Genomic DNA, 288,358 nt, shown 5'->3' on the forward strand with positions numbered 1-288,358 from the left:
CCCCATTTCATATAGTTAAAAACTCCCCCCACCCAGTTTTTAAATAGTTAAAACTCATAATCTTTGTGTGTTATTGTTTACTTCATTCCGTACATTTTAATAAAATATTAAAATGTATTTTAGTAACTTCCAGGCATCAGGTTCTGTGTAGCAGGAGTTACTTGCAAGTTGCAGAATTTCCACCCCCACCTCAGTCTACCCGAACTCACTCATAAGAACATGTCCTGCAGGATTAGGCCTCTCTAGTTCAGCATCCTGTTTCCCACAGTGGCCCACCAGATGCCCATGGGAAGCCCACAGATAAGAGCTGAGGGCATGCCCACTCTCCCAGGTGCTTTGCAGATTAGCCGCTCAAAAGCGGCAAAATGCTCCGTTCGGGCAAATCACATTCAAAAAGTAAAACCTGAGGGGGGAGCAGTCTTGCGAAAACTAACAACCCGAAAAAAACAACACATTTTTAACGCCGGATAAACAACGTTGTAGTACTAAGTCACAGCGATTAAATTCGAAACAAGGCATCCGACATATGACTGGCACCCTACTGTCAGCATAGGGACTGTGGTGTCACAACACAGGAAGTGTGGAAACACACTTCAGAGATGCATCGTGACCCCGCTGCAGGGTCTAATCTGGAAAGCGCCCTGCTGTTGCTCCCCTGCAACTGGTATTTAGAGGCATCTTGCCTCCGAGACTGGCCTATAGCCACCAGATTAGTAGCCATTGATAACTAGCTATCTATTCTGTATAGATATAGCCATCTATTCTTCATGATAAGTAGCCATACTATTCTATTAGCCATCTATTCTGTATGATAGACATGGGGCCACCCAAGGACCTACTATGGATTGCATAGAAAGAATAGCTTTTGGAAGCGCCACTAGTGACCAGGGTTCTTCTACTTACTTACTTATTTACTTACTACTTCTTTATGCCAAAGAAGATACCACAATTTGCCTATTTTGTGCACTGCTTAGGACAAAACACTGCATAGGATTCAAAGTTGCCTAAAAGCAATACCAGCTGACTAGGAAGTTCTTCCACTGAGAACAATGACACTTAATTTAAGGCAATTAAAAATAGTTAAATGTCTGAGGTGCTGATTTTGTGTGTTGGGATGGAGTGTCTACCAGTTCGGAATTTTATAAACCTTTCAGTGTCTTGGTAGGTATGGGGAAGTAGGAATTTTGGAGTATGGGAGACCAAGCCACAAACTCACACTTACAGCTACCACTACAGTGAACATTTATATACCATTTTTCAATCAACATTCTCAAAGTGGTTTACACAGAAAAACAAATAGTGGATAAATAGATGATTCTCTCTCTCCAAAGGGCTCACACTCTTAAAAAAAAATAAACATGTGGTAGACACCAGCAACAGCCACTGGACATATGCTGTGCTGGGGCTGGATAGGGTCAGATGCCCCATGCTAAATATATAGACAATCACAACTTTAAAAAATGCTTCTTGCTCAGTTAGCAGGGTCTCTTTGAATGTATATATACAGGATTTTGTATGCTATTGGATGCCTCATAAAAATTTAGGAGAAGAAAAATGGAGGAAATCTGCAATTAAAAAACAAGCAAACATATTTACCTGAATCCAAGACTAGGTTTTTTCTAAGTCCTTTGCTGTTAGAAATTGGGAGTGGTGGTGGTGTCTTAACTTCAGAGGCCTGTTCCTTTTATAACTGTATTTTTCAAGCGGGGTGTCTTAACTTCAGAATTATCTTCTATTTGAATAAATACAACATGATTTTTGGGTGGAAGGTGTTTGCAAATTTCAACATACATGAAGTAGGAAGGGGAGGGGACACTCTCCTCTCACAGGGCTGTGGTGAGAAGAGATAAAATAGTCTCACCATTGGGAAAGAGAAACTATCTTTCAGACACAAGCAAACTGGTTGGCTTTCAGATCACACACACACACACAGGCTGGGCACATACACATTTTCAAACTGGGAGGGAAGAAACACATACACACAACTACACACACAAATAAAACATAAGAGTTAGGTGTGTTTGTTTGTTACTTTCCTTGAAGATGAGGGAAACCAATTCAGCTAGTCTGCCACAGACATTTCCCATTCAGCTCCTCTCCTGGCTTCCCACACAGACACATTAAAAAATGCAGAGTGACCAGGAAATCAAGAATGCGGTGGACCAATTAGGCTCCTTCACCTGCTGGGAGGGGCAGGTCTGGCAGCCACTCCCCCACTCCACAAAGGAGAGTTAACCCTTTCCTTACTCTGAGACAATACATCGGAGGAGGCAATGCCCCCTGGAGAGAGGGCAAGGACTGGCCATTCCGCTTGGAGCCCCCTTGGTGGCCCCTCAGAGGCTGTAGGCCAGGAGACATTTGTCTCCCTTTGTCTTATTAATGGCACGCCCCTGGAACTTGTGGCTGTGAAACCAAGCTTAACCAGGTAGTGGTCCGTCCATGACAATGGGGAAACTACAGGATCCCCCACCCACAGAACACTCCCCCCCAATCCGAAGAAAAGACCAAATCGAGTGTGTGGCTGGCAACATGAGTTTGTCCTGAAACTAGCTGGGATAGGCCTATAATTGTCATGGCCACTATGAACTCCTGAGCCTCACCAGACAAGTCAGCCTCACAATGGATATTGAAGGTCCCCCAGCACTAAAGGTCTGGGTGACTCCAGCACCAACTCTGAGACTAGCTCCATCAGCTCAGTTAGGGAGTCAGTTGGGCAGTGGGGTGGATGGTACACTAACAGAATCCCCAATCCATCCCTAGTTGCTGGCCTCAGAAATACACATTCAATATAAATCAACTGTTGCACAGGGGCTCTAGTAAGAGAAATTGTATTCTTATGGACCACAGCCACTCAACCCTTACCCCACCCACTTCCCCTAGCCTGCTCCACAACAGAGTAGCCTGGTGGAAGAAGCTTGCCCCAACTGGGCCACTATCCTCCCCCATCCAGGTCTCAGTTATACGAGCCAGGTCAGCTCCCTCATCTATGATCAAGTCATGGATGATTTCGATCTATTCTGAACCGACCTGGCATTGCAGAGGAGCAAGGTTGGTTCTGTGGTTAGTTGGAATGGCTCCCCGAGGCCAGAAAGCTGACAGGGTAGCTGGAAGTGGAAACAGTTACTAAATTACTGGTTTCCCTTCCCCTGTAACAGCCAGCTGCTCTGTCAACGCCCATTCTTCTATTCCCCACAACTGTAATAGTTGCCCAAGAGCTGCCAGATGCACCCCCTGCATCATGCTGCCTAAGAGAACTCAAGCACATTGCAACCCAATACAAGGAGGACTAACAAACTTTAACCCCTTTGGTGGCCGACTTCGGCAGCTACCTGCTGGTGGTCTGCCAGCTATGCCTCCAGCGTGCCTTCTTCAAATTTATGTTCCCAAGGGCTCCAGAAATCTCTCCTCTCACAAAAGAGCTCTGGTCCTCGGGGACAGGTGACTAAAAAATGGGGCTCCGGTAGCTGCTCCTGGCCTGTGGAATGCACTCCCGGAAGATACACGCAGTTTAGGCTCGCTGTTGGCCTTTCAGAGAGCCCTAAAAACATACTTGTTTGGTCTCACCTTCCAAGGTTTTAAAATTGTTTTTAAGTATTTTAATTGGTTTTAAATGGTTTTGAATTGTTTTAAAATTGTTTTTATATTGTTTTAAGTAGTGTGTTCTAAATGGTGCTTGTTTTTATGTATTTTTAAACTTGTTATGCACTTCCCAGAGCCTTTGAATGGGGTGGTCTATAAATGTAATAAACAAAACAAAACAAAACAGTCAGTAAGCAGATACTGAGCCAGAAGAAATCAAACAGCCAGAAATTAGAAATTTTAATTGCCAGAAGTAGAAGGCTTTAGCTGGCACATAAACATATACGAAGAAGTCAGCCTAGGGAAGTTATTCCATAAAAGGGGGGCCACTACTAAGAAGGCTTTCTCTACCTGTTGCAACATTGGGCAGCAGCATTGAGAGCAAAACCGCCGAAGATGACCTTAAAGAGCAGGCAGGCAAATAAGAAGAGGCAGGTAAAGGAGGAAGTGCTTCTTCAGGTAAACGGTTTCTAAGATGCTAAGGGCTTTAAAGGTCAAAACCAACACTTTGCATTGAGCCTGGAAACTGACTGTTAATTCTAATGGGGGTTAAAAGAGCAGGGCCCGGGGCGGTCACCCTGCTTGCCATGCCCTAAGGACAGCCCAGATCGATAGATAGATAGACAGGCAGATAACACTTCTCAGGTAGCTGTCAATTGCTTGTATTTGCAGTTCCAGTGAGTGGACCATCACACATGCTTGGTGGTTTGTATTTGGATTAGTAGATCACAAGTTGTGCAGTCATGATTTAGACCCTGTCCATACCAAACCACATAATGTCTGCTCAGATTTCATATGGCAGACTTGAAGCAGACCCTGCTTGTGATACCCAGCGTGATGCCATTATACATTGTGGAGAGTGGAGTTTGAAAAAAATAATGGTGGCCAACTATGGCACTGCTTGCTACATGTAAGCATTAAAGAACAAATAATAGTATGTCTTCAAATTCAATGCTTTGTTCAAGAAATGAGATTTAAATCATTTGAGAAAGACTAGCCATTTATTTGAAACATTTAAATATTTCATGTCATGAAGTGTTATGATTAATAATCTAACATGTACTATGATTTAAAATTTGAATATCAGTAGTGAAGTAATTAATGTCTCTAAGGAGGAAAAAGTGTTCTCTAATATATCTACAGGCATAGTTGGCACTTCATGTTTACAACTGATAGCCTGTGGTAACCTATCACTGATTTAACAGCTGAACTTTTATACATGTTGCATTAGTGAAGAGGGCAGGGTTTTTTTTGGTTTTTTTTTAAACAAATTGAAATCTGAGAACCATGGTAAAAATAACCCCATTCATTTTTACTTTGTAAGAATTTAAGGCTCTGAAGAACTGGCAAGATCTTCAACATATCATTTAATATAGCATGATGAACTTGTTTTCAGATGAAAGTAAGCCTGACCAAATATAAAATGAGACAAAATAAAGAAATGGTGCTCCTGACTGCATACACATTTGTTTCTGACCTTATTAAAAGAAAAGGAAGGGACCAGCTTCACATGGACACACAACATATTTAAGATCCTGCAGAAAGGAGTCACAGGAAAGCAAAAATGCTTGTGTGAAAGAGAAAAGGTTTCCATTCCAAGCACTTTAGCAAATATCACAGAGAGATGGTGTGTGGGGTGGGGAGAGCAGAGTTTCTTGTATTTGGCTGAATTGGGAAGAGGGGTATTGCTGCTTTTTTCCCTGGCTGACAAAAGCACACTTGGAGTTAATTCATGTCATGACAAACAACACGAGATTTGCTGTGACTCCTTCCTATGCTGCTCCAGTAACATGGTTCCTTTCCACTTAATTATTCAGGTGGGAAGAAACCATGTAATTGGTCCCACCCATGTGGCTCCTTCATCCATATATACCAGAAAGTATAGGAAAGAACTAATTAGAAGTACTCTGTTCCATTAAGATGACAATGCCACTACAGTGACTCAACCTTCAAATTTCACCTGAGAATAATTGATTTAAATGTTTACATTCTAAGGTATTTGGGCATGAATTTTTCAAGGCAAAAATGGACAATAAGTATCTGTCTTCCTATAAGCCCCAGTGAAAGACAAGAATCACTGTGTGTTCACAATATATAAGCATATTAATTTTATGAGGGCATGCAAATATTTCATTTTTTAGAGCTATGTGTCTCATAAGACCTCTAAAAAATATGCATCTGAAGCTGGAGAAACCGCTCCCCTGCAAAAAGGAGTAAATGTGATGTGATACAGCCATCCTTGTTTATACGTCATTTATTTTGACCCACTATCACGTGAAGCACTGAAGAAACCTGCAAAAACTGTTTGACCAGGAATTATGGTAGAACAAAAAAAAAAGGAATGTATGTATCATGGGCAATTATGATAATTCTGTCAAATAACTTTTAATTATCTGGGGGAAAAACTAACATCTGTTTCCCAAAGGGGTGTAGAAAAATTACTTTTTGTGGTTTCAGTTACTTCATTGCAACTAATCTGAAGTAAGTGGTTTTATTACTCTAAGCTAAAACTGCACTGGATGATCAAAAAAATAAGATGGTATATTCAGGGCTGCTACAAATGACTGCACTGAACAACCTAAGAGATGTATCGGAGGATCTTTTTGTAATATTACAGAGGTTGTAAGGCTGTAACTTTCAGATCATGAACAAATATGTAAAATCTAAACATGTCCCCCAGCAACTCCTGCAATATTACAAGGAATTATACTACTGTGATCAGATACTATCATTGGTACCCCTAAACTATCGCTGACAAAAACAGCTTCTAGGATTGCTTGTGTAGTCAGGCTAGCCTTGAGTATACCAGCAGTGTGTTTACTCTTTCATACTTGATTACAGACGTACAGTTAGTAAAGTAATAAGTATGAACAGTGTGTGTGTGCACAAACCAAGTCAATTCTATTGGTGTTCAGTTACATTTCTGTCATTTGGTTGTGTATGTGAAACAAAGGACAGTTATTTAGAGCAGACAAGTCCATGATGTTTGGTGTGAGAGTGATACCCCTGCTGTGATAGAGAATGATAGATCTGATGAGACCCTAAGCTACATCAAGTTTAAAAGGCCTCATACCAAAAAGGACAATGAAAATAGAAATGTTTCATTTTTACTTGGTAAAGATGCAATGAAAAACTAATAATCTAGCAAAAACAGTTATCTTGCAATAAGCTGATTTGCATTAGAAATACCTTTAAATGAAAATACAATATGTAAAATGTAGTCTATTAATTAATTATTATTATTATTATTCAGAGGCCCCTCATAATGTGAGGCCTTAAGCTGTAGCTTACTTAGCTTGTGTCTAAATCCGGCACTGCAAGCACATAAGAACAAATATAATGTGTCTAGTCTGGTAACTTGTTCAAATTAATCAAAAGCAACACCACATATTAAAAAAGCCACACAGAATTTCTCCTTGGGAACTGTGCAATGCAATGACAGGGTTAAGACATTTGCATGTCCTAATCAGAAAATCCAAATGGTGTTGACCTGAGTGGTAACACTGTAATAATAAAGAAGTGAATAATTGATAAATTGCTACCTTTTAATACCAAATCTGTGATCTTACCCTGCCTAAGAATCACTTAAGTACAGTTAGGTAATTTTGGAGCCAGGATCTAAAGGCCTTTTGAGGTCAGCCCCCACTCCCGCCACTGCAAGTTAAGCACGATCCCCCTACACACTAGGGATGTGCGAAACGTTTCGGATACAAAACGTTTTGTACCCAAAACAGCCCATTTTGGGTGTTTTGTAGACAAAACAAAACACCCATTTTCCAAATCCAAAAGTTTTGTATACAAAACAAAATGTCCCTGTTTCGGCTACAAAACGTTTTGTTGTTTCCGACCTCCATTTTGTGGTGATCTCTGAGTGAGTCTCCATTTTGTGTTTGACATCTCTTTGAATTTCCCTCCCTTCCAGCCTTCCGATCAGTGACCTAAAGCATGGGCTGACCTGCTGACAATTCCCTCCTTGTTCCCCATGACTCTTTTGCTTCTTGCCACTCTTTACTGACCCCACATTGGCCAGGGGAAGGGTTGCTAACACATGGGGTGCTGGGTTCTGTTGTTTCTGTTGTGTTCTGAGTGTAGATTCTCTGGTAGCATATGAGAGTGGATTCTTGTTTTTCACTGAAAATCCCATATGCTACCAGAGAATCTACAATGAACACCTCAGAAACAACAAAACCCAGTACCCCATGGGCTTGTGGGTATGGGCATGGTTGGTACCCTATGTGCATTACACAACCCCTCGGGCAACCCCAGTACCCCCAAGTGGAATTATGGGGCTGCTGAAACTTCCATTATTCCCTATGGGAGAAATCTTAAAGACACGTAAACTTCAACAAATCACAAAAAATCAGCCCTTTGCCCAATTCCTTTGAAATAATTCTAGTAGCTTCCTTGCCCCCATTGGGCACTACCACCCACCACACGCTGCTCTGGGCCACCCCTTTCCCCTCAATGTGAAGCAATACATTTGCTGGAATCCCCATTATTCCCTATGGGAAAATTCTTAAAGACGCGTAATCTTTAAACATTCACAAAAAATCAGCCCTTTGCCCAATTCCTTTGAAATTTGGGTGGTAGCTTCAACCCATTGGACACTACGACCACCACCCACTCTTTTTGCCCTGGAACCCTTATTAAAAATCCAAATCGATTCAGATTTGGACTCTGCAAATTCGGCTACAAAACAAAACAGGGGTGATTTGGATTCAGAAAATTTGGGTACAAAAGAAAATGGGGGTGTTTTGATTTGGATACAAATCAAAATGAGAAAATTCCAAAATGCACACCCCACTACACACACACACCCACACACACCCCGTGACAAACACAAACACATAGGTTCTTGAGGGCACAAACAGCAATGGAATGCACAAGAATGTAAGAATATAAAACAGGTAATATTCATGCAATATGCATTAGCAGAAACATTTCAACATGCAACTTAACATATTTCACATTTATTTCCCCACTCCCCACTCTGTCTCTAAAGCATCCGGTACAGGTCATAATTCCACTCGGCCACCTGGCACAGTGCAAGCCGCACCACCCAGGACAGACTAAGGAGGATTTGGGAGCCCCCAGGGAGTCTGGAGACCCTGGACTTCCGCCCCAAATTCCAGGGATAAAAGCACCACTGCTAAGAGTAGGGCCACACTGATGTAAAGCTACTTCAGTAACTGTGAAGCTATAGCCTATGATTACACATGGGGCAGGCTGACTAGGTTTGCATAGTTTGCTTGTATGAGAGCCCCTGTAGAGCATTTTCTCTCCCCCAGTTGCCCACTGGATATCCCTGGAAAGCCCACAAGCAGGGCACAATGCTGATAGCCACTCCTGTTTGTCCCCAGGATGTGGTGATCCAACATATACTGGCTCTGAATACAGGGATTTATTTTGGGTATTTATATTAATAGCCATTGACAGACATTTCCTTTAGAATTTCTCTAATAGTTTTTAAACCACTATAGGACCAAAACACACATTCTGTTCAGCATGATATTTTTCTGTTTCCTCACCCTAAAATGGGAGTGGGATAGATGCATAATGGTTGAGCCTATCATGCTTCCTGTCTTCTAGAGGAAGCAAACAAAAGCAGGTTCGAGTCACCTGCTTGTGGGAATGTGAGACCCAGCACATAGCAATGATAATTCCAGCCTCACAACTCTCAACCTTGGGTCCCTAGATGTTTTTAGTCTACAATTCTCATCTTTCCCTTTGGCTATTGTAGTTGAGGATGATAGGATTTTTAGTCCAACATCTGGAGACCCAAGGCTGAGAACCCCTGCTTTGGAGGACCAGTCCAGAACTAGTCGCATGTTGCAGAGTATGCAGTGGGAAGGGTGAATTAAAGAGACCCTACCTTCCCTTCAAAGTACCCTCTGCTTGGTAGAAATAAGTCCCTGAAGGTTGTGCAGCCCTCAGGGACATACTTCCATGTATTGCCGTGCTTTCAGGGGAAGAAGCCTTGGGTGACATTAGACACCCTTATCACTCTCTATTATGCCTGCTTTGGTAGTCCAGATTCCGAAGCACTGGCTGGAAGCTCACTTTCTGCATGCCATTTAAGACAGACATTTAATACATTTGTGCATTTAATATATACACATGCCATTTAATACAGAGCTGAACTGACTCTCTAAGCTGCAGTTGCCCCCTCTGAGGTTCTTCTGAGTTAACTCTCTAGGGTTGTTGTTTTAATTACTGCAGGTAGAGAGGATATCAACACTTCTCTGTTACTGACAAGCATCTTCAGCTTGGAGAACTCCTGTGCATCCAGGCAAGAGTGCGCCTATCAAATAAAAGCAAACTGGAAGGAGAAGGCGCGGCGGCGGTGGCGCAGCAGAATGAGTCTGCCTTGCGCAAGAGACAGAGGCTAGGGAGGGGCCGATGGCCAAAATCCACGTGCCGCTTCCCTCCTGCGCTTCTCTGTCAACCAATAGCCGCGACAGAAGAGAGCCAATGGCGAGGCAGCGGGGCTCCCGGGTGCCGCTGTAAACACGAGTACTGCTCTTTCTTCCTCACCTTCTCTCTTCCTCTCTCACGCGCCAACAACACTCTGCTGCCCCCGAAGCACCGGCGCAAAACTTGCAAGGACTCTTTTGCACCAGTGCAAACCAAGCAAGCGCCCAGAAATTGGGCAGCAGCTGTGGCGCGCTCGCTCTTGTGTGCCCCTCGGGGCTGCTGCTGATGGAGAAGCAGCTCAACTCAGGAGGCGACTGCGCCTCTTCATAAACCGAGTTGCGCCTCCGCGAAATAAGAAAGGGGTTTCGGCGCCTAAGTGCAAGCTTTCCTCCCTCCCCTTTTGTTTTCTTCTCGGTTTAGTGCATGAAGACGTGGGGGAGAGGAGGGGGCATAGCTTCGGAGGGGATGGCCTCTTTTTTTTAAACTGCAGGAGCAGTTCGAAAGGGAAGCTGCGACTGGGAGCAGGGGAGAGAATAAATAAATAAAGGAGCAGCGGCTGCCAGAATAAAAGTTGTGGCGGGAGAAGAAGGTGAGTGTGTCTGCCTTACCTAGCCCGGAGGTCCTCTCCTTTTCTCCCCCCCCCTCCCCTTCCCCCTTTCTCCCTTCTCTAGCAGAGGTTCTTCCTTGTGTCGGCTCTGCCTTTGTGGCACTTGATCGCCGCATTGTTGTGTTTTAAATGGATTTCTTTTAAATAAAAGTAATGCGAATAAGAAATCTCTCCTCTGAGCTAAACACGCCGAGGAGCCAAAAGAAAAGCGGCTGCCGACTGAAGCTTTGGTTGGAGAGTGGAGATTCATGTCGTGCCCAGAGAGCCACTGAGATCCATGTTGCCCTTCGCGTCATGGGAACAAGAAGAGCTCGGGAATAGAGAGGGGTTACCGTGTATGGGGTGGCGGTGGCTGTGTTGTGTCTAGAAACATGCGAAGTTTTCTGGAGAAGGGGCTTTTGCTCTCTTCGATGTTGGATCTGCTGGGACGTCACAGCCCCTTTGCCCTTCTTCAGGTGATCGGGGCTTTCCTTTTTCTTTTCCGTCGCTGGGACAGGGATCTGCTAGCGGTGGGAAACTTCTGCCTAGTTCTCTCGCATTGTTTCCCCTTTCCCCAGGGTCATTCTGCTCGGGTTTCCTTTCCTGGTTTGTTGTACCATTACAACAAATGTAACATACCGGGACGAGGGGTCAGGCGACCACTTTTGATCGCCGTGGGCTGCTCATCGTCAGTTTTCGTTTTCTGTTTCAAAGGATCTCGTTCGCAAAAGGTTCCTCGGCATTTCTAGTCCACCGGGCGTGCTTCAAAGCCAGCGCGGTGTGGTATTTCAGCTGGGGATAGTCACTCTCCCGGGGGGTTTACCACAGAGATCATGAAAGTTTCTCTGCGTTTGATGCGTTAACTTGTATTGCACAACTTGTCAGCAAATGGAGACTGCAGCATCCATGTCGTAGAATTAAGAAATAGCGGAGGAGACTTGTGCCAACTTTTTAAAAACAAGCATAGATTGTGTCCCCCGCATCCCCGCCTCGACTTGGGTTGTAAAACTTGTTCTGGAAGATATATTACTTTGCTCAATTGAACAACTTGGAAACTTCCAGTCTCCCCAGGGTGTTCTTTCTCTAAAAAAGAATTGCAATTTGCATTTATTACAAAGACCTGCTGATGAGGTAGTTTGATTTCCGACTGGCAGTAAAATAAAATACAGATAATTTTGTAGAGTAAAAAGATATGGGGCACAGGACTCCTTTGTTTCCTCTGTTTATCTGATGGCCAACTGATTGTATGCGCAGGTATAGAAAACAGCTACTGTTCTGATGTCTGCTTTCTCTGTTTCTGTTCTGGTAGAGACAGAGGAATAACTTCCCTGATCAGAGTGTGTAGTGGTCTTTTCCATCTAATGCAATGAACGCTGTGCAGGGACTTGTGTTTTGGTTTGAAAACACTTCCACGTGGAGGAGTCTCTTGAGTGTGTTTGTACTTGAGGTAATAGAGTTCTCTGTGTTCAACCCAGTAAGATTTTGATCACTAATTTACCTTATTGGCTTTCATTACAGGCAATTCCAATGTCTGATAAAAAGAGAAAGTGAAGGATTGATTTTTGCTTTATGATACAGTGTATTATTTAGACATGTTCTGTTTCTCTTACCTAAGCCTTACAGGTAGCTGCAACCTTTTAATAATGGAGAAAGACGTGGATTAGTGAAATGTGATTAAAAAAAAAAATTAAAGCTATCAAATGGTGTGCTCACATCTATAGTTGCAGCAGTTTCGTTGTCATGCAATGAGGAGAGAACTGGCATACAAACTGCTGCTTTTTCAGGGTAGATTCTCTCCTCATCTGTGATTTACTTTGAGGGCTTGTTTATCTGTGGGGAAAATTACTAGGGTTAAAAACTGATATAGTTGCCATCCATCCCCTATTGCCCTGTAGACAAAAAAAGAAAAGAAAAGAATATACTGTAAGTTCATATTAAACTCATAGTAAACAAATGGAAAATATTCTGTGTAATTAGTAGCTGTGCATTACAATATTAACAGTAGTATTATTTACTTACTTTTATTAAAACTTGAGTTCAATATATGCAGTTAATATGGGTTGATCTCTGTGTTATTAAACTAGATTTTAATTTCCCTAAAATAAAAGGTTTCCTTTGTGCTGCTTTTTCTTTGATCAGGTTTTTTAAAAGCAGTTGTAGGGATCCAAGCAGTAAATTTTCTTGGAACTGCTAGCACAACTTTGCTTTCCCAAAGTACATCTTTAATCAGAACACATTTTTTTAAATTCCAGCACAATTTTTTCTCTTAACTAAATTACATTAAACATTATCTCAATTTCTTGCTATCATTTTTATTTAGTGTTTTCTTACCATTGTATGAAAGAACAAGCTCACAAATTGCTTTCTTTCTAGATTGCTAGTATTCCTATTGCCCAATAATGACATTGCAAGAGAATTTTTTTCAATCTGATCCTGCTTAAAAAACAAAACATAACCTTTACAGATGTGTTATAAGATTGATTAGTAATACTTCCCCCTCCCCTATTGTTTTGAAGTATGCTAGCATATATTTAGTCAACGCTTATGACTTCTGCAACTGTTGTATGGCCCACTGTTTTGGAACCCTTTGTTTCTGAGCAGTATAGACATGCTCTGACAATAATTGATGGAGAACTCATGGACAGAATTCTAGATCATGCTGCCATAATCTTGAGTTTCTCATTAATGCAGTACAGCTCACAATGATTTATTTCATACATTCATTAGAAATGCAGCACTCTTAAGTTCCTCTGATAGTGGTGCTTATATCAAAGTAAGTAAATATTGTTAGGATTGAAATCACAACATCCTTTCTTGAGAAAAGTGATTGATACAACCTTTGAGAAGAAAACAGTTTTATCTGTACCAAATACTTTTCAAGCCAGTTAAACACTTATCAGTGATGTTGGCCTTAAACACTTATCAGTGATGTTGGGATGATACCAAATTATCTTGCAGGTTGCCAGATATTCTCATGTTATAGAGATAAGGCAACAGCGGAAAGGTATACAATATAGAGTTGTGGAGTTTTCCCTCCTGAAAGGGAAAGTTGGGAGGAGGGATGCTTAAGTAAACCACTCACAGCATGATCCTATCCATGTCTACTCAGAAGTAAGGCCTCTTGAATTCAGTATAATTTATTCCTCTATATGTGTTTTAAGATTGTAGCCTCAGTAACATCTATATAATTTGTAATATTTTCTTTTAAATTTTGAAAAGAAGCACTTTATGAACTCTGGCTAAAACAGCTTTTCTTTTTTATAAGAGGAGTTTATTCGGCATAGTTTTATATAGCAGCTGCTGATCATATTTCATAGAGCTGTTAAAGCACTTAAAACCTAAAATTAGGTACTGTCTAGTAATAAATATTTCAAATTGCTGCTTGAAGAAATAAATGGAGAAGTGGATCTTAAAATAAGAATACACTATCTGAAATCCATTGCTGAAATAAAGCAACCAGGTTTTTAAAAATATATTTATTTAATGTATTTAACATATTTCTGTATAAGCAACAAATATCTGAAACAATTTATTTTTTCCGTATAATGTGCTTTTACCTTACATGGGATTGGTCATTGTAAACTATTTTTTCATAAACCTGCAACAGTGAAAACCTATCATACTTCTACTAAACATTTATTTTGTACTATATTGCTGAACACAAGAGTGCATATTCACCTTTGCTGTGTGATCACAATCGAACATATTCAAAAAAAGGGTAACTTTCCTCACCTGTCCCCAAGCTGAAATTTTATAGACTAGCTTTTTGATGTATAAATACTGATTTTGTTTTTATATTTCAGTTAACAGAAATAAACTAAAGATTAATAATGTCATGAACCATGCTCAGGGCTATTAATTATGACATGCATATAGTCCTCAAGCATTTTAAAACTTTATACATTCTTTTAATACACCAGATTTATTGAACACATTAAGTACCTTATAATAATGCTATAATGTGTACTTGGATGTCTTTTGTGGCTTTGGGCTGTGCCCCATATTTGTTATGATTATGGAAACAAATAGGTTTTGTTAATGACACTTCTGCATTCTGCAGTGAAGTTATAGTGATACATTGTGCATATCACAGTGCGCAAAAAAATGATTTGATTTTGATAATGATTTGAATGCGAATTAAGCAGTTCAGCATGGACCTGTCTGATTTTTTTTATTTAAAAAAAAACATGTTTAAACGTTAACACAAACTAACCACTTCCCCTGTCACTGAAAAGCGCTAATTGATCTTGCAGGCTTTAACATAATCATTTAGTCTGATCCTTGAAACCTTTCAGCTTTCATGTCCCTTTTCATTATCCATCAGATTTCACACTATGGCTCTGCATAAGACATAGATTCTTAGTGGCTTAAAAAAAAGAAATTTATTAAAGGCGAAGTTGTTACATTTTCAAATTAAATTTGAAGAAGTAGCATGGACACATAAATGATCTGGAGTAAATGGCACTTAGAAAATGGAAGCAATTCAGTAAACACTGCTCAAATGGAAGTCTTGTTCAGTGGTTAAGTAGCATAGAACCTGGGTTTGGTAGGCAAACTAGTGCCCAAAGCCTTTTTGAAGGCAGTTTGTTTTCTTGCTTAACTAAATTTTCAATTAAAAAAAATGCAGACATCATCAATTTGATGACTTTTAAATGTCATGAAATTAAAAATGGATCTGTCTCACTAAGTGCAGCAGCCTGAAACGCCAGACTTGTTAGGCAGTGGCATTTGAAATGTGTGAGTTTATCTTATTAATTCAGCTTTATAGAAATAAATTGGGATCACTTTGGATGGCACTGTGTAACATCAAATACTGATGGTCAGTTTTAAATTTTAAACTTTAGACATGCTGAGCATTCAGTAATGTTTTGATAATTTTCTGACTCTTAATTCAGATTGATAGGTTGCTATTCCTTCGTACATATAGACCTCTCCTGTATATTGTTTGTGCATTTTCTCTTTCTAGTAGGGCCAATTTCAAAGTAAATCAGGATTAAGACAACATAATTTCAGCAGTTATTTTGGAAATTGTCAATTTGACTTCTCCTACTAGGCAATGGTCTCTTAAGTATAGCATTGTTGTTATTATTATTAACGAATATTTATATACCGTTTTTCAACCAAAGTTCCAAAGCAGTTTACATAGAAAAATAAGATGGACCCCTGTCCCCAAAGGGCTCACAATCTAAAAAGAAACAAAGGCAGATACTAGCAACAGCCACTGGAGGGATGCTGTGCTGTGGTTGGATAGGGCCAGTTGCTCTCCCCCCTGCTAAATATAAGAGAATCTCCACTTAAAAAGGTGTCTCTTTGTTCATTTAGCAGGGGTTTAACAAATAGGTTTCTGTCCTTTAGTTCTTTTCAGGATGGATAATACCTAGCATATTACATTAACTCTATATGACATTATAATGTGACATTTGAATGCACTGAAGGGACTATGGATGATACTTTAGGCCTTTTGTTACCTGCAATAGCAGGTAACAAAATCAAATTGCATTTGATAGTGTACTGTATATATTGACACACTTACTTTAACATTTAAATTTATATTGCCAGCAGTGTAAAGTGTAATAGCCCTTCATCTTAACTGAGAATAAGCAGAAAATAAATATGTTAATAGAGCAATAGGCCAGGATCCAAAGCACAATGCAGGTAGTTCCGTGTGCCCAGCGGGCTTTGACCTTATATTTCACCAACAGCAGCCAAATATGTCACCTGGCGAACCAGGGGATCTCTAAAAACAGTTTCTTCTATAGTATGAAGGTCAAACTAAAAGTTACCATTCAAAGTAAAAAAAATCCCACCAGATATACCAGGATGTACCTTTGGATCCTGGGCATAATTAAGCTAGAAACATCTACATTAATAAGCTATTAAAGGCTGGTCCAGATACTGGGGGAGAGAGTTAAGCCTGGTATACATATAGATTCACCCCGTTAACTGGGCAAATAGGCACCTTTTAACGTAGTGGCTCTTATCATTCACAATTGATGAACAGCTCTATTTAAGCTGTTGCTGGTGTCTCTCTTGTGGTTCTTTTAAAATTCTGAGCCCTGTTGGAGCAGGGAGGGAACCATTCTCACATTCCTTTTACTATGCAAGCTGTTTTGAGTTTTGTTGTTGAAAAGCAGTAAGTATATATCGATAAAAGAGCTAGGAAACTGTTGAAAATAAGGTCGGTTGGTGAAGTTGACAAATGTAACTTGGAAAAATAACCTTCAGAGCAAATAAGCACTAACCTTTGTGGGGTGGGGGCAGTATTTGTTTAGGCAGAGAGTCACCTGATGTAAACTACATTTGATACTGTCAGTGTATAGCAAACTATTTCCCATTTCCCCGTGCATAGCAAACTATTTCCATCTGCTGTGGGCAATTAGACTTAAGTGTGCATATAGACTGCCACCACCTAAAAGGCATTCTCCATTCATATACATGGAATAGGGAGCTCTGCATGTACAAAGGGTGTACAAATTTACCCCTGCTATTGAAATGAATGGTGAAGCCAGTAAGCACTGGAGGTGCATGAAGCATACTTTGGTTTCTGAACCATGAGTCACAAATGTCTGTAGCTGAATAAGCAATATTTGGAAGACTTAGCAGTATACTATTGGACCTTGAAAAGTAAAACAGTTTAAGGGTGGGATCCTAACTTTGTCTTGTTGCCTTCTAAGAAATGTCAGACTCTTAGATTTAGTTGTCTGTCTTATGCAAATAATCATTTTAGAAGTGTCAAAAGAGCAGCCTACTGGATACTACGTGGAAGTTTTATGATGTACTAAAGGTAAAGTGTGCCGTCAAGTCTATTTCGACTCCTGGCACCTGCAGAGCCTTGTGGTTTCCTTTGGTAGAATACAGGAGGGATTTACCATTGCCTCCTCCTGCGCAGTACGAGATGATGCCTTTCAGCATCTTCCTATATCGCTACTGTCCGATATAGTACCAGTGGGGATTCGAACCGGCAACCTTTTGCTTGTTAGTCAAGCATTTCCCCACTGTGCCGCTTAAGGTGGCTTATCATGCACTACACTACTTAAAATTTTCTTCTCTTGTTCTAGGTGCTCGAGAATGTGATCAGTTGAATTACAGACCAGCTTTCTAGGTGACTTTAAGTGGGTACAGACAGTATTTTTTCAGAAGCAGAATGATAGATGTTGCCTGTCAGTACAGAGTGAGGGCCACTTCACACATTATGCTGTTTAGGTATGCACCTAAAATAATATTTAGATCTACCTAAAAAGTGTTGCATGTCCATGTAGCGTGGATTGGCTGAGAATGCAGCATTCTGTTGAATATACACTTGGCAACAAACCTGGACTCGCTGCGGCATGATATGTGCAGTAGCTGCCATTTTTCTCTGTCCCATTATGATGTCTGACTGGACAGGTTCAACAGGCTTTTGAAGCACAGGAAACTCTCTCATACTTCTAAGTCTCTGAAAGACTTTAGTGTATATCCGGCCAAAGTTGCCCACCATCTGAAATGTAGCAGTCAGGACAAAGCAGTGACTTGACTGCATACGAAATGGAGTCGGATGCAGAAAACTGAAAAACATCGGTTGCTCTTACTGACGCGTTCGTTTACTTTCTTATCAGGCTACAGCTTCATTTTACTATGAAATAGAACAAAGTAATATTAACAAAGGAGAACAAAGCCCAGAACAAAGTAAAATGAAATGCTGGCATGGAGAGGACTAATTGCAGCAAACTGTTTCCTCTTTACAAACGGCAAATTGCTCATTGTTTGCTGAGTGGCTGTTCAACATATAGGTATTATATGACCAAACACGGGCTGGAACTTGTGTTAGGGTCTACTCTGTGGCAGTGATGGCATTACAAATATCTTATTTCTCTGACACCATTGCACCCATTACTGAATTGTCCAGTGGAACTGTTTCAGTGGTTTTTGGGAACTCGCGAATGACGGTCCCAGGGACCATCAGACTGAATCCAATCCAGCCCACTTTGATCAGTTTGCTTACCATTTTCCAGTTATAAAACTGCTCATATCTGCACTGACTTGAACACTATGATTTTTGCAAGACCAGGACTGAATGTTCCGAATGAACTCTCTGGTTTTGTTACATTGGATAGATCTCAGATTGTGTTGCTCAAAGAGATGGACAGGCTGCTTGGATGTCTGAAACCTACTGGATTTAAAAAGACCTTTGAAGCCTCCCCCCCGACTGCAAGTTAAGCATCCTCTTCCTACACACATCCACACCATGACACACACACATGGTATTTTAACATGTGGGTTCTTGAGGGCACAAATAGCAACTGAACTCACAAGAATGTAAGAATATAAAACAGGTATATTTATGCAAATGTGCATTAGCAGAAACATTTCAACATGCAACTTAACATATTTCCTCCCCACATATTTCTTTCCCCACTCCCCCTCTGTCTCTAAGGCAGAGGTCATGCATGGCCACCCAGTGCAATGCAGTCACTGAGCCACTGGCCCACACCACTTAAAGAGGATTTGGGGGCCCCCAGGAGGTATGGAGGCCCTGGACCAACCTGGAAGTCCAGGGGTAAGAGCACCTCTGAACCTCCACTTGCATGCTTGACCCTCTTTGTCATTGTTGCTCTTTGCAGTTGTCGAGGGTAGTCAGGAATGGGATGGAGTCCTGGGTTGCAGGGGTGATAAACACTTCCCTGAAACAGGTGTAGGTGCTGAAGGAGGTAGTCATTAGGACTCTCCTGGAAAAATGTGCCTGGACCCAGCTGTTCTGAATAACTTTCTGTTCTTCTCCAAATGAACTTTCTGTTCTTCTCCAAATGAACTTTCTGTTCTTCTCCCTGGCGAGCAAGGTGTTAAACCTACCAGAGACGTGAGTTTAGGGCAGTATAAATATGTTATAAATATATTTATAAATATAAATATAAATAAATGAATTGTGTGGTGGTGTCTCGGGTGCAGGTGGTTCTGTGTAAAACTGATAATTTAGACCCAATTCAGCTTCCAGCCCAGGTATGAGACAGAAACTGCCCTGGTCGCCCTGGTGGATGGCATATGTTGGGAGATAGACAGGGAAAGTGTGACTGTTTTCATGGACCTCTCTGCATGTTTTGATAGCATTGACCATGATATCCTTCTGCGTGGTCTCTCCTAGTTGGAACTCTAGGACACCACTTTATATTGGCTCCCATCCTGCTTGGAGGGCCAGACTTGAAGGTGGTACTGGGAATGCCTGTTCTAGCCCTTGGTGACTGGCCTGGAGGCCATTCTGGGTTGGATAGGAGCGAACAAACAGAGCCTTAATCCAGATAAGACAGAGGTGCTCTGTAAAGTAGTGAGGTAAATTGGATGGGGTCACACTCCCTGACAGACAAAATTTAATGGTTGGGAGTTCTCTTAGACCCAGCACTGTCCCTGGATGTCAAAGTGGTATTGGTGTTCAGGAATGCCTTTTACCAGTTTTGGTTGGTACACCAGCCATGATGACCCTACCTGGAAAAACCATATCTGACTTCTATTACCAATGCATTGGTTACGTTCAGATTGGATTACTGCAATTGAGTCTGAATGGGGCTGCCTTGAAGACCTTTTGGAATCTGCGGTTGGTTCAGAATGCTGCCTCAATTATTCTCATGGGTGCTAGTCACTACAGTATTATATTTATCCTGTGGCAGCTTCACAGGATAAATCTGCTTCCAGGCCAGATTCAAAGTGGTGTCTTTGACCTTCAAAGGTCAATGTGGCTTGGCCACATAGGTATGACCAGGGTCATACCTCATTTGCCCATATGAATCTGCCAGGGTTCTCGGATTCTTATCACAGACTCTGTTCTTGGCCATGCCGTTGAAGTAAAGCTGGTTGATGGGGGCTGGGGACAGGGCCTTCTCAGTAGCGGCCCCTTCTCTTTGGAATGTCGTCTCAGAATGCTTCATTAGCCTCTTTCCTTGATTAGTTTTAAAAAAGAACCCAAAAATCCTCCTTTTAAAAGGAGCATTTTAAAAAATGGTCCTAATTGAATTTTCAGTTTTAAACAGTTTCAGCCCTGTTTGCCATTTTATGCTGCAATTGGTTGGTTTTTTTGCTTGTTTTATTGGCTGACTAAGGTTGCCAGCATGCTAAGTGAGATGTATCTGGGAAGCGGAAAGCTTTTACTAACACAGCCATGGTGATCCACAAAGGGAGGATTTTTGCCACTCTTCCCTTTCCCCAGAAGTTCCCTGCACAACTCAAAATATGTAACTGGAAACTGCTGATTAGGATGAGATAATATTGGATCTCTGTATATATTACTATTATATCATTTGTGTATTATTATGTATGCTTTAAATTTTGGTCTATGACCATAAATAAACATGACAAACATGACAAACTCAAAATATGTTGTTGGGCAGCAGTGTGTTAGAGGGCAGGATATAAATATTTCAAGCAAGTCAGCAAATAAAAATGTATTAATAGACTGTCAGTGTTGTATGAACAATAGTTAGTTATCATATTTTACTTCAGTGATATACAAAACTAGTAAAATAACTTGTATGGTACTGACTTCCAATGCATAGTGGTATGTGACCTAAAAGCTTTCATAATATTGTTGAATCAACTTAGAGCTTTGCATTGGGAGGATATATGAGGGTTTTCATGGGATACGTACTTTTTTCAGTCCTAGACGAGATCTAGGGATTAACAGTTGTGCAGACTCGCAAATACTTCTTGGAAGTTATGTATTATATTTGGAGATCTTAAGGTAGAACTACCAGAAGGTATCCAAAGGAAAATGCAATCACCCATTGTATCACCTAGTTTATTATTTATTCTACAGTGGTGTAGTATATTGACTTGATATACATTGTTTAGTGTGGTTTAGATAGCTCACAACCAAAAGATTATGTTTTAAAGTCCTACTCCTGTTGAGCTCTGACAGTGCAGAAAGGAATAGTGTAAGGATGGATTTACAGAGCAGTACCTTGCAAATGAGAGCTAGGTGAAGAGTCCACGGCAGGCTTCTGAAACTTATTTAGATACTATAGATGTTGAATTAGTTATGTTATAAACATTTTATGCTGGGATGTGTGCATACAAAGTGTCCTGTTTGCTTCTTTTGGAGATAGTTGATGGAATGATCAAAATTGCATAGGTTCTGATTGATGTGACCAAACACAGTAGTGTCTTGGTTAGTTGGGAGATGTCTATATAGTCAAAACATTATGTACATATTTTATTCACATCATTGCCACGTTCCATTTGGTCATATACTGAAATGGACACAGAGGTGGGAGAGGAAGTTGTTCAGTGCTTGTCTGTGAAGGGGAAAAAACACTTGTATGTAAGTGTCCTTGAGCTAAAACAAATTTTAAAAGCAAATGTGGAAACTGCTATGTCCAAACTTCTACTACAGTTGCAGTCCTGCGCATATCTACAAAGGACTATAAATTCAGTTAGTCAAAAGAAAAGAAAAAAAATGTTGGACCATTTGAGTATTAAACATTTGATCTTTAAACATTTCTGTTTTTAGTTGTTTTTCTACTGGCATGATTATGTCAAAATGCAAAAGAAATGTTAAGCATGAAGCTGCTGTAAGTGTAGTAATTCTTACATATAAACTAAAAGCACAGTCCAGTCCGTGGCTCGTGTCACCAGGTACACAGTTGTCACATAGTTGTTGTGAGGACAATTGTCTATCCTTGGGAGTGGAGCTACAGAGAGAGATTATGGGAGGGAAATCCTGCATGAAGGATGTAGGGGAGGAGGAGAGAGAATGCAGCAAGAGACTGAATTGTGTCCTGTTATTTTGCTGGATATGTTCAGTGATCAGCTTGAATCGGATGAAACTTGAATAGGCAGCACCAATGTTCTTGATTGGCTGGCACTGTTGTACACATGGTAGCCAGCCTTGGTGATGTTGCGCAAAAGTGCACTTGCGCAACTACTTAAAATAGCGTGACAGCAGTCGTACAGTGGAACTTACATTGTAGTAAGTAATTAGTTGCGTGCAAGTGAAGGTGCACCGTTTTAAGTAGTTGTGCAACTGTGCTTTTGTGCAAAACAACTGGCATTGGCTTCTACACGCACAGCTTTGCCAGCTGATCAGGAGAGCTAGTGTTGCCTTTCTCATCATAGCCATGTGTTTAATGGGGCTTACTTCCTAGTAAAAGAATTGCAGTCTGAGAGGACTGGTTGAATTCCCTGAAAGCAGATGGATAGGATCATTTTGTGGTGACTTTATTGTTGAAAGGCTCACTGGATAAGTGGTAAGCCTAAATTCTCTCCCAGGATGTCTTTGGTGATGATTCCATATTATGAATTCTCATTTTGGAGGAGGGAATGATGGAGAGAGCCCACCATCCTGCCAGACAAATAATTCCCTTTTTCAGTTCTCTGAACTATTATGTTGTTGATATCATTGCCAACCCTAGATTTTTGTAGGATGCCATGAAACCCATGGCTGATTCCTTCTTCAGATACTGACTGGCATCTTTCAGGACTCTTACAGTCCTCTTGGCAGTTCTGACTGGTTTCCCCTTTTATGAAGAAAAAGAGGATGGAGGCACCACTAAAGAAATAAAAAAGAGTAGTACAGTAGCAGAGCTGTAAAGTTGGTTGGTTTTGCCTCTTTTAAAATGTTTCATTAACTTTTGAAAGTTCCCTTGACAAAAAATGTTATCTGAAGCATGTTGGGCCTATTAAAGATAACAGTGAGGCATTTGAGGCTCATCCCCCTCTTTCTTTTTGGTTCCCCTTTTGTGAACAAATTTGGAACATTTTGCTGCTTATGTGTACAGCCCAAGTAATCTGCTACCCTGAGATGATTTCCTCTCTTTCTGAAGGCCAGTTGCTGCTTCCATGCTGTCTTTTCCTTTTGGCCCCTGTCTATGACTGCTATGCTTAGGCTATATTATGTTTAGGGATGTGCAAATTGATTTGGGTACAAATCAATGTGTACCCAAATCTAGCTGATTTGGGTGATTTGGAGACAGAACAAATCACCCCTGTGGTCCATTGGCTAGATTCGGGTACAAATCGAATTGTGCCAGAATCGATTAGAATCGATTTGAGATTCGGATTCCTCCTACTAATTTCCCCAGATTCCCAGCTTTTATTTAAAAGTTATTAGACACCAACAAATAGAAACACATCAATATTCCTAAAAAATAAACTGAGTACCCCACTGTCTCGCAAGGGTGTGTGTGGCATGGTATGGTTGGCACATGGCAGCTGAAGGTTGGCACTGTCCAATGACAGTCAAAATGAACAGAAGAAATAAAGGTGTGCAATGAATCCTCATAGGGATTCATTATGAGGAAAGGTTATTATACAGCAAAGAATCCAAACTTTTGAAAAATAGTGAGCACACATTTTGCTCCATAACTCCACTTCTACATAGGCTAGAGCTTAGCTTAAAAAAAAAAAGCAAGCTGGGGATCCATGTTAGGTTTAGGATAAGGCAAATTCGAAGTCCCATTATTTCCAATGGTGTAAATATACACAATCAGTAAAAACTAAATAAAATTATTAAAAAATCAACCAAGTGCCCCATTGCCTTGAAATTTGGGTGGTAGGTGGTACCCATGGGGTACCCGCCACCCAAATTTGGTGACCCTAAAACCTTGATAAGTGATCTGAATCAATCCAAACAGAATCTGGGATGATTCGTGGGTACAGATTTGGACACAAAACAAGTCAGGTGTGACTTGATTTGGGGACAAATCAAATTGAAAAAATTGATTTGTGCACATCCCTAATTATGCTGCTTTCTATATCTCTCAGTTGCACTGTTGACACTCTCCGTACTTTCAGTGATCTTGGCTGACTTCTCCTTTAGTCGGCCTACTTTTCTTTTGAGAGGAAAACACAAATACTTGTAACAGCTGTGATGATATGCTGTGGTAACCCCAAATAGGTCTCAAGCCCTGTTGGATCCTTTGAGGAGGAGCAAACTGCAGAGGGCTACATTCTCGCTGCATTTTGGTGTTGTAACTTTTTTTGCTTGAACAGTGTGGGCTGTTCTGCCTATACTGTGCCATTCAGGAAAGGGCCAGGTATAAAAGTGTGTCTCAAGTGGGCTCAGCTCATCAGATAGTATCATTATCTCCTGGTCCATCATGGGCAGAAACAGGTCTCTGCTAAAATATGAATCCTGGAGAACAGAAGATGGTGTTATTTGTCTGCACAGGAGGAATAGCCATTAAACACACTGACTACTGTGACATATCAGAAAATCAATTGAAGGCATTCACAACTTGAAGTTTTGTCAAGTAGTATACACTGCCTTTCTATACTATTTCTTTTTTTAATTTTTCTATTGTTAGCTTGTAGAATTTGATACTGTAGTTTGATACTGTATATCAACATATGTTGATGTTTAGAGTTAAAAAAGATGATGTTATACAGCAAGATTTTAAGAAAAAGATTATTAAATGCATTTGTTGATCAGGAAGCTAGGAAACCTCCTCATCAAGATAGCCTTAATGTACAATTTTTATCTTGGAACATAAAACACTTCATCAGCTTTAAGTCCACATCTGCAGAAACAGATGTCTCGCTTCACACTAACTTGTCTGCCAGTTTAAAACTTTTAACAACCATTTTAAAAGTAGTTAAAAACACTTGCTTCATAATGGGGATCCAGCAGTACACCACCCTCTGTTTTTAATCCGGTTCTATCAATGGAATAAAATATGAAGGTTAATTTGGTAATCAGATTATTGCCTCATAAACTGCATGAGCTTACTATTATCCCTTTTATATATTTATTAAAGGAGTAATGCTACCCTTATTAGAATCATTGAATTCTGTAATGTTTTTACTTCTACAAATTAGGGAAACTGGACTTTAAAAAAGAAGGGCCTCTCTTCATCTGGTTTAATTGCTCTTATGCAATCACTGTGCATATAGTTATGCACTTGTAATAGCCTTCAGTGGTTATTTTTATATAGGCTTTGATGTACAACATTGCACGCAGGTTTTCCTTCACCCTTCCCTCATAATATGGTAGAAAGTTATTTTAAAATTTGTTAATCTTTCTAACTATTAAATCATAGTTTGAAAAAATGCAAGCATTGGCTGTGTTATTTCATTCATCTTGCATCACCTTACAAATGCCTAGGATGGTGAAGTTGCTATTTTTATTATTTAAATTTTTGTCCTGCTCTAGACCAGCAACTTTTACAGCAGATATCTGTATGTTTTGCTTGTGTGGAACTTTGCCTTTGTCTCAGCTTAACTTTGTTTGTTTTCAGCCAGTGGTCCTTCTAATTTTTTTCATCTCTGTGCAGAACGAGTTTAGTTCTGAGCGGCAGTATCAAGGCAGTGTGTGCACACCTGCATTCAGAATGGGGCCTTCCTGATTCGAACTGAGCAGACATCTAAAAACTTGTGAGCAATTGCATGCCTTAGAGGGAACAGTGTTTTCAGCCCAGTTTGGATAAAATGTGTCTGCCGCATTCCCACAATCTACTAAGCTAGCAACCTGATTGATAGAGAGAGAGAGAGAAGATTAATCTGGCAGGGTTTATTCTTGGCAAATCCATGTTTGCTTCTAGTATTCACTGCTAAATGAGTGCAGCTGCTTTATAATATTTCCCTTTGGTTTCAAAGTCAGATTGATCAGTCTGTAGTTTCTGGATCCTCAGTTTTTGCCTTTTGAAGACTGGAACATTATCCTGTCTCTTGTCTTGTGGCACTTCAACCATTCTCCAGCATTTCTCAGATAATTTAAAGAGCGATTCTGAGATTAAAATGTAATTTATCTGATTCTGAGGACTATATTTGTCCTTGGTGATCTGTCCTTATGTGGTCATATTGGCTTTTGTAGAAGTCTTCCTTATTCGAATTGTTTGTGATTGTGACTTTAATTATTCCTTCTTCAGGAACTCTCACTCATCTTGGGTTCCTTTCCGTTTCCTTTATCTAGTAATCCTTTATCTGGAATTCTAGCTTGCACTTCTCTGAGCTTATTAAAAACAGCTTTCCTGAAATCCAAGGTCCATGTTTGACTAGGTTCACCTATAGGTTTCCAGAAGTCAAGAATTTCAGCATTATATGATCACTTTTACCAAGAGTTCCCACTGCTTCAGCCTGATTGACCAACTCTTCCCCACTGATTTGGTGCAAGTCAAGGATTGCCAGTTTCCTTGCTGTTGTTAGCAGGGTGTGTCTGGAACTTACAGGAGATCTGATGCTTAGTGAAGCTTGTCTCTTAATGGATATCAGGGTAGTTGAAGTAGTAGTAGTCTGTTACTACTAATTGTTTCCTTGTGTGTTTTGTTTGGGGAAAACATCACCCACATTCTCTTTGGTATGGCAGTCTGTAGTAGATGCTGTAATATACATTGTACAATGATTTTATTTCCTTTATTTCCTTTATTTCCTTTATTTCCTTTATTTCCTTTATTTCCTTTATTTCCTTTATTTCCTTTATTTCCTTTATTTCCTTTATTTCCTTTATTTCCTTTATTTCCTTTATTTCCTTTATTTCCTTTATTTTTATCTAAGCCCTATTCACACATTATGTTCAACACTTGTACAACAAGTATGCAGTATACAGGTACATTTATTCACTTGTTCTGTTGAATGCAGGTACCTACCATTCATTTGAGGAGTGAAATGGCTCACTTTTACAATGAATGCTGGTACAATTATTCACGCAAAAACATGTTCAAGGGTATAGACATCTGAACATCTGAATGCAAGTACAACACAATAAGGTTGTTCACATGACCTATCTGCTTGGAGCCAGGAGGGCTATCAGCGGGGTCCTGGCTTGGAGCCAGGGGGGGCTGATCATCCCCACACATGACTGGCAGTTTTTCAAAATCCTGCTGCTCTCTGCAGCACCGCACTGAATGGCAGAACTGAGAGCCAGAGGAGGAAGTACTCCACATCCCACAGTGCACCATGCCAGGAATGCAGTGCACTGGGGGATTTTGCTGCTGCTGGGCACTCTTGCCTCCTGGATCTGGGCATGCTTGGGCTGCAGGCAGCCTGAGCATGCACATGACTGGGAAGTAGGGTAGAAGGGTGTGCTTATAGGGTGTGACTATAATAGGGCAAGGGGAGACAGTTGTCTGGGGGCCCATTGCCTTGGCCCCCCCTGAAGCAAGTCACATAACTGACTCCTCTAGCCACGCACCCGTCCTGGTTTCCTCCAGTTGTATTCATTCTCCAAAATTGATGTGAGTGTTAAGACCTGGAGCTCCAGAACAGCATGTCTTTCTCTAGTACCATTAAATGACTTCCATCGTCCACAATTTACAAAACCTTTAAAAAAATAATTTAGGATGATGTTCTATTGTGGCACATAGGATATGTGTGTATATGTGTGTGTGTGTGTGTGTATAAATAAATAAATTTTACTATGCTTTTTGTTACCACTATTCAGCCTTATTTAAGATTTCTTAACTTCATGAGCTTAGCTTTAGTGAGGGAGGGCGCTATTTTAAAATCTTGTCTCTGGGCCCACTCCAACCTTGCTACACCCCTGCCACTATTAGCCCGGGCAAAAATCCTGGGCTACATGGTCTCTTCTCATTTCTCATGACCGGCTCTACTTGGGTAGGACTGCCCTAGCCTGGGTAGAGCTGGTCACCTGGGTAGAGCTGGTCATGAGAATGAGCTTAATGACTGCATAAGGCTCTTGTCTCTTATGCAATGTGAAGTTACATTTCTTATATATACACCACACACGTGTTATATAGTCCCCTGTTGTTGCACAGTTAAGCTTTTAAAATGAATGATTTGTATAGCTGCATATGAGAACTGGTAATCTTTGTAATATTTTGAAGCTGAACCAATGCATATAGGAATCCAAGATCCATCTGGGAAATGTTACTGTCCCCGTGTAATGTTTTGTGTATATGTTCATGTAAGTAATTTTAAAAAGTCAACCCATGAGGACCAAGCCTTATATCAAATGTAGCTCTACTACAGGGCTGCACAACTTTGACGCTCCAGCTTTTTGGGGACTATTTTATTTATTTATTGTTAAATTTATACCCTGCCATTGGAAAATCCCAAGGCGGCTCACAATAAAATTTAAAAACAAGAGTATAAAAAAGACACATTAAAACATTGAGCTAAAAACAAACAAAAACAAATCTGATTTTAAAAAATTAAAATGAGCATAAAAACAGTACAAAATACAAGAAGCAATAGCATAGACAATCCTATAGAAGCCTGGGTAAAAAGCCATGATTTGACATGCTCCCATCATCCCCAGTCACAGTGGCCAGGCCAGTAGTCAGGGATGATGGGAGTTGTTGACCAGCATCTGCAGGAGGGTCAGAGTTGTGCAGCCCTGCTCTATTTTGTAGTCTTTCAGTGGCTTAGTATCTTTTTGGGGTTAATGTAATAAAACACTCATGGTTGTATTTTAAGCATTTGTGTCTGCCAGAGTTTCTCTTTCATTGATCCTAGAGTGATACTTTTCATATTGGTTCCTATTAAGGGGATCACTTTTATTCTTCCAAAAATGCTTGCAATTTGGATAGAACTGGATGCTACATTTGACATGGGATAGCCACCCACAATAGCTGTTCCATGTTGCATTTCACTTCCCCTCCCATGAACATCTAGGCACAAATACCTGACTCTGCCATTTACTTGCATTTCTCCAGCAGCAACAGACAATGATTTGGAGCTATATAATGATTTGGAGTTCTATATAATGTCACAGGATGGGTAAGCATGTCTAAATACTGTATTAAAGGAAGAGGGGGAGAACAAAACAGGACTTCTGTTATTAGAGGCAATTAGCATAATACAGTATCATTCTGTTTCAGTTGCTCTATTTAAAACGATTTCCCTCCCAGGAGTATACAAATAAATATAGCATGTATATTTTATTGCCTTTTCAAAACAGCTGATTTCAAATGGGTTGTGTTGAATGCTTGTGATTGTAAAAATAAAATAACATTTTCTTGACCTTCTCTTTTGAAAAATTAGGATACCCAGTTGTGATTTAAAGGGAAGGTGCTTCTTTTTGTGGAGGAAAAGAAAAGTGACAAACCTCCATGGAAGACCCTCAGGATTTAAATGAACAGTCAGTAAGTACAAATTTGGTTAAATAAGTAGACTTTTAAAAAAAATGTGTGCTGCAGACAGTGATCTTTTAGCTTTCAATATACTGTTAAAATTTAGCACATCAATGCATGTAATTAAGGTGGAACATGAAGATCAGTGTCAAGAAAGCTCTGTATCTCTGAATGTTTTACTTGAATAACTGTTGACATATCATATTTATGTTGATGGGTTAATCAGCCTCTTTCTCTGTTATAATTTTATGTGCCATTGGACTATCTGAATTAAATAATGATATATCCTGGCATGATTTTTTTGTTCATTTGGGGAGTAGGTTGGTTTTCTGAGCAGCACTCTTCTTAGTGTCATTCTGAAAATATTATAAATGATAACTTATATATACATTATTATAAATTAATTATAATTAGTTATTTCTTAATACCCAATTTCTTAACGGGATAAGTGGTCTGATTTAGGGAATGCAGTTTATAAATGGTATATAGACACTTCTTTTATAGCTCCACATGACTTTCATGACTCCTTCAGAAATGTGAACTAGAAAAAGTAATCTAGCAAGGGTATGCAGTAGGTTGAAAGGTTATTTCAAATGTTAAATAAAAGGAACAACAATAGGTTAGGAAGAGGCAGACGGTAGTATTTCGTTAGGTGTCACTGCTGAGTCCAGTGCTGTTCAGCATTTTCACTAATGAAAAGAAAACCTTTTAGATCCATATTTATTTAAGAAAATTTACATCCCCTTTTCCCAATCACATGAAATTTCAGGGCAGCTCACAACAGTTAAAATCAAACATATGTATTTACAAATTGACTGGAATTGCAACTACTGGGCTAAAATTATAAAATGTCCAGGCATAGATCCTTAAAAGTAGGTTGAATCTTAATCTTATTTTAAATCTTGAGGTGAATTAGGTAACCTGTAGAGTCCATTCAAATTCTGATTTGCTAACTTCGTATATATATCCACTATGGGCTTCTGCCCTCCAAGGGTTTTGGGGAGAAGGTCTTTTCCAGCTCAATTACTTGAAGTCGTACCATTGAACTAGTGTCTTTTTCAACTGTTGTTTCAGTTCTCCAGTCTGTTTGCAAGTTTAATTGAGTTGTGAGCTGGATGTATTCAGAATCTTGCCTGCATGTAACTGCCACTTTCTGGCAGAAAAGGTCTCTGTTGCTCAAATATCACTTGGATCTACTCAGTTTTCATTGACATTTAGATACACTTGGGTGACAGCTTGATACAAAAGCCATTTGTGAAACTGAAAGTCTTGGAAGTGTATGGTGGTATTCTAAATTTGAGAAGCTTTTGACTAGTTCAGTCTATAACTATTTTTAAAGTGGTCATTTAAAAATGTAACTATTTTAAATTTAGTTGTGTTCTGTTAACGTGGTCATCTTAAAATTATTTTCTCATTCTTCTTACTCCCTTTTGCCAGTTGACTTGTGGCCTCTTGGTTTGTTTTCTTCCTATTTCAAATACATGTAACTCTTCAGAAACTCTGTTCCCTTGTGTCATTAATTTATTCTGGTGTTTGCATTTTGGAGAGCCTGAATGATATGAATTGCCATAGTTGCTTTCAGATAGTTCTGAGCTGCAGTGTTTGAGGTAACTCACTCTTTCTTTTAATGGATTATTTTGGTCCTTTTAACAGTGGCCAATGATTATCTGTTAGAATAAATCAAAGATGAGCAGATGCCATACTGGCTATGATTGTGTCCTACACATAGTATCTTATCGGCAGGAGAAGAACAGTGCTTAAAATTCTGTTCCAGTTTGGTTAAATTGTAAGAGTGAGCAAGTTTTTTTTTGTTGGCAGGGCGGGGGGAGAAAGAATAATTATGAAATCTGTAATCTATGTAGTCTAAAGTGTATTGTTGGCTCTGGGTAGAATTGAGTAAAAGTGAGCAGAATGGTGTCATGTAGGGAGGGCTACTTGTTGCTGGTTCCCCCTTCCTCCACTGTTTCTAGTGCCTCGTGAAAATGTTTCTCACAACACTCTCAGGAACATATTTTCAGGGGCACAGGGGTCTTCGAGGGAAGGGGGAATAACCCAAAATTGCTCCTCCCTCTGTGGCACAAGTAGAACTGTTTGGCTTGTGTTTGATGCTACCCTATATCTTTAAAGTAACTTATTGTGAATAATAAAACAGGATATTACCACATTTGAACTGGGTTTTTATCTTAACTTGAAGTATGAAATATTTTTATTCCAAGATAGACTGTCCTATACCAGGGAAAGGAAAAGACCTGAGTTATGAGTTTAGCTTGGCAGTTGTATGCAACTCTAATGTCTCTGCACAGACCATCTTTCTGGCCTTGTACATTTGACTCTCCTTGCTATTCGACCATGCTAGTATGGATGTGCACGAACCAGTTCAGCTCTCCCTTCCTGGGGTGCCGAACTGGTTCAGTCCACTGGTGTTCGAACCAGTTCGATGGGCAGAGGGGTTGCTTTTAAGGGACAAGGAAGGTGCCGATTGCCTGTCAGCATGCGCGGCGGCTATGAGCGTGGTGATGCTGATCAGGGCTGCAATGCAAGCAGGAACTCTGCAACCCAGCGCACCCGCTTTTTTGGAGAGTGCTGGTGAGGGAAAAGCAGTTGGGGCTGACAGGTAGGCAGCACCGTCCCTGTCCCATAAAGCAATCCCTCCCACCCTCCCGGGAGTGCACAAACTAGTTTGTGCACATCCTTACATGCTATTCCCTGTGATGCCCATGTATGTTTGAGAGCAGCCTTAGAGCAGAGTAATGATGCTAAGCTTTAGTTCTTTGCCCTTATTGCATGTTCTATTAAAGAAAGCGTAAAGTTCTTGAAAAGATTTTATGATGCATTTTCCTGCAAGATGTTCAATGACATGAACACACAGCACTTTAGAATAGTAAATAAACTTGTGTCTGTGATAGAGATGCTGTTCTTTGTTTTACTTCTAAATGTTTACTGTTCAGTCAGATTTTATAAAAGAAACATAACTGAATGGCTAACTTCCTAGTATATTATTTCAAAACTAGGTTATTAGAAACTGATGTAATTTTATTGCTTAGTTTTTAAATAAGATTACATATTTAGGCTACTTCATTTTAAACTTAAACAATGGATTTAACTACTGTGAAATGAGCTTTGTCTTCACAGCTATGTGTAGTTTAATGTGACACGTGGATAATGGGATATATAGCAGTAGGTCAAAGAGTGATTTGCCATGTTCTGCCTTGCTTGACCTTGCCACTAATGGTTATGTCTCCCCACCCTCAGAGTTTCTTTTTAATATTAAGTTATCGGCTCTTCAGTGTTAGAAATCGGAGGTTCCCAGGGCGTGTGTACTCCCAGAGGAGATGTCATCTGAACCCATCCAAGTCCAGTCCACGAGCCCTCTGTCTGATATTTGTCCGACTTTCTCTCTCTAACTTCAAATGTTGAGATAAATGGGTAGAGGACGTTGGTTGAATGTTGGGCGGAGGGCTTGGGAACTGGAATTTGGCGGGTTTGGACAACATGCCCACCAGGAGTGCATAATTTCCGGTTCGCTCTACCTTACTTTCTGGCAGACTGTGCAAAGCTGCCCTCACCTGTTCTCCTCTCTCCCTGTTCACATTTCCTGTTAGAGTCTGTGAATACCACACAGGGGCCTCTGGGCACCATAGCTCGACAAAGAGTGGTGGCATCAGAGATCAGTTCAATATCATCTTATTGTATTTATGCCTGTCTTTGCTATAAGGCATCACTGCACAGCCGGGTATTTGCCATGACTTACAGCCTGTGTGAGCTGGTAGCAGTAGGAATTTGTTTGGAAATGGATTAGCATTTGCCATGCTAGAATTACCTCTTCGCAGATGATTTCCAGATGAGGACACCTGATTTCTCAAATGGCTGCACTATTTCTCCCCTGTTGCCCCTTAGCTTATAAGTGAAACTTTCTCCCAGATCGCCTCATGGTACCTCTCTTCACATCTTTCCTCATACCCCAACTTTTCTGTGAAACCTTTGGCATAGTCTCCTAGTCACCTTACTGAAGCCTAAACATGGTACTTCAAAACCCACATTGATACAATATGCCTCTATTAGGAAAGCTCCTATGGGCTCACTCAGGAATAACACTATTCCCTGGAGATTTGAAAAAGGAGGTGGGGGACAGGTTGGGAGTTTCTGCACTATTCCTTGTGAGCATCTGTCTAGGACTTGGATGAATAAGGACAATTCCAATTTTCATGTAACTTGCATACAGTATCTCTTAAGTAAGAAAGTCTCCTTTCTTGACATAATTGTAACTTATAAAAATCTAGTTAAGCTCTGTTTCAAATTTTAGTTGCCTTTATGGACTTGACAGCAGGGTTTGAAATTTAGTAAAAATCGCAGGTTGGTTAGATTAATTATGTTTGTAAGGGTTTGAATTTACGTTTTGAATTATTATTATAGCAAGGGTAAATTTTATAGTTGATGATTCACGAAGAAATATGAGCGGGAAGTCCACCTTTTTTGTGTGTATTTGTAATGAATGATAATATTACGGTTGTTAAAATTAATAAAAATTGAATTTGAAAAAAAAAATTTTAGTTGCCTTAAGTAGAAGAATATTACCTGTACCTTTTAAAAAAAAAATCCATCTCCTAGCTACAGAAAAGAAGAAAATACAGTAATGTATGTTGCTCTTTGTGGGTAATAAAAGTTATTGTTCAAGTAAGGAGAACCAGTTTTAAAGTCCCATCGCCCCGCCCCTTCTGAGCTTTTTAGATATGTGGCAGTAGTGATCTGGCACTCTGGACTGGAAATATTTAACTGGAGTACCACTTAGCTATTTAAATTCATAATCTCCCCCCCCCCACACCCATAGGCAATATTACTCTGTAACTGTTAAGAGATTTTGAAAGAGGAAACATTAACGTTGGTAGTTTTTGTAACTGTAGGTAATGGCTATTGAGATTTGGGTTTTCTGAGAGAGCTTTTTTCCTTTTTATTTTTGTAATGCCATTAGTGGTGGTGGGCAAATGTTACCTGTTCTTGAGGGCGGGACTAATTTCTATGGGTTAGAAAACTGATTCAGGTTAGACATCAGGGTGAATTTTCCTCATGCACTGGTGGTATCTCTTGCACTGGAGATTTTCAGATAAAGGCTGGATGGTGGCCTGTCAGGGATTCTGTAGCCATTTCCTGCACTGAGCAAAGAGTTGGGCTAGAAGACATCCAAAATACCTTCAGTTCTAGGTTCCTATGAGTGTAATACAGATCCATGGCCACATTTTGCAACAGCTTCATTGACATGTTTTGTACCCATTGAAGTCTGGAGACACTGTTCAAGGACAGGTTCATGTAGCACATATTAGCGTTGTCCAGTCTAGGAGTGGACTGTGCAACTGTGGCAAGACCAGGCTTTTCCAGAAAAGACTACAGTTCGTACATTGTGCAAAAACACTCCTGGTCACAGCTGCCACCTGGGGATTCAGGGGCAATGCTGGGTCCAGATAAATCCGAAACTATCAACCTTGGTCAGCCTGATGGATGCACTCCAATGGGGAATTGACAGAGGGAGTGTGACTCTGTTGGTTCTTTTGGATCTCCTGTAGGCTTTCGATACTATCGACCATAGTATTTTTTTTGGGGGGGGAGCATCTGAGGGGGTTGGAAGGCACTACTTTGCCGTGATTCTGCTCCTACTTCTCTGGTAGATTCCAGCCGGTGTCCCTTGGAGACAGTTCTTCAAACACAAACTTCTATGTGGCGTTCTCCAGGGCTCTTTAACATCTACATGAAATTGCTGGGAGAGATCATCATGAGACTTGGTGTGGGGTGTTATCAGTATGCTGATGATACCTACATCTATTTCTCCATGTCAGTCATCAGGAAGAGGCACAACTTGCCGGGAGGCAGTTATGGGCTCGATGAGGGATCACAGACTGAGACTGAATTCAAATAAGATGGTGGTGCTTATTGTGTGGGGTAGGAACGCAGGACACAGTTTTGATCTGCCAATTCTGGACCGGGTTACATTCCCCCAGAAGGAACAGGCATGCAGCCTGGGAGTGCTTCTGGATCTAAACTTCTCCCTGGTGTCTCAGTTTGAGGCCAGTGGTTCTTTGGCTGATATGCCAGCTGTGTCCGTTTCTTGATATCATTGGCCTCAAAACAGTAGTACATATTCTGGTAACCTTCAGACCAGCTTACTGCAGTGCGCTCTGTCAGCTGCCTTTGTATGTAGTCCGGAAACTGCAATTGATATAGAATGCATCAGTCAGGTTGGTCTCTGCGTCATCTCAGAGAGTCCACACTGGCTACCAATATGCTTCTGGGCAAAATATAAGGTGCTGTTTAGGGCTTTAAATATGACATTTAAAGCCCTAAACAGCTTAGGCCCAGAGTATTTAAGAGAATGTATTCTTCACTTCAAACTCCATCATCCATTGAGATCACCCAGAGAGTTCTTCTGGCGGCTACTCAGGAATTGGTCTCTGTTGCTGCCCTGAAACTTTGGAATGCACTCCCTGCTGAAATAAGATTCTCCCTGTCCGACAGCTTTTAAAACGTTTCTAAAGATGTGTTTAATCACCCCAGCTTTTTAACTAGAATTGTGGTTTTATATTGTTTTAATATTTTAATTTTATGTTGTAAACCAATCAAATAAGTTTGGGGCGGGGTGTACAAATATAATAAAATATAAAAGTAGCACTGCGCTACTTGTTTTGCGAAGCTCCCCTCAGGAGAAAGGCAAGCAAACTGCATTTACCTGTGTAAAATCTGTTGGGCCTTTACAAGACAGGTCCGAAGGAGCTGAGCCTCAAGGATCTGTGCTGTGTTGTGGGAGGGGGCTTTGCTCACTACTTCAGCCCTCAAAGCGATGCCCACTTTCCAGAAATTCCAGCAGCATCATATCAGCTCTGGCATGCTATGCTCGGAGGGCACAGAGCTGCTGATGCAGGAAGCATGGCAAACACAGTCAGTACCCAAGCTGGGTCTCATGCTCCCAGCGCTAAAGGAGCAAGTGCTCTCAGCACCGAAAGCTTGGGCCTCTGAGCTTAAGCCCACCAAAAAACTGAAGTCTGCTGATAGTATTGGGGCTAAGAATCCATCCAGTTGGGATTGTTGTAAGCCTGTGACGGCACGGGATGTGGCCATTGAAAGAGTGGTTCCTGTCATTTTGTCCACAGGAAGACCATCCTTACACCAAGTTCTTGCTTCCAGAAAACACATTCCAGTCTATCCATTGGTGGCCTCACAAATAGCTGCTGTACATGCACAGAGGCCATGTGTGTGCTAGCGCTGCACAGGGGCAGCTGGGAAACGCCCCACCGGTGTGCAGGAATAGCTGGGGGGAACATCAGGGTGGTGGCAATGGCAGTGAGCAGCAGAGAAGCAGATACAGAACTGCTCCCCTCAGCTTTAAAGGGGCTGTGTAAGCCCTCAAATTTAAAGGGAGGTGCTGGCGATTTCATGTTTCAGCACATCCCTACTTTTGAGCTTGAGTTTTTAATCAACAAAGGGGATTGCACTGAGAAAGTGTGTTGGTAAGCCTCAGATGGTGGAGAGGGAGGGGGGAGAAGTTCCAGTGTGACTTTTTGGATTGCGCTCTCCTCATATACAGCAGTATTCTGTATGTGTTGTGCTCTGTGTGCAGCAGCTGTGAAAAAAGCAAATTCCATGTTTGGAATCTTTAGAACAGGAACTGAAAATAAAAACTGCTAATATTTTTTGTTGTAAACCATCCAGAGACTTGCATTTTGGACAGCATACAAATATTTTAAATAAATAAATAAAATATCAGTTAGTTTATACAGATCTATGGTGTGGCCACATTTCGAGTACTGTGTACAATTCTGGTCGCCATGTTTGAAAAGGGACATATAGAACTGGAAAAGGTGCAGAAGAGGGCAACCAAGATGTGAGGCCTAGAGTACATTCCTTATGAGACAAGGCTACAATATCTAAGGCATTTTAATTTAGAAAAAAAGATGACTGAGCACAAGTGGAGAAAGACAAGACTCGAATCCAACAGTTTGTGACATAAACCACATCGAAAGATCTATGCTCAGGCAATACATGTGGCAAAGAGGTGGTTCTTTTCTGCCTGTATTGCCTCTGCAAGTTCATGTCCGGCAGAGTTGTTCAGGGTTGTGAGGGGACTAGTATCTGCCCCTCCTCCCTTGAATCAGAATTTGGAATCATCAGTTACTCACTGCGATGTATTTAAAGAATTTTTCACAGATAAAATCTCTCGGGTTCGGGCCGACTTAGATGGAGACTCCACAGTTAATTTGAATGTCTGAACTGGAGGTGTCCAACTATTCCTCTTATGCGATTCGACTGGATTGGTTTCAGTTTGTGACTCCTGAGGATGTGGACAAGCTGCTTGGGGCGATGAGGCCTACCACTTGTTCTCTTGACCCTTGTCCAACATGGCTTGTTCAATCTAGTAGGGAGGCTGTTGTAGGTGGCCCGGTGGAAATCATAAATGCTTCTCTGAGGGAGGGCAGGATGCCTCCTTGTCTTAAGGAGGAAATTATTAGACCTCTTCTTAAGAAGCCTGCATTATATCCCTCAGAGTTGAGCAATTATAGGCCTGTTTCCAACCTCCCATGGTTGGGCAAGGTAATTGAGAGGGTGGTGGCCTCTCAGCTCCAGGAGGTCTTGGATGAAACTGATTATCTAGACCCATTTCAAACTGGCTTCCGGGCTGTCTATGGGGTGGAGACTGCCTTGGTCAGTCTGATGGATGATCTCCAGTTGGGAATTGACAGAGGAAGTGTGACTCTGTTGGTCCTTTTGGATCTCTCAGCGGCTTTCAATACTATCAACCATAGTATCCTCCTGGAACGTCTGAGGGTGTTGGGGATGGGAGGCACTGTTTTACAGTGGTTCCGCTCCTACCTCTTGGACAGATTTCAGATGGGGTCAGTTGGAGATTGTTGCTCTTCAAAATCTGAGCTTAAGTATGGTGTCCCTCAAGGCTCCGTACTTTCTCCAATGCTTTTTAACATCTACATGAAACCACTGGGAGAGATCATCAGGGGATTTGGATGTTACCAGTATGCTGATGACACCCAGATCTACTTCTCCATGTCAGCCTCTTCAGGCGATAGCATATCCTCCCTAAATACCTGCCTAGAGGCAGTAATGGGCTGGATGAGGGAGAATAAACTGAAGCTGAATCCAGATAAGACGGAGGTACTTATTGTGCGGGGTCAGAACTCCAGAGACTATTTTGATCTCCCAGTTCTGGATGGGGTCACACTTGCCCCAAAAGGAGCAGGTTCTCAGTCTGGGAGTACTTCTGGATTCACACCTCTCCCTGGTTTCTCAGGTTGAGGTGGTGGCCAGGGGTGCTTTCTATCAACTCTGGCTGATACGCCAGCTGTGCCCGTTTCTTGAGATCAGTGACCTCAGAACAGTGGTACATTTGTTGGTAACCTCCAGACTTGACTTCTGTAATGTGGTCTATGTGGGGCTGCCTTTGTATGTAGTCTGGAAACTTCAGTTGTATCAGAATGCGGCAGCCAGGTTGGTCTCTGGGTCATCCCAGAGAGAGACCACATTACTCCTCTGTTGATGGAGCTACACTGGCTGCCAATATGTTTCCGGGCAAAATATAAAGTGCTAGTTATAACTTACAAAGCCCTAAATGGCTTAGGCCCTGGGTATTTAAGAGAACGTTTTCTTCGCTATGTGTCCCACCACTCATTGAAGTCACTTGAGGAAGTCCATCTCCAGTTGCTGCCAACTCGTTTGGTGGCTACACAGAGACGGGCCTTCTCAGCTGCTGCCCCAAGATTGTGGAATGCGCTCCCTCTAAGATATGAGCCTCCACATCTCTGGTATTTAAAAAAAAAAAACTTCCTGAAAACACATCTCTTCAACCAAGCTTTCTCAGCTTTTTAAAACTTGTTTTTAAATTGTTTTGGCTATTTAATTGGTGTTTTATGATGTTTTAATTGTTGTTTTATGCAGTTTTATAATTTCTGTTTTGTTAATTGATTTTAATGTTGTTTTAATGTAAACCGCCCTGAGCCTTTTGGAAGGGCAATATAAATTTTATAATAATAATAATTAATAGGAAGTACTTCACACAGCACATAAGTAATCTATGGAATTCTCTGCAACATGATATGGTGATGACCATGAGCCTGGATGGCTTTAAAAGGGGCTAAACAAATTCATGGAGGACAGACCTATCAATGGCGACTAGTCCAATGATTATAGGCCACCTCCAGCCTTAGAAGCAAGATGCCTCTGAATACCAGTTGCAGGGGAGCAACAGCAAGAGAGAGGGTATGCCCTCACCTCTTGCTTGTGGGCTTCGCAGAGGCATCTGGTGGGCCACTACGGGAAACAGGATGTTGGACTAGAGGGGTCTTGAGCTTGATCCAACAGGCCTGTTCATATGTTCTTATGGACTATGCTGTTGTATTCATCTCAAGCCCTTTGGGGTAACACTAAAATATATTTTTAAAAAATAATAGGAAAGTCAGTGACTAACTGCAAGAGGTGGGTTAGTGAGGATGGGAATCTGTATGTGCGGCTTATGTCCAGCTCTTTCTTAGCATTTTCTGGATGCTCAGCAGTGGCCCCTGACAGCTTACACGGAGAGGAGAAAAAGCAGGCTATCTGGGCTCATGCACAGGCCTTCTCTTACTTCTTTTGGAAGGGAAAACTGGGTATATTTGGCTATTATTTGATTAGTGTGTTTAAAAAAAAACTATGGTATTGCAAGTACTGAAACTAATTGTGCTATTGGGAACTGACATAATATATTGTATTTATAACAGTAATTAGTTATGTAACTGTTTAAAACTAATTAAAGCAAATATTTTGAGGAAAACTTTTCCAGATCCCAGACCTATGGAAGTATGTGATTGAATCACAGTTTCACAGCATGGCTGTATATCCTGGAGGCTAGAGCCTTCTTTATGTATTACTTTTTGAAAGGTTTCCAACATTCTTTCTACTGCCTAGAGACTAAATATGTATTTCATCCAATCTTAACATTAAATCTAAAGTATCCAAAATGATGACTAGTGAGTTCTAGTCTTCTGGAACACTTATTAAGAAAAGAGATTATACTCCTGTTGAGAGAGCTGCTTCTTTCCAGAATTCACAAGTTGCCAATGGGTTCAATATGTCTGACCAGCAAGCCCTTGTGAGTTTAATTTAACTAAATACTCATTGACAACAGTGGTCCTATCTAGTTAGCTTGCACAGTATAGCTTCACAGGATTGGCCTTGATCTCTTAATCAAAACACCATTTACACTGGCAAATGTAACCAATAGCAATATTTTTATATGCTATAACCCATCAGTTGTCAAACTTAAAACATTCCTTGTGCTAAGCTATTCTAAGTGTGGTAGGAACATAGGGAGCTGCCTTCGACTGTGTTTGAATTAATTTCTTAAAGTAATGTGGAAATTGTACACTCATCAGAGAATTGTGGAACAAAAGTGAGGCAACACCAGAGAATCTCAGGGAAGTGATGTAACATCTGAGAATCTACCACTCTGTTTTTTAATTTGCAGGTAAAATAATTGGCTAAATTAAGAAATAAATGTATAGGTAGGCAGATAGACGGCAGAAGATGGCTTCCTCCCCTCTGTGATTAGGAAAGAAAAAAGTGAACTTGGTTTTGCATTTCCACCAACTTTTGGAGCGTCAGAATGCTGATTCCTTTTCAAAAAGGCTCTGAAGATCCCCAAACAGTATCAGATAATTCTGGACTGAAATAGGCTTCTCTATTTTGGATCTGGATTCTCTTGGATACCCTCTGGAATGACCCATATCGGACTATTTATATCTCTTTGTGTTTTATTTTATTTTATTTCTAATTAATTAATTAATTTAATTAATTAATTAAACAAACTTCTATACTGCCCAAACTTTCATCTCTGTGTTGCCATTCTAATCCTTATAGATAGTGGTTAAAGTGTTGGACTAAGACTGGGGAGACCTGAGTCCAAATCCCCATTCAGCCATGAAACTCAGTTAATAGCAGTTGTTTGACTTGGTCTCTGTCTTCTACACAAATGGGCTATGTGCCTGCACAGAGACCTCGTCGGAACCTAACAAGCTAAGTTCTCTTGCTTTGGGCTGGAACCCCGCCCCCAGACACTAATGCGGCTGTGCCACTCCTCATCCCCTCAGTCTTTCTTCGTCCGCGCTTCAGTGAACATTGTGGAGTCTGCAGCTTGGCAATGAGTAGGATCAAGATATCCCCTTGTTTTTCCCCTCCCTGCTTCTTTAGTTAGTTAGGTTTTTTTCTTTCCTTGTTTCTTTAATTCTTTCACATAGTAGCATTTTTTTCTTTGGCATTTTGTTTCTTGCGGGTTTTCCCCTTCCTTGGAGCTCCGATCCCAGCTGGGATGGGCATGGTGGCCAGCCAGCCTTCGGCATTTATGCCGGGCACAATGAACTTTAAAAAATGTATCTGCTGCAGATCTAAGACCTTTCCCCCTGATGCTCCTACCAAGTGTCTCTTGTGCTTGGGGGAATCCCACATTGTCAAGACCTGTCTTCACTGCCAGAAGTTCACAAAGCAGGCTAATAGAAATAGAGCTTCTCACCTGCGTGCAGCCCTGTGGGATCTGTCTCTCCATTTCTCGGAAGCCCTGTTGTTGAAGCGGTCCGTAAAAATGGCTTCATCGGTACAATCAGAGCATGTGGTATCCACTCCTGTAGAGGCCGAAAACCTGACCCCAGTACCGATCTCGGCATCCTCTACTGCTCGGCCTTTGATGGCTTCGAGTGAGCCGGTGCGCTCGGAGGTCCTCCCTCAGCATCAGGCGTCTGTGGTACCAAAGTCCGAATACCTCGGGGTCAGTGCCGAAAATAAAAAGGAAGAAGCTTTATTGTCATTTGCCAGCAGCTCAACAGCTTACTCCTATACCCAAGAAGAAGAAATCGGAGGAAGTTCCTACGTCAGAGGCCCCTGTGGTCAAAAAGACTAAAGTGGCCTTGGATCATCCAGCACAGAAGTCGTTGGTGTCGACAAGACCTAGCTCACCTGTGGCTGTGGAGTCAGTCAACTTAGCCCACAATCAGGCTAGATCGGTTAGAGAACATTCAGTGGCGATGGATGAACCAGAGTGTGTTTTATCGGAAGAGAAAGCTTATTCTCCACCCAAGCCAGCAGAAGACTCATCGTAGCTGCCTAGACGCCTATCTCCCCCTGGAAGGCACCAAGAGGGTATCCCTATTAGGAACCGTGGTACCCGTTGGGACTCAAAAGAATGCTCCTCAACTTACAGAGGGGATTGGTCCTGGGACCGTCATGATCAATTGTATCAAGACCGATACTGGATGCAGGAATATCGCTCACCTTTAGTGGACGCTGAGCCTTATGGCAGGTGGCGCTGGGACTCTGGATCATGCGAATACAAAATACCAAGTACACTATCGGTCTTTGTTTCACGACCCATGGTCAGCTTACAAATCAATTACAGATGATAAAATACAGAAAATCTTGCAAAAGGTTAACAATTGCTAGAAAGTAATAAAATATCAATCACATACAGTACCAATCAGAAACTTAAATAGCAATTGCTATTAAAGTATGAATATAAGACTAAAAGTTCAGGGAGAACATACACATGAAATTAAATGCTGATGTAACCACATTACATTAGAGCAAAACTTCGCCACCTTATATGTAACAGGTGGAAACTGATCTGCCAGAAGATAAGAAACACAAACATTTTCTGAGCATCCTAGAAAAGGTGCCAGTCAGGGAGATATCAGGGATCATTTTAGCTCTCTGTAAAACGGGCAGTGGAGCAATACATGTTGAATCTCCCCATAGACACAAGGGCCTATTTTCCCTAGGTATTCTCTTTATTCTCCCCGCAAGCACAGCCGATGGGAACATATCGTAGCTTGCTCTAAAAAAAAAGCCGTCAGATAGCATGGGTTCTCTAAGGTATAAAATAAGTAGTGGGACCCCTATCAGCATACATAAACCCAACCTCCTCCTTGAGCATTCAGAGATCATAGAGAGCTCGTGATGATTTTCAGTATCCAGGATTCTCTGCTTCAAGGACAGTAGAGCTTGATTATGGCTCAGCAAAACCAGATAATCCATGAAAAATCCCAGTGAAAGAATTGTAGCATGAATTGCCATGAGGACTGAAAACCATCAGCCAAAATCCATCCTTGAGGAAAGAAGTTTATCCTAAACCAAAAGGCTAGGATCAGCATCCAAGCTCTGGCCTCAATTCTCAGAACACCCAGATCAACTCTCATCAGTCTGACTACTTGGACTATGCTCAATCCCGTTATGGGTCTCATTACTCGGAAGGTCCCATGTATGGGAAACCAGTAACAATGACGGGTTTGTATGAACCCTCCCCTCACACTCGGAAGGGAGGCTGCGTTCCCGCTCCCGTTCCCGCTGCGTTCCCGTTCCCTGAGGGAGCATAATTTATTTATTTTTATTTATTTTACATATTTTTATACCGCCCAAAATTTACGTCTCTGGGTGGTATACAACAAATGAGCATCGTGAACCGCCCCCTTTGGTTTTAGTGCTGCATCAGGCTATCGTGCCTGTCCAAATTTTGCAGGCAGAACATTCCGTGTCGTTACCGGAAAACCCAGGTAGCAAACCAGGCTCCCCTTTGAGTTCAACACCCGTGACACAACACCCTCTGGCTCCCCCTGAGCCTAAATATGGAAGCGATGCTAGCTCCCAAGACTCTGAAATCGTTTCCCTGGGCTCATCCCTGCTTGACATACAGTCTGACTCAAAGCCTGTCTCCCTATCAGAGGACCTCAAACTGTACTCCGCCTATGTGGCCCGAATGGCGTCAGCCTTGGGAGTGAGCCTCTGTAACCAGCAAAAGGGAGAACTGGACCCTTTGTTTATCCTTATCGACTGAGGCCAAGGTACCGGCTGCTCTGCTCCTGAATTCGGCATTGCTGAAGGTCATGTGAGCTCACTGGAAGAAGCCAACAATGCTTTCTCAGCCTAAGAGGCGTTTAGGGAACTTCTACAGGATGATACAGCCTTTTTGAAAAATTATCCCACCCCAAATTCGATGGTCATGGAGGCTTCCTTGCAAAGGACCAAGGGTCGCAGCCAGTCTGCACTGAGTGACAAGGAAGGCAGAAAATACGATTCCTTTGGGAGGAGGCTGTATTTGGCCTCAGCCCTCCACTAGACGGTGGCCTATTATCAGGCTTATAATGCCCGATATAACCACTTCTTGTGGGAGAAGGTGGGTCCTTTCCTGGATCTCCTCCCACAGGACAAGAGGGATCCGGCAAAAGCGTTTTTCTGCGAGGCCATTCAGCTGGCAAAACAGGAACTTTATTTGGCCTGACATTCGGTGGAATATGTGGCCAAGGTGATGGCCACATCAGTGGCGCTCAGATGACGACATGCTTGTCTGTGCTTGTCTGGACTTAACTATGAGGCCTGTGCTAGGGTCAAAGACCTGCCCTTTGAGGGCACTAGTCTCTTTTCAGAACAGACTGATTACACGCTACAGAAAGTTCAGAAGTTGAGGAGCACAGCACGTTCTATGTCGTATGCTTCACTGACTACCAAACCGCAGAAAACTGCCAGGTGGTCACCTTATCAGACACAGAGGGCCTCTTCCCAGCAACAGTAGCCTTTGGAGCAGTCCTTTGGCAACAAATTCCAACCAAGATACAAGTTGGGTTGCCAGCCCAGTAAGCCGGCCTTTCAGAAAAAGCACCCAAATGTCTCCCAGAAGAATCAATGACTCGGGGTGCTTCAGGACTCGCCTGGCTCCATTCTCAGCGACCTGGGACAAAGTGATTATAGACCAGTGGGTCCTCACAATTATACATTTGGGCTGTGTCCTGGAGTTTTGTGGGACACGGCTGTGTTCAGGATTGTGATGACTCCTTTCACCCCAGAGTTGGATCAAGAGGTTGCTGTTCTCCTGGAAAAGGATGTGATTGAGCCAGTCACCAACCCCAACAGCCCCGGGTTCTATTCCTGGTACTTTCTTGTGCCAAAGCCACATGGCAGTCAGTGCCCTATACTAGACCTCAGGGCCCTGAACAAACATTTGGTCTACAAAAGGTTCTGAATGCTGTCGGTACCATCCATTATGACCATCCTGGAAAAGAACATGTGGATAGTCTCCCTGGACCTAAAATATGCGTGGTTTCCTGTGGTTTCAGTTCGAGGGGGATCCCCTAGCAATTCAAGGCCTTGCAGTTCGGCCTCATGACTGCACCGAGGGTCTTTATGAAATGTCTGGCCCTGGTGGTGGTGTTTCTGTAGTAGCAAGGTTTGCAGGTGCTGCCATGTCTAGACGATTGGCTCATCTTGGCAAGCACTAGGTGTGTAGTCCTGGACACCCTCGAGATCATGATAGATAGCCTGCAGGAGCTGGATTTCCAAACCAACTTCAAAAAATCTCAGTTGGAACCCGCCTGTCGAATTCAGTTCTTTGGACTGATATTCAACACAACCTTGGAAAAAGTCTTCCTTTCGATGGGCTGCATAGTACTCTCGAGAGACTGATAGCCACTTTCCTAGCAGGTGGCCCATAGACTGTTTCATACAGCACCTGCAGGGTCACATGGCAGCGAGTATGTACGTGCTACCTCAAGCGCTTCTCTGAATGCATGTTATTCAGAGGTGGGTTTTAGACATGTTAGATCTCCTTCAGGATCCGGGCCATCTAGAATGCATGCCCCTTCGATGGGTACGGGCGATGGCGGAGTGGTGGACGGAGTTTCGGCACTTGATCGTTGGTACTCCCTTTCAGGCCCTTCGAGCCCGATGGGTGGTCACGGCAGATGCATCGGGGCTCAGTTGGGGGGCACACCTGGAAGGGCTTTGAGTGGACATAGGTCTCCCAAAGAGAGGACTCGACACATCAATTATCTGGAGCTGTGGGCCATTTTCAACACTCTTAAAGGCTTCCTGCTCCTGATTGGGGGTCATTCATTGATAATACAAACAGGCAATACAATGGCTAAAACCTATGTCAATCGACAAGGCAGCATGTCCTCAAGCAGCCGTCTGTTTCTGGCTCTGGACCTTTGGCATTGGCGTGTGGCACATACAGTATCGCCTCAGGCAGTTCATATTCAAGGTGCGCTGAATGGCCAAGCGGACCCTCTGAGCAGATTGACGGTGGTCTCCCATGAATGGGCTTTACAACAGCATGTTCTCAGGGACATATTTGTAAACTGGGGAGTCCCATCACTGAACCTACTTGCTTCCCAGGACAATGTGCAATGTGACCTCTATTACTCCAGGGGAGGGGAGGGTGAGGGCTCTTGGTGATGCCTTCATCCTATCCTTGACGAGCCCCCTTCTGTATGTGGTTCCCCCATTCCCCTCATTCCAAAGGTTCTGCAGAAACTGAGGGTGGATCGGGCCAGGGCAATTCTGATAGCCTTGTGGTGGCCCAGAAGGCCTTGGTTTCCGGTCCTGAGGTGCTTGGCGTGGAGTGGAAATGTCTGACAGCCCTGCCGGACCTGCTTCACCCAGATGTTCAGTCCCTCCTTCTGATGGCATGGAAGGTCTTGCCAACTTCCCATTGACACTTAAGGAAGTTCTGTTTGCTGCCACAAAGCAGTCCACATGGAATTTCTATGATCACAAGTGGACTCGTTTCTGTTCCTTCGCTGTACTGCATAACTTTGATACATTTAATCCATCTGTTCAAGATATATGTAATTATCTGTTGTCTCTTAAGGAATCTGGTTTAAAGCTATCATCCCTTAAGGTGTGTTTGGCTGACATTGTGGCACGTTCCCCTGCTGACCAGGCTTCATAGTTTAAAGATCTGGTGGTAAAAAGTTTTCTGAAAGGTTTGACTCATATGTTCCCAGATGATCCTGTCATGTCACTGACCTGGGACCTGTCAGGTGTATTGGCTGGCCTGCTACGGTCGCCATGAATTGATCCTCATCTTCTGACCTGGAAGGTCACCTTTTTGATGGCCAAGACCTCCACCAGAAGGGTCAGTGAGTTGAGGGCCCTGAGGGTTGACCAACCATACCTTCAGTTCTATAAGGACAAGGTCGTACTCAGGACAGATGTCCAGTTCCTGCCCAAAGTGGTGTTTGTTTCACTGGTTGCTGCCGCTCACTTTGCCCATATTTTTTTCAAATCCTTCATCATATATGGAAAGGTGGTTATACCGTTTGGACGTTCGAAGGGTGTTATCCTTCTACATTCAGAGGTCTGCTGACTGAGGGAAATCTCCTTCCTTGTTTGCTCTATATGATAGGCCGCGTAAAGGTCTACAGGTTTCGGCCCAGTCCATGTCTAGATGGATAGTTTCCACTATTGAACTTTCTTATCAATTGGTCCATAAGCAGTTGCCTGCTACAGTTAAGGTACACTCTGTTAGGTCTGTGGCCTTTGATTGTGCGGTCCCTTGGACACTATATGTCAGGCAGTTACTTGGACTTTGCCCCATTCATTTATTTGTCATTATGCAATTGATACCAGGGAATGGCATGATGCTGTGTTTGGCAAGAGTGTCCTGCAATCCATTTTCAGTTGATATACTTGTTTCTGAAATAAAAAATTTCTGGCAGATTATATTTGCTTCTGTTCTCACCCCCCCCCCGCCCCAATCCATGGTGCTAGCTTGTTATGCGCTCATTTGTGTAGAAGACAGAGACCATGTCGAAGAACAACATCTGTAACTTGGGTTCTTCTAGTGGTCTTCTACATGCCCTCCTATCCTCCCCACGGGGTTCATTGAAGCTGGACTCTGTGACTGAGGGGATGAGGAGTGGTGCAGCCGCATATAGCAGCTGGGGACGGGGTTCCCGCCAAAGCAGGAGAATTGAGTTTGTTAGATTCTGATGAGATCTCTGCACAGGCGCATAGCCCATATGTGTTGAAGTACAGATGACCACTACAAGAACGAAAGTTACAGGTGAGTAACTTATTGTTGTCTTCAGAAACAAACACTGTAACTGTGGACAGCTGAAGCAGGGCTTCTAGTGTGTCAGCAAGGGAGTGGGGCTTCAGAGTGTGCTCTCGGGATACTGTACATGAGCACAGCATCCCCACCAGTCTTCCCTCTAAGGTGTGCATGTACGCTCACACATTTTTTAATGTCCGCTCAGTTGGATCTAGAACGAACTGAGCGGACCTTAAAAAAAAATTTGATTTTTCCTACAAGAATCTGCCATTAGGATTTGTTACCTGCATCCATGTGCATAAAATGCATTTCACCTGTTGAATTAGCTTTTGAACCATTATGAAATCACAGATGTCTTTTCTTGTGAGTCTAAACCATGTAGTTGTCAGCCATTCAGACTGAAGCATCAGTGAAATCAAACTCATGACCTAATTCATTAGCATTGAAAACATTCTCATAATCTTACGACAGAAGAGTCTATTTCCAGATTGCTATATGTCCTTAGAATGGAAGCCCCAATGCATATTTTCAGCCTATGGTTACATATAGTATGATTTATATGGGGACAGCATATAGATGTCTGCAGGGAACAAACTTCAAATCCTAGAATTGGTTTTCTTTCAAGTATTAGAAGTACACACATTGTAACACATTTTTAGCCGTAAATGGCAGAGTGACTGACTGGAGATTACCAGGGAACAAGACTAATTTTCTAAGACTAAGTTTTCCAAGAACAGGAAAACTTCCTCAGTACAATGTCTCTGAAAACAGACTGGAAAGATGTTTCTAGTGTTTCTTTCAATTCTCTGTTCTATAATGTTGAGAAGCAAGCCAAAAGATGTTAAATTAGATTACCACAGGTGCTTCTCCTGCTGCCCCACCCCAGTCAGACTTCTGGTAGCACAGAATTTTAATAGCGTTGGTTGCAAGAGCGTTCTCATCTCTGTTCGAACCCCTTTAAATAATTTAATAAGTGTGAGTGATTAAGACATTAAGAATTAAAGCAGCTTCAGACCCAACCCTTGATAATGAATCATTGTCCAGGTTTCCAGCTGAATCTGGAAAAGTGTTGGCCCTGTGCAATTTTCTCTAAATTTTAGAACTCATTAGAACCTTCAAAATTGTTTTTAAAACATTGTTAAAAGTGTTATGGGGTTATAAACATTGGTAAGCTTTCAACTAATTGTATTTAGAGCAAAATTTGAGCTTCTGATTCTTGGAACAAATATGTATTGCCACCTGATTGTTGTGAATTAAAATTGTTTAGTGTGTAATACTTTAGACTGAATTTACTAGGTATCGAATACATTATACTTTTTATGCTCCAAATTTATTTATTTATTTAATACATTTCTATACCGCCTCAAACTCAAGTTCTCTGGGCAGTTTACAAAACAATAAAAACAGCCAATCAAAGAATGTTCACTCTATTGGTAGAACAAGGGAGTATTAAAAAAGTTCATTTTGCTGACCAGCAGAACTACTTTTTGAAGTGTCTCTCAATTCTGTATCTGAGGTATTTTGGTTTGCTTTATAGTTTGACAGAATTCTAAATAAAACCTATAATAAACAACTTCAGTTTAAGAGCTAAGGTGCTTACAAATTAACTTACCTCTTAGAAATAATGGAAATTGTAATTTAAGGTGATTGCCTTAACTTCCTCACTAGTATACTTGTTCTTACATATTGTGTTCACTTGCAATTTAGCGTCCATGTGCCTGTGCTTTTTCATTGTCTTTCCCCACCAATTCTGAATCACTGCTTACTGAGCAACAATACTGGGCAAAATATATTTATTTCTCATATTTAGTTTATCTAACTACCCTGCCCCTCCCAACACACACACACACACACACACACACACACACACACACACACACACACAATTTATTTTTTAGAAATTTTTGAACTGTTTAGATTCTTTGCTGTTTTCATTACAAACATTCATTTCTTCTGTTCACTTTCACCCCACTACCTTGCAGATGGGAGGGGGGTGTAGTTGGCACATGGGAGCTGACAGTTGGTACTGGCCAAAGACAATCAAAATGAATAGAAGAAATTGAATGCATATACAGATATTTATTTATTTTATTGTTAGATTTTTATACCACTTTTCATTAAAAAAAATAAAAATCCCAAGGCAGTTTATAAAACATTTAAAACAATATAAAACAGTTACACAATAAAATGTTAAATTGGAATATTAAAAAAATTCTAATTTAAAAACATATACAACCATGAAATACAGAGCAGCAGCAACAAAAACACGCATATAAAAAAGCCTGGGTAAAAAGCCAAGATTTCGCTTGCTTTCTAAAAATTGTGATGTAGACTGAGGAGTGGATGACCACCAGAAAGGCATTCCAGCATCTGGGGGCAATAACTGAGAAGCTTCCAAAATGGCCGGGTCCAGCAATAACTCCAAGTTGTACACCTGCTCTTTAAAGGAGAGTGCAACCCCATTCAGAACTGGTTGAATCCCCTCATCCCGATTGGCTCTCCTGCATCCAACCCATCACTGTCTCCAGCCCTTGACTGAATGGATGCTGACATCCACTGCCTCGCTAGGATCCAGTGAAAGGAGAGATGAAGTTGTCATCTGCATACTGACAACTCAGTGCCAGTCCCCGGATGACCTCTCCCAGCAGTCTCATGTATGGAGGACAAAAACCAAACACTGTGGGGACCCTACAGGCGAATGGCTAAGGAGCTGAACAGTGCCCCCCCCCCCAAGCACCACCTTCTGGAACCTCCCCCTGAGAAAGGAAAGAAGTCACTCCAAAGCAGTACCTCCAGTCATTATACTCAAGAGGTGGTCCAGAAGGATTCCATGATCGATGGTATCAAATGCCACTGAGAGGTCCAGCAGAACCAACAGGGATGCACCCCGCTGTCAAGCTCCCGGCGTAGGTCATCCATTAGAGCAGGCCTGATCAACTTCACGCCCCCACCCCACCAGCAACCAAGGCAGTTTCAGTCCCATATCCAGGATGGAAGCCAGATTGAAAGGGGTCTAGATAATCTCCATCATCCAAGACCCTCTGCAGCCAGGATGCCAACACACCCTCTATCAACTTGCCCCAAAAGGGAAGGTTAGAAACAGGTCTATAGTTGTGCAGGTTGGAGAAATAAAGGGAAGGCTTTTTAATCGCCTCCTTGAGGCATGGTTGTATCTTGTCTTCCCTTAATGAAGAATTGATAATCACCTCCAACCATCTTACAACCCTCCCCAGCAGATTTTATTAGCCATGAAGGGCAAGGTTCAAGAGCCCATGATGCTGCCTGTACACTGCTCAGGATCTTGTCCACATGTTTAGGCTGCACTAACTGAAAATAATCCAGTAGGACCAGATGGTACCTGGGGCATGTATGCCGGAAGTGCCAAAAACTCTGGAGTTCAAATCAGCATGGATACAAGCGACTTTATCTGCAAAAGGGATGTGCAAATCGATTCATCTACCTGTTTTGGGCAATTTGTGGACAAAACAAATTGGCCCTGTGTTAGCTGGCCAGATTTGGGTACAAAACAAATCGCTCAGATTTTGGACCTGAAAGATTTGTAGATTCAGATCTCAATTTTGTGACGATCTCTCTTGCTGTGCCCATTTTGTGTCAGGATTTTGTGTCACCCTCACAAGCTTCAGATTGGTGACTTACAGTGTGCAATGATGTGCTGGCAATTTCCCCCTGGTTCCAGATTGGCTCATTTCCATTCAAATCTTGTGTTGCCATGGGTCACTGACCCAGCATTGGCTAGGGGAAGGGTCAAGGGTGGGGTGAGTTCAAAGGAGGGACTTCCAAATGTACTTGAGGCAGTCAGCCACCATTCTGCCTTATGGGAGGAGAGAGAACCAGAGGAGCTTTGCCTTGCCTTGCCTGCCTGCTGCCTGGAGTGCATTCTCTTCTTTTTGTTCCTGCTTTCCTTATTGAGGAAAAGAGAGGTTAACTTTTTTCCACCTGTTCTGCTGCTGAGAGAATAACCACCTTGCCTGCTGTCTGCGTGAATTGATTTGGGTACAAAATGATTTGTACCTGAATCTACCTGTTTTGGAAGATTTGAGGACAAAACAAATCGGGGGGTGATTTGATTTGAGGACAAATCAAATTTAAAACAATTGATTTCTGCACATCCCCAATCTGCAAAGTGACATGCAAACTGATCACAATGGACTGTAGATGGTTCCTCCCCATTACTTGGGGGAATGTGTGGGAGCAATGCCTTTGCTATAAAAAACTGAGCAGATGCAATGGAAGCAGAGAAAAAACGTTTCTTTACCGCCATGGAGCAGTCTCTAAAGTGGGCTCTAGTCTTTGTTCGGTTGGATTAATCATGACTGTTCCTCCAGCCTCATTCCAGCCATCTGAATTCTTTCATTGTCTTAAGTTCATAGAAAAACCAAGGAGCAGAATGGTCTCCACCAAGCTGGATAGGGCATTTAGGAGTGACCATGTAAATAGCCTGGGTCCTCTCCATATTCCAGAGATTCACCAGGGCCTTGACAGTCACCAGCTCTGGGCACTGGAAACTCCCCGAGGGCTGACTGGAAACTGAGTGGATGCATATGCCTCCAGGGGCAGACCATTCTAATTGGTCCACCACTCCTGCAGAGGGTAGACAGAGCAGTCAAACTAAGCCCCAACAGATGATGATCTCAAACTCTCCCACCTCATTTTATTTCCTGGTTAGCAAAAACCAGATCCAGAGTATGGTCTTCCACGTGGGTAGGGCCCGATACCAGTTTAGATAGGCCCATGTTGGCTGTGAAATCCTGAGCTGGTCCTACAAGGAGGTGTCGAAAGCAGCTGATGCTCGTTTTCCGCCGCTACAGTTTGTTAGTATGGTCCGCTACTGCCAGCATGAATATGGATTTCAGTAACTAGCTATGTTTATACCTTGTCTAAAAAGGCCTCTGCCACTCTTCAGTCTCTATAGTTAGCCTGAGAGACGGGGAAGAAAGTAATTGTACTCCACCTGTAAAACTTATTCTCCTATATTGAGCACTGTAGACCTATTCTGTTAAGTATCTTTCCAGTATGATTCAATCAAGTTTGTGTTGATTTGGGAAAGTTGGGAATAACTATGGGATCATGTTAGTTATCTGGTTTTGCGGGGGGTGGGTATTAAATCATTTTATGCTGTCATGAATAGTCCTTTCTGAGCAAGAGGGATGGGGAAATTCATGACTTTATTTTTTTAATAAGCGAAATCCCCAAAGAGATGATAGTTGTAATCAGGAGGATGAATATTACTGGTGGCTGTCTTAAATTAGGAAATGTATACCTTATTTTTAAGGTTATGAAATGTAGAATGCTACCCTTGTAATTTTTAGAAAGTACATAAGTTGTTAACGTGAATCTTGCTACTGAAGTGAATTTCTGTTGTAGGATTGGAGAAAAGAGGAATTTAGGTATCAGTTACTCTTGAGATGTTGTGTTCCAAAGATAAATTGAAACTTTTCATATATCTTACTGCATTATTAGTCCAAAATAGTTTCTTTATGCATACCAGTTTATACTTTGTTTTTTGGTTATATATTGAATATGAACTTATATTTGAAGAGTTTGCAACCTTCAGGTGTTCACAAAGTATTATGATGAATATTATTAATTTATTTTATTTATATACCACTTAAATCACCAGTGTCCTTCAAGCAGTTCACAAATAGCCTTACACCTTTGCTAAAGCTGGAATATTTTAAGATGGTTAGCAGAATTTCTATTCCAGTTGGGTTAAAGCAAAACAAAAAACAAAAAAACAAAAAAAAACACACAAAAAAACCAAGACTGTTTACCAGGAAGTTGTATTGGCAGTTTGTTTTGGAATGAGGGTACATGCTTGTTTAGAAAATGAAAGTGATCCTTTAACACTGATTTCAGTGCGGTGCAGTTTGAGAGGGAGAACTCAGTTAGTTCTGCACACAGACTATAAATTATATTCGGGAATTCAACTTTCAGGTGACAAAAGAAACAGTATTTAGATCTTAAGGTAGGCTATGTTTTATTTTTTTATGACAGTAACTGTTCTACACTTTTAGAACACTTGTTTTAAAAAGAATAAGAATCTAATATTTCAAAGCTTCTCTTAGCCTGTTTTCCAAAGAGAAGAAGGCATATGAGATCACTATATTCGTGTTTCCTAATGACTTATGTTCACAGTCCATACAAACCAAACTTATTGTACATAGGAGGTAGGGATGTACACAAATCAAATTCTGTGATTCGATTTGAGGTCAAATACATTGAAAACAGCTGGCTTTGAGTCCTGCTCTGCTTGGAAAACAGGCCTCAAAATGGCACATTTTTCTGGGGAGAGTTGGTCTACCATTTGGGGTTGGCAAGTAGACCAGAGTTCTGTGTCTGCCCAGACTTAACAGTCTAGCCAGTAAATCAGTCCTCTGAGGTGGGCAGATGTGCTAAGTCCAGAGCGGAGGGTTGGTCTGCCCGCCGACTCCAATTGGTGGACCAACTCTCCTGAGGGAAAAGCACCATTTTGATGCCCATTTTTCCAGCAAAACAAGCCTCAAAATGCTGTTAGAATCACCCGAATTGATTTGGGTTGAACTGAGGATGATTCACTTCAACCCCGAATTGGGCCCTCTCTTTTGAGGGTGATTTGATTCAAGGTTGAATTTGCTAATTCAGCCTGTCCATAATCCCTGATTCAACCTGAATGGATTCAACCTTGAATCAGATTGTACACCCCTAATAGGAGGGAGTTCTTGGGAAGGGAGTTTTGTTGGTTTACTGACAGAAGTTTTAAAATTTCAATCTGCCATCTTGAAACAAGATAGTTGTCACTCATTATTAGCACTACCCCTTTAAAATTATGTGTCTCCAGTCCCATACAAACTAAAATCACAGAACATTGATGGGAGTCAAGGGTACAGTGTTCTCTCTAATTTTTTTTCATCTGTGTGCGGAATAAATTTTGTTCTGAGAGGCAGTATCAGGGCAGTGTGTGTGCACATGCATTCAGAGTGGGGCCTTCCTGATTCAACCTGAGCAGGATCTAAAATTAACTGAGTGGACCTCAAAAAAACCTGTGAGTGCGCACACGTGCACATGCCTTAGAGGGAATAGTGCAAGGGTATATCTTGACGGTGGTATTTCTGTTGTGATCCACCATCCTGAAACAAGATGTTGGCCATTCAAGTGATCAGCACCGCCCCTTTGGAACGGATGTGTTTGTATTCCAATACAAATCCAGCTTCAGTGTTGAAAGAAGTGAAAAGCAGATACAATTAATTATGCCTAGAATTACTTACTGTATATAGTTTAGGGAGGTTACATATGCATTATTTGTATAATTCGTAGATTAACTTTCTACTTATCCAAGTGCTCAGAGCATAAGGAGAGTGTTGGAGTGTATACTTTCATGACAGGGTAAGGTAATCAAATGGAATCTTTCAAAACTGAAGTTGAATAAGGCTCATAGAGTCAGAGAGCATGTTTGCGTGTCAATAACTGTTCCCGTCAACCTGTAAATTCAAGGGTGCTTATGGGAAAGGACTTTCCTGCCCTTTCATCCCAATTGCTTACGCTTGTGCCCCAAAATCTCCCAGGAGTAGATTTTTGGGGGTGCATGGGGCTGCAGTGAAAAGGGAGTGGGAAAGTCCTTATGTCAGCATTGGTTTGTTCATGATCTTGCTTTGCCAGTGCCAGTGGAACTTGAGACCTCTCATCTGTATTTATATATTTTGAAAAAGGGTTCCCCGTGGTATCTTCTTGGGAACAAAAAAACAAAAATGGACATGAAAACATTCATTTGTTGAATGTGCAAACTTTAGAATAACCCAGCGTCTAAGAATGAAGCAATGGATAGCATTTCGTAAAACTAGCTGCTATAATGTTATAGAATAACATTATTATAATATGATAATGTTATAAGAATGTTAATCAGGCTCAGAAAAACACCTTAACATAAGCCACATCTGAATTCTTAGCTATCACTTAATTCCACATTGTTGGCTAACCACTAGCATAAGAAAACTTCTACTGGTGGTAGAGAGTGACTTCTTACATGTTTCTAATACATTAAACTTCTGAAGTAAAGTTAGCATTGTGGCTTACTAACTGGTTCCTGTGTTGTAGAATTCTTTGTGTAAGGCCAGCTGAACACTGTCAAATGCTGTCAAACATTTCAGCAAGTCAACATCTTATGACTCTTCTTCATCCTTTCTAAGGCTCTTTCATTACGTTATTGTAGGAAAATTTGTCTTGTGTATGCAGTAATGTATGATAGAGTAATGTACAAGTATCTGTTTTGCCACCACATCTAGTAAAATGCACATTTGCAGCTATCATTTGGCTAGTGTCCATTTGATGAACATGAGGGTTCTCTCCCCCGCTCCCAGTTCCCCTGTGGTTTATTCTGTAACTGGCTGGATCTCGCCAGATGTGAGTATTTGCACTTGCGTATTACAATATGTATTGCAATGTGTATTATTCTTGTAGTGCCCTAACAAGATGTCATAAATAAGGGCATTACATAGCTCCTTCTACATGTCAAGAGAGATAGGGTTCATCTCTGTGTCCCTGTCCCTTTTGCTAGATGTGGTTTTGAGGTAATTGTTCAGTGTTCGTGCCCAGATACAACAATAAAATGAGAAGTAAAACGGAAACAGCTGATCACTGTGGACCAGTGTTCCCTCTAAGGTATGCGTATGTGCACACACTCACATGGCTTTTTATGTCCACTCAGTTAATTTTAGATCCCACTCGGGTTGAATCAGGAAGGCTCCACTCTGAATGCATATGCACACACACTGCCTTGATACTGCCGCCCAGAACAAAACTCATTCCGCACACAGATGAAAAAAATTAGAGAGAACACTGCTGTGGACCATGAAGTAGTATGGATAGGATCATAGGAAGCTGCCATATACTGAATCAAACCATTGGTCCATCTAGCTCAGCATTGTCTACACAGACTGGCAACGGCTTCTCCAAAGTTGCAGGCAGGAATCTCTCTCAGCCCTATCTTGGAGATGCCAGGGAGGGAAATTGGAACCTTCTGCTCTTCCCAGAGCAGCTCTTACAGTGCTCACAGTTCTAGTCGCCTATTCATATGCAAGCAGGGTGGACCCTGCTTAGCTAAGGGGACAAGTCATGCTTGCTGCCACAAGACCAGCTCTCCTCCCATAAAGGTACAGAAGGAGGTACAAGTCTCTGAAAAAGTGCAAGAAAACCTCAAAACATACTGGTGGGAATGTAGTGATGTGATTCCTTTTGTTATTTTGAGCAAAAAAGCAGTGACTGGGTGACACTACAGGGAGCATTTCTGGAAGTGCCTTTTATGTAGAAAGGGAGAGAGTTTCTTGGCTGAACTTCTTTTGGATGAAATTTGAGTCAAATAAACCTATATCCGGAAGATTTCTGTAGGATCTCCAGAGTATGTATTATTTAATGTGTCTGTTTTCATGATTTTATTTCGTTTGCTAATAAACATCAAGTATTGAAATGGGCCCTGAAGGTTTATTTGACACCGTTTTAAGACTGTTTCTAATATTTTTTGTATAATAACACAGCCAAACCTAAATGCAGCAGCAGGCAAATGTGTGACATTGTGTAAGTATTAGTATGGTGCTATATATCTGAAGGTTTTGCTTTGTAGCTTATAGATATTTAGTACTGAGCATGCTGGTACACTAAGGCAGCAATTATTTGTGTATGCAAAGTTAGGGAGTAAAGTTCTCTAATGCTTAGTTTACTCTTGCATCTGTGTATATTTAAGCTAAAGTCAGTGAAAATTATCGGTTGTTGAGATGGTCCATGTGATGGTATCACAGTTCTAAGTTTATGTGGGAATATACACGTTTTAAGCTACTCATGCTTGAATGCCCCACACTGCATCATAACTTAGCAGTTTAGGGGCAAACTAATGACATTTAAAGCAGTATTCGTTCTGATGAGCTTAGTTTTTGTTTAATCAATTTCAACTGGATCAGCCTTCCCCATGGGTTGGGACCATAGAAGGGTACTTTAGCCTTACTTTACTATGGGTCCCACTTAATCTGCCTGTTGTTCATCCTAGAAAAAAAGTTCCCATTAGTACCTAATCTGGTTGCTGTTGACTAAAGAAAAACTAAGCCTGTCAGGACTAATAACCCTTTGAATGTTACATGTAGTTTAACCCATGGAGAGAAGGAACTTACCCATGTTTAAAGAACTGAGTTTTTAAGATTATAAATGCAGCCTTTTTCTTGGGAAGTAATGGGTGATTTCACTTGAGATATTTCTGATCCTCATTCAGGCATCTATAAAATGGCTGTTAACATTCTGTGGTATGTATGAAACCATGTGGCAGATGGTACATATGAAACAATGTGACGGTACCAAACCATGTGGCAGATGTTTGCAAAATGACCTCTGACAAGGCTATATAGTGTTATATGTAACCATAGTTTGCCGAATCAGCAAATTAAAGCTGGTTCTTGTCCTTCAAACCAATTTTGCTTGGAGTGCAAGTGTCAATTGTAGTTTACCAGTTTGGATGGAACAGCAAATTTTTGTTTCCTGAAATAGGAAGTACTTAACTTGAAGTATACAAGGAGAGACTGGGTACGGAGGATGAAACAAATGAACACAACTCTAAATTTTGATCCTCTTGAGTTTGGAGGAGGACAGTGTAGAAAGGTAGGCTGGCTAGACATTTATTCTCTGTATTCTGCTTTCCTTTCTGCAACTCTCTTCCAATTTTAGGCATTGGGCAAGAATACTGTTGAAGTGCACCTTAAATAAAGGATACTTACAAATCCATCAATTCATAAAACATTATTTGACATATGGAACAAATTGGCAGCATGTTTAATGATAGTTGAACTAATTCATTTCATCTACCCAAATGAAACTACTTTTGGTTTTATAAATAAAGTTGAGTTATTATTCAGATGGCTAATAACTGAAATTTCACAAGTCTCCTGGTAAGTTACTAGCTGCTAGCAACTTTGGTAAGACTGGTAATTATCTTATAGAGTTACCTACAGCCTGAATTGGCAACCAGTTGTATCACCAGTAAGTGATTGCTACTCAGCCTGTAACAGTGTTTGCTGCCTACAAGGAAGAGCAACAATGGTGGAATCTAAAGTTACAGCTCCATCAAGGGCTTGTGTTGACAAGCAGTCATACAACAAAGCTTGAATAGTTTAACAAGGTAGTAGAACTCCACTGTGAATTTAAACCTCTCCACCTACATTTTTACAACCTTAACCCAGGAAAAAAGCAGTAGTGTGAGATTGTGAAAAATCATAGAGAAAATGCAAAATACACAATTTAAAAGAAGAGCTCAACTCCCTTTTTGTTATGGATGCTGTAAAGGCACAGTGATATGGGAAATCCTGCAATTATAGCATTGGCTGTGGTTGTCAAGTGCTATATAATATCACCACTCGACTATTTTAGATAGCATCAGATTTATTGGAAAATGGGACATTAATGTTTTTTGTTAGTATTCCTGAAGATGACACACATGTAAGGCTGGCTCCAGCTTCATATATACTGTATTATACCTATATCTCCTTTGGCTATGAGACTTTTGCCTTGCCCTGGTAGAACATACTGCTTCCATGCTTCCTTCCTTAATTCTTTATCAAACCTAGTAAATTCCAGACTTATTTTCCCCTCTTGATTCCTGTTAAAGTATTCAAAGTATCTTTCATTTGAAACTTCAATTTAATGTTAAATATGTCAGGCAGTAGAGGTAATTCAGAAAATAAAAGCATGAGTCAAAGCATTGCTCTATTGGTTATGTCTCTTGGTTATCTCTAACTCTATTCATTATCTCAGATTACAACGTGTAATCTGAGAGAAAGGTTTGCTTAATAAAGTTTTTTAAAATATTAAAACTACTATACTCTTTTTTTCTTTTGCAAGGGATCTTTTGAGTTCTGATCAGTCCTAAAGGCAAAGATGGTTCATACTTATATTTTCAGAGGAAGTTTCTCCTTTACTACTTTATCCCAGAATGCCTTTGTGTAACTTGATACCTTAACACATGGCAAAGTACGATCTAATTAAGTTTGGAACCATCCATTAACATCTCAAGTCTGAAACAATCAGCATACAAAGACTTAAAACTAACACTCAGAAGTGAAAGGTTTTGCACAACTCAGAAGTTTGTAGACAGCAGTGTGAACGTAATTTGGCCATAGTGAAAGGTGGTGTTCTACTGACCTTGTACATTTAAAAATATGACACTGCTACATTTGTACTGTTATTTGGATATTTCCATAGTAGGAGATCCATTTCCTATTGAGCTGGTAAAATGTTTGAATCTGTGTGGTTCTGCACCTTTTTATATTTGGGACAAAACCCCAGGCAAATCTGTGTCATCATCAGCTTTATTTAAAAGATGGCACAAATGGTGACATCTGGGAACCAATTCACTATTTAATTAAATTAGCCTGTAATAAAATCTGCCATAATGAGATTAAAATTAATTATTAACCAGGAGCTGACATAGGCACAGAGCATCATAAATAATAAATGAATGCTGTGTCTGCTGTTTCTAATTGAGGACCTACTTCATTGCAGTAATGCTTTTTATTGGGTTTTCTACAATTCCATAATCTATGTTCTTTATGCTGTGATCAAAAATGGCATTTTTGGGAAACAAATTACAATCCCCTTGTGGGTTATAGTTAGTATGTGTGAATATTTACTTGAATGAACTATTTGGCTTTATTTTGGAACAAATATTGAAGTTATATCTGCAAGCATAAGACTTGTAATTTCTGCAAACCTGCTTGGATGCGTAACTGTGCAGGATTGTATCCAGAGTCATATACTGGGGCATCTGAATGGATCCAGGGAATTGGCATGTAGACAAATCCAGGAGGGGATTCTTCTGTGCACAACTATATATTTTCAATTTGCCCACCACTGTAAAAAGAAAATACTTTGAATTTTGAAAAACTTTCTATTTCCAAAAGTGTGCTAGATAGTTTGTAACTTAGGTCAACATTTCCTAACCTAATTGATATGCATGTTGAAAGTTACAACTTCTTTTAAAATTATAGCCGCTGTATAATTTACCTTGGCCATATTCAGACATAACAAATAACTGGAGTTAAATGTGGCTGAGGTTTTAACTCCATTACGCCCGAAAGCACAAATCTGTGGTTTTGTGCTGAAAGCAATCTCCAGTTTGCCTTGCCAAACTCCAATTTGAACCTTTTGGTTATCTCTAAGGTTTGCTGCCGAGACCTGTGGCACTGCTGTAACCGCGGGTTTACAGTTTTCAAACCGCAGTCATAGAGATGGTGTCACAGACCTGCTTGAGGATGTGGCTGCTCCATGCTTTTGGTGCTTCTCGCTGGCAGCCTCTTTGAAAACTAGCCCCACCCCTCCTGTCAGCTATGGAGTTGCCAGGCTACGGGATGCTGCCACACCCCACACTGGACTGGTCAGCCTATCAATCTGCACAGTCATCCTGATTTCCACTCTGTCCCTTGTTTTCTCACCACCTCGCAAATGGTAGGGTGACAGGGCACAGGATGACAGGATGGGTATGAAGTGCTTTGCTCCCTGAGAAGAGAGCAACAGTCATGTGAAAAAGGCTGATTACATGCTAGGGATCTTTTAGGAAGGGGATTGAAAATAAAACGGCTAATATTATAATGCCCTTATACAAAACTATGGTGCGGCCACATTTGATGTACAGCATACTTTTTTGATCGCCATACCTAAGGAAGGACACTGTAGAACTGGAAAAGGTGCAGAAGAGGGCAACCAAGATGACAAGAGCACCTAGAGCACCTTCTTTATGAGGCAAGGCTACATCTGGGGCTTTTTAGTTTGAAAAAATATCACTGTGGGTAGACATAATAGTCTATACAATCATGCATGGTGTGGAGAAAGTGGATAGAGAGAAAATCTTCTCCTTCTCACAACTCTAGAACCAGGGGTCATCCCATGAAATTGATTGCCAAGAAATCTAGGACCAACAAACGGAAGTACTTTTTCACACAACGCATTATCAACTTGTGGAATTATCTGCCACAAGATGTGTTGATGGCCAAGAACCTGGATGGCTTTAAGAGGGGTTTGGATAACTTCATGGAGGAGAGGTCTATCAATGGCTACTAATCTGAGGGCTATAGGCCTCCTCCAGACCTGAATACCAGTTGCAGGGGAGTAACAGCAGGAGAGAGGGTATGCCCTCAGCTCATATCTGTGGGCTTCTCAGCAGTATCTAGTTGGTCACTGTGTGAAACAGGATCCTGGACTAGATGGGCATTGGGCCTGACCCAGCTGGGCTTTTTTGTGTTGTGCTGCTCAGATCTAAAAGGCTTAAATTAGGGCTTATCAAACTGGAGCTCCCAGATGTTGGACTGCAATTTCCAACATTCCCAGCCACAGTGGCTGAAGGGGATGATGGGAGTTTTTCTTGGGTAAAGTTCTTGCCATAGGAGAGTACCCTTCGGTTGAACATTTGCAGCAGTTTCTGAACCATAGAAGCAGTTTGACAACGGAAGCAGGGGGAGTTTTCCCTATAGGGCATCTTCAAGCTGAACAGCCATCTGATGAGAATGCTCTAGTTCTGGATTTCCTGCATGGATCAAAAGGTTTGACAACAGGGTCGCCTCCAATTTTGTTTTTGTTTCTGTTACTAGTTTTATGTGCCTTATGAGTTGAACCTGGAATACAGGAACGTGATGTGTTCCTGGATATGTGTAAGAAGCAAATTATTTAGTGGAGAAGTGTGACTGAACTGGTTCTGACCAGTTAGACTGTAGAATTCAAGGTTAAGATCTGTGGTAAAGACAGAATAAGAAGAAATGATGTTCTGCTGTATATATTATCTTCTGCTTGGTTATAGTGAAAATATTCACTAACTGCTATTGGCAGGCAATAACATGTTTTGAAGTAGAATTCATTTTTTGTCTGGATATTATTTATATGTATGTATGTCTGTTTACTTAACACATTTGTATACCACCCAAAACACAATTCTCTGTATGGTTTACAACAAAACAAATAAAAACAGATAAAAAGATTAAAAAACTAAAACAATTAAAACTTAAAAATGTTAAAACTTTTAAAAACACAATTAAAGCAATCTAATTAAAAGCCTGGGTGAACAAATGTGTCTTGACTTCCTTTTTAAAAGTTTTAAGAGATGGGGAGACTCTTATTTCAGCAGGCAGCATGTTCCAAAGCCTCAGGGCAGCAATGGAGAAGGCCCGTCCCTGAGTAGCAACCAGACGAGCCGGTGGCAACTGAAGATGAACCTCTCCAGCAGGGGCGTAACTACCATTAGGCAGGGGGAGGCAGTCGTCTCGGGGCCCCACTGCCTTGAGGGCCCCCCCAGAGACACCTCACATGACTCCCCATTGCCCCCTGCCCAGCCCCAAGACCCTTCAGCCACTTGCCCTGTTTGCCCTCTCTCCTGCTCGTCGTCCTGGTCGGCAATCAAAGCAGCAGGCAAGCTGCTTTTCTCCCCGCCTCTCAGCTGATCGGCGGGTGGGCAGGGCTTCCAGGGAGGCCTCCGTGTAGGCCTCAGTGAAGCCTGAATTCGATTAGGCTGGCAAGCCCCAGGAAGAAGGCTGGCACAGTCAGAGTGGCCACTACAGCTCTCTGCAGCAGACCCTCTTCTGCCCAGGCCAGACAGCTCAGCCTTTGCCAGGTAGAATATGAATTCCTTTTTGTGGTTACACTCCCCCTACCCCCTATATAGGGATCTGCTTGCCATAGGGCTTTGATGGGGGGGGGGAGACTGAGAAGTCTCTGAATATTTAATTTAAAACTGATTGGAAAATTTGCTGGCTTAAAAAAAAACCCTCTAAAAAGTCCTATAAGTGGCTTGTTTCATGGCAGAAAATTGCAAAAACTTCTGGAACAAATTTATGTATTAATTAATTAATTCATTCATTCATTCATTCATAAATACACTTATGTTCAAGTTGTTTTGCAACCCAGGTCTGAGTGAGAACTGAGACATGAGTGAGAACTGTGATGCATGTGTTGTGCTTTTATATTTTTTCCCCTTAGGGTAAATCTGGCCAACATGTGAATGCAGCACCTCCATTCCAGAGGAGATGTGTGTTAAAGGGCTTTAAAAACCTCTTGTGAAAAACTTCCTGGAATCAAACTTTACTGAATTGGTTCAGAATTCTGAGAAAACAAACATAGGCTCACCCTGCATGGTTGAAAGTCTCCTTTGCTAATCTGCAGCAAGGGGCCCATTTTAATAATTAGTGTTTCTAGTGTCTTCTCATTTGCTCAATTTTGTACATCTGTTTTTTGTATGTTTTGAATGAGGACAGAAGTGTGAGAATAAAAGTCCCCTGCTAACTGGGCAAAGAGGCACCTTTTTCTCTTTGTAAACCGCCCTGAGCCATTTTTGGAAGGGCGGCATAGAAATCGAATTACTATTACTATTACTATTACTATTACTATTATTATTATTATTATTATTATTATTATTATTATTATTAAAAAATTTCTCGGTGGGGGGGCCCATTTAAGAATCTTGTCTCAGGGCCCACTCCAACCTAGTTACGCCCCTGCTCTCCAGATGATCTCAATGGGCAGTGTGGTTCATAGTGAAGAAGATTTTCTCTTAAATACCCAGGGCTCAAGCTGTTTAGGACTTTATAGGTTATAACCAAAACCTTGTACGTTGCCCAGAAACTTATTGGCAACTAGTGTAGATCTTTTAAGATAGAAGTGATATGGTCTCCCCAAGATGACCTAGAGAGCAGCCCCACACAGAGCGCATTGCAGTAATCAAATCTGTAGGTGACCAGCTGATGTACTACTGTTCTGAGGTCATTTATCTCAAGAAATGGACGGAGCTGGCATATCAGCCAAAGCTGATAAAAGGCACTTCTGGCAACTGCCTCAACCTGGGATACTAGGGAGAGGCTTGTCCCCAGAAGCACCCCCAGGCTGCATACCTGTTCCTGCTGGGGAAGTGTGACCCCATCCAGAACGGGCAGAACTGCATTATTTCATGTGTCTTTTCTATAAACATAAAGCTAAAGATGTCAGCTCATGAATTATGCAAAGGGGAGATTTCTAATCTTAATATGATATTAAGAGTAGACCTTATTCTTGCTACAGTCTTCCCCCTCTAGTTGTCTGGTGAGATGGCTCTGTGATGGAACTCATGTTTATGCTTTGTTTTAGATGCCAAGGTGTTAGAGAACTGTTCTGCTGTACATTCTACTGTTACCCCAAATCCCAGGAGTTTGTAGGAGTATTGCTGGCCTTGTCCGTTTTGCTTGCAAAGCTGTGAATTGTCCAGCGTTAGGAGGAGTTACTGAACCATTTCCCCAATGCTTTGTTTCCCAGTCCTTACATGTAGGTTTCTTTTCTGTGTGAAGTCCTGCACATTCAAAGGAAGGAGTTAGGGATGTGCATGGAACCCGTTGCGCCGGCTTGGTCCGATTCTGGGTTTGGTTGAGCTGGGTCCAGCTCAGTTCGACCCTCAAGTCTACCCCGGCCAGCTTGCGGACCAGCTCGGGTATACTTGTAAAGGGGAATTCTCAAGGAGAAGCGAGCCGGATGACACCTCTCTAGAAGGAGTTAAATTTTCTGTATTGTGTGAACATATATAATGAAGGTGAAAGAAAATGCTGAAGAAGGTGTTCTAGCTGCAATGGCACATGCCCATTTAAATGAGCAAACTTGATGAAATACTAGATCCTGTTCTTCCTAATAGAAAGGATAGCATTTTTCTATTTTATTCTCTGTCCCCTCTCAGTCCTCTTGTTCGTTCTTGCATAGGAACCTCTAGTTTTTATGGAGGTTTTTATGCAGATTTCTTTTCAGGGCACAGATTTACTCATTTTGCACACTGGATCCTTGCAAGTTGCACAACACACCTGGTCAGCCTGTGCTGATTCCCCTGAAAGGGGAAGAGTGGGATTTGCACTTGCAGTGTACACAGCAGAAGGAGTGTTCTTGGTACATGAATTGTTCCTGCCCCATTGAACTTTATTCTGGGAAAAAATGCTTTCCACACTTTCATTTTTGAAGCCCACTTCTCATTTGGTAGGTGAAAGTAACTTTCTACATAGAAATGTGCATGAAGTATATCTGAAGAGTTTGGCCAATAATGTGAAGTATGCTTAATAATTAGTGGCCTTGAAATAAAGCATGGAGCTTAGGAGTACTAGTTTGGCAGTTTTCCTTCAGACCTGTCCTGTGTAAATACACAATATACATATTCATAGTAGTAATGCTTTCCTTGCCTTCTGCAAACTGCCATGGGGTAGAATGGAATTGGCTGCTTCTTTTAGATGATGTGAATGGGTAAGGTGTTCCATAATTTTGCCTGGGGTCTGACAACAGACTAGCAAAACTAGATGTTATACACCAACTGGATAATATGTCCTGTGTTGTTTTTTTTTAACCCTCAAAACAGCCTCAGTAGGTTATGAGGACTTATAACAAATGGTGGGGTGTACACCACCTTTTTGTGCGCAGTTCATTATCCTTGGTATGTTCCCACTCAAAATGCCTCTAGTTGCTTTTCTACCTGGTTTGTGTGTGTGTGTGTGTGGGGGGGGACATATTGAATACTGTATCTTTTCCCTCAGAGGAGAAAGAGCAGCTGGAGGCGAAAGGGTGAAGCAGTCACTCTCTTCCTTTGCTCAGACACTGACACTGCTTTGGAATAAAAATAAAGCACCTGCAATGTCTAGCTTGGCCCTAAGTGTCTAGTTCTGTATCAGTATTTGCTGGCATTGGGCAGAAACTAAAGCAGCCTCCCACACAAACCCAGTCCACCGCTTTCATCCTTTGTAATATCTACCTCCATTTTCCTAATAATGACCAGCAGTATTTTGGAGCACAGAAGATTTGCCATGTGAAGTGACTGCCTTGGATGGCAGTTCCGTGGGATGGAGAGTGAGGGCACCTTGCCTGCTCCCACTGTGGGCATCGCTGCTGCTGCCGCCGCCACCCCACTTCTGTGCTGCTGCCCCAACCTTGCTGGCTCCACCCTGCATCCTTTGCTGACGTGCCTCCCGGCATCACCAGCCCATATCCCACCTTCTTCCCCCTCATGGCTGGATGGGGTACACCATCACTGCTTGCAAACTGTGAGGCAACATACATTCATCACCAGCAGTTTGCTCAGTGGCCCCTCTGTTTGCTGCTGTGCTAGTGCCAGCTCAGTCTCTCCTGATGTCTTTCCCCAGCAAGCATCAAACTGGTTTGAAGCAAACACTTGGTATAAGTCTGGTGCTTGGAGGAGAAAAGATGGGGTGTGTGAAAGAGAGAGCTGGTGCCAGTGCAGCAGTGAAGAAGAGAGGCCAGCATGTGGAACTGTTTTTGCTGGATTCATGCTAACAGCTGCATGCAAGCAGCAGTAGCATGTCCCATCCAGCCACAAAGGGGAAGAGAGCAGTGTCTTGGTTGGATAGGGATGGGGGCAGGGCTCATGAGGGAATGGGGTGGTGTTAGCACCAGCTCCATCCTGGGGTTGAGGGGCAAGTAAGAAGCAGGGCAACTTGCTATTTGCCTCAAGCAGCGAATGGCACCCAGCTGGTACTGGTTGCATAACCCATTACTATTTTCAGAATCTTTTGCAATCTATTATGTGTCAGACGCCTAGTAGTGTGATCAGTAATAGGTTTGGACCCAGTGTTTAATTCAAACCTAGTATTAATATTCCTAACCACACGTATTGGACAGGAGAGCTGGTCTTGTGGTAACAAGCATGACTTGTGCCTTTAGCTAAGCCTGGTATATGGATGGGAAACTTGACATGTGAGTACTGTAAGATATTGCCCTCGGGATGGAGCCACTCTGAGAAGAGCAGAAGGTTCCATGTTCCCTCCCTGGTATCCCCAAGATAGAGCTGAGAGAGATTCCTGCTTGCAACCTTGGAGAAGCCGCTGCCAGTCTGTGTAGACAATACTAAGCTAGATGGACCAATGGTCTGACTCAGTATGTAGCAGCTTCCTCTGTTCCTATATTAACATCATCATCTGCTTAAACAACTGTGGAGGTCATTTTACTGGGTGAATAAGTACGCTGTAACAACTAAATCAATCTCAAAGAGATTTGGTTCTTTTTCTAATTAGTATCCGTGGGAGTCTTTACTTTTATTTTTAATCACAGTGTTTTTAAATTCAGACTGCAAATGTTTTTTAGAAGAGTAATTTAATTTACTAAAGTATTTTAAAAGCTGGATACTGTATAAATGTTTTCTACAACACTGAAGCAAGAAAAAATACGCATGCTTTTTCATATGACTCAAAATTAAAATTGTTTTGGCCTGTTTAGAAGAACTTATTCGAAAAAGGCAGCTCATTGATTCAGTTGGTTTCAGTATCACTTCTGGAACAGCTATTGAGAGAAGGATTGAGTGATTTGAAGGTGTTTGCTTTTACATTCAGCTCCCTAAATGACAGATGCAGGACCTCCATGACTCAGTCTGCAATCCAGTAGACTCTTCCATCCTTTCTACATATAATACTCTTGTGCCAAATCTTTAGTATTTTGCCAAATTAAACATAGGCTGACTGAAAAAATGTAGCTATGCAAATACACTTCTGAAAAATACATTCACTTTATACTGACAAGCTGTAACTTTCTGTGGATCTCTAATTATACTGGCACAAAATCAAGACAATTCCCAGACCATTAGCCTAACTGCTGTTGAACTTCTATAAAGTCTACTTGCCTCATCATTTGTAAGCGGATATAAACTCCACTGTTTTTTAAACTGTGTTTTCAAATCACCATTCTGTAATTTTTTTCCTTCCAGGTTCAAAAGTCCAGCCTGGTTTTCATTACTAGGACTTTGAAGTAATCATACAGTTTTTGTCTTTATGTGAGGTTTGTTACTCTAGAATATGAATTTCCTCCATTTATTATTTCATGGATTGCCATTTGCTGGTATTCAGATAGGACCTAAACCATAGTAAGTTAGCATGCCAAAGAGGTTGAAGACATGAGCCCATTATTTTAGATAATGTCAGAGATAATTTCAGTTTATCTTTTCTTATACATGTGTGTAGATAACTGGATGAATATTTTTTACCAGATAGGAATAATTAAAAAAAAAGTTGGGGAAGCTTGTTTTTCTTTAGTCCAGGAACATTGCCTGTTCATGTCTGGTTGACTTCTGGTACCCTTAATGATATGCTGAAGCTCGTTTCTCTGACTTAATTTGCAGAGTAGAAGAATCCAATGGATTGTGGCGATACCCTTGGATGTATCACTCCCATGTTGCAGTAGAAGTTGGTACACATGTAGCACATGCCCATCTCTAATTTGTAACACATGGATAAGATCTCTCTCTTTCACTCTCTGTCTCTCACATGCTCTGGGTCCAGCCCAGGTTCACTTTTATAATTGGTTTTGTTTTGGAATATTTATCTTATGGTAAGGTCTGCCACATGTATGGAAACAGCCTGCACTCACCTGAAATTCATCCAGACTTCCACGAGCTTGTTTCCACAGTATGCACAGGCAGTACAATAGAGACATAGTTACCTCACATTTTTTGATGTGGAGGCAGATACATTCTGAATCTTAAATACGTTGTAACATGTTAATTGCCCTTTAGGCATCTGGAGAACTGGTCCTCTGGTTATGAGATTAAGCCACTATTGTCATCTTTGGAAAGGAGGTGTTGTATAAGACACCGGGATTTCCTTCAACTGCACTTTGAATTTTTATTTTTCTCTTTCTCAAAGCATAGGGCAGGATTTTAACTTTATCTTCAAGAAATTATGCACTTCTTCATATCTCATTGAAGTGGACATGTATAAATATCCAGTAGATCTTTAGATGTGGCTACTGACATCCTGACTACTTCTGGAGTCCCATACTAACACTGCTCTATTGCTGTGTGCGTGAGGGGTGGGGGGAGAGCACCTTTAAATGACTTCCCCTTCCTCTGGAAGCCCTTTGCAAGGGGCCCTACAACCCTCAGAAACATTTTTTGGTTGACACAGAAGGCTTCCTAATGAAATGGAAGTCATTAAAATTCCCCACACACCCACAAGCACCAGTGCAGTGTAGTCTAGAACTCCTCAGAAGCACTGGTGCTGCATCAGTATTTCATATCTCATTGAAGACATAATCCATCCACAGCACAGCATCCCTCCCGTGGCTTTTGCTGGTGTCAATCTTATGTTTCTTTTTTAAGGAGGTCGGCAATTTCACATTTGAGTTCTTTGAGGACTCTTGGATGGATGCCATCCGGCCCTGGTGATTTGTTAGCTTTCAGTTTTTCCAGAGAGTTTAGAATATCATCCCTTGTCACTTCTATCTGACTCAGCTCTTTAGCCTCCATCCCTAAAAAGCCTCGTTCAGGAACAGGTATATGCTCAGTATCCTCTGCCGTGAAGACAGATGCAAAGAACTTATTCAGCTTCTCTGCAAACTCCATATCCTCCTTAATAATCCCTTTCACTCCATCATTGTCTAATGGTCCAACTGCCTCCCTGGCAGTTTTCCTGCTTCTGATGTACTTAAAGAAGTTTTTGTTATTCCCCTTGATACTTTTGGCTAAATGTTCCTCAAACTCTCTTTTTGCCTCCCTTATTGTCACCTTGCATTTCTTTTGCCAGGGTTTGTGTTCCTTTCTGTTCTCTTCGTTTGGACAGGCCTTCCAATTTCAGAAGGAAGTCTTCTTTCCTTTTATGGCTTCCTTGACGGTACCCATTAGCCATGCTGATCCTCCTGGACTTAGTGGTATCTTTCTTCCTTTTAGGTATACAATCTAACTGGGTTTCTAGTATTTTGGTTTTGAGTAAACTCCATGCACTCTGGAGCGAAGTGACTCTCCTGATTTTCCCTTTCAGCTTTCTTTTCACCATACTCCTCATTTTAGAGAAGTTTCCTCTTCTGAAATTCAAAATGTCCATGTTAGACGTCCTTGGTGATTCTCTCCCCGCATGTATGCTGAATTTGATGGCACTGTGGTCACTGTTCCCTAAAGGGTCGATGACACTGACATCACGCACCAGGTCCTGGGTGTCACTCAGAATTAGGTCCAAGGTTGCCTTCTCTCTGGTTGGTTCCATGACCAGCTGGTCTAGGGCAGAGTCATTTAGCGTATCTAGAAATTTAGCGTACTGGATAGTCAAGCTATGGTATATAGTGATTATTGCAAAATTAACAAGTTAAGTGTGAGTGAACAATAGAACATGAAGGAGTTGTGCAAACAAAGGTGTTTATTTTGGCTATAGAAGGTAATACAACTCAAGAGTTTCCAGCTGTTTGAGATAGAGCACTGAGAATGATGTTTTAACATTGAAATGTGTTTGCTCAAGTTTGGCAAGATCTTTGTTTTTAAAGTTATTTTGCTTATGCATTAAAGCGGTCTTAATATATTGTCTGGAGTAAGGGAGAATGTGTATATCATCACCACTATATTGTCTTATTCAAAACAATTTTTGTTTTCATTTTAAAATAATCACTTTTATCATGTTGGAATTCTGTTTGATTTAAAATTTGATTCAAGAGTATTGTTTCTCTTTATAATAGATATTCATTGAATATTTGTATATATGAGAAAAAAAAGTATAAGCAATTTTGTAAAACTCCAGTAATAATGAGAGCTAAATATGTGTATACATCTTTTATTCAGAACAGCATAATTCTAAAACCCCAAGATATGATTTCTCCATGTTGAACTGCTTTCCAAGATAAAATAATGTTATTTTAAGAGCATAGGAAAGTTTCAAGTGTCTACAGGTGGGCTAATTGTAGAAATACAGGAGACCCTCATTTCACACAGGTTTGTTCAGCGGTTTCACTTACTCGCAGTTGAGAAACATGTATTGGATCTCGTTATCCACGGTATAGGCTATTTGTGCTTTTTGCGGGCGCAAATTTTAGTTTCACTTTCCGTATTGTGCCTTATTATCAGTGTGGTTTGAGGGAGGAGCTTTATGGGTTGTTGAGTAGTTGTTGGAGGTTAGAGAGTGGGTCTTGGAGGAGTTTGGAGTGCTTTGGATTGTCTTTTTGAGGAGTTTGGACTTGCTTGTGTTTTGGAGTGTCCTTTGGAGTTGCTGTCGAAAGTAAAGTCCAGATAATTTTGGGGATTGTTCCTCGGTGTTTGTGTGTGTTTTATTGGACAAATACTGTATAGTACTGAGTCAGACCATTGATTGATCTAGCTTGGAATTGTCTACACAGACTGACAGAAGCTTCTCCAAGGTTGCATACAAGAGTCTCTTGCCCTGATGGAAGCCCTGATGGGAGATGGCAGAGAGGGAATTGGAACCTTCTACATGAACATAAGAACAGCCCTACTGGATCAGGCCCAAGGCCTGTCTAGGCCAACATCTTGTTTCACACAGTAGCCTGCCAGATGCCTCCGAGAAGCCCATAGGCAAGTGGTGAGGGCATGCCTTTTTTGTTGTTGCTCCCCTGCAACTGGTATTTCGAGGGATCTTGTTTGTGAGATTGGAGGTAGCCTATAGTGACGAACTAGTAGACATTGGTGGCTATAGTCCACCTCCATCCTCAGTGGTAGTAGCCGGGACCCTAACCCCAACATAAAATGAGGGCCTTCTTTATTCCATTCTTCCATTTACAAGGTATGAAACCTTGTTAGCTGTAATGCAAACTTATTCTCCTGATCTTTGATATATGGAACACAAGAAAACAGATTGAAGTCCAGGCCCCCTAAGGTAGCATTCTCAGAAATACTACTTGTTCCATGCGTAGGGCTAGCAGGACAGGCAGAGCTGAGGGGTGGTGCCACAAGAAGGTGGTGCCATGAAGTGGGGTTTGGATTTGTTTGACACTGGGGTACATTTTGAAACAAGATGAGCTTTTACAAAAGGGATGGTCTCAGCTTGAACTAAGATGGAACCAGACTGCTGTTGCTTAATAGGCCCCAGAGCAGCTTTTAAAATGATGCCTGGGGATAACTGACAGGAGTTGGGCAGTACCTGTTTCAGCCATCCCCTAAGGTGTAAGGGTGTAAATGCTTCAGATAAACCAGAAGGGGACAGGGTAGAACCAGATAAAAAGCAGAGGGAAGGATGTGCTAGCCGGTCAAAGAGATCAAATGGCCAAAAGAAAAAGAGCATATACAAGGTAAGAGTTTCAGTGTTTAGGTCCTTATACGCCAGTGCCAGAAACCTCCAAGCTAAGAAGGGTGAGCTGGAGTGCTTGGTTGCTAATGAAAACATAGATATAGTGGGCATAACAGAAACATGGTGGCCCAGGGAGAACCAGTGGGACACAATTATTCCTGGATATAAACTCTATAGAAAGGACAGGGAGGAGTGAATTGAGGGTGGAGTAGCACAGTAAATTAAAGAAGGGATAGGATCTCACAAGCTAGAAAACCTAGGAAGACTGGAAGTTCTCCACAGAAACTCTGTGGGTGGCAATACAAGGCCTGAAAAGAAATGTGCTGCTAGGGACATGCTATCATCCTCCCGGTCAAAACACTGAAAGTCACTTTTAATTGCAGAAGGAAATCGGGCATCAAAGAGAAACAGAGCTGTAATAATGGGTGACTTCAGTTTCCCACACATAGACTGGGTAAATTCACAAAGAGGCCATATTTCTATATACATTGAATGCTTTAACAAAATTTCTCATTAAGAAAGGTTCATGTGTGGACTGGTAACTGGTTGAAGGAGAGGAAATAGAGGGTAGGGATAAATGGACAGTTTTCTAAATGGAGGGAAGTAAGAAGTGGGGTCCCATCTGTACGGGGCCAGTACTCTTCAATTTATACATAAATGATCTAAAAGTTGGGCTACGCAGCGAGATAGCCAAATTTTCAGATGACACCAGACTATTTAGGGTAGTAAATCCAAAACTGATTGAGAGGAGCTCCAAAAGGATATCTCCTAACTGGGGGACTGGGCAATAAGATGGCAAATGCAGTTCAATGTAAGCAAGTATAAAATGATCCAGAAGCGGCTGGTCTGGGCAATTCTGGGAAGTGCGGTCAGTGACCACCAATCAGCAAAGGCACTTCCAGATAACATCCTAGGTGCTCTATTTTGCACTAGCTTCAGTTTCCTAATATTTTTCAAGGGCAGCCCCACATAGAGCGTGTTACAGTAATCCAACTGTGATGTGACTAAGGCATGGGTAACTGTGGCCAGATCTGCCTTCTCAAGAAAGGGATGCAACTGGAACACTAGCCAAAGCCACAATCTCCACCTGAGCTTCCAAAAGCAGAGCCAGGTCCAGCAGTACCCCTAAGCTGCGCATTTGTTCTTTCAAGGGAAGTGAAACCCCATCCAGAACCGGTAGAATCTTCTCATCCTGATTGGCTCTCCTAATGACCAACAGTACCTCTGTCTTGCCCAGATTCAATCTCAGCCCACATCCAATCCATCACTGCCTTCAGCTGCCAATTCAGGACGTCCACAGCCTCTCTAGCATCAGATGACAAGGAGAGATAGAGCTGAGTGTCATCTGCATATTGCTGACAACTCGGTCCAAGTCCCCAGATAACCTCTCCCAGTGCTTTTGTGTATGTTAACATGTAGATCAGGCATCCCCAAACTGCAGCCCTCCAGATGTTGCTGAACTACAACTCCCAGCATCCCTAGACACAATTTTTTGTGGCTGGGTATGCTGGAAGTTGCAGTTCAGCAACATCTGGAGGGCCGCAGTTTGGGGATGCCTAATGTAGATGTTAAATAACATGCAGGAACGAACCGAACCCTGCGGGACCCTGCAGGCCAAAGGAGCAGTAGTCTCCTAGCACCACTTTCTTGACCCTTCCCCCCAAGAAAGGACTGAAGTCACTCCTAAGCAGTGCCTCAAATCCCTATACTCCCTTTACCTCCAATCCCTATACTTGAGAGGCGGTCCAGAAGGATACCATGGTCGATAGTATTGAACGCCTCTGAGAGGCCCAGAAGAACCAACAGGGAAGCACTCCCTGTCAAGCTCCCGGCGTAAGACATCAAATAGAGCAACCAGGGCAGTTTCAGTCCCATATACAGGATGGAAGCCAGATTGAAAAGGGTCTAGATTATCTATAACATCCAAAACCCTCTGCAGGTGGGACGCCGCCATATATTTTAAGAAGGACACTGTAGAACTGGATAAGTGCAGAAGTGGGCAATCAAGATGATCAGGGGCCTAGAGCACCTTCCTTATGGTTTAAGGCTACAACACCTGTGGCTTTTTAGCTTAGAAAACAGACGACTGAGGGGTGACATGATAGAGTTCTATAAAATCATGCATGGTGTGGAGAAAGTTGATAATTTTTCTCACTTGCATAACTCTAAAACCAGGGGCAGAGGTGCACTTAGGAAATTTTGGAGGCTGGACCTAAAGGCCTTAGTAGCCCCTTCTCCCCGCTGGAGGCCCCCCTCCTGCTGCAAGTTAAGTATCATCCCCCTGTACAGTAGCAGAAACATTTCAACACACAACTTAACATATCCCCATTCCACATTTTTCTCGCCCCACTACCCCCTCTGTCTCTAAAGCACCTGGCACAGGTCATAATCACACTTAGCTGCATGGCACAATTCAGGCCAGCAGTGACCACCTGGGACAGTCTAAAGAGGATTTGGGGGCCCTCAGGGGGTATAGAAGCCCTGGACATGGGCCCCAAAGTTCTGGGGTAAGAGTGCCACAGACCATGGTTCATCCCATGAAACTGATTGCCAAGAAATTTAGGAGTGACAAAAGGAAATAATTTTTCACACAATGCTTAATCGACTTATGGTATTCTCTGCCACAAGATGTGGTGACAGCCCACAGCCTGCATGGCTTTAAGAAGGTTCATGGCGGACAGGTCTATCAATGGCTGCCAGTCTGAGGGCCATAGACCTCTTCCAGCTTCAGAGGCACGATGCCTCTAAATACCAGTTGCAGGCGAGTAGCAGTAGGAGAAAGGGCATGCTCTCAGCTCTTGCCTGTGGGGTTCCCAGAGACATCTGGAGGGCCACTGTGTGAAACAGGATGCTGGACTAGATAGGCCTTGGGCCTGATCCAGCAGGGCTTTTCTTATGTTTAATGGGGACCTGCAAAAATGTTGTAGTCTGTTTTTTACTTGAGGTTTTTTAAAAACTTGTATGTTACATAAAGCCTTTCTGAAGCTTTGAGTGTAAGAACACTTTCCCCCATTTTAACCATTAACAATGTTCTTCAGAATGTAAGTTTAACACATTCTGATACACTGTTTCCTGTATTCAAAAACAATGTACTCAATGTTTAGATTCATTTTTTAAAATTGACTTTGACAGTCAGTTTAGAATGTGCACTATTATGGTGGTGAATATTCTCTAGGGAATGATGTGAAAGAGAATGCTTACTAATTAAGGCTTTTTGGGGAAAATCCTGGCTATTCTATTAAAGTTAACCCCTGCTAACTTGGCAGAGAGGCACCTTTTAATGTGGTGATTCTTTTTACTTCCAGTGACTGTTGCTGGTGTCTATCTTATGTTTCTTTTAGATTGTGAGCCCTTTGTGGACAGGGATCCATCTTATTTATTTATTATTTCTCTGTGTAAACCGCCCTGAGCCATTTTTGGAAGGGTGGTATAGAAATCGAATAAACAATAATAATGAAAAGTCAACTTTTCATTGTGGCACATTGTATGCTCCATTTATAATGCTTCTTCTGTTAATGTGTGTGTGGATGTACAAACCTTGAACATATTATTTGATTTTGACATCTTCCTGCTCTTTGTAGGAAGATTTTGACATCTTTCTGCTCTTTCTTCTCATCTTTTTGGCAATCTTAAATTCCTCAGTGTATTGCAACAAGTTTCTATATGGTAGACTGTCCTTTACTCCCCTTTACCTGTTGCCATCTTTGAAGGGAGAATGTAAACATTTTTAATACTCCCCCTTTAAAAAAATTTTTTTCCTGTGCATTTTCTAAATTGGTGGCTGCTGCTCCTCCAATCTGTTTCCCCACGTTATATAATTTTTGTTATATAAACACAAATTCATAAATTGAATTTCTCTTTAAGTTTTTTCTTTTCTATCTTTAAACAATTGTTGCTCTTCAAACTTGGAACTCCTTATCTATGGAAATAGGTGTCCCTTTCCCTTCTTCCCTCTTTAAACCTTCCCATAAAGTGCAGAGAGGGGAATCTTACCTCATGATGTGTAGCCCCTGACCGTTATTCTCATCCCTCCCCATTTTATAACACCTTTCATAAGGCATCACAAGGCAGTTTACAGAAATTAAAATATAATAAAATTCCATAAAAATCACATTAAAATTAGTTAAAAAACTTAAATTGGTTAAAAACCATAAAATATACATGCAAAAACCAATCATTAAAAAGACAAACAGAAGCAGGAGACCTGAAAGACCTGGTAGCCCTTAAGGGGTAAAAGCCTGAACAAATAAAAAAGCTTTTGTATTTATTTATTTATTTTTAAACAGCTACAGATGTCGGAGTGGACATTCACTGGGAGAGCATTCTAGAGCCTGGAGGCAACAACAGAGAAGGCCCTGTCCTGCGTGCATGACAATTTAGCCTCTTGATGTCAGCACAATGAGCAAAGCCCCCTTTGATGACCTTGTTGGGTGGGCAGATATCCTTCAGAGCTTCGGTTATTCAGGGCCCAAACCATTAAGGGCTTTAAAGGTAATAACCCTCACCTTGAATTGGATCTGGAAACAAATTGGCAGCCTGTGCAACTCTTCCAAAATATGTGCAATCTGCTCTGTGTGAGCAGTTCTAGAGAGGACCCTGGAAGCTACATTAAGCATCAAATGAAGTTTCTGAATTATTCAAAGGAAACCTCATGTATTGTGCATTGCAGTAATTTGGCCATGATGAGACTAAGACATGGGTAATAGTGGTCAGATCTGCCTTTTTGAGAAAAGGACACAGTTGGTGCACTAGCTGAAGCTGTGCAAAGGCCTCCACTTGGGGGCCTTGGCATGGACATTGAAATCACCCAAGACTATAAGCCTAGGGCAACCCACACCACCTCTAAGACCACCCCTGCCAGCTCAGGCAGAGACACTGAGGTGCAGCAGGCTGTTGGGTACACAAACAGAATCCCTATCCTATCTTGTAGGTCTGCCCTTATCCTTCTCGACTGCCATGCTACTTGCATTGTGAAGGATTTGCTCTGTTCATCAAGGAAGTCAAGGATCCAGTTTATTATTTCATGGCCAGTTTGTCATCTCAGCCAGCATCTCTTCCAGTGCTACCAGTTTTGCAAACACTGCCAAAGTATCTCGGGATATGCTATCAGCCTCCACAACAACATCTAAGCAACTGGAGAACCTATAGAATCCAAGAAGACTCTTGCCTATTCCTTTTTAAGGGTCCTCCTCTGAATTCACTGGTAGTTGAATGTTCTGTTAGCAACAGGTCAGGCAAGACACACTCAGACCCAGTAGATAAGGGGGAAGCTAGATGCTATGGGGCACAGGTTTTTATTCTACCTCATGTTTAGCCATTAAAATTGCCAACTATATGGCCTGCATGGTGAAGTACCACTACTCTGGGACAATCTCAAAGAAGACTTGAAAGATGTCCCAGAAGATTTCCGTGGCAAATACAAAACAGCCCTGAACAAATCTGCTGAAATCACCAGGCAGCATTTAAGCAGAGCAAAACACCTGAGACAGAGTCCCTTACAATCGTGGGGGCCATCTCCTTTAGTAGACATGCTTTGCTATGATCAACATCCCTTTAGAATGGCCAATACAACTATGAATATGAAAAATATTCATGTACGACTTTTCAACAAAAGTTCCTAAAGTGGTTTACATAGACCATCGAGCTCATCAGGAGAGGTCCATCTGCATTTGCCATGGGCTCGTCTGGGATGGGCCTTCCCCATTGCTGCCCCAAGGCTTTGGAATGCGCTCCCTAATGAAATAAGAGCCTCCCCATCTCTGACAACTTTTAAAGTCTTTAGAGACGCACCTGTTCACCCAGGCTTTTAACTGATATTGTTTTGATTGTTTTAATGTTGTTTTTAGAATATTGTTTTAAAAATTTTAAATGGCTGTGTTTTAAATTTCTGGTTTTGTTTTTAACTGATGTTTTACTCTTGTTTTTATCTTGTTGTAAACCTCCCAGAGACGTAAGTTTTGGATGGTATAAAAATATGTCAAACAAACAAATAAAAAATTAAAAATGGACATAAATAATTTTTAAAAAGAAAAGAAAATGCCTCCCTGTCCTAAAAGGGCTTGCAATCTAAAAAAGCAACATAAGATAGAAACCAGCAACAGCCATTGGAAGCATGCTGTATTGTGGATGGATAGGGCCACTTGCTCTCCCCCTGCTAAATAAAGAGAATCACCACTCTTAAAAAGGTGCCACCTTGCTCAGTTAGGATAAAATCAAAACCTGCCTTTTGAGGGTGAATGTCTGTTGAGTGCACAGATTGTTGACATAATGGAAAGAATGAAAAAGTCCCAATACACCACAAGGACCTTTACTTCAAACCCTCAACAGAACGCTTATTCTAATAAGTACAAGCCCTATGGCATGCAAAGATATCACAGGAAATATCTCAAGTAATATCTTGTTCTCCCACCAATTGGCATGTCCTCACATCAGACGACTGGGTGTTGAGCATAATTTCAAATGGCCATGCAATAGAGTTTACCACCCTTTCTGTTTTTTCAGGAATAAAATACAGCTACAGCTATTAACTTAGAAGATGTTCATTTTTTACTTCAGAAGGGATTGATAGAGCCTTTTCCTCTGGAGGACAAGAGAAGAGGTTTCTACCCAAGGTATTTCCAAATTCCATTATGGACTTGAGACACTTGAACAATGCAAGCAAATTTAGGATGATCTCTCTACAAGGTATCCTTCCTCTACTAGCAAGGGAAGAATGTTTTATGACTCTAGACCTAAAGGACACCTACTACCATATGGGGAGAAGGGAGAACCACAGGAAATACTAGAGATTTTCTCTGGGTTCAAGAACTTCCAGTACAAGGTTCTTCCATTTGGACTCTCAACAGCACTCTGTATCTTTACAAAGTTTGTAAGCATCATCATCATAGCACACCTGAGGACATGGGGCATCTTAATATTTCCTTATCCTGAATGACTGGTTACTGATGTTAGAGTGCAAAGACACCCTAATCTCACACATCCAGTATATCCTAGACCTCTTAGTAAAACTAGAAATCGGAGTCAATTGGTAGAAATCTGTCCTAAGACAACAAAAACAAAATCAGTTCGTTGTTGCGGTTTTGGGCTCAAACACAAAAAGAGTGTACATTCTGGAAGATAGGAGGCAGTTGATAATAGAACTGATCTCCTCCTTCACATTCAGGCCAAATCAAAGAGTCTAGACTGCAAAGACTGTTAGGTCTAATGGCCTCATGCACAGCTGCTGTGCCTCACGCAAGACTCCAAATGTGCAGGCTCCAAAACTGGTTTCTGTCAGTATTCAGACTGAATTCAGACAGCCAGAACATGTGTCTGGCTCTTCTGCCACTTGTACTTAGATCCCTCCATTGGTGGACCAGGATAGACTCGGTCTCAATAAGTGTGCCCCTCAAGCTTCCAACTTAGTCACTCACAGTAACAACCAATGTGTCCCTGAAGGGCTGGAAATTAAACTATGGAGGGTTCCATGTCTGAGGCAAATGGATACTGCAAGAACAATCCTGCAAATAAACTTCCTGGAGTTACTAGCAGTACGGAACACCCTAAAATTCTTTCTACCCCTATTAAAAAAAAAAGGGGGTAGTGCAAGTTCTGCTAGATAACATAATGGCAATTACTTACATCAACCACCAAGGGGGGACACTCTCCCAGTCCCTCTGCAACCTAGCACAACAGTTGTGGGAATGGAGCATAAACCACCATGTGCATCCAATTGCCCTAAACAACAAGGGCACAGACAACATCTTGGCAGATGCCCTGAGCAGGAACTTTAACCTCTCGCACCAGCATGAGTGGGAGATTCCGGAGCTTCTTCAGAGCATTCTGTCTTCAGACTTCGGGGAATCCCATCCATGGACCTGTTCAGGACATGGGGCAATTAAAAAATGCAAACTATAATGCTCCAAGACAGGGGAGACGCCTTCCAGATGCCCTCGATGAAACACTTGTACTACCTGTTCCCTCCCTTTCCCCTGCTCTCTATAATGAGCAAAATACTACAGGAAAGGACTCAGTGCATGCTACTTACCCTATCGTGGCCCAGACAGCCATGGTTTCCCATCCTTCTGTGTCTATCTTGGGGTCAACACCACTGTCTTCCACACAGACAAAATCTTCTGTCACAGGGAGCAAGCCACCTCTTCCATCCCAGCCTCCAGGTCTTGAACCTAACTGCCTGGAGGACCAACTATTAGATGCTATCCTCCTGAATGAAAGGAAAGAGTCAACCAAGAGGAACTATATGTGCAAATGGAAGAGGATTGCTCTACAGGTGAAACTCAGAAAATTAGAATATCGTGCAAAAGTCCATTAATTTCAGTAATGCAAATTAAAAGGTGAAACTGATATATGAGACAGACGCATTACATGCAAAGCGAGATAAGTCAAGTCTTAATTTGTTATAATTGTGATGATCATGGCGTACAGCTCATGAAAACCCCAAATCCACAAATTAGAATATTACATGGAACCAAGAAGACAAGGATTGAAGAATAGAACAGTATCGGAGCTCTGAAAAGTATAAGCATGCATATGTATTCAGTACTTGGTTTGGGCCCCTTTTGCAGCAATTACTGCCTCAATGCGGCATGGCATGGATGCTATCAGCCTGTGGCACTGATGAGGTGTTATGGAAGACCAGGATGCTTCATTAGCGGCCTTCAGCAATTCTGCATTGTTTGGTCTCATGTCTCTCATCCTTCTCTTGGCAATGCCCCATAGATTCTCTATGGGGTCAGGTCAGGCGAGTTTGCTGGCCAATCAAGCACAGTACACTGTATACTTTTCAGAGGTCCGATATTGTTCTATTCTACAATCCTTGTCTTCTTGGTTCCATGTAATATTCTAATTTTCTGAGATTGTGGATTTGGGGTTTTCATGAGCTGTACGCCATGATCATCACAATTATAACAAATTAAGGCTTGACTTATCTCGCTTTGCATGTAATGCGTCTGTCTCATATATCAGTTTCACCTTTTAATTTGCATTACTGAAATTAATGGACTTTTGCACGATATTCTAATTTTCCGAGTTTCACCTGTATATGCTACATCCAAGAGCTTTGACCCTTACACTACTTTGATCCATCAAATTCTTTTATACTTGACAAATCTGAAACAATTGGGACTTTGAAATCCTTCTACCAAGGTTCACACAACAGCATTCTCTGCTGGATGGGGTTACACTCCCCCAGAAGGAACAGGAACACAGCTTGGAAGAGCTCTTGGATCCAGACCTCACCATGGTATCTCAGTTGGAGGCTATGGCCAGGAGCGCTTTCGATAGAAAGCTTTGGCTCATTCGACAGGTGCGTCCATTCCTTGAAGAGAACGATCTCAAAACAGTGGTGCATCAGCTGGTAACCTCCAGGCTCGACTACTGCAATGCGCTCTACATGGGGCTGCCTTTGTACGTAGTTTAGAAACTTCAGTTAGTCCAAAATGCGGCAGCCAGATTGGTCTCTGGGGTAACCCAGAGAGACCATATTATGCCTGTCTTAGAACAGCTGCATTGGCTGCCGATATGTTTCCAGACGAAATACAAAGTGCTGGTTATTACTTTTAAAGCTCTGAAAGGCTTGGGTCTGGGTTACCTTAGAAAGCACCTTCTTTGGTATGATCCCCATTGCTCATTGAGGTCATCTGGAGAGGTCCGTCTCCGGTTGTCACCGGTATGTCTGGTGGCGACTCAGAACAGGGCCTTTTCTGCAGCTGCTCCTGATCTATGGAATGCACTCCCGGCAGATATCCGCAGTTTAGGCTCACTGTCGGCCTTTAAGAGAGCCCTAAAACCTATTTATTTGGCCTGGCCTTCCAAGGCTTATAAAGTGGTGTTGTTTTTAAAAGTATTTTAATTTGTTTTAAATAGTTTTAATCATTTATGAATTGTTTTTATATTGTTTTTAGCATTGTGTTGATTATGTGGGTTTTATGTCTTTTAAAAAAGTAGTTGTCATCCCAGAGCCTCTGGATGGGGCGGTTCACAAATGTAATAAATAAATAAATAAATAAATATAAAATAAGACGTCTGGGCTGGGCTGAACACACTGTGTTTTCCCATGCTGACTCTAGGAGATTGCTTAAAAGAATAAATAACCTGTTCCTACCAGTGAGAAAGCCCATCGAACCATGGAGTGTCTCATTAGTTTTATCCACACTTACAGAGGCACCATTCAAACCTCTTGCCTCCGCTTCCCTGAAGTCTCCATCTCTAAATACTGCCTTCTTGGTTGCCATTACATCGGCAAGGAGATTCGTGAGCTAACAGCTCTTTGAGCTGACTCCCCTTAACACCAGATTCTATCCAGACAGAGTCAAGGCTGCAAGCATGACTTGTCCCCATAGCTAAGCAGGGTCTGCTCTGGTTGCATCTGAATGGGAGACTAGATGTGTGAGCACTGCAAGTTATTCCCCTCAGGGGATGAAGCCGCTCTGGGAAGAGCAGAAGGTTCCAATTTCCCTCCCTGGCTTCTCCAAGATAGGGCTGAGAGAGATTCCTGCCTTCAACCTTGGAGAAGCCACTGCCAGTCTGTGAAGACAATACTGAGCTAGATAGACCAATGGTCTGACTCAGTATATGGCAGTCTCCTATGTTCCTATGTAAGATGAGCGTAGTTTTAAAGTTAGAGGAAGAAACATCAATAACTTGTGCTACACTGATGACACTACTCTGATAGCTGAGAATGGAGATGATCTGCACATTCTAGCAATGAAAGGAGCACAGTGAAAAATTGGGTCTATGACTAAATGTAAAGAAGACTAAACTAATGACAATGGGTACAGAAACCAGCCTCAGAATTGATAATGAAGACATTGAAGTGGTGGATAGCTTCTGCCTTTTAGGATCGACCATCAACAATAAAGGATCCAGCAGTCAAGAAATACGCCACAGACTAGCACTTGGTAGGGTTGCAATGAAGGCCTTGGAAAGGATATTTAGATGCCGTGACATGTCTATATACCTACAAAGATTAGAATCATTCAGACAATGGTTTTCCTCATGACCCTCTATGGGTGAGAAAGCTGGACTTTGAAGAAGCAAGATAGAAAAAGTATTGACGCTTTTGATCTTTGGTGCTAGAGAAGGCTTTTGAGGATACCATGGACAGCCAGGAAAACAAACAAATGGATCATAGAACAAATCAATCCAGAATTTTAACTCAAGGCACAAATGATGAGGCTCAAACTATCATACTTTGGACACATTATGCGAAGATCCATCTCCCTTGATAAGTCCATAATGCTGGGAGAAGTTGAAGGAAAAAGAGGACAACCAGTAGCAAGGTGGATGGACTCTATTACGACAGCAATGAATGCACCTCTGAGAGACCTTAAAGGCCAAACTGAAGAGAGGTCATCCCGGAGAGAATCTATCTATGTAGTAGAATCTATCTATGTGGACTTGATGGCACTTCAATCAATCAATCAATCAATCAATCAATCAATCAGTTAATCAAAGTCATTTTGAGAACAGATCCCTCTTTCAGACCAAAAATAGTTTGACTTGCATCTAAACCAAGACATTGTATTACCCATCTTCTTTTTAAACCCTTCTACACCTCTGGAAAATCCATGTACTCCTTGGATGTCAGGAGGTCTCTTCTATACTACCTGACTAGGACAAAACAATTTAGATGGACCAATAAACTGTTCATTTCCTATAAAGGAGAGAACAGAGGACAACCTATTTTGAGACAGAGACTGTCCCACTGGCTCATAGAGCCTATCTTCATGTGTTACAAAGGGGTGCAGCCCTCCTCAAAGGTCAAAGCATATCTACTAGGGCTATGTCTTTGTCAGTGGACCACATGTCTGGTATCAGCATGAAAGACATCTGCAAAGCAGCTACATGGCCATCATATTATTACCACGAGAGCCTGTTTTGGGGGCTTCCCCGAGGAGCACCTCTCTATATTTGGAACTACCAGCCTGTAGCCACCACTCTTTGCATTCTGGATCTCACGGGACGGTGGGAACTCCACTTTGTTTTACCTGTAGTTAAATCAATGGGCGTGTCATTTAGGCGTGTATCCTGGGAGAAGGAATTTATAGGTCAAGTTCAAAGTGCCAGACTGCAGGAGGACCTCCCCTTGCTGTCAACCCCGATTACTCACAGATAGTGAAGCCGGAATAGACGTGATTGCTTACTATTCTTTAATAGTAAAGAATTACTATTAAAGTAATTAATGATGCTTACTATTCTTTAAAGAATAAGCCAAGTATTCTCCATATATTGGCACAGCAAACCAAGTCAAGATAGCACCTCCCCAGGAAGGAGCAATAAAAAAGCAACAGGTCATCTCCTTTGCTAATGATCATGTTAATGGCTGACTCGGAGCCGGCGGAAAGCTAGTTTGTTTACATTTTAGTTACTCACAGATATTCTGAAAAGACACGAGAGAGAAACTCTAATCCATTCACCTTGCCTCTCCCTTATTGGGTCCTTTCAGACCTTCCCTGGCTTTTGTCCAAGAAGTCCACTCCTCAATTTTGAATAGCTTGTCCTGTGCTTTATTCCTTTTGCTCGCTTTTGCAAGGGGTGTTTTGCATAATGCCCTCAGGCTAGAATTTTCCTATAATTGATCAGAACACCATTGATCCATGTGCTTTCTGTGTCACCTGGGATCTTTGTATCACTTGTGTCCCTACCTTAAATTTACCAGGTTGTCCTTCCTTGGATCCACCATTTTTTCCCCCTTCCGTCTTGGTACAGGGACCTCTATTTTGCCCTGCCTTGACTTTTGCTCCTACTTTACCTTTTGTCTTCAGACTTGCCTGTTTCCTAATCCGGTCTGTACAGCACTCCTGGCTGCAAGATTCTGGTTCATTTTTTAAATTTTGCCTGTCTGACAGACCTCTGTCTGGTCCCTGGGTTCACGAGCCCATCTGCCTTCCTGCCTGTCTCAGAGGAGAGAAGTCTCTCAGCCATGATTGAGCTGCAAGGGTTCACCGCACTCCTGTGGGAAGTAGTATATAACCCCAACTCTCAACACTTCCCCTTCTCCTCATTTCTCCTAAAATCCAAAACTGTCCATCTCTCTCCCATCAGCCTTGAGTAAACACAGTTCAGAAACTCAAGCCAAATTGCCTCATTTTGAGTTGTGACATAATATGTTGTAACTTGTTGGTTTTGCTAGTCTTGCTTGTTTAATATTATTGCTCTTTAACCATTATTCTCTCCTCCTGTACCCGCCCCCCCCAAGCCCTTCAAACCTCATTTTGAAATGAGTAAAATAAACCTTATTTTACTTTGAACCTTAACCTCTCCATTCAGTTCTTTCTGTGACTGAAGCTTTGAACAAATTTATTCTGAAGTTGGGACTACTCCATTCCAATCTAGCTAATCCCTCCCCCCCCCCCCCCCGCAAGCCTAAAACATAACTCAGGGTTCCCACCAATTTCCCAGGAGCAGCTCCATTAACAATATCTGCCCTTTGTCAAACACTATTCTGTGGACATCCACTTGGCAGCAGAGGACAACTTTGGTCAGGCAGTATTAAAAGAAAGGTTCTCTAACTGTATTCCAGCACCTGCCACCATCTCGGTGAGCTCACGAATTACTCAAGTTGAGAGGGAACATGTATCACTACAAAGATAAATGGGTTGCTTACCTGTAACAGGTGATCTTTCTGGTGATCCATGTTCACTCACAAAACCCTCCCGGCCTACCCCGCTACTACGATACTTCCACAGTAATAAAGATTGACTTGACTTCGTGCATCCACATTCTTCACTCATCACAGTAGCCAATCAGAAAGTTTCACAGTAAGCTTCTGTGGGGCTTACTGCGCAGGTGCAGGACCTAAGTTGTGAGTGAACATGTATCACCAGAAAGATCATATGTTACAGGTAAGCAGCCTGCTTATTTTGACAATACATGGCAATACATTATATCACTGTACAATAGCAGTATTAGGAGGGGCAGTGTTGGTCCCTCCAGCTGTCAGGTTGGATCCTGTCACTGCTGAACTCTGAGGTTCTGTCAGACCTGGGGGAGGGGTCTTTACTTGTAACTGGATGAGGGGGAGGGCGTGGGGTTACTTCACTTTTCCCTTCATTCTGGAAGGAGTACTAAACTAGCTGTCTTGCTGGCTTGAGGCTTGGTTTTATAAGAAACTTCTCCCCATTTAGCTGACCTTCTAAGGTGCCTGAGTGGCCCAAGTAATCCCAGAAGCAGCTGGGCTACTCAGGTACCTAGTAGGATAGCTTTATTTCTAGGATTGTGAATGGCCCTTTGTAGTTACAGATAAAGGAAGGTGGGGAAGAGGAGAGGGCAGGAGATGCAGTGCAAAACCTTCAGCACTTAATGTAGTTAACATTTAGAATAATAATCATCATATGTCCAAGGTTGTACTTTGGGCTGAATTTACATGCAATTGCACTAAGTACAGAAAGGGATGACCAAAAATGCTGATTCTATTACATGTTTTTAACATTTCAGGCACTATGATACTGAAGGTTTTTTTAAAAGATAAGAACTTGCCTTATAGTAGGAGGAGTTCTCTTGCCTGTGGGTATATATAATATCAACTTAAAAATTTGCTCATGGCTACCAATGCTGAAAAAGTAGTTGACATCTAGAGCAACAGAGTCCGGATGCACCAGGAAGACATGTTTGCATTGTAGAAAGCTTCCTCACTGTTGCGTTCACATGTGCAGCAGGGAAGGGAGGAATTTCAATGCTTTGCTCTGCCTCTGGCAGTTCCTGGGTGATGTCACCCAAAAATATTTCCTGAGGGACATGTTGGAGGTGGAGTTCTAGTGCAATGACCTTTTGCACCAACTATCCTAATAACCACCAGGGGTATTGGGAGTAGAGACAGTGAGTCAGGGTCTCCCTATCTGTCCCTACTCAATGACACCTGATCGGCCTCTTCAGCACTTCCTGTGCTAAGTCACAATCCTTCCTTTCCTCTTAGAGAGTAGATGGAAACATCTCTCTTTCTCCTTACCTATTCATTATGTAGTCCTTTAGATTAGGATTAGGACTTTCCTATCAAAGTGTACTTAAGCAATACATACTTAGTATCTAGTTCTACAAGAATCTCCATGTGTTTTCTCTAAATAGCTGCAACAACTAAACCATCCTCTGCTACCTACTCTGTAACTGGAGTGTGTGCTCTCTTCCTTAGTGCTCTGTTGTTTACCTACTGGGGGTAAAATTAACACCTCCCAACAGGAAACTCTGCCCTCCACTATGTGCCCAGTGCAGCACAGCTAGGAAAGCTCTCCTCAGTGCAACTTTGTCTTCCTGGCTTCCACACTCTGTAATGTTATCATTATGATTGTTTTCTATTGCTGCAAGAATCTTAAAACAACATTTGAAAACTGATTAAGCTCCCTCAAAAATTTAAACACTATTTATTGGGTTTTTGTTGTCATAGAGCAGGGCTAATCCTGCAGATGTTGGCCTGCAACTCCCATGATCCCTGACTATTAGCCACTGTGGCTGGGGGTTATGGGAGTTGTAATCCAAAAACAGCAGGGATGCCTAAACTGAGCAGGCCTGTCACAGAGGCTGGTTGGTTTTACACTGGATAATACAATAAAGTGAGAATTACCTTGGTATTTTAATGCTTCCGTCTAGAGGCACCTGTTTAGGGATGTTTGTTTATTTATTACATTCACAATTACTAAATATTGAACATTCCCAAGAATCACACTGAGTGCTTGCAAGCAGATTTTTAAAAAGGTCCATGATGTGTTTTCTTAGGCAAGTTAAAAACAACAAAAGATGTATGCCTGAGTTATCTCCATATCATAAGACATGTGAGAATGTATAATTCACAAAGAACTTCTGCTATGAAGTCCTGGTGAAGTGTAGTGGCTAAGAGTGAGCTGGCAAATCCCCAGTTTGGATCTCTAGTCTCAGTCCCTTCAACTGCATATGAAGACAATTCTGTCCCATCTTACAAGGTGGTTATCAGGATTTCTGATATAATTGCTGTGAAGCACTATTTAAAAGCTATGTGTTGTTTTCTTCTCTCCCCCGAATACAATTTGTGTTAACTCTATTATGTGTGAAAAGACACGAGTCTGAGTCCTGAGAGCACAACCATGTATTTTAACAGTAATGTGGAAGGTGGGCCTAAATGTAAGTATTTATTAATGACCCTTGTGGGCTTTCCAATCCTTTCTAATAATAAAGTGTTGGAGCTGTCAAATGATGGCACAAATATCCTAATCTACTGAGAGAGCTTTTTAATCCAAGTCATCAATCATGTTTTTATTAGCTTTAACGGAGTCAAGCTGCTGTCATTTAGCTGCTGTCATTGCACCGGGACAATGTGCCGACAATGTTCTGCAGGTGTAACTTTCACTCAAACGCTGTCTCTGAGCGACAAGCTAGATTGTGCGCTCATGTTGGGAGAGAGTGCCATCTTCAGTTCCAAGTGTCAGTGTAGAACAGCATTGGGCATCTGCATTTTGCTACTTTGTCACATGTGAACAATATAGCTGCTTGTTTTAGGCTCAGGACAAACAAATCCCCCCCCCCAACAAGGGGGATTCTCAGTTTAAAACATGTGCATTATATGTTACCATTAAGCTGCTGTGTTGTTTATTAAATACAATTTTATTTGTTTTTGCAAAATATTGCTTGAACATAATAATACTAGCTGAAACAATAGGATTTGTTAAGAGCCTTAGCATTCTAGATTCTGTAGAAAGTATGTGTTCGTATTGGAAGGAATTTGGTAGGAATAGTGATGACACAAATGAGTGGTGAATGTTATATTCACAAAGAGGTTCTGTCAAGTTGATTATGTCCAATTTGCTATTTATATTGGAGTACTATTTCACTTGATATAGCTCTTCTGATAGTAAAGTTGGAGGGCCCTTGTCCCTTGTTTCTACTATATTACTGTGAATCTTGTCTAATGCATTTTTATATGGTGCACCTGGGAGAGATTTTGTTGTTGGGCAACATCTGTATTAAGTCCCATTGAAATTAATTTGACTCAAGTTAGCCATGACTAACTTGTCACATTGATTTCAGTGGTTCTTTGTCATGACTAGTCTGGATGTTGCTTGTCTGGATTTTATTTTATTGATCCATTTTTAGTGCTTCGGTTAGAAAACATATTGCAGTATTTTTTTTAAATGTTCTATGCGGTGCTTCATTTACACTTTATCTATATTGAAACATTATATTAATATAGCTTGCATATATATGTGGTTGTATGCATCTAGAAGGACTTCACACAATAAGAATCAGATGTGTCACAGTGACAGCAGGCAAGTAAGGGCTGGGAAGCAGGGTTCATTAAAAGAGCCTTGGGATAAATGCACCACATAAGATACGTACTGAAAGACAGAAGCTGTTGATGAGGATGACCTCTGTATGCAAGTCATCTTACTATAAACAGAAGGGTGTGGAAAGCCATTGGCCTGAACCAAGCTTGTTTATTATCCAGATCTCGCCATAGTTAATTTAAGTAAGCTCAAGGAAGAATGAAGTGTTTTTAGTTCTACATGATGATGATGATTATGAGACAATAGTGCTGTCTACAAAATTATCTCATCCCAGAATTGGCTACACACCTCCAGTGCTGGATAGTGGAATTTACTTGGTGCTAAACCCAACACAAGTGTCTGGTTTTTGTTTTTCTGAAAAGGGAGTCAATGTTCTTAAGAAATTATTTTACATTTCTTGAGACGGAAATGAGGTAAGTTTGTGATTTATTTCCATATGGTGGTAACAATTAGCTTGTTCAGATATCAGTTGAGGACGAGCTGTATCTAAGCATTGTACCATCAAATCACCTTGTGTCTAATAAGTTTCCCTCCACTTAGCTGTTATATCCCCTTACAGGTTCACTTAAAGTTGTGTGCATTTTTGTATTTCTAATAGATCATACATGGATAGGAATTATTAATTAATAGTATTACTGCAAAATATCAAAGAATTGTTTTATAAATAATCTGCATCTTTAGAAGTTTAACAAAGAGTAGAAACAAGCAGCATATTGAAAGCACATATTTAATGTTAATTAACCTAGTTTTTGTTCTGGGTGAGAAGAATTGTTAAGCAATAAAATGCACTCTGCATCCTGACAGAAAGATGATTTGTTTAAATGACTAAGTATGTACATGTAGGCCTTTACAAAACTAATATTTAATATTTTAGAGGTTAAGTCTTCAACCCTATGTTCACATCTAGAACTGAGCCTCACTGATTACAGTGATACATATTTTTGAGCATACATGCATAGGATTGTGCTGTAATTGCTGTTTGGACCGGAAAATAACACACCGTTCATGACTGGCTCTTCTGAAGTTCTCTAATCCTCTGAAAGTTCAACCTTGCATTCCAGAGACAAAATGTGGAATTTGCATTTTATACGAAGTTCCTGGGTTTACGAAGCATTGGGGACATTTTGATACAGTTTTCTGTGATGCTAATGATGTGTCTTGCTGTAAAACAATACTAGTTAAATGGGTATTTCGCCTACTGTGGCAATGTGTGCACATGTATTTTTCTACCTTGTAGACAGAGCAGCAGACTTGTACAGCCAAAGTTAAACTGCCGTATAGCATTCAGGATCCATGATATGAATTGGCATTAACAACTACTGTGCTTCTTAAATGTCTCTTTCATTCAAGAGAACTTGGGAGAGGCTTTGCTTTAGGAGTAGTATTTTATTACCTTGGAAAAGGAAGTCAAGTTCTGAAAGGGGAAAAAATTAAATTCTTGTACTGTCCATTTGTGAAAATTGATTTACAGCTTCAGGGAATTGTATTGTTTAGGGAGTCTGTTTTGCAGAAAAGTATGATAAATTATTACAGCCAATATGCTCCTCAATTTGGTGTGTATGGTCTAGTGAACAGCAAGCAGCAGTATCCACTTACATGTTTCTTTTCTTAGGTTGCTCAGTATTTTCTGAAAGGTATTTCAGCTCAGTAGAACTTGGGGGTGGGGGGGGAATCATAGTTCTTGGCTTCTAAACTAACAGCATTTAGGATACTAAACCTGTATATATAAATCAATTATGTACACATCTTAAAAAAATTATATTACTCAAAACAGTGTGTTTGAACATTATTTTTGAAAGGCATGTATTGAAATATTTATAATTATACTATATGGTACCTATAACATTATTTAATGAATTCCATAGCATGAACCATAAAAGAGAGTCCGGGAAATCCTTTTGGAGTTAATGTTGGGAAAATGATGAGTGTATGTTTAGAAAATGCAAGACAGCTGTTAAAGAAATTCAAATGCCAAACAACTTATTAAGTGTATGTTGAATGATATCTGGTATTATTTGCCTTTGCAATGTGTAATGTAGGATGAGCCAAACTGATGCAAATATACTGTGCATTATAATTGTGACTTAAATGGCATTTGTATGCAACTTCTGAATTTTTTAATTCTCTTCATCATCATTATCAAAACATAATTTTAATGTTTGGATTATATTTGAGTCTCAAATATAGTTTGAGAGTTTGAGAGTTTGAAAGTTGTGAAGTTGTGAATCAAAAATCTTTACTTGTATTTTAAATGCACATATAATGCATTAAACAAGAAAGCTACTATAATGGAATACTCACTTAGAGGCAACAGGCCCAGTTGATATAAAATGTTCTGCTAGAACACCCACATTTCCCCTCCATTATGATTATAAGCAAATAGGAAAAACACATATCTAAGTGTGTGTACTGTAGTAGTTAAGTATATCAGTACTGATATTTAGAAGACTCTTCTAAATATCCCCTAGCCAATCAGCGTTTAAAACTTAAAATATGCAGAATCACTTCCCCCATATTTTAAAGTTAAAAACTAAAGCGGCGGGGTCACTTTAGTTTTTAACTTTAAAAAAATTCTTCTTATGATGAGGAATTCATAATGAAATCAAAACTCTGAGGTCTCTCTCAATTCCAAAACAGGAATTGAGAGAGACCTGTTACTTAGGCCAAAGAATTTTAAGAAAATGTTTTAGTACATATTTGCAAATAAATATTATTTTCAGATACAACTTAACCTCATTCTAAGTGTTCAAAATGGTTGTGGAATGCTCAAGAGACAATGCATGTTCTGTTTTCTCAGCCTGGCAATAACAAAAATTTTAAAAAATATATTTAGGGAGTGGGTTGTGTCATGAACATACATATTTCACACAACTGAGCAAAATTTTATTTAAGCTGTAGTTTTATTAAAGTTATGCACTTTTGGGGGTTGGTGGCATTCAACATTTTGTTTGAATACTGTGTAGCATACAAAATTGCAGTCCCTTTCAGTTAGTTTTGTTTTTCATATATGCAAATACAATTTTTCAAATACAGCTGAAAACAATATGTGGTACAGTTTAAAGCTCTGCCATTAAAGATTAATGACATGATAAAGATCAATAATAGGGAAACTCTGGAAAGGAATCCAGAATGCAAGTGATGATTTCCCTTATTCTGACTGAATGCTGAAATTTTAACTTGGCAGAAAGAACTATTTATGACTTGTGCAGAAATATGTTTAGGCTAGGGTGTGTTGGTTATGTGGTAGAATTGTGTTTTGGATCATAACCCCAATGAGCTGGAGTTAGGAGAGGAGAGATGGTCTACGAGAGGAGAGCTGGTCTTATGGCAGCAAGCATGACTTGTCCCCTTAGCTAATCAGGGTCTGCCCTGGTTGCATATGAGTGGGAGACTAGAAGTGTGAGTCCTGCAAGATATTCCCCTCAGGGGATGGAGCCGCTCTGGGAACAGCAAAAAGTTTCAAGTTCCCTTCCTGGCTTCTCGAAGATAGGACAAGATTTAATAGGGCAAGATTTTTTTTTAATTGAACCAACAAACTACCAAAGCATACAGCACGTTGCCAAAGCACAATTATATACAAAGTGGTTGTTTGTACATCATATATCTACAAAGATTTGCACACAAGGATTTGGAGACCCACAGGGTTATAAAGTATATGCAGGCAGTACTGTAACTTGAGATAGGGCTGAGAGCGATTCCTGCCTGCAACCTTGGAGAAGCTACTACCAGTCTGTGAAGACAGTGCTGAGCTAGATGAACCAATGGTCTGACTCAGTATATGGCAGCCTCCTATGTTCCTATGAGCTGAACATGTTGATGAATCGTAGCATTATGACAAAAATATTATTGCGTTTCAGGGAGAGGATAATTTAGTGTAATAGATTATGAGAACTTTACAGTGGTTTACATACTGCACAACAGTACAGTATGTACTACTGGTAGTAACGTTGTATTTGTGTAAGTTGTGCAGATGCAACAGTCCTAGGCTGATGTCAATAACACTGATGCTCCCTCCCTCCCAGGTCAGCCAGTAACATCAATTCCCCACTACCATACCATTATACTTAGTGTATGGAGGACATCTAAACATGATGGCCCTGATCCAAATGTAGTATCACTTGAAAAAGGTATTTACACAAACAGTGCAGTTTAGTTAGGAAGAGTCAATAATTTAGTTTGCATTCTAGGGCCCAGCAGATCTGCCTGTGGTTCCTAATCTTTCAAGCAATATGGCCATGGAGACTTCTTTATGCACACAAATCTCTTAGATGTCTGGATCAGGGCATTAATTTGGGAATGAAATTCTCGCATATATTACATTAAAACTAAATTCTTGCATATTTTTTCATATAATGTTGTAACTATTTCTAACAAAAAAAATTCACTGTATGGTCGTCTTTAATTCAATTTAAAACAACGTATGTATTGTTTTTCCTTGTTAATAAAAAAGTAAATCTTGAAATGTTTTGTGTAAGTATTGTATATAGAAGGAATGAAAATAAACACTAATACAGAAAATGTTCAGTTACTAATGTAGTGGTTAGAATGCTGGACTAGAACCGAGGAGCCCCGAGTTCAAATCCCCATTCAGCCATAAAACTAGCTGGGTGACTCTGGGCCAGTCACTTCTCTCTCAGCCTAGCCTACTTCACAGGGCTGTCGTGAAAGAGAAACTTAAGTATGTAGTATCTGGGCTCCTTGGAGGAAGAGCGGGATATAAATGTAATAATAATAATAATAATAATAATAATACAATATATGGTGTATATCTTGCATAAAACTGTGAAAAATGACTGTGGCTGACATCCAGACTATTGCTGCACTATTGCACAAGGAGGAGGGGCAATTTTCATTGATCTCCCCTTCCCTTTGAAGTCTGTGCCTCCTGAAAATTTGACCTGGAGAGTTGCACAGCTGTTAAGAACATATTTTAGAGAATCGCAGTGGGCCTCAGCCAGTACTTTTCTTCCTCAAACTTTTCATGAATGATGTTTGAACTAGGGGTGTGCAAACTGATTTGCCCTCAAATCAATTTGAGTTGAATCGGTGATTCACAGACTGGACCCTAGATCGAATCACCCTCAAAATAGAGTGCCCAATTTGGGGTCGCAGAGAATGACCCCCAATTCAACCTGAATCAATTCGGGTGGTTCACATGCCATTTTGAGGCTCATTTTGCTGGATGAATGGGCCTCAAAATGTAATGCTTTTCCAAGGAGAGCTGGTCTACCAATTGTGAATGGCGGGTAAACCAGTCATCCACTCTGGACTTGGCCTGTCAGCCCACCTTGGAGGACTGGCGTACCTGGGTAAGCCAGTTCTCTGAGGTGGGCAGACGCACGAAGTTTGGAGCAGAGGGCTGATCTACCCATCGATCCCAATGGGTAAACTGGCTCTCCTGTTTTTCTGGGGAGAGCTGGTCTACTAATTTGGGATTGCCTTTTCTACTGATTGGGGATTTAGGGGTGATTTGTGGAGGCAGCTAGCCAAGCTGACTGCTTTTGATGAATCAATCTGAGGGAACTGTGATTCGATTTGATCTTGAATCGAATAGTAGATTTTGATTTGTGCAGATCACTAGTTTGAACTCCACTTTGGTATTTTATTGCTCTTGGTCACTTTTGTTGCTTTTACTGTTCTTATGGTTTTATTTTTGTTGGAAGTTTTAAATATAATTTTATCCTGCCTTTCAATTAACCAGTAATGATAGGAAGCCCCAGCTCCTGAACAGGTGAAATGATGCTTCTGGGCATGCTTAGAAACATCATCCCCTACAAGAATAATGGGATTTGTAGTTTTCTCTGCCCATAAGAGTTACAGTTTTTAAAAGGGGGCATAGGTATATATGTTAGGAGTGTTTTGAAATTATCTTGTCACATATCCATCTTATTTATTTATTGTTTCTCTGTGTAAACTGCCCTGAACCATTTTTGGAAGGGCGGTATAGAAATTGAATGAATGAATAAATAAATAAATATGAGATCTGTAGTACAGTATTTCTGGTGCAATTTATATTTGGTGAAGCAAAAGCATAGCATCATAATATTATATCCTGATTAACTTATATTACAAATTTTCATGCACTGGTGCAATTTACAGTAGTAAACAGAAACATGATATTATCAAGACTGTACACAATGCATATATATTGCTGTATTGTATATGTACATGTTTAAAATTGGGAAGCCGTTTAACACATCAGATTTTCTAGGCATGTAGGACTGGGCTAGAAACACTGGCTGACATCCAGTGTTCCCGCTAACAGAAATCCCCAGCTGCTGTTGACTACAACTCCCATAATCCTTAAGCAAAAGGCATTGCAGCTGGGGATTCTGGGAGTTGTAGTCAACATCTGGGAATCCGTGTTAGAAGGAACACTGCTGACAACCACTCTTAAGTTACTCAGTATTACTAGACTCAGGCTGTCTAAACCCCACATCATTAACTTATAACATGTCTCCTATGGAGAGACATGAGATTGAACTTGCATGCAAAGCTTGTGCTCTGTCCCTGAACTATACTCCCTCCCTCAATTCATTACTGGAATTAAGACACTGAATTTAAGCATTATATAGAGAAACATCTTCCTTTTTTATCTGAGTGGTATTTGTTTAATCATTGGGGATAGATTGATACAATCAGTTGGATCTATGTGTAAACACTGCAATTACTTTTTTACAACTAAGATTTAAAATGATATATATAAACACAATATTTAATATATTATAGATAAAGCACCTTTTCACTGGTGATGCTGCCCCTGGCAGTTACTAGCAGAATTAGGAATTCTCTCAGATTCCAGGCTGCAAGGAAGGAGAGAGGAAGAGTTGAACCTTGCTGCAGCTGGGCTTGCCCAGAGTATTTGCTATACTCCACCCCTTTGTTATGGTACAACACCTCATGCTTACTCAAGCCTTGGTGCAAGCTGAAGGGCAAGAGCTAAAGGGCTTTTGACTTGCAGCTCTCAGCCTGAGGCTCGAAGCCTGTGCCTACAGGAGAAACTTGTGTTTGCCTGGAAGGTCAAACTTGTAGTTGCTAAGTTGGAGCACAGGACAAGTACCAAGAAAGCTTGGGGATGTTTCAGAGCTGGGAATGAGCTAATCATCACTTTTATATGAGCTGACAGCAATTCAGACTGTGTCCAGCACCAGTTGTAGTCTCCAAGCAGCCCTGCCATCTCTCTTGGGGGTGCACAACTCAAATGCACCGGTGGGCCGAAACCAACCATGGTAGTGTTCGGGGCTGAGGTGAATCTTAAAATTATTTAATTTAAAATGAATTAACATTAATACAATTGATTAATATAACATAAAATTGGAAAACCTTGTTGAAAAGTGGTATATATAAATATTTGTTATGGTGTTGTGATGGATGATCAATTCAGTAAATTAAATAGTAATTTGAAAATATTTAAAGATGAGATTGTGAAATCAGTTGAGGAAGTAGAGAATATGTTTGAAAAGAAGTTAGCTGAATTAGAAGGAAAATTGAGTAAGGTAGAGGAGGTTAATCAGGTCTTAGAAAAGAAGACAAATAAGATACACAACCATATTCTTAATATTTAAAGAACTGACCAGTTAGAAGAAGCCTTTGAGCTACTGGAAAAAGATCTTACACATCAGGAATCCACTCAGGGGCAAACTAGCAATTTATTAGAGGAAGTTGACAACAGGAGTAGGAAGAACAATTTAAGATTATAAGGCCTTAAGGAAGGAATAGTACATAATAATCTATCCTACTTAGAAGAACTGTTCTTTTAAAATACTTGGAGAAGAGGATGGACTAAAAATAAGAATTGATACTGATTTTAGAATAAATGGCAAATGATGGAACAGGAGAAGCAAGCCTAAAGACATACTAGTGAAATTTGCAAATAGTTTTTCCAGAGAATTAATTACTCAAGCTTTTTGGCAAAAACGAAGAATAACAGCAGATGAATATGAAGCATTCAGATATTTCACCAATCACCTCAAGAAAACCAACAGATTGTATAAGGAAAACATCACATATAAATTGGGATTACCATTCAGGTTAATAATTATCAAGTCCTGTTGGCCACAGTAAAATCTTTAGAAGAGGCAAATGAATTTATGCAGATATTGGACAGTCCTGAAGAGGAAAAGAGAGAAGATACAAGGATAGAAAAACAGAAAGGAAAGAAGTGGAAACAGAAGAACGACCACAGGAAAATATTAGTCCAAATAAAATATATCGTTTAGAGGAAGAGGTAGTGTAGACCAATTGGGTAAATTGTTGAAGGATTAACCAATTTTAATAATAAAGAAGTTATTTAAAGTACTTTGTTCATATTACATTTTTTCTAGTTTTGTTTGTCAGAATGGCAACTACTATACAAATTATGGAACTTAACATGGCAGGCCTTGAACAATACTGAGAATCCAGGGCTGAGAAGACATGTGGCTAGGTGGTTGTGATCAGAGAAATTAGAAATAATATGCATGCAATAAACTCATTTACAAAATACAGAGGAGAAATACCTGAAGAATATTTGGAAAGGGCCAATGTATCATGAGCCAACAAAAAGTGAGACAAAAGGGGTTGTGACAGAAATAGTCAAACATCTACAATTAACAATCTATAATGTACAAAAAAGTACATATGTACAGTATTTACTATTACAAGGGAATCTTATAAAGTACAAGAGTTCCAAATATATTACCAAAATGTATATTCTTCCTCTAATGCACCAGAAGAAAAAAGACATTTTTACAGAGATATCAGATACCTATGATTACAACAGAACACAAATAATGGCTTAGCCTACCAATTACTGGCCACTTTAAGTGGCGCAGTGGGGAAATGCTTAACTAACAAGCAGAAGGTTGCCGGTTCGAATCCCCACTGGTACTATATCAGGCAGCAGTGATATAGGAAGATGCTGAAAGGCTGCATCATCTCATACTGCGTGGGAGGAGGCAATGGTAAACCCCTCTTGTATTCTACCAAAAGAACAACCACAGGGCTCTGTGGGCGCCACAGACAGCACACTTGACAGCACACTTTACCTTACCAGTTACTAAGGAAAAAGTTTTAAAAGCCATTGAAAAGTCAAACAAATCACCTGGACTGTATGGGTTTACAGTTTAATTTTACTTTAAAAATATAGATCAAGAAGTCCCATATTGGAGAAACTATTTAAAGCAATTATTAGTGATTTCAACATATCAAAAACTTGGCTGGAAGCTGCAATTGTCTTGATCCCCAAGCCAGATAAAGATCCAGTGCAAGTTAGCTCCTATAGACCTAATCCCCCTTTTAAATGTAGATTACAAAATATTAACTACAATTTGATCTGAGAGGTTGTATGCTATTTTAGGAAATTACATTCATAAAGACCAGGCAGGATTTCTGAAGAGAAGGCAACTAAAAGGTAACACCAGGTGACTTTTGAATTTAATAGACTTTGCCTCAAAAAATAAAAAAGGAAATTGTAATTTTTTTCTGATGCTGCAAAAGCATTGGTCAAAGTAGAATGGGATTTTATGAAAACATTTATAAACAAATTTGGTTGGGGAGAAGTTATTTATAAATTTATCAAATTATTATATCATCAACTCATGGCTAAAATTAGAGTTAATGCAGTATTATCTGAACCTACTGAATTAAAAAGGGGTGTGAGGCAAGGATGTCCTCTGTCTCCTCTTTTATTAAAAGTGGTCTTTTAATAATTTATACATTTTTATAAGAGGGTACTAATGAATCTCATCTGTACAGATGAAAATGGGAAGCAGAATTTAATGAAGCACTTCCAGTAGACCAATGGAAATGTATGTACTAATTTGGTACTGAGATTTCAAAAAATATTGCTATTAAAGAAAACCACTTTTAAATATTGCTTCAATGGTATTATACACCAGTTAGAATAAATCTTATTTACCAGATGGTAAACCCCTCCTGTGTTCTACCAAAGGAAACCACAGGGCTCTGTGGGTGCCAGGAGTCAAAATCAATTTGATGGGACACTTTAACTTTACCAGAAAGCATCAGAGGTTTGTTGGAGATTCCAATCACATTGGGCAGGATTTCTCCATATATGGTAGGACTGCAAGGCAGTCAAAAAAATTTGGCTCCGTGTGATAAAGTGAAGTGCTTCACATGACACGTGCGAAGTGCCAGGAAGGTTTGTGAAGGGAGAGCGGGCTTAGCCCGTTATCCCCGCACACGAGCAGCCTCCAAGCCCTGGGCAGCCAGATCAGCCACCCACACGACTGCTGGCTCCATTACGGAGCCAGTGGGGGCTGCGAGGATCGGGGGCTGCTTGGCTCCCAGAGGTTCCAGGATGCCCTGCATGGGTGGAGTGGAGAAATCCCTGAGGCCAGGAAGTTGGCTGCAGCCTCCTGGTCAGGGGTCTACTCATGTGTCACTTCGCTCTGCAGCAACACACGAGCAAAAAAATGGAGCGCTCGCTCCGTTAACCTCGTTTAAGGGGAGGGAGAATTAGGCGTGCTAGCCACTGTGGAACCACTGGGCTCACCCGCGAGCCTGTTGGTTCCCACGATCAATAGAAAGCAGGCTAGGCTCCCTTAGCCCGCTTTCTACTGATCGTGGGAATAGCTTCAGTGTATTATTTGAAATGACCGGATATTGTTTGGACTGTAAACCCCAATATTTACTTTTAATGGATTTGAGAAGCTCAGTAAAAATAGTAAATAGAAGGATGGTGGATAACATTGGTAGCTGCAAAACTGCCAATAGCCAAACACTGGAAATCAAGTAGATTGCCAAACATTGAGGAGTGGCATTGGATATGGTGGGTTACGCTTATGGAGAAAATAAGTTCACGTAAAATTTTAAAAAATGGGAAAATTAAAGCTATGACTATATTTGAAATTGAGTGGAATAAATTTAGAAGGTTTTGGAATAAGTACAGTCAATAAAATTTGAGCAAAATGTTACTGTCAATAGCATAATAAATAATTATATTATCTTTAAATAATAATGTGTTGTTTAAAGATGGTCACTTTAGCAAGCTAAGATAAAATGATAACTAAGTAGTAGGCTTTTTTCTGTATGGAAGCTTGGTTGGTACATTCTTCCTTTTTTTTTTTTTAACCCCTCAAACTGTCTGCATATGCTAGGTTTTGGGAACAATATGGTCCTGCAGTGCTATGAATTCTAAGATGTATTCCAATGTATATTTTGACTTAATTAAAAACAAACAAACAGAGAAACAAAAATCTCCCAGGTTGCCAAATCCAGAAAGAGACCCTTGGTGGTTGGTTGGGCATCTGAATGAAGTAGAAGTATTTTTATAACAAGACAAAAAAGTGTTCCATTACAGTAGATTCCAGCCCTTTCCTTGTGGTCACTTCTTGCATTGTGATCACATCTGGCAGGGCCAGAGGCTCAGATAATATGAAGCAGTCTCCTAGTGACTTGGGATGTTCTGGAAACCACCTAGCATACTTCAGTAGCATCTAGTACATTTGGAGACTTGATGCGCGCATAGAGTGGCTCAAAAAATAACTAGTATGCTCTAGGAAGTTCTACATATTCCAGTCATATGCAGTGTGGATTGCAGGCTGTTCCTCCCATGCCCTATGCTCTGAATGACTCATGCCTCGAGATGCTTGTTAGGCCTCTGTGTGCATACTTGAACTGCAGGATCCGTAACATGTTTCACAGTCTGCTAGGGATGTGCACAGAACCGCATAACTGCGGTCCGGCACTGGGGTGGGGGGTTGCTTTAAGAGCGGGAGGAGGGTTTATTTACTCCTCCCGCTGCTTTCCTGCTCTGGCGCTCGTAATTTTAGTAGTAATTGGGGCGGCAGGATACCTCCCTGCCACCCCTTCCCCCCTTTTGCTATGAAAAGCTCCCAGGAGTCTCTGTGACATGCATGCGCGCAGAGGACTCCTGGGAGCTTTTCATAGCGAAAGGGGGAAGGGCCGGCAGGGAGGTATCCTTCCACCCCAATTACTACTAAAATTACGGGCGCCAGAGCGGGAAAGCGGCGGGAGTGGTAAATAAACCCTCCCCCCCGCTCTTAAAGCAACCCCCCCACCCGAACTGAACTGCCCAGGTCCGGAGGTCTTTAGAATGGCCTCCGGACCGGTCCGGGCACATCCCTACAGTCCGCTCTGGAGTTGTTGTGAGATGAAATGGTTCAATTCCACTCTCCTTCAAAACACTGTCAAGGGAAGTGTTGGTTCTTTTTTTAATCCCTTAACAGAATCAGAAATTATGTTAAGAGGAAGTGTAGCAGCTTCGCAAACCCAAAATAGGCTTTGACTAGTAAAGAGACCATAGCTCCCAAGGGCATAATTACTGGCTTTAATACAGTGGTCCCTCGACTTACGAACTACTCGACATCCGTAGTTTTCGACTTACGAACGACAAAAATGACCGGAAGTCGTTGCCAGTTTAGATGCGGCTTCCTCGACTTACGAATTTTTAGATGCGGTTTCCTCGACTTACGAATGTTTCCAGACCTCCGTGGGTGCGCTTTTCGACTTACGAAAATTTTGACCTACGAACGTGCGTTCAGAACAGATTAACTACGTAAGTCGAGGGACCACTGTAATTGTATACCCTACTTAACTACTCTGTTGGACTGCATTAAATGACTATCGCTATAAGAACATAATAAGAAAAATGCTCTAAAACATTACTTAAAAAAAAACAAAAACCCAGCAAGCAGACAAAGTCTAAGCAGGCAATATAATACAACTGTCTTTAACCAGTAAGTATGTTTGCACATCAGACCATTCACACAACCCACCTGACACAGGTTGCCATAGAGTCTTCTATTTTATGAGCTACTGTGGAGCAGGCAGCAAGAGTTTAGATGCAGAGCTCCAGCAGGGCCCCCACAGAAGTGTGAGGTTTAATCTCCTTATAGACACAAATAGGCCACTTCATGCATGCTGCAGATACTACAGACACTTGGTGTATGCTGCACAAAGGGAAATAAGATAGTTTTCTTATGGAGGAGATGGTAAGGAATGTGAAACAAATACACAGGCCTTCACAGGGTATGATTCCCTTGAGGGAGCAACATCCAATAAAGCACCCTTTTGCCTGGGAAAGAACCAGGACAGACTCCAAGGGGAATCCCAAAGACAGACAGGGGAAAATGCTGATAACTCACTGCACAGAGACCTAGAATGGCAAACAGGGAAGCTGGGCTGAAGTCCAGGGGAATGGTCAAACCAGGAAATTTTGCATGTCATGGCCAGCCATGTCCATGACAGAAAGAAAAGAAGAGGAACAGGCAGGTTGCAAAAACCTTATCAGGCATTATCTGAAGTGTCCAGTAAATACAAAATGAAAATTTCTATTGCATCAACCTCATTCTTAGATTAAATGAAACATGTCACTGCCTTCAAAGCCACTCGCCACTGATTTAAAAGAACAGGGTTTTCAAGTTCATTATTCCAAAGGTCTTGAATATAATTAATATCAATATTATCTATTTCTTTAAACTTTTGATAAAGAAAAACTGCAGGTTTTTGCTAAATCTGGTAAATGTTCCACTTCCATTAGTAAGGGTGCAACTTCAGAGACCGCAAGTGCATCAGGACCGAACAATCGGATAACACATGCTTCTGCTATATAAACTGCCAACACACATTCAGAATGCCATTATCAAAGTTCACCTTCATGTGTTCTAAATGTGTGTACAACATTAGGCCAGAGAGATATAGGCTTGTGCCATACGTTCTACCATCTGAGTTACCATCTGGTCTCCCTATTAAACTTGTTATACTGAAGTAGGTATTCTGTTGTTGGCTCTGGGATCGTCTGAATCCGAAGTATAATAGCAGCGTGAGCAAAGTGGATGAAGCAGGAGGCAATGGGAAGGGCAGTGGTTTTTGTTCTCCATCAATGCATGCTTTTGGAATTATACTTCCTCTGGAATTGGTATGATGTCATGCCATCATCGGGACATGGCGTCTTTGTAAGTCAGCTTCTACAGTACCTGTCCTGTACACAACGTATCCATGTCTCCATCCCATTTGGGGCCCTCTGTTAGCTGGAGTTTATTGGTGGTGCAGATAGGCTGGTGTTAGCATTTGCCAGCATCTGGTTCAGTCTCACCAATATAGCAGCAATGGTGGAGGTGTATGTCAATTTCTGCCAAAACAAAGGGCTTTGCATCAGATCCTATGCTGCTCAGACTTTTTTTTTTTTTTTTTAAGTACAGAATGTCACCATTACCATGGTAAAGGTTCACATCTACAGATGTTGGGAATTTGTTTGGTTGTATGCCTGGACTATGGTGTGTAGTGTTTCCATCCAGTGTTCCCTCTGAGGTATGCGTGCGTGCTCACATGGTTTTTGATGTCTGCTCAGTTAATTTTAGATCCCACTCAGGTTGAATCAGGAAGGCCCCACTCTGAATATAGGTGTATGCACACTGCCTTGATACTGCCGCCCAAAACAAAACTCATTCCACACAGAGATGAAAAAAATTAGAACACTGTTTCCATCCAGAACTAGTTTTTCATGATGAACTTATTTAGGTGCTTCAGGTCAAGAACTGCCCTCCAGCTCACCTTCCTAATGGAACTGGAAGAGGTTGCCTACATGAAATCTAGGGAAAGGTGGGAGAGGGAAACTGGATGAATTTGCAACATCCTTATCCAAAAATGCCCATTGAGAAGGACAGCTCTAGCAAGCAGACAGAAACCTCTCAAGGGCAAAGACAGAAAACCCCCCTGCCCCCAAGCAACACCCAAAGGCACTGGAAGTGCTGAGAGAACAGCAGTCATTTTTAGGTACAACTGATATGTCATCTGAAGAGAGAACTTTCAGGCCCTGACACTCCAGTTCAGGGAAATGCACACCTTTAGATCCATATCATCCTGATTAGAGGGAGTTAAAGGTCAGACACAAGGGGATAAGAAACTAGTACTTAATTTAATCTGCAGAATGTCTTGCAGTCTCCATTTTGGCAGAATTTCTACTCAAGGCATAGATCCAGGGATCACAGCTTAGGCATGCTTTTTGAGGCTGGGCCTCCTAAGGGTCCCCAGTTAAGGAGTTGTCAGGAACTCAGTCATGAAAACTTATAGGGAAATAGGTTCAGACAGATTTTTGGAAAGGAGCAGAACCATAGACTGGTTCAACCAAGGATATTGCTCCAGCACTGAATGGGAACCTACTGAATTCTTCAATAGACCTCCTGCTTCACCCTTTCTGAAGGAAATGTTGGGGTTTCAAGGGACCATGCCCTATTTCTCAAGCACTGACTCCAGCATATTTGTCTTTTAGCTTCACCTGACTTAGGCCTTGAGAACCTGCTGGATCAGGAGCTTCTTCAATCATTGTCAAAACACTGGCAGGGAGTAGGCCAAACTCACCTTCTGTGGGTGTACTAGAGGGTGGGCTCCACAAGAGAAAAGGTCCACTGATACATACAGGTATCAACTGTTTAATTTTTAAAAACCAGCAGAAAATCTGGTCACATATTTCCCAATGTCACCTTTAGTTGTGACCTAAGACCTTGTATGTTGTTGTGATGTGTGAAATATTTCTTAGAATGCTGTAGAGGGTGACAGTGCCCACCAAGAAAGAAAAATCCTCTAAAACATGTAAATCTTAATTTCTTATTGCAGTTGGATCACATTATATGCAGTTCTGCGACCCACCAGAACTTCTATGCAAATTCAAAGGCAGCCCCAATGTTGTAGCAGGATGCCTTTAAAACTCTTCCAGGTAGTAGCACAGCACTCTTTTTTTCCACTGGAAAGTAAGAACTAATCTGCCTACTTTCTTTCACTGTCTCTTGAGCGGGACTAAATTTGGTTAAAATCGAGGTTCACAAGTTAGATCTCTAGCACCTCAAATGTTCATGCGTCCGCTGTCTTAGATCGGGGTGGATGACATCATTACAAACTATACCAGTGAGGTGTCCTGTGTGTCACTCACTACAACTGTACCAAATTTGGTCCTAATCGCTTAGACAATCCTCAAGTTAGTGCACTTGCACCTCAAAGGTTCACACATCTGCCATCTTGGATCAGAGTGGATGACATCATCACAAACTGTGGTACTGAGGTTTCCCCATGTGCCCCTACAGCTGTAGCAAATTTGGTTGAAATCGGTTACATGGTTCACAAGTCAGCCCACTTGCGCCTCAGAGGTTTACGTGTCTTCCAGCTTGAATTTGGGTGGATTACATAATAACAAGCTATACTGTTGAGGTATCCCTATGTGTCCCTACAATTGTACCCGATTTGGTTCATATTTGTCCAGGCATTTTGAAGGTGATGGGGGGCTGGACACACACATGGACACATGGAATGCCGCGTGATCTCATAAGCCTACTGGAAAATAGGCTCAAAAGGAGCACTGCACTGCTGCCTGGAAGCGCTTCAAAAGCACTCTGTAGCAACCTGTTGCTACATGAATGAATGAATAAATCATTTATTACAGCCATTGACCGAACATCACAGAAACAATACAAAACACAATGAAAATAATACAGTAATACAAAACACCGATAACTCAAATCAGCTCAGACCTGATCTTACATTTGGCCACACACAATGTTGTAAATACACAGCAATCAGCTAATTTTAAAAAAGTTGTAGGTACGTCATCCATTCTGACAGGGACGTTTGATAAGGGGGGGAAGATAAGAGAAATACGAATATCTGTAAAATAAGCAGTATAGAAAAAAATGAGTCACAGTTTCGACACCCTGCCCACCTGTTGCTATATGGTCGTTGCCTTTGAAGTTGCACAGCAGCCCTGATGGGTCACTACCATTGGTATTCTGCACAGAATGAATCTTATTTTTACTAAACTGTTACTACATGTTTAGTAAACATGTTACTAAACTGGATGACATGGACCAGTAGTAGGATCATGAAGCATTATGTATCACATTTAAAGTAAATATAATGGTTTGTCCAAGGTTAATGGAAATGGTTTCTGAGAACAAAGGAAAAAGCTGTATATATTTTATGAAAATATAAATATTCAGCAAAAGTTAGTGTATTGGAAGACTTGGAAGGCAAAAGCACTATGCAGAGCATGGAAAATGGAAGTTTATACTGTGTATTTGTTTAGTGATAGAGGTACAGTTATTGCATAAATCAAAAAGACAGTGCATAATATATTATTGATCAGTGTGGATAATATTTGCAAAATAATGAACTGGAGCAACACACATTGGCAATACATTAAGCATACCGGATTCAGAAGATGAAAATTAATGTATGACTTATTTAGCTAACACTGCACTTTTGCCACAGAATCTGGTGTTTATTATTGTGAGCTTTAGCAGGAAACAGAAGCAGTATCAGTTGGGAAAACATTTTTTTACAGAACTGAGAACAGTTTTGCTTTCTCATTTCTAAGCGGGGAACCTAGTTCTTTGGTTTCTTTGTTCCAAGTCAGACTACTCCCAAACTATTTTAGCTGAACATTTTACATACTAATGGAGTCAAGGGAAGTTAAGTTGGCAGCTGTTTGTGGGATAATAATGAAGCACACTGTTTAGCATTGCATATCCTCACTGTAAAATGTGAGAAGTATTTTATAAAGACGTGGTGAGCCAGGCTACATCCACTTTGTGTGATGTAAGTGTATGAACTGTGAGTGAGGAGCTTTTTTTTGTTGTGGTGGTGTTTTTTTTTTAATGTGGAAGTAACTGGCAATTCACTCTTCTGTCGCAGGTGAAGAAAACTTGCACGGATTTGGATGTTTCGGAACCTCAGAATTCCAGGTACAGTAACTAAACAGTATGTTTTAATGACAAGTTTGAGTGATATAAAGTGATAAGGTTATTTGCCAAGACCATAATTAAAACCAAAGATGAATGAAAATAGCACAATGGATCCTTTACTTTCACAAAGTGAAAATGACTCCTGCTATATTCCTCTGAAATATTTTTTCAGTTTCACTTGGCATTTCAGATTTGGATAAAGAAATAGAAAGTAGCACATGGAAGTAACAGAAAATTTATGAACGAGTAGTATTGTGCTTAAAGTGTTTTGATAGCTTTCTCTTTGATACTTTCAAATGTTCATTATTCATTACATTTGGTGTCAACATTTCCATATTTTATGTTGAGTAAATATACCATTAATATTGGGAAACCATATTATTGCATGAGGCTGTTCTTATGTGTAGCCTAACCTAGGCTAGGGAAGCTCAGTGCTGCCTAGCCTGGCTTCTTAGCCCAGCTTTTAGCCTGGGTTAACAGCACCAGCTCACCATTAACCCAGGCTCTGGGATTATGTGTCTCCTTGGACTCCGTTCAGCCTGAGGAGAAACCAAGATGGGCACCTAGAGGAGACATCACTCAGTGTGCGGTGCACGTGGGAGGCCAGGACATCTTCCTGGCCTCCATTGTTTTCTGCTTCCTGGTGCAGCAGTGGATTGCCTGGGAGCGCAGTCCAAGCACCCAGCAACCTTTATGGATCATCTGGGGCAAAGGTAAGATTCGTGCAGCCTTCTCCCTACCTGCCTGGTCCCCCACTCTGGGCAGTGCACAACACATAAAATACAACAACAAACACCATTTAAAAGCAACCAAGTTAAAAGCAACATAAAAACAAATCTAAAACGTTTAGAGCCATTTAAAAACAATTAAAATGCTTAAAAACAATTTTAAAAATCTTGGAAGTCCAGGCCAAACAAGTACATCTTTAGAGCTTTCTTGAAGGCCAACAATGAGCCCAGACTACGGATAGCTGCCGGGAGTGCATTCCATAGACCAGTAGCAGCTGCAGAGAAGGCCCGGCTTCGAATTGCCACCAGATGTACTGGTGGTAACTGGAGATGATCTCTCCAGACAACCTCTAAAAGGATGACCTTTTAGTGTTTACTTCTTCTACATATTAATTTTAGGACATTTTTTGCTCTTTTTTGGGTAATAAAATAAGAATGACTGTAAACATGCCATCCAGTACTTACATTCCGAGGTTACATCTGTTTTGTGTAAAATTTGTAATATGAAACAACTTGAGTTTTTCTTGAGTTGTTTCATATATTGCTTCTGTTTCCAGATAGGGTTAAATATTGCTAGATTTAAACACTTTCTACATCATATTACTTGAGTTATTACTATCAATTAACTGGAAAACAAAAATGTTTCATAACAGGAATGAATATTGAAACTCATTAAAAACTAATATTTTTAGGACTTCATGTTGTATTTTCAAATTAAATACCAATAATTTATTTAAAGCTACCTACAAGATCTAGGGACTTTACAGCAGTCATTCAGTAGGATTTCTCCCCCACCCCTTCAATCACTCTATTGCTTGACAGAGTTTTGAATGTGTATTGTCCAAATGTAACTAAGTGAGCTTGATGCATGGCCCTTTTTCTACCAAACTCAGTGAAAATTTTGGTATTAACATCAAAGGCAAACATTCCTTTTTCATGCTGTTTCATGAGATTACATCTTTCCTTCCTGTTTTCATTAAATATTCTTCTTAAATATCTGTAACTGTTAACTAGAGATAATTTAAGAACTTCAGTTAAGTGAGTGTGTAATTTTTAGCCATGCAGAAATCATAAGCTGAAGTGATGTTCAGGAGGTGGGTCTTCCATTGTAACTACTCTTGGGGCATTACCCAATATTTTTAAGCACATGATGATTATGCACTTTTAAAAAATCTGTTGTTTATTACATGTTTATCTCACCTTTCCTCCAATGAGTTCAGGCTTGTGTACATATTAGCTGCCCCAATTTTATCTTCACAACAATGGTAGGTTGTACTGGGAGGTAGAGATTGGCTAAAAGTCACTCATTGAGCTTCACGGCCAAATGAAGATTTCAGTCTTAGTCTGCCTGGTTCAGGTATAACACATCTTCTATAGCACAGTTTTGGAAATATTGCAAGTATGAAGCAAAACAAGTTTTCTTTCTTAGGACCATTTCACCCATTATGTAGAAAACTCATTTAACTACCAAATATATAGGCAACAGGATGTTTTAGCAATTCCTGGTGTTCTAATGAGTATATCCGTATGATACATTTCTTTGCAAAAACGTGCTTACACTTTATATTATTAGATGCACACTTTCAGCTAGTGATGTGCACGGACTGGTCCACAGGCCATTCTACAGGCCTCCGGACTGGTCCGGACATGGGCGGTTTGGGGTTCGGCCGGACTGGGGTGGGGATTCTTTTAAGGGCGGGGGGAGGATGTACCTATTCCCTCCCTCCTTTTGCGCGTGCGCAGGGTGTACTTACCCCCTCCCTCCTTTTGCGTGTGCGCAGGGTGTACTTACTCCCTCCCTCCTTTTGCGCGTGCGCAGGGTGTACTTACCCCCTCCCGCCTTTTGCGTGTGCGCACGTCTTCCTGAAGCCTTTTACAGCCGAGCAGGGGAAGGGGCGGCAGGGAGGAATCCTGCCGCCCCAATTGCGACCAAAAAAGGCACGCGGAGGGGGGAAAGCGGCTGTAGGGGTAAGTACACCCTCCCCCCGCCCTTAAAGGAACCCCCATCCCAGTGCCGGACCGCAGCTCTGCGGTTCTGTGCACATCACTATTTTCAACATCATAAATGTTAACCCAAAGAATGTAATGTGTGAAATAGTTCTCAGTATGACTTGCATTCTACATGACCCATCTGAAATACTCCTTGCACATCCCTAACAGGGCTCCCTTTAAAGATTCAGCTTTGAAGTATCAAAACGGAATTATCTGCGCATTGCCTCTGGCCCTGCGGGGAGGCAGTGGTCTCATTACTTAGCTCTGTGCATAGTGGTCATGTGTGCAGCACCAGAGTGGACTATTAAAGGGTTTCAGAGCTGCGGAATGCACTAGTGACGTTTTGGAAGGTGTGCTGCAAGGTGTTTGATGAGTTTAAGGGACCAGTGTTCTCTCTTAATTTTTTTCATCTGTGTGCGGAATGAGTTCTGTTTTGGGCGGCAATATCAAGGCAGTGTGTGTATGTGCATTTGAAGCGGGGCTTTCCTGAGTCAACCTGAGCAGGATATAAAATTGCCTGAGTGGACATAAAAAAATGTGTGATCAGACACCTTAGAGGGAACACTGTAAAGGACCTGCAGATGTTGTGGGTTTAACTTGCTTGTTTTTGCCCCTTTGCAGATACTCAAATTTATGTTTTGGTCTTTTATGAAGTTTTCTAGTTGGGTTTTTGGAAGTTAAAGCAAAAACTCTGTAACTTTTAAATCTACAGCCCTGTGAATGACCAAGATTACCCCCATAAATAAATGTTTATGCTAGGAATGAGCTGCAGTCTTCTAACATTTCTTTCTTTATGCCCCTCTCCCTCAGTGTCATCCTTCCCCCTCACTCTTTTCACCTCCTAGTAGTGAAGGTGGTGTCCCTCTCTGACTCCTAAGTCATTTTCTCCTCTCACTCTTCACTGTTGCTCAGCACTGTGGCTACTTGGCCTACATAATTCTGTGTGGAGTTCTTTGATGCTACAAAATTGTAAGCTTAAATGGGATTCCTTCACCAAGCATGTGCCTTTGAGTGGCAACAGTCTTGAAGATGTAGTCCTTCCTTGTATTTTCCCCATAAATTTCCAAGATGTCATTGAGACTCCTTGGCTCCAAATCCATTTAACAGTGTCCCCCACTGCCCCTGTGGTTCCAGGGGCTACGTGCAGATGATTTGGCTTTGACGTTTCAAAGCCAAGCCTTTCCACAGCCCTAATTCCTAAATGTCTGGTGTTTTAGAGGGGTGATAGTTTTGTTTTGTATATGTATGAGTGTGTGTGTGTGTGTGTGTATCCATATCCATGTGCATGCAAGTGTGTGTGTGTGACACTTATACAATATTTTCACCATTTTCTCCACTGCAGTATTTGATTCAGAGGGAAGAGATAGTTTGGAGGAAGACTGTGGAGCCTTGGTTTCTTAAACTGTAGCAGATTGGATAAATGGGGAAATGTTACCAGGGCCTGATGTTAATTTAGAGTATCTCCAGTTCCCCCCCCCCCCCCACTTCATTAAGTGATTTTAGGGGACAGTAGTGATGCAGTAGGGAAATGCTTGACTAACAAGTAGAAGGTTGCCAGTTCGAATCCCCGCTGGTACTATTTTGGGCAGCAGCGATATAGGAAGATGCTGAAAGGCATCATCTTATACTGTGTGGGAGGAGGCAATGGTAAACCCCTCCTGTATTCTACCAAAGAAAACCACTTGATGGCACATTTTACTTAGTAGGTAACTTACCAAAAGGTGAGGGGGAGAGACAAGAAGGACTTGTTTAACAGGGAAGGAAGCCAAAAAGAAGGAAGCAAGGGAAACTATAAAAAAGAATTTGAGACTGATTCTTTTACACAAAATAGGAGAGGACAAATTAGTTGTTCACTGGTGAATTAAAACATGATGCTTCAGGCATAACTGCAGCAATGCAGTCACAGGCGTGGCTGCCAGTTGCAGGCTTGTCTCTCCACTGCTAGTAAAATTGTTTGTAAGGGCAGGAAACTGCTGCTCTGGAATGGCTCAATCTTTCACTGTCTTTCCTCTCAAAATGGAGGAGTTTTGAGAGAGAGGAAAGACACTGAAAGATTGAAATTGTTGTCTCTGCTTCCAGAATCTCCTTCCCTCAGTCCTCTCAGAATTTTCTTTCAGTCTCCTGAGAACCTCCTCACATAGTCTCCCTATGGCAGCTTCCTGTGTTAAAAGAGGCGTTGCACTCTACCCATGTAACAGGCTGCTACACTCCAAAAGATGACACACATACTATTAGGGTTTTACAGTTTTAAGGATTTTTTCCCTTCTCAGTACAATTTTCAGCCCTCATGCTTATAGAGAAATGAAAAACAGAGCTTTAAATATTGTACCACCAAGCCCATCTCATCATTTTGAGCAGCATCATTTCTGAATTTTATATTTTAAATACTCGTATTAAAGAATTCTTAAATTATAAATTACAAAGAAGCCATCATGAAAATGAACCCACTCTGACTTCTTGGGAATGCCACAGTCCTACATGCTGCTAAATAATGGTAGTTATATGTAAGGTACACATTATTTTTCAAAACTGTCTGAATTAATTTTATTTCTACTGTATTTTAAGCTGCTGTACACCACCTCAAGATTTATATGTGAGGTGGTTTATAAATAAAATTATGCAAAGACCCTTCGTCATATTGGAGATTTTCACTGTGACATTTCACTTTAGAAACTGCTGAAGTACTGCCAAAGCAAACTGCCAGTGTTGGTTATGGCTTCTTCACTTCAGAAAAATTAGAATGATTTTGTTTGTCAACAGCAGTGTGTAGTATAAAATCATCAATGGACCTTTAACTAGAGTGGCATTAGAGAGCTTTGCTGCAACAAAATATGAAGTCAAGGGCATGATAATTCTTCTTAAAACAAGTCTTGTGAAAACATTGTGCATAAAGTTAAATGTCAGCATAAAAATGGATGCTGGACGTGCATTCACTTTCAGAATAGCTCCTGGCCTGTTACTTGAGGCTAAAATCTTTCATTTATTTAGCTAGCTTTATTGTGTGTTAGTTTTGGACTTGAAAGTATTAGAATAAATGCAGATGGAATATGTTTTTATAGTAGGGAAGTAATTAGGTTGGGTGTGGGAACTTCATCAGGAGAATTTTTGGAGTGACATGTATGTATCAGCAAATTCTTTGTCTTACTTGGCTTTCTCTTTTAGAAAGAAACATTCAAGCTGCATATGTGGTGTACTTATGTAAGGAAACTTATTAACGCTGAAAAATATGTCAGGGGAAAGAGTGATTCTAGGGGTACCTGCTGAGATAGAACGAACATGTGGGGCAGCTGAGAGGGAAGAAAAAGAAAGAACATAAAACATTAGCTTTTGCTGTCAGTATCAGTTTGTAGGACATGCATGTAACTTATTTGGTTTACTGTGTTTGTATACTGTATCACTTTTCTTAACAAAGTCGAGGAGCAAATTTACCACAGAAGTAATTATTTTGAATGAGAACTTGAATGAAATATTACTGCATGCTTTCACTATGTAAAATGACTAAGCAATTTTGGGAAGCTATAGTAAGAGCAGATTACATATAGATTTTAAGTAGAGTGTGCTGTTCAGTCGGTATCGACTCCTGGTGACCACAGAGCCCTGTGGTTGTCTTTGGTAGAATACGGAAGGGGGTTAGCATTGCTGTCTCCCACGAAGTATGAGATTATGCCTTTCAGCATCTTCCTATATCGCTGCTGCCCGATATAGATGTGTTTCCCATTGGCTAAGGAATATACCAGCGGGGATTAGAAGTGGCAACTTCAGGCTTGCTAATCAGGTCATTTCACCGCTGCACCATTAGACAACTTGGTTTTTGGAAGATTAAGACAGACCAGTTGCTTGCACATTCGCTGTTTTTTCTAGTATTGCCATTCTTCATACACTCACTTTCGATGAATAATCCAAACAACATAGTTGCCAGTGTTTTGTGTGTTGTCTTCCCATCTCTTTTGCAAGCCTGACTTCTTGTGATTTCCCTCCCCCCGACCCCCACCCCCAATTGCAGTGCCAGCCTCTCCAGTGTAACTGGCAAATCACTATTAAGACTTGAAATCAGGGTTACTGTGTCTTTAATGAGAAATGACATTCTTTCAGCTTCTGCCTTCAGTGTCAGCCACACACTTTCAGCTGCCCTCTCCCCATTGCTTGCTCCCTCGTGCTCCTCCTACCCTCCGCTTGCTCACCCGCCTCCTACTTGCTCCTTTTCCCTATCTGCATATGGGATCCCACTGCTCAATCACTGAGGTTCTTCTGCTCTGTTTGCTCGAATTGATAAAGCACTGTGTGGGCGAGGCTTGCCACGTAGGACTTTAGCTCTCTCTCTCTCTCTCTCTCTCTCTCTCTCTCTCTCTCTATATATATATATATATATATATATATATATATACACACACACACACACACACACACACACACACACACACACACACGTTTAATGTTCTCACATCATTGCAAATAAAATATTTGAACTTTCCTTATAATAGTGAGTGGTAGCTTTTTGCTGGAGTTGTTTCTTGTGTCCACACTTCTTTTTGTGTTGTAGAGTATATGTAAAAAAATTAATTACAGTATGTAATTATGTACATAGGCAAAGGAGATTCTTAAGTGGCTGAACTTTCATATTTTGAGTATGAACATGTTGCTGCTGATCCGTAGTTTATTCTTGTTGCATGCAAACAAAAGCTCTCTCAGCTTTTCACACTGAAAGAAATATGTAAGAAATTGCAGGGATGCTTTTTAGAGTAAGTAATGTGCCTTAAAGGCAGAAAGTTGAAATAGATTATCCTGTGGAGTTGCTTTCAAGTTGTTCAGGACCTGTGCTGTCTTCATGCTGGGTTAGGCCCCCGGCATGAAGCAAAACAGCCCCCTTCCCTAGAAGTTATAATGTCTTTAAATATAAAATAGGATGTAATTCAGAAGGATCTAAGCCAAAGATGGGTAGGTAGTTGTGTAGTTCTGAACTACTATGTAAATATAAAAGGAGAGAAAAAGGTAGGTGAGTGAGCTGGTCTCTAATCTACTACAGTACCCCAGCAATGTATTCTTGTCTTGTTAGAACAACACAGTCTCCTTAATTTGACTTTAGTCCATGTGATCAGAGGGCTGATCACATTTCTTATTCTTTCATCCTTGAGTTTTGGAGCCCATTTTCCCCTAGTTCTAACTGAAGCATTAGCATTTTGACCACTTCTTTTCTCACTGCACTTAACTGAAGTGATGAGAGCAAGGTCTCCCACTGAACAGAAGAAAAGGTGGATTCACCTTTCTGTCTTCTTATTGCAGTAGCAGCAGGAGCCAGGCCTTGCCAAGGCTGAGATTACATGGGGAGGAGGGACTTTCCAGGCCATCTCTTGAACCATGGTGGAATTCTCAGTTCTTCACCATATGACTAGAAATTGTCTGTGGGGTGGGTTCCAGTATTTTTTTAAAAAGCATTACACCACTAAACACACAATTGGAAACTATTCATGATGTGGATTTTCAAGAAAATTCTGAATCAGAATCTTTCTTCATTTGCTTAAAAATTGCAAAAGAATTTACTATGCAAATTTCCGTGATGCCTTAAATGGATTGTGATCTAATTAGGCATGTTACTTGCAGTATTGTAAGATGGAAAACTTTCTGTGGAAAAATTTGATAATGGAACATTTTCAACAAAAATATTTCACCCCACATCAGTGAAAGTCCTGGGCACATCTGTTTGGCATGTAATTGCCCTTTAATGTTACAGAAAGAGACATAGTCAATCTGCAGTGGAAACAGGAACTTAATCATGGAGAAGCTGAGTTGAGAAGCTGAACTTAATCATGGAATGGGGAGGGAGTGCTAGAGCAATCGCATTGCTCCATTGACAACTGTGGTGGTCAGTTGGTCCCATATCTCTTCCTCTTACCTGTGAGGGCATTTTCTTCACACATTTATATCACCCAACCAGCAGGAAATTAAACAACACTAAAGACGACAATTAGCCTGAGGTCACACAAACCTGGGAAGATGTCAAGGTCTGGCCCAAGGCCAGCGAAGAACACGGCTCGGCTGCTTGCTGTGGGTGAATGACAATTGTTGAAACTCAGCAATGAGTGGGAGTCAGAGGCTCCAATTTATGGAGCCAGTCGAAAGCTCCCAGGTGTCAGGATTTACGGCTTGTCAGCCTTCGATAACAGGCGCTTGCTCCTCCGCACCGCCTCCAGTTGTGACCTGCGTTTGAAACACCTGCGTTGCTGTGGCGTCGGTGGAGCTCCAATGCCTAAATCATCCCCCGATTGGTCGCTGACATTTTCTGCTGGTTCAGGCTGTTGAGTCTGTTCTGAACCGTCAGCTAATTCCACTGCAGTCGGGCTCTGCCCTTCAGACATTCCAGACTCGGCTGAAATGCCGACAGCTTCCCTTTCTTCCTCGCTGTCAGAGCTAGGGGACATGACAGAAGATGGCGTAAAGCAGCAGATGCAGAGTAAATTTGCAAGGCCAGGGGCTTGCCTTTAAATACAAATTGAATCCTTTGGACCCCTCTTGTCCCTCTCCCCTGGCCAATCGGGTGACAATTCCCCATGACTGGCAACCTTCCCAAGCCTACCATAGGGCCAGACACATCTGGCCAATCAGGGAAGCAGGAGCTCAGCCAATCAATTAAAGTGTCACAAAATGGCCACCGGTGCCTAAAATTGAAGCTAGAACCTTCGGACCAGGTTGAATCAAACTGGGTTCAGTTTGAGCTCTAACCGGTAATGCCAATTCAATGGCCTATTTGGCTCGAATTAGAACAGTTGTGCCAAACCAGTTCTAATTCAAACCTTTTTGCTGTGACTGGTTTTGCCCTTGTGTTCTTTTGAGACTGTGAACCACTTTTGGACAGGAACCATTTTCTCATTCTTTATACTAAGTAAGCTGCACTGAGAACTTTTTGTTGTTGTTGAAAGCAAAACAATTACTTTGTGTTTCTCGTGTAAATAGTGCTGTGAAAGTGCAGGCTACTTAAATAGTTGTTCAACTGCACTCTTCCACAGCACCACTGGCCGATCAGGAACATGGTCACTGCCTTGTGCATGATGTGGAGGCATGTTTCCCCTGACTCCACCCACAAATGAAGAAGGCATATTTGAGCCCAAGACTTCACACGAGCAGGCTGCTCATGCTCATCCTGGTTTGCATTGATCTGAAAGCAGCTTGTATCTATAACTGTATCTATTTTATTACTTTTCTGAGTACAAGTTACTCAGGGTAAGTTTGTACTTGTTAGTGACTCCCACCACAGGGCTGCCAGTGGGGTCAGGCTGTTACTAATACAGAGGTACTGTTTGTGTGAATTGGCACTTTTATATAGGCACTGTATTTGACTTTCGCAATTCCTGGATTTTGTAGTTGATATAGTCCTCACATGAAAGCACCAGCTCATCAAAATGGTACATGTATGTGAGATCACATATAAGCCCATTCAGACATTATGTTGAAGACTCTTACGAGTGTACGTAGCATTCACATGCTATGTTAAATATGGTTACAGCAATATGCTTTCTATCTGCATCATGTATTTGAAGGGCTTGTACCCATGTTCACTTTTAAAATGAAGACTGGTACAGTCATTCACATAAAAGCATACATGAGTGTACAGACATCTATACACTCATACAACATAATAAGCCCCTTTTCACAATCAGTGAGAAAGGCCTTGAGGGCGTGCAGGGAGGAAGGCTTGAAAAGCTTTCCACCCTGCAGACGATGGTTGCTCTGGGTCTGGGCACGGAGATCACACTCCCAGACATGCAGCTGCCTCCTCTGGCAGTGCGGAGGGTTGTGGGCTGGGACATGTCACCCTGGCCTTCCCATAATGCACCACGCAAGTGCAGGGTACATTATGGGGATTCCCCCAGTGACAGGCAGCCACCTGTCCATGTTGCAGCACTTTCTAAAAGCAACCGGTGCTTCACACGTGCAGGGATATGGGGTTAAGGGAGAGAGCACTCCCTTAACCTCATTGTGAAGAGTGTAGTTGGGTAGGTACGTGTGCCACCGTAGTGCTGCTGGGATCAGGCATGATCCCGGTGGTTCTTACAAGCATCCAAGACTGGGCTTGGCTTCCTTAGCCCAGTTTTGGCTGATCATAAGAATAGCCTCAGTGCCTGAATAGTGCTATCAAGGTTTCCTGATGGTTACTGATGAAATTGTATCCCCATAGCTGCTGTTATAATCCCAGTAAGGAAGCTTCCACTGGTGCCAGTTTACAGCTCCGGGGGTATGATTTTGTGGGGAGACTTTGCCATGCCAGGAAACAGGTGCCTGCTTCCTGCACGCTATGAGCCAAATCTTGATTGCCTCCCTCCCCATGGCTGCTATCTGTACTGCAATCTGTACATGCAAGATCACAACTATATGTTTAACATAATGTGCAGTTTTGCCCCTTTGTAGAGGTGGACAGCAAGAAGACCAGGACCTGGGTGAAGGGTCAGAGAAGGCCGCTGTGGGAGGTGGAGGGGCTTTGGAAAGGAAGCCTGGAGGGAGCAGAGCTTTGTTTGCATGCTTGAATGTAATGGGTATTTGGAGAGAAAATAAAATCCTACTTTAATTTAATTTTTTTAATCTAAACAATTTAAGAAAAATATACGAATTGCAGCAGCTCTTCCATTACTGTTTTTCACATCACCATTTATAAAAAAATGTTTCTGGGTACAGATGATTATTCAGATTAAACTAGTGCTCAATTCATATGATATTAGGTCACCATTTTTCATTGTCTACATTTTGGATGGCAGTTGGAGGATCCAGATGACAGCTGTAGAAGAAATTCTGCAATCAGCAGCATCTGGTTGCTTGGCAGATTCCTCAAGCACTTCTGCTAATGCATTTGGATTTGCCCATGGGCCTTTTATGTGGTTGCATTGCAGATGGGCTGTTTGCACAACCTGGTTGTCCTGCAAGATTTCCCCCCTGAAAAACTTCACTGATTCTTTGACTCGCACATTCTTTCTCTAGTTAGATAAGATTCTTTATGAGCCTCATAAGTTCTCTGTGTTACAATATTTCATATAATACATCCAGGCATGCTCCCGAAAGTCTGCTTGCTGTGGTGAATTAGGTTTTACAATCTCACTGTTATATTACAGTATGTTTTGAATCTGTATTTTTGCCAAATTTCTTTGAAAATGACCAAACATAAGGGCAATTCCCAGAGTAGAGTAACTTTACCCACCCTTTTAAGCGTAAAATGGATTTGCCTTTCCACAATCAGCTCTCCACCTTAGGCTTTCAAAGTTCAAATCTGGATTTGGTTATAAGTGAAAATGAGTATGGTGGTCTCAGCCTAGTCCTTCGGGGTTTCTTGTCTGTTGTTCAGAAGAGGCCCAGGACCGGAACTGCGAGGTTGTTGCAGGTCATGATTAAGGTATATTGGTAGAGTTATGTTAGGAAAGTGCACACAGCAGTCTACGAATCTCTGTAGACATGTTTTTCAGCGGAATGCTTTCACGTTCAGAATACTGAGGCAGCGAGCCAAAACTATGAATTCTAAGTTTTATTTTTACTGACAATTAAATGCTGGAGCCACTTATTCTTTTGCCTGTATAATGACTGTTCTTTGTTGGGATTGTTTGACATACACTTGTAGGTTTAACTCTCAGGACATAGTGATAAGAAAAATAAATCTTGCTCTTTTATTATAATTTAAGTCAAATGTTTCTGTGGGTTTTTAAATATCTTCCTTTTTTTTACTCTTATTGATTATTTGTGGCAAAGACAAAGATTGAAATCAGTTTTTAAGTATTGTATAACCCATATTTTCTGGATTTTGCTAAGGCACCTAAGTATATGAAGCATCTACTCTTAAAACTTATATTTTGTGTTGTAATGTATAACAACACTGAATTAGCACCAATGTATTTAAAAATATTACTGCTGTGACATTTATTTTTCAACACTATAATTTTTGCAGTTTCAAGATTTGAGTCTCATTTTTGGCATCCATATGAACAGAGGTCATGAAGCCTACAATTGTATTAAGGATGTGCAGAACATTCCAAGCTCGGAACTTTACAACGCGAAATGGGCTGTTTCAAGTGTTCCAAGCTCGGGACAAAAAGCCCTTCAAATGAATGGCCTGTTCCGAGCATGGAACAGAATTACTCGATTCCAAGTTGGAACATTCAGAGCATCTCGATTGCCATTTTGACAATCTAAAATGGCACTCTTCTGGCCTCTGCTCACCCATGGCAGCCATTTGCGTGGTCAGCACAACCACACAAATGGCTGCTGTGTGTATGCAGACTAGAAGAATGCCATTTTTGGAGTCCAAATTGGCACTCAGAACATTTCAAGTGTTCCGAGCCTGTTCCATCGGAACATCCGACTCAACTGGTTGTTCTGACAGAACATTCCAGGCATTTACATTCCATTCAAAGCTCAGAAAGGAACACAAATGTCATCCCATGCAGATTCCTAAATTATATCCATCATGTACAAAATTATCTTGTATGTTGCTGGTATAAAATTGATAATTTTAAACTAGAGACCATCATAGGAACATTGGAAGCTGCCATATACCGAGTCAGACCATTGGTCCATTTAGCTCAGCATCTCCAAGGCTGCAGGCAGGAATCTCTTTCAGCCCTATCTTGGAGATACCAGGGAGGGAACTTGGAACCTAGATGCCATTCCCATTCATATGCAACCAGGGTGGACCCTGCTTAGCTAAGGGGACAAATCATGCTTGCTACCACAAGACCAGTAAGAAAGTTAATAATGGAATGAGAGATCCCTTTTTGCTCATAATGATACATTAAGTTCTGTCATCTCTGTCAAATTGTTTTTATGGAGAAGAAATGCTAAAATCTTAATCAGCTCTGAACATAGACAGTAGTAGGATGCATTTGCATAAAATGTGTAATAACACCTCCATCTTAACCTTCAAATCTCAAAAAAGCCCCTCTCCAGTCTTATAAAGGGTCACTAAAATGCACTGAGATGCATTTAGTTCTAGTGTGGTATGTTATATTTATACTTGCACTAAACATTGTAGGAAGCTTAAGAGGGATTGCGCTGGGTTACACAGAATTTATTTATTACATTTATATCCCGCTCTTCCTCCAAGGAGCCCAGAGGGGTGTACTACAAACTTGAGTTTCTCCTCACAACAACCCTGTGAAGTAGGTTAGGCTGAGAGAGAAGTGACTGGTCCAGAGTCACCTAGCTAGTATCATGGCTGAATGGGGATTTGAACTCAGGTCTTTCCCGGTCCTAGTCCAGCACTCTAACCACTACACCACGCTGGCTGAATGAATGGCAGAATGTATCCTGGCCATAATATTCAGGATGGTTAGAAATGGGATTAGGCCATTCTGTTGGCCTAAGAAACTTCTCTCTTTTTAGGAGAGGTTCATACTTCGCATCTTGATCAGGGACTAACAGATCTCTATTTTGAAGTGAAGCAGGTGTTCCAAACTAGTGCTAATAACCCTAGGAGTTCTTGAAGTGTTCCTAGGGAATACTCCTGCTTTCCCATGCTGCAGCCATTCTATTTGTTCTGAGGATCACTAGCTTGACATGATTAAGGTGACATGTGCAATATGTCTGCAATATGTCTGCTGCAGAAGGTCGAGGGTGGGGGGAGGAAGAAGATTCTTGTCCTCTACTCCTGATTGGCTGGTGACATGCTGAAGCTCACCATACCTTTCCCTCAGCCTGACAGGCTACAAAAAATTAGCACTGAGTACTCCCAAGTAAACCTGCCATTAATTTCAGTAAGATTGCTTATGAGTAACTTAGTGTGAATGTGAACCAGTGACTGTGGTAGCCTGTCTCCTGAACTATAACTCTTACATTTGTGTTTTTATGTATGTGTATACATACACCCACACAAATTTAAATGTTACAGATATGAGACAGGCTAGTACAGTTACTGGTTCACATTCACACTAAGTTACTCATAAGCGGTCTTGTTGAAATTAATGGGACAGGTTTAATTGTCCCATTAATTTCAGTTGAAGAACTCATGAGCTGTCTGGATGTCTATCATTGACTGGACTAGCCTGCCACATGATTGTAACATTTACATTTGTGTGTGTCCGCACGCACACGTGCACATGTCTACACTCACACACAATCTCTGTGAGGTGCCTGATCTGAAGGTTTGTGACAGAAGGGGTATACTTTAAAAAAAAAAAAAAAGATTGGGAACCCCTGACATAAAGGAATATGCCGAAGATGGTGGCTGTTTCTATTTGTTCATTTTTGTATGTTCATTTTTATAAAGTCATTCATTCATTTACATGCTCATTTTTTTGAGCCACATGATCTGCTAAAAATATGCTTTGCTCCTAGGCTTTTGGGGTAGCATCGTTTTATATGGAAAATGTGGATTCAGTTAATATTTGATGTGGATGTATTGTTGTAGAGGTTCTGTTAGTAGGTAGTTGGACCAGATAAACTTTAGATGCATTCCAGCCTTAGCTGTGAAATTGATCCATCTGACATGAGCCACTAAAATAGATTTGGGGTGGGTTGGAAGCCAGAAGCTGTCTCATGTAATCATTGCTGCAGCCACGATTCCATTCTGCCAAATCACAGTTGTAGAAAACGTGAGTAATGTGCTTGCACTTGCTGGTCTCATAACCCAACACCAAACCGTCTTCTCTCTTCTGTTTTTTTTAGGCAGTCCCATATTTGGGGAGAAGAAACATTTAGGCCTGCAGGCAGGTTTTTAGAGCTTGAACAGAACACAAGTGCTTCTCCAAATGTGTGATTGTTCAGTAAATATCTGGAGAACCGATAAAGAGATAGGCAGCTGTAGAAAGCTTTGCATCTAAATGTCTATTGCAAACCTCCCATTCTCCACAAAAAGGTAGGAAATAGGAATATACATAATAATAATACATGAGGACTGACCACCCCCAGTCTTGCAACTGGGGTACTGTTGACTCATTCTGGGGTACATTTCTCCCCTATTCTAAGGAATTATGTTGTTTGTTAATCATATGTGTATGTCATATGGAATGCAAGTCTTGTTGACCTGCAGAAGTAAAAAAAAGACAGGTTTCCTTTTGGCAAGAGGATTTGAACATTTTGAGTTTGGAGCTAGTTCGCAATAACAAGTCTTGGGGACTGCTCATGCTTCTGGAGGCTGAAACAATTTTAGGAATTTGTATTGCCTGTGTGTATTCCACTTCCATCTGCTAAACTGATAAACTGAATCTGTTTAAAAAACACTGCAAGTCTTCCATAGTCTCTCTTCACATGGAAAGTGATGGCTGTTCCTGGGAACATCTAGCTCCATAGGGATCTGGAGGGACCAAAACATATCATGTGTACCTATGCAAAAAGCACATTTGAATGTATGACGTTTCCTTATATCAAGTCAGGTCACTGATTTGGGAAAAGGTTAAACATTTATTTTAACGCCTTTACTTTTGTGGGTTGGGAGATGGGTGACACCCATCATGCCCTATTACCCAACCCACTTCAGATGTCCTTAGGAGCTACTCATGTGGAACCTTCGAGTTCCCCGTTGTTCTCTGTGGCCAGAACAAGATGTGCAATGCATTTTGCAATCTCACAGAGTGTAATGTATTTTGTAATCCTGCCTTGAAAAACACTGCAGAAGTACACAGTAAAAGAGAATCTGTCCAACACAAAACACACATTCAAACACAGTCCAAAAATGACCAAAAAAGAATCACTGACCCAGAATCCAATGCCAGACATATTGCCTGCACTGCAGTAATATCTTTGGCACAAGTTGCTCTCTCACACACAATAATGACTCCTTAAGTTCCTAATATTGCAACAGCTGCCACAGGAGCACCCTTAGTTAGCAGGAAGCATAGCCATAAGTTCAGCTAGAGCAGCTTCAGCCAAATTTTGAATGAGTACACCTTGCAATGCAGATTGCAGGGCAGACCAGTAAGTGAAGCACAAGTTATTCTCAAGGCCAGACATGTAGCTCATCACAGTAATCACCAAAAATATTACAGAGAGAGAGTGCTGCCAATGTCCATTTCTCACCACAGCACTATAAGAACATAAGAACAACCGTGCTGGATCAGACTCAAGGTCCATCTAGTCCAGCATCCTGTTTCACACAGTGAACCACCAGATGCCACTGGAAGCCTACAGGCAGGAATTGAGGGCATGCCCTCCCTCCTGCTGTTACTCCCCTGCAACTGGTACTCAGAGGCATCTTGCCTTTGAGGCTGGAGGTGGCCTACAGCCATCCGACTAGTATACGATGATAGACCTTTCCTCCATGGAGTTATCCAAACCCCTCTTAAAGCCATCCATGTTGTTGGCTGTCACCACATCTTGTGGTAGAGAATTCCACAAGTTGATTATGCGTTGTGTGGAAAAGTACTTCCGAGGGGCGTAACTACAATTAGGCAGGGGGAGGCCGTAGTCTCGGGGCCCCCCGCCTTGGGGGGACCCCTCAGAGGCTCTCCCCCACCCGATCTTTCGTGCGTTACCAAGGAGAAGCTGTAAGCAATCGCTACGGCTCTCCCTATCTGGCGCACCTGAACCCGATCTCACCCAATGGCAATCAGAGTTGCAGGTCACCATCCTATAGCAACGCGAAAGGGGTGGGACCGAAGCTCAGGCTCGGTTGGAGCGGCTGGAAAAGGTAGAGGGGGCTTCCCATGAGCCTGGGTCTCGGGGAAGCTCCTTGGCCTGTGAAGGTGGTGGGGTGGAGGGGCGCAGCTGCCGTTTTGCAGCTTGTGCAAAGAGCAGAGTGGCCCCTGCTTCTCCTTGTTTCCTGCAGTCAGTGCTGCTTTCGCGGCTATCGCCTAGTAAGTTACCTTGCTTTGTGCCTTGCTCCTTTTATTGCCGGTGCTGCAGGGAAGGGTGTGTCGAGGCCGGGACCGCAGCGCCCGGTTTGAGAGGGGGAGGCGTCCTCCTTGATGTTTAAAGGATCTCTGGTTCACTGTCTATAAAAGACGGAATCGCTAATCTCTCCCTCTCCTTGGAGGCTCAAACCCAGGGGTACATTTGTAGTCATCGCAATCTTTTAAAGTTTGGTGTAATTAGTGCGAAGGAACTCCACGACGTAGAAATCACAGTTCCAAAGACTAATTAAAAATCTCACTTTAACTTGTCAATGGGGAGAGTCTCTCCCTTTCCATCCTTGATTCGGCCTCTTGATCTATTGCTATGAAAGGTTTTTAAAAGAGTACTATGATCATTGAGAGGTCTTCAATGTTTACCTTCTGTTGATCTAATTCAGCGTGATGTAAGATGGTTAAAAAATATTTTGGCTGCTTTTCTTGTTGCTCTTCTGAGATGCCTGCAAGATGGTACTTGTGTGTCAAAATGAAGCTTTCTTTGTTAAATATGTGCTATTTAAGTAAACTGGTCCTCCTGTATTGAGGTTTACAAAATGTGAAATAAAACTACACATCACAGTCAAGTGGGGGATAATCTCTCCCTTCCTGCCCTATTAGTAGCATTTACCTATCTCAAAAGCCCTATGGAATGAAAGTGTTCTGGTAACTTCTGAAGTGTAAGAAATAAGTCTTGCCCTAAGAAAGGAGTTCACAACAAGCCTGCTACTGCTGAAGACTTTGGTTCCTACTAGCCACCAGTCTGTCTTTAACATCCCAATATTGATTCTGCTGGAAGAATTTGCCTAGATGTTCTTCGATTGCCAGCTAAAGGCAAATTATTCTCAAATGTGAGAATAAAAGTCCCCTGCTAACTGGGCAAAGAGGCACCTTTTACCGTGGTAATTCTCTTTATTTAGCATGGGGAGAGTAACTGGCCCTATTCACCCCCAGCACAGTACTTCCAGTGACTGTTGCTGGTGTGTGCCTTAAGTTTCTTTTTAGAATGTGAGCCCTTTGGGGACAGGGAGCCATCTTATTTGTTTGTTATTTCTCTTTGTAAACCGCCCTGAGCCATTTTGGAAGGGCAGTATAGAAATATTATTATTATTATTATTATTATTATTATTATTATTATTATTAAAAAATTCTTGGCGGGGGGGGAGCCCATTTAAGAATCTTGTCTCAGGGCCCACTCCAACCTAGTTACGCCCCTGGTACTTCCGTTTGTTGGTCCTAAATTTTGTGGCAATTAATTTCATGGGATGACACCTGGTTCTAGTGTTATGTGAGAGGGAGAAGAATTTCTCTCTATCCACTTTCTCCACACCATGCATGATTTTCTAGACCTCTGTCATGTCTCCCTGCAGTCGTCTTTTTTCTAAACTAAATAGCCCCAGGTATTGTAACCTTGCCTCATAAGACAGGTGCTCTAGGCCTTTGACGATCTTGGTTGCCCTCTTCTGCACCTTGTCCAGTTCTACAATCTTCCTTTTTAGATGTGGTGACCAGAAATGTATGCACTACTCCAGGTGTGGCCGCACCATAGTTTTGTATAAGGGCATGATAATATTAGCAGTTTTGTTTTCAATCCCATTCCTAATGATCCCTAGCATGGAATTGCCTTTTTCACAGCTGCCACACATTGAGTCAACACATTCAACGAGCTGTCCACCATGACCCAATATTCCTCTTCTGGTCAGTCATCGACAGCTCAGATACCATCAACGTATACTTAAAATTGGGGTTTTCATCCCAATGTGCATCACTTTACACTTGCCAACATTGAACCGCATTTGCCATTTTGTTGCCCGCTCACCCAGTTTGGAGAGATGATGATGATTATTGTTATTATTGTTGTTGTTATTTAAAATATTTATACCCCGCCCCTCCAGTGCACTACTGCTCAGGGTGGATCACAACAATAAGATAGACACACATACAATAAAAGTAATAAAATTAACTAATTTTTTTTAAAGTCAGATTAAGAACCACAGTTATTAGGTTCAAATTAAAACTGAAAATTATAAAAAGCTATAGAACCTACCAGATAAAACAATAATGGAGCATTAAAAAGCCTCCTTAAAAAGGTGTGTTTTGAGATGTTTTTTAAAAACACCGAGGGAGGGAACATGGCGAAGCACATCAGGAAGGGGAAGATTGGGGGCATAATGTGGGATCTGGGCCAAAGGAGTGGGGTGGGGTGGTAGTGCCTAATGGGTGGAGTCTACCACCCCAATTGCAAAGTGATTGGGCAAAGGGCTGATTTTTGGTGAATTGTTGAAGTTTACGCGTCTTTAAGATTTCCCCCCATTAGGTATAATGTAGGGTGTATCGCTTCACGTCAGGGGGAAAGGGGTGGCCTAGAGCAGTGTGGGGTTGGTGGTAGTGCCGGGTAGGGGCAAGGAAGCTGCCTGAATTTTTTCAAAGGATTTGGGCAGGGGGCTGATTTTTGGTGAATTGTTGAAGTTTACGTGTCTTTAAGGTTTTTCCTCATAATCGATAATGAAGCTTTCAGCAGCCCCATAAGTGCACTTGGGGGGTGCTGGGGTGGCCCAGAGCGAGTGGTGGTGTAGTTAACATGGGGTGCCAACCACCCCCATGGGTTTCTAACCCATGGGGTACAGGGTTCTGTTGTTTCTGAAGTATTCTGAGTGTGGATTCTATGATAGCAAATTAGAGTGTATTCATGGCTTGTCTCTTTTAAGCCTTAACTAACAACGACGGGGGCAGGGGCGGCAGGGAGGAACTCTGCCGCCCCAAGAAGATTTTTCAACGGACCAGCGCCAGAGGGGGAAGAGCGGCGGGGGGGGGGAGTACTACCACCCCCCCGCTTAAAGTCACAGTCCCCCGCCCAGCCGGACCACCGGACCTGTCCGGCGGTCTTTCCCATGGGGCTGGACCAAAACCATGCACACCACTACTTTAGACCAATGTTCTCCTTCCCTGTGACCTTCATTCTCCCTGATAGCAGAGGAGCTATCAGCCCTGGAGTGGGATGCCTCTACCACATCCCCGAAGGTCCCGTCCGCATGCCTCTCTGTCTCTCTGTGCGTCTCCAGATCTGTCACCTTGGTCTTGAGGGAACGAACTTGTTCTGGGAGAGCCAGGAGCTCCTTGCACTGAGCACACACCCATGACTTCTGCCCATGGGGCAGATAGTCATACTTATGGCACTCTGTGCAATACACTGGGAAATGCCCCTTCCCCTGCTGACTTTCTATCTTTATACTTGTTTTGTTGGCTGTTGACAGTATTTAGAGATAGTTTATTAGAAGGATAGGTCTAAGCTATAATAGTCAACGATTTAACTGCCTAAACATACTTTCTCAAGAATATGAGGGAGGGATTTGTACTTACCTCCTCTTCTCCACCGGGCTCCTTGTGATCACAGGGGCTTGTTCCAAGCTTCCCCACACACTTGCCACTAAACTCCTGCAAAACTCGAATGTCCTGTTTGCTGTCCCTGTTCGCTATGCTCTCTTCTCCTCTTATGTAGAGAGTAGGCTTCAAACTGAGACACAGGATGTGGGTCAAATGAATGTCAAAGGAACGTGGGGCCTCCCACAGCCCAATCTGACTCCACTCGCTCCAGGCAGGGACAAACAAAAACACTGGAGTTTGTTAGCTCTGACAAATGCCAGCCCTAGCAAATAACACACAGAGAGACTGTGCTAGCCCTGGCAGATAAGACGCACACAGACTAGGACTTATCCCTTAAAGAGAAACCAGCCCCTCAAAATCTCCCCTCCTCCTGTAAGTTAGTTTGAAGGGGTGTAAGGCTAGATGTTGTTCTGTTTAGAAAAGCTTGCTCACCTCCTGAAGCTGCTTCTGCTCTTCCCAGGGTAGTCTCCAAACTATCTCCCAAACAAAACAAACAACAACTCAAGGAAGGCAGGTACCCAATTTCTGCCTTGGTCAATCTGAGATTCAACAAAACAGGATAGTTATAGCAGTAAAAGTACAGGATATTCTACTCGGTGCTGAGAAAAGAAAACCACAAAATCAAACCTACCTTCCACCTCCCCTGTTCTATCTTCTTCAAGAAAAGCATAAGGGCTCTCTCTGACACCCAGCCCCTTTGAATACATATTTTCTTGTAGGGCGAATTTGGGCTGGGGGAGGCTGTAGGGGTGAATCAGCAGGTGAGAGGAAGTGCCTATTTCATCAGGCTTCCTCAAATTGTCTGCTGGTGACTCAGAGGCGAGCCTTCTCTGTAGCTGCTCCTGGGCTGTGGAATGCATTCCCTGCAGAAATCCATAATCTGAATTCATTATTGGCCTTCAGGAGAGCACTCAAAACCTATCTGCTTTGCCTGGCCTTCCGGGGTTTTTAAATTGTTGTAAATGTTTTTAATCTGCTCTAACCTGGTTGTTCAGGGTTTTAAACTGTGTTGAATGTTTTAATTGTTAATTGTTTTATGGTTTTTTATAGTCTCTGTTTTTAACTATTAATTGATTTTAATTGTTTTGTTTTAATGTAAATCTCCCTGAGCCATTTTTGGAAGGGTGATATATCAATCAATCAATCAATCAATCAATCAAATAAAAGCAGAATTAAGAGGGAGGAGATACCCAAAGAGCTGACAAGCCTTTTCGAGAAAGCAGTGAGAAAAGCATACTGAAGGGATGCTGAGGGCCAATTCGAACATGCTCACCGGATACCCCTTTGCAAGCAGGGCCCCTCGAACTGTGTTGAACTGGTTTTACTGAGTGGAACAGACTGCTAGCCAGTCCGCGCACAGCCCTACACCCTTTCCCTCACTACATTTGCATACTCACGTCTTTCCATTACTGACTCACAAACATACAATGGCTGACATCCAGACTAATGCTGCGCTAATACAAACATATTGCACAAATTGTATGATGTTGCTCTACCTACTTCTGCTAAGTTGGGAGCTTGTGTCCCAGACTAATGCTGGGACACACTTCTGGACACAGCTTCTGGACACACTTCTACAGCAGGCACACAGAGTGCATTGAAGTAATTTGTTTATCAAGGTTACCAAAGCATGAACTAGTACCTAGATCAGTCTTCCAAAGAAAATGTGTGCTAGCACAACTTGTTGCACAGCTCCTGCTTTGAATCCTTTGATTCAGTCCATTTATGTACTATCCTTGTTGCACAAGTGCAGTACTTGTGCAAGCAGACCAAGATTTCTAGAGATTGCGAAACTTTGAGCATCTACTCGACTATGCAACCTTCTTGCTTGTGTGCATCTTTGTTTGTACTAGTGCAGCATTACTCTGGATGTCAGCCACTGGTTTTTGACTACTAGAGCAGTATAAAAATCCTTGTGTTGGCTTGCTTCTTAGTGCACATTTGTAGACTTCATGAAGGAATTGAAATAATTTAAAAACAGTCTGTCCCTTGAACCTCACATTCACCTATTGCATTTCAGGAGTGTTTTTCATTGAAAAGATTTTTATTCTCTCTCTAATCTTAAAATGCCATTTTCCCTAATACAATTTTCAGGGGGGAAAAATTTCAGTTGTATTGTGTACTATGGATGATTGAAAAGGTTAGTCACATGCTTCTATAATGCAAATAGCATAGTAATAGTATTATTTCTATTTCTTTTTTCTTTTCTTTTAATAGATCTATGGAAATGCAGGATCTAGCAAGTCCTCATAATCTTGTGGGAAGCAGTGAAACACCAGGTAGCTCTAAACTGGACAAATCTAATCTTAACAGCACATCTGTTACAACAAATGGAACAGGCGGTGAGTGAAGACCAATCTCTTTCAGCTTAAAAACAGAAAGTGCTCTGGCACCATTAGAGACTAACTGGTTGGTGGAAATTGTGCACATTTCTAAAGAAGGAGAAAAGGTAGCTAGGGATACATCTACAGAAAATAAAGCAAATTAGTGAGTTGACTATAAACTAGGAATATCTATGGGGGAAAGGCTTGCTTCTCCTTACTGACTGTACTCTAACTTGAGAACCTTGAAAAACATGCTGTTATTTCCTGTGCATCGTTGTTTTGCTTCTCCAGGCCATGCCTCTGCTTCTCTTCTACTTCTAGTGTGTCTACAGCAGTGCCTGTACCTGTTTCCATTTTGTCTGTGTAATAGTCCCATTCATGTTTTGTTTTGGCTCTACACTTTTAACTTGTCCGTCCTATTGAATCACCGAATCACCTTTTTCACTGTCTTATTACCAAATATACCGCCTGGTTTTTGCCTTGATTCTACTCATTTGTAAATTACTGAGCCTTATTCTACACACAGCTGAGTCTGGTTTTTATGGTCCACTGCTGACATTGACCTGCTGGCACGGTAACTAGGAAAAGTGTGTAGCATTTGAATTAAGCAGGTGCCATTGTATATCTAGAGTGTGAAAAGGCAGTATGAAAATTGTGGGTAATTCTCTCACCTAAGCAAATAATTCATTTTTTAAGTGTATAGTATACTCATCCAGAGTTTGGGGTGGGTTTTTTGTTCATTTGTTTGTATTCCCAAGTTTGTAAGCCACAGTCAACTAGTGAGTTTTTAAGGTGTCACTGCATTTCTTGTTATCTTACTTCTATTGTAAGGTCCATATGTTAACTCATATTGCAGGCTTCTGCATGGTACCTTCATCCCCTCATCTGCTGCATAGCACTCTTTTTGAATGATAAACTGGCATGAAGAGTTTTATGCCATTGTGATTGGTTATGACTGATACTGGCATACAAATTCTTCATGGCATGCAGAAAAATCTAATGGAAGTAGGCAGTATGTGTTACAGGAGTTACAGAGGCTTTTTCAGTCAGCCTGCATTTCATAAGAACAGCCCTGCTGGATCAGGCCCAAGGCCTATCTAGACCAGCATCCTATTTTACACAGTGGCCCACCAGATGCCACTGGAAGCTACAGGCAGGAGTTGAGGGCATGCCCTCTCTCCTGCTGTTACTCTCCTGCAAGACCAACATGTAGGCTGGACTTAAAACAGCTATTCTTGAATCTGTTAGTTTAGTTGACTCAAAATATTTGCATTAGCCTGGAAATCTATACTTGCTAAATCTCTAATATTTTTATTTAGAGATAATCATGGATGGTCAAAACACAGTTTATCAAAGTATAGCTCAGCTATATACCTGAACAATACTTTTAAAATTCATTTTCTATATTTATTTCCATTTATGTTTATTTTTAAAAAGGAGAAAGTATATAAGGCACTGAGCCTAAGTATCCACTTCATCCAACTTGATGCAAGTGAGTCCCCTAATGTATTGATTTTCCTGGATACATATCATAATTAGAACACGGGAAACTGCCTTGTACAGAGTCAAACCACTGGTCCATCTGAGCCAATATTGTCTACTCTGAATAGTAGTGCAACTCCAGGTTTCAGTCACATCTGTTACTGTTTGCAAATACAAAGTGGGCTACAAGTGAGGTTTCACTTGTAATTTCATCTGTGTGGTTCCTGCCACCATGTAGCAGTGTGTGTCTAAATGGGTTCATACTCCTATTTTTGATACTCTACTTCCCAATATTATGCCTGTTAAATCTACTTTTTTGGTAGATTTGGTACCAAAAAAACATGTTATCCAAAACATTTGGTACCAAAACATGGTATCCAAAATTATGTTATTGAAAACAGTTGCATTTAACCTGGGTAGATAAAATGTATATAGAAATCATTGTACAATCAAAAATGGTTCCCAAAACTGTCTCTGTTGATTTACTCCAAAAGTTATTAAAACTGTCTAGTGAAATTTTATTTCTTTCTTTTTTATTGAAAAAATATTCCTGTCTGTTAAGCAGATATTCAAACAATTGTATACCATTCCGATTCTCAGGTGACAACATGACTGTTTTAAACACTGCAGACTGGTTGCTGAGTTGTAGTACTCCCTCTTCTGCAACAAGTATGAGCGATCCTGGTATAGTGCATGTGTGTGACTGGCTTCATGACTGTTGTGTTGAATCTCTGATAGTTGTGCTTTGTTCTTTTTTTGTCATTGCGCTGCATTCTCCTGATTCTGAGAATTTGTTACATAATGAGAGAAAAACAGGGAAGCTGTAACATTTTATCATAACATGTTTTTCTATAACTTTATATTATATATTATTCTATAATATTATATATGTATACACTTACCTCTCTAAAAGACATCAAGGATAAATCTACACATTTCAGGCCACACAAGAAAGGGAGATCAGTTGACTTCTTATATAAGTGGTTTGTATGTGCTACATCATGGTGGAATTGCCACACGTGCTTAACTAGCTATAAATGATTGCACAGGCTTTTGTGATTATTCAAGTGTATAGTTGCAGTCCAGTTGCAGCAGAGGAAATGACTCTGCAACAAATGCTTCACTGCAAGGTGGGAGTGGATTGCTCTTCATCCCTAGCTATGTTGCTAGTTTCCCCACGGATATAAAACAAGTGGTACACATTGGTGTATGTTGAGAATAGATAGTATTCATTTAGGGAATATGCTTCCCCCGCTCCTGGGAAGCATATGACAAGACTTGTTAAATTGTTGCCCTGATTTCAGGGGTTTTAGCTGTTTAATTGGTTTTATTGTGTTGTAATAGTTTGATTTTAATTGTTAACTTGGTTTAATTGTTTTTATCATGTTGTAAACCGCCCTGAGCCATTTTGGAAGGGCAGTATATAAATCTAATAAATAAATAAATAAGACTGAACTGTGGTTTCAGATCCTGATTCATTCCTAACTGTGGTTTGAATAACCCTCAATTATCTGAGTTTGTACTTAACACAGAACTGTGGTATATTTCAAACAGAGAAAGCAGACTTCACTCTCCTCCTCTTGCACATGAAAGAGAGGGACATGGAACATTCCCCAGCTTGTTTCTGTAACAGCAAACCATGGTTTCCCATTATATCTGAACCCAGCCAAAGAGTGAATGTCTCTTATTTGGTTTTAAGATGTAGATAGGATTTTTCTTCACTAGCAGAATTATTACAAGGCCTCTCCTGCCATTATGTTTGAATTGCTAGCGACCTGCTGATGAGGGTTCAGGGCTGGTGCCACTGTAATGGTGAGGGGGAAATCACTCTAATTTTTCTGCTGAAATAATAATTTGTACACAAACCTAGGAGTAGGGTTATAGGGGCTTTGGAACTGTCAGGAGGCTCCCGGCTGTCATTGCAGAATTCTGTTGGGATTCAACATATCAACAGATGATGGAACCATCTTCAATGCTTCCTCTGACTGAGTGGGAAGCAAGGGAAAGGCTGCACTTCGCTTGATTTTCATTCCAGGGGAAGCACTCACATACAGACAGTTGCCTTCCATGGCTTCAGTTTAAAAGGAACTGTTTTCTTCTTTATATTTCTTTTTAAAGTCCCTTTTAAATGGAAGTCAGGGAAGGCATCTGTCTGTGTCTGTGTGCGCATGCACGCTTTCACTGGAATGAAAATAAAGCAATGTATAGCCTGTTCCCTGCTCCCAAAGCTAAAGGTGGGGAGGAGGAGAGTGCAGTGAAGAAGGAGTTCCAACAGACATACGGGATCTCCGACATGACACACAACACAACAGTTTCATGGGGCCGACATGGCCCTCCTGACAATGTCACTGTCATGTCATATTGTAATCGGGCTTTTTGGTCTGTATATAGGCTAAGTAGCTATAGGATGTAGTGCGATCTACAGGAATTTTAGGTGTTAAAAAATAGATAAATGTTATAATAAAATAAAAATGAAATAGTGATGAAATAAAAATGACAAAGATAAACTTAGGTTTCTTTCAGTAAATATCCATACTAGTGTTTAGGTCCATTCAAGAATGCAAATGAGTGCATTCTAGATACAACACTGAAGAATAAGTATTTTGGAATCGGGATTATCTATTTATGATTATCTCATTCACTTTCCTTATTTATCCTTTCTTTAAATTATAATGAGATTCTAATTTCCAGCCAGCATGATGTAGTGGCTAGAGTGCTGGACTAGGACCGAGGAGACCCGAGTTCAAATCCCCATTCAGTCATGAGACTTGCTGGGTGACTCTGTGCCACTCACTTCTCTCTCAGCCTAACCTACTTCACAGGATTGTTGTGAAAGAGAAACTTAAGTATGTAGTACACCGCTTTGGGCTCCTTGGAGGAAGAGCGGAATATAAATGTTAATAATAATAATTATTATTATTTTATTTTATTTTATTTTATTTATGTATATGCAATTGAGTCAAAATATAGAACATTAATTTCATAGTCAGGGAAATAGAATCAGTAATTCACTCCTACCTAACATTATTTTGTTGTCCAGAGTGTTTTGCTTTTGTATTGCAATTTGTAACAAGTTTTTGCTGCTTTTCATGCTTGAGTCGAATGAAGCATTAGAGTCCAAGCTCTAATGAAGCATTTATTATATTGTAGCTGATTAAGTTGCTATTAAATGTTAATAGTGGGTAGGGAGAGAACTCACCCAAGGGTTACCGTTCTCCTAGGCATGCATATATATGGCAGACATGATATTTAGCTCATCACAGTACATTGGAATCATTTCTTGTTTCAGCACTATAAAATAATTCAGTTTCAGAAGACTTGCAAATACCTTGTAAAATTCACAGACCATGCTAGGGTCTGTCTAGTTTGAAAAATAGAGTTCATGTGTGTATGTGTGACTTCTTACCTCCATACCCCATTGACTTGTGGCAGGTATAAATGTGCATGATACAATATGGACATCTCTTTTTATCTGACTTTTAAAGTAGATTTGATTTGAAATCTAGTCAAATCAAGAAATACATGATAAAGTTTCTTATGATTAAATATGTGTATGATCACAGTTATAAGAGAAAACAACTTGCCCAACAGGATCCTATCAGCTTTATTGCCTGAACAGAGATATGAATATGGTCCCTCATGTTGAACCCCAACAGTACATTGACTGCACTTCCCCGGCTCTCTATGCATGGCATGCTTCTTGTGTTGGAAATTTCATTTTATATTTTATTTTATTTTTATTTATTTATTTGAATATTTGTATCCTACCTTTCCAACCAAAAAAAGGAACGCCTAAGGTGGCTAACATAAACAGTTCATTAATAATACCATCATAACAAAGTATATCACTTTAAATCATTTTATATGAAAAACATCCAACCATTCAAATCCTAACAGGAATCAATAAACACATAAAAATAACTCCAACTCCAAAAAGCTCCAACCAACAGAGCAGCTAAAAATAATTGAGTGCTAAATATTAAAAGCTTGGTGAAAATAAAAATGTCTTAGTGTAGCAGCACTTTGAGTTGTAAAATGTAATACCTAGATTCATCTGTCTGATTCCCTTCTGCAGTAAGGAAACTTGACACTTCCTGCAGTGTGAAAAATTGGAACATTAGAAAGTAATGCTCCTTTTAATGATTGCTTCCTTGGAGCTAATTTTTATCTTTCTAAATTGCATACTTAGTTTTTATGAACATACTTGCTTCAGCCATAGCACTACTGTATTACCCTCTGTTTCAAAATATCACTGCAATAAACCTGAACTATACAAAGGAAACATGAGCATCTTTTGAGGCATTTCAAAAACCACATGCTTCTCTTAGCACTATACTTTTATACTAGCATGGCCAACTTCAGTAATGCCATTTTGTGTTACTATATAATGGAAAGTGAGTATATGTGGATTTGTGCTTCAGTGCTGGAGAGTGTAAGTGCATAGCCTTCAAATAACCGAATGGTGTTGCATTTAGATGGGGTTGGGGTAGCCTTGAGATCTTCATTCTACCTGCCCCCCTCCTTTATTTTGTAAAAGAATGAATGCTCCAATGTTGAAATAAAATGCACTCTCACTCAGCTTTTAAATAATGAAGTCTGTAATAGATAAAATGTCAAAAAGTCACATTTAGCTATAAATAGCTAAAAATAAAACCAATATCAGTTATACGAATACATTTTTTGTTTTTGCTTTGTTGTACAAATACCACTAAAATGTTACAGGCAGTATTCAATTCATGCAGCAGTTGCAATAAATGAGACTAACAAATGGAAATCACATGTCATAAGAACCTTGCTGGATCAGGTCCAAGGCCTATCTAGCCCAACATCAGACATGTGGATCCTATGGTACAAATGATTATCAATTATGCATTTACTGGGGGGGGCGGGCATATTTAGTAGAATAGTTCAGAAGAATAGTTCTGAAATACTCTATCTCACTATATTAGTTAGAGGTTAATATTTGGGGGGTATATTCAGAATAACCATAGTTCTTGAGGATTTTTTCCTCATTTGGCAAGAATAGATTAAGTTACATGCATTTCTATTTGTTCCATAGAAATGGGGAAAGATACTGTTTGATATGCAGACTAATGCACTTGTGCATATTTCACTGGTGCAAGGACGTTGTACTAACTAGTTCCACTAAGCTAGGAACATCCATTCCGCATTAGTGTTGAGCTGATTCAGCAGGGTCTGCTTGTTCAGTAGGTTGTGCATTACAAAACAAGTTGTGCAGTCTTTAAGCACAACCTTGTATATATCTCAGAGAAGATCATTTCTAGGACAACAGCAGAGTACTACCAAAACCTCACAAAACTCTACAGTATTCTTAAGTGTGCACAACTTATCTTGTTGGGCTAGCACAATACTAGTTGGATATCAGCCCTAGATGCACATGTGCAATACTTGCACAAGTGTGCTGGGAGCACAAAGGTTCACACAACTTGGAGCATTCACACAGCTGAATGACTTTGGCTGTGTGCAACTTTGTTAGATGTCAGACTAGATGTTTGTTAGACTAGATGTCAGCCACTAAATACAATGAAATAATATTCTGTTTCATTTGTCCCAAATAATTTTAATAGGGTTCCTGCTCCATATCTTTTTAAAAAACTCATTAACTTGTGTGGCTAAATCGATATGAACTTTACATTAAAGCACATCTGGTAAATATAGCAATTTTTGAAGAAAAATAAGAATATTTATTTGTTAGCCACCTCATAACAAATTGTTCTCTGGGCGCTCACAACACATTAAAACATCCAGTAAAAACACATAAAACACATCAAATCACAACACACCAAAAAACAAAAACAAAACAATTTAAAAACTTGTTTTTTTAAAAAATCAGTTTTTAAAATCAGTTTTTAAAAGCCTGAGTAAACAGAAAGGTCTTCATCTGGCATCTAAAAGAACAAAGTGATGGTGCCAGATTAGCTTTAATGGGGAGGCTTCATTAACGGAGTGTGACCACCAAAAAGGCCTTCTCCCTGGTAGCCACCCGCCTTACCTCGTATGGCAGGGACACTCAGAGCAGGGCCTCTGAAGGTCCCAGTTGAGACATATGTGGCAAGGTGCTTTCTCAGGTAACCTGGTCCCAAGTCATTTAGGGCTATAAAGGTTAAAACCAGCACTTTGAATTGGGCCCGTAAACAGACTGGGAGCCAGTGCAGCTGATGAAGCACTGGCATAATATGATAAAAGTGCCCATTCCCAATTAATCATCTTGCAACCCTGTTTTGTACCAACTGCAGTTTCTGGACCATTTCCAAAGGCAGCCCCACATACAATGCATTGCAGTAATCTAAGCAAGAGGTTACCAGAGCATGAGTAACTGTGACCAAGCTATCTCTGTCTACATACAGTTGCAGTTGTCTTATCAGCCAAAGCTGATAAAAGGCGCTCCAAGCCACAGAGGCCACTTGAGCCTCTAGCAACAGTGCTGGATCAATGAGCACCCCCAGACTGTGATCCTGTTCCTTCAGAGTGAGTGCAGCCCAGTTTAGAACAGGCTGATTATCATTCACCTGGGCAGAGGAACCACCGACCAACAGTACTTCTGTCTTCTCTGGATTCTGTCTCAGCTTGTTCACCCTCATTCAGTCCATTACTGCATCGAGGCACAGATTCAGGACAGTCACTGCCTCACCTGCATCTGGTGAAAAACAGATACAACTATGTGGCATCCACACACTGATGACACCTCAGACCAAATCTCCGGTTTCATGTAGACGTTAGACAGCATAGGGAAAAGAATAGAAACCCAAAGCACAATTGCCAAGGGGTTGTGCAGTAATCCCCCAGCACCACCTTTTGGAAATGGGCCTCGAGGTAGGAGTGGAACCATCTCCAGGCAGTGGCCCCCACATCAGACCTGGCCAGCGTATCGAAGAGGAAACCATGGTCAATGGTAGTGAAAGCTGCTGAGAAGAGAAATGTTTTTATTTTTATTTTATTTTTATTTCAAATAGACTGCCCCAAACTTCCCTATCTGGGCAGTTTACAACATAAAACAGATTTTTTAAAAATGAAAACCTTAAAACAAATTAAAACCACAGTCCAGTTAAAAGTTTTGGGTGAAAAAATAAGTCTTTAAAAACTTTTAAAAGTTGTCAGAGATGGGGAGGCTTTTATTTCAGTAGAGTGCCTTCCAGAGTCTTGGGGGAGCAACAGAGAAGGCCTTTCCCAGCATAGCCACTAGATGAGTTGGTGGCAACTGCAGATGAACCTTTCTGTAGGATCTCAGTGGGCAGTGGGTCTCATGGTAAGGAAGGCATTCTCTTAAATATCCCGGGCCTATGCTGTTTAGGCTTTATAGGTTATAACCAGCACTTTGTGTTTTGCCCAGAAACTTATTAGTAGCCAGTGTAGCTCTTCTGGTGCCACACTGGCTCTGAGATGAGCCAGAGACCAACCTGGATGCCACATTCTGTACCACCTGTAGTTTCTGCATTACGTACAAAGGCAGCTTATTTTAGTAGTCATGTGTGGAGGTTAGCAGCATATTGATTGACTGATTTTTATGTGGTTTTAACTGTTTTATATCATTGTGAACTGCCCAGAGACACGGGTTCAGGGCGGTATACAAGTGCGATGAATAAATAAATAAATAAATAAATAAATATGTATTAACTGTTCTGAGGTAGTTTGTCTCAAGAAACGGATGCAGCAGGCGTATCAGCCAAAGCTGATAGAAAGCATCTCTGGGCACTGCCTCAGTTTGGGACACCAGGGAGAGTTAGCCCATCAATGCCTCAGGCAGTCTTTAGGGCGGTTATGCCTTCTCCTGATGATGTTGACATGGAGAAAGAGATTTGGGTGCCATCAGCATACTGATAACACCCTGCACCAAAACTCCTGATCTCTCCCAGTGGTTTTATGTAGATATTAAAAAGCATTGAAGACAATATAGAGTCCTGGGGAAAACAATTTAAAAGTTCAGATTTTGAAGAGCAACAGTTTCCAAGGGACACCATCTGGAATCTGCCCAAGAGATAGGAGTAGAACCACTGCAAAGCTGTGTCTCCCACCCCCCAACCCCTTCAGACGCTCCAGAAGGATTCTGTGGTTGGTGATATTTAAAGCCATTGAGAGAGCCAAAAGGACCAACAGAGTCACGCTCCCTCTGTCAAATCCTAATTGGAGATCATCCATAAGGCTGACCAAGGCAATCTCCACCAAAATACAGCTTGAAATGGGTCTAGATAATCCTTTTTCTCCAAGACTGCCTGGACCTGGGAGACCACCAACCTCTCAATTACACTGCCTAACCATGGAAGGTTGGAGACAGACCTATAGTTGCTTAAGTCTGAGAGATCTAATGCAGGCTGCTTCAAAAGCGGTCTAATAATTGCCTCATTAAGTCAAGGAGGCATTCTGCCTTCCCTCAGAGAAGCATTTATAATATCTACCAGACCTTCTACAACAATCCGCCTGCCAGATAGTATAAGCCTTATCAGTCAAGGGTCAAGAGAATAGGTAGTAGGTCGCACCATTCCAAGCAGCTTGTCCACCTCCTCAGGAGTTACAAACTGACAATGATCCAGCCTAACCACAGAAGAAGAGTTGCTGGACATCTTCACATCAGACACTGTAAGAATCGTGTGCTCTAAGTCAGCCTGAATATGAGAAATTTTATCCACAAAGAATTCATTAAAAACATCACAGTGGGTCATTAATGGTTCAAAATTGTGATTCAAGGGAGGAGGGGCATGTACTAGCCCTCTCACAACCCTGAACAATTCCACTGGGTGTGAACTTGCAGATGCAATATGGGCAGAAAAGAATAGCTTCTTTGCCGCACATATTGCCTGAGCATAGATCTTCAAATGTGCTCTTTGTTGTAATCTGCTGGATTTGAGTCATGTCCACTCGTGTTCTGGTCATCTACCTTGCCATTTCAGCCCCTGTGGTTCTTCCATATACAAAGGAGTCAGTTTCGAAGTGGGTCACAGATTGATCTTGTCTACTGCCCTGGTGAGTTTACTCTTCAAATTCTCCACCAGGGCGTCAACAGGATCACCGGCAGAGCCAACACTACATCTTTACAAGGCTTCTTAGAATCCTGTTGGATCCAATAACCTTCTCGTGTGGAGCATCCTAATAGGCCCCTCACCCCTGCGGGATATAGTTAGGAGTTCAACCTTAACCAGATGGTGGTCTGTCCATGACACTGGGGAGATCACAGGAGTCCCCACCCACGAAACACCAGCCTGATCAGTGTAAAAGACCATTTCAAGCATGTGACTAGCAATGTCTGTTGGTCTTGAGCCCGTTTGTTGTTATGGCCGCTATGAACTCCTGAGCCACCCCGGACAAATTGGTCCTGAAGTGAACATTGAAGTTCCCCAACACCCCAGCCCTGGGGACCCCATGTATTGTTATTTTATTGTTAAATTTCTATACTGCCTTTCATTAAAACAACCTCAAGGCAGTTCATATAGGCCCAGAGTTGGCCAGTCTGGGTAGGTGGTACACAGGAACAGCTGACTCACCCCGGGCCCCAGTCCTGCACAAACTCCCCGCAAAGTAGCCACAGTTCCCAGTCCCACAGGTCACCCCTGAGACAGGCAGCAAGCAGGCAGGCAGCAGCAAACAGATGACAATGCGAGCTCTCACCCTGGGCCATCTGGGAAGCAGATGGTCTCTTCCTCTCCTGCAGGACTTCTTAACAGGGTTGCCTCCCCCCTGTCTCTCTCTACACAAATCATCCCACAGGGTGACCAAAGCAGTTTCTATTCCAAAGCCAAGCAAATCCTGATTGAAATGTATCTGGATAATCCATTTCCTCCAAGAGTGTCAAGCTGATCAGCCACTACACGCTTAAGCACCTTGCCCAGGAAGGGAATATTAGCCACAGGCCTATAGTTGTTTACCTTCTCTGGGTCCAGAGTAGGTTTCTTTAGGAGTGGTTGAATAATAGCTTTCTTCAACAAAGCTGGGATCACTCCTCTCTCAATGAGGCATTTAGAACCTGCTGGACCCAGCTAAAAATCCCCTCCTACTAGATTTAATAAGCCATGAAGGGCAAGGGTCAAGCATGCATGTGATTGGCTGAACTTGACTAAACTGCTTTTCCACATCCTCAGGCACCAACAATTGAAACTCCTCCAGCAAAGGAGGAACAATTGAATCTCCTCCAGTTGGTACTCTGGACACCTCTCCCAATGACATTACATCAGCTGTAGAGTCCATCTCCTTACAAATGCGAGCAACTTTACCCTCAAAATGCTATGCAAATGCATCACAGCATGCTACTGAGAGTTCTAACACAGCTTGCCCAGGGCAATATTTCAAGAGGCCCTGCTCCACCTGGAAAAGCTCCACTGGACAATATTAAGAAGATGTAATGGTGGATGGAAATTCTTCTTCCTGTTCCATCACTGCTACAGAATAGTCTCGATAATGAGCTCTAATGAGACTCACCCTGAGTTTTCCTCCTTTTGCGTTCCAGCTATGTCCCAGCTTGCTTCATTGCCCTCAGCTCAGGTGTATACCAAAATGTAGCACGGGCTCTTATTTGTGGGAGAGGGTGCTTGGGAGCGATCATGTCAACCACCCATCCTGTTACTCTATTCCATAGAGCAACTAGTGCTTCAAAACAAGTGCCTGCCATAAAAGCTAGGAAATCTCCCAGAGCCCTTAGGAGTCCTCTGGAGTACATCATTCTCCGGGGGCAGACCATTTTAATAGGTCTCCCACCCTTGCAGAGTGGTATAGCTGCTGAAACTCTAAACCTCAGATGGAAGTGATCTGACCATGTCAAGGGCACAGATGAAACATCCCCCACTTTCAAAACACCATTCTTCTGCCCAGTTGCAAAAGCCAGATCCAGAGTGTGCCCCAATTCATGTGTTGGGGCAGCTCCATGGTTGTCATGGTGACCATGATGTCCTGAGCCACCCCATACAAGGCAGCCTCAGCATGGATGTCACTCAGAATAATCATTCTGGGAGTCCTCAATACAAAATATGAGACCACCTCAGTGAGCTCAGGCAGGGAGACAGCTGGGCAGCGGGATGAGCAGTACACCAACGTAATTCACACTCTATTACAAGAGCCCAATACTGGTATAATACTCTGAACCAGCACTCACTTAGACAGGGGGCCTAGAGAAGAAAATAGAACTTCTATAAATTAAGTGTGACCCCCGCCCCCCGGCCCAACAGCCTATGCTGATGCTGCACTAAATATCCAGCTGGACAGAGCTGGGAAAGACTAATCTCTCCCAGCTCCCCCATCCAGGTCTCCATAATAAGAACCAGGTCAGCCCCTTCCTGCACAGTTAGATTATGGAAAATAGAGATCTTATTCTGGCATTCTAACCTGGCATTAAACTGCAGCAGTAGCAGGCCAAAGGACAAGCTGTTAAAGCAACCAGGAATAACCCTATTATGGGAAAAGCCAGAAGAAGGGATACGAATAAGATGTTGAACCATTCTTCTCCTCTCCTGGTGTAAACAAGCCCCCATGTCATACCTTCTCGCACCCCTAATCACTCTAATTGATTAATCACCCCCAGCTCTACCCAGGTTCACATCCTCACTCAGGCATATAATTAAACAGCTAAAACTGTATTTCCAGCATGCAGAGTATAGTGCTCACCCTCATGGTTCCCAAAGGGGTGACCCACTTAGGTGTCGCCCCTTCGGTGGTGATCCCACCAGTGACCTCACCACCAAGGCAGTGTGCTCTTTTATTCTGCCAGCCCTGGAAATGCTGCAGGGGCCAGCAGAAACTGCTGTGTCAGCACTCTGGGTCCTCCTAGAAGCTGCAGCTCTGCCACCAACAGAGGCCTGCAGCAATGTTGCTCCCAAAGAGAGAGGAAAACAGAGAAGCAGCTGTTGGTACTCACCACAAGCTCTACTCACCATCTTCCAAAGCTGGGTGACACAGGGTAGATGATAAACTCCCTTCCTCTCTCTTCTTCCCTCTACTAAAGCTGGTGTTCCACGATGAGTGCAAATGCATGTTTTTTTTTAAGTTGTGTGTACTAGTAGATATATTCTTAAATCTTGATACATTTTTTGCTGAACCACAAATGAACATTTTTGCTGTAACTGGCACAGTAACAACTGTAAATTTAGAAGTAAAATCTCATGTCTGCTTATTCTTCTATGTAGTTTCTCTTCTTGCAGTCAAAACGGAGCCTATGAACAGCAATGAAACAACAACAACAACAAGTGGAGAAGGATCTCTTGACACATTTACTGGGTCAGGTAAAGGCATAATGTGCTCATAATACTGTCAGAGCTTTATCAATAGTGCATTGTTAGTTTTTGTCATTTCTTTGTAACAATAAACAGTAGGGCTGTTCATGAAATGGATTTTGCGTGCTGTTTTTAGCTTGAAACAAAACACAAAAAGCCAAAATGTTCCACCAGAACAACCATTCTGTTTGTTTCGACGGAACAAACTCGAAATGTTTCAAGTGTTTTGGCCATAGAATGTGAAACTTGAAACACCCCATTGTTCCCCATGGATAGCTCCCAAGGACATCCTAATGTTTCAAGTAGTACCTAAGGACTAACTAATGTTTCGAGTACTTAGGCCATAGAATGTGGAACTTGAAACACCCCATTATTCTCCATGGGTAGTTCCTAAGGACTACCAAAGTGGTTTGTGTGGTAGGGCATGATGGGTGCTACCTACCACCTAACTCACAAAAGAAATTGGCCAGCAGGTGATTTAATTTTTTTAAAGCAAAAACAAAACACACACACACACCCATAGGATCCTAGTGTTTCAAGTTTCCCTATTGTTCTCTATGGCTAGAACAAGCTGCATTCACAGAGTGTGATACATTTTGCAACCCTTGAAAAACACTTCAGAAGCACACAGTCATAGGGAATCTATCTCTCCCAGCACAGAACATACTTTTCAAACACAGTCCAAATGGCCAAAAAGGAATTACTGACCCAGAATCCACTGCACTGCATTAACATCGTTGGCACAAGTTGCTCTCTCACACTTAATTATGACTCCTTACATTCCTGGAATTGGAACAGCTGCCACAGCAGTACCTTTAGTTAGCAGCAAGCATAAGCTCAACTAGAGCACCTTCAGCCACATTTTGATTCAGTATACCTTGCAATGCAGATATCAAAGCAGACCGGAGCAGTGAGTGAAGCTCAAGTTAGTCTTAAGGCCAGACATGTAGCTCATCACAGCAATCACCAAGAAATATTAGAGAGAGTGAGAAAGAGAGCGCTGTGCTTCCACTGTCCATTTCTTGCTACAATATTATCTCCCAAACAGAACAAACCACAGCTCAAGGAAGGCAGGCACTCATGTTCTGCCTTTGTCAGTCTGAGATCCAGCAAAACCAGATAGTTATAGTATCAATAGGACAGGATATTGTACTCAGTGCTGAGGAAAGAAAACCACAAAAACAAACCTACCTACCTTCCTCCTCTCCTGATGTATCATCTTCAGGCACAGTATAAGTGTTATCTCCACATCTTAGTCCCTTTTAAGACATTTTGAAATTCCCTCAAACAGTATTCCTCCCCTCCCTCCCTCCAGCCAGTGGGGCACATTTGCTCATGACAACATTTGATTTATATGATAACAACCCAACCAAGAGGCAAGGAGATCTCAAGTCAATCGGAAGCCAGTGCCAGAAAACCAATCGGCAAGGGGAAGACAGGCTTTCAAAATGGCACTTAGAACGTTGAAACGTTTTGATCTAAACGGGGTTGGTTCTGCTCCGAGCTGAAAACAGGCCCTTTTTCGAGTCAGAACGTTCCACCATCGGAACGTTCTGTACATCTCTAATAAACATTGCAAGCCATTTACAGATGCATATTCAGGATTCCTTAATGCCAATTAGTTTAAATACCCTATTATATTATATTCCAAATTTTTTTCATCTGTACATGGAAGAAGATTTGTTCTTTGTGGCAATATCAAGGCGCTGTGTGTGCTCTTGCATTCAAAATGGGGCCTGCCTGATTCAGCCTGAGCGGGATCTAAAATTAACTGAGCAGACATTTTTTAAAAAGTATGTGCATATTCACAAGCATACAGGTGCACACAAATGTGCAGGTGCATTAGAGGTAACCTGTGATATTTGTAGTTAAACCATCTCAGGTAGTAGGGATGGGCACATCTCTGCCAGAATTCTTGATTTGCTGCCAGGCAGGTTAGTAACCAAGATGGACCAATGGTATAATTCAGTATAAGGTGTAAACCAAACCTAAATTAGTTCAATATGTTAAGAATCAATAAACAATACCTCAGCTCATCATCCTATCACAAGTTATTAAACTGTAATATCACTGAAGTGGGAGTCATTAGAAATTAAAGGTTTTATTAAAACTATATTACAAGCTATTAAATAAAATATCAGCTATAAAACAGGTGTAAAAATAATTTTATAAATTAAGATATAGAGCACAGACCTGTAATGATTTTTAATGCAGGTAGCAAAATCACAAGTACAACATTAGAAGATAGCAGAAAGAAAACTTTACATTAGGACAACTGCAAGCAATAAAATTTATACTTGATGCATTAACAAATGGCTACTTACATTGTTAGATGCTCATCCTGGAAACAGAGGAGTTACAATATATTTTTGCTCCCAAATCTAAACCTGCTAGAAGAAGGGAACCTTCCAAACCTGCTAGAAGAAGGGAACCTTCTCTCAACACAACCTTGTTTGGTTGTGTTGAGAGAGTGCTGGAATTTGGTCTGACTGTGAATATCAAACGCTCATGAATTAAAGTATTTTAGGATGTTTCTGTTTGATTAGTTTCATGTATAGTTGGTGATGAGTTCAATAATTTATGTTCTTTAACAGCTACAACATTTCTTAGAACAAACTATGTATTTATGTATTTATGTAGAACATATTGGTGTTAAACTAAGATGATGAATATAAGCACCAGGTAGTAAACCAGATAAACAATTTTACATCTCACTGCTAATAAATCAAATAACTCCTTAGAACATAATAAATATAGGATTAAAACATTCACAAGTGTTTTTATCTAATTTACAGTGTGGCATATACTCTTTGTTTTTGAAAGATTGCCCCAAGATACTTGGAGAGAGAAATGCCCCAAACCCAAATCAAACATTGATCATTTAAACATTATCTTAGAATGTTTAAACCAAACTCATATAAATTTTGATAATGTAGTGTAATGTATGATCAAAATTTATGTAGAATCTGGTTTAGGGGCTTTACATTCTAAGAAAATCTAACATGCCTATAATCCTTTATTTTCTTGGCAAACCTAGACTGCTAGATCTACACACATAATATTATGACACAGGGCACATAAACAAAAAGCAAAGGAAAAAGGAGTCCCAAGCATCAAATCAGAAAGTAAGAACATATTTTCTTTTATAAATAGCTTAATCAGAAATCTGCAGTAATAGGAGATAAAATCATGCTAACACAATAATATCCAGTGACCATGCCAACAAATACAGAAAAACCACAAATAAATGTTGAAAAACCAAGATGTCAGAAAATGACGAGTATTCTTGTACATACATTCACAAATGCTTATCACTTCATATTCATCCATGGTTTCAAGTTCATACATTTCGTAAACTCAAATTATTTTGCCATTATTATGATACCATCTTGTTATGATTGTGTTTGAATTCAAATTATTATTGGAGATGCCATATAGTTTTTTGAGGATCAAAAATTTTTACTGACAGGACCATGAGATTATTTACTATGAATGTATCATGGTCCTGAAGCATTTTCCATAGTTTTCCATTAATTCAGTATGGTGGTTGTGTATAAACTTTCACTTTTATTTGTGAACTCAGCACAATGCTCCTTTCCGTTTATAACGGAACAATATTATAAGAAACTAATCCACTTCCTGCATGTGTTGAAATGTTTCCATTCATCAGCTGGATATAGTGGGAGTATATTCTTTCATTTGAATCTCTAAGTAACAAACAAGAATAGCATTACATCCATATTGTGTTAGGCAAAAATAGCAGAAGTGCAATTGACAGGGCATAAATATTCCGATAATACTAAAGGAGCTAAAACATTTTTGGTTTTGTCTTAGACAGAGTTGAATTCCTGTACAAAATTATTATTCCAGAAGACATAAAGAAGTATAATACAGGTTTAGCAATTCTATGAGTAATTGACCCTGCTTTGTGTGGCTAAATTACATTGAATTAAATTTGTTTCTTCCGACTGATCATATTCTAAAATTGTTGCCAAATACAAACATACTGTGTATGCAGCCCCATCTTAATGCTGTGTATTTGGAAATAAATAAGCTTACATTTGTGGAGTAAATACGCTTAAATTGCAAAAAAAATAATTTTTTAATCCTTCTGCTGCTTGTGCATCATATCAGCTAGATTTCAAAGGAATGTGAAGTTGCTTAAGCAAACCCAAGGTAGTTAGTGCTATGCCAGTGAACTGAATTTGCTGTATCCTGGTTGCTTTTTAAAGGCCATTTTGAACACTGAGAAGGACTCAGTGAATAACTATGTAATTCTGCGTTCTACGATGTTGAGAGGTATATTTTAAAGTTGCTTACTAAAGCTTGCTGTAGATGTAGCCAGGGATCCAAAGAGTTACTTTTGGGGACCCAGTTTTGAGGACCCAAACATACCCAGTATAATTTTTGATTTCTTTTGATAATAAGTAGATTCAAAGATGCTATATCACAAACTGCTTTTGAAACTGTCCCCAGTCTAGAAACAGTTTGCCATGTGACATGGGGGAATGCTGTTCAAGAAACTCTAGCCAAAAGCCCCCTTAGCACACGAAACTAGTTCCTTGGTTCTTTGAATCCTGGCCATAGTACATTTCACAAAATAGTAAGGATTTGTTACTTTCTGCAATTCTAAAGGCTGCTTCCTAGAACCGTTATGACATGTTAATAAGGATATACTTTGAAGTAAAATTATGATCGATTAGACTAAAGAAATTCCTGTGCTACTTCGGGTACTACTTTAATCTTTTCAAAACTGAATGAACAGCAGATGGCCTAATAAAGTATGTTTGCCTAGTATGGATTTGCTCTGAAGGGATTGGTTCAAAATTTTAGAGTACATATATTTGGAACACATCTGTCTTAGTCAAGACAGATGGTTAGACTAAAGAGAAACTTCGAAACTTTTGGAATCAGTCCAGGCTAGGCAGTACTCCTGAATGATTTTTAATAGGATATGATTGTCATCATTTAGGCTTGCTCAGAAAAATACAGCTGCTCTTTGTATAGGCTTGTCTGCTCTTGATGGCTACTGTACTGGAGTTTGTTTGATTGGTTGTTTCTGTGTGAAATTAAATGATTGTCTTATGTCTTAAGAAAAAATGTAAAATAAATCCTGCTGCCAAAGTAAGTGCATGGTTGTGTTGTGTTGTGTGTGTGTGTGAGTGTGTAGCATTTATGCGTGAAAATAATCAGATGGCTTCTTGTGTATAAGTACCAACATATGCCAGGATCGAAAGAATCATGAAAATAATTCCATGAACCCTAGTGGGCTTTAGACTTGCTTTTCTTAAACAAGATGTGTTTATTCTAAAACATTTTTTTCTTTGAATTGCAGCCCTTTATTCCATGTCACATTTTGAAGCTGAGTTTGAAAAGCTGTTCACGATATAGCATGATAGCAAGCTGTTAAAAAAAAATTAAAAGTCACAAATTACACTGGGCTTGTACTCAAGTACCTTGAATGAGTCCAAACAGCTTTGTATTGTGGCTCCAGCTTCTTTAACCATTCCTAAAATTCATTTTTTTTTAATCAACAGAATTATCTATGTCAAGTGAAACTGCTCTTGGAGTTGTGTATTGTGAAAAAATTACACTGAAGTCATTGCTATCAGTTTAAAGTTCGCCTGGCATTCCCATGTGCATAAAGGGCTTCCATATGGGCAAGACTCTCCATTCACTACAATGGAGGGAGGACTTTCCAATCATGTTGCCATTGTATTCATGGGGGTGCCTCTCCACAGTCCCTTAGTGAGTCCCTTGCATGTTCAGGAGCTCCCAGTCACAGAATCTCTACACTGGAGTGAGTGACAGAGGATTATAGTCCTAGGGGGAGAGGGTTCTGCTGGTAGATCTGCTGTGCCATGTATATGGCAACATACTGTGTGAGTGTATATTGTGTGTATACAGTGGTTAAACTTCATACAGTGACTCAGTAAGACATATGGGCACTGGAGCCCAAGCCTTATTCCAGAGAGATCTGCAGCAGGCACTGTTTTGTCACAGCGACAGCATTGTGCACATAACTTTCTGTAGCTCCTGCAGTTCTTTGAAACAGGATCTGTAATTTTAGCAGAAAATATTAGACATGTAATCTATTTCAGCCAGCACTGCAACCACACAAAAGTTACTAGCTCGCATGTTTTTAATAGGCTAACTACTCATGCATACCTCAACATTCTTGCTACTGAGCTTACCTGGGAGTAAGTCCTATTGAACACAGGGAATTTGCTTCTGAATAAACATGCATAGTTATTTGTGGTCTACATGAGGGAAAAGAACCAACTTTTGTAAAGCTTCTCTGCCTAGTTATCTGAAGTCAATTATTTTTTTCAAGTGTCAGTTAAGTGTTTTGTATGATACTATGTTAAATCTTGTATCAACAATGTTGAAAAATGCTGTAGATTACAATCTTTATTGCTTCTGAAAAAATAATTACATATGACTTCTATGATGGAGTATAATTGGAAAATATATTTCTTAATAATGTTACATTTATGAATATTAGATTTGTAGCAGAAGCAGAATAAGGGCTATCTACCATGTATTGTGGCCTGCCCGGTTTTTAACAAACATGCTGCTTTGTAAGTCACATGTTTTACAAAACATGTGTAAAGACATGATTTAAAAAATGACTATTGGAACTAATCTTGCATGCTGGAGGAAAAGTGTCCCAGCTATGGGGAGCTTTCTAAAATGCCTATTGCACAAGAGGGGAATTTTCTCCCCTTTCCTTGGAAGTGCCCTGCACCACCAGAAAATATGCACCATGTACCTGAGGGTTGCATGGGCCTCATGGAATATGTTCAGATGGTGCAGGGCACTTCTGGGAAAAGGAGAAACTAGATAATTCCTCTCCCTATGCAGTAGATGCTGCAGAGTTCTGGAAGCTCTCCACAGCGGGGACGCTTCTTCCCAAGTACACTAGCACACATTTAGTCAGAATGTCGACCATTGACTCTTAAAAAAAAAAAAAAAATTAAGCACATTGATAAGAACAGACAACATAAGAGTTTAAATATTATCTGTTCCATAATAATTTTGATTACAGCAATCACATTTTGATTAGGTATGCCTGATTTTATTTATAGAGTAGACTTTTATCTGCAAACATTTGATGCATTTATTGAACATTTTGTATTCTTTGTATTTTACAGTAATAACAAGTAGTGGCTACAGTCCAAGATCAACACATCAGTACTCACCACAGCTATATCCCTCCAAGTTAGTGAATATACATCTTCTAATATATTGTTGTATAAGATTCAGTTAAGGCCATTTGTTTTCTTTAAACGTGTCAGGAATAAACATGAACCATTGCTTGTATAGAAAATGCATTTTGTGTCTCTGATCCAAACTCATTTGCTGGAGATTATTTGCCATTGACACCAAGGGGATTTATTTATATGTAATGTCTTTAGGATCAGGAATCAAGGTATTAGATTCTGTTAATCCTATTTACCATACTTCTGTACATTTGGTAGCAGTTGTAAAAAGGTTTGCTCCATAGTATACATGTATAAAAGAGGTAACCTACAATGTGTATTAGTTAAAGTAGTTCTATAAAAGTCAGTGGCTTAACTTGATATACTAGTTAAATTAATGCATTTTCAATTTTGGCCTTACTGTGGCGGGGGGTGGAGGGGAGTCACTGGCTCACATTCAGACTAAAGTAGTCATGAGTTTAAGTGGTGCAGCAGAGAAGTGCTTGGCTAACAAGCAGAAGGTTGCTGGTTCGAATCCCCACTGGTACTGTATCGAGTAGGGATGTGCGAAACGTTTCAGGTACAGAACGATCTGTACCCGAAACGGCCAATTTCGGGTGATTCGGAGCAGAACCGAATCACCCCCGAAGATTTCCGAAAAATTTCGGATCCAAAACGAATCATCCGTTTCGGATCCGAAATATTCGGATGTTTCGGACCTCCATTTTGTGGCCTTCTTTTCCCCGCTCCATTTTGAGCAATGATGTCTATTTGAATTTCCCGCCTTTTTGCCTCCCATTGACTTTAATGCAAAAAGGTCTGATGTGACGTCTGCTCGAATTTTGGGTTCCAGCAGAAAAATAGTGGGGTGGGGTGGTAGTGCCTAATGGGTGGAGGCTACCACCCAAATTGCAGAGGGATTGGGCAAAGGGCTGATTTTTGGTGAATTTTTGAAGTTTTAGTGTCTTTGGGACAGATTGGGGGCATAACGTGGGATCTGGGCCAAAAGAGTGGGGTGGTAGTGCCTAATGGGTGGAGGCTACCATCCCAATTGCAGAGTGATTGGGCAGAGGGCTGATTTTTGGTGAATTGTTGAGGTTTACACGTCTTTAAAGTTTCCCCCCATTAGGTATAATGGAGGGTGTATCGCTTCACGTCAGGGGGAAAGGGGTGGCCTAGAGCGGTGTGGGGTTGGTGGTAGTGCCGGGTAGGGGCAAGGAAGCTACCTGAATTTTTTCAAAGGATTTGGGCAGAGGGCTGATTTTTGGTGAATTGTTGAAGTTTTCGCCTCTTTAAGGTTTTTCCTCATAAGATATAATGGAGCTTTCAGCAGCCCCATAAGTGCACTTGGGGAGTGCTGGGGTGGCCCAGAGCGAGTGGTGGTGTAGTGCACATAGGGTGCCAACCACCCCCATGGGGTACAGGGTTCTGTTGTTTCTGAGGTATTCTGAGTGTGGATTCTATGATAGCAAATTAGAGTGGATTCATGGTGTCTCATTGAAAATCTCATTTGGCACCCTATGTGCACTACACCACCACTCGCTCTGGGCCACCAAAAATCAGCCCTTTGGCCAATCCCTCTGCAATTTGGGTGGTAGCCTCCACCCATTGGGCACTACCACCCCACCCCACTCTTTTGGCCCCAGGACCCGTTTTTTAATCCGAATCGATTCAGATTCTGATTAATTCGGATCCGAATCAAATCAGGGGTGATTTGGATGGCAATATGGCAATATTCTGATACAAAACAGAACAGGGGTGTTTCGGTTCGGATCCGAATCGAAAAACCGAAAATCTGAATTGCACACCCCTAGTATCGAGCTGCAGTGATATAGGAAGATGCTGAAGGCATCATCTCATACTGCGTGGGAGGAGGCAATGGTAAAGCCCTCCTGTATTCTACCAAAGAAAACTACATGGCTGTGTGGGCGCCAGGAGTCAAAATCGACTTGACCGCACACTTTACCTTTAGTCATGAGTAGTTCCATAGAAATGGATGGGCTGAGTAAGTAATGACTAACTTGTCCCATTCATTTCAGTACTTCTTACAGGTGGCCCTCATTATCCACAGATTTTGTATCTGCGGTTTTATGTATCTGCAATTGGGCCTTAGAGACCCAGTTTAATTATCCATGGGTAGAAAAATAGGCAAAATTCTCCTATCTGCAGTTTTGACTAACTGGAAAAGACCCCAAAATGACTTCCAATGAAGTCGTGTGTGTGTGTGTGTGTGTGTGTGTATAATTGGTGAATATTCCTCAGTTTGGGGGTTTTTTAGGGAGCATTGCTGGAGATCTGGAGAACAAGGTACTGTCCTTTTCTTCTCTTATTTCTGCCCCCCTTGCTTTTTTGGCTCTATTTTTTGGTTAGGAACCTAACCCCCCAATTCCCATTGATTCAAGGTTTCGTTTTTAGCAGTTTCAGTATTTGCACCTATACCCAAAAATGGAATGCCCATGAATAATGAGGGCCACCTGAAATTTGATCTGAATGTCATCTAGTATAACTATGGAGTGGTTGTCATCTATAAAAAAATTAGTTTTCACAGTGCATTACTACTTATAAAATGTATTATGATGCACTTTGTGTGAAAAGAACATAGTTAACAAACATAAAAATAATTCTAAAACAATAGAAATAAGGTAGATTAAATTAATCTATTTAGTCATAGTCTGTAATTAGCAGGTTTCATTTAAGTCGTTTAAAGTATTCCTGTTCAATTTGTTAAATTGAATTTCCTTTTCTCTAAATTTAAATTTCCTTTGAATTTTTCAACTGATCAAGACAAAGTGTACATTTCAAAATCTATGTATAGTTCCATTTAATAGAAAATTATGAATGGTTTTGTCTAACCAATGTCGGTGAAGTGCTTTTCAGTGATGCTTTGTCTAATCCCATTTTGTGCTGACTTGAGTTCAAGGGCAATGGTTTTTTCACAGGCTTGATGCACTTAGCACAAATATGGTAAACTGATAATTTAGTATAAAAGTTCCTGACCTTGCTGCCACTGATGGTTCAGATCTCTCTTCCATACATGTTGAGATCCAGAGTGGTCCTTGGGTTTGTGAGCTCCCCATACCCCCAGTTAGCCTCACCACTCCTCCCTTCTTCCTGCCATTGTATTTAGAAATAAATCCCAAATTAGGAAATCCTGTTGTTTGTAAATTGAATCTGCTTTCAAAGCAAATTCTGTATCCTTGGTAGAAGAAAAATCCCATGTTTAAATAACAATGGAAGCATTCTGTGAACATGGTAAAAGTAGCAGGGGAGAGAGGGGAACTAGGGAGGAATTATGTGAGCTAAGAGTCTCTAATCTTAGGTGTGTGGGGGGATAGGAATAAATATCCAAGTAGCAAGTAGATGCTACTTGCCACACAGGGCATTAGTGTGGAAGAAATTGTCAGACCCACATTGAGCTTTCCCCGTTAGGCACAGTTACCTTGGTATTGTTACGCATTTCCTTCTCCTTGCAAGTGGCAGCCAGTAATCAGGGACAGGGAAAATTTGCACAATGATTTTTCCAACAGTCTCCTTAAACATTATGGTAAGAGCCAGCGTAGTGTAGTGGTTAGAGTGCTGGACTAGGACTGGGAAGACCCGTGTTCAAATCCCCATTCAGCCATGATACCTGCTGGGTGACTCTGGGCCAATCACTTCTCTCTCAGCCTAACCTACTTCACAGGATTGTTGTGAGGAGAAACCTAAGTATGTAGTACACTGCTCTGGGCTCCTTGGAGGAAGAGCGGGATGTAAAATATAAAAAACCAACAACAACTGTTTTTAGTGTCAACCCCATACCAGCATTACAAAAAAAAAATATCGTGGGCTAGTATGAGTGCTAAATTTCTAAAATAAGAGGCATCGATCCTAAAGCCTTCCTAGAAGTCATGCCTTTTGCCTTTGAAGTTCTACCATAATATTCTCTATTGTAAAGAGTTTTATCAACACTTTGTTATTACGTATGTTGCAGTACTAAATTCTAGTACTGGAAATAAGATATAGAGCTATGTACTGGTGATGAATATATGAGGTTTTGCTTAGATCCACACTGGTAGTTAAACAAGAATAAAGTTCATTGTCCTAATATCTGGAAATTTTAGGAGGTGGAGTTTTTCCTGTCCCTCATATAAGTTCTAAAAGAAGCATTACTTGCTTAATTTCTGGTTGTAGCTGCAGTTAATGGCACAGGATCAAGTCCACTGAGAGAGCTGGCAACTTTAAAATCATTTGAGCCAGAGTGTCTGTCAACTTATCTTAGCAAATAATTGGGGTGGGGGGTATTAAATAGCTAGACTTCTAAGCCATTTTCTATATTTGTTTGTATAAACTTTCCAGGTATTTGTCACCAGTTATGGTATTTCCCCCCTCTGCTGTCTAGGCCCTATCCACATATTCTTTCTACTCCAGCAGCTCAAACAATGTCTGCCTACACCGGTCAGACCCAGTATTCAGGAATGCAGCAGCCAGCGGTATATACAGCCTATTCACAGACCGGGCAACCTTACAGTTTACCTACTTACGGTATTTGACCTCCAGTTGTTTTTTATTCCATTGAGTAATTTTGGCATCATGGAACTGCTGTGCCTTTTCTCCCCATCTGTAAGAATCAGTTGAAAATTAATTTCTTACACAGATTTGGGTGTAATGTTGCCAGGCATCAAGACAGAAAGTGGACTTTCACAAACACAATCACCATTGCAGACCGGATGCCTTAGTTACAGCCCAGGATTTTCCACACCACAGCCAGGCCAAACACCTTATTCTTACCAAATGCCAGGTCAGTAATCCATCATCCTTCTTCACTCTTTTTAAATTATTTTTGACTCTGTCCATTTGTGTTTGTGATTAGTAACTTAGTTTTTGATTTAACTTACTGATCATTGTGGTTACAATATATGAGTTTTTGTTTTGTTTTTTAAAAAGCATGATAATCTAATTTTTGTTACTTTAATTTTTCCACACTTGTATCATAACCAGTTCTTTTAGGGCCCTCCTAACGCTATGCACAGCACTGCTCTATTGGGGGAGATGGCCACCTTTACTTGGAGCCAGAGGCAATTTGCTTATTATTTGGCTCTGGCTCTTCAGATCTACATAATAGGAGGACTACATAATGCAAAGGACTAATAACTAACCTAGTCTGCATGTGTCCTGTGACTGGAGTCTAGTCTGCCCTCTTATATGTTAATATGTGTTAGTATCTGAGTCTGTCATTGGGTATCAGTTATATCCAGACTCCACACTGTCCCGATAGTTTCTAAATTCAGGGTCTCATCTGAAGCTAACAAATGCAGAATAATAAAATCCTGCAGGATGATGAATCATCCATATTAAGGATAAAGTTTTCAGTTGAATCAACCCTACACATCTGTCTAGCCCAATTAACTCACTAGCACATTACAAAGCTGACTATTTTGCCACCATTACTTAAGCTGTATTTGGCATTCAGTTCTGGAAATAGGAGGAGAATATCTTGTGTGGACATTAAATTTCTGAGAATGTAAACTTGGAACTTCTCACAAGCATTTGGATTATTTTGGATCTATACACTTCTGTTGGAACAGTCACATGGCTTTCCTTCCCCCCCCCCCCCCCAAGGATGGCTCCATCCCCTGTTTGATTATGAAGGAAAAGGGGAGAAGAATGCCCTTTGTCTGCCTGACGAAGACATCATGAAAGCTATTAAACTGTCTAACAAAGCAAAAAGATGTGGGTGACTTTCTTCATCCTGTCCTTTATTCTAGCTACAGTAGCGCATTGAGTTCTAGGAACTATGTTAAAAATTAGCATCTCCTCCATCTCTTGCCCTTAATTTTCACCCTCCTCCATCTTCCTCCCCTTCGATCATATTTCATCAGTGTGTTCCTGAAGTTTGATTATGAAAGGAAAATACCTAGGAATCAATGGAGGAGAAGCGGTTGAGGCCACACATGTCCACTGAATTGATGAGTAGAGTCCAAGTACATAGATAGGATCATGAATGCTTTGTAGAACCTTCTTGGAAGTAATACAGGTGAAAGAAAACATTGGCTTTGTATTAGGTTTTAACACACTAAATGCTATTATTCATAGCTGGCAAATATAGTTATAATTGCCCAATTTCCATAACAAAAGGGCAAGCTGGCAAATATCTGCATATTTTTCTTATGTATTATTTATATTTTATAGTTTGCTTTTTTGCTTTTCAATTGTCTGCATTATGCATAATATATTACTTAGCTCTTATAGTAAATTATCCTTTTTACTCTAGGTTCTAGTTTTACACCAACCTCCACTATTTATGCAAACAATTCAGTCTCAAATTCTACGAACTTCAGCAGTTCACAACAGGTATGGTGGGGTTTTGGGGTTTTTTTTGCTATAAAGCTCAAATAAACTATTCTGTCTATAATCTGGCAATTTTAAATATTTGGAATGTAAAGTAATTGATGTCCTGTTGCTGTATTTTAGATTAAAATGTTTTTTTTTTTTAAATCTTGCTACAATTTAAAACACTGTTTTTACTATTAAAGGATTATCCATCATATACAGCTTTTGGCCAAAACCAATATCCACAGTATTATTCAACATCAACATATGGAGCATATATGACCTCAAACAACGCCACAGATGGTACTTCATCATCATCGTCAACATACCAGCTCCAGGAATCTCTCCCTGGATTGACTAGTCAACCAGGTACAGACCTTCATTCAGGTGAAATATTTTCTTTATTCCATACATTTAGATGTGATGCTGTACATTTTAGTTGTAATTAGACAAATTGAATCTGACAGCTCAGTCTTCAAGAGCCAGGGGATCCCATGTGTTCATTGGACCCCCATTTTCCTAACAAATCACAACACAGTGTAATTTATGTGAGCAAATGCAGTATCCTCGTGGCCTTTGGAAGAAAGGGGATCCATGAGGGAGGGTGGTATATAAGAAAGGCCCTCACTCCCTATCAATCAAGATACCCCTAAACCTACATCAAAATACTTTGACAACACTGTCACCTTTACTTTTTTATTTGTTTCTATATCTCAGAAAGAGAAGAAAAATGGATATTTCTGTATCAGGGTTAAGAATCACCGTTAAAAGATCCTAGCTGTGCGTGCTTTACCCCTAAATTCCTTGAAATGTTAAACTGCATAGTGAGTCCCAGAACAGCCTAAAAAAGTTGCTGGTCTTGTGGTAGCAAGCATGAATTGTTCCCTTTGCTAAGCAAAGTCTGCCCTGGTTTGCATTTGAATGGGAGGCTACATGTGAGCACTGTAAGATATTCCCCTTAGGTCAGGGATCCTCAACGTTGGGCCCCCAGATGTTCTTGGACTTCAACTCCCATAATCCCCAGCCAAAGGCCACTGGGCCTGGGGATTACGGGAGTTGAAGTCCAAAAACATCTGGGGGCCCAACGTTGCGGATCCCTGCCTGAGGGGATGGAGTGGCTCTGGAAAGAGCACCTGCATGCTTGCATGCAGAAAGTTCCAAGTTCCCTCCCTGGCATCTCTAAGATAGGGCTGAGAGAGACGCCTGCCTACAGACCTTGAGAAACCATCGCAAGTCTGGGTAGACAATACTGAGCAAGATGGACCAGTGGTCTGACTCAGTAGAAGGCAGCTTCCTATGTTCCTTGTGGAATGAAAAGCTGTTGAAAATAATGCAAAGGATCTTAAACTGTAAGGGTTTATAAGATTTCAGAGGAACTTGGGTATTCAAAATAAATAGTTAAAAGAATAATATAAAAATATTTAGTTTATTAACATATGATCTAGCAGGCAGACAGACTTTCAAGTTTCAACCCAGAGTTTCCTAAGAAGGTCACAGACAGGACAGTTTCTAATCTTTTCCGCATGTCTCACAGGGAGGAGAAACAATCAGAGTTGATTACCAATTGCAGAAATGTTGACCTAACAAGGATATGATACATATGCCTAAAACAGTCTCCCTCCACTCTGTGTGCAGTCTGTCTTCTGTACAGACTCTGTTTCCCCACAAAGTTCCCTGGTGCCTAACGAATCTAAACTTTTTGTCCCAACACCGACGCTTCAATTTATATAACAAGACAGCTGTGCCTTTCACATGTAACAGGTAGTATTTCTGAAAACACTACCTTGGATGGAGGTACTGGACTTCAGTCTCTACCTAGCAATCTGCATTTTTTTTGCAAAACCTTTCAACCACGTTTTCAAGTATCTAAAAAGAAATTGTTTCTAAGCATTTGACAGGAACAAATTTCATAATTGTAAATAAGCTTTAGGATCCTGTGGGCTTCAGATTCAGTATATCAGTTTCTCCACACAAATATATGCATTCAGTATTATATAATCTGTGTAAAATGCTAGACACACATGCAAGCAAACACAGTGTCAAAATCCAGTTTTTCCCTATGTAAGAGATTTAAGCAGCTTTAGTCTTGGATTCATATGACTGATGGATTCCATTTCCCCCCCAATTTGTCTTATGTATTTCAACACTCTATAGTAAATATGTAAGAGGGAGGGACTACGAAGATGGTATATGTGAGAGGCAAAAAGCATTCTAGCATATATTTTAGGTTGCAGAACTTGAACTGTTGCTGAGAATGAACAAGCTGAGGGAAAGGAGTTCACAGTGTTCTACATTACATGAAACAGAACTGCAGTAAAATTTCATAGGCTACACATTCAAAACATTGCAGTCCATTTAGATGAGTGTATTTTTAAAGTGATGCAGAAGGACAGTGGCATGTGGTGTATTTTCAGGGTGGGCGTGATACTGTGCAGTGTTGCATGATCACTTCAACACTTCAGAGGTATAGGAAGTGAGTAGGCAAAAATACATTTCAGATGCAAGGGCTACTTGAGAGTTTTGAAAAGGGAATAAATATATATTTTAAGCGATCATCACAATGCGTGGAAGTTATTTAGCATGTACATAAACATGGATAGATAGATAGATAGATAGATAGATAGATAGATAGATAGATAGCCAGTAGTGGCTATAATGTTGGACAGAGACCAGATAGGTTCAAATCTTTGCTCACATAAAGTTTAATAGGTTACTTTGGGCCAGTCACCATCTCTCATCTTAAGCTGTTTCATAGGGTTTTTGTGAGGGTAAAAAGAGAATAGAAAAGACCACGTATATTGCTCTGAAGGAAAGATAGGATAATAAATAATTTGGAAAAAACAACTTAGAAAAAAACAACTAGAGCTGAACTCAGAATTTTCCAGGGTGGGGAAACACACAGTTCTAGCTTCTTAATTTGTGTTCTGCTTTTCTTTATATATACATTGATACAGCTTGAACATCAGAATCTGAAATGTTAGCTAGCCAAAATAGTGTCCCCTATGTACAATACATAAATTTAGATTATTGGTTTCTTGTATTATCATTCAGAATAAATGAAATAATTCTATGATGTTGCATGCTGCCCTAGAGTAGCCCTGAATCATTTTGCTGCTCCAGTGGAAATAAACAGGGACAGTATTGGGAACAGGGATTTCTCTGAAAGCATCTGCTTATGTCTCTTGAAATCAATACACTTGATTGCACAACCATCAGACAGAATTAATTGTGACTTTAGTGCGTGGTTGATCATTTGTTCAGACAGATGATGTCCAGCACATGTGATAAGGCTGGGGAAACACTAAGAGCATGTTTACCCTAGTGTCTCCAGTGAATGGCCCAACGCACTTTGGGGGCATTCCTTAATAATGGGAGCATTCATCTGAATGGCCCCCTACACACAGACACACACAGACACACAAAAAACCTTATCTAAACAGGCTATTGGAGCATCTGTATCTATCTATCATCACGTCCTTATGATTCCTGGTCTCTGACATCCATACAACATGCATATTTTCTGTTTTAGCAGAAACTGCCAATCCATTTTCAAAGCTGAAATAAGGAACTGAGATCACCAGCATTCTGTCCAAATTAACATAGCCACATAGATTTCCAGAGCCTCTAATCTTACCCCTAGCCACAAAACTATGTCACAGGTTGCCTTGTACCCACTTGTACCCACTTTGCCTTGTACCCACTTGTACCCACTTTCTGGTATGTCTTGTTTCTTCTGGGACATTATTTCCCCAAATTATTGTATCATTACTCCTGTTTCTACCTTGGCAAGTTTGGCACACAAATAAGATAAAGGACTGGGTCTCACGATCAGTGAGACCTGGTTTCTTCCGGTGAGCGAGGAGGGAGGCCTGGGCGGCCGGATCGGCCACCCACACAATTGTCGGCTCCGTGACGGAGCCAGCAGGGGCTGGGGGGAGCGGGGGCCAATCGGCCCCCACAAGCTCTAGCATGCCCTGCACGAGCACGCAGGGCATGCTGCCGAGACCCCCAGAGCCGGGAGATGGCTTTTCTCCCCTCTGGGAGTCTCCTCATGAGTAGCTGCGGTGCAGAGCCGCACTGCGGCTACTTAAGATCATATAGCCCTGGTTTGTGGACTGCTCGCTCCACAAACCCGGGCTAAGGGGTGGGCTACTTGAGCGGGTTAGCCGCTCAAGAACCACCGGGCTCGCGGCCGAGCCTGGTGGTTCTTACAATTAGCAAAAATCAGGCTAGGCTCTCCTAGCCCGATTTTTGCTAATCATGAGAATAGCCCCCAAGTGTGTATCACAGGAAACTGTTCTTGCAAAGTATGGTTGTGTATTTGTTCTATCTATAGGCTTTCTTTTGTTGAAATGTACACCCATTCAGTACTTTAAATGGCTAATTATGTCTCACTTGATGGCTGTTCCATAAAGTTTACCAGTTACAGAAAGCATCTGCTAATGCTATAACAACATCTATATAGCAATAAATATAAAGGAAACAACTTGTTCAATGTTGATTGCCTTGTTTTTTTCAACCCAGTTATTTCCAGTGTACTAACAGAAACGTTAACACACAAGTATACTTTTAATAAGCTGTTATAAGTGTTATTACTTTCTGATGGTCAATTGACTAGTAATGTATATTATAACTGTACATGTGTATGAACACAGATTCCAAACTGTGTTCCAATTCACACATAGGGCTGGTTCAGGTGTAACAGTTAAACTATGGTTTGGTTATTAGATACAAGCCTTAGGTTCACTCACTCCCACCTCCTCACTCCCCTCACAACCTATAGGAATATGTTTCAGCCCCCTGTATAGTTGAAGTAATATGGCCTAGGTGCTGCTGCACCATAACATCCCTACTTTACCTAACTACTTCCCCTCCTTCTCTGGCATACTCTTATTCCCTTTCTGGCTTGGACAAATAAGATTTAAAGTGGGTTTCCACTAAAAATGCTACCAAAGCTTGCCTAACTCATACCCAGATACAAAATCTTTGGGGTGGGGGGTGTTGCTAATAATGCTTACCTGAAAGAAAACTGGCTTACCCAGTGCTTGAATTACAGGGGGTCCAAGGAGGCTTCACTCTGCAACTTTTATCATGGCTCCTTAGCTACTGTTGTAGAAAGCTACTTGGGGGAGGGGGCATTTTCCCCACTACCTCCATTCTGTTCGAGGTTCCACCATGGCCCCCACAACCACCTGAATCTCTCCCCCATTTTTCTTTGTGGCTGTGTACTTGCCTGAAGAGGGCAGTATCGTCTCCAGCCCCATTTTCATGTCTGTTCAGACCCACTCATTATATGACTTTCAGGAAGAATATCTCTTTAGCTGCCTCCCTGCCTGTCTCCCAACATGCACTTGCTCCCCACATAGTCTCTCCTTTCATTAGTCTCCTGCCATACCCCAAAGCTGCTTTAGAGTCTGTCTACACAAGGGCTGCACAACTCAAATGCCCATCCACAACTTAGCATGCAGGGGCTGAGGCCAAATTTTTAGTACATTATTTCATTAAAATTAAATATTATTAGTTACTTGTGGACCTATTCCCCCTGTCAGTGGACCCATAGCGTTAACCAAGGATAGTGGCCAGAGATAGTGGTTTAGTCCCTGCTCAATCAGTGGGGCCCCTTCAATTCGAGGTTTATTACAGTTAGTGTGGCCCCTAGAGTGCATGCCAGCCTCAAACAAATGCAAAGTCCTCTCCTCTCCCTAAATTGTTGTTGCTTTCTTGCTGCAATGCTTGGCATGCTTATATGGGAGTAAACCTCACTGGGCACACCATGGACCATATTTCTGAGAAAGCGTGCACAGGATGGTGCTATAAGGCAGTTTCCAGCTCCTGTGTTGCTGCAGGATACCCGGGGGCCTATAAAATAGTCCCTGCAGGCCGAATCCGTTCCCTGGGCCTTATGTTGTGCAAGCCTGATCTACACCAAGTGAGGGAACATTTCAGCCAAGTGAAACAGCCTCCCTAACTGTATTAAAAGTTGTTTTGTATCTGGAGCAATGTCAGGATCCAAAATAATCCTGATCCAAGGTGTGCCCATTCTTGAATTCTAGCAACAGAAAGAGCAGGGAAAGCTGGGATAGTGGAGGAGAGTCCTGCTCCTGCAAAATAAATATACTTAGACTTAGTTGGGCTCTGATGTTTATGGGTCAGGAACAGAGGACATGAAAGCAAACAAATTCTTGAAAATTTTTGTTTAGAATTTCATAGGAAGCTTCCTTTTCCCGAGTCAGATCATTAATCCTTTCTAGCTCAGTATAGTCTACATTAACTGGCTGTGGCTGTCCAAGGTTTTAGGTAGGAGTCTTTTCAAGCCCTACCTGGAGATGCCAGGAGTTGAAGCGTGGACCTTCTGCATGCAAAGCAGATGGTCTACCTCTGAGCTATGGCCCCATTTCCTGTGAGAATATTCTACAGCAGACAGTGCTTGCATGTAACCAAATGGAAACCAAGGCAAACCTTCATTGCAAAGGGGACAATTCATGCTCACTACTGCAAGTCCAGCTCTCCACCCCATTAATGGAGGTGCAGGAGAACAGATCCCTGCATAAATCAAGACTAAATCCCTCTGAATGGTATCCATGTTACAGTGTGGAGACAGATTTGTGCAGGCATTTTACTTGTTCAGAGGAGTTAGTGTAATGAAAGTAATGATCTACTGTACATAACTTTCATTTGGTGCCACATCTCAGTTAATGCTCCTCCACTTGGTGATTCTTTATTGGGTAAGCCCAGCATTGGAGAGGTATTTCTCTGGACCCGACTTTCCACAAGCAGAATGAGAACAAAGTGGATGATTATTATTGCTGCAAGGATTTTTATTTTTTGATAACAGTTAACAAACACTAAAGCTCACAAAAACAAACACCAATGCTCTGTTATCTTAGTGCAGTTAAACTAGAGTTAGGAGATCATTGTTCTTGATACATGCTTTTATTGTTTTATATGCCAATTGGATACAAACCCAGAAGAAGCCACCCATCTGTAGTTTCCCATTCAGGTTTGGGAAACAAGCATGAATTGTAGTTAATTTAACAGCAAACTAAAATTTGCCCTGGGAGTAATTGGGGCATTGGCGGAGAGAGCCACAAAATCTGAAGTTCAGATCTGAGGATACCTGTTTAGCTGTTATGTCCAAAACAACCCAAGTAGTCAAAGCATTCCCAAACCATGATTTTGCCTTTATGTGAAACTCCATCAAGTATTTGAATTACCATAGTGTTCTATCCCAGCTGCAGATGCTAGATGAGCAGAAAGGTTTAGTGATGTTTGCTCTGAGCTTTAAAGAAAAATAGAGAGAGAGAGTGTGAGAGAGAGAGGCTAGTCAGGTACTCCTGTAAAATTTAAAAAAAATAATAAAATAACCTTGTTAATGGCCTAGGAGCAACTAATGTTTCAGCATTGCTGAAGCTAAGAAGGTACAGATATGAAAAGTGCTCTGGATGAGGTAGGTTACTGAGCTTCCCAATTGAAAGCAAGACATACAGTAAGTACTGTACAGTGAAATATTTTTAAACAATAATTTAACAAAATTGTTACAAAGCAATAACAAAAATTTAACAAAATGTACAGGATCATGGAGCTCAGGTGATGTTGTTTCTAGTCACCAATTTCATAACAAAATGTTTGGTGTCGGTGTGATATTCATGCAGTTACATTCCACCCACAAATCAGAATAACAATGAATATATGAGTTTTAATATGTATTGTGTTATCTCATGTACAAAATATCGTGCTTGGGAAATGAAATATTCAAAGCACAACCTTGAAGGAAGAACAAAGACTATGCACAACAAATAAGCAAAAGCGTGTTTATTTTGAAATAAACTGAAACAGTTCTAATAATCAACCTCTGGTTCACTTCTGCAAAAAGATGTTCATGCGAACAGTCTGCTTATGTGACCAGTGTGACATGGGAGTTACAGAACTTATGCAGGATCATAGCTCATCTTCCATTACATGGAGATACATGTGAACATATTCATTTGCTGTTGTTTTTGCAGAACTGAGCCAGATTGGAAATGACTGATAAGGTTGAAAGACAGTAAATATGTGTCAAATATAGAAATATATATATTTCAGTACAGGATAAGCTTGTTCACATGAATCAAATCCATGGTGGCTAGGAAGGGCTGGGGGGAAGGCAGGAGTATACCTACCTCCCCCCACACGAGCAAGGGCCTCCAGTGCTCTGCCACACCGTGAGCCCACACAGTTGGGGCAGCCTGCAAATAGGGATTCCACAACGCATTGTGTGAGCAGTGGAGAGGCTACCCACATGTATGCAGCACCTCCTGACTTCCTGGCTGCTCTATAGGCAGCACTCTATGGTGTAGAGCCAGCCGGGCTGCTGGGAGCTGCTGCAAACAGCCCTGATCATGCACGCAATTGGGGCTCTGAGGTAGGCTTGTGCATTTTGATTCGGGCACAAATCGATTTGTGCCTGAAAATGGCAATTTGGTATGATTTGTCTACAAATCGAAACCAGAATTAGATCTCCGATTATTTTCGTTTACAAACCGAAATGACCTCCTCTCTGATCTGAATTTTGTTTACTTCGGAAAACCCTTCAGACAAGTTCGGAGCTCCATTTCAGCATTGCAATTGCATTGCAATTTGTCCTTTTTGTCCCTTCAGCAGCAACTGACTGAGTGTTTGTCAGAAGGATTAGCATAGCAGAAGATAAGATATGCAAAAAGGGACAAATGAAGACAATGACATTCCCTGGGGCGATTTAATTAAGAGAAATGCACTGTATTGTGATGCAATTGTGTGCTGAGAATGAAATGATTAAGTTGAGTTGAGAGCAGCCAATCCATTGTCAACTCTGTCTGGGCTGCTGAGATTGCAAGACTTCCTTTCCTCCTGCCCCCCCCCCCCCTATTCGCCCTCTTTATTATTTTGTGTGTAATGATTAAGATTCCACATGCCCTGTCCTGTTTGCATTTAAAATATATAAGCCCTTGCAGAAAACAAAACAAATTAACAAAATGCCAGCAAGGACACCGCTCTTCAAGTCTCTTTCAAGGTATATGGGAGGCACAAGCTATTATGCTTGGTTAAAGCAAAAAGCATACACTTGCTGCTGGGTTATTATTAACACATTGGGAAGTAGCTCTTCTTTTACAATTGGACCAGCTAAGAGTGCATGCAGTAATATTTTAATTTCTGGGCTACGATGAGCTTAATTCCAAGCAGATATTCAGTTTCTACACTTACAAGTATGGTTTCCAGATGTTCACGGCCAATGGACTCAAAGGGGCAGCCCTACAAATATAATATTTAATATGAAATGTCTGTTTGGGTGTTCCACTCAATTTCCTGGAGAGATCTTGAAAAACCTTCGTATTTAGGTTAAAGACCCAATCAGTTCCATACTTCAGCTCCTGCCCAGTTGCTATGTAATTCCACATAACTAAGTTCTCTAATTGCCTGCTACCACCCAGACTCCCATGGAATTGGCCTAAGGGCTGCTTTCTTAGGAATTGTGAAAGTTAGAATGTCTTTGGGGCAGATTTGGGGCAGAACAGTGGCTTAAGTGGAAGTGTCCCAAGGGGTGCCTCCCACGACCCAGACTCCCATGGAATTGGCTGCTTTCTTAGGATTTTTTTAAAAAAACATTTTATATCCTGCTCTTCCTCCATGGAGCCCAGAGCGATGTACTACATACTTACATTTCTCCTCACAACAACCCTGTGAAGTAGACTAGGCCGAAAGAGAAGTGACTGGCCCAGAGTCACCCAGCTAGTATCATGGCTGAATGGGGATTTGAACTCTGGTCTCTCCAGTCCTAGTCCCGCACTCTAACCACTACACCACGCTGTGTAGTGTGGAGTGTCTTTGGGGCAGAAAGGGGTCTGCTGGGGCAGAACAGTGGTTTGGGTGGAAGTGCCCCAAGGGGTGCCTGCCACAACCCAGACTCCCATGGAATTGGCCTAAGGGCTGCTTTCTTGGGAAATGTGAAAGCTGGAGTGTATTTGGGGCAGAAAGGGGTCTGCTGGGGCAGAACAGTGGGTTAGGGGAGTGCCCCAAGGGGTGCCTGCCACAACCCAGATTCCAAAGGAATTGACGTAAGGGCTGTTTTATTGGAAAGTGTGAAAGCTGGAGTGTCTTTGGGGCAGAAAGGGGTCTGCTGGGGCAAAACAGTGGGTTGGGAGGAAGTGTCCCAAGGGTGCCTGCCACTACCCAAACTCCCTTGGAATTGGCCTAAGGGCTGCTTTCTTAGGAATTGTCAATGTTAGAGTGTCCTTGGGTCAGATTTGGGGCAGAAAGGGGTCTGCTGCGAGAGCCAGCATGGTGTCGTGGTTAGAGTGCTGGACTAGGACCGGGAAGATCCAAGTTCAAATCCCCATTCATCCATGATACTAGATGGGTGACTCTGGGCCAATCACTTCTCTCTCGGCCTAGTCTACTTCACAGTGTTGTTGTGAAAAAAGAAACTTAAGTATGTAGTACACCACTCTGGGCTCCTTGGAGGGAGAGCGGGATATAAATGTAATAATAATAACTAGCCAACACTGCCCAGAGCAACTGTGTGGCACTTTGGGGCCGGCTGTTTCCTCCTCCCTCTTCCTCCTGCCCCTGGTCTCTTCTCTCTTCCCCTTCCCTCTGGCCCGTGCTCTCTAGCCCTCCTCCTCTCCCGTTCCTCCCCACACACAGAGCCACAGTGGGTGGCCAAGAAGGGCCCCGCTGCCGCTGTTTTTTCTCCCTCCTGTCTGCCCGCTGCCACCTTTCTTTCCCCTCTCTCCCACCTGCTGCCGCCTTTCTCTCCCCCCACCCGCTGCCCGCCGCTGCCTTTCTCTCCCGCCGCCCGCCGCCTCCGCCTTTCCCCCGCCCGCTGCCCACCGCCGCCTTTCTCTCCCCTGCCCACTGCCCACTACCGCCATTCTCTTCCCCAGCTTGCTACCCACCATCGCCTTTCTCTCCCCGCTCCTCCAGCCGCCGGCTGGCCGGAGGCCAGTGCCCGCAATTTCTTCCCCCTCTCCTCCTCAGTCCTCACTTCGGAACTCTCGCAGCTTTTCACGAGAGTTCCACCACCAAATCCTGGGCACGCATGTCCCAAGAGAATTAAATATATAGATAATAATAACAGTGGCTTGGGTGGAAGTGCCACAAGGGATGCCTGCCACAACCCAGACTCCCATGGGATTGGCCTAAGGGCTGCTTTCTTAGGAATTGTCGAAGTTGGAGTGTCTTTGGGGCAGATTTGGAGCAGAAAGGGGTCTGCTGGGGCAGAACAGTGGCTTGGGTGGAAGTGTCCCAAGGGGTGCCTGCCACAATCCAGATTCCAAAGGAATAGGGCAGATTTTTTGTGATTTGGGGAAGTTTGAGTGTCTTTAATATTTTCTCGCAGAGGGAATAATGGTGGTTTCAGCAGCTCCATAACTTCACTTGGGGTGTGTGTGTGGTGCTGAGCGAGTGGTGGTGTAGTGCACAGAGGATGCCAACCCGCCCCCCCCCCCAGATTGCTAACACATTGGGGTACTGGACTTTGTTGTTTCTGAGGTGCTGAGTTTAGATTATCTGGTAGCAAATGAGATTTTTAATGAAAAACCATGAATCCACTCTCATATGCTACCAGAGAATCTACACTCAGAACACCTCTAGAACAACAAAACCCTGTACTTCATGGGTTGGCAATCCATGTGGGTGGTTGGCACCCTATGTGCACTACACCGCCACTTGCTCTGGGCCACTCCGTTGCCCCCCAAGTGGAGTTACGGGCTGCTGGAACCTCCATTATACTCTATGAGGAAGATCTGAAAGATGTGTAACTTCATTAATTCTTTAAAAATCAGCCCTTTACCAAATTCCTCTGAAAAAAAATTGTGGTAGCTTCCTTGCACCAACTGGGCACTACCACCAACCACACTCCACTATGGGCCATCCCTTTCCCTCCCCCGCGTGAACCTATACTTTTCATGAAACCTCCATTATACCCTATGAGGAAAACCTGTAAGATACACAAACTTCAAAAATTCACCAAAAATCAGCTGTTTTCCCAATTCCTTTGAATTTTTTGTGGTAGCTTCCACTCATTGGGCACTACAACCCTCACCCACTCTTTTGGCCATGTGACCCATTTTTAATCCAAATTAATTCAGATTCAGATTAATCCAGATACAAAACAAAACGGGTGATTCAGAAGGCTTAATTTCGGACAAAATACAAAAAGGGGTTGATTTGGATTTGGTACAGATTGAAACAGAAAAAATACAAAATGCACAACCCTACTCAGAGGTAAGATGGGGCTGCTCCCTTACCTTAGTTAAAGGTAAGGTTAAATGACAGAGTAGTCCTGTTCTGGAGTAGCAGGATAGGAGTGGATCATGTGGCACCCCATGGGCCTTTCTACCTGGGATTTCCTGCTCTTACCCTGCTGAGGTAAGACCTTAATAACTGTTTCCATGTTTGCCATATGAAATAGAGAAGGTAACATCTTTGGTTGGATTAACTTCTTCTGGTATAGGAGAATGCAAATTTTCAAACTACACAAATCTCTTCATCAAAGAGGATGAAAAGGTATCTAATACTTCTAAATAGAACAGGGTTTTGTTACATATTTTAAATGCTTCAAATAGTGCTTCACAAATGTGTTATGCATTAAGAAGTCATAAGCATTAACACCTTGTTCCTTATGTCTTGTATTTGTCACTTCATTAAAATATTGCATTTTTCTACCAGAAGACTGGCACTATTTGTCTATATGCCAGTTATCATTTTTAAAATTAAACGAGAAGTTTAAAATCCATTTAAGGGTAATAAAATATTGAGATGAACTGCAACTACTTGTAAAAAGCAGATCAAGCAATTAAACTTACCGTTGCTCAAAGAGCTATGCACTATTTAGTGGCTTCTGCAATCTGAAAATAGAATCATACCTTTCATTCAAGTAGGAGACAGCTGGCTATTCTGATTTAGAGATTAGCTTAATGAAATAAACTTGGCTCTAAACATCCAGAACATACAAGATACAGTATTTTAACTCATGATTAGTTAAAATACTGGTTAATGGGTAATTATATGATTATGTACAAACTTGGTCCAAAAATGAAGCCTAGGGCAAATGGTAATGACTAATGTAATGTGGAAACTACAAATTACTTTTATTTGTTTATTTTGTGGAGCAGAGATAGGGGAATTACAATAATTGAGATCAGGTGGGTTGAAACATTACTTAAAGTGGAGCAACTCAGTATATATTTTAACAACTAACAGCTAAAACAAATTTTATCTTGTATTGATAAAACAATATGCACAGTTGGGATTGTTATAAGTGGGTAGGGCTGGAAATCACGCATACGTAATTATATCCCCCAAATATATTCTTTCGCTTTTCTCTGAAACATAGACAGGATAATATGATGGCAGTTTTCAAATATGTGAGAAATTTAAACAATGATAGTGAATAGGGCTTAATTTGAGCCAGGATTCGAAACAATGTTACCACAAAACCTGTTGCTGGTGTCAGGAGTCCCCCTTGGAACATTCCCCTCCCCCCCCCACCATTATTTTTATTTTGTAAAACTGTTTTTACATTTGTTGTATTGTGTATACTGCCAAGGGATATACATTTCAAGTGGTTGATAGACTGGATGGATGGGTGGATGGATGGATACTGTAGATTGATGAGGTGAATTACCCCAATCTGAAGCTTTACATTTGCTCTGGTACACTTGTGGAGCTCCCCCCCCCATGGTCTTTCCTGTTCATTTTTACTAAGGGAACAGATGTACATGCATAAAAACATGCAGAGGTGAATCTACTTCTTCAATGTAAATGGAGCAGCCTTTGAGGCTAGGAAAGACCCATGAGCACATTGGACATTGTATACCCTTCAGAATAGGGTTGAGCGTAGGCTGTGGTTTGGCCCGGTCTGGCTGAACCATGGACTGGTCTGGCAGTTCGAGGCTGCATGTGGGGCAGGGGGGACAGCGGCAGCAAGCAGCACCTTTAAAAGTACAGTTGCAGGACCCTACCCATGTGATCGCTGCCCCAGGCAGCTTCCTACTGCTGTCACGCTTCCTGCAGCAGCCCATGCATGCTAGTAATGCGGCTCTGGTTCACCGGACCGTGGACCAGTCTGAATTTGGACCAGGGCCTGAACTGTGGCCCATGCACACCCTTACTTCAGAAATCTCTTCATCCAAATGAGTCAGTTCTTTAACCACAGAGTGATCAGCATGGCTACATCATACACATTTCAGATTAATGGTACAAGTTTGAGGACTATTTCCTCTTATTTTAAAGATTCAGTGATTTAATATTAACCATGACTATTTTTAAGTACATGAAACACAGTCAGTCTAGGAGAGGTTCAAGGAATAATTTATATTCCAGCCCAATTTATAATTGTTAAACTCAAATTTAAGTATTGCCACCTATGTGAATGTAGTTGAGTAATTTGGGGTCCTCCCTCACATAAACAATTCAAAAATAATAAAAGCAATTTCCACTTTAGCTTAAGTACTTATCAATATGCTAGTATGAGCCTTTGATTCAGAATACAGTTAGACTGTAATCTTTAAGCACTTTAGAATTCCCTCACTAAAATTACTGGAAATCTTCCCAAGCTAAGAAATTTCATCAGGCCTGGAACAATCCCTATAGCTTAAGAGTCAGAAAAATATCTTCAGCAGTTATGATTCAATTTTTAAGCAGCGTTCCTGATGATGGATGGAAAAACATGTCAAAATGCTTTACCAGAAAAAAAAATTTGGTGATGCCAAGTGCATGGTATATTTCCCCCCTTGTGTCTGAGGACTGACTCTCCATTGGTTTTACTCATTTGTTTTAAAGAATTTTATTGCACTTTTCAGCCTGAAGGATTCCAAAGTAGTAAACAAGGGAAAAAATTAGATCAACAGGAAAATAAATTAAATAACAAAGTTAAATACTAAAAATGTCAGTAATCCAAAACTTACAGTCTCAGTCAAGATCAGGGTCCTCCAACTTTACAAAGTTGAAAAGCAACAAATACAACAGTGCCTTTCATATCTGTTTAGTTTCATCCTAGGTTCTTGATCTTACCAAGCAAGGTAGAAGCCATAGGCAGAGCAATAGGTTCTGCGTCAGAATTCCTGAACTGTACAGCCAGGTAGCTAGCACTAAAACATGAGTAAAACAAAATAGGTGCTGCACCAAAAACATCCAGGCTCATACTACTGTAGCATCTTCTTTAGTTGATTCCGCAGCCCATCTTTCATGGAGCACTACTGAAGCCTAATACCTAAAGAACCCTTCTTTGGGAGCAGCACTAGGAAAATGGAGGTTCTGTACTGGACACTCTGTGTTCTATTCTAGCTTTTTCCTGTAGAGTCTGTATTGAGGGACAAGTCAAAGCATGACTCAATGGGCCTATAGCTGATTCAGCAGAAACCAAGTTAGGGGAGTTCTCTAAGGTTGATATTCCTAGTTTTCACCAGCATATAACTGGGTCACTTCCATAGCTGAGATTCCAGAGACCATACCTGAATAAGATACGTGGCTGCCTCCTCTGAGGATATCTTTTCTGATTCAGGCTCCAAGAGTTGGAAAGTCACATCATAAGGATGCTTTATATTGCAAGGCCTGAAACTGAGCTATTATTACTTTTGCCTTGGTCCAGAGAAAGATGTATTTAAGTTCGGTTGAAATCAAAGAGACAAGATAGTTGCAACTAAGCAAGTCCCATTACTTCCAATGGAACTTAAGCATGATTGCTTGATGATTAATGATTTTCCTTGATCAAGGCATCTGCATTTCTCTCTCTAATGGCAACAGGGCACTCTGCTCATTGGCATTTCCTCTGAGTTTTATTCAGGGTTTATATCTGATGTCCTCTGAGAGGAAGACTTCCCCACATACCCATAAGCTATCTCAGGTTCAGGCAGCAGACTTCTTCTGGAACTCCTGGTAGAGAGAGCATAACAACAAAACAAAGCAACCACAGCACCAACAAAAGCCAAGACAACAATTTTAGGACGTTTCCCTCTCACAACTCAGAGTTGGTCTGTGGTCTAGGGTTTTAGCCTACAGGCCATGTCCTTTACCTGCAGTAGTGAGAAACAAGCCTGATCACCAATGCAATGATTGTGCTTCATACCAAAATTCTCAGGAGGTCTTCCACCGGTCCAGCCTGAGAGGCCTTCCTCAGAACTAATTTTGCCTCATACTAGCCCCACTTCCTTCCCTCAGCAGCAGAATTTAATGCATGATCCTTCCTGTCCACTTAGGTCTTGAGTAGGCCTTCTGAAGATGACGTATCACCATCAGAGGTATAATTGGTAGGAGTGTGGAATGGGATACTTTTGGTTATGGTAGCTGGGCTGTGGAACTCCTTGTATTAGGAGGTTAATCTCCTCCACGCCAATGTTGTTTCAGCGCCAAGTGAATACTCCATATTGGAGGTTCACCTTGGCCCCTGGGATTCTGCTAGTATTGGTGGGTCCACCTTAGATTAAATGGCATTACAGACTTCTAAAACTCAGATGATATCTTGACCAGATTGTCATCTTGGACTTGGGGGATATCCAGTGTTGAAAAGGTGCTATAGTGCCTGAAGAATGATCTATTCATCTCCCTTACAAACAGGCTGGAACAAGCCTGGGTGAGATGTGTTTGTCACCTGTGAAACCATTGTTCTCAAGCTTTCCTCCGAAGTGATTCTGCAAGAGCACATGGATCTCTTACTGGGCTTGATGACATCCTGCCAGGGGGTGGTAGTGATGCAACCCACATTCCATGCCTGTTGGTTCTACAGGTTTCTATGTCTCCTCCAGATGGTCTCTGAACCGCATTCTACTGCATATCACCACTCTGGGCTCCTTGGAGGAAGAGCAGGATATAAAATGTAAATAAAAAATAAAATACTCCAGGAGGTATGTCCCTCAGAGATCTCCCTGGGTCCTCATTATGACTGATGTGATACTTTTTAGGTGGAAAGCTCATTGTCTGCACCTAAATAGTATCTCATCAGGTGATCAATTGGTTTCTCAAAGCATTTGGTCCCACAAGGAATGTCTCAAGAATACCAACTGATTAAAAGTGACTTCAGGCCTCAGTTCTGCATCATGCTGTATATTAGGGATCAGTACATCCTGGTTTATTGATATGATGTGAGAGCCTACACCCCTTGATGGGGGTGTGCATACCCCTACATTGCATAAAGAGATAAGTGAGCTGTTAATATGGGCAAAGGAAAACCTTGAATTCCGAGGTCATCTCTTTGCCTTTCCAATCCAGTGATCAAGTAGAAAATTTATTTTCTTGGGGAAGGTTCCAGAAAGTGATTTGGAGTGGTATCAATCTGACCAAGGTTCCTGTGCGCCTTTTTGCCATTTCTACTGAGCACAAGGTGTTCATAGCAGCAATAATAGTGGCTCCATCGACCCTAGAAAGCTTGACTTATGGACTGATTGCCACATTACCACAGCTAGCTTGAAGACTTCTAGTGAAAGGAAATTTGGAGACCCAACAGTCTCAGGCATCCACATCCAGAAATGTTCCATGTAACAGACATCTAACAGGTGCTGTTAAGAAACTCTGGTAGTGTTTTTTGACTCTGAATCTTCCAGAACAGAGTATACAACTCAACCTGGAGAGCCTATTTATTAGGGTTGTGAACAATCGGAAATATTGTATCCAATGCTGGCATCTAGGGATGTGTAAAATGATTCGGGTACAAATCGATTTGTACCCAAATCTAACTGATTGGGGTAATTTGGAGACAAAACAAATCACCCCTGTGATCCATTGGCTAGATTCAGGTCCAAATTGAATCGCGCCTGATTAGATTTGAATCGATTCAAGATTCGGTTCCCTCTTATTAATTTTCCTAGATTCCCAGCTGTCATTTTTTTTTAAAAGCTAAGCTCTAGCCCTTGTAGAAGTGGAGTTATGGAGCAAAATGTGTAGTCACTATTTTTCAAGTGTTTGGATTCTTTGATGTATTATAACTTTCCCTCAATGAAGCCCTATGAGGACTCATTACACACCATCATTTCAACTGTCTTTTCGACAGTGCCAACTGTCAACTGCCATGTGCCAACTACACCCCACTACCACTTGCAAGGCAGTGGGGTACTACTTGGTTTATGTTATTGGCTGTTTTTATTGTTTTGTAAACCACCCAGAGAACATGTGTTTTGGGCAGTATAGAAATGTATTAAAGGAATGAATGAATGTTCTAGAATTTTTTTCAACTGTTTAGGCTCTTTGGTGTCTAATAACCTTTCCTCATAATGAATCCCTATGAGAATTCATTACACACCAAAGAGTCTAAACACCTCAAAAATTCCTAAAATATAAACTGAGTACCCAGTGGGTTGAGGGGGTAGTTGGAACAATGGATGCCACTAATTCCCCACCCCCATGTGCAAAGCAGTGGGGTCAAAATGAACAGAAGAAATGAAGGTGTGTAATGAAGATGCCAAAGAATCGAAACATTTCAAAAATACCTAAAAAATAAACTGAGTACCACAGTGTGTGTGTGTGTGTGGTGGTGTAGTTGACACATGGCAGTTGACAGTAGGCGCTGTCCAATGATAGTCAAAATGAACAGAAGAAACAAAGGCGTATAATGGATCCTCATAGGGATTCATTATGAGGAAACGTTATTAGACATCAAAGAATCTAAACATTTCAATATTCCTACAAATTAAAATGACCTCCACTAAACAATGCACTGTGGAAACTGATAACAAGAACTGCAAACTAAGAAAACCAGCAGGAACTACAACGAAAACAACAAGCCTGCAGCCACAGAAACCTAGAAAATAGCCCACACAGAGGAAAACACAAAGCTACCAAAAAAACCCACAAAAACCCTACACCTGTGCAAACTTTAAATTATGCATTTAAACATAAGCATCTGCTTCAAGCAACCATTTAGAAAAAAGTGGCATTTAAAGGAGAGCAATTTTTAAAACTCACATTTTAGACATGTAATAAAAATTTAAAATGCACTTTGATAAATCTTCTTTTCTTCTCTTGGTGCATGCTAAAATGAAGGAAAGTCTGCTTCAGAATGGCAGAGCCACCACATCTTTGCTGAGAGCCCACAGGCTTTCAGGCATGTGGTGGCACCAGACCACTGACTCATCACTGGCGGTGCATGCATGTTTGGTGTGTGTGTGAGTGCTAGCTACAACTAAAGGAAATAGGAAGCCATATACAAGCACACACAGAGAGACACTTCGATATACAGTGGTCCCTCGACTTACGAACTTAATCTGTTCCGAATGCACATTCGTAGGTCGAAAAGTTCATAAGTCGAAAAGCGGTTTCCCATAGGAATGCATTGGAAACGGATTAATTCGTTCCGGAGCCTAGGAAAAAGACCCAGACACCCAGTTTTTTGTGCAAAACTCTTTATCAAGTGCACTTTAAAGGCATGCAAACTGCACCGCAACATTACTTTTCAACAATAAACATTTACAACAGCACTTTATCATTTTTTTGGGACCTGATGCAGGTCACTTCAGGGCACTTTAAAGGCAGGCAGGCATACTCAGCATGCCTCAGCCTTAGCCAACATTTCCTCCTGCCTTGCCTGCTTCACCACAAACCGGTCCATGGTCTGCTGCCTCTGTCTCTTGCGGAGCATTGCTTGCCATGGGGCAACGACCACATTATCAAAGTGCTCCACAGCTTCCTGGGCTGCAGCCTGATCCTCACTGAGATCGTTCACAAAGGTCTGCAGCTCTCCCCACAGTTCGCAGGCCCTCTTATAAGACGACGAAGGCAACTGCCTTGGCTCTTCCTCCTGCTCCTCAGGTGTGTCTGGCTGCACCCCTTGCTGCTCCTATTCCTGCAGGCTCAACAGGTCCTCGGTGGAAAGTTCAAGGTTGTGTCCCTCGACCAATTCTTCCACGTCCTGTGTTGAAACCTCCAGGCCCATGGTCTGCCCCAGGGAGACGATCTCCTCTACCACAGCCTGCTCCTGTGTGCTGGATTCAGTGGAGGCAACGCAGGCTGCCCACAAGTTCTTCCAGCAACTGTTGAGGTTCCTCTGGCTGACACTGTCCCATGCAATTTTGATGAGCTGCAGGCAGCTCACGATATCGAAATGGTGCTTCCAGTAGTCAGCCAGAATGATGCCTGACCCATCCGTCATGTCCAGGCAACGCCGGAACAGCTCCCTCATGTACAACTTCTTAAAGTTGGCAATCAGTTGCTGGTCCATCAGCTGGATGAGGGGGGGGGGTGTTGGGTGGCAGGAAGATGACTCGGATGAACTTGAATTCCTCCACCAAGTCTTCTTCCAGCCCAGGAGGATGTGCAGGCGCATTGTCCATCAAGAGGATGGCCTTCAGGGGCAGGTTCTTCTCCTGGAGGTACCTCCTCACTGTTGGACCAAACACCTGGTTCACCCAGTCCACAAACAGGACCCGTGTGACCCAGGCCTTGGCGTTGGACCGCCACATGACGCTCAGCCTCTCCTTGTTGACTTTGTGCTTCTTGAAAGCACGGGGGTTCTCCGAATGGTAAACCAGCAGAGGCTTTACCTTCAGATCACCCCTGGCGTTTACACAGAAGAGGAGGGTGAGGCGGTCCTTCATCGGCTTGTGGCCAGGCATCTTGGTCTCCTCCTGTGTGATGAAGGTCCTCCTTGGCATCCTTTTCCAAAAGAGGCCGGTCTCATCACAATTGGAGACCTGCTCCGGAAGGTAGCCCTCAGCAGTCACGGTCTCCAAGAACTCGGTGGTGAATTCTTCCGCTGCAGCCAGATCCAAACTTGCAGCCTCTCCGTGCCGGACGACACTGCGGATACTGGACCTCTTCTTGAATTTCTCAAACCACCCGTGGCTTGCCTTGAACTCTTCGTGCGAAGTTCCTGGCTGCTGGGCGATCAGGTCAGCATGCAAGGCCCTGGCCTTGGCACACACGACTGCCAAAGTCACAGTGTCCCCTGCACGCTCCTTCTCGCGGATCCACAGCAGCAACTTCTCCACCTCGTCCATGATGGCAGGGCGGTTCTTGGTAAGGATCGTGACACCCTTGGCTGTCTCATGACCCATAATCCTCTCCTTGTCCTTGAGGATGGTCGCAATGGTCGAAGCACTCCTGCCGTACTCTCTTGCAAGGTCCACCACTCGCATGCCTTGCTCATGCTTGCGGATGATGTCCTGCTTGACCTCCATGAGAATCAGCTCCCTCTTGCGCTTCCCAGACTCTGCTGGCTTCTTTGGTGCCATGACGCCACAAACACTAGGAAGAAAAAAAAACATCATTAGGATCCTGAAGACAAAAGAGCAGAAAGTGCACTTTAACATGGCATGGAAAAAAGTTCAGTTTAACCAGACATGCAATTTAGCATCAAGTTGCAAAGAGCAGAAACCAAAAAGAACTCTTAAAACAGCAGAAAGGCCAGAAAGCAAAAAGGAGCCTTAAACCTGCTCAGAAAACCTAAACACAACCTCATGGCCAGCCTGAAAAATTTAGCATCAAGGTGCAAGGACCACAGGCAAAGAAATTTTTTTTACACATGGCATGGAAAGAACACCCCCCCACACACACACACACACACAAAAGACCCCCCCCCCGCAACCCCCACAGTAAAGAGAAGGAAAATCAACCTACAGTACCTTTCCAGCAGTAGAGAATTGCAGGAAAAAGAAACTCCAACACTCTCCAAGCAACTCCAACTGGCTCCAAATCTCTCTCTCTCTCTCTCCAACGCCGCTCCACACCTCCTCACTCCACGCCTCGTACAACCCACAGAGGTCTGGAAGCATGGCACAGGGGTTTTAAAGCCTCCCATACGCAAAGCGCCATGGGAGAAGCAGTTTTCGGGGGGAAATATTCGGAAAAATTCGTAAGTCGAGGAAACCGCATCTAAAATTCGTAAGTCGAGGAAACCGCATCTAAAACCGCCAACGGTTTTCCGTTCGGATGTCAAAAAATTCGTAAGCGTGCGGCCACTTTTTTCGTTCGTAAGTCGAAAAATTCGGATGTCGAGTAGTTCGTAAGTCGAGGGACCACTGTAGCTATTTACACAAACCTCTTTACAACTTATTTATTTGATTGATTGAATTATATATTGCCCTTGCAAAAATAGTTCAGGGTGGTTTACATCAAAACAAAACAATTAAAATCAAAACTAAATTAAACATTTAAACTAAATTAAAATCATTTAAACGTTAAAATTATTTAAACGTTAAAATCATTTAAAACCAACAATAAAAATTTAGAGCCATAAATCAAATTAAAAGCCTAGGTGAATAAATGTGTCTTCGGTACCTTTTTAAAAGTTGCCAGAGATAGGGAGACTCTTATTTCAACAGTGGGTGCATTCCAAAGTCCAGGGGCAGCAACAGAAAAGTCCCATCCCTGAGTAGCTGCCAAATGAGTTGGCGGCAACCACAGACGAACCTGTCCAGATGATCTTAACAGGCAGTGGGGCTCATGGTGAAAATGTATTTCTTTCAACACAGGAGTAATATGGTCTCTCCTAGATGACCCAGAGACCAACCTGGCTGCCGCATTCTGAACCAACTGTAGTTTCCGGACTATGTACAAAGGCGTACGTAGATGCACATTATCTTACTGTATTGCAGTAATCCAGCCTAGAGGTTAATAGCATATGTACCACCATTTTTATGTCATTCATCTCAAGAAAAGGATGCAGCTGGCGTATCAGCTGAAGATGATAAAAATTACTTCTGGCTGCTGTCTCAACCTGGGACATGAAGGAGAGGTTCAGATCCAGAAGCACCCTCAGACTGCATACCTGTTCTTTCCGGGGGAGCATGACCCCATCCAGAACTGGGAGAAGTTCATCTCCTGAGTTCCAACCCCACACAATAAGTACCTCTGTCTTATCTGGATTCAGCCTCAGTTTGTTATCCCTCATCCAGCCCATTCCTGCCTCCAGGCAGGCGCTGAGGGAGGTTATGCCTTCTCTTAATAATGTTGACATGGAGAAATAGATTTGAGTGTCATCAGCATATTGATAAAACCCTGCACCAAATCTCATGATGATCTTTCCCAGCGGTTTCAATGTAGATGTTAAACAACACTGGAGACAATATGGAGCTCTGAGGGACACCATAGGAAAGTTCGGATTTACACATTTATACATTTTAAATTCCACACAGCACACACACATATCTCACCCTAGTGTGTGTTTGTGTGCCAATGGCTCCCCAAATGCTGCTGGCCAGGGGCACCAGATATTCAGCATCACAGGTGGTGCCGGTGCGGTACATGTGTGGGTGAGTCATGTTACAGCACTAGCTGCATGCTGTGACATGTCTTTGGAAAGAAGGAGGGAGGGTAGGGTGGGTTGAGCAGAAGAGCGTTGCGGGCAGGCGGGTGGTTAACTATGGGTCATTCACTCCCCTCCACTTTGAGCTCAGTGTAGGCAGTAGCAGGAAAGGTTGACCTTGAGGAAGACCAATTGCTCCACCAAGCTAGGGTCCAGCAGGGAGCAATGGGATGTCATCGTGTTTCTAGCACGTGAAAACACCTGCTTGCTCTGGACACTGGTCAGTGGGCAGGACAGGAGGCATACTGCAACTGTCACCATGTCTGGCCAGACTTGGTGGCCCACTGCCTAGAACTGCACATGGTCCATCTCTGTGACTTTACTGGCTCCTGCAGTTACTGTTCAGCACTCATGCAGGGCCTGTTTGGCCAAGACTCTCACACCCCAGGAAAGGTGGCAAGGCACACCCACTTGAACTACTCAATGGAATGAATGGGAGGAACTGCCTCTGTGTTGGCGCTGCCAACTGGGATACCTAGACTGGGAAGAGGAGGGAGGAAAGGAGGGCCGACCTGCACGTCTGCTGATTGTGGAATGCACCCTGGGCAGGGGGCGCACCATCACCCTCCTCCTTGTCCTTGAGCCTCCAAACCTCCTCCTCCTCTAACTCGCTTGACGAGGAAGTCCCTCCACCTTGGCAAGTTGTCAGCACATACAGCATTGCCCTTGATAGTTGGGTCTCATAGACAAGAAAGGGCGTACTCCTCTTTTTCACCTAATTTCCTCGCTAGCATTCGACAGCTCTAGTACTCAGCTTGTGCTTGGCTGTCCCTAGTGGTGAGTGAGGCTTGGAGTTCACCCATGAGCTTCTCCAGGAGAAGCGCAGCAAGCAGGTCCTGGATCAGAGGTGTGGCATTGGAACACAAGCCCTTTGTGGCATACAGGAAGGGCTCGAGTGCCAACACCATCTTGGTCATGAGCTTCCACTCCATGTTAGAGAGATCACACATGCCCAAGTCACAATTCCTGGCCAGGTTATCGAGGGCTCCATTGCCTGCTGAAGTAAGAGGAGGATAGAGTTCCACTGGTTCTCTACATCCCCGGAGATGAGATGGTGAGGGAGGCAATGCTCACGCTGCCGCTCATGGAGCATGTGCCTGGGCTCTTGCTCTGGTGGAAATGGGCTGCAATCTTGTGGGACTTCTCCACTAGAGCAGCCATGGCGGCGGCAGCAGCACCTGCTGGCGGGGCAACCCTGTTCTCTGGACACACTGACCTCCTTGAGGCCAGTGGTGTCTGACACAGCGAGTTAAAGTGTGTGTACACAGAATGTTCACATACTCCATCTGCTCTACCACCTTGGTGACATTGGAGGCATTGTCCATGACAATGAACCCCCGGCTGAGGTTTGGCAACCTAGCTAGCCATTCATCAGTTTGGTGGTTGATGACCTCAAAGGTTCTACCATGGAAGTATTAGAATGTATGCAATCTGGATTTCAGAAGGGTCTCAGCACTAGTACCCTGATATACCAGTTTTGGCTTCTATTTTTATGGTAGATAAAAATCCACTCTTGACTTCTATTCTAATAGTGGATAGCAAAGAATCCACCTCAGATCACCAGCACAAATGTCTAAAAGGAGCAGCCTTGATCAACCCATTGGCAATGGGAGGAGAACTGGTTTTGTGATACCAAGCATGAATTGTCCCTTATGCTAAGCAGGGTGCATCCTGGTTTGCATTTGAATGGGAGACATGTGTGAGCACTGTAAGATATTTCCCTCAGGGGATGGACCCACTCTGGGAAGAGCATATGCATACTTCTATGCAGAAGGTTCCAAGTTCCCTCTCTGGCATCTCCAAGATAGGACTGAGAGAGTGTCATGCCTGCAACCTTGGAGAAGCTGTTGCCAGTCTGTGTAGACAATACTGAACTACATGGTGTAACAAACCCAAGCCCAGCCCATCTGAGAGGAGACTGTAACTGAGCTATGCCTCTCTGAGCCTCATGGGCTGATTGGGTTTAAAATTAATTTAAAAGAAAAGAAGAATCTCTGGTAGATTATCTCGCTGCCACCAAGCAGTCCTTGGTTAACAAAGTTACCTCTGGCAGGAATAGGGATGCTAAAACTTCCCATTCCCTCTCTAGTTTTCTAGCAGGCAAATATAAAAATGTGGTTCCACTTATGTATGCTTAAGGAGGCTTAGCACCTCTGGCTGAGGCAGTGTGAACTAGAGGCTTCTCCTTGCCTCTCCCAGAGTTAGTCAGATACTCTGAGAGTGCTTGTAAAAACAAAGAAAACAATTTATTAGTTTACTATAAAAAAGAAAAGTCAGTCTTAGGCTTTAGCGTAACGGTTACAAATGAGAGTTAGTTTAGTGGTTACAAGAGGGTTTTTTTAGAACACCCAGATGGTCTCAGGTGGTGCTTAAGTTGTTCATTACTAGACTGAAGTTGAAGATAGGTAGTTGCAAAAGCAGATATTTCGGTATTCAAACCAACACTCACAAAAGAAAATAACTTCTAATGCAAGTCTTACTAAAAAAGTTTCTCCTACATCTAAACCACTGAAGCCATAAGTCTTGGTTCCCTCCCCTTGGACCTCACCAGGACTTAGGTGAGACCAACACCTACAATCCCTGACACACACACCCCCACCCAAGGGACTTGCAGAACTCACCCTGAGAGAATCTGGCAAGACTTAATTGCTTCTCAGTCACGTAGGCACACCTTCTTCTTCCCAGAAGACCCTCCGGAGCCCTTTAGCCCTGCCCAACTTGTTGACCAATTGGGTCATGACCTAGAGGCTACAGACTGTCAGTCAAGGAAAAACCACCTTTTATGTTAACCTTATAATTGTTGGCTGGCTGCCCACTACAAATGGACCAATGGTCTGATTCAGTATAAGGCAGCTTCCTGTGTTCCTAATACACAGGTTTCACAGCTGGAGCCTTAAAATGTCCTTTCCATACTATCAGAAGCATTCTTTGAAACACCCCAAATCCACGTCTTTTAAATTAGCTTATCTTTAAAACTCTTTTCTGGTGAGCCCAGTGAGCCAACTGGGCTACTTCCACTAGCAACAACAGGAAATGTATATGCACATCAAATTCCTATTTGAAAATCTTTTGGGGGCACCTTATTTTAACAGACCCACCTTATTTTAACAGACCCACCCAAGTCCAGGGATGTGATTTGTTTTATATTATTTTACACCAACTTGGTCTCTATGCTTATTCTTATTACTTTGTTTCACTGCCACCTTACGATTATTTATTACCCTGCTCTCAGTACTTAACTCCTTGGTCACATAGCCTCGGGAGTGCAGGATAGGCGTATATGTTCAGTGCATAAAAGAAACAAGGCTTAAAGAGTAGAACAAAATAAGAATAAGTTTTTTATTTACAAAGGATTGAAATAAATATCTTTGTACGGCAGGGCACATACATTTCTCTGCAATGTTGCTAAATAAGTCAGCTGTTGGACTCTTTCTTTTCTTCTTCTTTTTTATAACTGTAATGCTTAGGGAGGTATATAAATTGGGACAGGGGTATTTAAACTTGGTTTGCAGACCTGGTGAAATAACCCAGACCTTTCTATCTGTTGCTAGGAGGGTTTTTTCTGGGCACCTTTCTCACTCAAGGTTTATTTCCCAGGCTTAACACTCCAGATTTCTAGAGCACTGCATCAGAATACTGCTAGTTCTACAGTCTCCACACATTCACTGACTAAGTCTCTCACAAACCCCTGAACAATCTTCCTTGTTCAAGGGAGGTGCTTCACATGATTAGTGTGATACACCTTGAGGTGGTCTGTGGGCAGAGTGGGCTTAGCCCTCTCTCCTCGCAGACAATTGCCCGTGGATCCCTGGGCAGTCAGATCAGCCGCCCACATGACTACTGGATCCGTCATGGAGCTGGTGGGAGCTGTGGGGATCGGGGGCCACTTGGCTCGCGGAAGTCCCAGGATGCCCTGCATGAGTGTGCAGGGCATTCTGGGGGAACCCCCGAGCCTGGGAGACTGCTTGTAGCCTCCCAGTCAGAGGTCTACTCATGTGTTACCGCGTGCCGCAGCAGCACATGAGCAGAAAAACAAGGTTAATGGAGTGCTTGCTCCGTTAACCCCCTTTAAGGGGAGGGGAAATTAGGCAGGCTAGCTGCCTTGGAATCACCAGGTTTGCCTGTGAGCCCGATGGTTCCGATGATCACCAGGAAGTGGGCTCGTCTCCCTTAGCCTGCTTTCTGGTGATAATCAGAATAGCTTCAATATCAATCTCTCTCAGCTTCGTTCTGTCCAACCTTACTCTCCTAACTCCCAGCTCCAACTCACTAACCAATGCTCTGTCACCAACTATCCTTATTTAAATACCTCCCCGAACATTCCATGTGTGGTTGCTATGACAACTCTTGATCACTCCCTCTCCACCCCACCCTCCCAACATGCTGCATGTATGTTTCACAGTGGTAGATAAAACTGTGCAGGAAATAGCCTTGTGCATTTCGATTCGGGTACAAAATGTTTTGTTCCTGAAAATAGCAATTTCAGAGGTTTTGTAACCAAAACAAAATCAAGAATTAAAAACCAGAGATTTTTGTTTCCAAATTGAAATTACTGTGTTTCGAACAGAATTATTTATTTATTTATTTGCTTTGTTCTTTGGAAAAGCATTACAATTGAAATTGACTTCTCTGACTCTCTCCACTCCAGCTGAGGCACTGAGTGATTAGCAGAAGATAAGATATGCCAAAAGCTGTTGAGCATCAATGGTTTAGTTAAGTACTGTATGTGTTGTATTCAGTGTGATTGAAATGCAAACTGACCTTGCAAAGAGATTTGGAAGACAGCATTTTGAGACAGAAATACCCAAATATCTTTGAGAGCCCAGTGCAATTCCAAAGCTCTTGCTAAAAGCCATGGTATAAATTCTGTGGAGAAGCTTTTCGAGATGCTGATTAGGAAAGTTCTGAAATTACACAGGTTTTTCTTTCCAAAGGTTTAGAAAGAATCCCTTGACTTGTTCAGGGGTCTTTTGAAGAGCTATTTTGTTTTTCTTCTGATTTTTATATAGTGGTGTCTAAGTTTTGTTGCCCAAGTTGAGCAGTCTAGTGTAATTTAGGCCACAATGTAATTTGGTGGGACATGATGTCTAAGCCAGGGCTTCACAACTTTTGCCATTGCAGGGCCAGGTCATCCACATGGGACTACAGGAGACAAAAGGAGGGGGGTGGGGAATATCCCTTTCGATCTGTTGACATTCCCAGGAATCTCAGTTGCTTATCTCTTTCTTGTAACCATGATCCATGGTTTTGCACTTTCTTAAATGCAGTGATGATAAATCTCAACAATTCAGTAACTGTTCAGTAGGCTGATTTGTTTGGGCTGTGGCTCACTACACTTCAGTTAAATGAACATTTGAAGCTGTTCCATAGTACCAAGGCAGTTTTATTTTATTTTTATTTATTTATTTACATTTTTTATCCTGCTCTTCCTCCAAGGAGCCCAGAGCGGTGTACTACATACTTAGGTTTCTCCTCACAACAACCCTGTGAAGTAGGTTAGGCTGAGAGAAGTGACTGGCCTAGAGTTACCCAGCTTGTATCATGGCTAAATGGGGATTTAAATTCAGGTCTCCTCGGTCCTGATCCAGCACTCTAACAGCTACACCACACTGGCTCATTGGTCTATACTGCTATCTCAAATGACCTGTGGTCACTATTCCATGGGGAGGGAGTGTTTTTATTGAAAGAATGCTTGAATCCACAAATGGATTGTGCTGCTGTCCTAGTGCCACAGGGACAGGCTCCCACCAGCTGCAAAATTTTCAAATAACTGCCAAAAAATTAAGTGTCGTTGTTGTTCATCATTCTCTTCACTCTTTCAACTTGTTTATGTGGGGCTTTGGGGGCAAAACAGTGGGTTGCGTGGCAGTGCCCCAAGGGTGGTGCACCCAGATTCCAAATAGGGCAAAGGTGCTGATTTCTTAGGAATTTTTGAGGTTTACGTGGTTTTAAGATTTTTTCCCCATAGGGAATAATGGAGGTTTCAGCAGCCCCATAACTCCACCTGGGGGGTACTGGGACGGCCCGAAGCAAGTGGTGGTGTAGTTCACAGAGGGTGCCAACCAACCCCCTGGATTGCTAACCCATTGGGGTACTGGGCTTTGTTGTTTCTGAGGTGTTGAGTTTAGATTCTCTGGTAGCAAATGAGATTTTTTAATGAAAAACCATGAATCCACTCTCATATGATACTAGAGAATCTACTCTCAGAACACCTCTAGAACAACAAAACCCTATACTTCATGGGTTGGCAACCCATGTGGGTGGTTGGCACCCTATGTGCACTACACTGCCATTTGCTCCAGGCCACCCCAGTGCCCCTCAAGTGGAGTTAAGGGACTGCAGAAACCTCCACATACCCTATGAGGAAAATCTGAAAGACATGTAACTTCATTAATTCTTTAAAAATCAGCCCTTTGCCAAATTCCTCTGAAAAAATTGTGGTAGCTTCCTTGCACCAACTGGGCACTACTACCAACCACACTCCACTCTGGGCCACCCCTCCCCCTCACGTGAAGCTATACGTTTCCTGAAACCTCCATCATACCCTATGGGGAAAATCTGAAAGACACACAAACTTCAAAAATTCACCAAAAATCAGCAATTTGCCCAATTCCCTTGAAATTTGTGTAGTAGTTTCCACTCATTGGGCACTATAACCCCCACCCACTCTTTTGACCATGAGACCCATTTTTAAATCTGAATTAATTCAGATTCAGATTCGAATTAATTCGGATACAAAACAAAACGGGTGATTCGGAAGGCTTAATTTCGGACAAAATACAAAATGGGGTTGATTCGGATTTGGTACAAATCGAAACAGAACAAATACAATATGCGCAACCCTAGCAGGAAATCCTTTGTATTATGTTGATCACATTATATTTTCATTAATTGTTTTGTTTGCAGGAGAGTTTGACACGGTGCAGAGTCCTTCAACACCGATCAAAGACCTTGATGAAAGAACATGTAGGAGTTCTGGGTCAAAATCAAGAGGCAGGGGGCGAAAAAATAACCCATCTCCACCTCCTGACAGTGACTTGGAGGTATGTCCTTTAGAAACTGGTGGATAATAACACAATGTTGCCCTCAGTTGCAACTCACAAATGAAGAAATTATTAAATCTTTTTCTTAAGATGGAGACAAAATATAAGGTGGTGGTATTCATTTTTGTTAATTTAAGAGTATTTTTGACTATATATATTATAATTGAGTAATATAAAATAGTAAAGCATTTGTTAATTTTTTTACAAAGTAATTAGTAAACCTATTGTTTGATCAACTTCTTATTTTCCTTAAAATTATCTGTAAGGCAATAACAGATATACCACAAGCTAAAGCCATTTCCTATGTCTCTGTCTATCTATCTATCTGTCTGTCTGTCTGTCTGTCTATCAATCATATTAATATTATACATTTTAAGAAGATTATACAGAGTAATGTGTATTAAATAACACTTTATATCAGTTTGTTCCTAGTATTGAATCACTTTTATCAGTTTTCATTTTTGAGGGTCTAAACAAAAAACTATTTCTCATGTTCTATAAGAGGATTCTCTACAGTGTTACCATTGCAGAAGTGAGTTGCTTGTGCACACCTTGTGCCCAGCCCCTCACAATGCTTACAAAGAATAGTATTACAGTAGGAAGTCAACCACATATACATATTTAACTATGTTCAGCTATGCTATCAATGTTTAATTGTCCTCATTTTTCTTCTCCTATATCAACTGTAAGAAAGAAGTCAATACTGAGAACAGTTTGTGGCACTTGTGTTATATTGCCAGGGAGAACATGATTGATATCTTGTCCAAATAGTTTCCATTGCATTTTTAATGTTTTCCTGCTGAATATACCTGATATGCCCACTTTCCATTGTCAATGCCCAGGTGAGTCCTGCAGCTCCCAAACTGTCCTGAATGAGTTTCCACTTGCCGTAGTTCTGAGCATCAAAGCTCTGACCTCAGCTATTCCAGCCTGTAAGCAAACCCCTCTCACTCTTCTGCCAGTCTGGTCTGCATTTCCTTAGGAACTCCAGCAGTGCCTTTCTCACCCTAAACCCTGTCGAGTGGGTAAGAAAAAATAGAAAAGGAACACCATCTCAGGTAGAAATGGAAGTGCCTAAAGTTGAATGGTTGACTTCTATCCTTTTAACTACACAACATTCCATATCTAGTTACAATAAATCAAAGATGAGGTTTATTAAAGTTAATGAACAGTTGCATTAGATAAAAGACATCGGAATAGCTGCACAATGACACACAAACTGTTTAAATTTCTAAACCACACTGGGAATTAGGCTGGAGGAGCTTCACTAGAAGCTTCTTTTCATGGTTGACACACTCTAGGACTGATCCAAGATGAAATATGACAAAATCTTAATTTTATGCATAAGTTTTCTAACCTCTCCTTTCTAGAATTGCCTTCCCTGTAAATTCCCACTGTCAGGCTGATCAGTCCAACATAGTGTAGACTAGGGATGTGCACAAATAATTTTTTTAAAATTCGATTTGTGCCCAAAATAAATCACTCCTGATTTGTTTTTTATCCAACTCTACCCCCCTCCAAATCACCCCATATTTTATTTGTATCTACTTTGCTTTGATTCGGATTCGGACCACTTAACAAGTTCCTAGGGGCACCAAATATGGGTGGTGGGTAGGCCCCCATGGGTTCCACCTACCACCCAAATTTTAAGGCAGCGGGGAATTTCTTTAGTTTTTATTTATTTTGAACATTTCCGCCATAGGAAACAATGGGGATTCGAAGTTGTTATTATTATTTTATTTTATTTTTACATTTTATATCCCGTTCTTCCTCCAAGAAGCCCAGAGCGGTGTACTACATACTGAAGTTTCTCCTCACAACAACCCTGTGAAGTAGGTTAGGCTGAGAGAGAAGTGACTGGCCCAGAGTCACCCAGCAAGCATCATGGCTGAATGGGGATTTGAACTCAGGTCTCCCCGGTCCTAGTCCAGCACTCTAACCACTACACCACGCTGGCTCATAACACAGATCCCCAATTTTCATTTTTTTAAAAAAGCTAAGCTGTAGTCCTTGTAGAAGTGGAGTTATGGAGCAAAATGTGCATTCATTATTTTTCAAGTGTTTGGATTCTTTGGTGTATAATAACTTTTCCTCTTAATGAATCCCTATGAGGATTCATTATATACCTTCATTTCTTCTGTTCATTTTGACTATCATTGGACAGTGTCAACTGTCAACTGGCATGTGTCAATTACACCCCCCCACACACACTGGGGTACTCAGTTTATTTTAAAGGTAATTTTGAAGTGTTTAAATTCTTTGGTGTCTTCATTACACATCTTCATTTCTTCTGTTCATTTTGGCCCCACTGGTTTGCAGGTGGGGGTGGGTAATTAGTGGCATCCCATGTTCCAACTACCCTGCAACCCACAAGCCACTGGGTACTCAGTTTATATTTTAGGAATTTTTGAGGTGTTTAGACTCTTTGGTGTGTAATGAATCCTCATAGGGATTCATTATGATGAATGGTTATTAGACACCAAAGAGCCAAAACAATTGAAAAAAATCCTATAACATAAACTGAGTAGTACCCCACTGCCTTATGGGTGGGAGTGGAGTATAGTTGGCACATGGCAGTTGACAGTTGGCACTGTCAAAAAGACAGTCCAAATGAATAGAAGAAATGAAGGTGTGTAATGAATCCTCATAGGGGTTCATTGAGAGAAATTTATTATACACCAAAGAATCATAACACTTGAAAAATAGTGACCACACGTTTTGCTCCATAACTCCACTACTACAAGGGCTAGAGCTTAGCTTTTCTTTTCTTTTTGTTTTAATGAAAGCTGGGAATCTGGGGAAATTAATAGGAGGGATCTGAATCTCAAATCAAATCAGGAGCAATTCGATTTGTACCCAAATCTAGCCAATGGACCACAGGGGTGATTTGTTTTGCCTCCAAATTACTGAATCAGCTAGATTCAGGTACAAATCAATTTGAACCCAAATTAATTTGCACATCCCTAGTGTAGACTCCCTCAATCTCTGTTTCATCTAATTTCTATTTTAACCTTCTTCTTTATGAAGTCATGTATTCCAGTGTCTCGCCTGACATGAACAGACCAGGGACAAATTTTCACAGATAACAAAGGAACCAGATAAATTTCAACGCATCAGCCTTCATGGTTTCCTGTAATTACTTTTTTGGGCTACATCATTCGCTTCTTGTTGGGAAAACCTATTTTCTCCCAACAAAAAGTCAGTTACCTATTGTTTTATATTCATTGATTTTTGTCCATGCTTCTTTTTTCAGCGTGTATTTGTTTGGGATTTGGATGAAACTATCATTGTCTTCCATTCACTTCTTACAGGATCTTATGCACAAAAATATGGGAAGGTACGTGACATAAATTTAAAACTTGTATGATGCAACTGTAATTTACTATGGTTAATTGCCTGGCGGTTAGCCGTAGAACCTGTTAACCCACTAGTAAGCCATGATTTCCATACCAATCACACATGAAGAACCTCATTGTAGCTTAATTATCACTAGTATGAGATGCTTTTAAATGTTTTATATGGGACCATATTAAGCGTATGCATTCTATTTTTAAAAGTTACAAAAAGCTAAGTTAGTCTTTTGAAAAGAAGGCCAAGGAGTTGTTAACTTTGTATACTACACACCTCGCACAGGAGTTGTATAAAGCTTTGTTGGTAGTTAAACATAATAAATTATATGCACTGGAGACTGAATTTCTGTTAAATTATACTAGACAAAAATATTGGGAGCGGCGGGTTAGAAATTGGGTAAGCTTTTGGGTAAGATAAAAGAACAAAATATAATGAGGCTATTCTCTAGGGCAGCCCAGCCTGGGTTGGGCTGCTTGTGTGGAGCACCAGGATTACTCGCAATCCCAGCGCTTCCACCCCCCGCTATCCTGACTTGAACCCTGGCCCTTAACTGAGGTTAGAGGAAGCAAGCATGCCCTCAAAGCTTAGATCCAGCTTTATGTGTGTGTGCTCAGGCTGCATGTAACCCAAGCTCACACAGAGTCAGGCACCAAGAGTTCTTGACTCTCAGGATAATCTGCCGATGCACCATGCTCATAATGGGGTGCATTATGGGATACTTGGAGGCTGGGACTCGTTTTTCCAGCCTTCAGCTATCTGTATTGCCAGGAGCAGTGAGATCATGCGGGCGCTGAAGAGGAGATCCTTGCTTATCTCGGGGGGAGATAGGTTAAAACCTGCTTTCCTCCCCAGCTCACCCTCTCCACCCCTGTTATGGTCGTGTGAACAACCTTAATATCTTCTGTTTGTGATACTCAAGGTAATATGTATACAGATTTTAAATCTATAAATTAACCATTTTTTGAGTTTTATTCTAAGTTGTATAGTAGAAATCTGGCTATTGATGAAGATATAGATTGCTTTTTGCAGAAAGTATATCTTTGACATTTAACACATAATCAGATGGGTTTTCTTGCAGCACCATTGTCTTTAGAGGAAATAATGGATACTCTTAGATCTATGAAATGTGACAAATCTTTAGGACCGGATGGGTTTGAGGGGACATTTTATAAGAGGTTTGTTAATTTTTTAGCAGCTATTTTGTTAGATGCTTATAATGAAGCATTTTTGAATAAGGTATTACCACTGGAGTGATGGTCTTGTGGTTGCAAGCATGACTTGTCCCCTTAGCTAAGCAGGGTCTACCCTGGTAGCATATGAATGGGGTACTTGATGTGTGAGCACTGTAAGGTATTCCCCTTAAGGGGTGGAGATGCTCTGGGAAGAGCATCTAGGTACCAAGTTCCCTCCTTGGCATTAGGGATGTGTACAGAACTATGGCGGGGGTGCTACTTTAAGAGCAGGGGAGGCTGTACTTACCCCTCCCTCCACTTTACCCCCGCCGGCATTTTTTTAAATGGAAAACTAATCGGGGCGGCAGCATACCTGCCTGCCACCCCATTGCCCCGATTGGCTGGATATGGCCGGAAGTCCCTGACGTGCCTGCGTGCGCTGGCACGCGCAGTAGCATTGGGGGCTTCCGGCCAATTGGGGCAACGGGGTGGCAGGGAGGTACGCTGCTGCCCCGATTAGCTTTCAAAAAAAGGACGCCAGCGGGGGGAAAGCAGCAGGCGGGGTAGTAAGTGCACCCTCCCCCACTCTTAAAGTGGCACCCCCACTGCTGTCGAACTGGCGGAACGGCCAGTTCATCAAACCAGTTCCGTGCACATCCCTACTTGGCATCTCTAAGATAGGGCTGAGAAAGTTCCTGCCTGCAACCTTGGAGAAGTGGCTGCCAGTCTGTGTAGATAATACTGAGCAAGATGAACCAATGGTCTGGCTCAGTATATGGCAGCTTCCTATGTTCATAATAACATAAGAACAGCCCTGCTGGATCAGGCCCAAGGCCCATCTGGTCCAGCATCCTCTTTCGCACAGTGGCCCACCAGATGCCGCTGGAAGCCACAGGCAGGAGTTGAGGGCATGCCCTCTCTCCTGCCATTACTCCCCTGCAGCTGGTACTCAGATTCATCCTGCCTTTGAGGCTGGAGGTGGCCCACAGCCCTCCGACTGGTAGCCATTGATTGACCTCTCCTCCATGAAGTTATCCAAACCCCTCTTAAAGCCATCCAGGTTGTTGGCTGTCACCACATCCTGTTCCACAAGTGGATCATACATTGTGTGAAAAAGTACTTCCATTTGTTGGTCCTAGACCTCCTGACAATCAATTTCATGGAGTGACCCCTGGTTCTAGTGTTGTGTGAGAGGGAAAGAATTTCTCTCTCTGCACTTTTCTCCACACCATGCATGATTTTATAGACCTCTATCATGTCTCCCTGCAGTTGTATTTTTTCTAAACTAAAAAGCCCCAGGTGTTGTAGTCTTGCCTCATAAGAAAGGTGCTCTAGGCCCCTGATGATCATGATTGCCCTCTTCTGTACCTTCTACAATGTCCTTTTTAAGATGTGGTGACCAGAATTGTACGCAGTACTCCAAGTGTGGTCACACCATAGTTTTGTATAAGGGCATTATAATATTAGCAGTTTTATTTTATTTTATTTTAATTTTCAATCCCCTTCCTAAAGATTCCTATCATGGAATTGGCCTTTTTCACAGCTGCCGCACATTGAGTCGACACTTTCAATGAGCTGTCCACCACAACCCCAAGATCCCTCTCCTGGTCCGTCACCGACAGCTCGGATCCCATCAGCATATACTTGAAGTTGGGGTTTTCTGTCCCAATGTGCATCACCTTACACTTGCTAACTTTGAACCGCATTTGCCATTTTGTCACCCACTCCCCTAGTCTAGAGGATCCTTTTGGAGCTCCTCACAATCTGTTTTAGATTTCACTACCCACCTGCTAGTGTTCCACCTTCTTTTTATTTTATATAAATGTTATTTTGAAACAGGTAAAGATCCTCCATTATTTTCTAGTTATTGATCTATTTCTTTGTTAAATTTGGATGTTAAAATGTTAACTGATACCTTGGCACATAGATTGCAATTGGTAGTTTCAACTATTTTAAATCCTCAGACAGGGTTTATTTTTGGTTGCCAGGGGTGTGATAATATTAGATTGTTGATAGATAGTGTGGCTTTAATTGAAGATAGGAAAGATCCAGCTGTAATTATTTCTTTGGATGCAGAGAAAACCTTTGATAAGATACTTATAGGGTTTTTTGAATAGGTATTTGTTAAGTTTCGATTCCCTCAAAGTTTTTGGATTGGGTTCCAATGTTATATATGGCTCCCTATTCGTGGGTGATTACCAATGGTATAGTGTTGTCTTCAATTAACTTGGGTTATAGTACACACCAAGGATGTTCCGTATCCCCTCTTTTGTCTAATTTGGTATTAGAACCTCTGGCTAGTGCTATTAGATATTCAGAGAATATTCATTGCATTATACTAGGTGAGATAGAATTGCATATAAGGTGATTTTATATGCAGATGTTACATTTTATTGATAAGCCAGAAGATTCCATTCCTAACCTTACTTCTGTATCTGGTTATTAAATTAATTGAGATAAATCAGAGGCAATGCCTTTGGGAATGAAGAACAGTATGGATAAATATAAGATATGGGGGGTTTTAGGTGTTGCCTGAAATCTTTTGTTTATCTAGGTATTGTAGTGGCTGGGAAATTATCTCAAATGGTTTAAAATTTTCAAGGTGTTTTGAGCAGATGAAAAATGATTTGGATAGGTGGCCTAAGATATTTCCAAGTCTTTGTAGCAAGATAAATGTTGTTAAATGAATGTATTACTCATATATATTTTAAGCAGTCTTCCAATGTTTATACTTGTTTACTCTTTTAAGAGGGTATATAGATTGGTGAAAGAGTGTTTGTGGCACGGGGCCCCTCCTAAATTTTATTTTGGTAAATTAAAATTGCCTGTGCAAGAAGGTGGGTTTAATTTCCCACATTTTCAAGCTTACCATTGGGCGTATATTTTAGCTTCTGTAGTGAGATGGAATGGGGAGCAGATTGCAGTTTCACTTTGGCAACAACGAGAGTTATTGAGGCTGTTCTCACACACACCCTAACCCAGGCTAGGAAGCCAAACCTGGGTTAGGCTGCGCATGAGAACCTGCAGGATCGGGCCCAATTCCGGTGGGGCAGCACCAACTAGCCCATCATTCTAATCCAGCTTTTAGCAGAGGTTAAAGGCTCGATGGGGCCCTTAATCCAGGCCCCAGGATTGTGTGTTCGCTGGAGATGTGTTCAGCCACAGCAGACACAGAGAGCACCTGTTTCGTGGGAGAATCTCCCAATGTACTGTGCATGTTGTGCAGTGCATTGTGGGATATCCAGTGGCCGGGATGCATCGTCCTGTCTGCCAGAGCTCCGCACTGTGCAGATCATTTGAGAGTGAGGTCTGCGATCCCAGCAACATTTCAGTGATCATCTGGGGGGAAGGTGAGTTGGACCAGGCTGCCCACCCATCTGCTAGTGTGAATGGCTGCATTTGGGAGCTCCATTTTAATCAGTGGGTCCGTATTTTTGCCTGCTTTTTATGCTGAGATAGACAGACAGACAGATAATATAAATTTATTTATTCGATTTATATACTGCCCTTCCAAAAAAGGCTCCAGGTGGTTTACATCAAAATAACAACAATTAAAATCAATTAACAGTTAAAATCAAAACTATAAAAACAGCATAAACCTAATGTACAGTTAAAACATTTAAACAGTTAAAAACCCTGGAGAAGCAGGCCGAAGAACACTTACAGCAGTTAGAAACAATTTACAACAAATTATATATGGAGAATTTGGGGGCATAGACAGAGTTTTAATCACTGTATGCATGATTGGCTCACTTTGTGGGGAAACCCAAACTTAGCAATTTCTTATAAACCCTTTTGGCGGGGTGGGGTTTTTTAATTTGGACCAGATGCAATTGCTCCCTCAGAAACTCTTATCTTATTTTTAGATTTGGAAATTTTAAGAGATGTACCTAAACCAGTAACTTTACTTTTATCAAAAATTTTGAGAGATAAGATTTATATTAATTACAAATGAGAACTCTGGAATAGGGAACTTAAGTGTTCTGTTCTTTTTAATCAGTGGCAAGTGGCCCTGAAGCCAATACTATATTCTTCTTGAAACCTCCAGATGGGGTTAATACGGCAGAAGCTCCTGTTTCATAATTATTGGACACCATAAATAATGCTTAGAAAAGGTTGGTTGCAGACTCCCAAATGCTGGTGATGGGATTTAGAGGATGGCACACATGGTCTGGGCTTGTCCTGTTGTTGCATTGTTTCAGTTGGAAATTCATAAAATTGTTAACTATGCAGCAATGTTTGGTTGTTAACGATGTTCATGGCCTCTTAGGGTATGGGAAATGACTAAGCAAGCCAGAGGTTGCCGGTTCGAATCCCCGCTGTTATATAGGAAGATGCTGAAAGGCATCATCTCATACTGTGAGGGAGATGGCAATGGTAAACCCCTCCTGTATTCTACCAAAGTCAACCACAGGGCTCTGTGGTCGCCCGGAGTCGACACTGACTCGACGGCACACTTTACCTTTACCCCAAAGTATGTAATGTATATATCATGGATTCTTCGAGCATGGGGAGTTGCCAAAAAGATTGTGATACAACATTGGAAGGACAAGTTTACTTTTGATAAAGAGTTGTGGATTATGGATATGTGTTCCCTAGTACAGTTTGAACAATTTTTTCCCTGGCTAAATGGAAAAGAACTGGCATTTGTTGCAATTTGTTCTAATTTTAATGAACTGTATGGATTTGAAATTTTTTTTTTAGGAGGGTTGGTTTTTTTTAACCTTTTGTTTGTGTATTTGTTTGGTCCCTCTGTTGCTTTCTCATGGTAGCGAAATAAATATCATATTTTAAATATAAGAATGTCTTCTTCGTTATCAACCCCACCACCCATTGAGATCATCAGGAGAGGTCCGTCTGCAGTTGCCACCAGCTCGTTTGGTGGCTACTTGTGGACAGGCCTCCTCCGCTGCTGCCCCAGAGCTTTGGAATGCGCTCCCTGCTGAAATAAGAATTTCCTCATCTCTGACAACTTTTAAAAAGTCTTTAAAGATGCACCTGTTCACGCAGCCTTTTGAATATTGTTTTAACAGTTTTAGCATCGGTTTAAAATGTTTTAAAATTTTAAATTGTTGTAATATTTTAACTTTTATTATGTCATTTGGAGTATCAATCAACTACTCTTTTAAGTTTTTTGTTCTCATTTATTTTGCCTAATGTTTTGGCTTTTTATTTGTTTGTTGTAGACCGCTCAGAGATGTGAGTTTTGGGCGGTATAGAAGTGTGTTAAATAATTAAAATATGAAGATTAGGAAGGAGGGGTTATATTTTTTTGTGGCGTTTTTTTTTCTTGTTCTTTAAAATTTTTGATGATATGAGTTTTAGTTGTATTACTTTTTCAAATTAAGAAAAAGTTTTTTAAAAATCCTCATAGAATTCATTGGCATGACTGATATAAATTAATACTTGGAAACAATTCATATTTTTCCATTGATACTCCATGTACCTTCTTAGGCTGCAATTCTCTGTGTGACTGTTACTACCCTTATTTTCTTTCATTTGAATGTTTCCAAACACTCAGATTCCACTTGTCAATTTTACCTGAATGTCTTGTAGTTCATTGGGAATCACAAACACCATAATAATCTCCCCCCGCCCCAATCTTATTAAATGTCCATGTACAGTTGAAGCAGAGGACTGAAATCCATATCCACAAAACATTTCCCAAACAGCCATAACCTGAAAGCACTAGTCTACAGAGGACCAAACCTTAAGATGGGGTTGTACTGATTGGTGGGAGACTAGGTGAACTGAGGTGCAGAATTCTTAAGTTAACATTTCCTTCTGTCTTTTACATCTATATTACAGATATTTTCTGGAAGACAATTACTGCTGTTAGAAGCACTTTGTAGTTTTGAAAATATGTTTTAATACTATGCAGAAGGATTTATGCTAATAAATAAAAGGATTGTTGAAGACTTGATACTAATACCTCATTTTCATGATACTAATACCTCATTTTCAACCATGGCATTAAAGGAGGGGCAGTTTTTTGCCTTGATTCAGGCTCCTTTCATCAGTCTGGCTCTTCATAACTATAAGCATTAGCTCTCCTGAGATATTTTTACTTTGTCTCCTAAGAGGCATTCTAGTAGATGGCCCAATCTAGCACAGAAGTCCACAGACAGACTGTCTGGCTCCAATTTATGCCCACTGCTAACGTAACCGAAGGCATTTGTATTTTGATACATGGAAGTGTTATAGTTGATCTAGCCTCCCTTGCAATGCTGGCAATCTCTGGCTAGGAGCCATGCTTCCAAGAGCCTCTGATCTAACAGGGTTGTTGGTTTTTTAAAAATCAGCAATACATTTGCGTGGGGCGAGGACAGCTTTCGTAAAGGATTTGCAGAGCCAGTCCTGCATGCTTCAAATTTAACTTCTCTTATAATCATTTGACAACTGAATGCATTTACACTCTACTTTCTTTGATTCTTCCTTTTTTAAACTTGCATGCAAGTTTATACATTCATTTTTCATATTTTTGAGCCTGTATCACTTGCCCAATATGTGACTGATACATCACCTTGGAAGAAAAGCTGCTATCATGTGCTAAAATGTATGCTGAATATATGATAAAGTGTTTAAAGTTAGTAAAGTGTTTCCAATCTAACTAGCACACTAGGAGTGCAGGCACACTATTCAAAGTATCTGTGTGCTTGTGCAAAGTGCTGCTAACACTTCACTGTAAGCTTGCAGCAGCACAAATAGATTGGCACCATGCATGTTATGCTGCACTGGATTTTGGCCTCTGTCTATTCCTCCCAAGTAATGCCAGCTTTCTCTTTATGTTATTCTATGGCAAACTATTGATTGTTGGGAATATCAAACTGTACCTTCTTCTCCATATGTGCAGTACTGACAACTGTTTTCTTCTGGCATTAAAGGTTATCTTTAAGTTAAACAACACTATATACAGTTGTGATTTTGTTGCCCCTGGTTTTTCTCTTTTTAAATGAAAATCAGCCTTTTGAAAATCATCCTACCCATTATATCCAGTTGTTAGACCAGCTCTCCCAAGTAAAACAGTGCTCGAATTGCACTGTTTTTCAGAGAGCTGGTCTAACAATTGGGTTTAATGGGTAGACCTGTTCTCTGAGAAAAGCAGTAGACAGCTCTCCCTGGAAAGAAAAGCTGATAAAAGCTGATAAAAACTAATAGTTTTTCTAGGACAGCAGGTCTACACATTAAACCCAATTGGTAGACCAGCTCTCCCAAGAAAAACAGTGCTTGAATTGCACTGTTTTTCTTCGAGAGCTAGTCTACCAATTGAGTTTAATGCACAGACCTGCTTTCCCAGAAAAACTATTAGTAGACCTGCTCTCCCCACAGAAAACCAATCAGAAGCAGTAGAATGGGAAAACAAAGTAATGGTTCGAATCGATGCAAATTGAATCCAGGTCAATATGATTCAACCTCCTAGAATCGCCATTGGGGTCAATATGATTCAACCTCCTAGAATCGCCATTGGGGTCAATGGTGATTTGATTCAAGGTAAAATCAAATCAAATTGATTCATCCTCGAATCCGGGTGCACATTCCAAATTACGAGCAGAAGATGACATGGGAAAGGCGCTATATAAGGCACTATAATGGATACTCTTGATGCAGAAAGAGGGTTTTTTTTAACCCCAGACATAAATCGGGCTAGGTTCCAATACAGAAGGAAAAACCCAAATTGTGTATGAAATGCTCTCTGAAATATCGCATGGACTTTGGGATAAATCTGGCTGATATGTGAACATATAGCCACCCTCCCATAGTAAAGTTGTGGTAAAAATGCCATCTGAAAAAGCTCCATGTGAAAATCTATTCTTATATGTTACCAGTTTTGCAGATATAATGTTATGTCATCATCACCCCGATCAAGCAAAGGCCAGCTAAGTCAATCATTTCTTCCCACCACATCTCTAACTCTCTTGATTTCCCACCTTAGCATTTCTTGATCTCACTATTCTGGTATAACTTTTCCTGCTGGTGTGGTGATGTGCTCCACTGGTACATATAGGTTTGGAAGTGATCCTATCCTCCCTATTGGTTGCAAATTTGTGGAAGGATCACTTTGTAAGTCATTGAATTTGGGAATAAACATTAGTTTAATATTGACTTTTTCTCTCCCAAAAGCAATTAAGTACACTTTTCAAACCAGAGTGTGTTGGGTCTGCTTCAACACCAAATGGTGAATGGTTCCTTGATTCATTTTATGTGCAGCATTTTTACTTACACTAAATAGTTTGCAGTTATTGTATATCTCTTGCATCTTAAGTAAACTGTAATGTTCAACTTTAAAATTAATGGTTAACATCCTGACTAAATTTACTTGAGGAAGTCCATTTGAAATTAAAAGTTAGGCATGCCTAATTTGTCCTATTAATTTCAGTGGGACTTCCTCGAGTAAATTTGGTCAGGATATCAGTGATTATCTCTTTCTCATTAAATGATCTCACCACACCAGCTCCTTAACCTTCCAATATTTTAATCATGATCACAGGGCTCTTTTCATTTTGGGAAAGAAACCATAGCTCAATCGTAAAACAAACTTTTTGCATTCAAAAGGCCTCGGGTTCAATCCATGGGTTAGGAAAGACCCCTTTCTTGAAACCCTGGAGAGCTACTGCCTATCTGAGCAGACAGCACTGACTTGTACAGTACTGACCAAGATGGACCAATGATCTGATTCAGTGTAATGCAGTACTTCAGTGTAGTGTATGACATGGATGGATAGATAGATAGAAAGATGTGTGATACTTTGTGAATATGTGATTATATATGCAATTTAAAATAAAACTATGACTGCAATTCTGTGCACAATTACATGCAGGTTAATCTCTTTCAGTTAACAGGACTTGCATGCATGTAACTATGTACAGGATTACACTGTTTAAAAGTTTAGCTTAGCCTACTTGTATGTGATTGATTATTCCACATTCTTTCCTTCTCTCCACACTAGGATCCACCAGTGGCAGTCACTCTTGGACTTCGGATGGAAGAAATGATTTTTAATCTTGCTGATACACATTTATTTTTTAATGACTTGGAGGTATGTATTGACGTAATGTATTTTAGCCTGCCTGTATCCCCGCACATAATCTTTTTTTCTCCTGCCAGCAGGTACAAATAGAAACTTCTAAAAACAAATTTATTGTATATACACTCCTGTCAAGGGTATCTGCCAACATTAGATTGTAAGAAGATGGAAGTCTTTGACTGACATCCAGACTGACTGGGCATTACATGAGAAGCACTGTTGCTGCTGCTGAATTCCCAACTATAGCAGCACTGGCACTTGCATTAGAGGGCAAATGTTGACAGTGCCTTCCCCAAGAAGCACTCTGTGCCACACAGAAATATGTCCCTGAAGGATGAGCAACCCCAAGGAAAGATTGTGCTGTCAAGTTGATTTCGACTCATGGTGCCCACAGAGCCCTGTGGTTGTCTTTGGTAGAATACAGGAGGGGGTTACCCTTGCCTCCTCCCACACAGTATGAGATGATGCCTTTCAGCACCTTCCTATATTGCTGCTGCCCAATATAGTTGTTTACCATAGTCTGGAAAACCTACCAGCGGGGATTCCCCATTGCGCCATTAGGTGGAGACTTTTCACTTTTCAGATAGCACTCACACTTTGCCAATCTGGATAGGAACAACTGACAGGGAATAATATTTGCTAATTATATTATTTGTTAATCTGCAACTAGCTGAGGGGAAGAGGATTTTTTTAAGACCATACCTGAAAGCTTGCAGTGTAATATAGAGACCTGCTTTAGTGTCTTGTGCCATTTTCTATTTATTTAAAGTGTTTCTGACTGACACAGAATTTTACTAAGGTTTTTTTAAAATTAATATATTATTTAATGTTAGATCCTTGCTTTTTAACTTCCATCTATCTTCCAAACGCTTCTCAACAACAATTTTTAAAGATAGCTTCTTGCTCTAATTTCTCATTAACTCAGTTTTGTCTCAGTTCTGGGCCTTCCATATTTAACAAGAGCGTCTGTATCTTTTATAGAGAGAATATAAAAATCTTACTTTCTGTATGGATCTCTTGCATTTCAGTATAGCTGTTCTGTATGGCAATATATTCAGTATTGTTCCTAAACACTTGGAAGCTCTGAACATAAAAGAGCTGACATTTGTCATTGCTAGGAGATGAAGACCATGTTGGCATAAGTTAGTATCACTATCACTATATGTATCACTCCTCTGTATTTGAATGAATACTTCAACACCTATCAACCCATGGGTTCTCTCTCACATGGTAAGAGAATCTTCACAGATCTAAATGACCTGATTAATTAAAATCTTATTTCATGTCAGCTTGCAATTTTCTTTATTCTTGTTATTTCATTCTCCACTATTACATTTTAACTTGCTTGTGAAATCATTTGGAGATGCACTCTGCGTCTTGCTTGGGAGGATACAGAACAGCAGTTGCTAGAGGAAGAGATTAGTTTACAAAACACAGGCCATTTTTCAGGCAAAATAAATAAAAAAGCTTGTGCTGCTTTTTTTTAGAGTTGAACATTCTGTTATTTGTGGCAGTTTTACAGTGAGTTGTAGGAAAATAAGAAAAAAGGGAATGTGCTTATTAAAGTAATATTTAGAAGGTAGATTGATAAGTTCAAATAAATTTTACTTTAGTCTCATTGTAAATTGTGAAAATAGCCTATCTACATGACATTTGTTTTACTATCAAGGAAAATATTTCTCGTATACTTGGCAGATAATCTATACCAATTTTACTATTAATTCTAGCAGATAATGGTGAATGGGAGTTGTTGTTCACTCTCAGACTGTAACTTCTAAGATTTGCCACATAATAGGATTTTTGTTTTTACTGCAGTGAGTCATTGTTTTTATTGGATAATGAAATTACTGACAATTCCAAAAGGATCATTTTTGTGGGTCATCTGTAGGTTTTTCACTCCTTAATAAAAACATGAAGCTTTGGAACATTCCTATAAGGAACTAGTTGCACTGAGACATGATTTAAGTTAATGTTGCTGCAGTCAAAATTAGTTATTGTACATTAGTTTGTAAAAACACTCAGTAATGGAAAATATATTTTTTCTTTCTTAGTTTTGAACTTGCACAGCCAATGGCCCACTGTGACTTGAGTGTAGCCAGTTCTGTAGCTGACTGTTTTGAAAGGTATTTTACCTTAAAATTAAAATTAACAGACAGCTTTTTTCCACTTCTGTCCCATCTCTATTATGATCAAACAACAATATACTGATGTTACGGTAGCAAACTCTTAGTTTCCCCTGGGAATGGGTGGGAATTTATTTGTCCTAAATGCACTTGGATTGCACACTAAATTACTGCATTAAAAGTAAAGGTAAAGTTGTGCCCTCAAGTTGGTGTTGACTCCACAAACCACAAGCCATGTGGTTTTCTTTGATAGAATACGGGAGGGGTTTATTATTGCCTCCTACCGCACAGTGTGAGATGATGCCTTTCAGCACCTTTCTATATCGCTGCTTCCCAATACAGTATAGGTGTTTCCCATGTTCAGGGAAACATACAGTACCAGCGGGGATTTGAACCAGCAACCTCTTGCTCACTAGGCAAGTCGTGTCCCTGCTGCGCCATTAACTTTCATGGAATTTTGCAGGTCTAAATACATTTAGGATTTTAGCTTAAAACCTGAACAGCTCTTCCTTCTGGGATTTGATGCAAACAGTTGCACTTCTTTTCTCCCCACCACCCCAAGAGCTATTTGGTGTCTTGTGAAAATGTTAACCATTCAGTTAAAGATAATTCCTGTGGGGGAATGTACATAGTGCATAATACCTAATCCAAGAGTTTTCTTTTATTGTGCAACTATTCACAAAAGGAAGTAATATCAAGACAATGGGCAGCATCCAGATTAAAGCTATCCTGACATTTGAATGTTTCAAACATGCAGCAATATTTTACAACCACCACCACCCCACCCATTACTCAGTACATGTCCCTGAGGATCCTCCAGCCCCAAGGACATATTTTCAGTGAACGTGAGCAACAGCAGAGGAAAGTGGGGAACTGGAAAAAAATGTTGTACATGTAAAACATTCTACCACAGGAGCAATGCTAGTCTGGAAGCTCCCCAGCCCTTATTAAGTATAATATTATGGTAAACTGTAGAATCACAGAAGAGAATTACATTGGAGCACTTCTGTTTTCATCCTGTGATACTACTGTAGGTCATACCTTCAGAAGCAAAGAAGCAAGGAAGAGTAGAGAAAAACCGTTGTCGTTTCAGCCTGTATAACATTATTAGTAATAGTCATTTCCAAAGTAAAACAAATCGAAGGATCGTTGCTGCTGTTTAAAATATAGCATGATTATTACATAGTCACAATTGTTTACCATTAGGATATTAATAGTGAACTAGCTGACCTGGCACAGAGCAACTGTGCCCCTAGTTCTCCCTGTCTCCCCCTCCCCAACCAGCCCCATTTCGTTCTCCTCCCCCCCCCCCCTTCAGCCTCACTTCACCCTCCCCCCACCCCATTTCTCCCTGCTGCTTCTCCCGGCGGCCAGCCAGCCTGTCCGCTGCTTCTCCTCCCCACAGCTTTTCCCGGCAGCCAGGCCATCAGGGGCATATCTAGGGAAAATAGCGCCTAGGGCAAGCACTGAAATTGCGCCCCTGTCCAAACATCTGACACCCATCTTTCAGATAACCTTACCATAATCTCAGCTCAAAAATACAAGTTCAGACACTTTCAGGAGAAACAGGTTGTAAGCAACACACACATGCATACACACATACAACCACACATGTGGCACATATGTGCCAGCCGCCTTCCCAATGAAATGCAGCACATTCATGTGCTGGGCATGCCTCCATAGAGCTAAGCAGTGAAAGCTCTCTTTAGCAAATGCTCTGCCACCTCAGGACACCTCACTGGTGCCCCATCCCCTCAAGTCCCTGAGTCTAAAGGTGAAAACAAAACAAAAAACCCAATTCTATTGCACACATATTCCATTTCCTATCTGTCGCTGTGACAGATACTAAGGTAGTAAGAGCATATGGCCTGTGATAGTGTGTATTGGATGGAGGACACCAGCCACCTTCATAGCATTACAACCCTTTCAAAAGTGAGCTCTGCCATAAATGAACCAAGTAGGCATACAAATATGGTGCCTTAGATAAGTTACACCTCCCTTGTTCAATACAGAGGCAGGCAACAGGCAGACTGGACAGTAAACTTTATGTCTAGTTTATCAAATGCACTAGTCAGTCAGAATCACAGCATGACTATTCAGTGTGCCTTTTAAAAACAATTGTGTTCAAAGTAAAAAAGGGAGTTGCATTGATTTTTTTAAAAAGACATTCTAAAATATAACTTTTTTGGAAGGCAAGGAAACTTGAGCAAATCTACTGGAGATGCGCACAGGCAATAAAAACCCGAGTACAACTCAGCTAAATTGAAGGGAATAATTTGTAGCATGTTAACCACTTATTTCAAAAGACAAGCCATTTCTTATTATGGTAAGACTGCACAACACAGGGATGGCAATACATTGCAAGTGCAACATTTCTGGGTGTGAATTCTTACAACAGTTTTTTTTTTTTTTAAGCACCACACAAGTTAGAGCTCTGTATAGAGAATTAAACAGCATGCGAGTGAATATTTCCATTTTATTCCTTGCCTCTCCCCCCATCCTTCAGTTTTGCCAGTTTACAAGGTATTAATCCAACACTGTCTTTTTAAGGGATGTTTTGTCCACTTACTTTTGTGCTATTTATATCTGTTTTTTAAATGCTCGGGTCCCTTGACAACAACTTGGCATTCTTCTGACTCCCTAGATCAGGGAAAAATCTAGACTTGGGTCTCACAGAGGGTCTCACATTTGAGCATGTGCGGTGGCCATTTTTGTTTTCAGCAGCCTTTTGTTTTTAATTTTAAAAAATGGCCACCACACATGCTTAAATGGTCCCTGCGAGGTCCTATGCCTTGCTAGGCCTTGCAGAGGCCTTTTGAGCATGTGCGGCAATCTCCAAAATGGCTACCGCACTGATCTTTGTAGGCCCAAACAGGCCTGAAAATCAGCCCAGGAAGGGCTGTGGCAGTGATCTAAGAGGCCAGCGGGGGGGAGGGGAAACCTTTGCAGACCACACACCCCCTCCCCCCGTTGCCTTTAGGAAGCCCCCCGAAGGGGCTACAGGTAAAAAAATTTTTTAAAAAAAAAAAATTCACAAATTTGGGAGAGGGTGGGGGCAGCATAGCACTGCCCCCCCCGTGGCGCCTAGGGCACGTGCCCTGGCTCCCCCCCCCCCAGTTTTGTCTATGTAGGTTATCCTTTATTTTGGACAGCAGTTAGGCCGGAGAGGGAGTGCACCACCCACCTGCAGCCATAGTTTTCTCACCTGCCCACTGGCTGCTTTCTCTGCCATGCGCTGCCACTCATGGAATAGCCATGGGTATGTCTTAGAGAATTTAATATATAGATGTGCTACTTGCAGGAATTATAATAACCAGATTAAATACCATAGCAGCTTACGTAATAATCATATATAATAATGCGCCACATGCCTGCAAGTGTGTCTGCCTGCCATCTTCTCCTGAATTGCTCTGCTGGACAAAGGGGCCATATTAATTAGATTAATTAGGTTAATGGTAATAGGCTATGTTTGATGAATCTGTCTTTTGTCTGGGGAACATCCTTCAAATGTAGTTTTCCTATTTTTCTCCCTAAGAAATGCATGAGGAAAAGCCATTTGAAAGAAAGCTTTCAGTGTCTTTGTGACATTGCTGTCAATATACCATTTCCATCCCTCTTCTTATGGCTTGCTAGCCCTGCAGGTGGGTTAGAATTTAGTGTGAGCCTGGGAGTGAGTGCTGAACAGAAGCTAGCAGGAGCCACAGCCTCCCCCTTGCTTGCTTCTGATTCCTGACAGTTATTCCATGTTACTGAAACCAAAGAATCTGCAACCAACAGAACCTACTTACATACTGTACACTTAGGGTCATTTAAGAAAACACATATATTAAGCTGTTTTTCCTGTGAGCTTACTAGAGCCATTTCTGAAATCTTCAGTACTTGAAGAAACTACATGGACCAGTACAGAGTGGAAGGTCAGGAAGAACAAAGAGTTGAGAGGGTTCTCCATGGTGAGGCAACAAAATTATTGTCTTGTATACCAGACATGGGGAACATTGTCAGGAATGACCACGAATACTCATTATTAAGAGGGTCAACAGGGCATTGGTAGGCCACATGCTTTGCATGTAGAAGGTTCCATTTCCAGATAAAAGAGCTCAGAAAGACTTCTGCATGAGACTACAAGGTGTGGAGATCAAAGTAGACAATTCTGGAGTAGATAGACCAGTTTTCTCACTCTGTATAAAGCACTTTCATGAGTCAGGGCCAAGTGGATATGAAAAGACAAAGCAAGCAACAACGAATGGGATTTCCAGAAACCTAAGTGATGCAACTGATGGTGGTGGGGGGGGGGTAAAAATGAGGTTGAGGAAGCAGCAGTCTTAAGAGAGAGGATTAGGGATGAGAGTATGGCATAGTGGAAGAGCATCTGCTTTGGATGCTTCTGGATCCGAAATTCTCCCTGGTGTCCCAGGTTGAGTCGGTGGCCAGAGGTGCTTTTTATCAGCTTCAACTGATAGGCCAGATGTGTCCGTTTCTTGAGATGAACAACCTCAAAATAGTAGCACATATGCTAGTAATCTCTAGGCTGGATTACTTCAATGCACTCTATGTGGGGCTGCCTTTGTATGTAGTCCAGAAACTGCAGTTGGTCCAGAATGTGGCGGCCAAGTTGGTCTCTGGGTCATCTAGGATAGACCATGTTACTCCTGTGTTGAAAGAACTACACTGGCTGCTGATATGTTTCTGGGCAAAATACAAGGTGCTGGTTATTACCTATAAAGCCCTAAACAGATTAGGCCCTGGATATTTAAGAGAACATCTTCTTCACCATGAGCCACACTGCCTGTTAAGATCATCTGGACAGGTTTGTCTGTGGTTGCCGCCAACTCATTTGGCGGCTGCTCATGGGATGGGCCTTCTCTGTTGCTGCCCTTGGACTTTGGAATGCACTCCCTGTTGAAATAAGAGCCTCCCTATCTCCAGCAGCTTTTAAAAAGGCATTGAAGACACATTTATTCACCCAGGCTTTTAATTAGATTTATGGTTTTAAAATTTTAATGTTGGCTTTTAAATGATTTTAATGTTAATGATTTTAGTTTTAAAATGATTTAAATTGTTTAATTGATTTCATTTTGATTTTAATTGTTTTGTTTTTTATTCTGATGTAAACCACTCTGAACCATTTTTGGAAGGGAGCTATATAAATCAAATAAATAATAAAAACACCCAGGTTCAACTTCTGGCATCTAGGGATGTGTGAAATGATTTAGGTATAAAATTATTTGTACCCGAATCTGGCCAATTTGGGTGATTTGTAGACAATACAAATCACTCCTGTCCTCAATTGCCCAAATTCAGGCACAAAACAAATCACCCCAGATTCAGACCCAAAAAATTCAGAGATTCGGACCTCCATTTTTTTGGCCAAACTGTGTTGGGTGGTAGTTCCCAGTGGGTGGAAGCCACCACCCAAATTTCAAAGAAATTTGGCAAAGGGGTGATTTTTAAATTATTTTTGAAGTTTACACGTCTTTAAGCTTTTTCCCATAGGGAATAATGGGGATTTCAGCAGCCTTAGTTATAACTCTGGGGGAGGACACCAGGGTGGCCCAGAACAGGGTGGTGGGTGGTAATGACCAATGGGTGCAAGGAAACTACCACCCAGATTTCAAAGAAATTGGGCAAAGAGATGTTTGTTTTTTAAATTGAAGTTGGCATGTCTTTGTTGCAGATTCGGGGCAGAAAAGGGGTTTCAGGGGCAGGAGCGTGGGTCAGGTGGTAGTGCCCTCATGGGTGCCTGCTGCTACCCAGATTTCAAATAAAGTGGTGAAAGGGGTGATTTTTAAAGATTTTCTGAAGTTTGTGCATCTTTAAGCTTCCCCCCCCCAGGGAATAATGGGGGATTTCAGCAGCCCCAAAACTCCACTTGGGGTCACCAGGGTGGCCCAGAGCGAGTGGTGGTGTAGTGCACATAGGGTGCCAACCGCCCACAAGCCCATGAGTCACTGGGTTCTATTGTTTCTGAGGTGTTCTTCTGAGAGTAGATTCTCTGGTAGGAAATGAGAGTTGGGGGAAGGCTGAAAGATATGCAAACTTCAGAAATTCTTTAAAAAGCACCCCTTTCACCAATTTATTTGAAATCTGGATGGTAGCAGGCACTCATTATGGCACTACCACCTGACCTACTCTTCTGCCCCCCAAACCCCTTTTCTGCCTACATGTGCTTCTCCCTCCCCTTGTGCGGTGTTTTCAAAGGAAAATTACAAGGGGAAAAGCCATGTGTTTTCAAAGGAAGAAATACATTTGGAATCACCATGGGAGAAGTGACGGGCAACAATTTGGAGCAGAAGAGTGGCAGGTGGGGAAAAGATCAGGGGCATAACTATAATAGGGTAAGGGGAGACAGTTGTCTGGGGGCCCTCTGCCTTTGGGGGGCCCCCCAGAGGCAAGTCACATGACTGACTCCCCCAGCCGCGCACCCACCCGGGCTTCCTTCAGTTGTATTCATCCTCCGAAATTGATGTGAGTGTTAAGACCTGGAGCTACCAGAACAGCATGTCTTTCTCTAGTACCATTAAATGACTTGCATCATCCACAATTTACAAAACCTTTAAAAATTAATTTAGGATGATCTAGTATAGATATAGATATAGGTAATGTATATATAAATTTTACTTCAGTGAGGGGAAAGGATAAAAACTAGGGCTGTGCATTTGTATTGGTCCAATAGGAATATCAGACTGATATGCTTACTATTGCGCATTATCAGAAGGATTTTTGAAAAAACAGCAGGGAGCCCCGATAATATGACTAAAATCCCTGCTTCCTATCAGAAATTCATCTACTTTGATAGGACAATTGGAACAAAACAAGCTGGGTAGACTGGAGACTTTCTCTCCACTGCAGCCTCAAAATCGGGAGGTGGGGGCCAAGGTAACCTCCCATGAAGCACCCACTGGCCTAGTGGGAGCTTCCTGGGAGGTAATGTTGGCTCCTATCCCCCAGTTTCGGGAGTGCAGTACCTAAAAAACCAAGTTGGCAGCCATTTGGAGAGAGCTAGCTACAGACCTGGACTGCACCCCTGATATTGGGGTTGGGGGCCAAGGTAAGCCCCCAGGAAACACCAGCTATGGGTGCTTCCTGGGGATTACCGCCCCCCCCCATTTCAATGAAAGACTTCCCTTGAAGAGATTCCTCCGCAAGCTGACTTCTGATAAGGATTATCAGTAAAATATTGGGTCAGTGCCGATCCAATTACAATACTGATAGAGTTGGGGAGACTTTATTTTATTTGCATATCCTTATCAAATTGGCATTGATCCGATACTTCTGGTGGTGCGCAGCCATAGTAAAAACCCATATACATAGGCATATGCTGCTTCTCCTCTTCCACTCTTCAACGCTCCTCCTTTGAATGAAATCAAGTTTTTTCAAAGGGTCATCAAGGTTTTGTTATGCACATTTACTTGCAAGTCTAGTCTGGTCAGAGACTAAGTTGTTAATTATGACATGAGCTTTCATAGGCAGTGTATGTAAGAATGAATGTCTCTATACTTATGGGCTGAAATAAAGATAAATGAAGAGTTAATAAGATGAGGGTTAAAGTAAATTGAATTACAAAATAAAAAACCTATATTTTAGGAACTATTAAGCTTAAATATAACACATAACCAAATGGAAGACTTTTACTATTGGCCAAAAAAAATTTACACATTATTTGCCATATATAGATGCCACAAATTGTTGCCATTTACGTTGCCTTTTGGCGATTCTAAGCATTGCGGTGGTTTGTTTTTCAGCAATGTCTTTTAAATCAAATTTTACAGATGCTTAGTCTGATAGTAAATGGGCACTTCAGACACAATCATGTATGAATGAGCAAAAGTCTAGTCTGAACTGGGCGACCTTATGCTATTTTATTTATGGAAAACCCAACTATTTCTCTAAGTAGATTAATGGAATTTAGATGCAGAAGAAGTCAGCCATGAAACCTTTTTGCAATTAGAAAAGGTTTAGACATTCATGCACATAACATATGTTGTTGTGAACTTCTTGAGCAGGCATTCCCAAACTGCGGCCCTCCAGATGTTGCTGAACTACAACTCCCAGCATCCCTAGACACATTTTTTTGTGGCTGGATATGCTGGAAGTTGTAGTTCAGCAACATCTGGAGGGCCGCAGTTTGGGAATGCCTGTTTTTGAGGCTATTCACACAATTGTAGAAAATTGGGCTAGCCTCTGCTAGCCCAATTTCCTACAATCGTGTGAACCACCGGGCTCAGCTGCGAGCCCAGTGGTTCTTGAGCGGGTAGCCCGCCCCTTAAACTGGTTTTTGGGATCATGAGTAGCCACGGCTACTCACGAGTAGACCCCCAGCAGGAGGCTGAAAAGTCGTGTGGCAGTCATGTGGGCGGCTGATCCAGCCGCCCAGGGCTCCTGCCCTGCTCGTCTGTGGGGAGAGCGGGCTTAGCCCACTCTCCCTGCAAAACTGGCAAAAGTGAGTCTCACTGATTGTGAGACCCGCCTCCTTGTCTGTTACAAAGTGGACACTCGGTGTCATGATGTGTAGTCTCAGTGGGAACTGGAGAGTACTGCAGTGCCATTGTGAACATGGAAGCAGTGGTGCTGCTAGGAAGGTGGTCAGTTGCTACCAGTTACCATAATTTCTCTCATTGTGGCAAATGGGAGAAATTATGGTAACACTGTTAGCACAACCAGCATCCTCCCCAGGCGTACTGCTACTTCAACAGCAGTGGCGCTGGAATACCCTTCAGTCCGTGTTAGCACTACATATCATGGCAGCCACTAAATTTTATAGGCTCATCAGGCTTCTTCAGTATAACTAGTTGTCTTTAGTAAGTATTTATTGATGGTTGGTTGGAGAGCAATTAATCTTAATCATAAAGGATTGCAGCCTTTTGATTATGTGGAATTGGTGAAAAGTGCTCCTGGATACTGCAGCAACCTAGACTTCCAAGTGCAGCAGTAAATTCAGGAATACCCCAGTGTGGAAGGAGCTGTTGAGAAAGATTCTGTTAAAAGAATGGTTGGTTTGCTTATGAGATCTTAAATGTGCCAATTCTGCCATCTTCTGGCAATAGAAGATGTTCTCAGCATTAGATCTTTGATGTCTTGAGCCATTGCCACATTATGTAAAAATAACAATGGGGTATCACTTTAATAAGTAAATACTCTTTCAACAGGAATGTGATCAAGTACATATAGATGATGTTTCTTCAGATGACAATGGACAAGACCTAAGGTAAGCCATCACTGCTTGTTGTTGTTGTTGTTATTGTAACAAAATTGAATACACATCTTTTTGGGTAAGAAAAAGTATTTACTTTTACATATTTTGGGTGTTTGCAGTACCTACAGTTTTGCAACTGATGGCTTCCATGCAGCTGCAAGTAGTGCAAACCTTTGTCTGCCAACAGGTGTAAGAGGAGGAGTGGACTGGATGAGGAAGCTGGCATTCCGTTACAGAAGAGTAAAAGAATTGTATAATACTTACAAGAACAATGTAGGAGGTGAGAGTTTTATTTTTTTTAAATGTCAATCACATTTCTCCTCTGAATATTTCCAAAGAGAATTGTTATCCCTCATGATAAAAGCAATGTCTCAGATGCCATTTTACTGGTGTGTTTTTTTCCAAAAGAAGAAAAGAAAAGCCCTCTTCATTCAGAACCATAAAGGAAAAGTAAAGGCTTGGATCCAGATAATTGTGAGCAGAAGGAGTGAGCTGTTATCTGAAATCTAGTGCAAGTGTTAGCAGAGGACTTCTTATAGTGCAGTGCTACAGTTCACCAGGATTTGTATTACAGTATAAGAAGAAAGGGTGAATAAGGAAGATTCTAGTGAGAACTAAATTCTTGAAAGAAACTGTACAAAGTCTTACACAAAAGCTTGTACAAACAACTTCTGAATTTGTGTAGCTTTTATCAAACAGTGCTATTCTGCTAGGTTAGAAACAGCCTTTCCATGAGCGAAAGAGGTTTCCAGGAGCAGGACAACACCTTTGAGTCCAAGCCAAAGAAAAAGTGAGGTATCTGCTATAATTTCAAACAGGTTTAAGATCACTAAGATTTAGACCTGAACTACACATTTTGAACTATGAACTGGTACACTCCCTACTATTTGTACTACGTTTAGACTGTACATGCCAGACAAAAGCAAAAAACACCTCAGTGCCTTGAAAGGAAGGAAGTGTTCAGGTAACATGACAGGTAGAATCGTTTAAGCCTAACCTCCCTGATTTGCTAGTTTTCTGTGTATAGAGGGGGAGGAGTTCATGTTTATTTTGTTTATTTATTGTTCAATTTTTATACTGCCTTTCGTAATGCATCTCAAGTTGGTTTACAAAAGTTAAAATACAATAAAATTCCATAAAAACACTAAAAGCCTTAAAATCAATCAAACATAAAAAGCCATAAAACACCCCCCCAAAAAAATTTTTTTTAAAAATAAAGCAAGAAAACAGAGAAACCTTGCAGCCTCTAAGGGGTAAAAGCCTGAGCAAAAAAAAAAAAAAAGGTCTTTAGGTGCTTTTAAAAAATAGCCACAAATGTCTAGTAGCGGACATTCACTGGGAGAGCATTCCAGAGTTTAGGGGCAACAGCAGAGAAGGCTCTGTCCTGTGTGCACAACAATTTAGCCTCCCTCGACATCAGCACACAGAGCAAAGGCCCCTCTGACAGTCCTGTTGGGCAGGCAGAAACCCTTGGGAGCAGGAAGTCCTTAGGTACCCAGGGCCCAAACCGTTACGTGGGGGAATATTCAAACACAGTCTAAAGTGATCTATTCCAGAAGTAGCTGTACTATATGATAATTCTGAATATATACTTAAGCTCTGTGTCTGGCAATTTGAAACTAAGAACAGTGGTGTGAGGGACACAGAATATTTATTTTTAAAATGTGTTAATCCTCTTGGTACCCAAGTTGAATACATTAAGTGGCACCTTATTGTGGGGTTTGTTTGTTTTTTGGTAGTTTGTCTTGGAGCTGACACTTTTAGGTTCTTTTTTACTTAAGCTTTCAGATTTCGACGAACTCTACACTACCTCCACAATACTACTAATCAATAATAGAATGCACAAATAGACATATGCAGATTAGGGATGTGCATGAATTGGTTCGGAGGCCCTTTTATGGCCCTCTGTACTGGTTTGAAAATCCAGCGCTTCAAAGGCGGGGGGTGGGTAACTTAAAGGACCAGGGAGGGTGCTCTTGCCCACTCACCCCTGCCACGCTTCCCCTGCCAGTGCTGTGTTAAAAAATGGTCCCATGGGGGCGGTATTGTACCTCCTTGCCACCCCGGTGCACGTCAGACTGGAATACCCCCCGGAAGTACTCAGAGCGTGTGCATGTCATGTTCGCACGCTCACATGCTGCACACACCAGGTACTTCCAGGGGTACTTCTGGTCAGACATGCACCGGGACAGCAAGGAGGTACACTGCCACCCCGTGGTAATATTTTTTAACACAGTGCCAACGGGGGAAACGTGGGGGCGGGGGATAGAGCACCCTCCCCAGTCTTTAAAGTTATCCCCTCTCCACCTTCGAACTGGCAGTTGCCTGTTCCATGCACATCTCTAATACACAATAGACAATCACTCTTTTCTTAAAATCTGAGATTTCAGATAGCCAATTACTTTATGCTGTATATTTATGCATGGTAACAGTCTAAAGTTTTAATTTTGTGTGGCTTATGGCCATAAATAAAATGATTGATTGATTGATTGATTGATTGATAGCCAATAAATAAAACAAAAAAGTCTTATTATCTATTGACCAGACTCTTAGGGAGGGAATCTTACCTGGTTCCAGTAGATTCTGCAGAGGCAAGAGCTCATTAGGCAAATAAGGAATATGTCAGATTCTCCCCACTCTAAAGCCCTCTTGACAATATAAAGTGCAAAAATTGCAGATGTTGCTGGAAAAATGTTCAGATTTTTCCTTCCACAATAGTTTCAGAAGAGGTCTTAAAATAGTAGTTCTTTCTTGCATAGAATGTTAGCTTGTTTCTAATGTAACCTTTTACTGTGGAACCAGCTGCATGTTCTGAGGCCATGGATCACATTTTCTGTTAAATATAGTGATGCATATATTTGCAGGGGTGTCTGCCAGTTTGATCTGTTCAGAGAGTCAGTGGGAGGGAGCATTTTATCCTTTTGATCATTCTCCTGATCAAATAGCAACTGAATTTTGATTGGGAAAATTGCATTGGTGGAGAGAGTTGCCCCATCCGCAATGCCACTGCTCCAGTCAAATTTACAGTCCCCTGTAGCTGCATTTCATTGAAAAAGTACATGGGTGATCTAATTCCGGATCTCCTGTGGAACATGTAGTTTGGGCCCTATGTGCTTTCAGAATAGAATAGAAACCTTATTTTGGTCATAGACCAGAATACCAATACCGATACAAATACAAATGCTGATACAAATAAGTACTAATAGGTACAATCATCATATAAAATCTTGACCTCCCATCAATTTAGTATAGATTTAACATATAATGTAACAGTATCTGGTGACGGTGTGCAAAATCTTCAAATTAAAATTAGAAAGTAAAAGATTTAGATAAAAATCATCACTCTGACCCGGTAAGTTGTCCAGAAGTGGGGCAATTAGTTTAAGTCTAATATCTCTATAATAGTCAGAGTATAAAATTACATGTGCAGTTGTTTCGACAAGTCCGGAGCCACATGGACATAATCTTAATGCATGCGGTATACCCTTAACCTCCCTTTCAAGACGTCAGTAGGGAGGTGTGCTTTCTACTTTCATTATAAAACAAGCTAACAGTCAAACATATTGCTACAAAACTTAGAGCGGGCCTAAAATACAGAAATAACGATTATATTTATGTACAAAGCATTTTAGTGTGTATTACTCAAAATTTTACATTAATGGACAAGTAAATTGAATCAATTGGGTTTTCCTGGAAATATAAGTTATTGGCACAAATTAACAAAACTGCAAATTCTGACCATTCCTGGCAAATTAAATTCAATCTAAAAGTATGTCCTTTCTTCTGTGTATCAGGACTCCTTGGCCCTGCAAAAAGAGATGCATGGCTACAATTAAGAGCAGAGATTGAAGCTCTCACAGACTCCTGGCTGACAAATGCACTGAAATCATTATCAATTATTAGTACAAGGTTAGTATGTGTTCAATGTTAAATATTAGTTGCCATAAAGCTGAAGAGCATTCAGAAGCAGGCAAAATTAATGTATAAGAGGAAGAAAAATGTGTAGTTTAGCAGACCAGTTTCAAGCTTTTTTATTTAAATTATTTAAAACAACCTTCAGCATAAACCAATTTGTATAAGCCTAATTAGTGCATATAATATGTAGTCATTTAAAACAACAGCATGCTAAGTATATTATTTCTCTGCCTATCCTGCTTGGCATAAGGGGTCAAACTCCTTTTGGATCAGAAATACCTTTTTAAAGAACCGCAGATATCTATTGTGTAAGTGGTGGTAATCTTAGAAATATATGCAAAATATCTGTTATTGTTCTATCCCCCAAGAATTAAGGATTCGTCTTTCAACGGTACTAGTGTTGTCAATGTTCTTGCAGAAGTAAAGTGTGGAAATTCAAAACGGAGCAATGGAATCTAAACTATCTCTTAAACAAAATACAAAAAAGGGCTCTAGAATGCTAAAATGCTTAAATCATGAATATTAATTGATATCAATAGGATTTGTGCTCACCTACCTGGATAGAATATTGAAAAGGAAAGTGGTCAACATCCTAACACTATGATTGTGCAAGAATATTGTGCTAGTGCAAGGCTGTTGCGCTAGCTAGGAAGCTGCCTTGTACTGAGTCAGATCATTGGTCTATCTAGCTCAGTACTGTCTGCACTGGCTGGCAGTGGCTCTCCAAGGTTTCAGGCAGGAGTGTTTCCCAGCCCTACCAGGAGATTCAAGAGAGTTGAACCTTGGACCTTCTACATGAGAGCATGCAGATACTCTTCTGCTGAGTTATAGCCCTATCCCTAAATACTTGCTAGTGCTCACATATAGTCACCCATCCAAATGTAAACCAAGGCGGACTATGCTTAGCAAAGGGGACCATTCATGCTTGCTACCACAAGACCAGCTTTCCTTCTAGCTAGTCCGAAGCTTGCTTTGCTGACTAATTCTCTGCAAGCACAAACATCTTTGCTCTTGCACAACTAAGTGTGCAAGCTGTGGCATGTCTCATATGTTTTGCAGAGAACTTTTGTGTAAGTGTACAATAGTGTGAGAGTGCAATTCCAAACATGCCCATGATTTAGCACATCTATGCAATCTTGCACTAGCACAATTTTGTTAATTGCACAAGCACAGTGTTAGTTGATCAGTGTTTTCTGTTGTATTAGTGTACCCTTTATTGAGTTCAGTGGGGCTTCTCAAATGTGCAAGTCACCAATCATCATCAGCAATTCAATTTTTTTGTAAAGTTATTAAGGCAGCACAATGGAGCCTCAGTGCAATAGAGTCTGTTTAGTGCAGGACAAAGGTGCCCAACTTCCCTCTGTGGACCATCTTTACATTTTCATCAACTCAGGGAGGGCTACACACTATTGACATATTTCAGCCCATTTAGGCCAGACATACCTAAATACATACATATATACAAACTTTGTACATGGATGGATCACATTTTTGGAAGTTTCTTAACTACATCAAAGTTTTCATTGACTCCCTCTATACAAAATAGTAACTGAGATGTGTGGGGTTTGGGGGTGGTAGAGTACTCTGTGTTTTGAGGAAAATAAACCTTGTAGGTATTTCTTAGGCATTATTGAAGTTTTCCACATGCTGCCACCAGGAAAAACAAACTGTAACGCCTCCTTAATACTTTAGACTCGTTTCAGTCTCTCACTACGTTGGTGAACATAGCTTTGCGTAGCATGAGTAGGGAAGTGACAGAACTTACATTGACCAGAGGTTCAAAACAAAGAAGAATAAGATTTATTTTTAACGGATGTTTCTGAGATTTTTGTTTATCTTTTCAAGGCTGTAGGATATTGTACTTGATGTGACAAGGTTACACTTTACTTTGTTGTAAGGTACTCTTTAAGTCCAAACCAGGCACTTTCACTGAAATCCAGCCCTTATTTCAAGCTGTTTTATTCTTTGATTCACAGAACTTCTCCTCTTTGAGACTGTCCCTAATCAGACCCCAAAACCCCAACTAACTCTCAACTGACTTTCCTGTCCACTAACTCCCACCAAAAGATTGTTTTGATTAACAGTTCCGCAAGATTCCAAACATATTTGCATAAAAGTCCCTCCAATGCCATTTCATCACAAACTGTGTGACAGAAATCAGAACTTCCATCAAAGGTGAATGGGAAAGAGATTTAAAAGGCTCTTCACACAACCGGTAGGTGGGGCGGGCGGGCAGGCAGGGGTAAGGCTGTGCAAAAATCCTTACCTTCACCCCAGACAATCCTGCAATGGTGGTGGGGAGCATGGGCCGTGCTCCCACACGATCCACAATGCTGCACACTGCAGGGATCTACGTATCCCACAATGCACTGTGCGACGAGTGTGCATTGAGGGATACCCCCATGCAACAGGTACTCTCGGCACCTGTCTCTGTGTCCACTTGGGCTGCAAGTAGGGATGAGCCCTGAAGCCTCTCTCTTTGGAGAGGCGTCAAAACACTTTGGCTCCCTGGTGCCAAAACACTTTGGCACGGGGTTCCCTTAAAAGGAGGCAGGCAGGTCTCACCTGCCCGTTCTCCAAGCCACTGCTGCCATGCGGTTGCTGGCCCCACAAATGGTGTACATGTATGAGCCAGCACCATTTACATGCTGACAGCATGTGAGGGGTGTCAAGGAAGCCTCCCATCACAGCAGCACAGCGTTTTAAAGCTGCCCAAGCTGCTGCTCACACAGAGATATTTCTGGTTAAACAGCACTGTGGTGGGGCGGCACAGGGTGGCGGAGGTGTGGAGGACGGGCTGGTAGGACCTGCCTGCCTCCACTTAAGGGAATCCTTCACCGCCCTTGGGATGGCACCAAAGCGTTTTGGTTCACATCCCTAGCTCCAAACAGTCCAAGCACATACACAACCCTGGTGCTGAAATTAAGGGCCAGCTTGCACCCTTAACATTGGCTAAAGGCTGGGGTCAAAGGCCAGGTCAGGCAGGTGGGCAGCACTGGGATCTGTGCAGATCCTGGCGCTTCACACACACAGCCTAACCCAGGCTGGGCTGCCCTAGTTTGGGTTAGGCCATGCATCTGAATACCCTTTAACTTTTCCAGTCCCTCCTTTTCCATTTCCCTACTCCACAAATTGTTCTGCACCCCAGTCTTTCACATGCCCCTTTTTTGTTTCCCTATCCCACAGGATTCTCAGCAACTTATTTGATTTTTCTTTTCCCCCATGCCACAAGTCTGCCTTCCTCCCCATCTCTGCTCCACTTGTATAGCTCCTGATATTTCCCTCCTGTCCCATCTCCGAGATTCTTTTTTCTTGTGCCTCTGCTCTCAGCACTCCATCTCTCTTACTTCCCCTTTCTCTCATAACACTCGCCTTTCTTTCCTAACACTCTCTCCCTCTACCATCACAATCTCCATGCAACCCCATCTCTCAGATACTCCATTTCCATTTTGCCACCCCAAAACACATCCCTGTCAGTTATGTTTTTGTCCCTGCTGGCTTATGTTTCAAGTAATATGAGGTATTACGGAAGCTCTGTCTATCTGTGGTCAATATATGATATCTATTATCAATTGAATGAGATACATGCATGTATGAATCAGCCTTCAGTTTCTCTGAAAGTCCTGTGATTTAATTTGCCTTTTTATTAACCCTTGAGACTATTTGTGCCATGCTAGGAAAGGATTTTAGGCCCTTGGCCTGTCCTCTCATGTTTGTTTCTTAATACCCAGTGCTAGGCCCATCGGAGAACTGTAGGAGGTTTGCAAATGAGTCAATATAGTGGTAATAGTGAATGTTAAATGGCTCCTGGATTTCACACACAAGATATATCACTTGGTGGCAGACAGGTCACAGGTGATCCCAAAGGTCATTTATGCAGATTTAAAAAACTGCATGTGCCTGTAAGCCAGGACTTAAACCCCAGCATGTTTTAAAAAACAAACAGTTTTTAGTTCAACAGAAGGGTGTTCTGATGAAAGCATTCAGGTACTATATAGATGTGGCAGCCATGAACCTCTGGTTTTTAGCCCTAGAATAGTATGAGCAGAGCTATTTCAAAGCTTTATTAAGCTTTGATTGCAAAGCTCTCATGGATAGATGAGATAGTAAAATTTGTTTAACAATTTGTGTTAAGCCAACTTAAGTTAGAAAAATGCATGCTATTTCATAGATATATGCTTTGTGTCTTCCTATAGGAGTAACTGTGTAAATGTCTTGGTAACAACAACCCAACTTATACCAGCCCTTGCAAAAGTCCTGCTGTATAGTTTAGGAGGTGCTTTTCCTATTGAAAATATATACAGTGCAACCAAAATAGGTAAGAAAATTAGTATCCCTAAACATAGACTGTTTTGTGGATGGATTCAAAACATATATTTCAGACAGCCTGGCACTTTACATTGAGCTAGGCAATAGGCATGCTGTTCAGCTCTGAGAAAAATATCAGAGGCCAAACATTAACTGATTCATGTATAGGTATATTTATTCATAGGTAGTGTACATAATTTGCATAGTGGGTATGTTGAATTTCTTCAGTACATTTTTTATTCAGAATTTGGTACTTTCTTTCTTCCTTTCTTTCATTTTATCTGGGAAACAGTCAAAAGCCAAATGGTGTCAAAACATGACTTTTGGGTACTTCCAGCCTTTTATAGGACCCCCCCCCCAGCCCTTTCTAGATCTTTGTAATAACTCCTTTGATAGCTCAAATAAGTAGTGCATTGTTTTTCAGGCAAAGAAAGCTGTTTTGAGCGTATAGTGTCCAGGTTTGGCACTAACATAACTTATGTTGTGATTGGAGATGGCCGAGATGAGGAGCATGCAGCTAACCAGGTAACTTCTCTCTGAACATTTTATCTCATTTATCTTCCAGGAAAAGAAAGTTGCTTTGAACGAATAATGCAAAGGTTTGGCAGAAAAGTAGTATATGTTGTAATTGGGGATGGTGTAGAAGAAGAACAGGCAGCAAAAAAGGTAACCTGTCTCATAAAATGTTGGCGTGATATGTAGATAATGATGCAAGCTTCTCTGTTTGCATTTTTATTAGTATGGCACATTGGCACATGATTGGAGTTGTTAGATGCCAAAAGCCAAGACATCAGGCCTTCAATTTAAACCATTTGGATTTTAGCATATACTTTATGGTTATTTGAATGATATGGAAATAACAAACAGATATTGGTGATAGATCTTAAAAGAGCTAAGTGTCTTCAAACAAATTAAAGCTGCTAAGTGTATATTAAAGATACAATAAAATAAGTGAGCTATATGAAATTGCATAACGAAAGATTATAGACAGGGGAACCCATGTACAAAATGTGCTGCTGTACCCATAAGGGATCACTGCATCAAGATATTTGAGACATAGCATCAGAGTTTGCATTTGGTACGTACCACCAAGAACTCATTCCTGTCCATTTGGAACAATTGTAACATGAACATTTAGCAGCTCAACAAACAAACAAACTAGCTGGAAATCTTACAAAATTCAACACATTCCACATTTCAGAATAATCATCAGCAATGTGGAAAAGGCATCTGCTTAGTGACGCATATTTCAGGCTCTGACTAGAAATATCCAAAACAATTCTAGTCTTGGGAAATGTACTAGATATGTCATTTTTAATATATTGGACAGCAACTTCTGGCTTTGCTCTTTAATTAAAGAAATTCTGTTTTAAAAAGTTAAATGCTGGTTCCAAATGGTTGCTTTATATTAGATGCAGTGCAGGTGCTGGGGTTGTCTTGTAGTTTGTTCAGAAAACCAGGTAGTTGGTTTCTGTACTGTATGATTAGCATGCTTTTCTCTAACTGTACTTGTTGCTTGCATGAATGGATTTGGAAGAATACATGAATGCACATTCTTCACAAATAGATCTGAGCTGAGTTAAGTAACATTCTTAAAGTGCAAAACACATGTCTGCAACATTGCTTTCTGCAATGTTTTTACTTACAAAAAGATAGTTTTTCTAATATTTTGTTTCCACAGCTCACTAGAGTCTAATTATTGCTTAACAATCATATATTAAAGGTAGATCTTTTATTAGTGGGACAATAACAGGTCCCATTTCATTACGTCAATACCTGAATACTAGTTCACTAAAAACAGGCTCACAGGGGGCTTATGAAGTTGTGTTCATACATAACAACAAGCACCAACTAAGCACATAAGCTCTTTGCATCTCCCCCACAGGGGAAAGTATGGACTCCAGATGTGGGTATAGGTTGTGCATCTCCTTGCATGGGAGAGATTTACAAGTTTCCGTTCGGACTTAAACTGGAAGTGCAAAAAGTGGATCCACAAGGCTCATCTATCTACTTGTCAACATTTATTAGAAGATCTGAATATGCCCTAAGGTTTTACTTTTATAAACTGAATGTGCCTGCAGCAATTAAAAGCTTCCTACAGCAAGAATCTAAGCAGTGTGTTTTATACACCATTGCTTTTCCCTAGATGAGCACAAAAAGTGCTTTTTCCGGTGGCGAAAAGCATGTGTTTCCCCCCGAGTGGAAATGGTCAAATATTAGGTTGCCATTAATAACTGCTTTATAAAAGTGTGAGCAGTATTATGTCTCTTCCACCCCCTACAGATAAAAAGGAATTTTCCTAAACTCCTTTCTGCAAAATATAAGTTCAGATCTATTTTAATCTGATTTTTTTGTCTAATTTTTCCCCAGATCTATTTTAGTCTGAGTTTTTTGTCTATGTCTTACTAAGAAAAATCAGGATAATTCTATAATGTTTAATCAAAGTGTATGAAAGCAGGTGAAACTGTGTGTGATGAGTCAAATATATTGTTCGTTTCTCCTCACCTTTCCCCCTTTAATAACACAGCACAACATGCCTTTCTGGAGGATATCTAGTCACTCGGACCTCCTGGCTCTACACCAAGCGCTGGAATTAGAGTATTTGTAACTGTGTCACACAGCTGACAACTTCTTTTTCTATTTCAAATTATACTGAATTTTTTATGTGTGATCCGATGCCTCTGGCTTGACACATATGTATGGTCTTAAGAAGAAGAAAAAGCAATATTTGGAATGAAAATTCCAAAGTGAAGAATCCAGATCACTGAATGGATTTACAACTCCTTATTCTACACAAGGATGCTCTATATGGTCTTATATACAAAATGTTTTTGATGATTAACGAACTATGTAAGGAGGTTGCTGGTACACACCAAATGAGCCCTAGCCAGAGTGAACAGCTTTTGCAATGGACTCGGACTGGGAAAGCAATTACATGCATTTTCTGATCGACAAGGGTGGTATTCAACAACATTCCTCATTATGGGATATATTCTCAGCACTGAGGTTTGAATCAAACTTTAGTCTACCTAACCCAGAAAATCTGAATTGGAATGCACTCAGACTGTACAATGATAATCCTGTCTAGATTTGTAATATGTGTAAATTATTGATGAAAATAATTTACTGTGACTTTATTAGCAGCTGACTTTGGAAGTGGATGCAATTTATTTCTTTCGTTTTCGGGGTGTGTGGGATGGGGTATATAATAATTATTGTCTCTTTTATAAGTTTGGCTGGCAAACAGAATGTGCATAATGATGTGTTGTGCCTTAAAAGACAAGATCTTGTTTGTGTGTTACAATGTAACATTGATTTAAAATTATGTAGATAAAAATAAATCTTTGTGATAATTTTTGACATGACCAAATTTCAAATTTAAGTAATCAAAGATCAGTGCTGCATCAAATAGCACTTAAATATTTGTTACAGTGAGGGGGGGAAGTATAATTGAAAGTTTGTGTTTTTCTTTTAGTTTCTTAATAATTCCACTGACTGTAGGAGGCAAGTAAGTTACGCGAATGTCAGGAAATTAGAATGATATTGGGCACTGTGGGATTTTTTTTAAATGACTAATTTCTTAAAGACTCTCTTCCTCATTCTCATCTTGAAAAAAGAATCATATTAATAGATTACTTACACAGCAATGAATTTGATTTTATGAAGTATATTTTAAAAGCTATAGGCTATGTGCCATTTACCTAGTTCAAAATTATGATTTAGCATATTTAACAGGCAATGGGTTATATGGAAATTTGGTGCTGTCCAAATTTATTTTCAAAGTTAACATAATAAATAAAGCTAATTCAGAAAGGACAGGCAAAGACTACTCCTGTTGCATGAAGCTAAACAAAAGAAAAGTCCTTCAGTATTACTAGAATGGGAATAATATGGATGAAATTGGCTCTGGAACTCACTTAAATCTTAAGATTGCTCACTGCATGATTTTCTAGTGATCCTTCCAACCCATAGGTTTCTACCAGCATCCTGTTTCTTTAAACCCTTTCCATCTGATTGAACCTATCATCATCAGTCTCAATGGATCTGTCTTCCCTTCTTCTTCCTCTTCCTTAGCCACCAGGCCTTGATCTCTCTCTCTCTCTCTCTCTCTCTCACACACACACACACACACACACACACACACACACCCCACAGTGTGTTTGCTGTTGCTTGCAAGAGTAGACTGAGTGTGTGTCCTGTTTACCTGTCCAATCATTCTTCTCTTGAGAACTCCAGCACACATATTACTCCTGCTGTGGGCATTTATAACCACAGCATGGAGGTCATTATTCACAATAGGGGCCAGTGCAGGCCAGCCCCTCAGATATGCATCCAGCCATTCCTCATCTCTCAGAGGCCCCTTGCACACATTTCTTCCTCTGTGCATGTGCAAATTTGTGGGCTGGGACCTTGGGGGTGCAAGACAAAACTGGAAATCTGCATGGGAGGTGCATACCAGCTCTGATAATAATAGCCTCTATTAATAGTAATAGCCTGTGAGAAATGACATGAATGCTTAGCTGAGGGCCAGCTGTGTAGAAGAAGGAAAGAAGGGGGGCTCAATTGAGCCCTAAGCTGATCCTTTCCCATAGACATGTGTGCAGTTCAGAAGGATGGATCATGCCCTTAACTTACTTTTTCCTTTCCTTTTTTAGAAACCTCTAATTTGTGGGAGCAAAAAGTGGTGTTTTTGAAAAATAGGGTTTTTAATGCCAGCAATGGGGTGTTATCACTTTTTAGTTTTCTTCCTGTAGTGTCCCAGATCAAGAAGAGAACAGAGAATTATATAGAGATTTATCTACTCACTCTGTTTATCCTCTGTCTCCAATGCCTTCAGTCTCAAATATTTGTCAACTTTGTTGGTGCAAAGGATCCTTTACAATAGTATATGATGAGATATGTGCAGTCTTGTTGTCCGATAGGTGTATATTGTTACTGGTAAGAGAGTGAGAATGCAGCATGTTTTATAGCATCAGAGATGGAAAGACACCTGTGCAGTTTTGTCTTAAAGATCAGTCAGTTCACACTGTACTGTGTTCCATTCCCATTCTCCAGTTCATTTAGTTCTTTCATAAGCATTATTTTCTTTACAATGGGTAGGGTGCACTAAACTGGGTACCATATCTCCCTAGAGGACAGCAAAAGAAAGTTGAGGGAGTTAGGGTATGTTCACAAATGAGCTGGTTTATAATGTGAATGTAAAAAATTAAACTGGCTTATATTTACATTGAGTTTCTCTTCTGTGTTCTACCCCATAGTAATATAATTCACAACAGCAGGAGAGATGCTCAGAGGCCTTTAAGTTTCATGCATGAAAGTGCTTTTTGCTAATGCAGTATTGTTATACAATGAATCTCTTCAGAGACACAGAAAATAGCGACGTTAAAAGATTCACATTGACTCATTTAACTCACAGAGTTAAAAGTAAACAAAAAAGACTTGGCATCTTCCTCTGTGGTGGAGTTTCCCCAACTTGTTGAATTAAACATGTTATCAAAAATGAATATTTAAATCAAAGTATTAATTAACAAATGTAAACCAGTTTCTTGTTCTCCATTGGGCACAGGTACATATGCATATGTGCCTATAATGTCATTGAAGTCTGTGATTCTAAATTTGAATGGAATGTGCAGTATTCTTAGGTGCAGTATTCTGACCAATTAGATTTGTACACTATTCATGTACTTCTTTTAAATCTATATACTTATAGTATCTCTTCGAATCTGGATATAGACTTCTTGCAGAATTTTTTGTTCTTTAACCTTGAAGAAAAATACTTCAGTGACACATGCAGAGTGAAAATTGTTTTAATTTGACAAAACCACAGAATGCCATTACTGGGTATCATGTGTCGTTTGTGTATAGCTGGCAGAGCAATGTCGTCACAGCTGATATGTTTTACATTGTGTTGCACGTAGCTGTTTTTCTCTACACTGCTTTTGGTTAAGCCTGCTATACATTAATGTTCCAATTCAGAAAATTTCATATGTATCCTAAGCATCCTATATCTCATACAAAATACCAAGGATCAAAATTGCCAATAATATAGATACAGAAATAAAACTGTGTCTAATAGTGAGCTTCTAAGCGAAGAAGAAGCTGTCTGCATGAACACCTGACCTGAGCTAACTGCGAATGTTTTCATAAAATTTCACCTAAAGCAAGATTTGAGACAGATTTGGATGATCCATCCAAAGATGTTTAGTCAGGCAAAACATCTGTAAGGATTTTGAGAACAGTTAAAGACATTGCAGAAAGATGAGTGGAATTTCCAGGGCAGGGGCAATCCATACATCTCTGCCCAAGCAACCATTTAAGGCATATCAGATATTCAAAATAAAACATGGTTTTGTATAAGTTAAAATTTGGTCATTTGGACTATCAGTACGTGTTAATTATATATACACAGAAACAAAGTGAAAACCCTCTTAATCTTAATGCTTATCCTCCCACGTGGAAGAAAAAAAGTCCCATATTTTAAAATGTGCAATTAAAATGGTGAACATTGTGCCTTTGCCGCTGCTGCACTAGTAGAAATGGAAACAGCACTTAATTATTAAGCACTTTGAATATTGTGCTTGAGATATGGTAGTACAGCACAATTTGATCTCATGTAAATACAAGGAAATAAGGATAGATGGACTCAATTCAGTAAACCACTACAGTGAAAATTAGAAAAAACGCAATATATGCAGATGCAAAAAATATAGGGCACAATCTATCCTGATAGGGCTCAAAAGAGCTCTTCTCCACTGGCCCTTGGCTGAGAATGTGTGCATTTTAGTGCTTCAGCCATTCTATGGAAGGCCCACACATGGTCCATTCCTCCCAAAGGTCTCATGTTCAAACTACCTATGATCTGCAACTGCCTTTAAAACATAAAAACAGCCCAACGGAATCAGGCCCAAGGCCTATCTAGTTAAGCATTCTCTTTTATAAAGTGGCCTGCCAGATGCCTCTGGGAAGCCCACAGGCAAGAGCCGAGGGCATGCCTTCCTACTGTTGTTCCCCTGCAGCTGGTATTCAGAAGCATCTTGCCTCAGGCTGGAGTAGGCCTATGTCCCTTAGAGTAGTAGCCATTGATAGATGTGTCCGCCATGAATTTATCTGAGCCCTTTTTAAAGCCATCCAAGCTGGTGGCTGTCACCACATCTTGTGGCAGAGAATTCCATAGATTAATTATGTGTTGTGTGCAAAAGTACTTGCTTTTGTCAGTCCTAAATTTCTTGGCCATCAGTTTCAAGGGATGACCCCTGGTTCTAGTGTTAGAAGAGAAAGAGATTGATTCTATCCACTCTTTCCACGCCATGCATAACTTGATAGACCTCTACCCTCAATTGTTTTTTTTCTACACTAAAAAGCCCCAGGATTTGTAGCCTTACCTCATAAGGAAGGTGCTGTAGGCCCTAATCATGTTGGTTGCCCTCTTCTGCACCTTCTCCAGTTCTATAATATCCATTTTGAGGTATGTTGACCAGAACTGTACACAGTACTCTCAATGTGGCCGCACCATAGATGTGTATAAAGGGATTAAGATATTAACAGTTTTATTTTCAACCCCCTTCCTAATTATTCCAAGCATAGAATTGGCCTTTTTCACAGCTGCCGTACATTGTGTCAACACTTTCAATGAGCTGTCCACCAGAACCCCAAGATCACTGTCCTGGTCAGTCAACAACAGCTCAGACCCCTTAAGGGTATATGTGAAGTTGGGAGTTTTGCCCCAATATGCATCTCTTTATACTTGCTAACATTGAACTGCATCTGCCAGTTTGCCTCCAATTCCCCCAGTTTTGAGAGATGATTTTAAGCTCTTCGATATCCGTTTTGGTTTTCACTACCCTAAATAGTTTGGTGTCGTCTACAAATTTGGCCACCTCACTGCTTATCCCAAATCCTAGATCATTTATGAATAAATTAAAAAGCACTGGTCCAAGTACAGATCTCTGGGGGACCCCACTTTTATTTCCTTCAATTTAGAGAACCATCCATTTATTCCTAGCTTCTGTTTCCTGCCTTTCAACCAGTTACCAATCTACACATGAACCTGTCCCTTATCCCATGACTGCTAAGTTTTCTCAAGAGTCTTTGATGGGAAACTTTGTTGAAAGCTTTTTGAAAGTCCAACTAGATCACCTTTATCTACACACCTGTTGACACTCTCAAAGAACTCCCAAAGGTTGGTGAGGCAAGATTTAGCTTTGCAGAAGTTGGTTTTCCTTCAGTAGGACTTGTTCTTCTATAAGCTTAACTATTTTATCTTTGAAAATGCATCAGCCGAGCACAGACATTAGGCTAACCAGCCTCTAATTCCACTGGATGCCCCCTGGATCCCTTTTTGAAAATCGGTGTTACATTGACTACTTCCCGTTCTCTGGTACAGATCCTGATTGTAGGGATAAGTTACATATTTTTGCAAGGAGGTCACCAATTTCACATTTGAGTTCTTTAAGGACTCTTGGGTAGATGCCATCTGGCCATGGCAATTTGTTAAATCCTTCACACACACACACACACACACAGACTGTTTCGAACGTCATCTCTCGTCACCTCTATCTGACTTGACTCTTTAGCCTCTGTCCCTGAGAAGCACAGTTCAGACATAGGTATAAGCTCAGTATCCTCTTCTATGAAGATAATGCAAAGAATTCATTTAGCTTCTCTGCAATCTCCATATCCTCCAGAATCATTCATTCATTCATTCCCTCATCATCTAGCGGACCAACCACGTCCCTGACAGGTTTTCTGTTTCTGATGCATTTAAAGAAGTTTTTGTTATTCCCCTTGATGTCTCTTTTCAGAAAAAGATTTTGAGCTCTCTCTCAAACTCTCTTTTCGCCTTGCTTATTGTCTTGCACTTCTTTTGCCAGAGTTTGTGTTCCTTTCTGTTCTCTTCATTTGAGAAGGCCTTCCCATTTCTGAAGGAAGTCTTCGCCTTTATAGCTTCCTTGACTTTAGTTTAGCCATGCTGGCATCATTCTGCACTTGGTGGTACCTTGCCTCCTTTTTGGTGTACATTCTAACTGGGCTTCTGTTATTGTGGTTTCAAGTAAACTCCATGCATTCTGGAGCAAAGTGACTCTCTTGATTTTCCCTTTCAGTTTTCTCGTCACCAAACACGTCATTTTAGAGAAGTTCCCTCTTCTGAAGTTCAAAATGTCTCGTTATCATCACATGTTTGCTGAATTTGATCACACTATGGTCACTATTCCCTAAAGATTCCACTACTCTGATATCTTGCACCAGGTTCTGTGCACCACTCAGGATTAAGTCCAAGGTTGCCTTCTCTCTAGTTTCCATGACCAACTGTTCTAGGCACAGTTGTTCAATGTATCTAGAAATGTGTTATTACTCAAATATGAATTTACCCAGTCTGTGTGGATAATTGAAGTCACCCATCATTACAGCTGTGTCTCTTTGATGCTTTCCAGATTTCCTTCTGCAACTCCCAGTTACTGTCAATGTTTTTGTCAGGAGAATGATACCACGTTCCTAGTTGTACATTTCCTTTCAGGCTTTGTATTGTCACCCACAGAATTTCTGTGGAGGACTCTGGTCTTCCTAGGTTTTCTAGCTTTTTAGATTCTATCCCTTCTTTAACATACAGTACTATTCCACCCCCAATTGCTGGTCCACAACCTGGTGAGTCCTCTTGGACCCGCGGCTCCTGTTTGAACAACAGGTGGAGGCCATTGCAAGAGGTGCCTTTGCCCAGCTTCAGCTGGTCCGCCAGTTGTGGCCCTATCTCGACCAGCAGGCCCTGGCAACAATAACTCATGCCCTCATCATCTCTCATCTGGATTACTGTAATGTAGAGTTACTTGGGGTTGCCTTTGAAGACGACCCAGATGCTTCAGTTGGTCTGGAATGCGGCAGCCCGCCTGCTTATGGGCGCTAAGAGATATGATAGTGTGACACCTCTCCTGCAGCCACTGCACTGATTACCTGTTTGCTTCCAGATCCAATTCAAAGTGCTGGTTCTCAACTTTAAAATCGTTCAGGGCTTAGCACCTACTTACCTGCAGGACCGCCTCTTCCGGCTAGTCCTGTGCCCTCCTGTGAGAATCAGGTTGCCCTTCTGTTGGTCCCTGGTCTCAGAGAGGTCCATAGTACTGGGGCCCATGGAAGGACTTTCTCTGTTGCTGTCCCTTCACTTTGGAATTCTCTTCACACCCAGATTTGGTCTGCCTCCTCCCTTTCTGCCTTTATTTTCCACCAGGCAATTGCCCCTTAAATCTTTTTTTAAAAGTATCATATCTTATTCTTGCTTTGTACACCACCCTGAGTCTGTGGATTGGGCAGTATAGTAAATCATTTAATTTAAAAATAAAACACCCTGTCCTTTTTATTGAATTGTATCCAGGAATAACAGTGTTCCTCTGGTTCTCATGGTTGTTCCACCATGTTTCCATTATGCCCACTATATCTGTTTTCATTAGCAACCAAGCAGTGCAGCTTGCCCATCTTGGCTCGGAGGTTTCTGGCACTGGTATATAAGAATCTCTATACTGAATGTCATACCTGGTGTGTGCTGTGATTCTTACAGCCATTTGATCTCCTTGACCAGCTAGTACATCCTTCTGTCTGCGCTTTACCTGGTTGTACTCTGTACCCTTCTGGTTTATCTAAAGCATTTGCCCCCTCACACTTCAACGGATGGCATTTGCTGAACCAGATCCCCCACTCCTTTCCACTATCCCTCAGGCATCATTTTAAAAACTGCTCTGTGACCTCTTTGATTTTAAGTGCCAGCAGTCTGGTTCCATCTTCATTCAAGTGGAGACCATCCCTTTTGTACAGGCTCATCTTGTCCCCAAAAGTATCCTGGTGCCTAACAAATCTAAATCTTTCCTTCCAGCACCACCATCTCATCCACGTATTGACACCCCTCAGATCCACCTGTATTGCTGGCCCTGCATGTGGAACAGGTAGCATTTCTGAGATTGCTGCCTTGGGGGTCCTGGAATTCAATATCCTACCTAGCAGCCTAAATTTTGCTTCTAGGACCTAATGACTACATTTCCCAACATAGTTGGTTCTGATGTGCACCACAACCACTGACTCCTCCCCAGCACTAACTATCTAGACACCACATGACTTTCGCAACTTTCACACCAGGCAGGCAAGTCACCATGTGGTCTACATGTGGGTCACAGACCCATCTCTCTATACCCCTAATGATCGAATCACCCACTTCTAGCATGAGGTGATACTTCACACACACCCCGCAGAGGAGTATCCCCTGTGCTAGAGGATATGGGCTTATTATCCAAGGAAGGGGTTCCTTTTAAGGGAGCATTTCCCTCTTTCTTGGAATGATGTCCTCCTTCCCTGAGACCTCCATTCTCCATGATAGCGGAGGAGCCATCAGTCTGGGAGTGTCTTGATGGATAAGAAGATATTCTCAGTCCATATGGTTGATGGACTGTTCTCATTATACTGATGGTCTGTTATATAATTGCTTTTGTGGGTTTTTTAGTAATCATTCTCAAGTAGGAGTGACAATCTGAGCACACAAAAAGGAGTTAAAAAGTCTGCTCATTTAGTGGGGTTTTGTCCAATGTTGAACTGAATACTCCTGAAATAATAGGTTAAACTACAGAACCTAATCTTAATCTTTCCACATGCTGAAGAAGTATGGACTATATCCACTAGAGTTTTAGATGTGATTTTCATTTCAGATTCATGGGGTTTTTGGTTATGGAGCCATGTCTAGATGCTTGAATTAATGTGATATTTAGTGTCTCTAGAGAGCAACTTAACTGACATGAGCCAATATTGCATTTGAACTCCCAGCAATAGCAGCCTTGTGGAACTGTTGAAGCCAAGGGTCTATGTAATGTAAGTCATGATTTATTTGGGGATAACGTTATTTAAGAAAATGTAAATTAATACTGAAAGCTTGTAAAAATGTGTATATCTTTACTATTTCTCAATAAATACACGTGGAAATGTTGTTTTCTGCACCATCACCATGCTGCACTATACTTAATTTCCTATTTATATCAGTTTTCCTTACACTAACAGGATGCAATTATTGTACAAAGACTTTTGAGTCTACCTGAACTGCCACCTTAAGCAGCAGCAAAAAACAAAAACCTTCCATAAAATGCATTTGTCAGTCTGTTACTTTTCTAGAAACTACATAGTCCTGGCTCAGATTGCCAGAAATCAAGTATTGTAATGGAAGTAATCCCTTTCCTCCCAACTTAATATGTTCACAATGGGAAAGGACAGGTACAAAGGATAAGAATTAAGCAGCTCTTTCAGTTCTTGATAGGAACTTCTGAGGCTGTTCTGCATATTTTAAAAAAGGAAACTTATTGGGAGAAGAATCCTGCAACTGATCATCCTATGTAGTCATCATCCTATCAACCTGTGGGCCAAACTACTCATTGCAAAGTTCGCCATATGTCTGGGTATCTTTTTAGTCTGCTTTCTGAAGGGAAGGAGGCTTATGAGTTCATCACATCTGCATATGCGTCTTGTGACCCCCACTAATAACTTCTGTGTTTAAAGTCTGATATGAACCAAATTCACAGCACATGGGAGGAGGTTCCAGGAACCCTGATGGATGTATTTTTAACCAATCTACCATGTTGGCTTGAAATGATGGCCAAAGTGTAGAAACACCCCTTTATAATCCACGCAGTGACAGTTGGATACAAACCAAATTCATTGCACATGAGAGCCTAGGTAACAGTCATGATGTTAAAAGAGATGAAAAGTTGGCTCCATTAGTTCTACCTGGAGTTACGTGTGTGAAGTTAAATAGCAACTGAGGGTGATTAGAAACAGGGCTGCAGCACACAGCAGGTATGGAAACCTTTCCCCTTATGAAGCAGTCATGGTGAGAGCTGCTATGAGTCTCATTGGTGCAAATGGGGGCTCTGCTTTTGGAGCTAAGATCAGCTTTAGGGTACCACTTCACAACCATAGCACAAAGAGAAAGGGCACCATTGCACCATGTGTGATTGTCCCAATCCTTTCTCTTCCCTGCCCCCCCACCCCCACTCCACATGACTGCTATTTAACCTTTTGCTTTTTTAACATATGCAGAGTCAACTATGAACTTGACACTTCTCAAGAAGCGTCCCAGAGAGCTTTTTCCCCTTCAGAACTTCCCCTTCTACGTTAGGTTACCTCAGTGAGTACAGATTGACTTGTTCCCTTGTCCTTTTGCAGGAGTGATTCACACAAAAATGCAGTACATTGGTTAGAGTCTAAAGCCCTTTAAAAGAGATGTGAGGCATGGGGAGAAAAACTTGTTCCCATGTAAAGTTCCACACATGCAGCATTACATCTAAATGTGATCACCAGTTCCTATGTATTTATTGGTCCCCAGTGTGTTAAAAAGGCATGCACAGAAATGGGCAACCTGAAATCCATGTGACACTAGTTGACAGAACCCCACACAGGTAAGTTGGTTTGGTTTTGTTGAAGCACACCCTTATCACTTGGAAATCAGGCCTAGTAATCGCCACCTAATGGCGCAGCAGGGAAATGGCTTGACTAGCAAGCCAGAAGTTGCTGGTTTAAATCCCCGCTGGTATGTTTCCTACACTACGGGAAACACCTATATTGGTCAGCAGCAATATTAAGAAGCTGCTGAAAGGCATCATCTTATACTGCATGGGAGATGGCAATGGTAAACCCCTCCTGTATTCTACCAAAGACAACCACAGGGTTCGGTGGTCACCAAGAGTCGACACCAACTCGGTGGCATATTTTACCTTTACCTTTAATCATTTCTGAAAATATATGCTGATAGAAACTGAGTTCCATTATCTCACTAGTAAGTGACCACGTTAGCTTATTTATTCTGTTTTAGCCCCTAGCTAAGGTTCATCACCATCATCATCTCTGATAATCATTCATGCAAGTTAGTTGTTTGAAAATGGTCACCTAAACTGTAATGCATACCATCACTTGCCACATACATACATACACACACAAACAAACCAGGCAATGACTTCTGCCTTCCATTTTGGTTTGCAAAGGTCCACATGCATCCTGCCCTCACCTTCAGAATCCCTAGTTTCTGCTCATTTTGTGGTCATCTGGTATAGTCCTGAACCAAGCAGCTGTATATCAGTGAAAGAACTGACCTTTCAGCCCCAAATGTCACAAATTAGACCTATAGCAATAATGAAACAACATCGTGAGTTTTACTGTAATATGCTGTTTGCTTAGATAGTGCTCTCTTCTTATAAAGAGCAGCAATTTTATGGGTGAAATGGCTCATTTTAAAACTTTGTCTGTAGATAAATTGCCAGGGCCTAGCCAGAAATTGCCTCGTTTTAGCAGATGGTAAAAGTGTACAAAATTAATGTATTCAATATTTTTTTCTGAAAAGCTGGTAAATGCAACTTACAAGAATTTCCTCATGAAAGCTGGATTTATTAGCTATAAAATACAGAAACTTTGCCAAATACGTCTCTGGGAGATTGTATCCTGTGTTGCCATCTGTATTAAACTATTTTCCACCAAGACACAGAATTGAAAATTCTTGGGTGGCTCTTGGCCTGTCACATTCCGTTGAAACTCAAGGTGAAAGACGTCTCGCTATTTAACTCCCTTTTTTCACCTTTTCATTTTTTGCTTTCCTTTTCGAGTTCTTTCCCCCTTTCTTTTCTAAAAAGAAAAGTCTGATAGCTGTACCATTCACTCTTCCAAAATGACCTTAAATTCATCAGACTAATAAAGGTAGTACCTAATAAAGTGACATGTTTAACAATGTTAAAGTAAATCAGGCGTTTTAATTTTAAATGCAAGGAGGGCTGATATTTATGTAGTGTTACAATAATACCATTTGTTTGGCCTCTTGCAGTTTATTCATAATTTTCAATTACTCTTCACAAGATGCTATGGAAACTAAACAGTGGAATGTTGTGCTATAGCAACCAACGACGATCCATAAATAATGCAACCAAATTGACCCCTTTGTGTTGGTAGATATTAAAAGAGAGAGAGAGAGAGATCTGGTATCATGAAGCAAATCAGACTTGTAGGCTCATTCCTGCATCTTCTGTAAGTATTTTCAGTCAAAGAAGTGCTGTTTTTATTGAAACAATAACATGGTCATATTATATGAAGGTCTCCTTATGAGTCAGACTCTTATTTTTCCCTTGTTTGACTTGCAGATGGACACTATACATTCTTCTCGTATGGAGTGAGGGCTTGTAGGAGAACTTCCACAAATTTAAAAAAATCAAAACATAAACCATCACAGGCACATTCTTATAATACAGATTTTGAAGTAGATTGTAAACAAAGTCCCTTAGGCCTGAATCTCATATTAGTTTTAAAAGATACGAGTGCACAATCAGTATCTTACCCTTAATATTTTTAAGCTGTTTTTTTCTTAAAGTCTCAGATAATACCTAGAGACAATATGTTCATTAGTGAAGGCCAGAACAAGTTCCACAGAGCATCCTAAAACACACCTGACACCAGTGTTCCCTGTAACAGGGATTCCCAGGTGCTGACTATAACTCAGGTGCTGACTATAACTCTTATCATTCCCAGCTGCAGTGGCATTTGGCTGAGGATGATGGGAATCATAGTTGCCAACATCTAGGAATCCTTGTTACATGGAACATTGCCTAACACCATCCGCACATAAGGAAATATTGTAGTGGAAGCCAAGCTATATTTTGGAGAAGCCTATTTATTGTTACTAATCTCACTAAATAACCCCCAATAATATTTCAAAGAGCTAAGGCTTCCATAGGACATCACGGAGTCTGGATTTAGTAGCAGTAGGCCTATTTGCAGTCATATCTTGTGGTACGCAATTATCTATGACTACACAAGCAGTAAGGAGTAGAACCTATTGTCATATTTATCACATGTATTTTGCATATATGATAAAATTCAATTACTCATCTTTTCCTGATTTTTTAAAATTATTATTTAGCTTTTATTTCAAGATACTTGCTGAAATAGAACACTGTAAGATATTCTTAAGGGGATGGGCCGCTCTGGGAAGAGCACCTGCATGCTTGCATGCAGAAAGTTCCAAGTTCCTCCAGTCATCTCCAGATAGGGCTGAGAGAGACTCCTTCCTGCAACCTTAGAGAAGCCGCTGCCAGTCTGTGCAGACAATACTGAGCTGAATGGACCAAGGGTCTGACTAGGTATAAGGCAGTTTCCTGTGTTCCCAACTGACCATTTTGAGATGTTAAATTGATCTTTAACTCAATTCGTGTTTCTCCCCTGAAATTTGAAAGTGGGATAGTGCCATTCTGATTTTTAAGACCCTTAGCCAGATGAATGCATGTGAATGGATGGTCTTGTATTATACATCTATGCATTTAGTTCCTGGAAACAATAGGCACTGAGGGTGGAATTACATATTGCCAAACTACCAAAAATGGCATCATGTTGAATTCTCCCCTGATTCCCCACACCCTCCAACATGATGTCAATGTGCATTTCCCTGCCCCTGCTCTATACCACTTGCTGGTGGGGTCGTAAAAAACATAATTTGATAATGCCACATAACTGAATATGCCGTTTACATGTTGGGGGGGAGGCGGTTAAAGAGAAGCTTGATCCCCCCCCCCCGTCACACCTCTCTCTCATACTGAAGCTTAAAAAAAAAAAAAGATTGCAGAGTTTAATGTCCTAACATGAATAGACCGCATATACACATACTTGTACACACATCCCTGCTATTTCCTGAATGTCCTGTCTCCTTGTAGCTCACTATAAGATCTGTGATGGATTTTGCAAGCCTGCAATTAAGCTGGCTACTCTGAAACATTTGATAGGGTTATGAATCAATTTCTCATAAACACATACACCTTTTTCAACTTAGTCACCTTAAAAAAAACTTGGCCCTATTATTAAGCCTTTCACATTAATCTACCATGCAGAAATTAAGCAAGTGAATTATCAAGGGCAATCAGGTTTTAATTTTTCATCTGAACTCCAACAGTAAGGGGGGAATGTTGGTCCTGCTCCAGAGAGGATACCATAGCCAAGAAGGCTCTGTTTTGCAGTGGAGGGTCCTTGAGATTTTTGTTCTTCTGTTTCTCATTGAACAGTTGTACTTTGATGTGACTATTCAGAAACAAAAGGTCTCCAGCCCCAATATTTGCTTCCTGTTTGAGCCTTGTCATTTCTAATGCAAACTGGTCTAGCCTCTTCAGAGGAGCATGTTTTCTTTTAGAATATTGCTACAATATACTGTAAGGGTTTGATCATTTTAGAGTTTCCTAACCCTAGAATTATGCTACTGAAAGTAACTTTTTATGGTGTGCTATTTTGGTATTTCTCCTGTTCTATTTGAATACAGGATACCAGAGTACAAAATGGGATATCATCCCCTAGTGCAGGGGTTCTCAAAATTGGGTCCCCAGATGTTTTTGGACTTCAACTCCCATAATCCCAGCCAAAATGGCCAAGGCCATTGTGGCTGGAGATTGTGGGGGCTGAAGTCCAAGAACATCTTGTGATCCAAGTTTGAGGACCCCTGCCCTCATGGATGCTTCTCTTGGTTCTCCCTTGTTCTTTTTAAACAGGCAGGTTCACACGACTGCAGGCAGGTCTGTGAGATGGAAACATGTTGGTAAACTGTCAGGAGGCACAAGACTGCACACCTGGCAGGTATGACATCTGAACCCACCCAAGTTTAGTTCCCATGCCAGATTCATGACATTTGCCCAACATTCTCCACCTGTCTTCAAATGTAGGCATCAAGTTGGGCAGAGATCAAGTTGAGTAAATGTTAAGAATCCAGCACAGAAACCAGACTTGGGTGGGTTCGGGTGTCACACCTGCCAGGAGTGCACACTGTCGCCACCCAACATTGTACCAACATGTTCCCAGCTTGTGGACCCGTCGGCAGTCATGTGACACACACACCCTTACTACTACAGCTTGTGCTCCCACATTAGAATTTGGCATTGTGCCTCTGGTTTGATAAGAAACCCTTTTTCATTGTTAGTAGGGATAGAAACAGTAGTACTCAACAGTTAGGTTAGGGAAGAGTCTTGGTTTTGAAATCTAGAGTGAAAATAGGATCTGGAAATAAAGATAACAATGCCTTTAAGCTGTGTTTTCCTCACCTCATAATAGAAGGGTTTTGCTCAGTTTCATTTTGTAGTCTTCCAATGTTCTGGATATAAAATTACATTTCTACTTCAGAAACTCTCTGACTCAATCCCAAGCATGGGATTTTTAAAATAAATGTCAGAAATATGCTCCAGTGGGCAGGATGTTTGGCTCGGAGGCTGTGTTACACAGAAGTGGGAAAACGTGCTCATATGTAAGTGTTGTGCCAAGGCCAAAAATAACCTGAGGATTGACCCCCATGATGATGTATTGCTCTCTGTGTGTGTGTGTGTGTGTGTGTGTGTGTGTGTGTGTGTGTATTGCTCTGCAGAAGGCCCAATACTTACTCTGAAGTATAGGATGCTTGAGCAAAATATGCTTGTAAGTTACAGCAACTTAAAGAACTTGTCTACAGCTGGTTCTTTACCTCAAACAACAAATGAGTGACATGGCCTATAGTCCGTCCACTGGATGACCAGGGTCTGTCTTGGCAATCAAAAATTGTTCTTTGCTCCATAAAGGTACATTTTGACCCTGTTCTATAGGGACTCCTCTTTTGTTGCCAGGATATAGCATTTCCCAAGAACTGTATCAAAAAGCAATATCTTGCCTCTAAGAAAAGACAGCACAGTGTTTTCCTTGGGACAAGATAGTGTTTTTTGATACAGTTGCAAACATGATGAATATTTATATAATGCTTTTCAACCAAAATTCCAAAGAGGTTTACATAAATATAAATAAAATAAAAATGGATTTTGCATTCTGTTTCATGCTTGAATCAAAATGCAGAAACTTTTCATTGGAAACAGCAGTCAAATTGGCTGTTTTGACAAAACAACCTTGAAGCATTTTGAGTGTTTTGGCCATAGGGAACAATGGGGAAACTCAAAAAACCCTATTGTTCACCATGGGTAGCTCCTGGGAACACCAAAGTGGTCTGAGTGGTAGGGTGTGATGGTTGCTACCTACCACCCAACCTACAAAGGGGTGGGAGGGGGAAGCAGGCAGTATTGATCAGATGTTTAACCTTTCCCCCAAACCCCTATAGGGTTCAGAGTCCTTATGGACTTTTGGGACAAAGGTTTGGGACTTTCAGTTTTGGGCAGTTTGGGACTTGGGTGTCTCTAGAGGCTACTGATTGGGAACAAGGGTGTGCTTCAAGTTTCCCCATTGTTCCCCATGGCCGGAACAAGCTGAATTCACGGAGTGCATGCACACAAATTTTGTAAAATCAGGGGTGTGCGTGTAACCGATTCCAGTGATTTGGTTAGAATTTGAACTGTGTTCAAGTAGAAATGACCCCAGTTCAGTTTGAGGGCCAAACCAGGCCAAACTGGTTTGATTTGATTCTAGGGGTATGTTTGTAAAGGGGAATCTTTGGAGGATTCCCCCTTACAAACAAAGGGGGAAACCCTGCCTTTAAAGTACTTCTAATGGTTGCCGGAGCACCAAGCATGGCAAGGAGCACCTTACCACTGGCAGTGGTGGCGGCAGCTCCTTTAAACTCCAGACAGGATCTGGCACTCCAATGTGGCCTGGTTCCCGCATGGGCAAATGCCAGAACCAGGCCACGCTGGAGCGCCGGACCCATCCAGAGTGGTAAGGTGCACTCTCACCCCCACCCTGGCTGACATTAGAAGTATTTTAAAGACAGGGTCCCCCACCCCATTGCTTTTAAAGAGGAATCTTCACTGGATTCTAGGGATGTGCACAGACTGTGGTTCAAGCAGTTTTCCGTTGGTAGCCTGGGAACTTTAAGAAAGACGAGAGCAGGTCCATGCAGCTTCCTACTAGGGCAGTGCATGCCCAAGAATCCCCCAGCAGCGCCAGTATGCACAGGGTGGCACAGAAACCATTTGTGTGGTCAGTATGGTGTTGCTGACCATTCAAACGGTGCCCATGCATGTGCAGATGCCATGTGCTTGCTGATGTAGCGTAGGGCTTCTTGGGATGTGCGCTGCCCCATCAGGAAGCTACATGGGGCAGTGGAGAACAGATAAGAGCCTGCTGTGCTCTTTCTTAAAGCTCCAGGGGCCCGCAACCAAAATGTGCTCGAACTGTGATTTCCTCTTTCCAAGCACACCCCTTGAACCGCCAAACTGGTTCTGACGCAGTTCCATTAGAACTAGGGTTTGTTCGGTTTGAACTTGGACTAGCTCCCCTTTTGAGGGGCCCAGTCCAATTCGAGTTTGAACTGTCTCAGTTCTATTCAAATTGGGTTTGAATAGATTCAATTCTGCACATCTCTGTTGCTGCTTTATCTTTAACTCAGTACCTTAGCTTGTATTGTGAGCTTCAGTCTGATATTATAAATAAAACAAAGGGTTCTGTCTTCAACCACTGGGAATGCTCAGAACTGTGTGTCAGAAACAAAATGGATGTGTTGACATTTACCCTGTCAATAAAGGCCAAGTGGCTGAGCAGAAGAATGTGCAGACTCTGGAATCCAGTGTTGGCTGACTTGTATTATTCTTTGCTGCTTCTCAATCGAATTACTCAAGCTGATGATTTTCAGTCTTTTCCAGCATTTGGAAAACAATTTTGCATGGGCTACTCTGCTGAGCTCTAAGAGATTTTTTTTTTTTAAGTTTCTTATTTGAGCAACTGTTGAGAGTGCACGTTCCCAGAGGACTACCTAAGGCCTTCTGCAGTTAAAAGCATTTGTATTTGCTCCTTGTATGTTTGCAGTTCAAAAGGGAAATTGTCAGACTGCAGAAGGACCCGAGGAGATGAAAGCCATCACTATTAACCCATCTTCCATGCCTGATCCCAACTTTAAAAGGACTGACTGCACTAAAAAAAAAAAAAAGGAACCTTATATTATATAATTAGCATTTCACAACTAGTGCCTGCTCAACTGCCCAGGAAGGGCAAGGGTGGAATGGATGTGCAGTAGGCTGAACATCTCCAATCGTTGTCCAGCAGTCACTGGATCTGGCTGGTTGGGAGTCTGGGCTTTGTCACCGTAGTGGAGTGTAACAGCGCAGAAACAGAGGCTTGTTAAGTTAATTGAACAAAGTTACTAAGGTTTATTACTTAACTAATACCAAATAATATGCAACAGTCCTACTCTGAGTGAAAGATCATCATCTCAAGCATCCAGTAAGAAATACAAACTGCCCAATCAGTCTACAGAGTGATGATTGACACGGACATTCTCAACTCTACCCCAAGCCTATACACAGATATACATACAATACATCCGTGGCAAGAACAAAGACAATGTATACACACACACAAATCCCAATAGTCCCTTGGCCTCCACCCCTTTAATTCTCATAGCAGAATGGCAAAGGATGCAGCATGTCAGGAAATGCTTCCCCTACTGATTCTACCTATCATGCAGCTGTTAAAAGGCACAGCTACTCTGCATGGGAACACAATGGCAGGACACTGTTCACACCCAAGCTGGTCTGGTAGGGGACACAGAGGGGACCTGGTAGGAAACTGGGGAGGCTCATGTCACCTGTTGAGAACTGGTGGTGACAGGAAATGCATTTTGGAAATGCGTTCTGTGGATATATAATAATAGTGTCATGGCTTAGCATTTATATAGCACTCTTTGAGCATTCAAATCACTCCACACACCTTCTTTCAAAGGCCAACTATATGTTAGCAAGCAAGCACATATCACTGTAGCTGGCCTTGGTTTCAAAAGTCACTTAAAGAGGGTGCAGTTGATAGGAGAGAAACAGAATTGGGGAAAGGGCAGTGAATTCTTTCCCTGCCTGCTGCTTCCTTACTTCCAAATAGTATCCCTGAAGTTATTTCACTGGTTGCATGTGGTCTGAGTTGCCCTCTCTGAGTGGTTGTCAGTTCACCTGCTTCACAATGTGGGTTCACTATGTGGCTGATGTGCCATTTGATTTTATGCTTGAAGTAGAGATAGCTCTATATTAACCATAAATTTTATCTGCACTGTTGCTTTTTCAATATATCACTTTGCAGAAGATCAATACAAACTTTAATAATAGTATTAATAAAAATCATTTTGCTTTGCTAAGGCATAGCACTATACCAGCAATACAAATGAAGGTCTGAAAAGATTAGGATGTGGAAGATAAAGATTAACACAGCCTGTTGTTGCTACTGAAGGGCCACACATGATAGTTTCTATTCTGGAAAAGATGAGGCAGGCAGACTGCTTACCAAGAGGTAGTTTATAGGAATGACTTTTGAAAGCCCCTGAGATTTGTTACAATGTCATCCATAAAGCTGAATCTGGACTGTGTTCATGGAAGGCATAACACTGCCTCAGCATCTGAGGCACAGAGGATTTAGTGTAGTTAAGTTTAAACCCAGTACTGTATCCATGGCCTTGTGATTGGCTGATAAATCCTGGGAAGATATGTACACAGATGTATTAAATTTTGCCAGGGAGACAGGGGCTCTGATAGGCAGCCCAGAGAGCACTATTGAGTGTTTCACAATTAGGCCAGGCACACGCACACTTGCCAGGAGCCATGATTCATCCACAAAACTAGAGGGGAGTTACTACTTCCTTTACAGACAAGGAAGGGGAAAGTTCTTCAGTAAGAGTATAGTAATCTTGCCACATTCCATAGAAGAGAAACCAGATAAACCCATCACTCCAAAACATAGGAAGAATGGACATTTGGGGCATACGTTGCCTCATATACAGTCGTCATGGTGATTTCAGGTATTATGTTCTAGCCCCACTCACTCAACTAAGTCACTCCAATTCTTTGGCCATTCTCTATAGCAGCAGCTCTGGCACCCTCTTTGCCCTTGTTTTGGCTGTTTTCCAATGTCATATCCTTCTGATGGCAAATCAGTCTTGGCACCTTTGTGGTGTTACAGTGACTCCAGCTGTTTTTGCATTGCAGTTGTTCAGGTATCCTTAAATTGATTTTTGTGGTTCTTTGTTGTCACTGGTACATCAAAGACTGAACTATGTATAAACTGCCTATGCTGAATTAGATCAAGGCTCCTTATAACACCGCATTCTCTCTAATGGCAACCAATGAGATACTCCTGAGGAGCAGCCCACAAGAGCAAGGTGGAGATTGCTCCATTCCAACCTCTGATAATGATAATTGTGATGTATCTCTAAATATGAATGCTATGTTTAATGTGTGTGCATGCACACGAGAGAGACCATATAGTGGAAGCGCACTTAATAAAGACTTTGTGGGAAACCAGAAGGTTTCCAGATCAGTCAACACAGACACATTGTTCCAGGTCAGTCAACACAGACCCCATTCACACATAAGGGGAAACTGGAGTTGAAGGGTCCAGAGGTTGCCAAATCTGAATGTCTGGCTGTGTGCAACTCTAGCCCATAGAGTGACCCAAGGTTTTGCTCACCAAACTCCAATTTGAAACCTTGTGTTGTACTGAGTTTCACTGCTCATACCTGAGGTTTCTAGCTGCCTGCAGTATGTCTGAATGAAGAACTGCAGACTGGGCTGGCTGAAATTGGAGTTGAGGGAGGAAGCTCCTCCCCTTCTCCAGCTGTGATTGGCTGTCCAGGCTGTCCTTCATGCAAGAAGTAAGCCACACAGCCAGTTCCCCTTTTCTCTGCCGTCTCCCTGACTGCGCAGAGCCTCCTGTCTGTTTTGACTGAATGCAGACAGGAGAGGGGGGTGGGGAGTGGAACCATGAGTCCATTGTGCCCACAGTTCCATGTTAGGGATGTACACAAACTGAGATTCATGCACTGGTTCAGCGCCTCAGGGAGGGGGAGGACAAGCAGTATCTTTAAAAAAAAAAAAAAGGAGAACAGGTCCTTATGTGCTCTTCGCTGCCACATGCAGCTTCCTCTGGCAGTGGTGCTTGTCCCAAGTACCCTTACATGGGGTACTTAAATGGGTGCCATTTGTGTAGTCAGCATGGTGTTACTGATCACACAAATGGCACCTGCACTGACTCCATGTGCCTGCTGGGGTCATGCGGGGGTACTTGGGACAAGCCACCACCGCACCAGGACCTGATCTCCACCTGCTCTCCTTTTTCTTAAAGATCCCACTCACCCTCACCCTTCCTGTGGCGCCAAACCTCATCCAAACCAGTTCGGCACCGAACCAATGCATGAACTTCAATTTGTGCACATCCCTATTCCACGTTACATGCAAATACAGCCAATACCACGGACGAGTGATTATCTGTGCAAGTGGAGACACATTGGTCAGTTGGTTCCCAAGGATACGCACCCTAACTTCCATACTTGAAAGCTCCTTTGTTTCTCGAGCATTTTTCTTTAGGTTCTTGCCTCATGGCATCCTTGGGGCACAGGGCTCAAGGCAGTTGGATCAATACAGTATTATTGTATTATCTCATTTCAGCTCCCTTCTTTAATTTTATTTTTTTTAGAAATTTTATTGATCCACAACTGAACTGAATGCACAAATTCATTTTCCCCTCAGTATTCCCTTTTTTGTTTTTAAAATTCAGCCTTTAGGGAAATAAGCCTTCCACCTCCACAAACAATCGCTCCTGCGCTCTCCTCCCTCCCCCTCCCACCCAAACGATTATTGCTATTCTTTAGTCAATGCTGCAGAGAACCAGGAGCATACTAAATTACATCAAAAGCAAATTAGAAACATGGTTCTCATCTGGTTTCTCATGTTGTAGCAGATTTAAATAGCACCAAGGCAAGCCTCAAAATTTAAAGTGTCGGTGTACAAAAACCTGCACACATATCTGCATGAAATGCAGATGCTATAATGGCCTCAAGGGTCTATCATTTTCACCTGGTTCTGAAAATAAACAAGTTATCATGATTTTTGTGATTTCCCATTATAGTGTATTGGGTAAAGAGAGGAAGGCAGCCAAATGCAAGAGCATCAAATGCTAATCCCACCTTCCATAGCCACCTCCTCCTCAGGCTGCAACACCTAACTGACCCACCTCCTTCTCTTCCTCTATGTTTTCCCATGCACTTAATTAAAAATAAATAAATATTTGCCCTATATTGCTTATTTTTACTTCTCCCCGTAACTGAAAGAGTGCAAGAGCAGCAATTTAATATTTAAAAATAAACAAGGAATACATTGTGGTCTGAACAGCGCAATAGATGCAGTTTATTCAGCAGTAAGTCCCAACCTGCAATGTTTCCCAGTGCTGCTCCCTTCATGTAGACAGAAAATAGTGGGCTGCACAAGAACTGCTAGGTGTAGATACCCAGCTATACAGTTCATTGAGTGAACCCACAGAAGCTAGTGTGAAAAAACCCCTGCCTGGCAATTCCTACAGAAATTGGAACTTTGTCACTCCTGCTCTGCTGGCCAGGCTCACACTTTTTCATTAGATGACCAAAGACCTTATTGATTTTTTAAAAAAAATATTATGAACAAATCTGAATTTTAAAGTGACCACTGAAATTTTGGCCACATATTGTCTGGATTCAGCTCTCAGATGCAGAGGTGCATTTGGGATCCTGGACCTAAAGGTGTTTTGGGGGCCCACCACCACCCCTGCTGCTGCCCCCGCTGCCAAATAAGCTGCAATGCACTATTCCCCCCCACTCCAGAACATACTCAAGGAAAGCTGAAATCTCTCTCTCTCTCTCTCTCTCTCTCTCTCTCTCTCTCTCTCTCTGTGATATTCTGAATAAGATACTTTCCACTAACTTGTAGAGAGATACCACATTCGGCATGGAAATCCTGCCACTTAAATCAGCGGACTGCTCAGAATTTGGAGGCCCCACAGGCCAGCATTTGGAGGCCCCCCCAGGCCTGCAGGGGACTGGACTTCTTCCCAGAAGTCCAGTCCAAAGAGCACTACTGCACAGATGTCTTCATTAGAGTACAAATGTTCTTAATCATAATCAGCTTTGTTCAATTCCCGATGGTGTTTTTTTTATCCACTGACTTGAAAACAAGCTCCCCTGAAGTCATTTGCCCTGATCCAGCACAGAAACACATATTCGACCTCTGTAGCCAGGGCAGTGCATGGAGACTGATGTGGAGCGGACATGGGAACTGTGAACACAGCACAACAGACACGTAGGTGTGCACAAATCTGTGCGTGCAGCTCATAAGAAAAGCCTTGCTGGCTAAGGCCCAAAGATCCTTGTCCAGCATCCTGTTTCAAACAGTGGCCCGCCAGATGCCTCTAAGAAGCCCTCAGGAGGTGAGGGATTCTCTCTTGCTGCTGTTCCCCTGCAACTGGTTTTCAGAAACATCTTGCCTCTGTGGGTGGAGATGGCCCATAGCCACCAGACTAGAAAAACCAAAGTTACAGGTAAGTAACCTGTAGTTCTTCATGAATCTGTCCAAGCCCCTTCTAACGCCATCCAAGCTAGTGATCATCACCACATCCACATGGCAGAGAATTCCATAGATTAATTATGTACTTTGTGAAAAAATATTTCCTTTTGTTGGTCCTAAATTTCCTGGCCATCATTTTCATGGGGTGACCCCTGGTTCTAGTGTTCTGAGAGAGGGAGAAAAATTTCTCTCTGTCCACTCTCTTTTTTCCATGCATACTTTTTAATATTATGTCTATATCATGTCTCCCCATAGTCACCTCTTTTTCCAAACTAAAAACCCCCAAATGCTGTAGCCTTGCTTCACAAGAAAGGTGTACCAGGCACCTGATCATCAAAATGTTGCCCTCTTCTGCACCTTTTCCAGTTCTAAAATGTCCTTCTTACGATATGGTGACCTGAACTGCACACAGTACTCCAAATGTGGCTGCACCATAGATTTGTATAAGGGCATTATAATATTAGCATTTTTATTTTCAGCCCCCTTACTAATGATCCCTAGCATGGAATTTGCCTTTTTCACAGCTGCAGTACACTGAGTTGACACTTTCAATGAACTGTCTAACATGACCCGATGATCGCACCGACAACTCAGACTCCATCAGTGTATATGTAAAGTTGGGGTTTGTTGGCCCCAATATGCACCTCTTTATATTTGTTTACATTGAACTACATTTGCCATTTTGTCGCCCACTCTCCCAGTTTGGAAAGATCTTTTTGAAGTTCCTCACAATCTGGTTTAGATTTTACTACCCTAAATAGTTTAGTGTCATCTGCAAATTTGGCCACTTCACTGATTACCCCAGCTGTTGGAGATAGAGTTCCAGTGCAGCGACCTTTTGCACCAACTATCCTAATGACCACTAGGGGCATTGGGAGTAGAGACAGTGAGTAAGGGTCTCCCTAACTGTTCTACCTGTCTCTATGACCCCTGATCTGACTCTTCCGCACTTCCTGTGCTGAGTCACAATCCTTCCTTTCCTCCTAGAGAGAAGATAGAAACATCTCTCTCCCTCCTTACCTATCCATTATGTAGTCCTTTAGATTAGGTTTAGGTCTTTCCTATCCAAGTGTACTTAACCAACAAATACTTAGTATTTAGTTCTATAAGAATCTCCATGTATTTTCTCTAAATAGCTGCAACAACGCAACCATCCTCTGCTACCTACTCTGTAACTGGAGTGTATGCTCATTCCTTAGTGCTCTGCTGTTTTACCTACTGGGGGTAAAAATTAACAACCCCCAACACCAGCTTCTAGATTATTTATGAACAAGGCAAAGAGCATTGGTCCCAGTACAGATCCTTGGGGGACCCCATTCCTGCTTCCCTCCATTGTGAAAACTCTCCATTTATTCCTACCCTCTGTTTCCCGTCCTTCAACCAATTACCAATCCACAATTGAACCTGTCCCCTCATCCCATTACCGCTGAGAGTTCACTGCTGAATGCGTGGTTCTTTAGACTGGAGACTTCATGCCTACATAAAATACAGGGATAGATAACTGCAGTATTCTATTATCTAATCTAGGGTTGGAATTATTTTCTGTTGACTTTGATTTAGCATATTTAGCCCCTAGGGTGGGGCAGGGAGCAATTTAAAAGCATAAAAATTCCGTTAGGGGAAAAAAAAAAACCCAAACGAATTAAAATAACATTACAATTTCCTCGCCCTCTCTCCAACCTTTATCTTAACTTCTGAAAACCATCCCAAACAACTCATTACAATTGCTTCCAAAAGGCTTCAAGCTTGGAGTTGGTGAGTCTCCAAGGGCCTCCCCCTCCAAGAGGGGTGGGGGCACTAGGAAGCAACACACTTCAGTGTCCTCTAGCTGTTGAAAATGGCACAAAGATGCTATTAAGAGCTTTCTCTCTGTACATAAGAAAGGAAGTGGGGTTTACATATTTGAGGCTCAACTGTTTACAATTTATGACTAATGAAATTCTCAATAAAGCAAACTAATATAATAAAATAGCTTTATCTATGCAGTTTTGCTCAATTGTTCCACAAAAACCTTATTAACTTTTGGAATATTCTGCAAAGTTCTGTAAATAATTGAATATAGCAAATGTTCCCATAAACCACTGACTTGGGCAGTTGGGCTGGATTTACTATCAAAGTTTGTGCCACACACAAACGGCTTCAGCAGTCACAATTTCTAAATGAGTCATTCTCAGCCTAAAAATTGGAGTTAGTCATGCTAGTAAATGGATTTTTCCAATGTGTTTGTCCTAGAGTTTGTTTAAAAACAAGGCTAACACTAAAAAAAATTGGGGGGGGGGGGGAAATCACCTTATTCTTATTCTTATTCTTATTCTTATTCTTATTATGGGAAGAACAGAATCCCTGGACGAAATGCTGTGGAATTAATCATTCACACAAGTATATTATCAAGGGGTATCAGCTGCTAAAGGCAGAAGAGTAGGTCAGGCAATGTTTTCCTAAACTGTTGCCAATCCTACTCCAGTTACCAGGTGTAAATTTAAATTCTTTCCAAGATCCTTATCATTCCCTTTGTAAGAAATGTGTGGTTACCTGGAAATTGAAAACCTACTTCCGAATTATTATGACTACAGTGATTAATTCATTTCAGCATACCAAGTGCATTACAGCTCTAATCTTGTTTAGCTTTATAAGTCTATAAAGTAATTTAGGTCCAGATATAGTGATTCACTCAAGATCACTGAGCAAGCTACATTGTTATTTATTTGTACAATACCAGTCTACAAATGACAGGCAATTACAATTACAATTAAAACAGTTAGACAGTTAAAACCATTTAAAAAAAAAAAAAACACCCATTAACACATTTTAAAGGGGGGTGTTTGAACTTGTATTTGTGCCCGACCCAGTGGTGCTCTCACCCCAGGCCTTCTCACCTCTGGCCAGACCATCTTAACAGCATCACAATGGCGTCCTTCGCACGTAATGGGAAACTGTGGGTCCCCCCACCCCTCGCGCTTCCCAGACAATCAAAATTGCAAACTGGGAGAATGCAGAGAGGAGGGGGAATTGGCCACACAGGCATCCTTCAGGCATGAAGGACAGCCCTAGCAGCCAATCTCAGGGAGGCCAATCAAAGGACAGCCCTAGCAGCCAACCTAGAAGCCCTAGCTTCCCAGCTGTAGCGTTTGGATGACAGGATGCTTGAATGAAACCTCAGTTAGGAGCAGTAAAACTCACTAGAAACCGAAGGTTCAAACTGAAGTTTGGGGAGGAGAAACTCCGTTCAGTTTTGCTCCAAAACTGTGGTTTCACGCATTCAGATGACCATGAATGGGAACATCTGGGTCCTTCACCTCCAGTTTTGTTACATGAGAAAGAGACCAGTGACTCTAGAATACTTTCAACATCCAAGCTGCACCACATAATTCTCAGCAGAGTTCTTCCAGAAAGTCACAATCCTCTCTAATAAAACGCTTGGTGTCCGTCCGTGGACGAACACCAAGCGTGCGTTCGTGCCTGGCCTGTTCTGGGCATGCGCGAAGCGCATGCCCAGAACAGAGCCAGGGAGACACAACTGCCAGCACCCGGCGGCCATCTTGGGCGGCCAGAAGCGGCCGCCCCGAAGTAGCCGGGTAAGCGGCGGCGGGGGACACTGGCCGAGGCGGCAGCAAAGCCGCCGCCTCGGCCAGAGGATGCGGCGCGACCAAGGCGGCGGGGGAGCCATGGTCGCGGCCTGGCCGTGCCGCCGAAGCCGGGCGGGGGGGAGGAGGTGGCAAGGGAAGCTGGCCGAGGTGGTGGCGGAGCTTGGCTTGGGGCCCTTGCCCGGCCGGGGAGACCGGCCACGGCATAGAGGCTGGCGCCGCCGCCACCACAGCCGATAACCACCCTCCCGCCCTCCCAGCTGCCCAACTTCCCCGCACCCCCCGAAGGAATGAGGGCCGCCGCCGCCGCAAACCGCCCTCCTGCCCTCCCAGCTGCCTGACTTCCCCTTCCCCGCACCCCCCCCAGAGGAATAAGGGCCTCCGCGGCTGCCGCCACCGCCGAAAACCGCCCTCCCGCCCTCCCAGCTGCCCGAGCCCTCCTCACCCGAGTCAGCCCGCAAGAGCCGGGCGAAGTGAAAGCATGTTTTCAAAAGGTAAAGAGAGGAGCTCGCGAACAGAAGAGAGGCTTAGCACAGAGAGGAGCTCTGTTCGCGAGCTCCTCTCTTTACCTTTTGAAAACATGCTTTCACTTCGCCCGGCTCTTGCGGGCTGACTCGGGTGAGGAGGGCTCGGGCAGCTGGGAGGGCGGTTTGCGGCGGCGGCGGCGGACGCCCTTATTCCTCTGGGGGGGTGCGGGGAAGGGGAAGTCGGGCCACTGGGAGGGAGGGAGGGCGAATTTGGGCCCCTTCCCTTCCTAGCGCCCGTTATTCAACGGGCTAAAATTTACTTGTCTAATATAAGATCCACACTATTTTCCATAAAGTTGTCACCTTTCTAAATAGATGGGCCTAAATTGGCTGTGAAAGGGACAGCCTTTTACATGACCATTTTTACTGCGGCTTCTCTGTGTTTTTATCTGTTATCTGTTGTCGTGTTTTTATGCTTGTTTATATGTTTTTAGCTTGATGTTTTTATTGCTTGATGTTTTAACTGCTTTTATTGTATGTTTTAATTTTTGTAAACCGCCTTGGGGTTTTCTTTTAATGAAAGGCGGTATAGAAATGTAAAAATAAATAAATAAATAAATAAACAGACATCAAGAGGTGAAGCTTCCCCCATCACTATATCACAGTAGTAGGAAAAGCTTCACTTTTTATTTCTGCATGTTGTTCAGCGGTTAAGAGCATAGGGCCTCATCTGTAAAAACATAGCAATATTAGCACCAGGCACAGGACTTCATTTCCTTGCTTAGAAAGCTGGATATCCTAAACTGTGTACCTGAGTTGAAGGTGTAGTATATTGAATGTCCTTCATTTAAAAGGACTTCTGTTCTCCAAGTTATGGTCCAGGGCTTGAGGAGTGTGTTTGCCATAACTAGGATTACTCCATAAAGAGCAGGGTTTAAAAGGCATCTAAATTTCCTGCGTAGCCAAGTGAGAACTGTTATGATTTATCTAGTCCAAGCCAGAGGTCATAGGCCATCCATCCACCCATAAGGCTGAGCCAGAAAGGACACTTTTGTACTCAGATGCTATAATAACAAAGATTGACTTCTGATGTGCTGCCATTATTTGCTGTAGGGGCAAGTATGCCAGTGTTGATATATTTGCTTGCTGTTCGCTTAGAAGAGAAATACCTTAATTTAGAATGTCTGTCGCAACTACAGCTGAACTAAATTTCAAGAAAGCAAAATGATTGCACTGAACCTTTATATACTGTACATATAGTGTATGAAAGGCTGCATGCAAGGAAGGAATGACTTCCACAGCAAAATGCTGCCCCCTTCTGGTAATATTGATGCATTCTGTGTCCTACCCTGCTTTACATTAGGCAACCAGGGAAAGAAGATGAACTGGTAGAAGATGATGGTTCTGGGATAGGGGTGGCAGGTAAAGTTGAAGCTGATTCAGTATATAGAAAGATTTGAAGAGCCTGAGGCCTGAACTTTGACGCAGGTCCTGACAGCTTAAATGTAGAGTCTGTCAGAACAGGGGTGTGCAGTCTGGTGTCATTTAGGAATTTTAAAAAAAAAACTTGTGCAAATTTTCCCCTTATTTCCAAGGTGTTCTTAATATATTGATTGATTGATTAAGTGTCGTCAAGTTGGTGTTAATTCTTTGTGACTACATAGATTGATTCTCTCCAGGATGATCTGTGTTCAACTTGGCCTTTAAGGCGAAGTGGTGCATTCATTGTTGTTGTAATCAAGTCCATCCACCTTGCTGCTGGTTGTCCTCTTCTTCTCTTTCCTTAAACCTTTTCCAGCATTATGGACTCTCAAGGGAGCTGGATCTTTGCATAATGTGTCCGAAGTATGATAGTTTGAGCCTGGTCATTTGTGCCTCGAGTGAGAATTCTGGATTGATTTGTTCTATGTTCCATTTGTTTGTTTTCCTGGCTGTCCGTAGTATCCTCAAAAGTCTTCTCCAGCACCAAAGTTCAAAAGCATCAATGCTTTTTCTATCTTGCTTCTTCAAAGTCCAGTTTTCACATTCATAGAGTGTCACGGGGAAAACCATGATCCGAATGATTCTAATCTTTGTAGGTGTAGACACTTCACAGCATCTAAATGTCCTTCACAGCATCTAAATGTCTTCATTATCAATTCTGAGGCTGGTTGCTGTACCCGTTGTCATTAGTTTAGTCTTCTTTACATTTAGTTGTAGTCCCACTTTTTCACTGTGCTCCTTGACTTTCATTACTAGAGCTTGCAGATCGTCTGCATTCTCAGCTATCAGAGTGGTGTCATCAGCGTAGCGCAGGTTATTGGTGTTTCTTCCTCCAGCTTTAAAGCCACACTCATTTTCTTCCAATCCAGCTTCTCTCAGTATATGTTCAGCATATAAAATGAATAAAGAAGGAGAAAGTTGTCTTACTCCTTTGCCAATCTGGAACCAGTCTGTTTATCCATGTTCTGTCTGGACTGTGGCTTCCTGCCCTGTGTACAGGTTTCTCATGAGAACAATGAGGTGTTCCGGGATGCCCATTTTCCTAAGGATATTCCACAACTTGATATGGTCGACGTAATCAAAGACTTTTCTGTAGTCATTAAAGCACATATTGACTTCTTTTTTGTATTCTTTGGCTTTCTCTATTATCCAGCGTGCATCAGCAATGATTTCTCTTGTTCCTCAGCCTTTTCTAAAACCAGCTTGAACATCTGGCATTTCCCTTTCCACATAGGGCTCTAATCTGCATTGGATGATCCTGAGCATTATTTTGCTAGCATGTGAAATTAAGGATATTGTGCAATTGTTTGTGCAAACTGTTCAGTCTCCTTTCTTTGGTATGGCTATGTAGACTGACCTCTTCCAATCTGTTGGCCACTGTGTCATTCTCCAAATTTGCTGGCATAGTTTGGTTAGAGCCTTGGCTGATTCTTCTTCTGTTGCCTGCCATATTTCTGTAGCTATTCCATCAATTCCTGTAGCCTTCCAACTTAGTAATGACCGGAGTGCTGATCTAACTTCATCTTCCCGTACTAGAGGTTCTTGCAAGTAGGGAATATCTTCTAGAGCAGCTTAGATGCTGACATCCCTGCTGTACAGATTTTCAGTATACTCCTTCCATCTCTGTTTGATCTTCTCTGAATCAGTTATTATCTGTCCATTGGCATCCCTTAACATTCCAATTTGAGGTTGGAACCTCCCTCTGAGTTCAGAGATCTTTTGGAAAACTTGCCTTGTTTTTCTGGGTCTATTTTCATCCTCAAGGTCTTTACAGATGTCATTGTAGTACTGCTCCTTGTCTCTTCTAACAGCTTTCTGAAATTCCCTGTTAAGTTCCTTCATGAGGTCTTTATCTTTCTTGACTCTGGCTTCTCTCCTTTTCTGGGCAATTCCCACCATCGGTTCTGACATCCATTTTGCTTTCTTCTGTTTCTTGGTCTTTGGCAGTCTCTTTTCACATTCGTCTTTAACAACTTCTTAGATTTCATTCCACAGTTCCTCTAGTTCCCTATCAATCAGGTTCAGATCTTCAAAGTGGTTCCTGATGTTCTCCTTGAAAATGGTGGGTACATTCTCAAGATCATATCATGGAAGTTTGATAGCTTTTTTTTTCCTGCTTTAGCTTGACTTGGAGCTTGCACATGAGCAGTTCATGATCTAAATAAATGAATGAATCTGTTCCACAATTGGGCCCTAGGCATGTCTGCTGTTCTAACTGAGCTCTTCCACCTCCTTGCAACAATAATGCAATCAGTTTGATTTCTATGTACTCCATCTGGTGAAGTCCATGTGTATAGGCACCGCTTTGGTTGTTTGAAGAATGTGTTAGCAATGAAGAGATCATTGGCTTGGCAGAAGCTAATAAGTCATTCTCTTGCATCGTTTCTGTTTCCTAGGCCATATAGGCCTACCTTTTCCAACGTTGGCATTCCAGTCTCCAACCACCAGCATCTTCCTTGCATGTTCTGTCAACTTCAGGCATAGACTTGAAAAACTGTTGTGTTAAAGAGTTTTCCATGAAATCTAATTGAAATTAGGTGGTCATTGACTGCATTGTACCCAAGTACTATCATTGCTATATCCTTCCTGACTATGAAAACAACACCATTCCTTCTTTGGTTTTCATGTCCTGGAATGATTGTCGATGTAGTGCCAGATGATGGGCTCCTCAGGTTGGATAGTACTCAACATGCTACTGAGGAAGAGCTAAGGATCTCTCAGAGTAGCAATGGTGTTTATGATGCGGTTAGACTAAAGCCTTTTGGATGTCTAGCAGCTAATGTTGCCGTGTGGGAAAAGAAATTCGAAGCTGCAAAGACAGAATTACAATGGGAACGTGGAATGTAAGAAGCACGAATATGGGAAAGCTCAGCACAGTGAAAGGTGAAATGAACCGACTATAGATTGACATCTTGGGCATCGGTGAATTAAAATGGACTGAAATGGGACACTTTCATTCAGAAAACCATACCGTTAATATGCTTACTATATATTACTGATATATTAACGAATATATACTTACTATATATGTAACTGATATCTAACATACAGTGAGAATTAGGTGGTAGACTATGAGAGTGATGGGGTGAACTGTACCACTTTAGATTGTAGTGGGGGGGATAACATTCCCCCCTTTTAATAAACCCTTTCTTGCCCAACAGGCTCCTCCTTGGTGTTTTAGTTTTCTACTTGCTGGGACTCCTCCTCTCCCTCCTCCACTGAGAAGCATTGGGAAATGGTATCTTCTACTTGCTGGAAGTAGTACATTCCATTTTACCACCTCATTCTGCTGCATATGTAGACCACCCCTTGGGTTACTCTTTTTCACAAGACCTAGCCACATATTGGAGCTATTCACACAAGCAGAAAAACAGGGTGATCCCCTGCAAACAACTTTTTCAACTTTTTTTTAACCCTATTTCAAGCCTCACAGTGAACACACGTGCATTTGGTGAAGCCTCGGCAGCGAACATGAGAGACTGACGATCAACTTTTGCAGGGTTCTCTTCAAGGCAGTCAGCCACATCTTGCAATGTTGATCCTCCAGCCCCCTGAGTGGCCAGGGGGGATCACAAGACCCAAGGAGACCACTCAGAGGGCTCCAAGCTGCAGTCCCGCTTTGCAGCACTCTGATTGGTAGCCTCAGTTAACCTTTTCCTGGCAACTGCAGCACTGTCAAAGGCACTGAACTCCGTCCTGATGCCCAAAACTCCCTGCCCACAACAAGACAGGGACAGGAGAGAGAAGAGGGCAGCTGCAGCTGCCAGCCAGCCCCAAAGGAAGAGTCACACACACACCCAACGCACTCCCCAGAGCCAAGAGGGACACAGCAGATGCCCCCTGGAGCAATTGCCAGATGCCGTGAGAGCAGTTGCCAGATGCCGCCATAAGTAGCCCAGGCACAAGGCACACTCCATACACCGTACAGCAGCGTGGTTTGGGAAGGCAGAAGGGGGAACCTTCCCTTCGCCCCCTCACCCTCCCCGCAGCTGTGGCTATGGCCTCCACAGCACCCCCACCCCCACTGTATAGAATGTGTAGAAAGTTAAAGGGAGAACTCCCCCTTGCCACCGTGGCCAAGTGGCGATTCTGGCTCCCGGTCAATCCGCCACTGCCACCCCTCACCAGCCTCCCAAATAACAGGACAGTCAATCTGTAACCCATTTTGGGCTTCTGTGAGTGTACAGAGACCATTCGTGTTACCAGGCGAGTGGGCGTAGGAGGGTGGGCATGTGGGGGAGGGTGTCCCCACCACCCACCTGCCCTGATGCTGCCACTTGCCACTCTTGCAGTGCCAGCAGGGTGGGAGAGTGAGTGGCAAAGTGTCGCCCACACCTGCCCACCCTCATTGGCACTGTTACCCTCCGCATCTTGATGATGGTGCAGATGGTGGGCAGGTGGGTACAGTGTCACACCCAGGCAAATTCGGCACCTGGACCGCCCTCGCCATGAAGCCTCCCGCTGCTGTTGTGAGCCCCCTGCTGCCTGCGAGCCCCCCCCCCCCCCGCCACTGCCATTGCCACCATGAGGCTGAACCAGTGACCCTTGCACGGACAGTCAGTCCAGCGGTCGCTCCCACTCCACCCGCCACCACCACGAGGTCCTGCCCAACCCTGCCCCGGCCACACACATGGTGGCTAGAATACTTGTAACAACCAGCAATTTGGCCTGGCGGCGGCGGCAAACAACCCCGCAGCAGCCGTTCAATGTCACCCACACACAACTTGGGGGCCATGGGCAAGGGCCTCATGGTCCGGGGCTAAGAGCACCTCCGGGCGGGTGGGTGATGCTGAACATCTGCCCACTCACCCCATCCACTAGCCATATGCTACGGGCCCCACATTTTCGAGGGCCCCGCACTCTCCCCGTATGGAGCACATCCCTGCATCCCCTCGCAGGGTGCGAAGGGCTTCCTCTTGTGCAGCTGCAAGGTGTGGAGGGTGGGAGCGCACCCAGGAAGGAGAGCCTCATCTTCCATCAGCCAGGGGTGCTGCAGAACGGCCCTGGTCAGCAGCGGCCGGTTCTGTTGCCACGGCTGTGGTCTACCGGCCAAGCCTGGAAGTGAGCACGATAGCGGGCCAAACCGTTGGGAGCCTCTGGAGGCGGGATGTGCGGCGAGGCCTGTTGAGCTTTGGGAAGGGGCTCCCCTGCCTGCGGGAAGGTTGGCCAGCTGCCCCACCTGTTCCCTGCCTGTTGGAGATCGGACCAGCCCAGAGCAGCCGCCGTCTGCTTGGGAAGGAGGAAAGCACTGGCAAGACTGCTGCTGCTCCCTGCCCTGCCTTTCCCTGGATTCTGAGCGGGGCAGGGGCTTGATTCTTGGGCTGCTCCTTCATCGCCTTTGCTGAGTGCATCTTTAGCCCGATTCCTTTTGAAATGACTCCCAGCAGCAGCAGATACAGCAGCAGCACTCCCACCCCACTCCCCACTGACACCAGGAAGGGAGGATGCTGTTGCCCTTGCCTTGGCGGTCAGTGGGGTGGGTGGGTCAGTGGGTCGGGAAGCATCTCCTCTGAGGCAGCAGATGGAAGGAGGAACCAGCAGGTATTATTTATTTATCAGAGTGGTTTACTACATACTCAAGTTCCTCCTCACAACAACCCTGTGAAGTAGGTCAGGTTGAGAGAGAAGTGACTGGCCCAGAGTCACAGGAAAGAAAACAAATCCCCATTCAGCCATGATACTTGCTGGGTGGCTCTGGGCCAGTCACTTCACTCTCAGCCTGACCTACTTCACAGGGTTGTTGTGAGGAGGAACTTGAGTATGTGGCACTGCTCTGGGCTCCTTGGAGGAAGAGCGGGATATAAAATGTAAAATGAATAAATAGTATGACATATGTGTCTGTGCAACTATTCCCCTTAGGGGATGGGGCTGCTATAGGAAGGTCAATTGCATGCTTCCATGCAGAAGGGTCTGAGCTCCCTGCCTGGCATCTCCAGGTCGGGCTGAGCGGGAATCCTGCCTGAGAGCCTTAGGAAGCCACTGCCAGTCTGTGTAGACAGTACTAAGCTGGATGGACCAATGGTCTGGCTCAGTGGAAGGCAGCTTCCTATGTTCATATTTTCCCTTGGGCTCATTTGCAAGGTGCCTGCCACTTTAAGAAAGTTGGAGCGAGTGCTGCTGAGTGCTCTGGCTGGCCAGGCTTTCCCCAAACATTCTGCTTGCTTTTCAGCCCACTCTGGTATGCAGACTCTATAGTAGCTCTGTATAAACAGACCTTCTGCAGAGTTCCATGGCTTCACACGAGTACTGGGAGGGGATAGGCAACCTCCCCTGCTTGCTAAACCTGATTTTAGAGGAGGGGCTGGGAACTGGGTGACCCTCTTTCGACAGAGCCCTGTTTGAGAGCTTGCCAAGGTTTCACACGGGAGTGCTAACCCCGCTTTCAGACCTCAAGCCCTGTTTTGCTGGTCGTGAGAATAGCCTCATTATGTTAAACACTCATACAATGGGTGTACAGTACACAAAGGTACAGATCTGTACACAGATGTCATCATTCACATGTTATGCTGAATGCAAGTACAGAAGTACAGTTCCTATCTATATCATGCGTTTGAAGGGCCTGTTCTCTCTAAAAACGAACACAGGTAAAACATTCACACAAACATCCATGAGTTTACAGACACCTGTACACTCGTACAGCATAATGTCTGAATCACGCAAGAGAACGAGATAAATCAACTGAAACTGGACTAACATGCAGGTAAGTGGAATAGTTTAAACTCTACACTGGAAAAGAAGTCCAAGGATGGTAAATCGCTTGCTTTTGCTGTCTTTTAGCTTCTCAATTTGATATTTAACTCCTCCCAAAGAAGTACTTAAGAAGCTGTGACATAGTCACCATTAGCCTGGAAGGGGGGGGAGACAAATGTCCCTGGGCCACCAGGGACCTTGGTAGCCCCCCTTGCCCCCACCCAAAGCTCACACAGTGAGTGAATAAACTGCTTGCTGGCTGGAAGAGGGTGGGCAGTGTAAACATGCCCTGATGCCAGCCACCATGTCCCCTGTGTTTACAGGGATGTGGCTGGCACCTGGGCATGCACACATTGTCATTACCTGCCCCTCTCCCAGTTGATGAGTGGTTCCTGTGCAGTTTGGTGCTTCTTTTCTCTCCCTCACTTGGAGTGAGAGAGAGAAAAGAAGCACACAATCAGCAAAGGAACTGCTCACTGAGAGAAGGATGGTGCATGCCCCAATGCCAGCCATGCCCCACCCCCCTGTGTTGGCATGCTTCTGATGTACATGCAAGAATAAATTTGAATAATAGAGATGGAGTTTTTGAAGCTACGATCACATCAGGACCAAAAAGCCATAATAATAGATGTTCTAGCTGAATAAACTGCTAGTTAGCATTTATAGATAAATCAAACTCTGCTCTCAATGTTTCAAAGGATTTGAAAACAGCTTCAGAAGAGAACAACTGATCTAATGTACTGATGTTATGGGAGGCCCAGTTAGCACCCAAAAAGATTTACAAGTGGGATCAAGTGTTCAGGTAGGCCCAGCTCAAGCTGCCTCTCAAGCATCCCTACCCTTTTCACTCTGGTGGAAGTAAAGAGCAGCCATGGCAGCAACAGACTGGCATTCAGCTCCTTCAGCAGGGTTGCCTCACCTGACTGCATTCCCAGAAAGGCCAAGGTTATCCCACATGACCAGGCTCAGAGTGTGTACCACACAACAGATAGACACAAACAAGCTGTTCAGCTGCCCTCACCATGTTCAGACTTTTGTCAGTCACCATGAACCTTAAGTGAAGGTTTGGCTGCCTGGACAGCCATACCTCCACCTGGCGATCCATGGCCACTGCCAGCTCATCTGCCATGTGGTTAGTGTCCAGTACCTGCACATGAGGTGCTGCAGCATCTCCAACATCCCAAGATGCTTGGAGTCCTTCCCCCTGTTGACCTGTGCCCTGCAGTGGGTGCAGACAGCATGGGTTGGGCCATTGCAGCTAGTCCAGCCCCTTCTCAGTGGTGGTAGCACTGGGCTGTTGGTTCCTTCTGGGGGCCGCTGCCACCACTGCCCTGAGAAAGTCCAGGAAGCAGAATGACTCAGTCTCAGAACGGGTGTGTGTGTGTGTGTGTGTGTGTGTGTGTGTGTGTGTGTGTGTTTGAACTGCCAATGGAGATTGGGGAGGATTGTGAGACTGATTTGGCTGGGCTAGCAGCCAACACAGTTGCTTCCTCCCCTGCTGCCACAGGAAGAGCTTCTTTCCTGACAGGGAAGGAGAGCCTCCCAATTCTAGCTCAGCTGCCACTGTTGTCTGCACTGCAGGACCACCTTCCTCCCAAAAGGTGTGCCTATGCACAGGCACAGCAGTATGAATTACTCGGGGATTAGGCCCCTCTTGCTCTGCCTGCATCAACCCTCCCTCTGCCTGCCAGTCTGCTCCTGGCTCTGCCTTGTGTCATCTTGGGGTGTTTTTTTTTAATTCAAGCCTTAACTTTGATGAGGTGGGGGATAAGAAGGGCCTTTAATGCACAGGCACCCACCCACCCAAAGGGTGGAAAAAAGAAAAAGCTGGAGGAAAACCACACACCAAAAAACACCAGGGAAACAGTGAGAGCCTGACAGGCTGGGCACCAGACATAAGTCACTGGACACACCAGTCTACAAAAAGAAAAAATGTCATTCCATCCAGACACACAGCAACAGCAAAGGTGCAGCTTGGGGCTGCCAAAGAAAAAGAAAAACAGCACAGAATCCTAGTTATTAAAGCCACTGGAGGCTGGAAGATAGAAGAAAAATCCACAGCAAAAATCAGTTAAAGCCACTGTGGCCGGTGGCACAATTAAAAAAGAATAGGGAGGGAAAGCAGTTGGTTGGCAATGCAAAAAGGAAAGAGAGAGGGAAGCCGGCAGGCATTCTCTGTCTCTGTCTCCCAGTCCTTTTTAAATACATTTTGAAACTCCCTTGATTTGAGCTCAAAACACTTGTAACTGCCTGTTTCAAGTAAAAACGTTTTGACAGTGAAACGTTCTACACATCCCTACTTATCTAGTTTGGAGAGATCCTTTTGGAGCTCATCACAATCCATTGTGGATTTCACTACCCTAAATAGTTTAGTGTTATCTGCAAGTTTGACCACTTTGCTGCTTACCCCAACTTCTAGATAATCTATGAACAAATGAAAGAACACTGGTCCCAGTACAGATCCATGGGGGGACCCCACATCTTACTTACAGATCCATAGTGGGATCACTTGTTCCAAAATGTATCCCAGTGCCTAAAAAAACCAAAACTCCTCCTCCAGGCACCACCATTGAGACCCTTCAGCTCTGCCTGTCTCGCTGATCCTATGCATGGAACAGGTAGCACTTCAGAGAATGCTACTCTGGTGGTCCTGCTATTCAGTATGCTACCTAAATCTGGCTTCCAGGACCTCCCGACTGCATTTCCCAATATCGTTAGTGCTAACATGCACCACAACAGCTGACTCCTCCCCAGCACTGATCAACAGCCTAATGCATGTATGACGTCTGCATGATGTCCACAACCTTCGCAGCAGGCAGGCAAGTCACTGTGTGGTCTACAAGCTGGTCACAGACCGAGAGGTGCACCTAGGTAATTTTAGAGCCTGGACCTAAAGGCCATTGGAGCCCACCCCACCCCACCCCCCACAAATTAAGCACCATCATGCTTGGCCAGGCAACCACACCACCTGGGACAGACTAAAGAGGATTTGGGGGCCCTCAGGGCCTGTGGAGGACCTGGACTTTGGTCTGGAAGTCCAGGGGTAAGAGTGCCTCTACACAGACCCATCTCTCTATGCCCCTAATGACTGAATCACCCACTACTAGGAGGCCCCTACACCCTAGAGGAGTATCTTTTGTGCAAGAGGATATGGGCGCATCACCCAAGGAAGCGGTCCCTGCTAAGGGAGTGTTTCCCTCTTCCTCAGACCAACATCCTCCTTCCCTGAGGCCTTCATTCTCCATGACAGCAGAAGCACTGTCAGTCTGGGAGTGAGATTCCTCTATCACATCCCTGAGGAGAGAGGCACATATACACACCTCTCTGCCTCTCTCAGCTTCTCCAGGTCAGCCACCTTTGCTTTGAGGGAATGAACTTGTTCCCTGAGAGTCAGGAGCTCTTTGCACCTGTCTCCACCTTTGCAATGTCTTAATAGGGCTTCTGTCATCTCTTCATCAGAAACTGATGGTATTACTTTATTCCCCCATGAAATGAGCCTGTATCACATGAAAATATGCTAAAGTTTAACAGCAGCAATTCATCATAAGGAACCATAAGATCAAACTGTAGGATACCAGCAGACTCAGATATGTACCTTTAAACTCTCCAGTTTACTGTCTTGTTTTCATTATCTTAAAGTTAAGATAATAAAAGTAAAAATATGTATTTTGGTTCTGCATTTCTGTACCAGGTTGACTTTTTGGAATTATTTCTTGAATGTTCTGAGGGCTGGCTATGTCCCTTGATAACACAAGAGGGCATTATCCCCTTTAATTATTTTAAATCTTTGCTATGATGGAGAAAAAGAGTGACTTATTTCTCCTATATAGTTCATTTCCAACTGAGCCAACACTTAGAAATGTGCATGTCAGATAAGGGCATCTTTTATTTTTGAGAATCTTTGATTGATGGATGGCATATAACAACTAAGATTAAATACAGTTACACATTTTTAAAAGGACATTTGCATTATTATTAATCTAAAACCACTTACTGTGTTTAGCTTAGAAAAGCTGGTGTCTCACAATGTACAACATGAAGAAAATGCCAGCTAGATGGCCATTTTGAATTACGAGCTAGGTAGCAATTTTCTGGCTTCATGTCATATGCAGCTCGTTTGAGGTGGAGCTGTTGGAGAAATCTGCTGAAGTTTTTCTTCTTCTTTTCATTTTGTCGGTATAGTCTGAGAAATCTGCAGGGCCCCCACCTCCGCCTTTGGTTTTAAATTCAGAGATCCTAGTTGCTTTCTCAGAATATCTTGGGCAGTTCCATTTAGTTTCGAACTGAAAATGTTTTGCCTTAGAAGATGTGAAGAAAGAAGGAATGAGAAGAAAGGTTGGGTGGGATAAATTTATAGTGGTCAGTGAGAAGGATTTAACAGCTCCCCACATAGCTTTCCCTATGACTAGCAGAAGCAGAAAAAAATCATGCACATGTATGCAGAAATGCTTACTTTGCATAACCTATGTAGGTCCCAGAATTCCATTTTTAATGCAGAATTTAGATGATCTAGATGCAGAAATCTGATTTTTGTTGTTGTTGTTTAGCACAGAATAACCACAGCCCTGATATTTGTATCTCTAGATGTGCTGTAATTCATGCTACCCAACAGGCCTGTCCAATGGTTGGCCCACTCACAAAGCAGACACAGGCTCACAACTGAGTGAGAGGGCTACTGGGTGGGTGGTAGGGAAGGCTGCTTAAACTGACCTTCCCGGCAGATGACCGCTCCCCATGCTGGCCCAGGCAGCACTCCAGGTCAGGGGCCCTCCAGGTCAGGGGAGAGGATGCATCATCCCCCTCGCAAAAAAAAATCCCATAATGCATCGCGCAAGTGCACAGTGCATTGTGGGGATCCGTGTAGTGATAGGTGGCTGCCCTTCACTGCTACAGTGCTGGCTAAAAGCAGCCGCTGCTGCACACACTGAAAAAAACAGGGCTAAGATAGGGCTCGCTCCCTTAACCTCGCTTTGGAGGCTGGCTCCATCAGTGGGTTTGCTGCCAAAGTACCACCAGCAGCTGTGCAGCTTCTGGGGGTTCTCACACTCAGCCAAGCCTGGGCTTGGCTTTCTTAGCCCAGTCTTGATTGTGCATGTGAACAGCTTCACAGCGAGGTGATCAACTCGCTTCAAGAGGATATGAGTCACAATGTTATGATGTTTGCTTAACACATTGCTATTCCCTTGTGAAGAGTACGTCTTTTCTTTTCTTTTTGCTTTTAATTTTTTTTTATTTTTACAATATCTTAACAAGCTCGTTACATCCAATGAAACAAATGTTGACTTCCCGCTCACCAATCCGCGCGAATCACTAACTATACAATTCAACCATTGCTATAGTAATTCAAAACATATATCCTATACCTTACAAACTCGATTTTACAAGAGTAAGTCTAGTTAAAATACAATAAGACTCCATCAAAATCACATTTAAAGACTAAAAATCTGTTTAACAGTAAGAACCATAGAACACAAAAAAAACAACCTCCATTAAAAAAAGACAGACAGAAGCAGGAGAGCTGAGAGACCTGGCAGCCCCTAAGGGGTAGTAGCTGGAACAAATAAAAGAGGTCTGTTTTTTAAAAGCAGCCACAGATGTCAAAATGTGGGCATTCACTGGGAGAGCATTCCAGAGCAGGGGGGCAACAACAGAGAAGGCCCTGTCCCACGTGCATGACAATTTAGCCCCTCTCAGTGTTAGCACATGGAGCAAATGCCCCCCTAATGACCTTGCTGGGTGGGCAGAAACTTGGGAGCAGACAGTCCTTTAAGTATCCAGAGCACAAACCATTAAGGGCTTTAAAGGTAATAACCAGCACCTTGGATTGGATCTGGAAACAAATTGGCAGCCGGTGCAGCTCTTTCAAAATCAGTGTAATATGTTCCAAGTGAGCAGTTCCAGAGAGAATCCTGGCAGCTGCATTCTGCACCAACTGAAGTTCCCGAATATTCTTCAAGGGCAACCGCACACAGAGTGCATTGCAGTAATCCAGCTGTGACGTGACTATGGCATGGCCAGATTCTTCTTCCTCTTGTTCCTCCATGACGCGTTCCCCCAATCCCCTTCGCCTCAGTCTGTTTTTCATCCTGTTTTCTTCAGCCCCTTTGCCTCTTGCCCCATTCTTGCCCTTTTGTCCCATGGCCTCAGGAACCTAACCCCCCAATTCCCATTACCCTAATGCCCTGTTCCACTCTCCTCATCCCACCCACCCCCACGAAAGGAACCCTGGTGGATAACAGGGTTCTCCTGTATCTGTTCTGTCAAGAATGCTTCAAGGACCCTTTTCATTCCCTCCTCCCTCAGCCCCAGACATTACTACTACTACTACTACTACTACTACTACTACTACTACTACTACAACAAATATTTATATACTGCTTTTCAACAACATTTCCAAAGTGGTTTACATAGAGAAGTAATAAATAAATAAGTTGGCTCCCTTTCCCCAAAGGGCTCACAATCTAACAATCTCTTAGACTTTATTGTGTTCCTGTCTCATTCTGCAATTAATACATCCATTCTAACAGTTTAGCTTAATTTATTCTTTATGTATTTGTGGTCTGATTGAAAATCTTTGTATGTACTGATGCCTGTTTGACCAAACATGCTAACTGAAGCCTAGACAATGTCCTATCAAATGGCCCCAAAGCTGTCCCTATCCTAAGATATATTTTAAATTTGCTTCATCTCCAATATAGACACTTCCCTGCATGTATAAAACTAGCATGTTGGTATGCAGGCTGGTCCAGAACTTTTATCTCTGATGCTCTAGTTTTCTCCATACAGGCAAGTCTTTTATGTGGAGACCATGATTTTGTGGTACAGGGACCTCAAGCCTTATAAAAATAATTAGAGGAGGAGAGCATGGCTTATGTAATTAGTCTTCATTACCTTTAAGTTCCTTCCAGCACATGTAATTCAACAGCATCACAACAATATGTGTTTTTCTTTTCTTTCTTTCTTTTTTTTTGGTAGTGGTGGGGAGATGTCAGTCTATTGTCTTTAGTCCCTGTCTGTAAAATCACTGGTTGCTTAATGGAAACAGGAATAGGTTCTTGGCAAATGTCAGAGAACAGAAGGGTAGCAAGTACATAGATGTGAAGAAGGAGGAAGAGGAGGAAGAGGAAGAGGAGGAGCAGAAGCAGCACTCTAGCCAAGGCAGGGCAAGGGAAACAATGTAATCTAATGTACTCAGGGAATAGCAGGGACAATGCCAGATGTAAAAGCATGAGCAGAAGAGATGAGATGTTGTCTGATGTGTTTGTGAGCAAAAGACGAAACAATTTAGTTACTAACATAACCCCCTGGAAGTGTTTCAGGCGTTTCAGGCTGCTACTGTGGTTGGGCTCTAATGAAGGTTGCTGCAGAGCTTCATCTCTTCTGGATTTGCGCTTGGGGCATGAACTTGCCAAGCAGCCAGCTTTTCTCTGCATGGTTTTCTGGACAGATCAGCAAGAGAGCTTCTGTTCAAGTTTCTGCAATGATCTGTGCCTGAGTATTTGTCGGCATGCTTCGGTGAGGACTCTGAATTCCTTGAATGCTTCCTGATGGCTCTCTCTTATCAAAATCAAGTGGGGCCATTTTGATGTGGCATTTATATTATGGAGAATCCCTGCTAGGGAGATCAGGTGACCTCATCCCCAGATTACTAGTGACCCACTAAGATCTGTGGGCTTGCAGAGGTTCCGATAATTATAGGACGAAGCCGAGGACAAGCTGCACAGTTAGCCAGTTCTCATGTGCAACAAGTGGGTCAGAAAAGTGTCCTGCTCTGCTTTGGGAGGTGTACGTGCTCCCAATTTCCAGTTTTGTGCTTGCAAAAACCTGCTAGGAGGGAGGGGGGAGTGATTGGGCAGCGGAAGCTGGAAAGCCATTGTCCTCCTCCCCAGCACTTGTACCCAGCATATTATTGAGGATGGAGGAAATGTCATTGGCTTCCTCCTCCTCCTACCAAGGATTTTGCAAGCACATGGCTGGAAACTGGGAGTGTGCACAGTTCCTGAAGCTGGGTAGGACACTTCTCCAACTGTCTGCAAGTCCGGGTGAAACTAGCTTTCAGCATGAGTGGAACAGTTGGCACATTTCCAGCCATGTGTTCTCACTTCTCCTCTTTATGTCAAGGTGGACGACAATAGCTCTCTCTGGACCCAATAACAATCTGTCCCCTTACCCCCACCTCTAGCTGAACAGGTGCCTGGCCCAACGGCCAATTGTTTCCAACCTGGCAGCAGCACTCTAGGCTTTGGGTAGCCTGATCAGCAATGGAGCAGTAGAATGGAATCCGGGAGTGGGTTGGGGTTCAGAGGCCGAGGTGATTCTGGGCTTTTTCATTTGCCAACCTGCCAGATGGAGAACCTTTGTGCCCATTTTCCCAGGGGAATACTTGGAAGATGGGCTATATTAACCAATGACAAATTACATGTGCCTAATCCTGTGAAATGTTTTGACTACCAAAGCTGTTCCATAGCAGTTCATTAAAAGACAAATAAAATATTTTAAGTTTACATTTTTATGTAAAGATCAGGAATGCTTTGGCTGATAGCTTTCTTTCTATTAAGCATCTGTTTTCCATTTTTTAACATTTTACAGCAGTTGTTAGCCAGTTGTATATTAATAGTTGATCTTAACTGGATCAAAACATTGTCATTTCTTACCAAAGTTAGCAAGCCTTTCTCTCTTCCCAACAATGCTTCCAATGGCTACAACCAGCAGCATCTCTGCACCAACATCTGGTTTCAAAATATTAAAAATGATAAACATTGCCAGATGCAACCCACCTGGTCTCCCACTATTGACCATCTGCATAATTTTTTGCTTTCCTTTTAAAACAAGAATACAGCCTTCATTTGGACTTAGTACTCTTTTTGAAAAATTGTGTTCCTCACACGTCTGGGGCAAGATGGAAGCAAAATGTCAGTACATGGCTTGTTGTGTCTAAGAGAGATCCTATAATACGGAAACACTGAAATGTTTGCTTTGCTTAGCAGATGGTATATAGATGAAGTGAAGGAGAGGTTGTGCTGAAGTGGGTGAAAATAGTAGTGAAGCTTGTAATCACTACAGCATGCCTTTAAAAGTGAACTGACTGTGTTTAATTACACTGTAAATGTATGTGGGTGTTACACCGCTATAACTGTCATGGCTTCTGCCATGAATTCCAGGCATTTAGTTTGCTGGGGTACTGAGATATCTCTCACAGAACTCCTCCTAGGACTATATGGACATGACCGTCATGTCCAAAGTATAGATATGTGTACCTGTTGGCAGCTATATGTAAAGCATATGCCCATAAGTTTAAACAAGCAAAAACCTATGCATAATTTGAATATAGGAACAATGGCTGACATGATGAGGAAAATTAGTCAAAATAGTCCTATTGAAAGCAAAAGACAACTTAGTCATTGCTTAACTTGTCCTTTTAGGTTCAATGGGACTGCTTTGACTAATTTTCCTTATCATGTCAATCGATATAGTTTCTTTCCTTAATATCCAATCGGAATATTCATTAAAGATTTGGTATCTGATAAATTTGTGATAAATATTTGTGTTCATGATGATCAGTATCTAAAACTATTGTATAGCTAAATGTTTGAGTAGATATGAATACATTGGGTTTGGAGGCAAATACAAATACATCATTTTTTCGGAGAAGAAACTAACCACTTGAAACAGGCTTTCATGTCTGCTTATGTAGAGAGAATTATTGTGCTATTAAATTTCAGATGTAAGCAATTAACTGGCATGCAACAATGTGTCATTTTGCTAACAATTTCTTAATTATTCCTTAATTATATTGTTAATATAATTATTAATTATTATTCCTTAAGGAATAATTAAGGAATTATTATATTATTATAATTATTATTATAATTAAGGAATTATTCCTTAATTATATTGTTAAAGCAAATTTTAATTGCTTTAATACAATGTATAAATGCCACCTAGGACCTTTAGAGAGCAGGATATGATGGCATGAGAAGCAGTTTGGGCAGTGCTGGAGCAAAAGACAGACTGCTAGTGAAGCACAATGGACAGAAGAACAGCCCTGCTGGATCAGGCCCAAGGCTCATCCAGTTCAGCATCCTCTTTCACTCAGTGGCCCATCAGATGCCCCTAAGAAGCCCACAGGCAAGAGGTGAGGGCACACTCCCCTGCAAATGGTATTCAGAGGCATCAGGCTGGAGGCCGCCTCTAGCCACCAGACTAGTAGCCATTGATAAACCTGTCCTCCATGACTTTGCCAAAGCCCTTCGCAAAACCACCCAAGCTAGGGCCCATCACCACATCCTATGGCAGAGAATTCCATAGATTAATTATGTGCTGTGTGACAAGTACTTCCTTTTGTTAGTCATAAAATTCCTGGCTGATAATCCCTGGTTCTAGTGTTGTGAGAGAGGGAGAAAATTTCTCTCCACTCCATACATAATTTTATGCACCTCTATCATGTCTCCCCATAGTCACCTCTTTTCCAAACTAAAAAGCCCCAGATGCTGTAGCCTTGCCACATAAGGAAAGTGCTCAAGGCCACTGATCATCTTGGTTGCCCTCTTCTGCACCTTGATACAGTGACCAGAATTGCACACAGTACTCCAAATGTGGCCGACGGCTGTACCATAGATTTGTATAAGGGCGTTATAATATTAGCATTTTTATATTCAACCCCCTTCCTAATGATCCCTAGCATGGAATTTGCCTTTTTTGCAGCTGCCATGCACTGAGTCGACACTTCCAACAAGCTATCCACAACGACCCCAAGATCCCTCTCCTGGTCAGTCACTGAGTTCTCAGACCCTTAGTATATATATATGAAGTTGGGGGTTTTGCCCCAATATGCATCACTTTAATTCAGTAGAAGTCAATCAGGACAAAAGTATGTTTCATATTTTACTACACTGAGGTAGAAGACGCTCCAACAATAAACACATTTTCCATTCAGTTCTTGCAGGTACTGTTATTCTTTGATATACGTTGTAAGCTGCTTTGGGCAGCTTAGTGGGAAAGTGCCATACAAAAAAATGGCTGAAGCCCATTGTGGCTGGGGATGATGGGAGTTGTAGTCCATCATTTAGGGCCCCAAGTTTGAGAACCACTGAGTTAGTAGATGAACCCCAAGGAGCGGACACTTTAGGCTTGTTTGGAATGTTGCAATTTGAGACCAAGGGTGAGGTTTTGGCTCAAGCCGCCCTGCAAGGCTGGTGACTCAGAGCAACACATGTAGGCAAATTAGCACATGCATCATGATGTCTTCTTTACTATCCATTAAGAGTTCAACAAAATGCTTGAATGGAAAGTTTAATAGCAAAAGACATTTATGATGTTTACTTAAATTTTCTGGACCATTACATGCAAACGACATGAGTTATTGGACTCAGAGAGTAGCCAAAAATTCTTTCTGACCACTCTGCTACAGTTTCAGCTGCCAGCAACCTCCACCCCCCACTTTTTTTGTGGAGTGGGGAGGAGAGAAGCCTCTGTGTCCAAAATGTAGCTTCTCAGTGGTCTCTGGACTCAAAACTCACCATTCTGGCAAGGCCATACCTTTTGATGTTTACATTACCCTGGCTGTTTATTTATTTCCCCTCAGCAACAATGACAGTGGTTGAAATAAACTGTTTAATTCTAAATAGAACACACATCTGCTTTCTCTGCATTGTTTGTGGTTGCTGGAGGGGTGACAGTTTCAACCAAGTAGCATGCAGGACATTTTAAGTGAGATGTAATATGACAGTTTGCAGCTGTGCTAAGTTCTTCACTGTTAACCTTAGCAGCGGCGGCGGCGGCAGCTTCTGGTGGTTCAACAGCATGTTCAGGCCATTTCCATGCCAAGGGACGCTGTCATAAAGCGGACTGCTGGAAGTGGCATCAGGTAAGAGCTTTGCATTTCTGTGCAGCTGTATGAGCATGCAGGGGCTGTTCCGTTCGCTTCAGCATGGCGGAAGACTGCACAAGCAGCAGGATGATGTGTGTGGAGCATTTTCCTCCAATGACGTGAAGCAGGGCAAACATGAGCAAACTGCTAATGCAAACAATTCTACCAATGTCCCCTGTGTTCTGCTGCTCTTAAAGTAAAGTGGTGCCGTCGAATAAGTGTCAACTCCTGGCGCCCACAGAGCCCTGTGGTTTTCTTTGGGAGAACACAGAAGAGGTTTACCATTGCCATCTCCCGTGCAGTATGAGATGATGCCTTTCAGCATCTTCCTGTATCGCTGCTGCCCAATATAGGAATTTCCCATAGTCTGAGAAACATACCAGCAGGGATTTGAACCAGCAACCTCTTGCTCCCTAGGCAAGTTACTTCCCCACTGTGCCATTAGGTGGCTCTGCTGCTCTTAGGGACAGTTAATTAGCATCATTATGTGTAGGCCTTTTTGGAAGATACCACTTCAGGCTGCAGTTGGGGTGGATTGCATGCTTCCCCATGGGACAAATAAATCTACATGGAAAAGAATTAACCTGTCAGAGAACAGGGTTCAGCATAGTCTCCCACCACACAGACAATTTTTGTACAGGAGGGCTTTGTTTTGTTTTTTGTTTTTGTTTTTTTTATAGGGGAGCACTCCAACATACACATACATACAACATACAAATACAAGCATGGTGTAGTGGTTAGAGTGCTGGACTAGGACTGGGGAGATCTGAGTTCAAATCCCCATTCAGCCATGAGACTTGCTGGGTGACTCTGGGCAGTCACTTCTCTCTCAGCCTAACCTACTTCACATGGTTGTTGTGAGGAGAAACCTAAGTATGTAGTACACCACTCTGGGCTCCTTGGAGGAAGAGCGGGATATAAAATGTAATAATAATAACAACAACAACAACAACAACAACCACCTGGCCCTGCCTGCTTCCTCAAGGAGATGGTCCAGTAAAGGTCTTACCATGTTTCTCAATTGAGACATCATTCCTAACCATAGTTTAGCTCCCAAAACCAAGGATCAAGCTTCCAGACAATCAAGCAAGCCATGTTTAGAGCCGCCTGAATGCTTTCACTTTCTTTCAGCTCAGGAGTCTCCCCAATAGGTGCAGTAGCCTCCAGAGGTTGAAGCAACAGCCATAACTGTGATAAGTCAATTCTGATATCACATGGAAACCATGGTTTTCAAACCAACTTCAGATGACAGTTTCCGATTCTGGTTTGCTGGTCACTCACAAACTCTGTGGTTTGTTAATTCAAAGAAAGAGATCATGCCCAAAGAGATCATATTAGACTCATTTTAAAAGAAATGGCTGCCAATAAGTACCTGGGCAAAATACAAAGTGCTGGTCATTACCTATAAAATCCCAAATGGCTTGGGTCCAAGGGATTTAAGAGAATGCCTTTTTCTTCATCAACCCCACCGGCTATTAAGATCATCTGAGGAGGTCCGTTTGCAGTTGCCACCTGCTCGACTGGTGGCAACTCTAAACCAGTCCTTTTCTAGAGTTGCCCCAGAACTCTGGAATGCACTTCCTAATGAAATTAGAGCTTCTCCTTCTCTGAATGTTTTTAAGAAGGACCAGAAAACATAGCTGCTTAGCCAAGCTTTTAGTTTTAAAGCTTGGGTTTTAGTAGTTTTATCTGTATTTTAAAATTGTTTTAATTGTGTCAATATTTTAATGGTTTATTAGATTGTGAACCGCCCAGGGAGCTTTTTGGTGTGGGGTGGTATAGAAATGTAATAAATTAAATAAATGAATGAATTCAGAAACAACAGTGGCAGTGAGATGATTCTCAGTTAAGAGCCTCTTGCCACTGTGGGACGATTGAGGGGGAAGGGAAAAGCCCACCCTTATTGGTAACATTAGCATCAGTGAAGATATGGAGTGTGTGTCTCTCTCAGTGCTGTGCAAGCATGTGGCTAGCATAGCCCCTCGCTCAAGAATGGGAAGCCAATATATATATTTGCAAGGATCACAGGCTGTACAACCAGCAGAGAGCTTCTACAGTCTTTCTGACTGATCAGTTTGGCACCTTTGTAGCCTGCTGATATCCTACTTTATAGAAAGATATATAGATAAAAATTGAAGTGGTTGCGGTATATTTTGAATTTATTTAGAGCTTTTGGTGTGTCTTTTTCAGCCTTTTTTAAAAAAAAAGAAAATGTTTAATGTTTTAATATGCTTTGTAGATTTACTGTGCTGGTGACTTGGTCATTTCTGGAGTTGTCAAATGTAAAGAAAATAAATCTGATTCTAATCCAGTAGTCATACCACCAACAAGGAGAAAGTTGGTGGTGTGCTTATCAGTGATAGCAAACCAACAAATAACAACATGAGCTACAACCATTGTCACTGCCATACAAAAGCTGTGCAACCCTCCAGGCCTTTTTTGCAGGGTGGCACAGAGTGCTTTGTGGGGAAGGGGAGGTCATCAAAATTTGCCCCCACTCTTGAGCCACCAGGGTAGCTGACTGACTTGAACTTTTCAGAAGTCAGGAGGCCAGCCACTCAGTACAGCCCAAAATCCAATTAAGATGAAGCACTTGGACATTAACCAATCAATTCCTATTTATTTTATTGGAATTAAGGACTATTTCTCATATTTAGTTGATAGTTACATTAAAATGACCCCATTGTGACTCTAACCTCTTACTTTTGCATGAGAGGTGTAAAGTCCTCATTACCTGTCTCCAACCTCTGCCCTGGCCCATCTAATCTGTCTACTGTACATGGTACATTCTCTTGACAAGGGCTGACATGATGCACAGCCTTCTGTCAGCCTAACACTCCACCTCGGTACTGTTGCGGACTCCCAAGAGAGTATCACGAATATGAATACGATGAATATTTATATACTACTTTTCAACAACAGTTCCCAAAGCAGTTTACATAGATATAAATAAATAAAATGGCTCTCTGTCCCTAAAGGGTTCACAGTCTAAAAAATAAATATAAACTAGACACCAGTAATGGCCACTGGAGGGTTGCTATGCGAGGGAAAGATAGGGCCCGTGGCTCTCCCCCTGCTAAATAAAGAGAATCACCACTTGAATCACCACTTTTAAAAGGTGCCTCTTTGCTGAGTTAGAAGGGGGTTAGCAGATGTAATGATACATCGACCATTAGTATCACTACTGGTACTGGTAGTAATTCATGTAGTGCCTGTGACATGCTTCATACAATAGAGAAGATATCAAATTAATTAATTCCTAGAAATGTACACCGTGGAAAAATTAGTGGGGTTCCTAGATTTCCATCCAGCAGAATGGCTGAGAAGTCTATGGTTGAAGACAGCACCAAAACTGGAAATCCTGACTCAAACTGGAACTGGTTTACGAATGCACAGGAAAATAGAAAGCTGCCTGCACCATTGCTCCATCTAGCTCAGTTTTGCCTACACCAGGGTTTCTTAACCTTGGAACCCCAGATGTCATTGGACTACAACTCCCATCATCTTCAGACATAGCCTTTGTGACTGAGGATGATGGGAGTTGTAGTCCAACAACATCTGGGGGCCCAAGGTTAAGAAACCCTGGCCTACACTGATGGGCAGCAGCATTCCATAGTTTCAGGTTGGAGACTTTGCCATACCTGAAAAGATACTAGAGAGTGAACCTGGGACCTTCTACACGCAGAAGAGATGCTTTGCCACTAAGCTATGATCTCATCCATGCACGTAATCATTTATCATTTACTTGTTGACTCTCAACCAAATGTGTGAATGGTCTCCATTGAAAAATGATATCAATGAGTATACATGGATTAATGTAAAAGTTTGATCTCTGCTGCTTCTTTGTGCATGCATGGCATCACTGGATGCTGCAGTCAAGAAGTGTGACCAGACCTTTAGGTGTCTGCCTTTGTTGAAAAGTGGTATATAAATAGTAGTAGTAGTAGTTGTTGTTGTTGTTGTTGATGATGATGATGTTGTTAAGTTCTAGAAATGCATGCCTTCCTTCTTGATAGAACATCCTCTTTGGGGTACAGCAAGAGATCAATTTCTTTCCTGATACTATATGAACATTTGGTTTGTTGTTCAGCATGCCTTTTAAGGCTATTATTAATATGGCTTTTCGTAGCTTAGAAGAATTATAAGCTGGAGAATTCTCTAGGAAAATTTTCGGCCTATCAGAGGCAGCCCTAACGTATTGACGGAATGTGCACAGTCTATGAAAAGCATTATCACATCTCTGCCAGATCATTCTTTATCAGAGAGGACCTGGAGTTCATATTAAATACAATTTATTTCCCTTGGGATCCACCCAATTGTAACAAATATTTTAGCAAGCATTCCCAGGGAGGACACTCTGCACTAACCCCAGGGTCTCTATCCCACACAGCCCTCTTCACATTGAACAAGCAGAACTTTGTGCTACGCTATTAAAGTGCCCAGTATATTTTCAGAAACAAAGTATAAACATTTCCATCCAAGCTGAGCTGTAAATGCAATTTTTAGCCTGCCTGCCTTGTTATAGTCATTGGAGAACATTTTTATTTTATCAGGGGATGGTGTGGGGTGTGGACAAGGCGACTCTCTTCTTGATACCTTAATTTGTGTAATTGGCAGGACATTTACGGCATGGACCTTGTGACTCAGCCTACCTCCCTCTGGCAAAAACTGCAGATGCTCTTTTCCAAGGCCTCACTTCCCCCATTTTGCAGTAAATGAGTATGAGAAGTGAAATATCTATAAACTAAATGCACAAACGGAAAGATAATAGAATATCTAAATGAAAGGTATAGGGAAGTGCTCTGATTCATGAATTGTGAAAGGTACGTAAAGACATGGGGAAGAGAGGGCGGTCAATTTAAGCCAATGATGAATGATAACTGAATAAAAAGAGCCTTTAGCCTTTTTAAAAAGTGTCTTAAATTAGATCTCCTCCCTGTTTATGCTGAACAGAAGGAGGTCCCTGCAACTTAATAGCTGAGTGACAGGGAGATATTTAGCCAGCATTTTTCTGAGAATTCTCCAACATGGCCAGGCAGCTGAAGACCATTCAGTTCCTCCCCTTGGAGTATCCAGCAGCAGTTCTTTCTTCCCCAATCAGGGCTGGTCCAAGGAATTTTGCTTCCAGAGGCAAATATCACCCTGCCCCTTCCATCAACAGGAGGGTGTTAAGCATTCTCAGGCCATGCTGCTGAGGCAGTGGAAGTGGAATATAAGCTCTCTAGGCCAGAGGTTCCCAACTTGTGGTCCTCCAGATGTTGCTGAACTATAATTCCCATCATTCCCAGCTACAATTTATAGTAGAATATAAATTCTACACTCTTTTCAACAAAAGTTCCCAAAGGGGTTTACACAGAGAAATAAAAAAGAAACAAAGATGGATCCCTGTTCCCAAAGGCCTCACAATCTAAAAATAAACATAAGATAGACACCAGCAACAGTCACTGGAGGGATACTGTGCTGGGGTTGGATGGGGCCAATTGTTCTCCCCCTGCCAAATAAAGAGAATCACCACCTTTAAAAGGTTCCTTTTTGCTCAATTAGCAGGGCATAATCTGAATTTCATTTTACAGCCTTATCCTAAACATTTTTATGATGAAACAAGTACCCTGTGAGCACACCTATGAAAATTAAAACTGCATTTCTTTTGTTCTTGTGCAAGGCACATGACAATCATTGGATACTGCTGTGTTTCTGCTAACAGACCGAAGGATGAGCAAACGTTTGCTATAGTTTCACATTTCATTAAGTGAAGCTGGATATTACACTTAATTGCATAACCTACCCGCTGCTTGCTTCATCTAGTTGGAAGTTATCTTATGTGTAACTTTCCCCCCACTGAAATCAAAGAAACTCCTGTCTTAATTTAGGCTTAGCTGTGCTCTAGATTTATAAAGCAAGGAGTTGTGAGAAGAACATAAGAGCCCTGTTGGATCAGACCAGAGGTCTATCTAATCTAGCATCCTGTTTTCAACAATGTCCATCTCGATGTTTTCCAAAAACCCACAAGACATAAAGGCAACAACCTTCCTGTCAGTTACTTGACCTTACCAGTTATTGAACTGGTAGATCCATTCTTTTATGCTATGATTGTTTAATTCATTCAGGAGACTTTGGTGAGCCAGTTTTTTGAACATATATAATATCTACAGCATCATCCTTCTCGAACATTTTGTTGTAACTCTGAAAAGAATTCTAAAAGGTTGATGAGTCAAGACCATTTGCAAAAGCCATGCTGATTTTTACTCAGCAAAGCTTGTTCTTCTCTATGCGAAGCAATTCTATTTTTAATTTGGTTTCCCACACCTGGTGTAGATGTTAAGCTGACAGATCTGTAATTTTCCAGCTCTGATGTAGCAGGATCAAGCAGAAGGACATCCCACATACTCAGTTTCTAGTCTTAATCATAGTAAGAAAGGCAGTGTGGGTCTTCTTTTGAATCAAGTTTTGATTCTGATTTTATCTGGGCTATGGAAGATTATCCATCTTTTTTTGAGAACCTTTAAGAATTCCACCCACATGTGGCTTTCTTGCAGAAGGTTAGAACATTTCCTTCTCCAGTGAAAACATCAAACATAGAACAGGCTTTGTATAACGTTTCTATAAGGCATTCATGTGTAGCCCTGTGAGGTCCCACCCCCCTTATTAATTACAACTATTTTTATTGACCTAGTTCCAAAAGATTAGACTTTGATTGCAACAAAATGAAAAATTATTGGATGCCTATAGAATGAGCTGTTACACCAACACACAATTCTGTTGCAAATGCTGTTGTGCAATAAAGTGTACATGCCATAAACAGGACATTGGTCCTTGCTATCTTCTTGGAAGAAGCTGCAGCCCACATTTTTCAAGAGCTTGTTGGTATGTGTGCTACTTTATCTTCATTATAAAAACAACATGGATATGAGCTCTGGAAGAAATTTATAGTTGCTCCATGACACAATTAAATTACAAATGTCCCATTAGAGACTGCCAGTTTTACCTCTGATAATGGCTCTTAAGCCTTTCATTTCAATACTACTTTTGAGGCCTTTAAAAGGGAAAATAAATTATACTCCTTTTAAAGGTGCTTTATTTTAAAGACATGCCATAAATACTGATTGAGTTTTTTTAAAAAAATAAAATAAAATAAAATAAATGTAATTACAAATCCAGGAGCAAATAACAGCTATCAAAATCTAATTTACAGGGAGTTCTATTTTAAAATTATCATTCCACATAGGTTTGTATTTTTTTTAATGAAAGGAAAAATGCCTGAACTTGGGGTTACCTTCTGTCATTGAGATGGTTGGTGGTATTTCTCGTGTGGGTGCGCTCACATTTCTGTTTTGATGGTTGGTCTTTTTAGGATGGGGACCTGCTCTTGTGGGCCCCTATTATTCCTATCCTGGTAGCATGACATAATCATAACTATATATTCATATATTTATATCCTGTCCTTCATCCAAGGAACTCAGAGAGGCATACTTGGAGTTTTCCCATTTTATCCTCACAATAACCCCATGAGAAAGGTTAGACTGAGGCAGAGAAGGCCAGTTTGGACAATACATCCAAGGGCCTCACCCACATGCAATGAGGGGTGGGCACAATCATTACCTGCTCCTCCTCCCTGTATGCTCCTCCTCCCTGTATGCTCCTCCTCCCTGTATGCTGCTCTCCTTCTCATTACATGGGGGATGGTGTGTTCAAACTGCTGTTATACATGTAAGCACTTCTTTAATCACGCGTTCAAACTGCGTGTGAGGGGGTGGGTCAGACAAACGCCATCCTTACAATTGTGAGAAGGGAACAGAGCATCCAGAAGGTTTCTTCAGTTTGATTTATTGACTTTGACTGCAGTCCTAAAGGCTTCCAAGGCAATAAACAGTAACTGAAAATGAAATTACAATGCCCAATTAAATCAAGAAAGCTCTGGTGGCAGGACTGCACTCTGCATGTCCTCCACTTGATGCAAATAGTCACCAAGTCTGTTTCCATCTCAAAACCAAGCCCAAAACTAGGCTGATTTAGATCTGGGTGATCAGATTTATCCAATAAAAGGCTGAGTTACCCACGAATGACTCACTCGAGTGCCTTGCCCCCAAATGGAAAACAATATATATTGTGGCCAGCAGGGCCCAAAGGTGCTAGTCAGAGATAAGTCGTGAGGTCCAGGGCAAGCCCATGTCAAATGGAAAGAGAGTAACCATGGGTCCAAAGACCAGAGGCAGATAATGTGGTAGAAGGCAGACAGGCTGGATCAGAGGGGCCAGAGGCAAGGGACATAGTCCAAGGCCAGTAGATGGTCAAGTTCTGGAACAGGCAGGCAAGAATCAGAGGCCAGAGGTAAATGGGGTGGTCCAAGATGGAAAGCAGCTGAGGTGAGGTGAAGTGTTTGTACAGCAGTTGTATAACCATGTGAGAAGACTAGGTACATAGGAAGCTGCTTATATGGAGTCAGACCATTGGTCCATCCAGTCTAGTATTGCCTTCCATGATTGGAAGTGGCTCTCCAAGGTTTCAGATAGGGATCTTTCCCAGTGCTACTTGGAGACAGACGCCAGGGATTGAACTTGGGCTCTTCAACATGCACTGAGCCACAACCTCATCCCCTGACTAGCAGAGCCCCTGTTTGCTCCCCAAGTCACCTGAACGGGTTGAACTGTCAAGCTGCAGTTTCTCTTCCTGATAGTGGTATCAGGATGGTGAGGACAGCCATTTCCACCCCCTGAAAGCTGTTTGGGTGGCAAAGAGAGTAAGGTGCGCATGATCTTCTGTCAGATTTCCTGGTTAGAGTCTGCTGGAACTTTGTGCATTCCCTTATAACCATGTACTGCCGTTGTGGTGTACAAATGTTCAACTGTTTTTCTTATTGATTAGCTTCCAGAATAAACTGGGGTTCCCCCAGAAAATAATGTGAAAACACTGCCATATTATATTTGTTGCTAGTTGGTTGGTTGGTTGGTTGGTGTGCAATCGCATTTAATAATAGACATGTAAGTGCTATTTATATATGATAAATAGCATGCAATATATTGTGAGATTTATTCAATTAATTAATGCAATTATGAGATTTAGTATTTTAAGCTTGTCCAAGCCAAAAGTATATGCTGATGAGCAGGCAGATGGTGTTGTGGTTGCAAAGGTGATGGGAATGCTGCACCAGCGCCATGCAGACCCGGGTGCCTTACAAGAGGCCAGCAGGCTTGCCTAGCTGGGAGCAAAATACCCATATGGCATTTGCCCAGCTGGGAGAGCGAGCTGGTGAAGACCACTGTTAACAGCCTGGAGGGAACTGGAAGTGAAGAGGAGGACTCTGATGTCACTCAAACCCTCTCCCCTCTTTTAGCTGAGGCTCTTTTAGCAGACTTTGGAAGCAGTAATGAAATGGACCGGCACTGATAAGCCCATTTTAAAGGCATCCAGAGAAGGCTTACTCAATATTTGGACATTAGAAGATGTCTAGTTCCTGCAACATAGGAACAGAAATTATTTCCTGATTTAATTGGGATTAGTTAATGGGGAATATAAGGGAATCACATCTCCCAGGCAGTGAAATACAATCATCTGCAAATTCTCCGTGAGCATTCTAATGAGTTTGATTTTAGAACAGCCAATATTTAGGTGCTTATAAGTGGAACCATTCTTCTGGAACGAATAAGATCTTCAAGTTTAGAAATCCTTGGGCTATTCTCTAAACAAAGTTGTGGGAAACTATTAATGTTTATATTAACGATCCCGTTGAGAATTTATTGGCCACTGTGGAATATGAGCAGCAATGTCTTGTAAAAACCCTAACCGTCATTGTCAACGTTTTAATATGAGGCATCCCAGATATATGGAACACTGGGAAAGGAACAGGATCTGATGTGATGCAACTGTTGAAACACCTACCCTAGTTTTACAGGTTTTAATCTAGTGTGGGTCAGATTGAGGGGACTGAAAAGTTGGAGCTGAGACCTGAATCTGCAAACTTTCAAATGCTGGCAGATGTGCCAATGGTCCAACAGTCAACTCTTACTAGGTAAAGCACAACTGTCCATATAATCCTAATTCTCAGAATTGAAATGATTTTCCTTGAAATGCTCAGGTCAACTTTTTTATGATTTCTTTTGGTATATCATAGTTAGGAAGAGAGATAATAAGCAGACCTCATTATTTAGCCCTCAAAATCTGAAGTCTTTAGAGCTGTTCACACAGTAAAAAATAGCTTACTTCTCCATCTGATCCTATTAGCAGAAAGCATTCTCTTTCTTTGCTAATCTTCAGAGAGGTAAATGTCACACTCTTAGACTAACTGCAACACTAGAAAAATCTTGTAAATATCTGTGTGTTCCTATCCATTGCAGCATATGGGAAAGACCAACAAACCACTAAAAACACTTATTATTGAGCACAAAAACAAAATCACAAATCCAAAGCAGAATGTGTTATTCCTGTGGAACTTCCCTCACAGTCCATCCTAACTGATTCAGAAACTGGATTTGGTGTACAGGGTGGGACAGGGGCATGCTGGCTAGCCCTGCTCAGTGCCATACTCCTTAGCAATTCTCCCCGGTACCCTTGAGTTCAGCATTTGTCAGAGAAGGGCAGCACTGGGGCCCTTTTTCCATGTGATTTTGAACCCAGGACTTTATACTGCACAGACAGAAAGTGTCCCTAGCGTCAGTTCTGCCTTCCTCAAACAAACATGGGGAGGGGGTGCATAGCATGGCTAGCTGGAGCACTCTCTCCCCCCGTACCTGGGTACACTCTATTCAGTTTTTGAATGACTTAAATGTAGAGATGTGCAAATTGATTTGAGTAGAATCGACTCAAGCTTGAATCAGGGTGATTTGAGTGATTTGAACTCAAATCAAATCACTCACAGCATAAAGGGCCTGATCCAAGTTTGAATCGAATCACCTCCAATGCAAGCTTGAATCGATTCATGTGATTTGAATGGCAAGTGCTGTTTTGGAAGGCTGTTTCCCCCTTGCTGATTGGCTTACTGGCATTGGCTTCCAATTGACTTGAGATCTCCTTGCTTCTTGGTTGGTTTTCTATTCAAATCAAGTGTTGCCATGGGCAACTGTGCCCTCGTTGGCTGGGAGGAGGGAGCACTGCCTGGCCCAGTGAGTGGAGAGACTGACAGAGAGTGCCTGCCTGCTGGGATTATCTGTCTTTCTCTATAATTTTTTCTCCTTTTTATTTGCAGTTGTTTGTATTTATTTATTTTTCTAATTATTATTATTTTTTAATTTTACCAGCCCCAGTGGCCTTAACTGGGTACTGCCGGAATTTTATTTTATTTGGATATCTTATTCTTGCTTGTAGCCAGGCCCTTGTGGCTTTAATAACTGGGGTGCTGTGCTTGTATGTATGTATGTATGTATTTTGCAGCCCTGCCACCTTTGCTGCTATTGTCTGTGTGCCTGGTAGGATAATTTTTTTGTTTTTGTAGGCTGGTGTGTTCTGTCTGGTGCCCAGCCTGCCAGGCACTCTCTGTTTCCTTTTTTGGGGTATTTTGTTCTGATTGGGTGGGTGGGGTGGGTGGGTGCCCTCAGCTGTTGAGTCCCAGTGTCTATTTGGCCCAGAGTGCTTCTGAGAGCAACATCTGGCAGTCTCCAGAACAGAAGCCCCCAGCTGAAGGTGAGAGGCCCCCACCCACCTTGGTCAGATTATTGGAACTTAGAGTTCTTTGTTTGGGGAAGGGAGGGATTAGGTACTAGTAGAACTGTAGGACAGGAGGGGTTGGCTTGGGTTAGACAGGCCACAGTAATCCCCTGCCCTTTGCCTTCCCTTAGACTTGCCCATTGTTGCTCAGTCCTCTCAAAAAACAAAACAAAACAAAACAAAACTGCCTATGTGACCCAAGGGTTAAGGGCAAAGCGGTCACACCTTCTGAAGTGGAGGGACCTATTGGTTGCAAAGGTTAGGCAAACAGAGGTGAAGAGGCAGGGGTGCAACCAGGAGTGTCCTGGAGCTAATGTGCAGTCCACCTCTAGTAGTAGTGTCACCACCACTTCCTGGTCTAGCCACATGTGTCCCTGGCAGGGCCAAGCAAGCTGGTGGTTTGGCCTCTGCATTCCCCCAGATAGTTCATGGAGGGGTTCCTTGCCACTTTGCCAGGGTTATGTAAGGAGCCCACCAAGCCCTGAAGCAGTGCCAAGCAGTGTGTACTGCAGTACTTGCAGAAGCCTGTGGCAGGCCAAGAGACAGTGCCAATCCAATTTGGGGCATCACCACGTCTGGCTGGACTTGGAGGCAGTTGCCGGATGATTCCTCTTGTGCCTACCGAGCAGCATCCAGAGAGAAAGAGAGAGAGAGAGAGATCATGGCTGAGGACATGGTGACATCCCATTGTGCACACTTGGAGCTGACTTGTTGGAGCAGCTGGTCTTCCTGAAGGCCAACCTCCCTCTGCTTGGCTATCCAGAGCTGGCAATGGAGGGCGAGTGTCTCATGGTCACCCCCACCCACAGCAACACCACTGGCAGCTCACCCCACCCTGGCCAACCCCAACACTGGATGTGTCACCGTTTGCCCATTAGTGCAGCTCACACACACACACACGAGTGCGTACGCACGCGTGCACCACTGCCATGGCCAATGATGAGATGATGGACTGGTGCCCAGACCCAAGTGTCAGGCTGTTGACTGGGGCCCAGCACCAATGAGACCATGGTGTTATCCAGGCAGGCAGCCATGTACGCTGGAGAAGAAGAGAAGAAAGAAGATTTCTTCTCATGGTAAGATTATAAGCTTTGTTTCTTATCCTCCTGTCTCTCTGTGGGAGGCAGGATGGAAGGAAGGTTTGATTTTGTGATTTTCAGTATGCTTGCTGTGCTATTGCTTGCTGTTAATAAGCTGGTTTTGCTGGATCTCAGATTGACCAAGGCATTTGGGTGCCTGCCTGCCATCCTTGATTTGAGGTTTGGTCTGTTTGTGAGATGGTATAGCGGTGATCACTACATTGTTCCCCATGGGCAGGCCCTACGGACACCAAAGTGAGTTGGGTATTATTGCATAATGCTACCTACCACTCAAGCCACAAAAGAAATAGGGAAGTGGGTGCTTTTAAGATTTTTAACCTTTTCCCCAATCCCCTATATAATCCTAATAGGTTTCTGGGGAAAGGTAAAAAAATAATAATAATTCAAGCTCGAATCTAATTGCAAAGTTCATGCACATCTCTAGTTTAAAGCGCTATAGATTTAATCAGATGAAATAGAAATTTCAGAAGGCTTATGAGATCACCGGGCTTTCTGTATGTGTGCGTCCATGTATCCATGTGTCCCCCACCCAACTTCGCAACACTCGGACCAATATGAACCGAATTGGGTACAGTTGTAGGGACACATAGGGATACCTCAACAGCATAGTTTGTGATGATGTCATCCACCCTGATCCAAGATGGCGGGTACTTAAACATTTGAGGCGCAAGTGGGCTAACTTGTGAACCACATAACTGATTTGAACCAAATTTGCTACAGCTTTAGGGACACATAGAGATGCCTAAATGGCATGCTGTGTGATGATGTCATCCACTCCAATTCAAGATGGCAGCTGCATGAACATCTGAGGCACAAGCGGGCTAATTTGTGGACTGTCTTACCAATTTGAACCATATAGGGTACAGTTGCAGTGAGTGACACACATGGACACCTCAGTGGCATAGCTTGTGATGATGTTATTCATGCTGATCCAAGATGGCAGATGGCAGATGTGTAAACATTTGTGGCGCAAGTGGGCTAACTTATGAACTGGTTAACCAATTTGAACCAAATTTTCTACAGCTGTAGGGACACATAGGGACACCTCAATGGCGTAGTTTGTGATGATGTCATCCACCCCAATCCAAGATGGCAGATGCATGAACATTTGAGGCACAAGAGATCTAACTTTTGGACCTGTATTTGAACCAAATTTAGTCCAGTTGTGAGACAGTGAAAGGAATTTAGGTGATTAGTTCTTACTAGAACAACTTGTTGATTTACACAATGAAAACTATTCATCCTTATGGATTCAGTTAATACAAATATGACTGTTGTTTATGTTCCTGTAGTTTTTATTGTATGTTCAACAGATTGCATTTCTGTATTGGTAAGGAGTATATTGATAGGTTTGATATTTAATTTGGGCTGTGACTCTTGCCAGGATTCAAACATTGTTAGTTTGTTGTTTATACTTATATCCTGCTTTTTCACCAAGTTCAAGGATAACTGAGGTTATTCAGGCCTGAAGTTATATGTTCTGGTGTTCCCTTGCAGCTTCTCACTTAGCTGTTTTCGAGGATTGTTTTTTTCTTGAGGAAGTGGTTTACTGATTTTCATAAGTTTATGAAAACCATTTCAACAAAATTTATTTATTTATTTGCAACTTTCTTTCTTTTTAAAAAATGTCCGTTCCTGTTGTACCAAGCTATCTTTACAGAGTAAACCTATTCATGTTTATGCAGAAGCAAGGAGCAATTAGTTCATTTGAAATGCAATTTTCTGTTCTGATCCCACACACACTGGTATTGCAATCAATCAAAACCCTTCCCCCATCATTGAGAACCCTGAGAGCCCAGTACTGGGCACCCATGTGGAGAATTCATACAGACTGTTAAGGCTCAATTTAATTTCACTCCTGATGAAGCAAAATGGGTTTGCTACTTATGAGCTACTTAGCCATTATTGAGTTCAGTCATCATTTTAATTTTGTAGCTCTGCTGCATCTTACCTGTTGTTTAGCAGCATAATCAGATTGACCAGACATTTTCATGTGGACATGTTGTGACTTTCTAATGATCTTTCATTTTTTAACAATCCTGTGCATCAGGTCCTTATAAAATCTGATTTTTCCAGTGTTGGGGTTTTTTTCTTCTTCCACTTTTTGGATTACAGTTCATGATGAACAACTTCTTTTGTTGTTGCTGTTGCTGCTTCTGTTAACTATAAATCTTCCCACATGGGAGTTTCAGGAGTCTGAAATAGGATCTTCATCATCTGTAGTTGGGACTTAGCCTAAAAAGCTACTCAGAGTTTGTCTGTGTGTGTGTTGTGTGGGTGTGTCTGCTGAGATCCCAGAGCCCTCTTCAGGAAGAGAAGAGAATAGCTACATGCAACATCACACCCTGTGATTGGCAGACACTTGAGCACTCTAGATTGGCTAAGCCAGGTAGGACTACCAAAAGCCTAGCTGTCTACCCTTGTCTTGTCAACAGAGCAACATCAGCCTGCCTGCAACACTCCTGACCCCAAATCTAGTTTACCTCCACTTCCTGACTGCAAGAAAACGTGGTAGGGGAACACACACTCCATACTTAGTTCAATGTATGGCCTTCTGAAATGCCATTCAGTCTTGAAATAAAGCACCTTAATAGTAACAGTCCAATTCTGTATAACAGCCAAGTCATTTGTTACCATGAGGATACTGACAATTGTGGGTAATGCAGCACTACAAATTTGGTATGGTAGCCTTTACAAATCCTGGAGGTACCAGCTACCTGTCTATGTCAGATGCTTATGTGGACCCACTTCCATCCATAGGACTCAACGTTTGGCATGCTATTACAAATATCATTTTCCTAAAATTTGCAAACATGCTGAGATGTGAAGCATGCTTATAGGGATGAGTGCACAAGAAGTGGTTGGTTATGGCAAAAAGCCAGCACACACACAGGGAGGCCTTTCTATTTACTACCATATGTTAGACACTCATGTGAAGAGGCCCTTTATAGTTTCACTTTCACCTTGAGCCGGGATAGTAGAGCATTCCTCTTAGGTGGGCCTCCTTGTTCCTTATCAGAAATATGTGATTGCATTATGTTTGAAATAACATGTAACCTTAGAGACTCCTT

General features: G+C 41.8%; 1 protein-coding gene across 20 annotated transcripts; it reads left to right on the top strand.

Moving 5' to 3' along the window:
• Nucleotides 1–10,095: 10,095 nt before the first annotated feature.
• Nucleotides 10,096–234,139, top strand: EYA4 (EYA transcriptional coactivator and phosphatase 4). 20 transcript variants are annotated; one of them, XM_053287739.1, is made up of 21 exons: nucleotides 10,096–10,582; nucleotides 29,480–29,580; nucleotides 58,931–59,041; nucleotides 108,318–108,367; nucleotides 131,478–131,602; nucleotides 133,667–133,735; nucleotides 145,192–145,287; nucleotides 152,433–152,499; nucleotides 156,859–157,001; nucleotides 157,114–157,257; nucleotides 158,731–158,810; nucleotides 158,993–159,176; nucleotides 188,944–189,080; nucleotides 192,334–192,417; nucleotides 202,551–202,640; nucleotides 213,898–213,956; nucleotides 214,064–214,224; nucleotides 217,739–217,853; nucleotides 222,056–222,177; nucleotides 222,592–222,692; nucleotides 224,695–234,139. In XM_053287739.1, the coding sequence occupies exons 2-21, from the start codon at nucleotides 29,548–29,550 to the stop codon at nucleotides 224,773–224,775; spliced, it is 2,052 nt and encodes a 683-aa protein (XP_053143714.1). In that variant the 5' UTR covers nucleotides 10,096–10,582; nucleotides 29,480–29,547; the 3' UTR covers nucleotides 224,776–234,139. The 20 variants fall into 20 exon arrangements, with proteins under 20 accessions (XP_053143714.1, XP_053143835.1, XP_053143823.1 ...); XM_053287730.1 differs by lacking the exon at nucleotides 222,592–222,692 and adding an exon at nucleotides 222,733–222,833 and having other exon boundaries at nucleotides 10,097–10,582; XM_053287769.1 differs by lacking the exon at nucleotides 222,592–222,692 and adding an exon at nucleotides 222,733–222,833 and having other exon boundaries at nucleotides 10,097–10,582; nucleotides 157,135–157,257.
• The last annotated feature ends 54,219 nt before the right edge of the window (nucleotides 234,140–288,358 follow it).

This window comes from Hemicordylus capensis, chromosome 1, assembly GCF_027244095.1.
Source record: "Hemicordylus capensis ecotype Gifberg chromosome 1, rHemCap1.1.pri, whole genome shotgun sequence".
NCBI classification, from domain to species: domain Eukaryota; kingdom Metazoa; phylum Chordata; class Lepidosauria; order Squamata; family Cordylidae; genus Hemicordylus; species Hemicordylus capensis.

Coding starts and splice junctions, on each gene's coding strand:
- EYA4 (XM_053287739.1), top strand. CDS start 29,548: ATGGAAGACCCTCAGGATTTAAATGAACAGTCA. Junction 59,042..108,317: donor GAGGAGGACAGTGTAGAAAG/GTAGGCTGGCTA, acceptor CTTCTGTCGCAG/GTGAAGAAAACTTGCACGGA. Junction 217,854..222,055: donor TTATCAATTATTAGTACAAG/GTTAGTATGTGT, acceptor GTCTTCCTATAG/GAGTAACTGTGTAAATGTCT.